The following is a 288,358-nucleotide window of genomic DNA, read 5'->3' on the forward strand; positions in this document are numbered from 1 at the left end:
TGAATGCAAAAAAAAAAATGAGCTTGAGCGTGCATAACTATTCACCCCCCCCCCCCCCAAAAGTCAATACTTTGAAGAGCCACCTTTTGCAGAAATTACAGCTGCAAATCTCTTGTGGTATGTCTCTATAAGCTTGGCACATCTAGCCACTGGGATTTTTGCCCATTCTTCCAGGCAAAACTGCTCCAGCTCCTTCAAGTTGGATGGGTTCTGCTGGTGTATAGCAATATTTAAGTCATACCACAGATTCTCAATTGAATTGAGGTCTGGGCTTTGACTAGGCCATTCCAAGACATTTAAATGATTCCCCTTAAACCACTCGAGTGTTGCTTTAGCAGTATGGTTAGGGTCATTGTCCTGCTGAAAGGTGAACCTCCGTTCGAATCTCAAATCTCTGGAAGACTGAAACAGGTTTCCCTCAAGAATTTCACTGTATTTAACATCATCCATCATTCCTTCAATTCTAACCAGTTTCCCAGTCCCTGCCGATGAAAAACATCCCCACAGCATGATGCTGCCACCACCATGCTTCCTTGAGGGGATAGGTTCTCGGGGTGATGAGAGGTGTTTGGGTTTGCGCCAGACATAGCGTTTTCCTTGAGTACCTTCTTCCATATGTTTGGGGAGTCTCCCACATGCCTTTTGGCGAACACCAAACGTGTTTGCTTATTTTTTTCTTTAAGCACAGGCTTTTTTTTCTGTCCACTCTTCTGTAAAGCCCAGCTATGAGGAGTGTACGGCTTAAAGTGGTCCTATGGACAGATACTCAAATCTCTGCTGTGGAGCTTTGCAGCTCCTTCAGGTTTATCTTTGGTCTCTTTGTTGCCTCTTTGATTAATGCCCTCCTTGCCTGGTCCGTGAGTTTTGGTGGGTGGCCCTCTCTTGGCAGGTTTGTTGTGGTGCAATAATCTTTACATTTTTAAATAATGGATTTAATGGTGTTCTGTGGGATGTTCAAAGTTTCTGATATTTTTTTATAACCCAATCATGATCTGTACTTCTCCACAACTTTGTGCCTGACCTGTTTGGAGAGCTCCTTGGTCTTCATGGTGCCGCTTGCTTGGTGGTGCCCCTTGCTTAAGTGTGTTGCAGACTCTGGGTCCTTTCAGGACAGGTGTATATATATACTGAGATCATGTGACAGATCATGTGACACTTAGATTGCAAACAGGTGGACTTTATAATTAACTAATTATGTGACTTCTGAAGGTAATTGGTTGCACCATATCTTATTTAGGGGCTTCATAGCTAACGGGATGAATAAATATGCACGCATCACTTTTCCGTTCTGAATTTTTATTTTTTATTTTTAAACAAGTTTTTCTTTTCATTTCACTTCACCAATTTGGACTATTTTGTGTATGTCCATTACATGAAATCCAAATAAAAATCTAAATTACAGGTTGTAATGCAACAAAATAGGAAAAATGACAAGGGGGATGAATACTTTTGCAAGGCACTGTATAATCTAGAGGATTTGGGGAGACGAGGAGAGAGGGATGAAGTGAAGGAGAGAGACTGTTATTGAGAAAAGAAGGTAGTTAAAGATACGGCGTTCAACAGGAATCTGTGTGTGTGGCCTCACCTGGTGTCCACACCACACTAAGTGGCTGCAGAGTACTTCATGCTGAAAAACATGAACGGACACACGAGGACAAACAATATAGCGTAGTTATAGAAATAATGAAGTGTCTTACTATTCTCCATGGTTGGCCATCTTGCCTATTCTTTGAAGGTGGAAGAAGCCACACCTGAGCCTGATTACTGCACAACACAATCCATCAATCAGATTGATACATGAATGTGTAGGTGTGGGTTATAGGGTGTCTAATTGTTCTACATTTTTTCAATATGGGTGATTTAAAATAGCCTGTTTTGTTTTTGTACAGACATCACACCCTTACCTAAACAGCACCCTCACCTGAGAAGTAGAAATCAAAGGGAGAGAAACTGGGAAATTGAATAACTGCAGTTGACATAGCTAAGTAAATAGAAGAATACTCTTATTGCTATGTGAATGGCTCTTAAAAGAGCCTTTGGTTGTACATAGTGTAGTCTATGGTGTTGCCAGAGAACAGCACCCTCTTCGAAGAAGTAGGAGGTGAAGATCTCCCGCACACGTGTTGCCTCTCTTGTTGCAATGTTGGACCCCATCCTTGAAACATCCTGTAGAGCAGCAGACCTCTCCTCTGGCACACGGCGGCAAGCTGCAGATCCCCTCCTGGTCCTCGTGTCCATCCTCATGAAGTTATGCAGGACACAGGTAGCCTTCACACACCTGAATTCCTCCAGGAGGCAGTCCCAGATGGCCCTGGTCACCCAACCTTGTGGTGCCCTACACGTTAACCGTAGGCAATCATTTTGAAGGAATCTCCAGTTACAAGGTATCTGTAGGAATATGGATGATAACCAAATTATTAGACTTTAACATCACCAGGTCATTGTGGATTACTAAAGTATAATATCCCTGATAACAAATCATGATAACATTGGATTGATAGATGCATGGGCACACATATGTGTATGTGTAGCATGTGACAATAACAGGATCATATCAAGGATAGCATCACAAATGAATACATAAGTACCACTTGAAGCTTGATGATGAGTTGATCATTTGAATCAGTTGTGCAGTGCTAAGGCAAAAACAAAATGTGCACCTCTTTGAGTCCCCAGGACCAGGACTGAGAACCACTGCTCTTAATTGGGACTTCTTGATCTGTAGACAGGCTTTCATAGCTCTCTTTATCTGAGGACAGAAAACATCACGAGAAACAGACTTCATTACAGCCAATATTCAGTGCGGTGTAATTTATGTTACTATTATCTCCATACTCACTTCTAGGGACAGGAACTACACAAAAGTACCTGCCCTATGCAGAATAGTAGTGATGGGCATTCCGGCTCTTTTCAGTGAGCCAGCTCGTTCGGCTCAGCTCACCAAAAAGTGCCGGCTCTTTTGGCTCCCAAACGGTTCTTTAAAAAATATATGTTTTGTATTTTTTCAAGTCAAACAGTTTGTGATAGTTTGGCTATGATTGGTGTTAAATACAATTCTAATTAAATTATTAATGAAATCATACACTGCCTTAACCACAATGTATTTAACAATGCATTGATTGGTTTGTTATGAAAAAAATAATGCTATTAAACATTTGCATTTAAAGTACAACTTTTTAATGTATATTAACAAAGTGCATATAAATCTAACCATTCAAAACGAATACAATCTGAATTACATAATAGAACATGTTACATAACAGAATATTGAACCATATCAAAGAAAAATAAATAACAATTTGCAAAACTGCAGCATCCCACTTAAAACATTAAACTGGTCCCTCTTTTCTCTCTCTTCTTTATTGCCATGTTATAACCAGCAGCAGACAGCAATGCTGACCATATTTTGCTTTTATGAGAGATTTGCATTCAGAAAGCTGGAGGGGCTCCTCCAAATAGGATCGGACCTCCATTATGGCATCTGCTGAGAGATTCCTTCGTGCTGCATCCCCAGTTGCTCTCTCGTCAAACAGCATCCAAACAGCAGACATTTGTGGAACTACTGTTGGTGCTTTTGCTCCATCTGATCCCTCTTCTTCCTGTTGCCCTGGTGCCTGAGCCAGCTGACTCCTGGGGCTGTCCCTCCTTGCTGCTGAGGTTATTCTTTGAAGACCCTCATCAATCGCTCTGGCATCACTTCTTAAACCTGGGATCAAGTGTAGCGGTTTCTGATAGCACGTGATTATATTCCATTCTGTGGAACTTTCTGTCCATTGATGAACATAGGGTGTCCATCAACTCTGTCACATGTCACTGTGGTTACATTTGCTTCTCTCTGGTGGCTGGCTGTGATTCGCTGCAGACCCTTAAACAGGAGTATCATTTTTGAGGCTGTCACATAGCTGAAAAGAGAGAACAGTAACTTATTAGTTCAGGTTCATGTTTTGTCTACTGATACAACATTTTCATCTACTGCTCATATACATATATATTTCTGGGTTAAATAATGATGTTGTAATAACTGCCTCTCTCCACTGATCTCCAGAGTGACCTGCTCAAAGGGTTCCAGGACTCTGCACACCTCCCATTCCTCCTGGGTCAGAGGTGCATTGACAATGGCCAGGGTAGAGATGATGGCATCCGTTGACTCAAGAAACCGCTTCAACATATAAAATGTTGAATTCCACCTTGTAGTGGAGTCTTGTCTAGGCCTCAGCTCAGGTATCCTCATCTGGTGTTGTGTAGAGTTCAGTTTTTCAGCACCTACTGTGCACCTACTTTTCAGCACCTACAGCTGCTTTCACTTTGTCCATAGTGAGCTTCATCACCTTCAGGGCATCTCTTACAATCCGGTTAATTGTGTGGGCAAGACATGGACATTTTCATGGCTTTAGTTGTGTTAGCTGCATTGTCGCTAACACAACAGACCACTTTTCCATCTACTTGCCATTCTCTGGCCACTCTCAACAGTTCCTCTGCCAAGTTCTCTGAGGTGTGTCTGTCGCTGAACTCAAAGCAGTCCAGAAGACAGCTAGACATAGAAAAATCTTCAATGAAGTGACATGTAACCAACATGTAAGAAGTGGTTACCCTTGATGCCCAGCAGTCAGTGGTAAGGCAAACTGCAGTAGCTTTTTGGACTCTTTCCCGCACTGAAGCCTGTGTGCTCTCGTACTGTTGTGGAATAAGTGATTTTGAAAGGGTTTTCCTGCTGGGAATTGTGTACATTGGATTTAGACTATTGCTCTAACTTCTAAAACCTCTGTGCTCCATGATCGAAAGTGGCTGGAAGTCAGTGGCAATCATTTTAGCCAATGCAATATCAATTTGGCCTTGTTTTGCTACTGACATAAACTTTGGTATAAATTGGTCCATAGAAGACTGCGATACTGTGGGTCGCGGAGTAGGCCTACTACATCTCCACGTATGGAGGTGCTGGCTCCACCACTATCACTAGCAGGCCCGCTAGTTTCTCGAAGCTCCGTTAGAGCTAGCTTCATAGTTGGGTGCACAGTTCCCATATGCCGGTGTAGGTTGTGTGTAGAACCAGCTTTATATGAGATTTTGTTTTGGCAAATTCTACACTGTGCTCTAACATTGTCAACATTATTAATATGCATCCAAATGCTACTGTGCTTCTGACTCCTTTTCCAGCTGTTGTTTTCACAGCTGTCCTTCCTCACTCTCCTCGGCTGCTAAGTGTTTGACTGTGAGTGAGTTGGCTCGGACCTCACTCACGCATCTTTGGTTCATTGGTTGACACTGTGTGTCTGATTGACAGGAGGAACAGGTGATGCTGTTAGTCTGAGCAGACAGTCAGAACGAATGTGTGTGCGCTTGAGCATTTAGGCCTATATTATTTTATTTATTTTTTCGTTCTTTGAATTTGTTAATTCTATTCATTTAAGTATTTTGATTATTCATATCTTAAATTTTGTATATTTTTATAAATAAAGTCGGCTCATCTGATATGCAAACCGGCTCCCAACGTTCACCTACAAGAGCTGGCTCTTAGAGCCAATTCGTTCGCGAACGACCCATCGCTACAGAGTAGCCTACTCTCTGACTGACAGTTGGGGCTCCTATCCTTTCACCCTCCTCCATGGCTGTTAGTTAGCTACTTACAAATGCATTTGGAGTTTGGTTTTTACAGTGATAAATACACTGCTCAAAAAAATAAAGGGAACACTTAAACAACACAATGTAATTCCAAGTCAATCACACTTCTGTGATATCAAACTGTTCACTTTGGAAGCAACACTGATTGACAATAAATTTCACATGCTGTTGTGCAAATGGAATAGACAACAGGTGGATATTATAGGCAATTAGCAAGACACCCCCAATAAAGGAGTGGTTCTGCAGGTGGTGACCACTTCTCAGTTCCTATGCTTTCTGGCTGATGTTTTGGTCACTTTTGAATGCTGGCGGTGCTTTCACTCTAGTGGTAGCATGAGACGGAGTCTACAACCCACACAAGTGGCTCAGGTAGTGCAGCTCATCCAGGATGGCACATCAATGCGAGCTGTGGCAAGAAGGTTTGCTGTGTCTGTCAGCGTAGTGTCCAGAGCATGGAGGAGCTACCAGGAGACAGGCCAATACATCAGGAGACGTGGAGGAGGCCGTAGGAGGGCAACAACCCAGCAGCGGGACCGCTACCTCCGCCTTTGTGCAAGGAGGAGCAGGAGGAGCACTGCCAGAGCCCTGCAAAATTACCTCCAGCAGGCCACAAATGTGCATGTGTCTGCTCAAACGGTCAGGAACAGACTCCATGAGGCTGGTATTAGGGCCCGGCGTCCACAGGTGGGGGTTGTGCTTACAGCCCAACACCGTGCAGGACATTTGGCATTTGCCAGAGAACACCAAGATTGGCAAAATCGCCACTGGCGCCCTGTGCTCTTCACAGATGAAAGCAGGTTCACACTGAGCACGTGACAGACGTGGCAGAGTCTGGAGACGCCGTGGAGAACGTTCTGCTGCCTGCAACATCCTCCAGCATGACCGGTTTGGCGGTGGGTCAGTCATGGTGTGGGGTGGCATTTCTTTGGGGGGCCGCACAGCCCTCCATGTGCTTTCCAGAGGTAGCCTGACTGCCATTAGGTACCGAGATGAGATCCTCAGACCCTTTGTGAGACCATATGCTGGTGCGGTTGGCCCTGGGTTCCTCCTAATGCAAGACAATGCTAGACCTCATGTGGCTGGAGTGTGTCAGCAGTTCCTGCAAGAGGAAGGCATTGATGCTATGGACTGGCCCGCCCGTTCCCCAGACCTGAATCCAATTGAGCACATCTGGGACATCATGTCTCGCTCCATCCACCAACGCCACGTTGCACCACAGACTGTCCAGGAGTTGGCGGATGCTTTAGTCCAGGTCTGGGAGGAGATCCCTCAGCAGACCATCCGCCACCTCATCAGGAGCATGCCCAGGCGTTGTAGGGAGGTCATACAGGTACGTGGAGGCCACACACACTACTGAGCCTCATTTTGACTTGTTTTAAGGACATTACATCAAAGTTGGATCAGCCTGTAGTGTGGTTTTCCACTTTAATTTTGAGTGTGACTCCAAATCCAGACCTCCATGGGTTGATAAATTTGATTTCCATTGATCATTGTGATTTTGTTGTCAGCAGATTCAACTATGTAAAGAAAAAATATTTAATAAGAATATTTCATCCATTCAGATCTAGGAGGTGTTATTTTAGTGTTCCCTTTATTTTTTTCAGCAGTGTACATCAAGATAGCTAACTAATATGAAGTTAGGTAGATGGTGATATTTCATTTACTTAGCTAGCTATCTATACAGTATGTGAAGTTGGCTAGATTGCTAGCTAACCAACTAGCTAGCTCATTTAGCAGCTCATTTCAGTTAGCCTGAACTGTAGCTAGTTAGCTAATAATATATGTTTTTTTTCTTTTTTTTCGAAATGTATTTACTTACTTGAATATACTCTCCCAGCCATGTGGACAACTGGAAACAGGGCAGCAAAGTTTGTTTGTCACCAGAGCATTTTAGAGGATATTACGATTGAACTATGTACCCATTTAATAACCAGATCTTCATACAAACTTGCTATGCTGAATTCTTGACGCACAACTGAACATGCAACTCAACTGCCATAAGCTGCCAGCACGCCCACAGGCGAGTCACAATGGGCGGCCTAAGGGGAACGCAGCAATTTGCCTCAATCTAGTGTACATGCTCCATAAGTAATATTGCCGAAGGCGGCCCAGACTCAGGTCACATGACGTCGGCGAGTCTGACTCTCAGCAAAAGTGCCCTGACTCTCAGCCGGAAACGGCCCAGATCCACTGTGCTAGCTGGGCAGCATTTTGGTAACAGTAACATGTATTAATTACAGTAATGTACTGTTCTCATTCTCAAAGTGGAAACGTTGTTTGCAAGAGTTCACAACCTGTTACACTTTTGAGGAATAAGTTTTGGTTGATTTTATAACCATTTTTGTAAATTATTTCATTGTCTTTGCTCCATGTGTCCTGATAATGTTGTGGGAGCATTCACGCCTGAGCACACAGTACCTGGCCTGCTGTGCACAAATGTAGGCAATTGCCCATTTGGGGATGTCGAAGTTCTGATTGTCTTAACTCACAATGTCTACCTCTGTGACTTAAATAATATTTTTCCTTAAAGATTTGTTTGGAGATCTGGTCAACTCCGTCAGTTATGTCTAAAATGCTAAATTAATCAGGAATGATCAAGGTTAGCTTTACGGTAAGTACCCCTTCTTCATGTCCTCATTAGATGCAGTGCAACAAGACCACTCATGGTCTGTAAATTTCTCTACTTTTGATAGATTTAAACAAACAATATCAGAATCACCTTGGTCACAACCTTAAACTGTCAACCTGATTTTGGTCCAAATATGTTACATTTAATTAGGTTTTAGAGTCATAAATCAAAAACTAAATTGCTACTGTGTCTAACACTTGAATAATGAAGAACAATTCTATTTTTTGTAAACAATTTTTGTTAACTCTGTCAGACTTTTGTCTAACCTCAACTCCGTCAGAACGCTATACAATCTTATAGAATGGTTATATTTTTATTGGGGATTTTCACATTCATAAGTTTCCATATTTTACAAATATTTGCATTGAACCTTTAGTTTAAGAGGCAAAAATATGTCTGTTTTGAGTATCTGTTGTCAACTCTGTCAGTGGTTTGCCAATTCCGTCACTGATAGCTAACCCCTAAGATATTTTTGGGGGTCTGAAAAGAAATGTAATCATTGTTCTGCAACATATGCTTGAACAATTGGAGTATTTGCTGTGCTATAGCTAAGGGATGATATTTGCTTTGTAACTGTTGTTTTATGTTCTAAATCTAGAAAAAAATGCCAAAATGCTAAAGAGATTAGCAATAAAACAAAAATAAAAACTTTGTAGATTTCTATTACATATTTAAATAATCTAATGTTTGAATTAAACAATCAAGGCCTGTAAACACTTGGTGGACAATAATTGTACAAATGAAATGGCTTTTATTGTGTCTAACAAGGTTTACATCAATCCAGTTAGTTGCATTTAATGAAATTGATCGGACCTTGCGGGACTTCGTGAAACTGCACTACGCCACTGGCCCGGAATAACTATTGATACCATGTTGCAAGTTCGCTAGCAATAGCTTTGGGTTAGACCCAGTTGATTGATTTGATACATTGTTGCACTTCCCTAGCGATAGCCAAGTGATGACAGATATAAAGGGAGGCATACAGGTGGAGAGAGATGAATGCATTTTCATGCAGATATTTCCTACTTGACAATGGAAGTAATAGGCCTACTGCTCTATTGGCATATAGGCTATCTCTGAGTTCCATGAGATCATTTCCACCAATGGATCACGGTGTATCAATATGCCCATATGGCAGAGGCTGGTGTTCTCACATTCATTTTATGATTAACCAGGTGAAAATGATTTTGAGAAACAAAAACTGTATTGTTGAAATGAAACTGTTCCACGTAAATGCACATTACCGGCATGCAGATCGGTAAAAATGTTAGGATAAATTGTAGGCCATGGCTAAGGATTCAGAGTTATCGCCCATGCCTTGCCCCCGTCCACCCACCCACCCCTCCAGAAACCTCTTACTTAAAGCTAAGTATCCGGGTCACATTCTGCGCATGTTTTTTTATTTTTTTACCCACATTCGTTTTTTTCTAATGTGCTGCAGCTCACAATCCCCCTACTTTCAAGTTTCACTCTTTATTCACACTATTCTGAACCATGATGTAGCCTACAGTGCATTCGGAAAGTATTCAGACCCCTTAACCTTTTCCATATTTTGTCATATGACAGCCTTACTTTAAAATTGATTAAGTCCATACCCCATAATGACAAAGCAAAAACGTGTATCACATTTACATAATTATTCAGACCCTTTACTTAGTACTTTGTTGAAGCACATTAGGCAGCTATTACAGCCTTGAGTATTCTTGGGCATGATGCTACAAGCTTGGCACACCTGTATTTGGTGAGTTTCTCCCATTCTTCTCTGCACAGCTGTTTTCAGGTCTCTCCAGAGATGTGTGGACATTCAGAGACGTGTCCCCAAGCCACTCCTGCATTGTATTGGCTGTGTGCTTAGGGTCTGTGTCCAGTTGGAAGGTAAACCTTCGCCCCAGTCTGAGGTCCTGAGCGCTCTGGAGCAGGTTGTCATCAAGGATCTCTCTGTACATTGCTCCATTCATCTTTCCCTCGATCCTGACTAGTCTCCCAGTCCCTGCCGCTGAAAAACATTCCCACAGCATGATGCTACCACCGCCATGCTTCACTGTAGAGATGGTGTCAGGTTTCCTTCAGATGTGACGCTTGGCATTCAGGCCAAAGAGTTCAGTCTTGGTATCATCAGACCAGAGAATCTTGTTTCTCATGGTCTAAGAGTCTTTATGTGCCTTTTGGCAAACTCCAATCGCTCTGTCACGTGCCTTTTACTAATGAGTTGCTTCTGTCTGGCCACTGATTGGTTGAGTGCTGCAGAGATGGTTGTCCTTCTGGTAGGTTATCCTATTTTCACAGAGGAACTCTGGAGTTCTGTCAGAGTGACCATTGGGTTCTTTGTCATCTTCCTGACGAAGGCCCTTCTCCCCCGATTGCTCAGTTTGGCCGGCCGGCCAGCTCTAGGTGGTTCCAAATTTCTTCAATTTAATAATGATTGAGACTACTGTGTTCTTGGGGACCTTCAACGCTGCAGAATTTTTTTTGTACCCTTACCCAGATCTGTGCCTCGACACAATCCGGTCTCGGAGCTCTACGGATAATTCCTTTGACCTCATGGCTTGGTTTTTGCTCTAACATGCACTGTCAATTGTGGGACCTTTCCAAATCATGTCCAAAAAATTGAATTTACCACAGGTGGACACCAAATTTAAAAAACATCTGAAGGATGATCAATGGAAAGAGGATGCACCTGAGCTCAATTTTGAGTCTCATAGCAAGAAATCTGAATACTTACATAAATAAGGTATTTCTGTTTTTGTATTTTTAGAAATGTTTAAAAAAAAATCTAAACATGTTTTCATTTTCTCATTATGGGGTACTGTGTGTAGATTGACGAGGAAAAAATATAATTTAATCAATTTTAGAATAAGGCTGTAACGTCACAACATTTTGATAAAGGGTAGGGGTGTGAATACTTTCTGAATTCACTGTATTTCCACAATTACCTCAACTACCTCATACCCCTGCACATTGACTCAGAACCCATTGTATATAGTCTTGTTATTATTTTATTGTGTTACTACATAATTTCTTTCTGTACATTTTTCTTACTTTTTAACTCTGCATTGTTGGGAAAGGGCTTCTAAGTAAGCAAGTTGAGGAAGCTCCACTCCTAGTTATAACATTGAATGGTCAATTATCATGGGCAAGTCATATTGAGAGAGTTGTTGTGAAGATGGCAAGGGGTATGTCTGTTATAGAAATATGTTTTGTGTTTTTTACACAAAAATCAACTGTTCTTATTGTTTAGGCTCTGGTCTTGTCCCATATTGATTACTGTCCAGTAATATGGCAAAGAAAGATCTATCAACAATGCAGCTGGCTCAAAACAGAGCAGCACGCCTTTCCCTAACCCTAACTGCACATACAGAACTAACATCAACAAAATGCATGCCAGTCTTTCCTGGTTGATGAGATAATAATAGTTTTTCTGAGAAGTATTGACAAAATAGATTGTCTACATAATCAAATAACATTCAGCTCAGACACCCATACATGCCCCACAAGACATGCCACCAGGGGTCTCTTCACAGTCCCCAAGTCCAAAATGAATACATGGCCATGCAATTTTATACAGAGCCATGATCGCATGGAACTCCCTTCCATCTCCAATTACTCAAGCAAACAGCAAAATAACCTTTAAAAAAAACAGATTAAAAAACAACTCATGGAACGGATCGGACTGTGAAGGTACACACACAGGCACACTCTTTTTTTTTTGTATTGTGTGTATTCTTTTTTAGTTACATAGTTTGTGTATCATTGTATTTTACATTACCTTGTTTATCAGTGTATCAGTATTTTGCTACTTGTCATGTTTTGCGTTTTTTTTGTGGGCCCCAAGAAGAGTAGATGCTGCTTCTGCAAAAGCTGATGGGGATCCAACTAAAAAAATACACCTGTTGTGGTTTTCTAAAGCTCTAGGCAGGACAAAAGATAGAGCAATACAGTAAGCCATGGATATTCAGGTTCTGGTGTGTGAGCTTAGCGTGTCTGTCTGTCTGTCTGTCTGTCTGTCTGTCTGTCTTATTTTGGTACTGTCCATATGTCGTTTTTGGTCACAGGTCCAGGAATGGCTGAAGAATTGCAACATTTACCGAGAACTAACGCTGCAGATAGCAATACTGGGTGATTTGGAAATTCATGGTCAATCAATCAATAATATCATTATTATTTTAGCAAAAATGTTTATCTTTAATTTACAATCTGTAGAAGCTATGAGAATAGAAAGGTGCAATACTTTTGTGAAGCATCACAGCACAGTTGAAAAATATTTGGCAAATAGAAATCCAAAATGGATGGTGTTAAGAGATAGATGGGCGTGGTTGAATGGAGCTGAAGGGTGAGACTAATAACAACAAGATAACCAATGTAAAACATACAGGGTCTGTGAAATGTATATTGGTTCGGAAATTTTGTGAAATGACACAAATAGAAATCAAACTGGATGGACATCAGAAATAGAGGAAGGACTAAAAACGGACAAAATATAGCTATTGTAAATTAGATTGTGTCTGTAAAATGTGTATAATACGCATGAGCTGAAGCCTGAGTGTTCTTGTTTGTTAGTTTGCTCCAATTGGGGGAAGGATGGTGGGGTTTGAGGGGAATAATATAGGTATATTCTGGGAAAAGTGTGTATATGATGGCTTGCGAAAGTATTCACCCCCTTGGCATTTTTTCTATTATTTTGCATTACAACATGTAATTTAAATGGATTTTTATTTAGCATCTTCAAAGTGGTAAATCAAATTATACAACCCCCCAAAAAATCCATTTTAATTCGAGGTTGTAAGGCAACAGAATAGGAAAAATGGCCAAGGGGGTGAATACTTTCACAAGCCACTGTATGTATGTATGTATGTATGTATGTATGTATGTATGTATGTATGTATGTATGTATGTATGTATGTCTGTATGTCTGTATGTCTGTATGTATGTATGTATGTATGTATGTATGTATGTACAGTTGAAGTCGGAAGTTTACATACATTTAGGTTATTAAAACTCGTTTTTCAAACACTCCACAAATGTTTTGTTAACAAACTATAGTTTTGGCAAGTTGGTTAGGACATCTACTTTGTGTATGACACAAGTCATTTTTCCAACAATTGTTTACAGACATATTATTTCACTTATAATTCACTGTATCACAATTCCAGTGGGTCAGAAGTTTACATACACTAAGTTGACTGTGCCTTTAAACAGCTTGGAAAATTCCAGAAAATGATGTCATGGCTTTAGGTGCTTCTATTAGGCTAATTGACATCATTTGAGTCAATTGGAGGTCTACCTGTGGATGTATTTCAAGGCCTACCTTCAAACTCAGTGCCTCTTTCAGTGACATCATGGGAAAATCAAAAGAAATCAGCCTTAATTGCAGACCTCCACAAGTCTGGTTCATCCTTGGGAGTAATTTCCAAACACCTGAAGGTACCACTTTCATCTGTGCAAACAATAGTATGCAAGTATAAACACCATGGGACCACGCAGCCGTCATACCGCTCAGGAAGGAGACGCGTTCTGTCTCCTAGAGATGAATGTACTTTGGTGCTAAAAGTGCAAATCAATCCCAGAACAGCAGCAACGGACCTTGTGAAGATTCCGGAGGAAGCAAGTACAAAAGTATCTATATCTACAGTAAAACGAGTCCTATATCAACCTAACCTGAAAGGCCGCTCAGCAAGGAAGAAGCAGCTGCTCCAAAAACACCAACAAAAAAGCCAGACTACAGTTTGCAACTGCACATGGGGACAAAGATCGTACTTTAGGGAGAAATGTCCTCTGGTCTGTTGAAACAAAAATAGAACTGTTTGGCCCTAATGACCATCATTATGTTTGGAGGAAAAAGGGGAGGCTTGCAAGCCAAAGAACACCATCCCAACCGTGAAGCACAGAGGAAGCAGCATCATGTTGTGGGTGTGCTTTGCTGCAGGAGGATCGGGTGCACTTTACAAAATAGATGGCCTCATGAGGGAGGACAATTATGTGGATATATTGAAGCAACATCTCAAGACATCAGTCAGAAAGTTAAAGCTTGATCGCAAATGGGTCTTTCAAATGGACAATGACCCCAAGCATACTTCCTAAGGTGCGACAAAATGGCTTAAGGACAACAAAGTCAAGGTATTGGAGTGGCCATCACAAAGGCCTGACCTCAATCCCATAGAACATTTGTGGGCAGAACTGAAAAAGCGTGTGCGAGCAAAGAGGCCAGAAACCTGACTCAGTTACACCAGCTCTGTCAGGAGGAATGGGCCAAAATTCACCCAACTTATTGTGGGAAGCTTGTGGAAGGCTAGCCGAAACATTTGACCCAAGTTAAACAATTTAAAGGCAATGCTACCAAATGCTAATTGAGTGTATGTAAACTACCCGTTGGGAATGTGATGAAAGACAGAAAATCTGAAATAAATCATTCTCTCTACTATTATTCTGACATTTCACGTTCTTAAAATAAAGTGGTGATCTTAAGACAAGTCATTTTTACTAGGATTAAATGTCGGGAATTGTGAAAAACTGAGTTTAAATGTATTTGGCTAAGGTGTATGTAAACTTCTGACTTCAACTGTATATATGTGTATGTATGTATATGTGTGTATGTATTAATGTTTATGTATGTATATTTCTATATATATATCTATGTGTATGTATGTATGTACAGTCCTGGCCAAAATGTTTGAGAATGACACAAATATTAATTTTCACAAAGTCTGCTGCCTCAATTTGTATGATGGCAATTTGCATATACTCCAGAATGTTATGAAGAGTGATCAGATGAATTGCAATTAATTGCAAAGTCCCTCTTTGCCCTGCAAATGAACTGAATCCCCCAAAAACATTTCCACTGCATTTCAGCCTGCCACAAAAGGACCAGCTGACATTATGTCAGTGATTCCCTCGTTAACACAGGTGTGAGTGTTGACGAGGCTGGAGATCACTCTGTCATGCTGATTGAGTTTGAATAACAGTCTGGAAGCTTCAAAAGTAGGGTGGTGCTTGGAATCATTGTTCTTCCTCTGTCTTCCTCTGGTTACCTGCAAGGAAACACGTGCTGTCCTCATTGCTTTGTACAAAAAGGACTTCACAGGCAAGGATATTGCTGCCAGTAAGACTGTACAGCACTTTGAGATATCAGCTGATGTATGAAGGGCTATATAAATACATTTGATTTGATTGTTTGAAGATTGCACCTAAATCAACCATTTATATGATCATCAAGAACTTCAAGGAGAGCGGTTCAATTGTTGTGAAGAAGGCTTCAGGGCGCCCAAGAAAGTCCAGCAAGCGCCAGGACCGTCTCCTAAAGTTGATTCAGCTGCGGGATCGGGGCACCACCAGTACAGAGCTTGCTCAAGAATGGCAGAAGGCAGGTGTGAGCATGCACAGTGAGGCGAAGACTTTTGGAGGATGGCCTGGTGTCAAGAAGGGCAGCAAAGAAGTCACTTCTCTCCAGGAAAAACATCAGGAACAGACTGATATTCTGCAAAAGGTACAGGGATTGGACTGCTGAGGACTGGGGTAAAGTCATTTTCTCTGATGAATCCTCTTTCCGATTGTTTGGGGCATCTGGAAAAAAGCTTGTCCGGAGAAGACAAGGTGAGCGCTACCATCAGTCCTGTGTCTTGCCAACAGTAAAGCATCCTGAGGCCATTCATGTGTGGGGTTGCTTCTCAGCCAAGGGAGTGAGCTCACTCACAATTTTGCCTAAGAACACAGCCATGAATAAAGATTGGTACCAACACATCCTCCGAGAGCAACTTCTCCCAACCATCCAGGAACAGTTTGGTGACGAACAATGCCTTTTCCAGCATGATGAAGCACCTTGCCATAAGGCAAAAGTGATAACTAAGTAGCTCGGGGAACAAAACATTTATATTTTGGGTCCATGGCCAGGAAACTCCTCAGACCTTAATCCCATTGAGAACTTGTGGTCAATCCTCAAGAGGCGGGTGGACAAACAAAAACCCACAAATTCTGACAAACTCCAAGCATCGATTATGCAAGAATGGGCTGCCATCAGTCAGGATGTGGCCCAGAAGTTAATTGACAGCATGCCAGGGTGGATTGCAGAGGTCTTGAAAAAGAAGGCTCAACTTCATGTAATTGTCAATAAAAGCCTTTGACACTTACAAAATGCTTGTAATTTTACTTCAGTATTCCATAGTAACATCTAACAAAAATATCTAAAGACACTGAAGCAGCAAACTTTGTGAACATTTATATTAGTGTCATTCTCAAAACTTTTGGCCACGACTGTATATGGATATATATATTTACCCCAAATATATATGGGGGATAGGAAAAGATACAGACAATTACATTGATGGAAGCAACAATCTATCCACAATATTAAAGCTGATCCACCCCTTAACATTACATTTAATAAAAGAAAATAAGAATACAATGAAACATAAACCTGAAGGTTGGATGACTCATTTGAAAACATCTTTCTTCCGTCTTCATTCATTAATTCAGAGTCTATCGTGAGATTTGTCTCCTCTGCTGTGGGGATCTGAGTTTCCTGTTTGTCAGAGGTGATAGCCATCCATCTTTAAGGGATGAGTCTCCACCCTGCTCTTCACTCTGCACACCCTAAGAAGTGATAAGTAAGATCTGTCTAGAAAGTCTTATCTGAATCCATGGACTTGGATGTCTGAGCCTGTTTCTTTGGGTTTCTGCAAAAGGTCATTGGCCTAGACGTTGCCCATCGGCTGTAGCTGGTTCATTTCCCCGGGCCTCCCCACCATGTTTCCTCTAGTGGACAGCCTCCTCCTCTCCTGCCTGGCAGTCAGCTCCTTTAGGATGAGATAGTAGCAGACCCCATCCATCAGACAGCTGACGCTGCTCACGCAGGTACTGATGTGGATAAAGTCTCTGAGGGGGTCGATGATGCCCGGCTCCTCCGTGCGGTTCTTGGCCAGGAAGTAGACCAGCGCAGCCACATGATGTGTTCATAGGCGTACATCTTGAAGGGCAGAGAGAAGATGAGCAGGCTGTCGTTGATGATCAGACTGTTGAGGTACACTGTGGACTCAGTCCATCGATGGATTCCGAAGAGGAGTAGCCACAGAGCAGCCATGTTGAGAGGTAGACCCACCACCACAAATGTGGGGACATAGATTATCCACTGGACGAAGCACACTGCACTGTCACACAGTGGCATTTTGCTGCAAACAGATTACGACATACAAGCATCTGGGAAAATGTCATATCACTTTTCACTTATACAAGGTTAATTAAACGTATACAAAATAAATCAATCAGGATGGTGATTGAGCAAGAGTAAAGAGATGGAGATTTAAGCCTCACTGAGATTTAACTGTTGGCTACATGTTATGTCAACTTGATGGGAAATCCAGTATTAAGTAGTCTCTCTTTCTAGTTAATTGGTTATTATTGTAAAATGCTAAGTTTACCATGTCATTTCTTAGTAAATACCTGGAACCGTAAAATAAGGTGCTACTCATAAATCATATTATAAGCAGAAGTAGCTGTGGCAACATGATCCGCTGATTTATCATATTGTCTTTTTTTCCCGCCAAATTTAGGATACGAAGGCCGAAGCGAGATATACCCTATGTGTTACAGCTTTAACTTACTTTTATATGAATTCAAGAGAATAAGCACCGTTGATGAAGTCATTCTGCAATCCATATAAGTTGACCGTACAACTGTAAAGCGATGTTAGAAATCATGAGTCAGAGGCCAAAGGGTAGAGAAGTTGGTCTCTGATTGTGAGATAGTGAAACATGAACACTTTATTGATGCGGCTAAAAGCACAGTAGCCTGTAAAACATTAAGGATAACTTCCTAATATTGAGTCGCCCCCTCCGCTTAAGCCCTCAGAACAGCTTCAATTCATCAGGTCATGGACTCTACAAGGTGTCAAAAGCGTTCCACGGGGATGCTGGCCCATGTTGTCTCCAATGCTTCCCACACAAAAACCCAGCAGCGTTGCAGTTCTTGACACAAACCGGTGCGCCTGGCACCTACTACCATACCACATTTAAAGGCACTTAAATATTGTGTCTTGCCCGTTCACCCTCTGAATGGCACACATTCACAATCCATGTCTCAAGGCTTAAAGATCCTTCTTTAACCTGTCTCCTCCCCTTTCATCTACACTGATTAAAGTGGATTTAACAAGTGGCATCAATAAGGGATCATAGCTTTCACCTGGATTCACCTGGTCATTCTATGTGATGGAAAGAGCAGGTGTCCTTAATGTTTTGTACACTCAGTGCATATTGTTAGTTACACCCACAGAAATGGATCTGATGCGATTTAGAGATGAGAGAAAGATGTAAAAACTCTATAGCAAGGGCATGTAGTGTCAAACGGAGTGGTGAGACTCGTCCTCCGCAGCTCAGTTGGTCGAGCACTGGGCTTCAAATGCCAGGATAGTTTGTTTGATTCCTGGGACCACCCGTATGTAACATGTATGCACGCATGAATGTAAGTCGCTTTGGATAGAATAGTCTGCTAACTGGCATATATTGAAGACTCGGGGCTGTGAATGTTACTGTGTCGTGTAAATGTCAAATACGTAAGCTGCACCTCTGTGGTTTTCTAAACCCCTAGGTGGGACAAAGAAAACATTGCGCAATACAGTAAGCCATGAGTATTTGGTTCTCTCTGTGTGCATGTGTGTCCAAGTCGTAATGAGATTTCCCCTGCAACAGGACTGTGGCTGAGCACTGTGCATAATACACAGACAACATCTTGCTACACGGACCATATCACAGCCTGTGATAAGGTCCGTGTACAGGAGCAGGGTGTTTTCTGTGTAAAAACCACAGGCTTCTCTGTGCTTCACAGCTGTGGATCCAGGACACCTGTAGAGCTCCAGTTCAGCCCTGTGGTTACATTGACCTACATACACTTAACAGAGAGAAAGAGAAAAGTACAGGGTGAGAGAGGGACATGCAAAGAGAGAAAGGCTTATGACAGGTGTCCTTTAACTAATCAAATAAAGATTGCCAGTGCCAATGGTTACCATGATGCCTGACCTAAGTAGGGCCTGTGTCATGTTAAGCCTACAGACAGAAGCTAAAACAAGAAGCTCCCGCGCGGAGGTCTGTTCAACGCTTGTCCGACCAATCTGATTCCACGCTCCAAGACTGCTTCCATCACGTGGACTGGGATATGTTTCGTATTGCGTCAAACAACAACATTGACGAATACGCTGGTTCGGTGAGCGAGTTCATTAGAACGTGCGTTGAAGATGTCATTCCCATAGCAACGATTAAAACATTCCCAAACCAGAAACCGTGGATTGAAACATTGAAACATGACCGAATACAAACAGTGTAGCTATTCCCTCCGCAAGGCAATCAAACAAGCTAAGCGTCAGTATAGAGACAAAGTAGAATCGCAATTCAACGGCTCAGATACAAGAGGTATGTGTCAGGGTCTACAGTCAATCACGGATTACAAAAAGAAAACCAGCCCAGTCATGGACCAGGATGTCTTGCTCCCAGGCAGACTAAATAACTTTTTTGCCCGCTTTGAGGACAATACAGTGCCACTGACACGACCCGCAACCAAAACATGCGGACTCTCCTTCACTGCAGCCGAGGTGAGTAAAACATTTAAACTTGTTAACCCTCGCAAGGCTGCAGGCCCAGACGGCATCCCCAGCCACGCCCTCAGAGCATGCGCAGACCAGCTGGCTGGTGTGTTTACAGACATATTCAATCAACACTTATCCCAGTCTGCTGTTCCCACATGCTTCAAGAGGGCCACCATTGTTCCTGTTCCCAAGAAAGCTAAGGTAACTGAGTTAAATGACTACCGCCCCGTAGCACTCACTTCAGTCATCATGAAGTGCTTTGAGAGACTAGTCAAGGACCGTATCACCTCCACCCTACCTGACACCCTAGACCCACTCCAATTTGCTTACCGCCCAAATAGGTCCACAGACAATACAATCTCAACCACACTGCACACTGCCCTAACCCATCTGGACAAGAGGAATACCTATGTGAGAATGCTGTTCATCGACTACAGCTCAGCATTTAACACCATAGTACCCTCCAAACTCGTCATCAAGCTCGAGACCCTGGGTCTCGACCCCGCCCTGTGCAACTGGGTACTGGACTTCCTGACAGGCCGCCCCCAGGTGGTGAGAGTAGGTAACAACATCTCCACCCCGCTGATCCTCAACACTGGGACCCCACAAGGGTGCGTTCTGAGCCCTCTCCTGTACTCCCTGTTCACCCACGACTGCGTGGCCACGCACGCCTCCAACTCAATCATCAAGTTTGCAGACGACACAACAGTGGTAGGCTTGATTACCAACAACGACGAGACGGCCTACAGGGAGGAGGTGAGGGCCCTCGGAGTGTGGTGTCAGGAAAATAACCTCACACTCAACGTCAACAAAACTAAGAAGATGATTGTGGACTTCAGGAAACAGCAGAGGGAACACCCCCCTATCCACATCGATGGGACAGTAGTGGAGAGGGTTGTAAGTTTTAAGTTCCTCGGCGTACACATCACAGACAAACTGAATTGGTCCACCCACACAGACAGCATCGTGAAGAAGGCGCAGCAGTGCCTCTTCAACCTCAGGAGGCTGAAGAAATTCGGCTTGTCACCAAAAGCACTCACAAACTTCTACAGATGCACAATCGAGAGCATCCTGTCGGGCTGTATCACCGCCTGGTACGGCAACTGCTCCGCCCACAACCGTAAGGCTCTCCAGAGGGTAGTGAGGTCTGCACAACGCATCACCGGGGGCAAACTACCTGCCCTCCAGGACACCTACACCACCCGATGTCACAGGAAGGCCATAAAGATCATCAAGGACAACAACCACCCGAGCCACTGCCTGTTCACCCCGCTATCATCCAGAAGGCGAGGTCAGTACAGGTGCATCAAAGCTGGGACCGAGAGACTGAAAAACAGCTTCTATCTCAAGGCCATCAGACTGTTAAACAGCCACCACTAACATTGAGTGGCTGCTGCCAACACACTGACTCAACTCCAGCCACTTTAATAATGGGAATTGATGGGAATTGATGTAAAATATATCCCTAGCCACTTTAAACAATGCTACTTAATATAATGTTTACATACCCTACATTATTAATCTCATATGTATACGTATATACTGTACTCTATATCATCTACTGCATCTTTATGTAATACATGTATCACTAACCACTTTAAACTATGCCACTTTGTTTACATACCCTACATTACTCATCTCATATGTGTATACTGTACTCGATACTATCTACTGCATCTTGCCTATGCCGCTCTGTACCATCACTCATTCATATATCTTTATGTACATATTCTTTATCCCTTTACACTTGTGTGTATAAGGTAGTAGTTTTGGAATTGTTAGTTAGATTACTCGTTGGTTATTACTGCATTGTCGGAACTAGAAGCACAAGCATTTCGCTACTCTCGCATTAACATCTGCTAACCATGTGTATGTGACAAATAAATTTGATTTGATTTGATTTTTTAAGGCACAATACAGGAGAAACAGTGAAATGGAGATAGTATCTGAACTTGTCCAACCTGAATTAAAATGTTTCCTTTTCCTTTTTAAAGCTTTGCTACGTTATGCCGTATTGAACACAACCCAGAGGAGACAGATTTTGTCAACTCTTCATTGCCATGTCAAATGTTTCATTTTCCTTTTTAAACATTTTGTTGCGTTATGCCCTACTGAACGCAACCCAGATGAGACAGCTTTTTGTCAACTCTTCCTTTCCACGCAAAATTCTTGTATTTCATTTGACTAAATTTAAAGGAAAGGGTACTTGATCCCACCCAGGCTCCTCTTTCTGGGAAGAATTGGGCCCTAAACATGTGCCTTCTCTTTATTCTTCCTTTCGCAGTGTATTTGCCTTTCCTCTAAACTTTCTATACCATCCCACCCACCCACACACACACACTCAATCACCGTGAGGCTATTTAAAAAGTAGTGTGTCACACAAGTGCCTATACTTAAGCTTGTGGATTTTGATTATAACTTTGTTTATGTTTATGTCTATAGGGGAGAAGGGATACTTGGATACATCAAAAAGACAGTGTGACCTTCCATGAGACGTTGGGGTAGATCGGGGGCTGTAGAAAATTTTGTTTTTAGACGTTAGATCTACTTGCCTGACACATTTATCTCTATTATTCTGATGTGTGTGTGTGTGTGCATGCAGTGTTGGTGTGCAAGTTTGTGTGTGTGCCTGTATGTGTACAGTGTGTAAGGCATGCCTGTGTGCGTGTGCGTGTGTGTGCGTGTGCGTGTGTATGTCTGTCAATGGCACAAAGGTTTGTAACATAACAGGGAGGTTCCCTAATTCCTCTCCCTTTCTTCCCTATTAATCGCAGCGGGACGAGGCACTAAGTGAAGGAAGTGTGTGGGAGCAGATATGGATAGTAAAGACTTCTCCTCCTACTTCTCCTACGCCGCCTGTAACTTATCTCTTGCACAGACAAGAGTGAGAGAGTGTTGTCTCTCTCCACACACACACACACACACACACCCACACACACACCCACACACACACACACACACACACACACACACACACACACACACACACACACACACACACACACACACACACACACACACACACACACACACACACACACACATGCAAGCATGCACACATACACACAATCACTGTCCCTCGAGTCCTAATGAGGTAAGTGCACGTGTGTTGTTGTACCTAACCCTCTTTGTCCACACTGAAATGAGCCCTGCCTATCAGGGCCCATTATTTTTTTTTATGACTCAGGACGTTAATTAGTTCTGTATGACCATTGTTTGAATGACATAATTAGAGACTATGGTCATGCTGTATATCAGAGACTAACGTTTGGAGAGACAGAATAGTGTTACAGTGCAGATGCTGTGTGTGCGGTGAGTTGCCGGGTGCATTTCCGGCAGTATGCAGGTGTGTCAATATGTCGCCCCTGTTCCCAATCAACCACACACACACACCACACACTTGCTCTGATGAAGTCACATCTACTACTACGGTGACAGTCAAGCTTTCAGTAGAACCACTGTAAGGGGAATTACACAAGAGGAGGCCTCAAAACCAAAGGCTCTTGAACGTGCACATGTAACGATGATCGGCATTGACCTACTCAAAGTGTTTTTTGTGTGTGTGTGTGTGTGTGTGTGTGTGTGTGTGTGTGTGTGTGTGTGTGTGTGTGTGTGTGTGTGAATAGTAACCCACCAAAATTTGACCAACTGGGGACATTTTGTTGGTCCCCGCAAGGTCAAATGCTACTTCTAAGGGGTTTAGGGTCAAGGTTAGAATTAGTGTTCGGGTTAGAATTAGGTTTAGGGTTAGGAGCTAAGGTTAGTTTTAAGGTTATGTTTAGGAGCTAGGGTTATGTTTAGGGTTAGGGTTAAGGTTAGGTTTTTGGGTTAGGTTTAGGGTTAGGGGTTAGGGAAAATAGGATTTTGAATGGGACCAAATTGTGTGTCCCCACAAGGTTAGCTGTATGTTTGTTTAACTATCCATGCGGGGACACAAAGTCCTCACGAGGATAGTATAAGGAGGAGAATTTGAACAAGTGGAGACATTTTGTTAATATGGTTAGATTTAGGGTTTGGAGTTAGGGTTAGGTAATTTTGTGCATGCATAATAATGATTTGTGTCTAAAATCCTTTGTAGCTGCTCAAAAGTTATTTCCTGCTGCTTTCTTGGTAATATTGTCTTAGTGTGTTTTAGAGTTAGTCTAAGAGTTACACTGTCAACCACAGACATCCAGGTGCTGTCTACTGCTCTTATCTCCAAGAGAGGAAGAGACAAGGCAAAACACAGACACCGACAACGCAAAGAAGTAATGGAAAATAGCTAAAAGGAAATAGGCATTATGCCATGGTAACTGTAAGGGTAACTGTAAGGGTAACTGTAACAGAACAACTGATGTAATAGGACAGTATATTAGTACATCTAGCTAAAATCGTAACTACTGCTAAATCTGTTGTCCAAGTAAAGACAAAGGGATGAGTATTGCATGACTGCATGCACTTAGCCAAGATTGTCCTAATCTCTAAGTGTTGCGGAAAAGGCGTCAACAGATGTATTCCTCTGACACATGATAGTATTGTTAGAGGTGTGTGTATGTGTGTTCATGTGTGTGTGCATACTGCGTGACTTAGCGAGTGTTATGTGTGCACACAATGTATGGCTTTGTGCATGAATCAGTATTTCCAGGTACAGTATGAACACATGCAGTACATGGATCATCCCCCCCCCCCCCCCGAAAAGCTTGTATCCCACCTAACCATGATGACATTATTTTATTTCCAGCCCACTCACACAGGGAAGTGTGGTCTGTCGTGTACATGCCTGTGTGCTTCGTGCGCATGCGTACCCTTGAGCGAGTGTCGTTTTTTTATCCACTACTTTTCTCCTGTTCTGCAGGTAGTTTTAAAAAGGGCTTAACACACCAGGGATAAAGATATCCGGCTTTAGTTAACCTGATGACCTAAGTCCAAATACTTCAGCTGATCGAGACATAGGTGGAGCTATTATTTCTGAGGCAGGAAATTCTTATTTGAAGCTCGAATGAAATGACTGAATCAATGAATCAATGAATTAAACTGTTTTTTATATAATTACCTCTCGTCGTATTTCCCTCTGTCTAACAATGTTTGTAAACTCCCCATCACGCCCTCTCAATCTTCCTTCCCATCTCTCTATCACTTTTTTTTGTTTTCTCTCTCTCTCTCTCTCTCTCTCTCTCTCTCTCTCTCTATCCTTCAATTCAGGCCGTATCCCAATACCCGCCAAAAAAGCCTAAACTTTAAACCCACTTCCCTATACAGCTGTTCCTTTGCCTCATGTTGCACATTCTTTCATTCTTTAGGGTTCTGGCTGTCAGGGACCCATTACTCGCCTTCCTGCTGTGTGTGTGTGTGTGTGTGTGTGTGTGTGTGTGTGTGTGTGTGTGTGTGTGTGTGTGTGTGTGTGTGTGTGTGTGTGTGTGTGTGTTTTTTCGGCTATGTAACAGTCTGAGAGGGACGTAGACTCTGACAGACAACCTACAGCTGCATGGAGTCAACCCCCAACACATACACACACACCGTGTGTTCCCCAGCTGTTTGTCTCTGGCTAATTACTTCAATGCCGCTCCTTTTGCCCCCTTATCCCTCCCCTGGATCCTATAAGCACCTTCCTGCTCCGTCTATTTTTAGATATATCCAGACAAGATGTGGGAGAGAGATGGGTAGGGAGAGAGGGAAATAAGGAGAAAAAGGAGAAAAAGAGAGGGAGAGACACTCCATTAGGGCCAATCACGACAACCACTGGTCTCAAATTCTCAGTCAATGCCTTCCTTCGGCTTTCCTTCCTCCCTTCCCTCTTCTCACTCCTTCTCCCCCACCCTTAGGCTAATGGCCAATCTTTAAAAAGGGCTTTAGTTTCTGAGATACCCATTTTAAAATGTTTTTCCTTTAGCGAACACTCTTATCCAGAGCAACTTATATGACCAATTAGGGTTAAGTGCCTTGCTCAAGGGCACATCGGCAGATTTTTCGCCTAGTCGGCTCGGGGATTCAAACCAGCAACCTTTCGATTACTGGCTCAACCCACTTAACCGCTTGGCTACACTCTTAGAAAAAAAGGGTTCCAAAAGGTTTCTTTGGCCGTCCCCATAGGATAACCCTTTTTGGATTCCTGTAGAACCCTCTGTGGAAAGGGTTCAACATGGAACCCAAAAGAGTTCTACTTGGAACCAAAAGGGAAAGGGTTCGACCTGGAACCTAAAAGGGTTCTTCAAAGGGTTCAGCCGAATAACCCTTTTAGGATCTAGAAGTATACCTGCTGCCCCGTTGTTATATCCCTACCTGAGATATGACAAAGCACAGCCATGTTTTTCCGTATCTCTAAGGTTTCCCATATATGAAATGGATGGTTATATAAAAATGTTTTACAGCCAAAGTAAATTAATAGATATTGTGACACACACCATTAACTCAAACGTGTACTCCGAGCATGTGCTGACCAACTGGCAAGTGTATTCACTGACATTTTTAACATCTCCCTGTCTGAGTCTGTAATACCAACATGTTTCAAGCAGACCACCATAGTCCCTGTGCCCAAGAACACTAAGCTAATCTGCCTAAATGACTACCGACCCATAGCATTCAGGTCTGTAGCCATGAAGTGCTTTGAAAGGCTGGTCATGGCTCACATCAACACCATTACCCCAGAAACTCTAGACCCACTCCAATTTGCATTCCCAACAGATCCACAGATGATGTAATCTCTATTGCACTCCACACGCCCTTTCACACCTGGACAAAAAGAACACCTATGTGAGAATGCTAGTCATTGACTACAGCTCAGCGTTCAACACCATAGAGCCCTCAAAGCTCATCACTATGCTAAAGACCATGGGACTGAACAACTCCCTCTGCAACTGGATCCTGGACTTCCTGACGGGCAGCCACCAAGTGGTAAGGGTAGGTAACAACACATCCGCAATGCTGATCCTCAACACGGGGGCCCCTCAGGAGTGCGTAATCAGTCTCCTCCTGTACTCCCTGTTCACTCATGACTGCATGGCCAGGCCAGGCCAGGCCAGGCACGACACCAACACCTTCATTAAGTTCGCCGATGACACAACAGTGGTAGGCCTGATCACCAACAATGATGAGACAGCTTATAGGGAGAAGGTCAGAGACCTGGCTGTGTGGTGCCAGGACAACAACCTCTCCCTCAACGTGAACATGACTAAGGAGATGATTGTGAACTACAGGAAAAGGAGGACCAAGCACGCCCCCATTCTCATCGACGGGGCTGTAGGGGAGCAGGTTAAGAGCTTCAAGTTCCTTGGTGGTCACATCACCAACAAACTAACATGGTCCAAGCACACCAAGACAGTCGTGAAGAGGGCATGACAAAACCTTTTCCCCCTCAAGAGACTGAAAAGATTTGGCATGGGTCCTCAGATCCTCAAAAGGTTCTACAGCTGCACAATCGAGAGCATGTCAAAGACTCCAGCCACCCTAGTCATAGACTGTTCTCTCTGCTACCGCACGGCAAGTGGTACCGGAGCTCCAAGTCTAAGTCCGGGAGCCATCTGAACAGCTTCTATCCCCCAAGCCATAAGACTAATGAACATCTAGTCATTTGTTTACTCAGACTACTTGCATTGCCCCCCCCCCATATTTTGCGCTGCTGCTACTCTCTGTTATTATCTATGCATAAGTCACTTTAATAACTCTACCTACATGTATATATTACCTCAATTGCCTCGACTGGCCGCACATTGGCTCTGTACCGGTACGCCCCTGTATATAGTCTTGCTATTGTTATTTTACTGCTGCTCTTTAATTATTTGTTACTTTTCTTATTTTTTAGGTATTTTTCTTAAAACTGCATTGTTGGTTAAGGGCTTTGCAAGTAAACACTTTCACTGTAAGGTCTACACCTTTGGTGCATATAACAAATACAATTGGATTTGATTTTGATACAATCGGAAGTATCCACTACGAATATTTATGATGAATGCAAATTTCACTGTTTGGTAGCTGTTCAATAGGCAACTTCCAAGTTAAATTTGCTCTCATTCACTGCTGTATGGTCCTGCCTGACAAAAATGCATACAGTTACACATGTTTAAAAAAAATGTTGTGGCTATTGTACATCAGCTCTTAAGTAAGTAGGCTTCAGAGTGGCACAACGGTCTAAGGCATTGCATCTCAGTGTTAGAGGCGTCACTACAGACCCTGGTTAAATTCCAGGCTGTATCACAACCAGCAGTGATTGGGAGTCCCATTGGGCGGCGCACAATTGGCCCAGCGTCGTCCATGTTAGGGTTTGGCCGGGGTAGGCCGTCATTGTATATAATAATGTGTTCTTAACTGACTTGCCTAGGTAAATACAAAAGTGGTCTCAGACATTAAAACTGTGATTTTCTTCCAGTCAAAGGTTCCACTGTGGATTTGATATGTTTAGCACCTACTCTTGCAATTGGGGGCCCCGCTAGATTGAAATCCAAATCCAATATTGCGTCCAAAATCAAATATGGCTGCCACATTAAGATTAAATGGTGGTGTAGTCACATGTATATGTACAGTACCAGTCAAATGTTCGGACACACCGGCTCATTCAAGGGTTTTTCTTCATTTGTACTATTTTCTACATTGTAGAAAAGTAGTTGACATCAAAACTATTAAATAACACATATGGAATCATGTAGTAACCAAAAATATGTTAAACAAATCAAAATATATTTTAGATTTTAGATCCTTCAAAGTAGCCACCCTTTGCATTAATGACTGATTTGCACACTCCTGGCATTCTCTCAACCAGCTTCATGAGGAATGCTTTTCCAACAGTTTTGAAGGAGTTCCCACATATTCTGAGCACTTGTTGGCTTCTCCTTCACTCTGCAGTCCAACTCATCCCAAACCATCTCGATTGGGTTGAGGTCGGGTAATTGCTGAGGCCAGGTCATCTGATGCAGCACTCCATCCCGCTCCTACTTGGTCAAATAGCCCTTACACAGCCTGGAGGTGTGTTGGGTCATTATCCTGTTGAAAAACAAATGAAGGAGACAAATGCTTCACGGTGGGAACCACACATACGGAGATCCTCTGTTCACCTACTCTGCATCTCACAAAGACACGGCGGTTGGAACCACAAATATGGACTCATCAGACCGAAGGACAGATTTCCACGAGCCTAATGACCATTGCTCGTGTTTCTTGGCTCTTCAGTTTTGTTGGAAAGGTAAGAGTTAACACTGAAGAGAAAATCAGGATTTTTCTTTGCTGGTCTCTGGGGAGATAAACCTAGCTAGCCAAGTCAGCCATTGGCTAGGCAATCAGAAGCTAGATAAAGGCATCTGCCATTCAACTGTATTAAGGCAACATTTGGGAGTGACAGTGGAATCTACCAATCACATTTTTACAAAAATGTATGGGAACTTCTACCTTCTCGAAGGCCAACAGGTCACTGCGCAATAACAAGCAGTAGTTTTCCCACGGTCTAGGTAGCTAGCTAGTTTTTTTTGCTGGCTAGTTTTCAGCGGCTGCAGCAGGTGTTATCAAAGAGGATATTATTGCTAATTTGTTAGCTTCTCCCTTATCAAGTATAACTTTCAACAAGATGATATTTTTCAAATGATTATCATCTGGTGAGTGGAACTGTGTTTTTTATCATTGAAAATAACTTGTGTGTGAAACATTGTTGCCTTTAAAATGTAACTTTTTTTGTTACGGCTCGAAGCCGTAACAAAAAGGGAGACAACGTGGAGGTAAGGAATAACAAAAATATATTTTCTTAACTGAAGTAACCTAAATACAATTAACAATGGTGTGTGTAGTCAGTAATCAGCAGTGTAAGTGAGTGGATGCGTGCATAGATGTGATAATGAGTGGTGTTGAAAGGTGCCAAAGCAAACAAATAAGGCGGCCACAAAACTGCCACAACCAAAATCTATCATTGTGTCTGCATGGAGAGAGTCTCCTCGATGAATGGGGAAGAGGTGTATTTATCCCGGGACACACCCGGGCCCAGGTGTGTCCCATGTCGCTGGCGACCCTCCCAGCTCTGCTCACCGACATCCTGTTAAGGAAAACAAGAGCAAAGAGAAAGAATTCAGCAGACAGAGTGGGAGGATCGTCACAATTTTAGCAACATTTTCTGACAAGCAACAATTTAGATACAGTAGAGTGGGAAAGCAGCCATGCGTTTGGACAATTAATGGTCACTGCAGTCAATAAAACAGAAAAAAACCATCTGTCTTGTTCAGGACCGGACTCTACACAGCCCGGTGCGCTATAGCCAATTAGAGCCATCATAAGCCTGTATACAAACAAGCCATTTGCCACACGGGCCTGCTATCATTCTCTTTGAATCGTACTGTGTATTTACAGGCAGTTACAACAGTGTGACTTTAGATCATTAGAACACATTCGCCAAAAGCCACAAAATACACCTGAATAGATTTCTGAAAATATGTAATTACATTTGGGAACTTTACAGTTCCATTGATCAAACAACCATGAAAATGTAGTCTCTCTCTCAGTAATGCACATCAACAACAACTAATGCTAACCAGAGCAAGATGAGCTAAAAATCTAACGAAGGAACATATGAGCTGGTTAGGTTGAGCTGGTTAGGCTGTTTACATGTTATCTAGAGCGTTCTTGACTATCTATTACTTTTTCCCCCCACATTTACAGACACCGGTCATATTCAGCGGGTGTTGAGCATTCGTAAATTCATCAGTGGTTCTGCGCTCTGGCACACTCAGGCGAGGGTGCCCTGAAATCGGAGTAGATAGCCAGAGCGAATTTGCGAACGCAAGTGATATGCTAACTGGATAACAGTCATTCAAGTTCTTGCTAGCTAATCAAATGATACCTACATCTCTAGCTGTGTTTAGCCACCGAAAAACGATATGAGGGGATGGCATGACATGACATCCTCCTAGCAGCTAGCTAGCTATCTAGCTAACATCAGGCTCTGTGTTTTTAGCTTGCTATATAAATATATATGCTAGCCTATTAGCCACGTTATGACTGACTTGTGATCATTGCCCTTGCTAATTTGATTGGATTGACATTGACATATTTGGCCTGGCGAAGCGGTTTATTCCGCTGACTGAATGGAAGCTGGTCTCGGGAAGAATTTACGAGTCCTTACTGTCCGAGACCGAGTCAAGACCGAGTACAAATGTATCCGACACCAATATAAGACGAGACACTCAATATGTGATCTCGAGTCCTAACTGGAGTACTACAACACTGGTCTATGACCTAGCTACACTCTAAGTAACCTCAGGTCACCCTCACAGGTTCTGTCACTCCACATCTCCTGCTGGACATGCCCCAGTAGTCTGTAATCAATGCCAACCACCCACAGTTAATATAGGCCAAAGTATCATCCTACCTGACTTCCAAAGGAATATAAAGAAATATGTTGGATGTGACCTTCAAGACTTTTTGCCACATTCAACATAAAAAAATCCACCCACGAGCCAATTAGGCATTAGAAAGATCGAAAGGCAAGTCTTTTTGTGACAGCCTATTCACAAACTTTCCTTCACAACCAGCTGTGCAAGCTGGTCAGACCCCATAACTACAACCACCACTGGCTACTTTGTCTCCTCACCCTTTAGGACTCATTCATGTCCTGGTCACCTCGAGACTTTGAATCAACCTTGCACACTTAGTTTTAGTGGGATAAAAGGGCTGTACTAAAGTAGCTGACTGTTGTAATACATGCTTACCAGACCACACGTGTGCGTGCATCCGCGTGCGCCATCGCGCGCATGTTGATTTTGTCAACCCTCACCAGATGTGATCAGAACACGCATGTTGAAATATCAAAACAAACTCTGAAGGTATATGCTCCTAAAAACCAATGAGGAGCTGGCATGTGGGTATATGCTCCTAAAAACCAATGAGGAGATGGGAAATGTGTGGTCAGCATGCTACGGTTGCTTTCCTGTAACTTGGTTACACTACTGTGTGTTTGTTATTATATTTTGTGGAATTGCCCATTGTTAAAATGCTGTAAGTGTGTGAATAAGATTAAAACATGAACACACATTGAACAACTAGTTTGCTTCAGCTATTCAAACACAACAGAGTAATTTCAATGTCTGACAACCCCTTAGAGCCGATTACAATTGCCACAATAGTCACAACATTAAAAAAAAAAAAAACGTTTTACTGTATCCATTTTTGTCAGGCGTGACCATACAGCACTGAATGAGAGCAAATTTGACTTGACAAATTACCAAAAAGTGAAGATTACATTCATTATATTTCCACCTATTGTATCTGTGTGATTACAGATCTATATTTCCTAAATGCTTAAAGATGTCCTAATGCTTTTTGTTTCTGTATGTAGGGCAAACATTACTTCCTTAATACTTACTTAGTACTAATACTTACTCAGTACTTGTATTCCAAATTTGAGCAGTATCGGAGAGTGCAATATTTGGTTAGATGAGTTTATGAGCCCCCAACCGAGCCAGGCATTATTCTGCACTGTTTGAGTTAAGGGAGTGTGTCACCATATCTATCAATTTAACCGCTTTTGCAGAAGAAACATTTTACACGATCATTCACTTCATATTGAAGACCTTAGAGATATGGAAAAACATGGTTGTGTTTCGTTATATCTATTGTAAGGTTATCTCAACATTTATGGGGCCTTGTCACTAGCCTACCTCCTCCAAACTCCTATTACAGACATAGTCTTCAGGTAATAGACTGGGAATTATAAACAAAGGGAAAAAAAGTGCTAACATAGAAAGCAGGCCGACAAATAACGCAATTAGCTTTTTGTTTGGTCTGGCTGGACGGCCCCTGACCTTTCAGGAAACACTCACTTCCTGTCTGTCCCGTCGTTGCTGGAAAGGTTGGCTCGCCGGGCCGGGCGGCTGATTGAAAGCTAAAAAACACTCAGAAAATTCCTGGAAGTGTGTGTGTGTGTGTGTGTGTGTGTGTGTGTGTGTGTGTGTGTGTGTGTGTGTGTGGGCGCGCATGTGTGTATGTTTATTCATGTGTTTATTCACAGTGTACATCTTTTTACTTGAGTAGTGGACCTTTTACTGAATCATGATAACACAAAGTCATGTTTTCATCGAGTTTTCATCTACCGTGAATCTAAACTAGTTCTCCAGATAAAGTCGCCATCATCTCCTCCTAATCCTCCTCCTCCCACTGATCGGTGGTGTTGTTACCACCACGCGTGCCTCATATTTCCAGATGATGCGGATCACGGAGTTGTGTTTTTTTCAGTAATAGTATAATTTCCAGTTTCATGCCATGTATCATTTACAGTTATCATCGAACATGGATATATCTCAACTGTATCCTACATATAAAGCCACCCTCTCCTCTCCTCATCCTCCTCATCTTTAGGGTCTTGTATCGGCCTACGCGTGCCTCATGTTTCCAGATGATGCAGATCCCACTGTACTCCTCAAGGACTCCTTAACCTGCTTCCTGTCAGCATTGACGTATTTTTCGCCTTCTTTTCTCTCTCTATTGGAAAATGAATAATTTAGCCATTTGTAATAACTTAACCATAGCCCTCAGGGTTTCCAGATCGCAGTGAATGCGTTACATTGTGTCGGGGGTACAACCAGTGCATTTGCAAAGAGGTTTTATCAGTTGCAGACGCCTTCTCTTGCTCATGGTAACAGACACATATGCACGCAACAAAGTGCTAACAGTTGGGACACACAATGGACATCTAAATTGTACATCTAAATATATCTGTAAAGCAACATAATAATTTTTCGATTAGGCCTTGATAGATTCCCTTTGTAACCTGAACTTTAGTGAGGCAATTTGACTTTGTTTACTTTGTCCATGATTTAGGGCAGGGGTTGGCAAAACCCTGCAAAACATTGGTCCGAGTTTTGTTCCGGGCCAGGCAGTAGCACAATTTATTCTACTCATCTACTAATCATAGTCTCCAGTCAAGCTTTTGAGAAGTTGAAGGAAGCCTGTCATAATAAGCAGGTGAAGAATAGTGTAGTTCATTTCACAATGTTAGCACACTAACAGTACACTTGGTAAATGTGGTGATGGGTATTCAGAACACAGCTGCTGTAACTCAACTGGCCACATTAACCATGTCCCCAACAATCTTCGCACACTTACAGTGCCTTCGGAAAGTATTCAGACCCTTTTGCCTTTTTCCACATGTTGGTAGGTTACAGCCTTATTCTAAAATGGATTATATAGTTTTTTTCCCCCTCATCAGTCTACACACAATACCCCATAACGACAAAGCAAAAATAGGATATTAGACATTTTGCTAATTTATTCTAAATTACATTTTAAAAATATAACATTTACATAAGTATTCAAACCCTTTACTCAGTAGTTTGTTGAAGCACCTTTGGCAGCGATTATAACCTTGAGTCATCTTGGGTATGACGCTTCAAGCTTGGTACACCTGTATTTGGGAAGTTTCTCCCATTCTTCTCTGCAGATCCTCTCAAGCGCTGTCAGGTTGAATGGGGAGCGTTGCTGCTCACCTATTTTCAGGTCTCTCCAGAGATGTTCAATTGGGTTCAAGTCCGGGCTCTGGCTGGGCCACTCAAGGACATTCAGAGACTTGTCCCGAAGCCACTCCTACATTATCTTGGCTCTGTGCTTAGGGTTGTTGTTATGTTGGAAGGTGAACCTTTGCCCCAGTCTTAGGTCCTGAGTGCTCTGGAGCAGGTTTTCATCAAGGATCTCTCTATACTTTGCTCTGTTCATCTTGCCCTCGATCTTGACTAGTCTCCCAGTCCCTGCCGCTGAAAAACATTTGCATAGCATGATGCCACAACCATGCTTCACTGTAGGGATGGTGCCAGGTTTCCTCCAGAAGTGACGCTTGGCATTCGGGCCAAAGATTTCAATCTTGGTTTCATCAGACCTGAGAATCTTGTTTCTCATGGTCTGAGAGTCTTTAGGTGCCTTTTGGCAAACTCCAAGCAGTCTGTCATGTGCCTTTTACTGAGCAGTGGCTTCCGTCTGGCCACTCTACAATAAAGGCCTGATTGGTGGAGTGCTGCAGAGATGGTTGTCATTCTGGAAGGTTCTCCAATCTCCACAGAGGAACTCTAGAGCTCTGTCAGAGTGACAATCGGTTTCTTGGTCACCTCACTGACCAAGACCATTCTCCTCCGATTGTTCTGTTTGGCTGGGCGGCCAGCTCTATGAAGAGACTTGGTGGCTCCAAACGTCTTCCATTTAAGAATAATGGAGGCCAAGGTGTTCTTGGGGACCTTCAACTGTGCAGAAATGTTTGTGCACTGGTACACTTCCCCAGATCTGTGCCTCGACACAATCCTGTCTCGGAGCTCTACGGAAAATTCCTTTGACCTCATGGCTTCGTTTTTGCTCTGACATGCACTGTCAACTGTGGGACCTTACCTAGACAGGTGTGTGCCTTTATAAACAATTTCCAATCAATTTAATTTACCACAGGTGGACTCCAATCACGTTGTAGAAACATCTCAATTATGATCAATGTAAACAGGATGTACCTGAGCTCAATTTAGAGCCTTATAGCAAAAGATCTGAATAGTTTTGTAAATAAGGTATTTCTGCTTTTTTTTTTTTTATACGTTTGCAAACATTTCTAAAAACCTGTCTTTGCTTTGTCATTATGGGGTATTCTGTGTAGATTGCTGAGAATGTTTTATTTATTGAATCAATTTCAGGATAAAGCTGTAACGTAACAAAATGTGATAAGGTAAAGGGGTCTGAATACTTTACGAAGGCACCGTAACCGATAATAGGAGCAGGATTTCCCCTTTGTAAACCTCCCACGCTTCTTCACGAGTATTCCTTTAGATTAATAACAGTATACCATAATAAACATATTTTTCATAAGGTCACTCCTTATTATGATTAGCATATGTTGTAGGCTATAGTTTTACATTACTTGTTCTGTTTGTGCAATGTATTTTTGTAGCTCACCTTCTTGACCCTGTAATTATGACAATACTGTACACAGAGCAAATGGACAAGATTCTAGTCAACATTCTGCTCATGGAACTTGTTTGTTTGGAGAGGATTTGAAACCAGGGGGGAAGCCTAACCAAGAATTATTTTGCTTCGCCAAGAAAACAAAATGTCAGAACCCACAAACACGCGTCCCCTTTGGTCAGTGTGTTTTCCCAAAGGATGGAGTTACAGTTGGAAGGCTAGCTAATCCACGGTGGCTAGCGCCGTAGCGCAGAGAGCCAGACCACAGGCCCAGGTCACGCGAGTTCTCAACCTTCGCCACTTCTCCTATTATCCCTCCAAGGGAGCAGTTGCTGTTTCAGTCGACTGACAGAGGAAGTCTAAGGTCACGTGCCACCTTCAAACAAACACATGAATCCACAATAACATTGCTAATGTTAGCATTAGCACGGTACCTGGTGTTAATTAACCTAGCATAGTCTAGTGTCACCTAGCCTTAACATGGCAGTTGTTGCTGACTTGTTTTGTCTGGTTCGTTCTGTCCTTGAGTTCTGTCTGGTGGGGCTAGAGTTGTTTTGATAGGTGAAATGAAAGCATAATGTTGATTCATTAAAGAAAAGGAAAAATAAAGGCAGTCAAGTGTTTACTTCCATGGTGTTGTAGCCTACATGTCCTTGGTGTGCACTGTTTCTGAAGTGTGTGCATGCAGAGATTTATTAATGTGCTTGTGTGGGTGCACGTGTGTGCGACCAAGTCAAGCTTTATCCTTCGTAATCCATAACCAGAGCACCACTGAGGATCATCTACAGTAGTATTCATATTCCTACATTAACTTCCTACATTTCCTCAGTTGCCTCTCTGAAAGTATTTTTACTCTCAGTTTGAAGCAAAGATTTATTTATAAACCAATAATTTCAGCAATTCCAGGTCCAACCACTACTTAAAGCTCTGAATCTCCTCCTGCCTCAATTGTTTTTTCCATATCACCCACATCCTCCCCATTTTCCTATCATTAACTTTCACTCAAGCTGAAATAGAATCAGTGAAAAATGTCGGTTTGTGTTTGTGATTACAGAGAATGGCCCATTTGTGTCTTTACACTGCCACTGTACACTGTTACCATAGTAACATTGCATTTCAGAAAGCAGGATCAATAAGCTAGCCAGCTAACTTTGATAAACACTTAAATTAAACTAAAGTTGAACGTGGGTTATACAGAGTCAGTTAGGCCATGCCATGTCCATATTAATTTAATATTTCTCTGTGAACTAGGACAGATCAGGCTTTTCAGAAATGATCTGGTTAGCTTATTGGCAAATCCAGCTGTGCATTGCCCACCAAAGCCTCCCTCCCAGACACATTCTATGTTCGCTTCGAGGCAGACAATACTGAGCCATCCAGGAAGACTCTTGCTGCTCCGGGCGACCAGGTGCTTTCGCTCTCTGAGGCTGATGTGAGGATAACTCTCAAAAGAGTGAATACTTGGACTTCCGGCGATAGCAAAGCTCTAACAAGACGCGTCTGCATATCGTCCTCGAACTTTTGACATTTTTTTAAGGCATTTTGACATGGTTGACCTGTTTGTTAATAGTGAGTTGGAAGTTAATACGTCTCTTTTATCACCAAAACAAAAGATGCTCAATCTTGCAAAGACTCAGATGAGGCATGGAAAGGTTCCCCCTCTGTCCACCCTTCATCAGCCTCAGTGGATGCTAGCTCGGGAAGAAGCACCAGCATGGTTCAGAATGGAGATGGACAAGGGTATAAAAAACATTGAAGAGACACTTTCTGAACGCCTCATCAAAATGTATGTTCTGGTCGATAAACTCCACGAAGACCAGAAAGTCACAAACGGACGAGTGACAAAGTTAGAAAAATACCATGCTGACCACCATGCTGCCATCCTGGACGTCCACGAGGATGTGGATCAAAAGTACAAGATGTTGGAAGATGCCATTTATAAACTCGAGGAGCAATAAATATAAATTTTGCTCGAATTTGAGCGCCTTTGTACAGGAATGGATTCCCAAAATCCTGGATCAACCCCTTCCGCGCACCCACTGGAAATTGAGAGGGCCAATCACACACCACGGAGGCGGCTGCCTGGCCAGGTTGCACCCAGGGCAATTGTCTTTAAATTGCTATGGTCCCAGGACACTGTCCGCATCCTATCTGGAGCCCGAGCAAAGGGAGAGTTCAAGTACGGAGATGCCAGAATCATGACCTTTCCGGGTCTTTCATCCATACTTCACAAGAGGAGGATGGCTTTCTCCCCACTCAAGAGGCTACTGCGGCAGGCTGGCTTGGTATACGGTCTGCGCTAGCCAGCGACTTTGTGGATCGAAATCAAGAATGGTGAGTGCACATTTGAGGGTGAACTCAGGACGATGCTGATTGTTTAACTTATTGTCCCTATTTCATATTTCAGGGATGATAGTTATTGTCTGGAAAAGGTTTCCATTTATTCATCACAGCTTGATGTCTTTTTTCCTGTGCTGCTTGAGTGCGTTTGTGGTCATCACTTTTGTTGCTTGCGTGGCACACGTTTCAGGGCGCATTGGGGAATGTCGATTGGCTGACACGGCGCGGCTGGTGACCGTGAACGCATCCTCTGTGTTTTTTTTTGTTTTTTGATGGAGACATGCTCATGTGGGGATAAATAGTCCAGTCATTTTTGTTTCCAATGTTTGTCGCTTTTTTGTTTCCATTTTTGTTTCCAATGTTTGTCGCTTTGATTCACATTTTATTTTGTGACTCGACTGACAACATTTTCATGTCATAGGGAACAGTCAATGCACTTTTATGCACTATACGTATCATTTAGAATGAACCTAATTTGGGTGATGCTATGCATAACAAGTACATGTAGCTTAAAGACTGGCATCTAATGGTATGTTTTTTTTAAACTCCCTCATTTGGGGAGGGGTTTGTAATAACTATACATTTATGACACTTAACATTAGGGATACTAAATTCCCAGTCAAGCGCAAGTGCATTCTGATTCATCTAAAGCAGCATAAGGTTGATATAGCTCTTTTTCAGGAGACACACCTGACTGACTCTGAGCCTGATAAACTGAAGAGAGAGTGGGTGGGTCAAGTGTACTGTTCATCTATCACCTCTCGGGCAAGAGGGGTGGCCATTCTCATTAATAAGCATTGCCCCTTTCAGATACAATCTCAGATTAAAGACAAAGGGGGGTAGGTTTGTGATCATTCAAGGTTTCATTAACACTGAGCCCACAACCATTGTGAATGTGTATGGGCCTAACCATGATCCTACATTTTACCAACACATCTTACTGAAGTTAACGTGCCCCTCATCAGAGATAATAATGGCAGAGGGTTTTAACTTGGTACTGGACTCTTCCAATGATATATCTTCCTATAATAGTATCAACCTCACACAAGTAGCTAAAATGTTAAAAGATTTTGGACTCGAAGACATATGGAGATTTCACAACCAAAAGGTTAAAGAATACTAATTTGACTCCTCAGTCCATAACAGTTACTCTAGAATTGACTTATTTCTTGTTCCTGCAGGCAAGGGAAGTTTAACTACGGGTTGTAAGTATTTACCAAAACCAATATCAGATAATTCCGCCATGCCGTCTTCATTACCAGCCAGTTAACTAACCACCAGACGTGCTTCAATGCCATACAACTCTACTCCTGTGGCCTCCAACTGCTCTTAAATGCAAGTAAAACTAAATGCATGCTATTCAATCGATCACTGCCTGCACCTGCTCGCCCGTCCAGCATCACTGCTCTGGACGGCTCTGGCGTAGAATACAAATACCTGGGTGTCTGGTTAGACTGTAAACTCTCCTTCCAGAGTCACATTAAGCATCTCCAATCCAGAATTAAATCTAGAATTGGCTTCCTATATCGCAACAAAGCATCCTTCACTCATGCTGCCAAACATACCCTCGCAAAACTGACCATCCTACCGACCCTCGACTTCGGTGATGTCATCTATAAAATAGCATCCAACACTCTACTCAACAAACTGGATGCAGTCTATCACAGTGCCATCCGTTTTGTCACCAAAGCCCCATATGCTACCCACCACCGCCACCTGTATGTTCTTGTTGCGACTTGTACGCTCTCGTTGGTTGGCCTCACTTCATACTCGTCGCCAAACCCACTGGCTATAGGTTATCTACAAGTCTCTGTTAGGTAAAGCCCCGCCTTATCTCAGGTCACTGGTCACCATAGCAGCACCCACTCGTAGCACGCGCTCCAGCAGGTATATCTCACTGGTCACCCCCAAAGCCAATTCCTCCTTTGGTCGTCTTTCATTCCAGTTCTATGCTGCCAATGACTGGCACGAACTGCAAAAATCTCTGAAGCTGGAGACTCATATCTCCCTCACTAGCTTTAAGCACCAGCTGTCAGAGCAGCTCACAGATCACTGCACCTGTATGTAGCCCATCTGTAAACAGCCCATCTATCTACCTACCTCATCCCCATACTGAATTTATTTATTTATTTATTATCATGCTCCTTTGCACCCCAGTATCTCTACTTGCACATTCATCTTCTGCACATCTAACATTTCAGTGTTCAATTGCTGTATTGTAATTACTTCGCCACCATGGCCTATTTATTGCCTTAACATACCTCATTTGCACTCACTGTATATATACTTTTGTTTTCTTTTGTTCTACTGTATTATTGAGTGTACTTTTTGTTTATTCCATGTGTAACTCTGCTATACTTTATCTTGGCCAGGTCACAGTTGCCAATGAGAACTTGTTCTCACCTAGCCTACCTGGTTAAATAAAGGTGATTTTTTTTTAAACACCCTCAAGAAGGTGGAGGTTTGGCACATACTAAATAATCTCACATTTGTAACATTTCTGAACACTCATATCAACATCTTTTTTTAGCACCAACAACAACTCTGCCCCCCCCCCCCCCTAAAGTAGGTGTAAGATGTATAAGGCTCAAGTAGATTTGTTGGAGAAAGACATTTGAGATCTGGAAAATTAACATAGTATAACATTTGACAACTCAACTCTACAAAAAATTTGACTCAAAGCAATTGGAATATAACATGCACTTAGGAGAACAAAACAAAACTACTATGAACATGGGGATACAGCAGGAAAGTTGCTTGCTTGGAAGATAAGGCGAGATGAAGCTAGTAAGGCTATTAGTTCTATTAAATCTGCCCAATAACACAGTTGTTCAGGGCCTTGAGGAAATTAATTTAGTCTTTAGGGAGTTTCATGAAACATTGTACAAGTCTGAAGGGGATGCCCCTGCCACAATGCATGAGTTTTTGAACAAACTCAATTTACAAGCTATAACTGATGGCGATAGACAGTACTTGGAGAAAGAGATTACATCTGAGGAAGTTAGAGATTCAATTTTCAAAACTGTTGGGGGGAAATCACCAGGGTTAGATGGATTCCCTATTGAATTCTATAGATCCTTTTTACCCAAACTAATTGAGGCTCTTTGCAATATGTCTATTCATGCCATAGACACAGAAAAGCTCCCAGGCACACTTGAACAAGCACTGGTCACAGTTTTGTTAAAAACCTGGGAAAGATCCTCTGCTTTGTGGGTTGAATAGACCAATATCTTTATTGAACATATAAGATTCTTGCGAAACTCGTAGCTCTTTGACTAGACAAGTTTCATCCTGATTTGGTTGGTATGGACCAAACAGGCTTTGTAAGAAACCACTCATCTCCTGATAACATCAGAAGATTATTTAATAGTATGCATTATGTAGAGAATGACCTAGAATGTGTGGTGGCGGCCTCATTTGATGCGGAAAAAGCTTTTGACCGCATAGAATGGAACTGCCTGTTTGAAGTTTTACAGATGATGAATATTGGACCTAAGTATGTAGGTCTGATTAGATTACTGTACAAATGTCCGGTAGCTCAGATCCTGACTAATGGAAACGTTTCCTCCCAGTTCTCTCTATCACGTGGCACAAGACAGGGTTGTCCCGCTAGTCCTCTCTTTTTTTCTTTGGCTATCGAGCCATTGGCGGAAGCTTTTAGAGCTCATCCATTCATCCATGGGGCTTGTATAGGTGGGCGTAGACATCTGGTCTCGCTATACGCCGATGACATTTTGCTTTACCTCACTAAACCAGAAATTTCACTCTGAGCATTAGTTGACCTCCTGAAAGAGTACGGGACCTTTTCAGGATATAAAATAAACATATGAAAGAGTATAATCATGCCTTTTAACAGGGCATTTATGCAGAACCCAATTCTAGACCAGCCGTTTCCTTGGAGACATCCGAAAATGACATATCTGGGATTGCAAATTCCTTCTGAAAATATTAAGACAAATCAACTCCACTTCTCAAAAAAATTGGGGAAGAATTGGATAGATGACAGGATTTACCCATTTCTCTTATTGGGCGGGTCAATTCTGTAAAGAGGAATATATTACCACAATTTCTGTACCTTTTTCAAACCTTGGCCTTTCCTACTCCCAAAGTTTTCTACAAACAACTTAATAGGAAGGTCTCTGAAACACACAGCTTTATGCAAACCAATTCTCGGAAGGAGGTCTTACTCTACCTGACTTCCAGTTGTATTACTGGGAATCTCAGTTAAAGGCTGTGGCTATGGCAAGATACAACATGTTCACCCTCTTGGAGACAGATAGAGGAATAGTCTTTCCCCTGTTTCATTGGCATCTATACCTTATATTAGCCCAGCTAAAGCTTTGCTAGGTCTGATAAACAACATTTTAATTGAAAACACTCCAAAACATATTGATTGAAGTCTGAAGTCTGTAAACAAAACAGAAGGGCATAGCTCTATATATGAACTAACCTCATCTTACCCAAAGCCCCGAGAGTTGGTATTACATTTTCTTGGTTCAACAAAGGAATTAAAAACATTTGGTCATCTGTGTAGAGAAGGTGAACCGCTGTCCTTTGAACAACTGGCATCTCATTTTCAGTTAGCTCAAACTCATTTCTTCAAGTAACTACAGGTTAGGCATTATGTTGCCACTCAGCAGGGAGGTAGGACTCAGCCCATGAGTACAATCTACAACTGATACACTGTGGCTGGAGAGGAAAGGGGTTAAAAAAAGGTTTCATTTCGTACATGTCCTCTAGTCTTCAAGCTCTGTTAGGGAATGATGAAGCCCTGAAGGCTTGCATGCATTGGCATGGTGATCTTGGTCTCATTTTTTGAGGACGAAAAATTGAGAAAACGATTTTTAGATGCCCAGCGCCTTTCATTTAAAACGAGGCACAAGTTGATGCAATTGAATCTTTTACATGGGGTCTACTACATCCGAGAGACTGTATAAAGATACATTTGAAATATTCAACATTTTGCCCAAGATGCAAATCGGGTGTGGGCACACTTCTGCATATGTTTTTGTTTGTCCTGCCCTGATCTAGGCAATTATTGGGATGACATTATTCAGATCTTATCACAGGTCACTAGTATGACTACCACTAGATCCTTCCCTTATTATTTTTGGAGATGACTCTGTTCTTCCAGTTAATATTGGTAAATTGGCAGTCATTGCAGCCAATAAATACACAACTGTTACCCATCCAGGACATCTACTCGAAATGGGGCCCGAGGAAGGAACGCAGCTTCATCAAGGAAACCCACACCCCCCAGGCCACGAGCTGTTCCTTCACTTACCGTCGGGTAGACGGCATCAAAGCATGAGGTCTGATACCAACCGTCTCCGAGACAGTTTCTATCTGCAAGCCATCAGACTGCGAAACATTTGAACTGGACAGACCACCCGCTCTGTATGTCCGCACCTTACCACACATTCACTCACTCATGCACACATCCAAACAGACATACAGTACACACACACACACACACACACACACATACACACACACACACAGATACACACACACACACACACACATACACACATACACACACACACACATATTTGTACACTTGCCCCCCCCCCCCCCTTCCCCAATACAGGTGTAAATATTGGACTATAAATTGTGCCTTCCTGTATTATACTAAAATATATTATTCTACTGCCATTTACTTTATGTTCGTATTCTTTTCTTTTCTTATTTATTATTGTTGTTGCATTGTCGAGAAGGAACCTGCGAGTAAGAATTTTGTTGGAAAATGTATTCCATGCGTATCCCGTATATATGACTAATAACACATTCAACTTATTGATCATGGTTTTGATCATCAATAAATAATCATTTGCAGTAAAAGCCCTCTACAAGATACATTGTTACGGCCCGAGGGATATTGCATTGTAAATGCCAGGTTAAAAACGTACAGTAACTGTCAAAACACTACCTTCCTAAAGGATATTTTGAGTACAATGTGTTTTTAAGTTGTTTTTATGGGTGTTATTTGATTTTACTGTTTGTATTTTCATACAGTGCATCCTGATACAACATTTCCTGCCATTGTCAATGTCTGCCACAGCCTCTCTCTCTCTCTTTCTCTCTTTCTCTCTCTCGCTCTCTCTCACACTCTCGCTCTCTCTCTCACACTCCTGCTCTCTCTCTCTCGCTCTTACTTTCTCTCTGGCACACACACACACATACTCTCTCTCTTTCTCTCTTTCTCTCTTTCTCTCTCTCTTTCTCTCTTTCTCTCTCTCTCTCTTTCTCTCTCTCGCTCTCTCACACTCTCTCTCTTTCTCTCTCGCTCTCTCACACTCTCTCTCTCTCACTCTTACTTTCTCTCTGACACACACACACACACACACACACACACACACACACACACACACACACACACACACACACACACACACACACACACACACACACACACACACACAGTGTTGGAAAAAGTAAAAATTTTTGTACATTGTTTACAGTTCCTATGCTGAACACATACTGTGTTTGAATTCTGTACAGAGTGGAAAGGCAAAGACATCATGGAGGACGAGGACGCTTGTTTACAGATGTACAAGAGACTGCAATTATAAATATGGTTTTGGCCAACAATGCAATTAGGATTCGAGATATAAGAGAGCATATCTTGAATAATGACATCATATTTAACAACATCAATGCTGTAAGCCTGTCGACCATACAACACCTCCTCCAACGGCACCGAGTGATGATGAAACAACTTTACAAGGTGCCATTTGAGAGCAACTCTGACAGAGTCAAGAATATGTGACATGACTTTGTAGAGGTATGTATGCAACACTACTTCCAGTACTTCAGACATACCATATTTACTCATCTGTATATCCTTTTGTCTGTTACAGAGAGTATTGGAGCTGGATGCCCATGTAATTCGCCTGCTATATTTATGCTTTTATGGGACAATGTTAGTTTTCATCGGGCAGTTCTGGTCCAAAACTGGTTTGCCACCCATCCACAATTTGTAGTTGCATGCGGGCATATGGTTGATTGCCAACCATATGCCCGCATGCCGCTTCTCCAGGCAATGGAGGTCGCAGGTGGGGACATAGAGGTTGCCTCTGTCCAAGGTTGGATACGCCATGCTAGGAGATACTTCCCTCGATGTTTGGCAAGAGAAAACGTATCTTGTGATGTGGATGAAGTATTGTGGCCAGACCCAGGCCGGAGGAGAGATGAAGCCCCCCCCTACCAATTCCTGGACTGACCCCCCGGGACCCCACACACACAATTGTGTTCTTTACTGTAATTCTAAAGAATATACTTTTGGTTTACATATGTTTATGGTTTTGTTGTATGCTACTGTATACAACAGTAATATTTGGCCTAATAAATATTTTCTGTTTCTACATTGCATTGGTGTTTACAGTGTACTTGTTACCCCTCTCAGCAGATTACTTTCACTGTAGAACATTGTATTGAAATGTAGATATAAGCCTATGAAAGACCAAAGAGCTTTAGATTTAGAACAACAGTGTTTACATGGTATATCCAAAAATGTACTATTATGAAAGCAGTGTTTGCCATTTGATGCAAATGCTTCATTCTGACATGTGTTTATTGCATTTTGAATGCAGTGTTACATTTTGAAGGAGATGTGAGACATTTTGCATTTTGTGTGTGCAGTTTTGGGAATTGTGTGTAGAGTTTTGAAAAAAGGAGACAGTTTTGAAAACGTGTGTAAGCAGTTGGAAAAAACTGTAAGCAAACCGTACAGTGCCATTTTCTTGTTATTTTAATTTATGGATAGTCAGGGGCACACTCCAACACTCAGACATCATTTACAAACAAAGCATTTGTGTTTAGTGAGTCCGCCAGATCAGAGGAAGAAGGCATGACCAGGGATGTTCTCTTGATAAATGCGTGAAATCCATTATTTTCCTGCCATGCTAAGCATTCGAAATGTATAGAGTATTTTGGGTGTCAGGGAAAATATATGGAGTAAATGTACATTATTTTCTTTTGGAATGTAGTGGAGTAAAAGTAGTCAAAAATATAGAAATAGTCAAGTAAAGTACAGATACCCCAAAAAACTACTTAAGTAGTACTTTAAAGTATTTTTACCTTTAAGTACTTTACACCACTGCTCACACACACTTTCCATTTTTTTTTTATCTTACTCTCCCCGTAGCTTCTGGTTCGGGGGTTGCACTGACAAAACCTACATCACACTGATAGAGCTGAGCAACTGTGTGAGTCTGAGAGAGAGGGAGAGAGAGAGAGAGAGAGAGAGAGAGAGAGAGAGAGAGAGAGAGTGAGAGAGAGAGCGGAAGTGAGAGTGGCTCAAAAGGCAGAGCAAGCCCCTTGTCTCAAGCACTTCTTCTCTCTCTCTCTCCTTGAACGTACACACTTGCTCTCTACCCACCCCGCTGTCCAGCAAGTATCTAACCCACCCACCCACTTCAACCCGTCCCTCTGAGATTGACCTGCTTGCTGACTGCTGTATGAGGGACAAGAAAGCACCTAACACTGGCTGTCCAAATCTAATACTGGTAAGAAAAGAAAATAGTTTTACTGTTCTGTATCAGATGGGTACTTTTGTATCACTCTGCAATCTGGTTTCTCAGGGGTTCTATGCGATTAGAGATGGGCTGACAAGAGAATGAGATGTCACTTTACACTTCACTTCAACTCCACTGTACTTGACATGCTCACATTAGAGAGTAAGGGTACACGTGTGCAGATGAGGAGATATATTGTTTATTCAAGTTGGTAAAGACGGGGTTTTGTTGATTCATGGTTGTTGTCATGTTGTTTGAGTCAAACTCCCCGGCAGATGTTCATGTGTCAGTCTCTCATTGTGCGTTTCTGGAGAACAGCTTTAGCTTTGGTTCTTCCTCGCTTTGTGATGTAGCTTCCCACACTCGCTTTGTTGTTCATGTTAAATGATACCACACTAATATCACATGCGGAAAAACACTGGGCATTCGGAGGAAAATATGATTATTGTACCTACAGTAGGTTTTTCCTTTTGTCGTTGAATTCGGAGGTGATGTTGCTTGGGACTCGGGACGGGGAGAGGGTCGAAAATTGGAAACAGACCCCACCCACCCCTGAGACTTAGTCAGTCCGCTCAGAAGAAGGGAACACAAAACAACAGTCCCACCACCAGTGTCAGAGTGTGTGTGTGCATGTGTGTGTGTTTGTGCGTGTGTGTGTGTGTGTGTGTGTGTGTGTGTGTGTGTGTGTGTGTGTGTGTGTGTGTGTGTGTGTGTGTGTGTGTGTGTGTGTGTGTGTGTGGAGAGAGGCACACATAGAAACAGAGAGAATAGACAGGGTAAGGGGAAATTTCCTAATGGTTCGTTTTGTTTTGATCACTCTGATGTGCTACTTTCTCCCCATACGGTGAATAGAGCTCGCAGAGTGAGAAGGAGGAGAGATAGCTAGGAGCGTTGAGAGTGAATTGGCCTGCTTTCATAATCTGACCAATTTATTTCCATGTGTCCCACAGCACTGATCACTGCCCTACAGGTCCCTAAGCAGGGAAAAAGAACAAATCAACTAAATGTGCTTGCAATTTGTCCATCTCATTTCCCCCCTCTCTCCCTTCCTGTCCATTGGCACACGTCTTCTTATTCCTTTGAAAAACTGCCTTTATGATAGCGATAGCGCAATTTGAAATGGCAACATATAAACATTTTCTTAGTTGTATGGCTACAAAAGCTGTCCTAGCTGTAGAGTTCGACATTTGTGTACTTTACCACTGATTGTATTTCTACAGCGTGGGACAATCTTCAGGCAACCAAAAGTTGAAAACATAAAGTCATTATCAGAGACTAGATCAAAACTAGTCATAATAAGACACAAAAAAAACAGAGTGCAGAGCATTCCCAGATCTTGATTTCTTGATCCTCCTCATCTTGAACTTACAGTGCACCACACTTAAATCTAGTTTGATAAAAAAACACGACTGAACTCATGGCTCAGCCTTTTGCTCACTCTCTTGCCCAAAACACTAAAGTTCCTCTCTATTTTTAATCTTCCCAGGGCTACTCCACATATATATAGTTGTGTATGTGTGGTTTGTTGAGCTCCTAAATCAGGAGTTTTATGCCCTTTTTGACAATAATGGTCCATAATGAGGACATTCACAAGCTATTTTGCTTTGCTCAAATTACAGTCCAAGGAGTTGTTGTTGGTTTGAGTGTTGAAAGCGCTTCATATAGAGGTTTAGGACTGATGTCATCTACACCTAAATCAATCTCTACTGTTAAGCAGAACAATTCGATGAATTCATATTGTAGATGTGCACTGTTTCATAGATGCTCACTGCTCACCATTGAAGTTATATGAGACGTAGATGAGAGTATGTGTTGTAAATAACACACAAATTAAGTATTTCCATAATAGAGATGGTATCTCACTCCAGACCAACTCTTGTTGAGAGTTACAGCGTGACATCGCAAAACAGTGATATTTCACAAAATGCCCTCGGTACCTAGTTATGAAAAGTTCAAATCGGTCATATTTGCATAGTAACCACTATGATTGCACCCTGTGTTATGCTTCTTGGACCAATGGTATGAGTTCTCTGATTATTACATGAATTTGAAATTCAATCAAATGAATTTCATTTTTAGCAGAACAGAAACTCTTTCTGTGAAATGCCAGATTGGGTAATCAGCCTCCGTTTAATTACTTATGGCCAGTATTTCTGTTGCGGTGATAAATCTTCCAGCACAGACTGTGTTTAGCCTGTGGAGGTCACTAGGTCAAGACGTCAAAAGGTCACTGTCAGCCCATTGGGACATAACACTCTCTCTGGGACAGTAGTTGACTCTCAGTCTTAGTAGAGGAGTGACCGAGACCATAGGTCAAGTGCAGAGAGGGAATTATTGTGCATAATGGGTAAAGAGGATGTGTGATGGGTGATTTTGTTCATGGTAAGACTCCCTTGGGCTTTAGCCAATGTTGAGATTCAATGAGAAGTACTGTAGCCTCAGGGTGGTCAAATGGTTCGTTAACTGCCACCCCCTGCTGGACAAGTTGAGTCATTGCATGACTCTCAGTATATTTCTGTAACAATACAACAAAAATTGATGTTTTATTATCACATACACCAGATAGGTGCAGTGAAACGTGTTGTTTTTACAGGATCAGACATAGTAGTACTGCACCCCTGGAGTAAATTAGCTTTAAGTGCCTTGCACAGAGGCACATCGGCCGATCTTTCACCTTGTCGGCTCTGGTATGCAACAGCGACCTTTCGGGTTACTGGCCCAACGCTCTAACCGCTAGGCTACCTGCTGCCCAAAATTATAACTGCAAAACTATATACAATATAATGACCAACCATCACTAGTTGTTGTTGTTACTTTGAAAGGTAGCTTTTGAAAGGGGCACAGACACTGGGTGATGGAAAGGGAGATTTGCAGGTATGTGCAAAAGGAGAAGTGGTAGCCTTTTTCGGCAGTCAGTGACCGAAAGCACCCTCTTTAGCCTCATGGATGGAATGTTATTCATATTTTTCATAATTGTATCATTAATACATTTTTAAAAATATATATACGGTTTTGTTATATTTCAGTCTTCTCTGATGTATATAGTGCAATATTGGGATGCAAACTAAAAATGAAATACATTTCAACTCTATATCTGACATGGTACAGGTGTCTTATTTTTTGAAACCCATAACCATGCGTGTGAGGTGTATACTTTTGTTTCGAAATAGATTTGTTTAAGACTACCAAGAAACACTCTGTTCGACCCTGATTTAGCCCACTGCAGTAAAAGGTGATGCTGGATGTATGATGACTAACAACTTTTCTCAATTCTCACTTGGGGGTGGAAGGAAAACCCACTAATAGCAACATAGACAGAAAGGAAAAATGCTGTACTGTCCATTTCTATCCATTATTCATGGCCTCCCTCGTCTTTTCAATTTGTTGTCATCAACGAGGTGTGTTCCGCGTGAATGAACTTTGTCGAGCATTTCAGATTTGAAACGTACATGATACTAGCTTACGAAGTTTCAACTCGTTCCCGTGGTCTCAAAGGAGTCAGGGCGCAGGGTTTAAATGAAACCTACATTTGATGTCATTAATTACAAGTTGTTGCCTGCAGAGAGCAAGACATAAGACAAGACATTTACAATCCTTTGAGGTTACAGTACATGTGCAAAAACACACACACACGCGCGCGCGCACACACACACACACACAGAGGAGTGTGTGAGGGCGTCATATCACAGCACTTTCCAGCATCTCTGTTTCCAGTGAAACGAAGTGAGTGTGTTTTATCTGTCTTCTCTGTGGCTTAGCATAACATAGCATCTCTACCAGGAATGGAAAGGCTGAAAGGCAACCCATTTTCGCTAGCATCTCAACACCTTCACAGTCACCACACCACTGCTAGCTAGAGACAGTCGAGTCTGAGGTTTGTTACAAGACGTTGACTAGAGTGGTCTGATAGAAAACACACTACCCTGATATGAAAGGGAATTGATGTAATGGCAGAGAGAGACAGTAAATAGAATATCAGTAAATGGATTATACCATAACTATATACCCCAAAAAAGATATAAGACCTTCCAAGTGTCAAAGATAAATGTCACCACATCTTTCACATGTGCCTGGGAAAGGCTGGAACACAACGATGATCCATCACATTCATTCTCTCAGTTCTTTCACGCTTCCTGCTCTGCCTTGCCACTGGAAAGGACAGTTTTGCTCAGTGACACACAGCAGTCATAGCTCAGCCGGTGTGTCTCACAATCAGAGAAAGAGACCGTCGGACAGACAGACAGACAGACAGAACAGAGCAGAGCCACAGAACAGAGAGACTGAAATAAATAGATGGAGGGTGGTGAACACACCCTGTGCCCCCCCCAGAGATTGAATAACAGATGAGTGTTTGCCCAGGGATATACCCTCAGGCCTCCACCCAGTACCAGGAAATCTGTGACTGAGATAATTTGACATATTCCAGGAATCATAACACTGCATGAAGCTACAGTAGGACTCCTCATAATAATAATAATCGCTATCAAATATTCTACATCTAATATTTAATTATGCCATATACATGTACATGTTGAACACTGTGATCGGTGCAGTATGTATCTATCTATCTTTCTTTCTGTCTTTTTTTCTTTTTGGCAATCTGCCCTGTGTGTACGGTAACTTCTGTTCCCTCCATCACTGCATTGCCTGACTGCATTCCTTTCATTCCTATTGGCTTCCTGTGCCTGGGAGCGGAGCTGGCACCCCACTGGTCATAGAGCTCAGAGCTGTACATTTCAGTATTACTGAGGCATGTGTGCATGGTATCTCTCTCTCCCTCTCTGTTTCTCTCTGTACCTCTCCACCTCACTTGTCCTCCTCCCCATCTCTCTCAGCTCTACCCGTCCTCACCCACAGACACCTCAGCATTTATCTCTCTGACAGAACACAATGTGTGGTACAGGAGGGCACGGAAATGTGAGTTTCGACGGCTTACGAAGGGGGTCCTCCAGGGTTCAGTTTTAGGGCCTATTATTTTTACGCTGTATATTTATTATATTGGAAGGAATGTAAAATCTACTGAACTCCATCTGTATGGTGACAACATTCTGTAAGACACAACAGCAGTAGCAGTCTGGCCCATTTGCCACAGTCACAGCTGAACTCTTAGTTCTCACAATCCTGGTCATTCTGGGTCAGATCAGCAGCCACTCCTCAACTCACTCTCCTAGATAATAGGATTATTCCCTTTTAAATGAGACTAAACGTTCTCCATTCGGCCAAATCCACCCTATGTCTACAATATGTCGTTGAGCACGGCCCATGGAGATAACTCTAACCTGATTTGGGATGGTCAAATAGATTCAGTCAGTTCATCTTTTGGAATTGTCTGAACCAGTCTGGCACTGTTTACACTTTGGCTCTCTTCAGTTCATTTAAGGTGAAATTACAATTCCACTCAAAACACACTGATATCAACAAGTTTATCAGAACCATAATACAACACAGCTAGTGTCTCTCCTTTGGTACTTATGGCAAGAGTAATCAGCCAACAAGTCATGGGTATGACTGTGGGGTGGACCCAATCCTCACTTGGGATACGTGCTTGTATCTTGAATTTAAACTCGGCACTCCCATGGATCAATACACAATTTATATTAATGTTTTGGCCCGGGGACCGTTTGCGGTCCATCCTTGATTAATTGTGGCCACAATTTGTACTCTCATAATTTAGATTCATGTTTGATTCTTTGAAAATATGTTAGGAACATATCATTTTACATTAAACCGTACATGATTTCAAAGCAAATGCTGTTGAGGTAAACTGCTATACAGCCACTTCCCTTCTGATGTTTGACTTCACAGAGGCACACACACAGACTGAAAAGGGAAAATCCTTTTGGCATACCTGCCGAACACTAAAAATAATTGCCATTTTTTTCCTATTACTTCACACCACAATGTTTTACAACTGTAAGCTGAATAGAAGGAGTTATCCCTCTTCTTTGCTCAACAGAGAAAACATTGTGTCCAGTTTTGAATTTGCAGTGACAAGGTCATTACCTATTTTCAATAAAGTTTTGTTGGAGTGTGTTGTATGTGTGTTTGGCACCTCATGTTTTTGTCTACTCCGGCAGGGTGAGGCTGGCACTGTACATTGTCTGCACTCATCTCGTCTCTCCCTCCCTGCCATGGTCCTTATCTTACCCTCACACTCTGAAGAGTGTCTATGGACACTACTGGATGTGAACATCAGGGCAGTGCACTAGTATTGTCTGTGTTTGTTTGTGGGTTTCTGTCTGTTTGTTTATTTGTGTTCATTTGCTAATTGCTACTCTACATTCATACACATACATACAGTACAATTAACACCATATTGTTAATTGTACAATTAACACCATATTGTTTACTATAATGCCTTTGCATGTATTTTCTACATGTCTCTTGCTATTTGTAGTTTTTCATCGGGCACTTGCATATGCCTTTCTGTTTGTGTGTGTGAACTCGAAATACTCTATAACAACACAATATACCACATCCTTTCTATACTCGTTATTATCCTTGCAGCAATCTCTATAGAGAAATGCAGCATTACAGCGCGATTGAAAGTTAAAGGCGATGTTCCTGTCAGCCGAGCGGTCAATGCTGCAAATTTCGGCTCAATCTGAAATCACATGTACAATTCTTGGGCAGAATCTGTAAGGCCCATAACGCCTCACCGTTACAGATTGAATAAAGCCCTGCATTTCGAGTGAGCTGTTTCAATGTTATTGTGCGATTGTGTGGTCTCCACTTTTAGCTCAAATGGACATGATTCAGACAGGCTGATAAAATGGGTGCGCGCCCTCTCACACGCAAAGAGTATTTTGAGTTCAGCAGGTGGAGCCCTGAGACCGAACTGGCTCATTTTACTGTTCCTCAAAGGAGATGAACGTTAGACTAACAGATCAACTCAACAGAAACGTCGCAGAAATTATAGCTTCAACAATGCGAAAATTAGACAGATTATGTCAACACCTCTCGCTTAGTTTTTTGTTGCGCGTTTGACGAAAGGAAGTAGGCTCGTCAATTTCTTTTGGAGTTGTCAAGATATTTCATTCGCTACATTTACAGTAGCCTCATATTACAGACGGCCTACATGTATCGCAAAATTGGACCACATGTTGCTCCCCTGTTGAATTTCATTCGCTAATTAATATCAGCGTTGAAGACGTCAATAAATTAGAAAACTCTTCTCAAATTAATGTGTCAAATAGTAACCACGGAGGTAGGCTACTTATTATTTGGTCTACTCTTGAATAGTCTGTACAATATCTTTTACATTTAAAATCTTCTATTCTTCGTTTGCATTATGTTGGGAGAATTGAGGCAGAGTTTAGTGCGTGTGAAAGGTCATCACGCTTTTGCATTTACCCACGTATTTGATTAGATATTTATTGAAACAATCAATTCTCTCGCGTCATCTGGTTGCCCATCAGAAAGTAATGATGCACTTAAATGGTGCACCTCAAAACTCACTCAGTGCTGAATGTATGTTGTACTCACGATTGTTTTCCTTTACTTCCTAACAGATGGACAGATAGAATCTGGACCTCAAATAGAGACAGGCGGATTGGAAAGACGCGTTTCGACAGTGACGGGTAGGATTCCATATTTCACTCATATCAAGGTTGTCTGGAATCCAGGTGTAGTGTAACCTGAGGTAGATTCAGGTGCGTCTGTAAACTAATGAAGGCTACATTTCCTGTTGAAAGGAGTGCGCTAACTGCATGGTGGTGTGGTTGTATTCTACACCATGTATTTATTGTAGGTTAAGGTTGCCTCAATTACTAGACAAGGTGATATAGATCATTGGTAATCGTGTAATTGTGCAACTAAGGCATACGCTTGGACAGAATAGCCTTATTGTCAGTGAAGGTATTACATTTACAAGAGGCTCAAATACGACCTATAAAGTTATTGAAAAGTTTGACTCATGCAATGGGCAAAACACTTGGTTCTTTGATGTACTGTAGGCTACAGTAGTTTATGAGTATGGCTGATGTTTTGTAGCAATGGGAGAGCAGCTGTGTTTGTGTGTGCATGCGTGTGTGCGTGTGCGTGTGCGTGTGTGTGTGTGTGTGTGTGTGTGAGTGTGTGTGCATGTGTGTGTGTGCATGTGTGTGTGTATGAGAAAATTAAAAAACCTGGACACATGAGACTAGCTCACACACACACACACACACGCACGCACGCACGCACGCACACACACACACACACACACACACACACACACACACACACACACACACACACACACACACACACACACACTAGTCAGGATGAGGTCATAGTCATAGTAATGTGAGGATATAGTTACGCCAGTTTCACGTGTGCCACGCCAGAGGAATCGACACCACTCTCCGTTTGTATAGCCTTTTAGATCTCTTTCTCTCCCCGTCTTGTTCTCCTCTTTCCCTCTTTCTCTCCATCCCTCTCCGATAGCCAACTTAGTACATTGTGTGAGTGTACGAGCCTACCTGCCTCTCATGTCTGTCTGCATGCCTGTGTGTGTGTGCGTGGGTGCCTGCATAGATGCGCTAAAAACATTTTTAGTATCACTTTACCTGAAAGTGTCATTACACAGGGATAGTCACAGCCTCAGGCTGACTCCAGTTGTTGTGACTGCCATTTGTTTAGTTGTTGCAAGTGTTATAACAAACACAATGTAAAGGAGACTGCGATTGCGGGTTCAAGTGAAATGTTATAACCTTACCTTGGAGGTTTCTGTTATGTGCCACTGCCATGTGTGCAGGGTTTGAACTACACTTTTACTCATGGGGTGGTATCACGAAACTACAGTTTCCATAGGAAGAAGGAAAACACGATGCAAACTAAACTCTTGGGGGTGGTTTCCTGGACACAGATTAAGCCTAGTTCTGGATTTAAGAGCATGCTCGATGGGAAATCTCCATTCAAAAATCTTTTTAGACCAGGTCTGGGTTTAATCTCAGTCTGGGACACCAGCCCATAGTCCTTTAGGAACTTGCTTTATGTAACATAGTGTGTGCTATAACTTGGGGAAAGTGTGACAGTATGACAACATAGTCCATGCGACATGCATCATGCCAAGTTGCTCATTTGGCCGAACAATGCATTATTCATGCTTATCAAATGGCTAGCTAGCCATTACCCCTTTCCCTTAACAAGAAGACCCTGCTGAAACACTGGTTGCTAGTAATTTGATATGTATCAATGAAGTGATTGTTCACTCAATAATATGCTTGTTGCTATTTTTGTGTGTGCTCAGTTGGTAGAGCATGGTGCTCGTAACATCAAGGTTGTGGGTTCGAGTCCCACGGGGGACAGTACTGGGGGGGGGGGGGGGGGGGGGGGGGGGGGTATGAAAATGTATGCACTCTGGATAAGAGCATCTGCTAAATGACAAAAATGTCAAATGTGAACAGAATGTGTTAACATGACTATATCTTAGCAGACTCTTTGAGGTAAGCGAAGAAAGTAATATAACTTGGTTGGTACTTGGGTTAAGTGGATGTTCTGGACAGGGAATTGGCTGCTCTACCTCTGTGTATTTTGTATTTTCTACTGAAAAAAAAACACTTAAAAAACCCAAGTATGAGAGAGCAGTGCTGACAATATGGATAGTGTTGTGGCTGGACAGGACTAGACGTGAAGATCATGTTGTTGCCTCTTCCTGGTTTTAAACCAGCTCAGCTAACCGCACACACACTCCCTCAAAATATAGCAGTACTGCAGTGTGTGTATGTGTGTGTGTTTGCATACATGCATGTGTGAGCTACCAAACTAACATCACATTTGTCTACACAGATCGCATTTGAACCAAAAAAACATGATATGTGCACACATACAGTTGAAGTCGGGAGTTTGCATACACCTTAGCCAAATACATTTAAACTTAGTTTTTCACAATTCCTGACATTAAATCTGAGTAAAAATCCTCTATCTTAGGTCAGTTTGGATCACCACTTTATTTTAAGAATGTGAAATGTCAGAATAGTAGTAGAGAGAATGATTTATTTCAGCTTTTATTTCTTTCATCACATCCCCAGTGGGTCAGAGGTTAACATACACTCAATTAATATTTGGTAGCATTGCCTTTAAATTGATTAACTTGGGTCAAACATTTTGGTTAGCCTTCCACAAGCTTCCCACAATAAGTTGGGTGAATTTTAGCCCATTCCTCCTGACAGAGCAACTGAGTGTAACTGAGAGTGTAACTGAGTCAGGTTTGTAGGCCTCCTTGCTCGCACACACTTTTTCAGTTCTGCCAAGAAATTTTCTATTTTGTGATGGCCACTCCAGTATTTTGACTTTGCTGTCCTTAATGTCCTTAAGCCATTTTTCCACAACTTAGGAAGTATGCTTGGAGTCATTGTCCATTTGGAAGACCAATTTGCGACCAAGCTTTACCTTTCTGACTGATGTCTTGAGATGTTGCTTCAATATATCCACATAATTTCCCTCCTCGTGATGCCATCTATTTTGTGAAGTGCACAATCCCTCCTGCAGCAAAGCACCCCCACAACAAGTGCTGCGACTCCTGCATTTCACGGTTGGGATGATGTTCTTCGGCTTGCAAGCCTCCCCCTTTTTCCTCCAAACACAACAATGGTCATTATGGCCAAACAGTTCTATTTTTGTTTAATCAGACCAGAGGCCATTTCTCCAAAAAGTACGATATTTGTCCCCATGTACAGTTACTAACCGTAGTTTGTCTTTTTTATGGTGGTTTTGGAGCAGTGGCTTCATCCTTGCTGAGTGGTGTTTCAGGTTATGTTGATATAGGACTCATTTTACTGTGGATATAGATACTTTTGTAACTGGTTCCTCCAGCATCTTCACAAGGTCCTTTGTTGTTGTTCTGGGATTGATATGCACTTTTCGCTCCAAAGTACGTTCATCTCTTGGAGAGCGGTATGACGGCTGCGTGGTCCCATGGTGTTTATACTTGAGTACTATTGTTTGTACAGATGAACGTGGTACTTTCAGGCGTTTGGAAATTGCTCCTAAGGATGAATCAGACTTGTGGAGGTCTACAATTTTCTTTCTAATGTCTTGGCTGATTGCTTTTGATTTTCCCATGATGTCAAGCAAAGAGGCACAGAGTTTGAAGGTAGGCCTTGAAGTACATCCACAGGTACACCTCCAATTGACTCAAATGATGTCAATTAGCCTATCAGAAACTTCTAAAGCCATGACATAATTTTCTGGATTTTTCAAGCTGTTTAAAGGCACAGTCAACTTAGTGTATGTTAACTTCTGACCCACTGGAATTGCTATACAGTGAATTCTAAGTGAAATGATCTGTCCGTAAACAATTTTTGGAAAAATGACTTGTGTCATGCATAAAGTAGATGTCCTAAACAACTTGCCAAAACTATAGTTTGTTAACAAGGAATTTGTGGAGTGGTTGAAAAACAACCTAGAGTAGGTAAACTTCCGACTTCAACTGTAACCTTATAGCCATTGAAAGCTGCAATATGTAACTTTTTGGGTGATGAAATTCACATAGAAATGTCAGTTATAGATCTGTCATTCTCATTGAAACCAAGTCTAAGACGCGCTAGATCTGTTCTATGTGTACTATTTATAGGCTTCCCATCCTAAAGTTTAATTTTTGTGTATGTTACGTTTGGTTTTGTACACCAGCTTCAAACAGCTGAAAATACTATATTTTTGGGTTATTGAAAACATTTTACAGCAGTTTAGGTGGTACAATAACAAGGAACCTTGTTTTTTCACGAAATCTGAAATTAGGCAAACTATTAGCATTTTAGCATCCAGGATATGGAGGAGTGATTTCTGCATATCGCACCAGTGGCGGTGCCATTTAAGATGAGGGAGGATGATTATTTTTGTATGAGCATGGCCTTATTTCTATTACAGCATATTGGATGACTGTCACATCGATAGGTTTGATGATGACACTCAATTTTTTCTCTATTCCCTATATCCATCATAAGGTTGCTACAACCTAGCCTATGAATTAAAGTTTACAACATAGTTGCACAGGTTGAGAGAAATTTGAGTAATCAAGGTGACAGATACACACAGCCTAAACACAGCCTACATTGTTGTCACCATATTCGAATCAAATCAAATATGTTACATGCTCTGAATACAACAGGTGTAGACCTTATAGAGAAATGCTTACTTACAAGCCCTTAACCAACAATGCTTTTAGAAAAAAAAGTATAGAAAATAAAAGTTACTAATAATGAATTCAACAGCAGCAGTAAAATAACAATAGCGAGGCTGTATGCAGGGTGTACCGGTACAGAGTCAATGTGCGGGGGCACCGGTTAGTCGAGGTAATTGAGGTAATCAGTACATGTAGGTAGAGTTATTAAAGTGACTAATAAACAGACAGTAGCAGCAGAGTAAAGGAGCGGTCAGGGTAGCCCTTTGATTAGCTGTTCCGGAGTCTGATAGCTTGGTGGTAAAAGCTGTTAAGAAGCCTCTTGGACCTAGACTTGCCGCTCTGGTACCGCTTGCCGTGCGGTGGCAGAGAGAACAGTCTATGACTAGGGTGGAGTCTTTGACAATTTTTAGGGCCTTCCTCTGACACCGCCTGGTATAGAGGTCCTGGATGACAGGAAGGTTGGCCCAAGTACTGGGCTGTATGCACTACCCTCTGTAGTGCCTTGTGGTCGGAGGCCGAGCAGTTGCCATACCAGGCAGTGAGGCAACCATGCTCTCGATTGTGCAGCTGTAGAACCTTTTGAGGATCTGAGGACCCATGCCAAATCTTTTCAATCTCCTGAGGGGGAATAGACTTTATCGTGCCTTCTTCACAACTGTCTTAGTGTGTTTGGACCATGATAGTTTGTTGGTGATGTGGACACCAAGGACCTTGACGCTCTCAAACCTGCTCCACTACTTTTCCTGTAGTCCACAATCATCTCCTTGACCTTGATCACGTTGAGGAAGAGGTTGTTGTCCTGGCACCACACGGCCAGGTCTCTGACCTCCTCCCTATAAGGCGGTCTCGTCGTTGTCGGTGATCAGGCCTACCACTGTTGTGTGACTCCAACACATGCAGTCATGAGTGAACAGGGACTACAGGAAGGGACTTAGCAGGCACCCCTGAGGGGACATTGAGGATCAGCATGGCAGATGTGTTATTACCTACCCTTACCACCTGGGGGCGGCCCTTCAGGAAGTCCAGGATCCAGTTGCAGAGGGAGGTGTTTAGTCCCAGGGTCCTTAGCTTAGTGATGAGCTTTGAGGGCACTATGCTGTTGAATTTTGAGCTGTAGTCAATGAATAGCATTTTCACATAGGTGTTCCTTTTATCCAGGTGGGAAAGGGCAGTGTTGAGTGCAGTAGAGATTTTATCATCTGTGGATCTGTTTGGGGCGGTATGCAAATTGAAGTGGGTCTAGGGTTTCTGGGAGAATGGTGTTGATGTGAGCCATTACCAGCCTTTCAAAGCACTTCATGGCTACAGATGTGAGTGCTACGGGTCAGTAGTCATTTAGGCAGTTTATTTGACTGTTCTTGGACACAGGGACTATGGTGGTCTGCTTGAAACATGTGGGTATTACAGACTCAATAAAGGACAGGTTGAAAATGTCAGTGAAGACACTTGCCAGTTGGTCAGCGCATGCTCAGAGTACACATCCTGGTACTCCGTCTGGCCTTGTGAATGTTGACCTGTTTAAAGGTCTTACTCACATCGGCTACGGAAAGCATGATCACACAGTCATCTGGAACAGCGATTGCTCTCATGCATGCTTCAGTGTTACTTTCCTCGAAGCGAGCATAGAAGTTATTTAGCTCATCTGGTAGGCTCGTGTCACTAGGCAGCTCACGGCTGTGCTTCCCTTTGTAGTCTGTAATAGTTTGCAAACCCAGCCACATGCGACGAGTGTCGGTGCCAGTGTAGTACGATTCAATCTTAGTCCTGTATTGACGCTCTGCCTGTTTGATGGTTCGTCGGAGGGAATAGCGGGATTTCTTATAAGCTTCCGGTTTAGATTCCCACTCATTGAAAGCTAAAAGCTCTACCTTTTAGCTCAGTGCGGATGTTGCCTGTAATCCATGGCTTCTGGTTGGGGTATGTACTTACGGTCACTTTGGGGATGACAAACTTATTGATGAAAATACCTGGTAGAATTGAGGTAAAATGGTTTGTTTCCCTGCATTAAAGTTCCCGGCCGCTAGGAGCACCGCCTCTGGATGAGCGTTTTCCTGTTTGCTTATGGCCGCATACATCTCATTGAGTGCGGTCTTAGAGCCAGCATCGGTTTGTGGTGGTATATAGACAGCTACGAAAAATACAGATGAAAATTATCTTTGTAAATAGTGTGGTCTACAGCGTATCATGAGATACTCTACCTCAGGCGAGCAAAACTTCGAGACTTCCTTAGATTTTGTGGACCAGCTGTTGTTTACAAATATACATAGACCGCCACCCCTTATCTTAACAGAGGCCTACCAAAAAGCTTAAAACCCACCAGCTGTATGTACCATGTCCCGTTGGTAGGATATACGTGATTGTAAATTGTCTATTTTATTATCGATTGATTGTACGTTGGCTAATAGGACCGATGGTAAAGTTAGATTACCCTCTCGGTATCGGATCCTTACAATGCACCTGGACCTTCGTCCCCAATACCTAAGTCTCTTTCTCCTGCGAATGACAGTGATGAGAGCCTTGTTGGGCGTCTGAAGTAAATCCTTCCCGTCTGACTCCTTGAAGAAAAAGTATTCCTCCAGTATGGGGTGAGTAATCACTGTGCTGATATCTAGAAGCTCTTTTCGGTCATAAGACACCATGACAGAAACATTATGTACAAAATAAGTTACAAATTATGCGAAAACATACACAATAGCTGAATTGGTTCTGGGATCATAAAACGTCAGCCATCTCCCTCTGTCGCCATTCATATTAACATCATAGTCAACATAGCTACTAGAACTAACATGTTAGTAAACGCCCTACAATCACGCAGTACAGTCAGCAGCGAGCAGTTTAGCAGTTATACCGGTGGGCCCCGGTGGCAATAAATTTATAAAACCAAACTAATATCTTGACTTGAAAAAGTTCCATTATGGGATAGTCATAGCCAGCTAGCAAACATAGCATCCCTCTCTGTTTGAGCCGGGTGTTTGAGTAGGCTAAACTAGCTAGCTGCATTCACTGGCTAAGTAAGTGAAGGTAAAAAATAATTCAACAAAATATCGCTATCTCTCGCTCTCTTTCTCGCTCTCTTGATTCTCCTTTATTTTTAAATAAATACATTTCTTCAAAACTGTTAAACTGTTGTCTTTCTCTCTCTTTGAGTCAACTGCTCACCACATGTTATGCACTGCAGTACTAGCTGGCTGTAGCTTATGCTTTCAGTATCCAATTCATTCTGCTTTTACACCTGCATTGCTTGCTGTTTGGGGTTTTAGGCTGGGTTTCTGTACAGCACTTTGAGATATCAGCTGATGTACGAAGGGCTATATAAATACATTTGATTTGATTTGATTCTCTTATCCTTTGATTGGATGGACCACATGTCAGTTAATGCTGCAACAGTTCTGATAGGTTGGAGGATGTCCTCCAGAAGTTGCCATAGTTAATGTGTAAGGATAAGGTATGGGGTGATAACCACGAGCCTCCTAGGTTTTGTATTGAAGTCAATGTACAGAAACTAGCTATCCTCGGTCTTACACCATGGTGCAACCCTGTTAAAGCTACTGTAGTCTTTCATTGCAAAACAGTGTGTTTTAATAAATTGTTTAATATATTTATACCATGTTATACCAGTGTTATACCGTATCTATTGTCAAGTTAGCACAGGCATCAAGTCAATCTCATGACATTGTTATGAGCCTCTACTTCTGAGAATGTTACCTCCGTTTTTTTACACTTTACACTTTTTTACACTTGTTTTTCATAGCCCAAAACCTGGCTCTCTTGACCCTTTGAACTGCGTTTAACAATTGTGAGTCTGTTTTAGCCGTGAGAAATGTTGAGCAGCATGCTTAGGAACTGGTGGGCTTGTGACTCTCTCTCTTTCTTTTTCTCACACATCTTTCTCCTTTTCTCTCTCTAATGTCTCTCTCGTCTCTCAACTATGAGTCAGCGACCCCTCACCTTAGCCCTGAGGGGATCGGCTTCGTGAAAAGACTTGACACACCCATGACTTTGACCTCTGACCTTTTGATTGATCGGCCATTGTTCCAACACAGTTATAGTGGAGTGGAGCCATTGGGAAGGATGAAGTACAAAATTAACAAAGAGAGAGAAAGAGAGAAAGTGAAAAAGAGTTGTGAAAGAGAGAGAGAGAGAGAGAGAGAGAGAGAGAGAGAGAGAGAGAGAGAGAGGGGGGCGGGGGAAAGAGAGGAAGACTGCTTGAAATGAGAGTGCAAGACAGTGAGTGAGTGAGTGAGTGAGTGAGTGAGTGAGTGAGTGAGTGAGTGAGTGAGTGAGTGAGTGAGAGAGTGAGTGAGTGAGTGAGAGAGAAAGTGCCTCTTTTGCACAAAGTGTCTTTTTGTGCCACCCAGTTAAATTGGTATAGTCAAGTAAGAGGAAGTGTTACTTTTGCGGTGGCAAAGTTAGTTGTTACTTCATCATGCTGGCTTTTTAAAATATCTGTAGTGAACTACGTTTTGAAAGTAACTTTAGTATTTGTATTAAGGGTAGCTTTAGTGTAGCTTAACTTCTTCCAGGTTGAATTCATTGGTAGCTTGGTAACTATATTTTCAGAGTATCTTCCCCAACACTGGTCATTACCTAATGTTTTCATAGGAATGTTCCAGTGACGTGCAAGGACTGTTTCCAAGAGACCATTCCCTTACTGTCAAACAGAACTTACCCAGAACGTGGTTACCATATTCTCTGAATATTCTATATTCATTTTCTAGACTCATTTCATGGGAACGTTTTAAGAACATTCCTGTGTCCAGGTTTCTAAGGGTTAAGAGAATATTCCATCAACGTCCCACCAAACATACACAGAATATGGTTGCCATGTTTTCAGTATACAAGATCTTTTTTTAATCTTTTTTTTTTTAATTGAACCTTTATTTAACTAGGCAAGTCAGTTAAGAACTCATTCTTATTTACAATGACGGCCTAACCCGGACAAGCCCTAACCTGGACGACGCTGTGCCAATTGTGCGCCGCCCTATGGGACTCCCAATCATGGCTGGTTGTGATACATCATGGAATCGAACCAGGGTCTGTAGTGACAGCTCTAGCACTGAGATGCAGTGCCTTAGACTGCTGCGCCACTCGGGAGCACTATATTAATGTCCTAGACACATTTTATGAGAACGTTTTCTGTGGACTAAGAGAATATTCCAATAATGTCCCATGAACCATTCACAGCATATGGTGGCCATGTTTCAGAATATAAGATATTAATGTTCTAGGCACGTTTCAGGAGATGATCATTCAGCTGTTCGGTTTCTGAAAACTAGTACCAGAAATCTTTAAAAGGAAAAAGTATCTAACAGGCGAAATGATGAACACGATCTGTTTTATCTGTTGCATAGTGCACAAGTTGACTGCAGGTATTTATATAAAAAGTACAAATATTCAAATGTATTAAAACAACGGTATTGACACTGTTGGAAAATCATATTGAGGGTATTTCGAAATACCCCGGGATACGGTATATACGGTATACCACCCAACCCTTATAGAATGTTCCCCTAACTAACGGAAAGCTGGACACTCAAACATCTGGGTAACGTTACGGGCAACATTACAAAAATGTTCTCTTTACTTAGATTTGTTAGCTGGGTATGTTAGTACAGCAGAATATGTCCATGCAATCTAATGCATACAAAGCAGCATAAATATGCATCCACTCTATGCTGCTTTGTATGCATTAGATTGCATGGAAGAGCAATGCCAATCGCATGGTTTGTGTAAGTAAACATTCTCTTTCACACACCCTCCATAGGACTCGTGCATGCACACGAGTGTGTGCATGCAATTCATGACACTATTAATACATTGACATGCATATATACCACACATGCACACACAAACACGCCATACACTCACAAAGAGACAAATGTGTGGCAAGCGGGGTGATGCTATAAATATATATATAAACAGTATATACACACACACACATACACTTGAACATATGCACACACGTGCTTTGCAGGAATATTCACAGTGACACAAGTGTTACCCAACTGGTGACACTATAAATAAACTAGCACGCCTAGTTACCTACGTATACTACTTCAACCCACACAAAGACGTGCTGTGTGCCGTAAAGAGACAAATGTGCACTATTAATACACTGGCACACACACGGACATTCATAAACACACTCGAATGACACACACAGGCATACAAAGGCGTACTTAGACACACACACCCACACACTTTTTCTCACACACACACACACACACACACACACACACACACACACACACACACACACACACACACACACACACACACACACACACACACACACACACAGTAAGGAAGGGGATGGATTCTCCAGCTGCTTGCAAGCAGAGGGACAGACTGTCCCCAACAGCTGTGGATTCCTCCAGTAGTGAAGGAGAAGGATGGAAGGATGTAGGGAGGAAGGGATGGAGGGAGGGAAAGATGGAGGGAGGGTTCCTAGGACAGTGGCTGCTTACCATTTTCAAACTACCATGCCAAACAGTGCTGACTCTGATATTTACAGCTTGGTTCAGCTTAGTTTGGCTCAATGTGTTCCAACTAATTCCATCAGAATGCCAAGTTAGACTGTTGTTATATCTGCAATTGATCTTATACAGATGTACAGTAGGATCTTGATCACCCTGTTGCAGGAGAACTTTCCATCCAAGAAATGTAATACTTGTATTCTATTTGAGGCTTAAAAAGTCTTCTAAAGTTTATAATTTCGACTTAAACATTTCAGACTGTAGAAGCCTTTTCAAACCTCAAATAGACTACAAGATTAACATTTCATGCGTTGCAGGAAAGTTCTCTTGCAACAGGGTGATCAAGATCCTACTGTTACTGTACAGCGGGTACAACCCCCCCCCCCCCCCCCAGTTGGTTGTACCTGCTGTAAATTCATGACTGGGGCACTGAGTAGGGGGCACTGTTGCGGAAGGCAGCTGCTGGGCTGTATTAAAGACTGAGCCTTGGCAACCACAACCGCTCAATCCAAAATGGCCGCTCGATGAACCCGAAATGGTCAGATAGGTGTTAGCAATATGGTGGTATGTTTAAGAGACCAAACAAAAGATTTTGCTGTTACATTTCTGTGGATAATATTACAAATATTTGTTGGCCTGATGTGATTAATAAGGAGCATCTAGATGCTTCACTTGATGAATTTATGAAATTGCTTCTTACAATTATTGATAAACATGAACATGTTAAAAGAACTGACTGTTAGAACTGTTAAGTCTCCATGGATTGATGAGGAATTGAAAAACTATATGGTTGAAAGAGATGGATAATAAGTCTGGTTGCATATCTGACTGGCTGACTTGAGAAATTATGTGACTAAACTCAACAAAAAGAAGAAGAAACTGTATTATGAAGCCAAAAAACTTTGGAGTACTTTAAATTACATTTTGGGAAGAAAGATCGAATCAGATGGCTTATTCATCACAAAACCATTTGATGTTGCCAATTATTTTAATGATTACTTCATTGGCAAAGTGGGAAAACCTAGGCAGGAAATGCCAACAACGAACAATGAGCCATCATACTCATGCATAAAAACCTAATAATGAAAGAAAAGCATTGCAAGTTTGAATTTTGAAAGTTAGTGTGGGAGAGGTGGAAAACGTATTGTTATCGATCAATAATGACAAACCTCTTGGCATTAACAACTTAGATGGAAAGCTACTGAGGATGGTAGCTGACTCCATAGCCACTCCTATCTGTCATATCTTTAATCTGATCCCAGAGGAAAATCTTTGTCCTCAGACCTGGAGGGAAGCCAAATTCATTCTGCTACCCAAGAGTGGTAAAGGGGCCTTTACTGGTTCTAACAGCAGACCCATCAGCTTGCTGTCAGCTCTTACCAAACTGTTGGAAAACCTGTGTTTGACAAACTGAAAAGGGATAGGCTATCTATGTTAACATGCTGTATTTGTACATCGTCTGGGATATCATTAGCCCATAGAGGGATCAATGACGAGTTCAAGAGATTGTACCAGTCTCTATATACTTCTGAAAGTAAAGCGGATACATTGAAATTGGATGATTTCTTCCACTTACTTGCTGTGCCTTCGGTCAGCCGGGATTTGGTAAAAAAAATTAGAGCAGCCGATCACTGTTGAAGAATTATCTAATGCTGTCAAATGCCTTCAATCTGGGAGAAGCTTAGGGCCTGATGGCTACTCGGCAGAGTTTTATTAAAAGTTTATTTACAAAATAGCCCCTATTCTAATTGAAATGTACAATGAAGCATTTGTAAATGGTGTTCTCCCACAGACTCTCACTCAGGCAACCATTTGTCTTATTCTTGAAAAAATCAAAGACCCTCTTGACTGTGTATCATACCGTCCAATTAGCCTGCTAAATGTTGACTATAAAATTCTAGCCAAACTTCTGGCAACGCGTCTGGAAACAGTCATCCCATCAATTATCTCTCCGTATATCAAACAGGATTTATTAAAAATAGATGTCAATATTCAATGATTATTTAATATTATATATAATCCTTTTGTCACCAATACCTCTGAAGCCATTGTATCCCTGGATGTGGAGAAAGCGTTTGACTGGGTGGAATGGAAATACATTTTTTACACTCTAAATAAATTCGTCTTTGGCTCCAAATTGAGGGGATGAGACTTCTGTATTCATCCCCTCAAGCCTCTGTCAGGACCAATAACACTCAATCAGTTTGCTTCCCTTTGCAACGATCGACATGCCAGGGTTGGCCTTTAAGTCCCTTACTGTTTGCCCTCGCCATAGATCCACTTGCAATAGCACTTCGCTCCAACCCCCTTATCAAAGGTATAGTCAGATACGGACACGAACACAAACTGTCTTTATATGCAGATGATTTATTATTATACACATCCAACCTTTCTGTCTCTGTTCCTGCTGCCCTTGCCACTTTCGCATCCTTCGGTCACTTATCAGGGTATAAACTGAATCTCAGTAAAAGCCAATTGATGCGGCTTAATATGGCCACAAAAAAATTGGGGGAACATGTCACAATCAGATTTGAAAAGCTTTTTCAAGCCAACTTTGCTCCTCTTTTAACCTGTACTATGGATGATTTGGAACGCTGGTCTTTGTTACACCTCTACTTAGTCGCAATAATTAATTATATTAAAATGAATGCCCACCATAAATTCTTATATCTCCATCAGTGCCTTCCAATTGTGCCTTCCCAATACATTTTTCACAACGATCGATGGCCTAATACTACCCTTTATACGGGACAAAAAGCCCCCCAGGATACGAAAACAGCTTTTGCAGAGGCCCAAACCAGTCGGCGGTCTAGCTCTACCGGATTTCAGATTATATTATTGGGCCGCTAACCTTAGGATCATTCAGTACCTGTTGCAGAGCAGAGAGATATTCCCACCCCCAATTTGGCTCGAGATGGAGGCCATCTCATCTACACCGGCATCATTGTCTTCCCTCGCTTTCTCCTCCGTTACAGGCCCTTACTCCTCCTTCACCATCAATATATGTGTCAAAACAACATTGAAGATCTGGAATCAATTTAGGCGCCACTTTGGGTTTCAGACAACCTCTTATTTGGTAGCCTCAAACCCAGCTTTTCCCCCATCTATGGTTGATGGTTGCTTTCTCAACTTGGTCTAGTCTCGGTATTAAAAGATTCAGGGATCTGTATATTAACAATACATTTGAGTAGGTTTGAACAATTATCAGCTAAATTTGGTCTCCCCAGACATAATTTCTTTAGGTTCTTACAAGTCCCGAGTTATGTCCACAGCATAGATCCAGGATTCCCCACCCTTCCTGGTGAAACGCAGTTCGACACATTTCGTATCCCACTTTCTACTCAGAAAGGCACAGTGTCAATAATCTATAGTCAAATTTGCTCACTACAAACCGTCTCATTAAACAATATTAAATCCTCATGGGAGGAGGAACTGGGTGAAGAAATATCTGATGAACTATGGGAAGAGGCACTCAAAAAGATGCATAGCTCTTCTATTTGCGCTCGACACGGTTTCATTCAATGCAAACTCATTCATAGGGCCCACTGGACCAAAGCAAGATTATCCAAAATTGACAAGGATGTGAAAGCTAATTGTTTACGATGTAATCAGTGTCCTGCTAATCATATACACATGTTTTGGTGTTTCCCATCTCTTGTTGGTTTCTGTAAAGACATCTTTAACACACTCTCAGAATTAAGCTGCACACAGATTGAGCCAGACCCTTTTACTGCACTATTTGGTGTTTCCTTACCCACCATACAATTGACCAAAATGAATAAGGATGTAATTACCTTTGTCACTTTGTTAGCGAGACAATTCATTTTACTTAGATGGAAATCCTCTGCACCCCCTTCTCATGCTCTTTGGATTAAATCAATTTTGAATTGCATAAATTTGGAAAATATGAAACACACACTCAATGGGCCTGTAGACAAATTCTTTGAAATGTGGGCTCCCTTTTTTTCTTATGTTAAATGACTACATTTCCCTGCAGTTCCAGAGTGATATATATTTATATATTGGTGATGTAAGAGGCCTGGTATGTGCATACATGACATCTCGGATGTTAATGACTGTATTATCTGTGCTTGTTGACGTAAAACAACAGTATCAAAAAAGAAATACATTCTTGTCCTTTAATTCTTGTATTTTTTACGTCTGTCTCGCTCTCTGTTTTGCTGTATTGTTGTCTTTTATGTGTTGTTTTATATTACTACCAAATAACTTACAATTCAATAAACAAAGTTACACTTTTTTTTTTTTGCTGTTCTTGTCTATTATGTCATGTTTCATGTTTCTTGTGGACCCCAGGAAGAGTAGCTGCTACTTTTGCAACAGCTAATGGGGATCCTAATAAAATAACAACAATTCCAGCCCTTTACAGTGGGGCAAAAAAGTATTTAGTCAGCCACCAATTGTGCAAGTTCTCCCACTTAAAAATATGAGAGAGGCCTGTAATTTTCATCATAGGTACACTTCAACTATGACAGACAAAATGAGAAAACCAATCCAGAAAATCACATTGTAGGATTTTTAATGAATATATTTGCAAATGATGGTGGAACATAAGTATTTGTCACCTACAAACAAGCAAGATTTCTGGCTCTCACAGACCTGTAACTTCTTCTTTAAGAGGCTCCTCTGTCCTCCACTCGTTACCTGTATTAATGGCACCTGTTTGAACTTGTTATCAGTATAAAAGACACCTGTCCACAACCTCAAACAGACACACTCCAAACTCCACTATGGCCAAGACCAAAGCGCTGTCAAAGGACACCGGAAACAAAATTGTAGACCTGCACCAGGCTGGGAAGACTGAATCTGCAATAGGTAAGCAGCTTGGTTTGAAGAAATCAACTGTGGGAGCAATTATTAGGAAATGGAAGACATACAAGACCACTGATAATCTCCCTCAATCTGTGGCTCCACGCAAGATCTCACCCCGTGGGGTCAAAATGATCACAAGAACGGTGAGCAAAAATCCCAGAACCACACGGGGGGACCTAGTGAATGACCTGGAGAGAGCTGGGACCAAAGTAACAAAGCCTACCATCAGCAAGGGCATTGAAGATGAAACGTGGCTGGGTCTTTCAGCATGACAATGATCCCAACCACACCGCCCGGGCAACGAAGGAGTGGCTTCGTAAGAAGCATTTCAAGGTCCTGGAGTGGCCTAGCCAGTCTCCAGATCTCAACCCCATAGAAAATCTTTGGAGGGAGTTGAAAGTCTGTGTTGCCCAGCAACAGCCCCAAAACATCACTGCTCTAGAGGAGATCTGCATGGAGGAATGGGCCAAAATACCAGCAACAGTGTGTGAAAACCTTGTGAAGACTTACAGAAAACGTTTGACCTCTGTCATTGCCAACAAAGGGTATATAAACAAAGTATTGAGATAAACTTTTGTTATTGACCAAATACTTATTTTCCACCATAATTTGCAAATAAATTCATTAAAAATCCTACAGTGTGATTTCCTGCATTTTTTTCTCTCATTTTGTGTGTCATAGTTGAAGTGTACCTATGATGAAAATTACAGGCCTCTCATCTTTTTAAGTGGGAGAATTTGCACAATTGGTGGCTGACTAAATACTTTTTTGCCCCACTGTATGTATTCTGTGATAGCAGAATGCAACTCCACTAGCAACTCCACTATGCTACTTTCCGTTCACCTTCACCTTCACCCAACAATAAACAATATCTTGATTGTGAGGTTGAGTTGTTAAAAATAACAGGAACGCATACACACATTCAACCAAAATAGCAGTGTCTGCTTGCCTAAATGAAAAAGAGGATGTCAATGGTGCAGACTAACTTTAGCAACAGGATGTCACTGTTTCAGTTTCTCTGTGTGTGTGTCTGTGAGTGTGTGTGTGTCTGTGAGTGTGTGTGTGTTTGTATGCATGTATGAGTATGTCTGTGTGTGTTTGTGTCTGTGTGTCTGTGTGTGGTGGTAGGCTGTTGCAGCAGCACCCGAGAGAGAAAAACGATGGTTGTGAAAGCTAAGATGTCAACATAGACCAGAAGTTTGCCTTGTGTCTATTTTTAGCAACAGAAAAACGGAAGTGATAACTGTTAATCGTGTTAATATTATCATCGACTTTCCCCCTATTTTTGACACATTCTGATTAAATCTTATGTGTTCCATTTACCACACCAGGGAGAAAAACCATTTGGTGTTGCACACAGGGTGTGACCAAATTTGTGCTCTGTGCTTCAAATAGGACTACGACAACATTTCACTGACTGAGCACGCTACTTTATGTGGTCGTAAGGGTAGCCTACACTTGAAGCACTTTATGAGTGATAGAGATGTCTCCTATATGTGTCTCAAAAAGCACTTCATAACAATGCGGTCATAAAGTGTCCTTAATCACTTCAAAGTAGTGCAATACAGGTATACTTTACACAGACAGCCAAGTTCTACAAAAACTCACAAGTTCTCTGATTTATAAATATGATTGGCTGTATTTCATTTCTGTGGTTGGCATTTTCATGTTGAATGCAAAATGTAGCATACATGACATAAAGTATACTGTCGATAGTTGGTGTAGTGTTTCTGAGCGACATCATGGCTGTGGTTCCATGGTAAGAACACAGCTGGTGGTTGTTTGTTGTTCACTAGAGACTTCCTGATCGTTTCCTATCAGGGCATAATTTAGAGCTGGGAGACAACACCTTGTTAAGAAAAGACAAACTAACAAGCAGTAGTTTCAGACAGTGAGATACACAAACTAATAGTGTAATTATATAACGCTTGTGGAAAGCAGCATGTCACCAACATTGTTGCATCCATTTGACCAGGCAGAATGAAAGGCAATACATTTCTCAGTGACTCCGTGGTTGAGCAACTGCTCTCTCCTTGAGTGACAGGGGGTAGGAGCAGCATGAGAAGGAGTGAGGTTACTCAAGTAGCAAACGAGTAAACTATAAAAACGGACAGAGTTGCGTATCACATTTAACAAACCAAACATTGAAATACCGTTATAGAAGGTAAAGTCAAATTCAAGCCGGACTGTGAATTAATACCGGTATATAGTATACCGCCCAGCCCTAGCATAAATCAGTGGGCTCACGCTTTGTTTATAGTCGTCTGCTCTGTGTGTGTGTATGTGTGTGTGTCCGACCATTTCATCTGAAAACACACATCTCTTTATGCTGGTAATACACAGTGTTCTCATGCCTTTGGGTAATTCCTGTAGTAGCTGGTTTTGTTCTCAAGCATGAAGAGAAATGGCAACGTCAATAAATGTATCCATACTGAAGTACCACACTGAATCTTGTAGATAAAGTGCCTACTTCTTCAAATACCCAAATCAAGATGGAAAACAAACATGTACTGTAGCTGTACACACACACATAAACACACACACTCACTCATGCACACACTGATGTGAGTTCACAGAAATACCAATGTGTCTGGATGGAATAAGATCAGGTGATGCTGGTCACACCTGGGCATCCTCGTCTGTCATCCTGGTTGAGTCTTACCTCACTGACATTTAAGGCAGGGTGCAAGTGACAGCCCAGAGAGAGGGGTATTTGTTTTTTTGGGAATTTTATTAGGATCCCCATTAGCTGTTGCAAAAGCAGCAGATACTCTTCCTGGGGTCCACACAAAACATGAAACATTACATAATACAGAACAGTAATAGACAAGAACAGAACTACGTAGCCTACATATCTATACAGTGGTTCCTCTTTCCTCCTAAAAGTTGCAGCATACTGCGGCACAGCTTGCATGTTGCCGCAGAATTCTATGGTAAGTTGGTGCCATTAATGCTAGTTGACGCTAGTTTGACCACCAGAGGCCATATTTGAGAAGTATTTGATAGCCTTCAATAATGGCTGTACTAGAGAATGCGGACACGTGGGAGACCGAAGTTCAATTCCCCGATGGGGAGGCAGGAGTAGGCTGTCCTTGTAAATAAGAATTTGACTTGCTGAGTTAAATAAAGGTTACACTAAGAGCATAACTTTTCTGCACCGTCATTTTCTAATTCTAGTCTAACCAATATCCAAATGGAGATTAAGTGAAAATAAAAATCTAATTGATTTCTCAAGACCAGTTCCCATGCTTGTCTCAGAGCAGCTCGAATCGGTGCTGAAATAGTTGTAGGCTTTTGCTTCAAATCCTATTGCTTCTAACTTCAATATGCTCTTTAAATAAATAAGACCTACACCACTTTTAACAGCACATTACTCAACACCAGTGAGACACCTCCAGGCTGTGTAAGGGCTATTTGACCAAGGAGAGTGATGGAGTGTTGCATCAGATGACCCGGCCTCCAGAATCACCTGACCTCAACCTAATTGAGATTGGAATGAGATTGGAATGAGTTGGACCGCAGAGTGAAGGAAAAGCAGGCAACGAGTGCTCAGCATATGTGGGAGCTCTTTCAAGACTGTTGAATAAGCATTCCTCATGAAGCTGGTTGAGAGAATGCCAAGAGTGTGCAAAGTGGTTATCAAGGCAAAGGGTGGCTACTTTGAAGAATCTAACATCTAAAATATATGTTAACTTTTTTGGCTACTACATGATTCCATGTCGCCTACGGTAGACCTACAGTATATCGAAAAACATGACGTGACTCTCCACCAATAATTACATATAGAGGATTGGAGGATTCTAAATTCAAATCAAAACCTACCTCATGGGTCTCCCGGTGGCGGCCGGCACGGGTATCGAACCTGTAGCAACCCATTTTGCACTGCGGGAACCCCCATCCACTCCGGAGCCCCCATCCACAAAGTATCAAAATACAGAGAGGTGTTGGTAAAGGTATACAGTATTGTCCTTCTAATAGCCCATAATGGGCTATTATAATACTGTACATGGTGTCCAGGTCAGAATAACCAAAACATTTCTTTATTAAAGACTGTACGAAAGAATATTGAATGAGTGAGTCATCGAGCCATGAATGGGTGAGTCACTCAGCTTTATGTAGGTGCCTGTCATCAACTTGATAATATATAACGATATTTTGGAGGTTATTTCGAAAGAGAGCGATTGTAATCTGAATAAAGGCCAAAATAATATTTGTAAAGGCCAAAACATGGATCTCTTTTTTTAGACGGAGAGAAACGCTGGGAGAATTGTGCGCCACCCATAAAGGCTAAAATATATAGCCCTGCTAATAGCCATAATGGTGCTGTACAACGTGACCATGTGTTTGAAAGAGTATTTTCCAATAAGCAACCATTTGTTTACCTTCATTAGACAACTTTGTTACAATATTTCTGTAATTCACTGATTTATTCCCATAGTAATTTGTTATGTATCCATAACTAAATAAACATCAGCATTTTGAAAGCGTATTTTTATCATTATTTTATTAACGAAAGCATAAAGATGTTGATGAAGAAATACTGTACTGCTGTTTTGAGTTAGAAATGCAACACTTCAGAGTACTTAAGCATCGAATACATCGCAGGTAGGGGGATGTTCACATCGACAGTAGCCGGGCTATAAAGAGTATTGTTCTGCTAATTGGGTGTTTGAAAACCTGTTTTCAAAATGCCACCAGCTGTCCATTACTACTGTAATGATGGAAACCCCTCTGGGTTTCCGTCAGGGTGGAATGGAAAATATGGTGCTGTACAACGTGATGGTTGGGAGTACAGTACTGGGCTATTTAGCTAAAGAATCCAGTGTCCTGCGAGCACGCAGGAGACCTGGGTTCAATTTCCCGACAGAGTGGGCTGTCCTTGTAAATAAGAATTTGTTCTTAACTGACATTTCTACACCCTGATCTAACAAATACCCAAACGGAGATTCAGTGAAAATAAAAATAGCATTGATTTATCAAGACCATGTAACGGTTCTCTTGTGGTGAAGGAGAGTCGGACCAAAATGCAGCATGTAGATTTCGATCCATGTTTAATAAACAAACGTAAAACACGAATCAATTATAAACACTACAAAACAAAGAACATAATGAACGTAACGAAAACCGAAACAGCCTATACTTGTGTAACCTAACACAGAGACAGGAACAAGGACACTGAGGACAATCACCCACAAAACCCAACACAAAACAGGCTACCTAAATATGGTTCCCAATCAGAGACAATGACTAACACCTGCCTCTGATTGAGAACCATATCAGGCCAAACATAGAAATAGACAAACCAGACACACAACATAGAATGCCCACCCAGTTCACTCCTGACCAACACTAAAACAAGGAAAACACATACGAATGATGGTCAGAACGTGACAGTACCCCCCCCCCCCCCCCCCCCCAAGGTGCGGACTCCGAACGCACAACCTAAACTTATAGGGGAGGGTCTGGGTGGGCATCTGTCCGCGGTGGCGGCTCTGGCGCTGGACGTGGACCCCACTCCATAATTGTCTTAGTCCACCTCCTTAGCGTCCCTTGAGTGGCGACCCTCGCCGCTAACCTTGGCCTAGGAAACCTAACAACGGACCCCACTGGACTGAGGGGCAGCTCCGGACTGAGGTAGCTCAGGACTGAGGGGTAGCTCGGGACTGAGGGGAAGCTCAGGACTGAGGGGAAGCTCAAGAGGAAGCTCAGGACTGAGAGGAAGCTCAGGACTGAGAGGAAACTCCGGCAGGTTGATGGATCTAGCAGATCCTGGCTGGCTGGTGGTTCAGGCAGATCCTGGCTGACTGGCAGATCCTGGCTGAATGGCGAATCCTGGCAGACTGGCGGATCCCGGCAGACTGGCAGTTCTGGCAGATCCTGGCTGACTGGCGGATCCTGGCAGACTGGTGGATCCTGGCGGATCTAACTGATCCTGGCAGACTGGCGGCACTTGCGGCGCTGAACAGACTGGCGGCACTGGCGGCGCTGGGCAGACTGGCGGCACTGGCGGCGCTGGGCAGACTGACGGCACTGGCGGCGCTGGGCAGACTGACGGCACTGGCTGCGCTGGGCAGACTGGCGGCACTGGCTGCGCTGGGCAGACTGGCGGCACTGGCGGCGCTGGGCAGACTGGCGGCACTGGTGGCGCTGGGCAGACTAGCGGCGCTGGGCAGACCGGCGGCACTGGGCAGACTGGCGGCACTGACGGCGCTGGGCAGACTGGCGGCACTGGCGGCGCTGGGCAGACTGGCGGCACTGGAAGAGTCTGGTTGACTGGCGGATCTGGAAGAGTCTGGCTGACTGGCGGATCTGGAAGAGTCTGGCTGACTGTCAGATCTGGAAGAGTCAGGTTGACTGGCAGATCTGGAAGAGTCTGGCTGACTGGCGGATCTGGAAGAGTCTGGCTGACTGGCGGATCCAGGCAGACTGACGGATCTGGCTGCTCCATGCTGACTGGCAGCTCTGGCTGCTCCACGCTGACTGGCGACTCTGGCTGCTCCATATAGGCTGACAGCTCTGGCGGCTTCTTACAGACTGGCAGCTCTGGCGGCTCCGTGCAGACTGGCAGCTCCTTGCAGACTGGCAGCTCCTTACAGACTGGCAGCTCCTTGCAGACTGGCAGCTCCTTGCAGACTGGCAGCTCCTTGCAGACTGGCAGCTCCTTGCAGACTGGAAGCTCCTTGCAGACTGGCAGCTCCTTGCAGACTGGCATCTCTGTCTGCTCCATGCAGACTGACATCTCTGGCTGCTTCATGCAGACTGACATCTCTGGCTGCTCCACGCAGACTGACAGCTTCATGCAGACTGACAGCTCTGGCTGCTCCATGCAGACTGGCAGCTCTGGATGCTTCATGCAGACTAACAGCTCTGGCTGCTCCATGCAGGCTGGCAGCTCTGGCTGCTCCATGCAGGCTGGCAGCTCTGGCTGTGCTGAACAGGCAGGAGACTCCAGCAGCGCTGTAGAGGAGGAAGGCTCCAGCAGCGCTGAACAAGCGGGAGACTCCGGCAGCGCTGGAGATGAGGAAGGCTCTGACAGCGCTAGATAGGCGGGAGACTCCGACAGCGCTGGAGAGGCGAGGCGCACTGTAGGCCTGATGCGTGGTGCTGGCACTGGTGGTACTGGACCGAGAACACGCACAGGAAGCCTGGTGCGGGGAGCTGCCACCGGAGGGCTGGTGTGTGAAGGTGGTACTGGATAGACCGGACCGTGCAGGCGCACTGGAGCTCTTGAGCACCGAGCCTGGCCAACCTTACCTGGCTCGATGCCCACTCTAGCCCGGCCGATACGAGGAGCTGGAATATACCGCACCGGGCTATGCACCCGCACTGGGGACACCGTGTGCACCACTGCATAACACGGTGCCTGCCCGTTCTCTCTAGCCCCCCGGTAAGCACAGGGAGTTTGCGCAGGTCTCCTACCTGGCGTAGCCATACTCCCTGTGAGCCCCCCCCCCAATACATTTTTGGGGCTGACTCTCGGGCTTCCATCCGCTCTGCCGTGCTAGCCCCTCATAATGCCGCCTCTCTGCTTTTGCTGCCTCCAGCTCGGCTTTGAGGCGACAATAATCTCCAGGCTGTTCCCAGGGTCCTCTCCCATCTAGAATCTCCTCCCAAGTCCATTTCTCCAAGTAGTGCAGCCTCTCCCACTGTAGTTGCTGCTGCTCCTGCTGCTGCTGCCTCTGTTGCCTCTCCTGCGGCTCCTGCCTGTTGACACGCTGCTTGGTCCTGTTGTGGTGGGTGATTCTGTAACGGTTCTCTTGTGGTGAAGGAGAGTCGGACCAAAATGCAGCGTGTAGATTTCGATCCATGTTTAATAAACAAACGTAAAACACGAATCAATTATAAACACTACAAAACAAAGAACGTAATGAACGTAACGAAAACCCAAACAGCCTATACTTGTGTAACCTAACACAGAGACAGGAACAAGGACACTAAGGACAATCACCCACAAAACCCAACACAAAACAGGCTACCTAAATATGGTTCCCAATCAGAGACAATGACTAACACCTGCCTCTGATTGAGAACCATATCAGGCCAAACATAGAAATAGACAAACCAGACACACAACATAGAATGCCCACCCAGCTCACGTCCTGACCAACACTAAAACAAGGAAAACACATACGAATGATGGTCAGAACGTGACAGACCAGTTACCATGCTTATCTCAGAGCAGCTCGAAACGGTGCTGAAAAAGTAGGCTATTGCTTCTAACTTCCAAAATGCTCTTTTAATAAATATGACCTACACCACTTTTAACAGCATATTACTCAACACTAGACTCATGTTATTGGTGGAGAATCACGTAATTTCAAAGAAATATGGCATGACTCTCCACCAATAATTACATACAGAGGATTGGAGGATATTTCTGTAATTCAGGGATATTTATTCCCATAGTAATTCGTAATGGATCCATAACTAAATAAACATCAGCATTTTGAAAGAGTATTTTTATCATTATTTTATTAATGAAGCATAAAGATGCCATTAGTTACATTGTTTTAGTTTGAATGTGGAGACTTGCACTAAGAACAGAACAGCAGGAATATTTCCCTAGTCGGAGCTATTATTAGTGCAAACCCCCTTAAATATTTTGGAGATAATTTTGTTTTCAAATAATGTAAAATGAGTGAGAAAAAGGCCATTCTTGAACATGGGGTGAGACATTGTTACTAATTTGTAAATAAAACCAGTTTGTTATTTAGAATGATTTCTGTTTTTGGAGGGAGAAAAACAAAAAACCTACAGTCATCTCTTGGGTCTCCCAGTCGAGGACGGCACGGATATTGAACCAGACTATGTAGCAACACAGCTTGCACTGCTATGCAGTGTCTTAGACCATTGCACCACTCAGGCGCTGTACACCGTGACCGGTTGGGAGTGGGCTACAGTACAACAGTAACAGCAAAATAATCCTAACAAAATCAAATAAGAAAAACCTTAGTGTAACTACAGTGTTAGTAAGTAATATTGAAGTCGAGCACAATTATCAGTTTCTATTTAGCTTTATGTCGCCCATTTATTGTCAGTTAGAGACACAGTAGGACCCAAAAGCATAATCAGTGCTCTAACTCACCCTTGCGCTGGTCTGGAGCAATGAAGCGGTGACACAGGGTACCATACAAAACCACAAATTACCTCTAAGTCCCAAGGTGTAAGCTCACAACTTCTAAAGGAGGAACCACTGTACATACACACAAACTATCTAGGTCAAATAGGGGAGAGGCGTTGTGCCGTGAGGTGTTGGTTTATCTGTTTTTTGAAACCAGGTTTTCTGTTCATTTGAGCAATAATGTGACGCAACGGAGTTCCAATGCAATAATAGCTCTATATAATACTTTACGTTTTCTTGAATTTGTTCTGGATTTGGGGACTGTGAAAAGTCCCTTGGTGGCATGTCTGGTGGAGTAAGTGTGATTGTCAGAGCTGTGTGTAAGTTGACAATGCAAGCAATTTGGGATTTTCAACACATTCATGTTTCTTATTAAAAACATTTGGATTAAAGGGGGTGATAGACGGAGAGAGAGAATGAGACCTACACTCGAGATTCAGTACACTCTTACCTCTTTCAATTTCAACCTGGATCCTCTCTCTCTCTTTCATTCTCTCTGTCTCTAAAAAACGCACATGCATGTAAACACACATACAGACACAGAACCAATGTTACCCACACTTAAGACACTCCACACCGTAGCTCTCATGGCTCTTACTAGTTATTATGGCGATGTAATGAGGGTTTATTATACTAAAATGTAATAGTTATTCCAGGTGTTTCAATCTTACTTGCCCCAAACCCCATTTCAAGAGTTTTCCAGATGTACTGGAATCTGTTGTTTGGTGATGGGGCTGTGTGTCATGCATATTTGACCTGCAGTAATACGTGTGTGGGTGTGTTTTCCCTCTGAAAGTACTGTTTGACTGAACCGTCTCGCAGACGTCTCTCTCTTAGTCATTTCTCCACTCGGGGTACATATTCATAAATTGTCTCAGAGTAGGAGTGCTGATCTTGGATCAGTTTTTCCTTTCCGATCATAATGAATACAATTCCATTGACGATTGCATACTGTCATTTTGGACCAATGCTATTTGGGTAACTCTTCTACCCAGTATTATAACGCACCACGAATCTTATTAATAGGTATTTATAAGTGTATTCATACATTATAAACTGGTGGCTCATAGAAAACGATATGGTAAAGAGTTAGGAACATTGTTTACTCCTACTATTCACTAATACTGTCTTAATGAACTCCTACTGTTCACTAGGTCATAAATGGTAGTGTAAGTGTTATGAAGGTGACTCATGGACTTGTGTCACGGTAAAGAGTGCTGGACATTGTGTAGCAAGCTATACAGATAGATCACTAAGGTTTTATGATGGAGGATTTCCATTTGTTTTGACAGTGAGCCCCTTAATCCTTACCTGTCCTACCTAGCTGAACGGGGTATGCCAGTGTTAGGACACGGGCCCTCTACGGGAAGTATGTGAGTAATGCTGCTGACTAATGTTTGTCATGGCATTCAGAAACCGTGGTACATTTCCATCATATTCCTCCACTCCCACCCTGAGGGGAAAGGTGGCTCCACCCTCGATTTCTGTCCTTTCTATCTGCAGTGTTTTTAATGAATCCTTCCATACAAGGACATAGAAACTGTTTGGAGGAAGAGCCAATGTCTCAATCCTTTCGACACCTAAACATGGCTTGGTGTCAGTTGAATCAATAAACGAATCTACACTGAACAAAAATATATACGCAACATGCAACAACTTCAAAAATGTTACTGAGTTACGGTTCATATAAGAAAATCTGTCAATTGAAATGATGTCCTAATCTAGGGATTTCACATGACTGGGAATACAGATGTGCATCTGTTGGTCAAAGATACCTTAACGGCTGCGAGAAGTTGCTGGATATTGTCGGGAACTGGAACACACTGTCGTACACGTCAATCCAGAGCATCCCAAACATGGTCAATGGGTGGCATGTCTGGTGAGTATGCAGGCCATGGAAGAACTGGGACATTTTCAGGATCTCGTCATGGTACCTCTGTGCATTCAAATTGCCATCGATAAAATGCAATTGGGTTTGTTGTCCGTAATTTATGCCTGCCCATACCATAACCCTCCCGCCACCTTGGGGCACTCTGTTCACAACGCTGATATCATCAAACCGTTCACTCACACGACGCCATACACAGTATCTGCCATCTGTCCGGGGCAGTTGAAACCAGCATTCATCCGCGAAGAGTGCATTTCTCAAGTGTGCCAATGGCCATCGAAGGTGAGCATTTACCCACTGAAGTTGGATACAATGCCGAACTGCATTGTATCCAAGGTCAAGACCCTGGTCAAGGTCAAGACCCTGGTGAGGACAAGGAGCATACAGATGAGCTTCCCTCAAACTGTTTCTGACAGCTTGTGCAGAAATTCTTCGGTTGTGCAAACCCACAGTTTCATCAGCTGTCCGGGTGGCTGGTCTCAGACGATCCCACAGGTGAAGAAGCCAGATGTGGAGGTCCTGTGCTGGCTTACTTTCACGTACGTGGTGTAAGGTCGGTTGGATGTACTGCCAAATTATCTAAAACAAGAAATGGTAGAGAAAGAACATTCAATTCTCTGGCAACAGCTTTGGTGGACATTCGTGCAGTCAGCATGTCAATTGCACGCTCCCTCAAAACTTAATTAAATAGTACCCGCAAAAAACCAGTCTCAACGTCAACAGTGAAGAGGCGACTCCGGGATGCTGGCCTTCTAGGCAGAGTTCCTCTGTCCAGTGTCTGTGTACTTTTCTTTTTATTGGCCAGTCTGAGATATGACTTTTTCTTTGCAACTCTGCCTATTAGGCCAGCATCCCGGAGTCGCCTCTTCACTGTTGACGTTGAGATGGGTGTTTTGCGGGTACTTTTTAATGAAGTTGCCAGTTGAGGACTTTTGAGGTGTCTGTTTCTCAAACTAGATACTCTAATGTACTTGTCCTCTTGCTCAGTTGTGCACCGGGGCCTCCCATTGCCCTTTCTATTCTGGTTAGGGACCGTTTGCGCTGTACTGTGAAGGGAATGGTACGCAGCGCTGTACGAGATCTGCAGTTTGTTGGCAATTTCTCGCATGGCATAGCCATCATGTCTCAGAACAAGAATAGACTGACAAGTTTCAGAAGAAAGTTCTTTGTTTCTGGCCATTTTGAGCCTATAATCAAACCCCCAAATGCTGATGCTTAAGATACTCACTAGTCTAAAGAAAGACCGTTTTATTTCTTCTTTAATCAGGACAACAGTTTTCAGCTGTGGTAACATAATTGCAAAATGGTTTTCTAATGATCAATTAGCATTTTAAAATTATAAACTTGGATTAGCTAACACAACGTGCCATTGGAACACAGGAGTGATGGTTGCTGATAATGGGCCTCTGTACGCCTATGTAGATATTCCATAAAAATTCTGCCGTTTCCAGCTACAATAGTCATTTACAACATAAAAAATGTCTACACTGTATTTCTGATCAATTTGATGTTATTTTAAATGGACAATTTTTTTTGCTTTTCTTTAAAAAACAAGGACATTTCTAAGTGACCCCAAACTTTTGAAGGGTAGTGTATGTATGTGAAGTGTTATGTGACAAAACTGGACATTTTAGAGTGATCTTTCATTGTCCCCAGCACAAGGTGTACCTGTGTGAAAATCATGCCTTTTAATCAGCTTCTTGATATGCCACACCTGTCAGCTCAATGGATTTTCTTGGCACAGGATAAATGCTCACTAACAAGGATGTCAACAAATTTGTGCACAACATTTTAGAGAAGTAAGCTTTTTTGTGCGTTTGGAAAATGTATGGGATCTTTTATTTCATGTTGTGTTGATATTTTTATTGAGTATAATATAATATGGCCCCTTTTTGTCCCGTGAATTTAGCTACCATCATGGGCAATATTTGTTATGATTTGTCACAGTCAGGTTCTCTTCCATCATTGCACTATATACATTATATGGTTGATTTACATGATTTATATGCCTACACTAACTACACACAAACGTGTCACTACATAACAAAAATGACACACCTGTTCTTCTGAGGGGCATATCCTTGCGTTGGTCACATAGTGGACGATGGACATCAGGGGTCACCATGTGAGGCTTTGTTGTCATGTCAGGATCTGGCGCCAATTCCTGACTAAAATAACGTTCATGATTCGACAAGTAGTTAACTTTGATGCCCACTAAATGTTCATTCAATGACCCGTGACTCAAAATAAGTCAGAAAGACTTCTGGGACGATTGTTGCGGGTCATGACACTGAGTTTGGTTTTATTGTCTCGCACTCTCTGGCTAAATTTAGCCTTGTTTCTGGTAAAAGCTTGATAGAGGTGACAAATGCATGCATATGACTCAAATGCCTTTGCCACACATAGTTCTAATCCCCTCTTCTCCCCCTCACTTCCTTAGTTCTTTCGTTATTTTGTGGCAACCTTTCTTTCTTCACTTTCTCTCTTTCCTCTCCTTTCACTGAATGCAATTTTGGGACAGTGGCCAAGTCCCTTAGAGCAGGCTGACGTGAATGAAGTACGACTGTTATTTTAAAGTCAAGTACATAATGCACACAAATATGGACAGACTCTCAACACACACACTTTACATACACTGACTCACGTTATCCGACGATGACTGGCCTGTTGTAAGGACTGGACATGCCGTGCTATGCCTAGCTAGTAGATACTCTCTTACACTTGATCATCAGCCCATTTTTTGTTTTGCTCTAAGCTAGTTGTTCATTGCCCTGGATCATCTAAATACTTGGACAAAGACCAGGTGTTGGATAGGGTTATGGTTGTTGCTATGGTGTGTGTGTGCGCGCATGTGCGTGCGTGAGCGCGTGTGTGCGTGTGTGTGTGTGTGTGTGCGTGTGTATTTGTGTGTGTGTGTGTGTGTGTGTGTGTGTGTGTGTGTGTGTGTGTGTGTGTGTGTGTGTGTGTGTGTGTGTGTGTGTGTGTGTGTGTATGTGTATGTGTGTGTGTGTGCGTGTGCATACCATCTTTGGTATGTTTTCATCACACAAGTCTAGACTATTCCATGGGGTCAGTCATCCCTTTTCAAGTGTGGCCCGGTATGGACATCAGCATGGGGGCCTTGACTGGGCGGTGACAAGAAACAACACAAAGGAATGAGAGAGAAAAAGAGAGGACAGAAAGGGAGAGCTTGAGAGTCATGGCAGGGTTTTCTATTTGGGGGATTTTGTCCCAATAGCAGGGACAGTCCGGAGACCAATTGACGTGGTTCAGTCTGGTGCTTAGAATGCAGCACCTCAGCTTCGGTTCATTCCTAGTTTACCCATTCTGCAGTCTAATTGTCCAATCTAACAAAGAAAGCCTTGGATCTTCATCACTAATAATCTCCCTCTTTCTTTTACCTCCTCTCTTCCTCCCTCCCTCTCTCCATAGTGGATGGGCTAATCCCTCGCGAGGCTTCGTCACCACTCCGGCCGGTGCGGCCCATGGACCTGCGTACCCAGGGGCTGGTGCGACCCAGGCCGGACTCAGCCATGCTGGCCCCCCACCTCCCCCCATTCCTGGGGGCCTTCTCAGCCCAGCACTGTGCCAAGTACTCCCAGCAGCTCCTGCCACAGCACATCCAGGTGAGCATCCCTTCCATAGAGATGGATAGAGAGCACACTTCCAACCTAGCCTGCTTTAAAATGTAAATAGTCCTCAACTGCGCTGTCAAAGCGGCCACAAAAGAAATCAATGGCAAAGATAGGTGTGCCCTCTTTCCATATAATCCCTCTCTTTCCATTGACTGATATCACTTCCTAAATATAGTCTTCACTGCACCCAAATGAATGGGAATGTTAATGGTTTCGTTTCAGTACGAATTTGACAGGGAGCAGAGTCGGCAGGAGAAAGAGCAGGAGAAGAGACAGGAGCTGCAGCAGCTGATGCACAAGGATAAGAGCGAGCAGAGTAAGTTACAGCGCCCCATAGCTGTGTGGAGGAAAAATGGCATGCAATAGAAATGAGTGCAACGTTATCAGTATGTCATGTATAAGGATCGCTTACAGTACCATGTAAACTATGATGACCATGAATGTCTTTTTAGAAATGCAATGTATGATGACAGCAGTGCGATCTTGTAGGTAGTTTAGGTGTTTGTGCACATGGTTTTCGGTTGTTTATTTTTGAGGCCCCACTATGATCCTCAGAATGTGGTTGTCTGTAACAGAGGGAGTTCCTTTAGATTAGTCACAGTCTATTTTCACATGAAACCTAAGTCAGAAAAAGGAAGCAAGTCACTTAATAATTGTAAATGTCATGTTGTTTGTTGTCTTTTACTTTCGGGAAGGAAGTGCCTACTAAAGAATGTGACCTAGCTATCTGTCAGTCACCAAATTCCTAAGAACCCGCCATTCAAAGTTCAGCTTCAATAAATTGTCCTTGAATAACTTGCATTATCCAAGTCATAGCAGTCAGATCTGACTAGTAATTACAAGGGAAATGCCTAGCATCTTTCCTCTTTATCTAATGTTGAAATCTTAGGGAGAGCACAATGAGTACTCAGTCTAGTAGATTATATATATTTGACTCAGAGTGAAACTGCTTGTCAGCTATTATACAATACAGATAAAATCAGTATATTGGAATATATTGTTTGTGTCCCTCCGCTAACCCAAATAGATTGAGATTCAGTCCATTTAGAATGCTGCGCCTAGCTTTGGTTCATTTCCAGGTTCTTGTCTCTGATTGGGTGACTCTGTTGACGGACAGGTGCTGTGGCCAGTCCCCTGGTGAAACAGAAACTCAGAAGCCAAATCCTGAAGAGGAAGGAGCAGGCCGCCCTGGAGAGGACCGCCTCCAACCTCTTCAGCAGCACCACGCCCAGGGGTTACAGGTGAGAGACAAGCCAGGAAAGACGTTGATTAAAGTTTCTACAGAAACGTTTTTTTTTTTTGCATTCGATTGAAAAAAAACGTGTTTTTTTTTAAGTGACCGCAAGAGAGCTGTATCCACTCGTGAAAATACACTGTTATTAGACTCCCGTGGCTTTGGTGGGAGTACCATCTTGTTCTTTTCACCTTTCCAATCTTGTCCCACAAATGATCCTCATAAGAGATGGAAGTAAGGAAGATTTACCTCTAAGACAATTTGGATAAGCCCGAGTGACTCATTAGATTAGGTGATAGGTGAAATAAGCCTGGCTGACTGACTCACTAACTTATATCAATGGTTGTGCCGCAGGTGAAGCATTATTTCACAATACAATATTTTACTGTCCATTTTCATCAAAATGATTGTTGTGAGGTCACCAGGACATACACAAAATTGATACAGCACAATACAACAAAAACTTAACAATGATTGTTCATGGTTTTGGTGGATGACTCTCAACTGGCTGTTTAGGGAATTGGCCCCAGATCCTGACATGACCCCAAAGCCTCACATGGTGACCCCTGATGTCCATCATCCACTATGTGACCAACGCAAGGACATGCCCCTCAGAAGAACAGGTGAGTCATTTTTTTTAATGTAGTTTGTACTTTCTTTGTAGAGACATTTGTACTTTGTACAGTACAGTTAGAACAAGATAATTTCCTGTTCTCACTATGGTGTCATGAGGTGACACTATGGTGTCATGCAGTTGACTCCTGACAATGGTTTGGGGGTCTGCCATCAATGGCGGGCTAAACTGGAGCACAGGAGTGCTGATCTAAGATCGGTTTTGCCTTTGAGTACGTCATGAATAAGATTACATGGACAGGGGGGTGGACCTGATCCTAGCACTCATATACTCACTTTATGAATACCGGCCCAGGTATTCCAGAGCAAATGAAGGTACTACATGCCTTTTAACACAGAGTAGGTAACGCTTGAGAAGCAAAATACAGATTCATTTTAAAAGGAGCCATATCACATTACTTCCATTTGTAGTTGTCCGGTGAGTTATGCAGCTCGATGCATGTTAACACACATATACCGAACATTGATGTAGAGAGAGACAGACACAGAAAGAGACAGAGACAAAGTGGGAGTCACCAAGCCTACAAGGAAGGAAAAATAACACTGGAGAGAGAGAGAGAGAGAGAGAGAGCGAGAGAGAGAAAGACCAAAAGCTATTACGTAACTAAAGTATGTGTAAAATGAACCACGTGTGAGAATCTCAGACATGTCTGTCTGACTGACTGGGCGTGTGAATGACGTGCGGACATAGAGGTGAATAGAGGCCAAACTTTCCACCATGCACAAATGAACTAATAGGATAGAGATAGTCCTCAATGCCATGGTCACAGAGTTGAACAATTGCAAAGGTGTGGCCTCTTTCCATTATATGCATAAGTACTACTAAGGAGTGGTCCCTACTAAACTATGTCACCTGGAGGACTATTGCAATGCCATTATTTACCTGTGTTACCCTAGCAGCATTGGCCATTTGCGGCTACACACCCCTCTGCCTCTGTATTAAAATCCGACAACAATACCATACTGTCATGGGTGTCTTTTGTCTGTGCTAAGCCGCTCGCTGATTGATCGTTTGGTTAGGCCTATTGTGGTCATTGCCAAAGTAAACATGAAACTTTTGGCACTGCTGTCAACTCTTTTGTTATTTGTTCAGCTGGGGTGTAGAAGAGCTTTTGGGTTTTGTTATGTAGAAGGGTATTGCTTTATGCTGGCATAGCACATTATGGATTTGTAGCCATTTTTAGTTTAATACTGTTGGGGTCGGTTATGGAATGGCGAAGGAGGAATTCAGATATTCGGCACAATCTACTTTTTTTGTGTGTGTGTGTGTGTGTGTGTGTGTGTGTATTTGCATGTACGTGTGTGTGCGTTAATTAATGCGTGTGTGTGTTCGCGTGCGTCTGCGCATGTTTGCTCGTGTGTGTGTGTGTGTTCAGCCTCGGAGCCCATCCTGAAGGTGAAGAGTAAACTGAAGAAGCACATCAACTCCAGACAGAACCCTCTCCAACGCAAAACCAGTGCTCCCCCTACTGTCAAGCACAGAACGCCGGACACTCAGGGTAACGTAGTCCTTCCTGCCTTGTTGTGTACACCATCTATCAAACCAACCTCTATCTCTTCCTGGTGCTGTAGCCACAGTGTCTGAGCACTTTGGCCTCGGCCTAACACTAACATTCCTGGGTCGTATTCATTAGGGCACAAAGTAGAATATATATTTTTTCTCAGTGGTAAATGTAAACAAGCATTTCCTATTGGACAATTTCAGGTAAATGTAAACAAGCATTTCCTATTGGACAATTTCAGTGAGTTTACATCCCTTTGGTGCCAAATGAATATGGCCAGGGTCTTGTTGATGAAGTGATTAGTTGAATCAGGTGTGTTAGTGCTGGGCGGACTAGTGTTTGTGTACCGCCACTAACACACACACACACAAATCTGTTATCCTATATGTCAGTATCTCTTTGGCTGATTGGCTATCCCTCCCTTCCATCATGCAGACTATTCCCCCAGCAGCAGTAGCACTCCAGTGTCGGGGTGCAGCTCGCCCAATGACAGCCTCCTCTCGGATAGCCCACTTACTACCGGACTGGCCCACGAGGTGAGCCCCACTCAACCCCCCTCCACCCTTCGCACCTCTCTCCTCCAACCCCACTGTACTCCCAAGTACAATATAAGTATATTGTAACAATGAGTAATTACAATACTGGTAACTATAAGAATAATTTCACAGTAAAAATGATCACACTAATGTTAAGTGTGACCCAGTTTATGTATATAATATGTTATTGTATTTTTTTTTAAAGAAGCTAAAACTGATTTTAATTCATGAAATCTGTTCCAAAGCATTCCCATCAATAAAAAACGAGACATAAGTGATCGTATCTCGATGTAATCAAGATATTAAATAATTGTTATTTTCAAATACAATTTATTTTTGGGCTTAGTTGTGGTCAATTTGCAGTGTACAAATGATTATAATTATGTTCCGGCCGCACGACCATCCGCTCCAACAATAATTGGCCCGCGACTGAATCTAGTTGCCTACCTCTGCAGTATAGTATGTGCCTGTTCTGCTCAACTCCCCGTCTATCCAACAAGCATCAACAGAATTAACACTTCCATACCTGATTGAGCCATTTCGTACCACGCACAATGTCACACGATGTCACATTCACTACCATATTAGAACACACACTAGATACAGTATCACAGTTGCTTCAGAATCTCAGTATAAGAACAACATGAGTGTCAGGGCCAGAATTGGTTATGGATTCCCACGAAGTTTAGTGAGGTGTGTGTGTTCAGGTTTAAAATAACTTTATTAGCTGTAAATGGCGTTCAACATGTTTCCTCACGTGGAATTGTATTCCTTTACTACAACAGATACAGTGGGGAGAAGTATTTGATACACTGCTGATTTTGCAGGTTTTCCTACTTACAAAGCATGTAGAGGTCTGTAATTTGTATCATAGGTACACATCAACTGTGAGAGACGGAATCTAAAACAAAAATCCAGAAAATCACATTGTATGATTTTTAAGTAATTCATTTGCATGTTATTGCATGACATAAGTATTTGATCACCTACCAACCAGTAAGAATTCCGTCTCTCACAGACCTGTTAGTTTTTCTTTAAGAAGCCCTCCTGTTCTCCACTCATTACCTGTATTAACTGCACCTGTTGGAACTCGTTACCTGTATAAAAGACACCTGTCCACACACTCAATCAAACAGACTCCAACCTCTCCACAATGGCCAAAACCAGAGAGCTGTGTAAGAACATCAGGGATAAAATTGTAGACCTGCACAAGGCTGGGATGGGCTACAGGACAATAGGCAAGCGGGTTGGTGAGAAGGCAACAATTGTTGGTGCAATTATTAGAAAATGGAAGAAGTTCAAGATGACGGTCAATCACCCTCGGTCCGGGGCTCCATGCAAGATCTCACCTCGTGGGGCATCAATGATCATGAGGAAGGTGAGGGATCAGCCCAGAACTACATGGCAGGACCTGGTCAATGACCTGAAGAGAGCTGGGACCACAGTCTCAAAGAAAACCATTAGTAACACACTATGCCGTCATGGATTAAAATCCTGCAGCGCACGCAAGGTCCCCCTGCTCAAGCCAGCGCATGTCCAGGCCCGTCTGAAGTTTGCCAATGACCAGCTTTTTGGTCTAAACTCCACTCGCCGTGTTTGGAGGAAGAAGAAGGATGAGTACAACCCCAAGAACACAATCCCAACTGTGAAGCATGGAGGTGGAAACATCATTCTTTGGGGACAGGACGACTGCACCGCATTGAGGGGAGGATGGATGGGGCCATGTATTGCGAGATCTTGGCCAACAACCTCCTTCCCTCAGTAAGAGCATTGAAGATGGGTCGTGGCTGGGTCTTCCAGCATGACAACGACCCGAAACACACAGCCAGGGCAACTAAGGAGTGGCTCCGTAAGAAGCATCTCAAGGTCCTGGAGTGGCCTAGCCAGTCTCCAGACCTGAAACCAACAGAAAATCTTTTTGGAGGGAGCTGAAAGTCCGTATTGCCCAGCGACAGCCCGAAACTTGAAGGTCTGTATGGAGGAGTGGGCCAAAATCCCTGCTGCAGTGTGTGCAAACCTGGTCAAGAACTACAGGAAACGTATGATCTCTGTAACTTCAAACAAAGGTTTCTGTGCCAAATATTAAGTTCTGCTTTTCTGATGTATCAAATACTTATGTCATGCAATAAAATGCAAATTAATTACTTAAAAATCATACAATGTGATTTTCTGGGTTTTTGTTTTAGATTCCGGCTCTCACAGTTGAAGTGTACCTATGATAAAAATTACAAACCTCTACATGCTTTGTAAGTAGGAAAACCTGCAAAATCGGCAGTGTATCAAATACTTGTTTTCCCCACTGTATGTAATGGGCATCAAAGATATGTCATATCCTTAAAGACTGTACATTTCAAATAATGAGCACATTTGGGAATGTTTTAATTGAATAAGGGCTGATCGAATAACATGGCAGTACAGTTGTCCGTCTGTTTGTTCCTGTTCTCAGATTCTCTCTCTCTCTCTCTCTCTCTCTGTCTCTCTCTTCAATAGGCCAGTTTAAAACATTTGGCCACCCGACTGTACTGTACCACGACACATTACACATTAACATTGGATTAATGTTCAAATGACATGCCCTTTTCAGTTTCCAAAGATCATGTTGTAAAATGACTTTTCATCACTCAGATTTCAGCAATCTGACATTTTTTCTGCTTACACTTATACTACACACAGCAAATTCTTCAGTGTTAAATCAACACTAAAAGTGTGGACCTGTATAGACACTGGAACAGTGTTAAATTAACACACTGCCTAGTGTAAAGACTTATTTGCATATTTCCCATAGTGCCTTGCTTTCGAGTGATTTGTAGAGTTACTACCAATGACTGTATTTGTCAGTGACAAAGACATGGTTGTTGCATTCATCCATTTTCAGTCCTGTGGACTTCACCAAGTGAGATCCTAAGCTAATATGTTAACATTAAAATTACATTCTTTAACACAATACAAAACGTACAGTATTTCATAAGGCCTTATTTCAAGGGCCTAGTTTTTGTCCTGATACTCATTGTATACAGGCCACAACAGGCCTGTATACCATTATGCTGGCTTGCAAAGTGATGTGTAATTCCTATTGGAATCCAACCAGAGTGGGGATATTCAACCTTTGGAATGACCTGTAACTAGGGCTGTTAGTCATGGAATTTTGGATGATGGTTATTGGCCAGCCAAATGACCCCGGTCACCATAATAAACGTTTGAATATCAAAAGAAATAAATAAATAATTGAAGACACATTTTCACCTCTCCTCCGCACCTGACTGCATGTGCTGCCATAGAAATAGAATGAATAGAACGGGTGTCCCCATTTCAAGTCTATGATGGCATAATGGGTGGACTGGTGGCTATTGCGAGTGTACCCATAGAAGCAAAGCAGGATGTCACGATCGTTCAATGAGGAGGACCAAAGCGTGGTGAGCGTACATATTCCTTTATTTCGGATGACGCTGACAAAAACAATAACCAATCAAAAACGACCGTGAAGCCTAAGGGCTATAATGCTACAAACAAAGACAACTTCCCACACCCACAGGTGGGGAAAAAGGGCACCTAAGTATGGTTCCCAATCAGAGACAACTATAGACAGCTGTCCCTGATTGAGAACCATACCCGGCCAAACACAAAGAAATAGAAAACATAGAATGCCCACCCCAACTCATGCCCTGACCAAACCAAAATCGAGACATAAAAAGGATCTCTAAGGTCGGCGTGACACAGGAAGTGTTGATTGAGCCACATTCCATTGCATGAGCCACATCAGTTAACATCATTTGAATGAACATTCTACATTACCAAGGAAATGATTGCATCACAATACCAGGCAACCATTGCAATTGTACCCATGAGTTTACCAGTGAAATTGACAGGGTTAGAGGTTCCAAGTACGTTATATTCATTCTATTTCTATGTGTGCTGCTGCAAGGAGTGTCTTTTGCAAAAACACCTTGCTTGTTTCAGCAAGGAGCAACAAAGTTTCAGCACGTTTTTAAGAGTCCATGTTACCGCGGAAACGGACTCAACCACACAAAGGCCGGTTATGACTGTTAATTTATTTGTATTACAGTTTTCACAGGTTACACAGTTATACGGTAATTGTGCCAGCCCGAACCGCAATCTACATTCAGAATAGCTACAAGGGTTGGGAAAACTATGATATGAAACTACCTAAAGCAACTTAACTGGAACAACCATTTCAGTAACAAATGCAATACGTTCAAGTAACATATTGGATAAGTTTAGAAAACGTATGTAATTTATATTTAAGTAGCATAAGATGAATTTATCAATGTACAGGCAAAAACATAGATATTGAAACAAACCATTCTAAAAATCAACCTGCAATAGAGCATGCTGGGAAATAGGATAATGATGGGCGTGGTTTTGGTTAAACTGTAGTAGTAACACTAGGGTTATTTTACACCAATGAGTGTTAATTAAACACTTACAGTGAAAAATCAACATGAATTAACACTGGCCAATTTGCTGTACAGTAATGAAAGTTTCAAACTATTCTAACAGACATTGAATCACGGAGGACTGAAGTTTGATAGTCATTGAGGACATACTACTTAACTGAATCAAGTTTCAATGACTATAGTTGTTTGAGTCAACACCAACTTATACACATGAGCCGAATACAATGGGTGTAGACTTTACCGTGAAATGCTTGCTTACGAGCCCTTCCCAACAATGCAGAGCTAAAACACGATAATACAAATAAATCTAGTAACACGAGGGATAAAACACACAAGAATGGAGCTCTATACAGGGAGTACCAGTACCAGATCAATGTGCAGGGGTGCAAGCTATTATAGATATGTACATGAAGGCAGGCGGGTTTGGCAGTTATGTTTTACAGTGTGCGTGACCTATTGTGTCCCCTCCCTCCCTGCCTCCATCAGGCTCAGAGGTTGCTGCTCCAGGATGGCACACTGGCCCACTTCTCCTTGCCCTGCTCCACCGCCCTGCCCACCAACAGCGCCAGGCTGCCCACCCAGGGTGACAGGGAGTCGGGTAGCCACCAGAGGGTGGCCAGGGTACTGCCCCAGGTCTACCTGCCCATGGAGGGCCTCAGTGCTGCCCAGCTGGCTCACCAACGCCTCCAGCCCCTGCTCATCCTGGAGCCCTCAGTGCTGCTGCACACACAGCTAGTCACTGGTGAGAAACACACACAGATATGCACGCGCACACACGCACACACAAACACACACACACACACACACAAGCACTCCCACTCATAGGGTACATATACTGTACACTGAGTGTACAAAACATTAGGTTCTCTTTCCATGACATAGACTGACCGGGTGAATGCGGTGAATCCAGGTGAAAGCTATGTCACTTAAATGCACTTCATTCACTGTAGATGAAGGGGAGGAGACAAGTTAAAGAATGATTTTTAATGCTTCAGATAATTGAGACAGGGATTGTGTATGTGTGCCATTCACAATTTGAATGGGCAAGACAAAAGATTTAAGTGCCTTTGAATGGGGGCTGGTAGTAGGTGCCAGGTGCACCGGTTTGAGTGTGTCAAGAACTGCAACGCACGCTCAACAGTTTCTCATGTGTATCAAGAATGGTCCACCACCCAAAGGACATCCAGCCAACTTGACATGACTGTGTGGAGCATTAGTGTCAACATGGGCCAGCATCCCTGTGGATCGCTTTCGACACATTGTAGAGTCCATGCCCAAGACGAATTGAGGCTGTTCTGAGGGCAACAAGGGGTGAAACTCAATATTAGTAGTGTTTAATACACTCAGTGTAGATATGTATGCATACTCACACAAACACACACGCCACACCTGCAGTCATCCTGGAGTCCTCAGGACGGCTGCACACGAAGAGAAACACACTCGGAGCGACACTGCCCTCTATTGATCGTTTGACTGAATGCCACTTATCCTACTGATCTAGGAACGTTCCCTAATCTATAATGGATCTGGTTGATCTGGGAGTGACTACACAGACCTAGCCAATCAGAACATTCCACCACACTGTCTGCTTCCTCTCTGGTCGTTTTCACAACGTTTTAGTCAAACATGATGATCCTGACCTCTCTATTTCTCTCAACCCTTTCTTTCTCCCCCCTCCCGATCGCTCTCTATGTTCACCCTCCTTGCTTCCTCTCCCTTCCCTTCGCCTCTTTCTCCCTCCCCTTCTCCCCACCTCTCTCTCCTTCAGTGCGAGGCCTGAGCCCTGGCCCTCTCCAGTACCCCTCCTCCAGACTGGAATGCCTGGCTCCCCCGTGCCCCCACAGACCCCTTGGTCGGACCCGCTCTGAGCCCCCCCTGCACTCTCACCACCACCAGCACCAGTTAATGCAGCAGTACCACAACGCACTGCTGCTGGAGAGACTCAAACAGAACACACACCTGGGCAAGGTGAGAGAACACACCATTTTTGGACACACATTTTAGGGACTGTTGAGCAACACACACACACACACACACATACATGCACACACAAACCAAGGTGATCTTAAAGAGGGCATAGACAAAGACACACACACACACGTACATACACACACACACACACAGTCTGATTCAGAGGGGTTGGGTTAGGGTTATGGTTAACCCTAACCCTACAACTGACTAGGTATCCCCCTTTCCTCTTTCCTTTCTTGTACAGGTAACCTTGTGGGGACAAGCAATTCAGTCCCATTCAAAATCCTATTTTCCCTAACCCTAACCTATACTCTTACCCTAACCTTAACCCCAACCCCAACCATAACCCAAAAACCTAACCTTAACCCTAAACCCTAAACCTAACCCTAGCTCCTAATCCTAACCCTAAATCTAACCCTAACTCTTAACGTAATTATGACCCTAACACTAATTCTAACCTTAACCCTAAACCCTAGAAGTAGCATTTGACCTATATGGGACGAACAAATGTCCCCAGTTGGTCAAATTTTTGTTTGTCTACTATTCTTGTGTGGACTTAAACACACACACACACACACACACACACACACACACACACACACACACACACACACACACACACACACACACACACACACACACAGCACACTACAAATGACATCTAGATACCCCATAATAGTGCTCACCAACACAAAAAGAAGAGGGAAGACTGATGCATGACCTTTGACTTTAAGAGTGTGTCTGTGTCTCTCCCTCATCAGCTCATGACCAAGTCCAGTGAGAAGTCTCGTGTCACACAGATCCCCTCGAAGGACATGGACCCGGCGGAGACCGGGCCTGGGGACGGCTACCAGAGGAGGAGACAGAGTGGGACCAGTAGCACTGAGTCAATGTGGGACACAGAGTCCACCTCCTCAGGCGATTACCTAGGAGATCACACCATGGAACACACACCTCTGATGAATCAGGTACACAGACACAAACATATGCACGCAGGTGCGCACACACACAAACACAGATATACACACACATATAAACACACACAAAGACACCTATAGGTCATACATAAACACAATTCTTATAGTAGTCCCACTCTCAAATATACACTATATACAGAAGGGGATTTGGCTATTTCAGCCACACCCGTTACAAACAGGTTTACAAAATCAAGCACACCGCCATGCAATCTCCAGAGACAAACATTGGCAGTAGAATTGCCTTACTTGAAGAGCTCAGTGACTTTCAACATGGGACTGGCATAGGATGCTATCTTTCCAACAAGTCATTTCGTCAAATTTCTGCTAGAGCTGCCCCAGTCAAATGTAAGTGCTGTTATTGTGAAGTGGAAACGTCTAGGAGCAACAATGGCTCAGCCACGAAGTGGTAGGCCACACAAGCTTACAGAACGGGACCGCCGAGTGGTGAAGCGTGTAGTGCGTAAAAATCATCTGTCCTCATTTGCAATACCAGCCAACCTCTTTTGACCTCGGTGGGTCTATTTATTTAAGGGAGTGTGTACACTTATTACCATGACATTAATAACAGGGTTGCAAAACTTACTACGGAGTTCCAAACTACCTCTGGAAGCAACATCAGCACAAGAACAGTTCATCGGGAGCTCCATTAAATGGTTTTCCATGGCCGTGTAGCCGCACACAAGCCTAAGATCACGCACAATGCCAAGCGTTGACTGGAGCTGTGTAAATCTCGCTGCCATTGGACTCTGGAGCAGTGGAAACGCGTTCTCTGGAGTGATAATTCACGCTTCAATGCATAGTGCCAACTGTAAGGTTTGGTGGAGGAGGAATAATGATCTGGGGCTGTTTTTCATGGTTCGGGCTAGGCCCCTTAGTTCCAGTGAAGGGACATTTTTACGCTACAGCATACAATGACATTCTATACAATTTTTTCAACTTTGTGGCAACATTTTGGGGAAGGCCCTTTCTGTTTCAGCATGACAATGCCCCTGTGCACAAAGCGAGTTCCATACCAAAGTGGTTTATCGAGATCGGTGTGGAAAAACTTGACTGGCCTGCACAGAGCCCTGACATCAACCCCATTGAGCACGTTTGGGATGGATTTTAACGCCGACTTCGAGCCAGGCCTAATCGCCCAACATCAGTGCCCAACCTCACTAATGCTCTTGTGGCTGAATGGTCGCAAATCCCCGCGATAATGTTCCAACATCTAGTGGAAAGCCTTCTCAGATCAGTGGAGGCTGTTATAGCAGCAAAGGGGTGGACCAACTGCATATTAATGCCCATCATTTTGGAATGAGATGTTTGATGATCAGGTGTCCAGATACCTTTGGTCATGCATGTGCAGACCAGCTGGCTGGAGTGTTTACTGACATATTCAGTCTCTCCCTATCCCAGTCTGCTGGCCCCACTTGCTTGAAGATATCCACCATTGTTTCTGTACCCAAGAAAGCAAAGGTAACTGAACTAAATGACTATCGCCCCATAGCACTCACTTCTGTCATCATGAAGTGCTTTGAGAGGCTAGTTAAGTATCAAATCACTTCTACCTTACCTGACACCATAGTCCCACTTCAATTTGCATACCGCCCCAATAGAACCGCAATTGATGCAATCGCCATCGCACTGCACACTGCCCTATCCCATCTGGACATGAGGAATACCTATGTAAGAATGCTGTTCATTGACTACAGCTCAGCCTTCAACACCATAGCACCTTCCAAGCTCATCATTAAGCTTGGGGCCCTGGGGCCCTCCAGGTGGTGAAGGTAGGAAATAACACCTCCATTTTTGCTTATCCTCAACACAGGGGCCCCACAAGGGTGCTTGCTCAGCTCCTTCCTGTACTCCCTCACACGTCTCCAACTCAATCATCAAGTTTGCAGACGACACAACAGCAGTAGGCCTGATTACCAACAATGACGAGACAGCCTACAGGGATGAGGTGAGGGCCCTGGGGAGTGGTGCCAGGAAAATAACCTCTCCCTCAACGTCAACAAAACAAAGGAGCTGATCGTGGACTTCAGGAAACAGCAGAGGGAGAACACCCTTATCCACATCGATAGAACAGCAGTGGAGTAGGTGAAAAGCTTCAAGTTCCTCGGTGTACACATCACTGACCATCTGAAATGGTCCACCCACACAGACAGTGTAGTGAAGAAGGCACAACAGTGCCTCTTCAACCTCAGGAGGCTGAAGAAATTCGGCTTGGCCCCGAAGATCCTCACAAACTTTTACAGATGCACAATTGAAAGTATCCTGTCGGGCTGAATCACCGCCTGGTACGTCAACCGCACCGCCCGCAACCGCAGGGCTCTCCAGATGGTGGTGCGCTCTGCCCAACCTGCCCTCCAGGACACCTACAACATCCGATGTCACAGGAAGGCCAAAAAGATCATCAAGGACATCAACCACCCGAGCCACGGCCTGTTCACCCCTCTATCATCCAGAAGGCGAGGTCATTACTTGTGCATCAAAGCTGGGACCGAGAAACTGAAAAAAGGCTTTTATTTCAAGGCCATCAGACTGTTAAATAGCCGTCACTAGCCAGCTACCACCCGGTTACTCAATTCTGCAGTGTACATAGGCATGGAATCACTGTTCATTTTAATAATGGAACAGAAGTCACTTTAATTATGTTTAAATAATGTTTACATACTGCTTTACTAATTTTATATGTATGTACTGTATTCTATTCTACTGTCTTTTTAGTCAAAGACATTCCGACATTGCTCGTCCTAATTTATATATTTCTTAAATCCATTCTTTTACTTACTTCTTGTGTGTATTGTTGTGAATTGTTAGATATTACTGCACTGTTGGAGCTAGGAACACTAACCTTTCGCTACACTCGCAATAACATCTGCTAAATATGTGTATGTGACCAATACAATTCGTTTTGATTTGTAGCTTCAGTTCAGGCCACCTTTCTGGCTCTCCAATAGAGGGTGCCATGGCATTACGGCTCACTCTGTTAGTCATCCCTTAGTCATGGCTTTTACAAGGTGCTGTAGTTGGGCTATTTTATGTTGTTGCTAAAGTAACTCCTATTAACTTTCTGGGTAAACAAGTAAACAAACATTTAGCCTTTAAATGTTTGTTTTTTAACTTTTTCCCCTCCCGCTCTCCCTCCCTTTCCATCTTTTTATCTATCCCCCCTCCCTCCAGTCATTTCGTTGGGAACAGCCCAGGCACCTCCAGGTCCTGACAGACAGGCGTAGACAAGCGACCCACCTGGACCCCCTGGGTGTGCCCGTGGTTCTGGGCCCTGCCCACCGCCCCCTCGGTCGTGCCCAGTCCTCCCCCGCCTCCACCTCTCTACCCCCTCCTCCACGGCCCACGGACACTCCACAGTCTCTGGCCGGCCCTGGTCCGGAGACCACCGCCAAGCTACGCTTCACCACTGGTGAGAGACACTTGGGGAGTGCTGTACGATACACAGTGCTTGTTGTATCTTGTTGTATCTCGTGTATAACATACTGTATATTCAGAAGATGCTGTAGGTCCCACCCATAGAATTATTAGCACTTCATTTATTAGGATCTCTGTGGTGACGTCTGCTATCTATCTGTCTGGCTGGCTTTCTACCTATTTTGTATGGTCTCTAAACTACAGTGTGTGTCGGTGTGTGTGTAGGTCTGGTGTATGACTCTCAGATGCTGAAGCACCAGTGCACCTGTGGCGACAACAGCCGACACCCCGAGCATGCTGGAAGAATCCAAAGCATCTGGTCCAGACTTCAGGAGAGAGGCCTCAGGAACCAGTGTGAGGTAGGTACAATATAAAGCACTACACAGCAGCACATACTACACTACAATATTCTAGAGTCAGAGGGCTTGGGTTAAATGCGGAAGACACATTTCAGTTAAATGCATTCAGTTGTAAAACTGGCTAGGTATCTCCCTTTCCCTTTCTACACAACACCACAGAACTAAATATGTTGGTTGAAACTCCTGTTATGAACACTGCTGCCACCTAGGGTTACACCCCAGCACTGCACCCCCCCCCCCTCCCCTTTGCTAAGGCCCAGGTTTCCAAGATCAAACTTTGTGTTTTGTTTGTCACTTTAAACATTCCCATTGAGGTCAGAAGACCTCTTTTCCAAGGGAGGCCTGTGTGTGTACCTATGCTGTAATTTGTGTGCATTCATGGGTGTATGTGTGCATTTGCGAGTGCGTTTGCGAGTGTATGCATGTGGACCAATGTGTGTATGCGCCTGCCTGTATGCGCCTGTGTCTCGTGTGTGTGTGTGTGTGTGTGCGTGGTGCGCGTTGGTTAATTCTAAATGGCATGGTGTGTGTGTGTGTGTGTGTGCGCTCCTCCAGTGTATCCGGAGCAGAAAGGCAACTCTGGAGGAGCTTCAGTCTGTCCACTCTGAGAAACACGTCCTGCTGTACGGCACCAACCCACTCAACCGCCTCAAACTGGACAACCGCAAGCTGGCTGGTGCGACACGCACTCAGTCTCTCTCTCTCTCTCTCACACATACACCGACACACAAACATGCACGCTCATCCTCACGTGCCCACACACACACACCGCTCTGACACATCTCATTGTCAAACACTCACACTCACTTGGGCATATAGGTAATAGGTAGGGCTGTGGCGGTCACAAAATTTCGTCAGCCGATGACTGTCAAGCAAATAACTGTCGGTCTTATGGTAATTGACCGTTAATTAACATAAACACATTTAGCATCTCCTGGCGTCCACACATAGCCTACAAGCCTTTTTTTTTTTTAAGTTGACTAAATCCATGTAAATATAGCCTACACCTTCACAATAAATCCATCATTTATTTTAGACAGGTCTAAAGAAGCATGATAGGAAGAAAATGTAGTATTTTTCAGAAGAACAGAATAGCATACTCTGAGTTGTCCTTATGTTAAGTCCTGATCTGGCTATGCCAAATGGCTCTGGGCTACACTAGTTCATATAGCAGACAAGATTTGCTCAGAATTCCGTGGCATTATTTTATATTATTTTATAGTACGAAGAATACAATTGAACAAAGCTGAATATTTTAGTATTTTTTTATTCTCCAAAGGATTTGAGGGAGTGCGCACACGCGGCTATTTTGTGTGTTGAGCGGTTAACAAAGAAACAGCTACTCCGATATGCTTCATTTAGAGTTTTTGATGTAACTTTAGTTGTTCTACATACTTTGGGCTCTATGTTTTGATTTTAGTACATTTTAAGGCTGCATGATGAGACTCTAATGATCATTTCCCAAAAAGAAGTGTAGCCTGAAAGGCAGGCTGTACACACTCCAGTAGTCTCTCATTCACAATTTGACAAGCACTTGATTGATGCCTCGAATTTCACGGCGTCATCCCCTTTGTGGCCGTAATGCACCCTAAAAAAAAATCCATGCCTTTTGCGGACCGGAGTGCTGCCTGTTGTGCCCTTCTCCCTGAGTGTGCTGCCATTCCGAAGCGTCTCTCACTCACACTGCTCTCCATCACGTGATCAGGTCTTTCTCACAGGCTACAAGTTAAGACAGACACATCGGGGGACGCAACTGCGGGCGTCCTCATCCAATTCTGAGGTGCATACTGAAGATATTAGAACCGACCACGTTTACTTTTCGTTAGCCGACGACATGAGTAGGCCTTACGAACAGCTAAAGCACCAGCCTATGTCAATCTGCTATCCCCCATAGTACACAAGTCGACCTATTATATGCTGTGCGAGAAATAAATATTCCAAACATAGTCTGAGATAGTTGTGGGATGAGATAGATCCCAAGTTAATACAACCAGCATCATCAAAACACCTTTTATTTTATGCAATGTGACTGACGCAACAGATCAGAACATTTAGCTTAAAATGTCGATAAACTATTTGTCTATTTCTTCACGTTATAAGTGCAGCAATGCACAAACGGCAGTAGGTTATAAGCGCGAATGTCCCATTAGCGGGAAACACAGGGAATTTGTTTATGCGTGTGATGCTTTTATTATGAAGGTGCATTTCTATGGTGAAAAGGATCTTCCCCAAATGTGAAACTCACACGCTGCTTTATATATGCCAGTTAGGCTCTACACCCCTTGTGAAGTGGATTCATGTGCTTAATTTTAAGTTTAAGCTATTTGGCCACTTTAGTTGTGATACAAACCTTATTAAAACAGGTTTGTATCACAACTAAAGTGGCCAAATAGGCTAGGCTACATGAGGTGTGTGACTATGATTTGAACAAGTCACACAAAAAAAAGCCATTTGTTTCTTATGCTGGGCATCATTCACAAGTAATAATATATAATTCACAAGTGATAGGCTAATATTGTCACCGATCCGACTAATCTTGATTTAATCTTGTGATTACATAGACTAAACAATATAGGTGTGAAATTGGTTTTGATTTAGAATGGACCATTATCAAGCACCTGTCTCGAAACAGGGGCCGGGGGGAAAAATGCATGTCATCTATGCACTTAAATAGCGAATGGAGGACGCTTTTCCCCGTGGTTTATTTTCATGCCAGCCAGGTAGGCTATACTCCTAATTAAGCAATGTGCTTAATATTAGGAAGTTGAGAAATAAATATAGTAGGGCTAGCCTGTAGAAAGCTGATGGGATCCTCCTCTTTTTATTTAGCGGCCACTATTGCATAGCCTATAGAGATGTTGCGCAACATGAGCTCGTGGGCTCTCATGAAGTGTTTGATTAGATTTTCGAATGCATTTGCATTGATGTCAGAGTGATTAGAGGGACAATAGAGTGCTGAGTACCAGTCAGTTAGCAAGTTTGGAAGGCTACTAATGACCAGCAGCAGCATCAGAGCTTGGAGTAGCCTAATTACCGTGACTAAATGGTAACGTGGAATTTAACTGCCTTCATGACTCGTGACCACCGGTGTGGTGGTAATACGGTCACCGCAACAGCCCTAGTAATAGCTACACATAAGTATTTTTGCACACTAATAATCACACACATGGAACTATACACATATGCATGGATCATCAAGTATTGAATGAATGTAAAATTAATGTATTGGATTTATCTCACTCTTTCAGGAATCTTATCTCAAAGGATGTTTGTGATGCTACCATGTGGAGGAGTTGGAGTGAGTTACTCAGAATAACACACGCACGCACGCGCACACACACACACACACACACACACACACACACACACACACACACACACACACACACACACACACACACACACACACACACACACACACACACACACAGTACAGAGGCAAACAGCTCAACAGACCCTGTAACAAACAATCAAAGAGTCATGTGAAATCTGTCCACTTATCTAATCACATTACAAAATGGCAAACATTACAAGCTTGATTATACCTCATTACACAATTAAGCTAATAGAGCGACAAATTGTGGAGGCTGTTGTTGCTGGCGGGGACACGGTCGAAACGCCAATCAGATATCAAAGGCAAAGAAGAGGTGAGAGATGAGAGGAAGAGAGAGAGGAAGAAATGGGGTGGACTCTGAATCGTGCGCTTGGAGGGGTGCCTGGGGAACAGTGGTTGAGTGGAGGGGAATTTATTCAGGAGGAAGGGATGTGGGGAAAGAGAGAATCTAGACACTAAAGAAGAGGATGGAGAGAGGATGAGTGGAGAGAGGGGGAGAAGAGATAAGGAGGAAGAATGCTGCTTATATGGTGTGGATAAGGAAAGAGAAAATGCAAACACTGAAGAAGAGAGGAGTGCAGGAGGATGATGAAGATGAAAGAGAAGGGGCAGAGGAGCGTTGAAGAGTAAAAGAGAAGGAAGTAGACTGTGTATAGTCATGATGAAAAAAAACTATGTGGACACTGAAGAAGAGGATGAAGAGGGGATGAGTGGAGGAGGAAGAAGATGAGCGCAAGAGGGTGAAGAGGAGAGTAGAGGAGGGTTTGCATGGTGTTGATAAGGCGCTTGATCTGCCTGGATTTCCGGCCTTTGGTTCCTCTGATGAGGCGAGCTGATTGAAACAAGATGGCGAAGAAAGTGATAAAAGAAATTCCTAGGATTTCATTGTTCTGTCGTGCCAAACCGCCAGAAATGTGGAGTTTTGAAACATGGAATAACAAAGGGAGGGAGAGAGAGAGAGAGAGAGAGAGAGAGAGAATCTGAGAACAGGAATACTCTACTACCCCCTTTACTGTCATCATCAGCAGTTAAAGTCAAGGTTGTGGTGATTTGTGTGGGTAAATGTTACCCTTGCCACTTCTATCCCCCTGACTCCCAATAAGTTATGCTACTCTTCATTTAGTTGGTTCACAGTAGAGACTTTGTAATCCAATACTGTAATAATCCAGTCCTTACCACAATCCGTCACCTCTGTTTCCTAATTCCACTGCATGACTTCCTCTTTACCTCATTGGGCTGTCACATAGTTGATATCAAGTGACACCTATTTCAACCAATGAACTTATAATGTTTCTAAATGATGACCTTGTTTCTCCTAGTGGTTTTAACTTTGATCCCGCCCCCTGGTAAATTCCTGGTTTTGCATGATTGACAGGTGGACAACGATACGATCTGGAATGAGACACACACGTCGACGGCTTCTCGCTTGGCGGCAGGCAGCGTGACGGAACTGGCGCTCAGGGTAGCACAGGGAGAGCTGAAGGTGAGACCGCCAACCGTTCATTGTCACCTCAGTTACACCCCCACTTAGTTATGTCAGGGCCGTAACACAACTGGTCAGAATTGTCAACACTGTAACATACATTAATACACCTGGATATTGAAGCATAATGTCATTTCTGTTCATTATTTATGAACTTCACATGAAATTGGATTTTAAAAATGGCCTTTCTATATCAGTACCATTCAGTGTATTCTGAACTGATGAACATCAAATTGTAAGATGTGCTCAGAGAGAGCCAAAGTGTAACAGTTTCTATTCACATCTCACAGAATGGCTTTGCAGTGGTGAGGCCCCCTGGACACCATGCAGCCCGCTCTACCCCCTTGTAAGTACTGCACAGACGCACACACACACACACACACACACACACACACACACACACACACACACACACACACACACACACACACACACACACAGAGCCAGGAGGTCTCTAAAATAATTTCAAAGGGTTTTCCCTACACATCAAAAGCACCGTCCAAAAGTGTGTGTTATGTGTGTGTATGGAGTCTGTGCGTTACCTGCCCAAGGCTTGTGTGCATGTGTGTGTGGGTGTATGTCTGTGCATCAGTCTGAAATAGAATGCATTAGAAGGCTAACCACATTCAGCTGTGTGTGCTTGCATACGTCAGCGTATGTGTGTGTGGGTGCTTGCATGCGTGAGTGGGTTCACGCGCGATAGTGTGTGTGTACTCAGCAGTGCCTGTCACTAGTAATTTATGTGTCGATAAAGACTTACTGGAGGAAAGGAGTTGGCCGGTAGATATGATCTACAGTTCACACTCGCCGAGCTTATAGCTCCTGCTGACAACACCGCTTTCAACATTCCTCTTCTCATTTTCATACATCAACTCTTTCTCTCACACCTTCTCTGTCTCACAATATCCTACGGATATTGAGTACGAGTCAGCTTACTGTAAGTGGTTTTATGCGGAGCACACTCTCTGAAATGCGCGAGGAGGGAGGTCACGAGAAATGATTTCAGGTCACGAGAAGTTATTTCACCAGAACTTATTTGGATATGCGGAGAGTATTTTCGTCTTTGTGTTTTGCTTTTGTTTCTGTTATGGTTTTCTTTTGTCTGAGATTGTCAGATGTTTTACTTGCCGTGTCTTTTTACCATCATACATACATTGCCCCTTCGCCATTCAAACCAAGCCTAAATATGAGTGCATGTCCAGTGAAACAAAGCATGTTTGACCCATTGGCACTAATATCCTCACATCACCTAGTGTGTGTATTGTGAGGACATTCTCTGAGATGCCTTCACATTACATTGGGTGTCTTTTGTCACGTTATGGGGACATGACCTCCTGTCCTGATTAAGTCCATATGTGTCTTTCCAAAGGGGTTTCTGCTTCTTCAACTCCGTGGCCATCGCAGCCAAGCAGCTCCAGCACAAACTCAGCATCAGCAAGATCCTCATTGTGGACTGGGTGAGAGATGACCTCCATCACTGGTCCCCACATGGGAGCTTAACACTTGCTTACTTACACAACACACATATTGACCATACGCGTGGTGTCAACATTCACACTGATCTCTGCTTTTCACATGAGTCTGGGCCCGCCACGAGTCTGGGCGTTAACACAGACAGACACACACACACACACACACACACACACACACACACACACACACACACACACGTTGGAACACATGCACACTTAAATACTACCTGGTTTGTAAAGACAAATAAGATGCAAACATCCAGAGCAAGTATGAGACTGGTCAAGCGTACTACATAATTACGAGTCTGACGACCCCTTGACCTTTATCCCCAATGTGCAGGATGTTCACCATGGCAACGGTACCCAGTCAGTGTTCTACAATGACTCCAGCGTGCTGTACATCTCCCTGCATCGCTATGACAATGGCAACTTCTTCCCCGGTAGCGGTAACCCAGCCGAGGTAAGTTAGGTTGGACGATCCACCACCATGTACATCATGCTCCCCCATCAAATACATGATTGGTCTTTTCATGTGGGGGAAAAAAAGAAAACATCTGAGCCAGCACAGAACGGATTGTGTCTGCCCAATAGTCTGAAACCCCTTTAGCGTTTGTTACTACCCACTCCATTCTCACCAAATAAGGAGGATAAAAAGGGGATGTTTTACCATATTCTTCATCATGGGAGGACGGTCCATTAGATGCTATGCTGGCTTGGATGTGGCTTAGCCTTAAATGGCCCCTCGACCGCCACTGAGCTGTGTGGTAAACCTCTGGGGTCTCTGTGTCCCTCGACCACAACCCTGTGTACCTATATAACACACTAAGGGGTAGCATTGATGTCATCAGGGGTACCACAGAGAAACATCAGGGTACCCGTAATCCGCTCCAGCGTCTCTTAAACATGAAAGGAATAACAGAAAGGGGGGAGATGAAGAAAGGGGATGAAGAAGAGTAGAACAATGGAGAAAGAGAAAGAGAGGGAGAGTGACTAGTTGGCAGTGGATGGCGGAGCTCATGTGTTTTGAGTTTGCCCTGTGAACATCCCGTCTACCGAGAGAGAGTCAAGTCAGACACTCTGCAATGCACATCATCCTCACACACACGAACACACACACAAACACACACACACACACACACACACACACACACACAAAGGAAATTACTGAAATTTGTTGCCAAGAGTGTGTCACTCAGAGTCCTCACTATCTCCTCACCATGACATTGAGCGATGGCGGAGGAGTTTCAAAAGCTAAATAGCCGTTAGCAGACATTTTTAAGGCTTACTCTCCTCTTAAGATCAGGGGATCAGTTAGTATGCCACCCCACAAACGTGAGGTCAAATCAGGGAGACATCCATCAGTGAAATATAGTCTCTCGTGACAGATGTTAACATTTGGTTCTGGGTGCGGAGATTATGTGAAATATAACTAGAAACTGAATATCACCAAGTGCCGACTCAAGAATATACGTACGTCCCTGTAGTGTGTTAAAACTGGGACTTAATCTGGGTGTAGTTTTGTTGTTGCTGCGAGGGATTTATAAGCCGATTTGACAAATTGTATCAAAAATCGAAATAGTTGAGTTGATGGAGGCGTTGAATTAATGGCCAGCCGTCTTTCATTTGGAAATCGTAATCACTCCCGTATGTCATTGAAATGTGACGCGGCTTTTCCTCAATTGTAACAAATGCGCATTTTTAAACAACCATGCTGATAAGTTTGTGAACATTTGATGCAAAATATCACATGACCTTTCAACTCTCAGCACAACTTTCCATGAAGTAAGACATAACTCTCTCTCCCGCTCTGTCCAGGTTGGAGCAGGAGCAGGTGAGGGCTTCAATGTCAATGTGGCGTGGACGGGAGGCTTGGACCCTCCCATGGGCGACGCTGAATACCTGGCGGCATTCCGGTACTGTAGAGACACACACACCTAACCTACCTCCCTTTACCTCCAGCCCAATTCACATTAAAACAAAATCACAAAGATGTATATTCTAGTCAAAGCCAGGGGTGCTCGCTAATGATTCATAGGGAGTCTTACCGAACCTCTTCACTCATCCTTGAAATAACAACAGACAGCTGTGATATAACAGACATGTATGTCATGTGTTCAGGTGTTCAGGTGTTATATTGTGGTGCAAGTTGGATGTTTGTGATGCCATCCAATCCATGGGGGAATTCATGAATGAACTGAGACCAGCGTATATTAATGAACATACTTTGCTGGTGTCAAACCATATATGAAAACGTAATACATATTTTGAAAGCTGAGAAACAGCCCTTTCAAATGATATGACATGCAATCGCACCACATCAATCAAATGGTAATCAGTCAAGAGAAAACACCTTTGAAAATGTGTATCTTTGTGTGTCTTTTCCCAAACCGCTGCCATTTACACAAATTCCTAATTTTTTTTTATTTTTTATTTTACCTTTATTTAACCAGGTAGGCAAGTTGAGAACAAGTTCTCATTTACAATTGCGACCTGGCCAAGATAAAGCAAAGCAGTTCGACAGATAAAACGACACAGAGTTACACATGGAGTAAAAACAAACATACAGTCAATAATGCAGTATAAACAAGTCTATATACAATGTGAGCAAATGAGGTGAGAAGGGAGGTAAAGGCAAAAAAAGGCCATGATGGCAAAGTAAATACAATATAGCAAGTAAAATACTGGAATGGTAGTTTTGCAATGGAAGAATGTGCAAAGTAGAAATAAAAAAATAATGGGGTGCAAAGGAGCAAAATAAATAAATAAATAAAAATTAAATACAGTTGGGAAAGAGGTAGTTGTTTGGGCTAAATTTTAGGTGGGCTATGTACAGGTGCAGTAATCTGTGAGCTGCTCTGACAGTTGGTGCTTAAAGCTAGTGAGGGAGATAAGTGTTTCCAGTTTCAGAGATTTTTGTAGTTCGTTCCAGTCATTGGCAGCAGAGAACTGGAAGGAGAGGCGGCCAAAGAAAGAATTGGTCTTGGGGGTGACTAGAGAGATATACCTGCTGGAGCGTGTGCTACAGGTGGGAGATGCTATGGTGACCAGCGAGCTGAGATAAGGGGGGACTTTACCTAGCAGGGTCTTGTAGATGACATGGAGCCAGTGGGTTTGGCGACGAGTATGAAGCGAGGGCCAGCCAACGAGAGCGTACAGGTCGCAATGGTGGGTAGTATATGGGGCTTTGGTGATAAAACGGATTGCACTGTGATAGACTGCATCCAATTTGTTGAGTAGGGTATTGGAGGCTATTTTGTAAATGACATCGCCAAAGTCGAGGATTGGTAGGATGGTCAGTTTTACAAGGGTATGTTTGGCAGCATGAGTGAAGGATGCTTTGTTGCGAAATAGGAAGCCAATTCTAGATTTAACTTTGGATTGGAGATGTTTGATATGGGTCTGGAAGGAGAGTTTACAGTCTAACCAGACACCTAAGTATTTGTAGTTGTCCACGTATTCTAAGTCAGAGCCGTCCAGAGTAGTGATGTTGGACAGGCGGGTAGGTGCAGGTAGCGATCGGTTGAAGAGCATGCATTTAGTTTTACTTGTATTTAAGAGCAATTGGAGGCCACGGAAGGAGAGTTGTATGGCATTGAAGCTTGCCTGGAGGGTTGTTAACACAGTGTCCAAAGAAGGGCCGGAAGTATACAGAATGGTGTCGTCTGCGTAGAGGTGGATCAGGGACTCACCAGCAGCAAGAGCGACCTCATTGATGTATACAGAGAAGAGAGTCGGTCCAAGAATTGAACCCTGTGGCACCCCCATAGAGACTGCCAGAGGTCCGGACAGCAGACCCTCCGACTTGACACACTGAACTCTATCAGAGAAGTAGTTGGTGAACCAGGCGAGGCAATCATTTGAGAAACCAAGGCTGTCGAGTCTGCCGATGAGGATATGGTGATTGACAGAGTCGAAAGCCTTGGCCAGATCAATGAATACGGCTGCACAGTAATGTTTCTTATCGATGGCGGTTAAGATATCGTTTAGGACCTTGAGCGTGGCTGAGGTGCACCCATGACCAGCTCTGAAACCAGATTGCATAGCAGAGAAGGTATGGTGAGATTCGAAATGGTCGGTAATCTGTTTGTTGACTTGGCTTTCGAAGACCTTAGAAAGGCACGGTAGGATAGATATAGGTCTGTAGCAGTTTGGGTCAAGAGTGTCCCCCCCTTTGAAGAGGGGGATGACCGCAGCTGCTTTCCAATCTTTGGGAATCTCAGACGACACGAAAGAGAGGTTGAACAGGCTAGTAATAGGGGTGGCAACAATTTCGGCAGATAATTTTAGAAAGAAAGGGTCCAGATTGTCTAGCCCGGCTGATTTGTAGGGGTCCAGATTTTGCAGCTCTTTCAGAACATCAGCTGAATGGATTTGGGAGAAGGAGAAATGGGGAAGGCTTGGGCGAGTTGCTGTTGGGGGTGCAGTGCTGTTGTCCGGGGTAGGAGTAGCCAGGTGGAAAGCATGGCCAGCCGTAGAAAAATGCTTATTGAAATTCTCAATTATGGTGGATTTATCAGTGGTGACAGTGTTTCCTATCTTCAGTGCAGTGGGCAGCTGGGAGGAGGTGTTCTTATTCTCCATGGACTTTACAGTGTCCCAGAACTTTTTTGAGTTAGTGTTGCAGGAAGCAAATTTCTGCTTGAAAAAGCTAGCCTTGGCTTTTCTAACTGCCTGTGTATAATGATTTCTAGCTTCCCTGAACAGCTGCATATCACGGGGGCTGTTCGATGCTAATGCAGAACGCCATAGGATGTTTTTGTGTTGGTTAAGGGCAGTCAGGTCTGGGGAGAACCAAGGGCTATATCTGTTCCTGGTTCTAAATTTCTTGAATGGGGCATGTTTATTTAAGATGGTTAGGAAGGCATTTTTAAAAAATATCCAGGCATCCTCTACTGACGGGATGAGATCAATATCCTTCCAGGATACCCCGGCCAGGTCGATTAGAAAGGCCTGCTCGCAGAAGTGTTTCAGGGAGCGTTTTACAGTGATGAGTGGAGGTCGTTTGACCGCTGACCCATTACGGATGCAGGCAATGAGGCAGTGATCGCTGAGATCACTGCCTCGCTGAGATCACTTAGAGCATACTCAGTCTTCCCTATTTGGTAAGGATTGATAATCTGAAATCAGAATTGAACTGGAATGATAAAATAAGGCATATAATAACAATAATTGCCTTTTAACTTAAATGTCTTCTTATATACATTCCACTAGGCCTATATCCTAATACACAAAGAGTCAGAATTAAAAGCATGCAAGAAAGGGGAAATTACCTGTCACAATCTGAGCTACTGGGTGAAGACTAGAGCTGTGTTCGAATACCCATACTAACATACTGTATACTACATACTTAATGAGTATATACAACATACTATTAGTTCATTTTAGTATATTGTAAACGAATGGTATCGTTTCAGTTGAGCATACTAGTGCTTCGCCTGTCTACCGGAAGTTGATGCTGTTGCTATGCAAACTCTTGCTAGCTTGTTAGCATGACAAATGACTAGCTAGACATTTTACGATTTCGTTTGTGTTCATAAATTCAATCTGGAGTGCCACATTGCGCTCTGGGCGTTCTTAAATCCAGAGAGTGGACAGATTGTCCTTTTGTAAAAAAATATATATATATATCGGAGCATTCAGAGAGCACACTGGACACTCTGGCCGAGGAGTAGGGTTGATCCGAGCGTTCAACGGCAGTCAAGCACCCAAGCTATCTGAGTAATGTTGGCTAGCTACTTCCAGACACAAATGAGAGAACACCTCACTCTGACCATTTTACTCCCCCTAGCAGAGCTGGTTAGGCTGTTTTCATGTTATACAGAGTGTTGGAGACTGTAACTGTCCTGCTGGCAACCATTTAATTACGCTTTTTTTGCCCATGTGCTCTGAAATCGGAGTAGATAGCCAGAATTAACTATGTCCATTGAAACGCACAACGACTATACCACTTAGCTAAGAATGATGTGAATAATCAAGTCAATAAATGTTGTTTAGTTAGTTAGCAGATAGTTAATATGCTTCCTGGCAAGTTCGATGTATTAGTAGCCAACTAACGTTAGGTAACTAGCTAACATGCTGGTACATACTGCAGAAATGCTATGCGGTTTGTAAGGATAACGTAGCTAACAAATTGTCAGCCAACATAACGTGTAACGTAACTTATTTGAAAAGCCATTACTTTATTACATTGCTCAACATTTTCTTAACATTTGTCATAATAAGTTAAAGCAATGAATTTGTATCCGCTTTCTAAGGACTTCGGCTGCATATTTTCCACCATTTTCTTCAATTCTGAAAATGATGTGAAGCCACGCCCATTTCCTGAAGAATTGCATTATGGGCCCTAAAAGCACGGAAATAGTGTCCACTTCTTGTATACTTCATATTTTGGAGAATTTAGTACGGCATCTGGGAACTTTTGGCATATTAGCTATATCCATACTATGACCAATAAGCATAGTACAGTTGAAGTCAGAAGTTTATATACACCTTAGACAAATGCATTTAAACTCAGTTTTTCACAATTCCTGGCATTTAATCCTAGTAAAAATTCCCTGTTTTAGGCCAGTTAGGATCACAACTTTATTTTAAGAATGTGAAATGTCAGAATAATAGTAGAGAGAATTATTCAGCTTTTAGTTCTTTCATCACATTCCTAGTGGGTCAGAAGATTACATACACTTAATTAGTATTTGGTAGCATTGCATTTAAATAGTTTAACTTGGGTCAAACTTTTCAGGGTAGCCTTCCACAAGCTTCCCACAATAAGTTGGGTGAATTTTGGCCCATTCGTCCTGACAGAGCTGGTGTAACTGAGTCAGGTTTGTAAGCCTCCTTGCTTGCACACGCTTTTTCAGTTCTGCCCACAAATTTTCTATGGGATTGAGGTCAGAGCTTTGTGATGGCCACTCCAATAACTTGACTTTCTTATCATTAAGCCATTTTGCCACAACTTTGTAAGTATACTTGGGGTCATTGTCCATTTGGAAGAGCCAGTTGCAACCAAGCTTTAACTTCTTGACTGATGTCTTGAGATGTTGCTTCAATATATCCACATCATTTTCCTACCTCATGATGCCATCTATTTTGTGAAGTGCACCAGTCCCTCCAGCAGCAAAGCACCCCCACAACATGATGCTGCCACCCCCGTGCTTCACGGTTGGGATCCACCTTTTTCCTCCAAACATAACAATGGCCATTATGGCCAAACAGTTCTAATTTTGTTTCATCAGACCAGACCAAAAAGTACGATCTTTGTCCCTATGTGCACTTGCAAACCGTAGTCTGGCTTTTTTATGACGGTTTTGTAGCAATGGCTTCTTCCTTGCTGAGCGGCCTTTCAAGTTATGTCGATATAGGACTCATTTTACTGTGGATATAGATACTTTTGTACCTGTTTTCTCCAGCATCTTCACAAGGTCCTTTGCTGTTGTTCTGGGATTAATTTGCACTTTTCGCTCCAAAGTACGTTCATCTCTAGGAGACAGAACGCGTCTCCTTCCTGAGTGGTATGACGGCTGCGTGGTCCCATGGTGTTTATACTTGCGTACTATTGTTTGTACAGATGAACGTGGTACCTTCAGGAGTTTGGAAATTTGGAGTTTGGAAATTACTCCTAAGGATGAACCAGACAAGGTAGGCCTTGAAATACATCCACAGGTACACCTCCAATCGACTCAAATGATGTCAATTATCCTATCAGGATCTTCTAAAGCCATGACATAATTTTCTGGAATTATTCTGGAATTTGCCAAGCTGTTTAAAGGCACAGTCAACTTAGTGTTGAAAAACTAGTTTTAAAAAATATATTTTTTTAAATTTTAGCCCCTTTTCTCCCCAATTTCATGGTATCCAATTGTTGTTAGTAATTACTATCTTGTCTCATCGCTACAACTCCCGTACGGGCTCGGGAGAAATGAATGTCAAAAGCCATGCGTCCTCCGAAACACAACCCAACCAAGCCGCACTGCTTCTTAACACAGTGAGCCTCCAACCTGGAAGCCAGCCGCACCAATGTGTCAGAGGAAACACTGTGCACCTGGCTACCGCCACAGGAGGACAACGCTAGGACATTTGTGCGTCGCCCCACGGACCTCCCGGTCGCGGCTGGCTGCGACAGAGCCTGTGTACTGTCTTTTATTTATTTATTTGTATTTTTTTTAAATGTAGGGTGTAGATCAGCTTTAATATTGCAGATAGATCGTAGCTTCCATTCATGTAATTGTCTGCATTATTTCCAATACCCCATATATTTTTTTGTAAATATATATATAACACACATACACACTGTACACATACATATAAATACACACACACACACATATACAGTTTAAGTCGGAAGTTTACATACACCTAGGTTGGAGTCATTAAAACACGTTTTTGCCAGAGGTTCGATATTTAGATTTTGGAGCCCTCTTCCAGTTCAACCTATAGAAAACACAAAGGCACATCATAAGTTCAGGCAATTGTGGTCACTTTTCCAAACATGAGATGTGATATGCAAGGATAAATGTATCCTTGTTAATGTTTTTAAACATGTGTTTATGTCATTCACAAAGGAGGACAATTTCATTCTGTGTTAAGAAAAGTGAGGGATGCTTTTTCCTTTCCATCCTAAACTCCTGCACTTCTATGAGAAGCATTGGAAGCTCTACTAAACATAATTGTTCAATTTAGTAATAAATACACATGAAAGGCCATTTCAACTGGGGAACACATTGCTTTTTTGGAGAAACAGCCTCATAAATGAAAGAATTTAAGGACATTATATTCATTATCCACCCTAGTGATTCAAGATGAAGGACATGCATCTCATCAGTACATTTCCATCATGTCATTCTCAACATATCCCTAATGATAGCAAAGTTACAATCTTTCCCTTTATTTACACTCTCTGTGTGATTTTTCGTTGGAGTCCTGTGTCGCCATGACTATGACAGGCTAGCTTGACTGGAGCTAACATTAGTTTATCTGGTGCTTCTCTCTTCAATTTTCAGTTGGCTCTTTCAATCAACTGGCAAGAGCCACTATAGAGCGAGAGCACAAGAAGCTATTTTTCAGGGAAAATCGCTATTTGCTGTTTGTTTTGTCGCTAGAAATCGCTAGATTACGTTTTGCCAGAGCTGCGATGACATCAGCCAATTTAACTTGCTGTGGCACAGCTGCCATTAACACCATATAAACTCTTTGTGCCAAAACTCCCCAAAGGCAGCCTGAAAAGTAGCCAGTAAAGGGATGGGGTTTGAAAACGTGTTAAATATAGCGACAAAGTCACTAAATTGGCAACACTGCGTAAACTAGGCACTAGAGCGAGCTGCTCCCTCTGTGGGCCGAAACAAGCATAACATCCCTTGACTATAAATACGTGATAACAAAATGCAGAAGATTAGGCTACTGTACTATATACAGTACCTTCAGAAAATATTTATACCTCTTAACCTACTCCACATTTTGTGTGTTACAGCCTGAATTCAAAATGGATTAAATATATTTTTTTCCTCACCCTTCGACTGTACACACAATACTCCATAATGACAAAATGAAACATGTTTTTAGAAATGTTTGCAAATGTATTGAAAATAAAATTTAAAAAAAATGTACGTAAGTATTCACATCCCTGAGTCAATACTTTGTAGAAGCACATTTGGAAGTGATTACAGCTGTGAGTCTTTATTGGTAAGTTTCAAAGAAATTTCCACACCTGGATTTTGCAAAATTTGCCCATTGTTCTTTTCAAAATTCTTCAAGCTCTGTCAAATTGGTTGTTGATCATTGCTAGAAAACCATTTTCAAGTCTTGTCATAGATTTTCAAGTAGATTTCAGTCAAAACTGTAACTTGGCCACACAGGAACATTCACTGACTTCTTGGTAAGCAACTCCAGTGCACATTTGGCCTTGTGTTTTAGGTTATTGTCCTGCTGAAAATGTCTAGTGGAAAGCAAACTGAACCAGGTTTTCTTCTAGGATTTTCCTGTACTTAGCTCCATTCAGTTTATTTTTTATCCTGAAAAACTGTCCAGTCCTTTACAATTACAAGCACACCCATGATGCAGCTACCACTATGCTTGAAAATATGGAGAGTGGTACTCAGTAATGCGTTATATTGGATTTCCCCCAAACGTAACACTTTGTATTCAGGTCAAAAAGTTAATTGCTTTGCCACATTTTTTGGAATATTACTTTTGCAAACAGGATGCATGTTTGGGAGTTTTTAAATTCTGTACGGGCTTTCTTCTTTTCACTCTGACAATTAGGTTATTAATATTGTGGAGTAACTAGAATGTTGTTGATTCATCCTCAGATTGTTCCTATCACAGCTTTTAAACTGTAACTTTGAAAGTCACCATTGTCCTTCCTCTCCGGCAACTAGGTCAGGAAAGACGCCTGTATCTTTGTAGTGACAAGGTGTATTAATAACTTCACCATGCTCAAAGGGATATTCCATGTCTGCTCAATAGGTGCCCATATTTGTGAGGCATTGGAAAACCTCCCTAGTCTTTGTGGTTGAATCTGTGTTTGATATGCACTGCTCAACTAAGCACAAGAGCAAGGGGTCCAGAGATGAGGTAGCCATTCAAAAATCATATTAAACACTATTATTGCACACCGAGTGAGTCCATACAACTAATTATGTGACTTGTTAAGCAAACGTTTACTCCTGAACTTCTTTAGGCATGCCATAAAAAAGGGGTTGAATAAGTATTGACTGAAGACATTTCAGCTTTTCATTTTGAATTAATTTGTTAAAAGAAATTTGAAAAACATAATTCCACTTTGACATTATGGGATATTGTGTGTAGGCTAGTGACAAAAAGTATATACATTTAATCCATTTTAAATTCAGGCTGTAACACAAAATGTGGGAAACTTCAAGGGGTGTGAATACTTTCTGAGTCTCACATTCTCCCATATGTCTGGTTGGCAACACAGGGGACCCAAACATGAGCAAGAAACAGTATTACCATTTTTTCACAGCAACTATTTCCCTTTTTCTCTGATGTTACAGACAAACTTGGAGCAATAATAGTAGCCTAACAATAGAGGCCTGACTTTATCAGAAACTTGCTCACAGATGTATATAAACACATCAATACCAGCCAACCTCTTTTGACCTCAGTGGGTCTATTTATGTAAGGGAGTGTGTACACGTATTACTATAAAATGGGTTTCCATGGCCGAGCAGCCGCACACAAGCCTAAGATCACCATGCGCAATACCTAGCATCGGCTGGAGTGGTGTGAAGCTCGCCGCCATTGGACTCTGGAGCAGTGGAAACGCGTTCTCTGGAGTGATGAATCACACTTCAACATTTGGAAGTCCGACGGACTAATCTGGGTTTGGCGGATGCCGGGAGAACGCTACCTGCCCAATGCATAGCGTCAACTGTAAAGTTTGGTGGAGGAGGAATAATGGTCCCTTAGTTCCAGTGAAGGGATATCTTAACACTACAGCATACAATGGCATTCTAGATGATTCTGTGCTTCCAACTTTGTGGCAACAGTTTGGGGAAGGCCCTTTTCTGTTTTAGCGTGACAATGCCCCCGTGCATAAAGCGAGGTCCATACAGACATGGTTTGTCGAGGTCAGTGTGGAAGAACTTGACTTGTCTGAACAGAGCCCTGAACACCTTTGGGATAAATTGGAACGCCGACTGTGAGCCAGGTGTAATAGCCCAACATCATTGCCTGACCTCACTGATGCTCGTGGCTGAATGGAAGCAAATGACAAGATCTAAATCAAATCAAATCAAACTTATTTGCCACATGCTCCGAATACAACAAGTGTCGACTTTACCATGAAATGCTTACTTACAAGCCCGTAACCAACAGTGCAGTTCAAGAAGAAGAAAATATTTACCAAGTAGACTAAAATAAAAAGTAACAATAAAAGTAACACAATAAGAATAACAATAACGAGGCTTTATACACGGGGCACCGTCAGTGTGCAGGGGTACAGGCTAGTTGAGGTAATCTGTACATGTAGGTTGGGGCGAAGTGACTATGCATAGGTAACACACAAACAGAGAGTAGCAGCAGTGTACAAGAGGGAGGGAGGGGGTCAATGTAAATTATCCGGTGGCGATATTTATGAATTGTTCAGCAGTCAAATTACTTGTGGGTAGAAGCTGTTGAGGAGCCTTTTGGTCCTAGGGGGAAATCCTTCCCAGAAAAGGGGAGGCTGTTTTAGCAGCAAAGGGGGGAACAACTCCATATTAATGCCCATGATTCTGGAACAAGATGTTTGATGAACAGGTGTCCATATACTTTTGGTCATGTAGTGTATTGAGTACATTTTTTAAGGATTTGCGTAACTTCAAAATAAGTCATATAAAAAGTATCTCTTCAATCCATTCAATTTGAGTTGAGACATGTTGGATCTACACATGTTTTGAGACACGGGCAATGTTATGCAATTTATTTAATTAATTTAGGAAATATTTAAATAACAGATGCTGTATAGTAAGCAGAAAAAGGCAAAGAAGCTGAACAGCAATGATGACAATGAACCACATTGTTCTTCATTGAAAAAAGCGCATTTATGCTAGGTATGCAAGAGAGCTACTAAAAACTCACTATATGAATACTATAGAGATTTTGATTAATGATAATACTATACAAGTACTATTGAGTATTATTACAGAAAACATCTGGCAGGAAATCTTATAAAAAATATTATATAAGGAGAGAGATATTATAGGACGCTATAAGCCCACTATAGGTTACTATAGAAATCCTATAATATCCTATAGGAATACTATAGTTATTTTCTGTAAAGGGGGGCACAGAATATTCTCGTCCTAGTCCATTGTGAATTGATACTACAGTTTATTAAATAGCACAGGCTACAGTAACGAGCAGTAAGCGGTGGAGTGTTGACAGTCAACATTGTTGACAGGAGCCTAGGATACTATTTTCGATTGAATGTTTCTTAGGTAAATGGATAAGAGACACTTTTTGGAAATAGGGATGGATACGAGCCGAATGGAGTATGTACTGCAGGTAGGCCTATTTTCATTATGAATAATGCCAAAGAATGTAGACCATTTAGAAACCGGTAACACTTTGTTTAAATAGTCCATCTGTAGATGCTCTACAGACTATCACTAACATTTCAGCTAACTATCTACTAACCCTAGCCCTAACCTGAACCCTTATCCTCATCCTAAATTCAACCCTAGCCCTAACATTAACCCTTATTCTAAACCGAACCCTATCCTTAGCAAGCAGTTGCTTATTAACAGATAGTTTGTTGATAGTATGACTATCCGGACTATCCAAATAAAGTGTGACCTAGAAATATTTTATAGATAGGCTCCTTGGCTAATGCATGGCCAGGTTAAGAAATACACGCAACTTGTTGCTGTTGAAGCAGCTTTCGCTGTAATAGGCCTAGGGAACGGGTAGCCTACTGACAACATGTTTTTTTTTATCACATGAAACAGAAAACAAGCAATTGTAACAGAAAAACAACTTAAATGCTTCTAAATAGGGTCAACGGTATCAGTCATCTTTCATACCATGATGGGCTTATGGACATGTAGCCTACATGTGGGGTTTTACGCATATCCAAAATAATAACAGTATCTGGCTAAAATAATTTGTCCGCTCACATTTTGTGTTGGACAATGGCGCTGGCTTAACGGCTGCCGGAAATAGAGCCCATGGTGTAAATCCATGCCACTGTATGGAAGTGCGTCCCAATGTCTTTTTTTCCCTGTGCACCGCACTTTCCACTTCATTCAAGCCACAGCCCCTGAATGAATAGCTGCTCGGTTTGCAGCATAATGAACTTTGAGCGTTCCTGTCAGCGGTGTTGGCTCGCCACCAGGCCATTAAACAGTATGTGAGGTCTGTATGGTGCATACACACACCGTGGGTGGGCCAAGCTCGTCAAACTCACGATGCTAACGGATAAAGCCGTGCTGTACCGTTACAAGCTATCGGTTTCAACAGGCAGACGCTAGGCCCAATGTTTGCCCTTAGCATACTATGCTATTTGCTAACTATCTGAGAACCACTTAGGCAGTATAGTCTGTGTTGGTTCACTGGATGTATAAAAGGAAAAATGAAACTGGAAAATGTTCCTTAGTTTAAGTGAATGTTAACTAGCAACTCTACCTTCGTTTTGTGTACAGGTAGTTCCCAGTAATCTAGCAAATCTCACGTAGTTATCAATACAGGTGTTTGTTACCTAGATGTTACCTACGACAGATGTTACCTCGTAACTTAGTAACTTTTTCTACTGTAATGTTTTCTTAGCTCTCAGTACAGGTGTATGTTACCAACAACCTTTTATTTTTTTAATTTTTTTACAGTATCTCTCAATACATGTAGATGTTACCTAGCAAGTGTTTATTGTATGCCTATAGGCTATATCCTGGTGTGGAATTGGCAAATCCTATTGTAAAATCCCAGGAGTTCCCCCCACCGTAATCCACCAACAAACACTGTAAAGCAATATATTGTCGACTCGGTGCAAGAAAGATCTCTGTGACTGAGCCACTTTTCAACTAGACTTCCTGTACAGCCAGACAAGATGCACCCAATTTGAAAAGTTTCTGCAATGGCCATAAATGTAGTAAGTGCAGTGACTGGTTCCATTCTTCCTGCCATCTTCCTAATTTGATTCATATTCATGATTGAGATTTCAATCTCCCAGTTAGAAGCATATGTATTGGTGCATAGACATGGACCGGTTCTGTTTATTTCACATCTTGCCATTCAGAGGGTGAGGGATCTTGGGTTGCCTCCAAAATGGCAACCTCTTCTGTATATAGTGTGTGTGTGTGTGTGTGAGGGGGGGGGGGGGGGGGGAATAGTGTGTGTCAAAGGGGAAGGGGTAGATTCTGGTTGAAAAGGATTTGAAGTGGTTTGGGGGGATTTCGGTATAATCTGGTGGATTCCTTTGGAGTTGGGGGGTAAAACGTACTGTGTGTATGTGGTACTAGGCAGGAGGGTCAGGTAAAGGGGCTGTATGTGGGGGCGTAGGGGGTCATTGGCAGGGGTTAGAATCTGATGAGGTAGTGTTTTTTATGGGTGGGGGTTGATATAGCCTGGTGGATTTTTGTTAAGCTTGGTGGGAGGGGGGTCGTACTTGTGAGTGTGCATTGAAGAGGAAGTGTGTGTGTTTGTTGGTGTGGTTGTGTGCGGGTGTGCACAACCATGTGTATCTGCGTGTATATGTGTGCGTGCACGTCTGTATGTATTTGTGCGTGTACATTCATGTGTGTGTATGAGGAGGTGCACCCCCACAACACAGGCTGCAGGGTCTGGTAGTGCATGGCGGGGGAAAATGGGGGGGGGGGGGGGGCGTGGGAGGGGTGCATTGTTAGGGAATCCAAAGACGGCGTAATTAAGCCCAATGGATACCAGATGGCTGGCTGTCAGTGACGTGAGAAGAGGGACGAGCCCCTAATGGGAACCAGCCGCCCGCCGAAACGCTTTGAACTGGCGGCCGGAGAGAGAGAGAGAGAGAGAGAGAGAGAGGGAAAGAGAGAGGGGAGAGAGAAGGAGGGAGGGAAAGAGAGAGAGGGGGAGGAGGGGAGGGACAGAAAGAGAGAGGAAGAGAGAAGGTGGAAGGAGAGAGGAGGAGGCAGGGACGGAGGGGGGGATGGAGAGAGAAAGAGAGAAGGAGATGGCGGGGGAGAGAAAGAGGTAGCGAGAGGAATCACAGCATGGGCCGTGTGTGCTAGCTTAAATCACTAGCGGCAGCAGCAATGAGAGGAAGAGGAAGAAGGGAAGAGGAGGAGGTGGAGAAGAACAAGGGAAGTGGTCCCAGAAGATGAAAATAGAGAGTCTGTGCTGGCATCATCGACAAATACTCCCCTCTGGACATCACTCTCTCTTGGTCCTGATGGTTTTCATCTGTTTGGTAGCACTTTACATAAACTACATGCCAAGCAGGGCAACTTTAACTACTTTGGTAAACACGGTAACCAGAATGTATCCTAGTAGGTACTCAAGTATTACATGCAACTGCATATAAGATACATAAAACAATTATTACATTTCAAGGAAGTGGCCAAATGTTCTTTTTAATGAAGTTTAGTGACTGTTATCAAACAGAGATATGTAAATGATGTGTAACTATCGTTCGGCTACATGGTATCTGTGCAACTTGATGTAATGTTTGTACATCTATTATGTGAGGCTGGAGTATATATATATATATATATATATATATATATATATATATTAACCTTTATTTAACTACGCAAATCAGTTAAGAACAAATTCTTCAAAACAATGACGGCCTACCCCGGCCGACGCTGGGCCAATTGTGCGCCGCCCTAGGGGACTCCCAATCACAGCCAGTTTGGACACAGCCTGAATTCAAACCAGGGTGTCGGTAGGGACGCCTCTAGCACTGAGATGCAGTGCTTTAGACCGCTGCACCACTCGGGACATTGTGTCACAATGGGTATGTTACCTAGGAGTTTGTTGAAACGGTTGAGACAGTTGGACTGATCAATGGTAGCCTGGTTCTGGATTTATTTGTGCTGTTTCGCAATGACCATAGGTGTTGGCAAGACCGCACAAACTGATCTGGGACCAAGTTAGATCTGTGGAACATGGGGTTTAATTTGACCATGTCACTTCAAAATGTTACCCAAATGTGACTTGGTAGTCAGTGATTTATTTGTGAATTGCCTTGTCATGTGGTCATACACATACTGTACATCTCTCCCAACCAAAAATGTTACATCCTGCTTTACTCTTCAAGAGCATGTCATATACAGTAAGCAATAAAGCACAGCGTGTTTTGTGTGTCATGAGAGGCTAGGGTGTGAAATAGGGTTGGGCGGTATCCAGATTTTCATATCGTCATACCGTCCTTCTTTCATCTCGGGATTTATGGCATTACCGGTTTAGTACACATGGGGGCACCAGAGAAACGAACAGATAGGCAGAGAACGGAGAGGAGGATCAAAGTCAAGGAAATCAAGATAGCAACTTTGCCTTCTCAAACACGTCAGAAACTAACACAATAGGATGCCACGTCACAGTATTAACTCAGCTACGTACCTAGATAGCAAGTTAAACTAGGGGTCATGTTAACACATAACACATTCTGCATTTTTCACGCCAGAAAAATATATAAAACGCATAAGAAATAGTTTGCTGTGTTTTGTAAACACAGATCTAAAATGCTTCTCATTGTAATTTCTGCTCGGCATCAGACTCATTTTGTGCTTCAGCTGCACTTCTAAACTCGGATGAGAATTCACAACTGGCTTTCTATCAGCAGACAGAGCTCAGACTGATGTGTAGCTTCTTTTCTCCTGTACTTTTCTCAGTGTAGCCAGCCTATTTTTCTCTGGTAAAAAATGCTAAATAAAATTTACGCAAAACATTAGGAAATGTAGCTTGCTACATTCTTTCTATGATAAGCTTATACATTAGACATATGAAGGCCATGCATAGTTTTTGACAAAAAAAAGACCTTGCTTTTTCATTGTAAGCTCATCTACTTGTGTGGTTGCTAGCCAAATAGCATTGCACTTCTTTTGTCAGCTGATGAAAATGAAGATATATTATGTAACATATTTTCTGTGAAGGAAAACTATAGACTATAGTTGCACGTCCCTGATCACTCTATTGAAGCAGAAAAACACTGTTGACTTTCAACATAAAACGCGACCCCATGTGACACAGCTTTACTCATCTGCTCCCGCTTTCTCCCATTGTGCTATTTACAAACAAACACGTGACAAACACGTGACTGGCTCAACTGTGCTGGTGAACTAAGTACGCTACATAACGTAAATTAATAATACTAATAATAATGTGACAGTTGAAATAAGAACGTGATCTGCTTCATCTCCTAATGAATTGCACAAGTTGACTGCAGGTATTTACTTAAAAAAATAGCTACAAATATTCAAATGTATTGAAAAGCTTCAAAGAAATAGTTACAACGGTATTGACGATATTGAAAAACTGTCCCGTGGCTATTTCCAAATACCCCGGTATAGAGTATATATGGTACAGTTGAAGTCGGACGTTTACATACACCGTAGCCAAATACGGTTAAACTCAGTTTTTCACAATTCCTGACATTTAATCCTAGTAAAAATTCTCTGTTTTTGGTCAGTTAGGATCACCACTTTTATTTTAAGAATGTGAAATATCAGAATAATAGTAGAGAGAATGATTTATTTCAGCTTTTCTTTCTTTCATCACATTCCCAGTGGGTCAGAAGTTTACATACACTCAATTAGTATTTGGTAGCATTGCCTTTAAATTGTTTAATTTGGATCAAACAACTTTGGAAGTATGCTTGGGGTCATTGTCCATTTGGAAGACCCATTTGCGATCAAGCTTTAACTTCCTGACTGATGTCTTTATGTTGCTTCAATATATCCACATACTTTTCCTACCTCATGATGCCATCTATTTGCACCAGCCCCTCCTGCAGCAAAGCACCCCCACAACATGATGCTGCCACCCCCGTGCTTCACGGTTGGGATTTTGTTCTTCTGCTTGCAAGCCTCCCCCTTTTTCCTCCAAACAGAACGATGGTCATTATGGCCAAACAGTTCTATTTTTGTTTCATCAGACCAGAAGACAGACCAGAAAGTACGATCTTTGTCCCTTTGTGCAGTTGCAAACCATAGTCTGGCTTTTTCTATGGCGGTTTTGGAGCAGTGGCTTCTTCCTTGCTGAGCGGCCTTTCAGGTTATGTCGATATAGGACTCGTTTTACTGTGGATATAGATAATTTTGTACCTGTTTACTCCAGCATCTTCACAAGGTCGTTTACTGTTGTTCTGTGATTGATTTACACTTTTCACTCCAAAGTACGTTCACCTCTAGGAGACAGAACACGTCTCCATTCTGAGCGGTATGATGGCTGCATGGTCCCATGGTGTTTATACTTGCGTACTATTGTTTGTACAGATGAACGTGGTACCTTCAGGCGTTTGGAAATTGCTCCCAAGGATGAATCAGACTTGTGGAGGTCTACAATTCTTTTTCTGATGTCTTGGCTGATTTCTTTTGATTTTCCTATCAAGCAAAGAGGCACTGAGTTGGAAGGTAGGCCTTGAAGTACATGCACAGATACACCTCCAATTGACTCAAATGATATCAATTAGCCTATCAGAAGCTTCTAAAACCATGACGTAAATGTTCTGGAATTTTCCAAGCTGTTTAAAGGCACATTCAACTTAGTGCATCTAAACTTCTGACCCACTGGAATTGTGATACAGTGAATTATAAGTTAAATAATGTCTGTAAACACTTGTTGGAAAATTACTTGTGTCCTGCACAAAGTAGATGTCCTAACCGACTTGCCAAAACTATAGTTTTGAAAATTGTGGAGTGGTTGAAAAATTTGCTTTAATGACTCCAACCTAAGTGTATGTAAACGTCCGACTTCAACTGTATACCGCCCAAGCCTGGTGTGAAATGTACAGTCAGTTAAAGGGTCAAAGTCACATATAGGATGCTATTCTCTTGTGACCCTGAAGAATCGTGTTAAGCTCTTGCTAGCAACTACATTCGTCTGTCACACAGGCTCAGAAATGACTTTCTCACGTGGATACATCCTCTCCTAATATCTAACTACTATTTTCGTGACACTTTCTATGAATACCTTGCATTATAAGCACATTTACTACGCCTAATGAGCTATGCTGTTTTAAATTATTTTGAGACGATTTAGGAAAACGTACTAGTTTGAAGTGCCTGACCCACAACAGTGTTGAAGACTTGAACAACTTTTTCTTGTCAATGGGGTTTAATGGTCTGATTTCTCTCTCTCCTGTATGTCTCCAGGACTGTGGTGATGCCGATTGCCCACGAGTTCTCTCCTGACATGGTGCTGGTCTCATCTGGTTTCGATGCCATCAAGGGACATCCGGCGCCGCTGGGGGGCTACAAAGTGTCGGCCAAGTGTAAGCTCACGAAACACCTCGTCAGTTCCTTACGGAATCACATGCAGTGACACGCATGCAAATAGACGTTTGAGCGTACGCACACACACATTCAAAAGTTCATGCGATCCCACATTATGACATTTTTCTTGTAGTTGACAAGCATAGTTGAGACTTAATGGAAGTGTTTTTGTAAATACTAATCCTCTCCTAATATCTAACTACTTTATAACAATGCTTTATTTATTTTTTTTACAGTACATACAGTATATTTATAGCTAGAGAGTTAGGGGAGTCAGAAATGTAACCGTGGTAAAATAAACTTGCCCAAATTGAGTAGCCTATGCTACAGTTTGTTTAAAGTAGTGTTCAATAATCACATGTTGGCAGCCATCTTTGATTCCTTGGTGTTTTCCCATGTCAAAGCAAATCAAAAGGATTGATGTAGCAAAGTACTCAAATTGTTCTCTATTATTGCTTTTATTCAAATGAGTGTTATCACCTGTGGGAATTTAAATACCAATCATTCAGATGGTTTATTTTCAAACCTTTCCCTTTTAGCTAGCACAATAAGAATCAAGCTAGCTGTCTTTAGTGGTTCACCATTGGTTTTTAGCTCAGCCAATCCAAAACGGCTTGATTCGAATAGGTATAAAATACAGTTAAAATGTGATCTTACAGGTTGAAATGAACCTTCTAAATTGTTCTAAACTGTTCTAAGAGCAACCTATTTCTACCTCATCCTCACTATCTTAAGAGTTCTACTTCGTCGATCAGACGGTTTTTTATTTCACAGGGTTTATTCAGTAGTTTCGTCTGTATTTGTTCCTGACAAAGAGCCAACAGTGTCAGTCTTGGCTGATTTGATGTTTATGTCTGAGCAGGAAGTCGCCCCACTGTGTATGATGATGTCATATCGCTAAGTCTACTTTGTAAAAACAAGTTTTCACTTTGTCATTATGGGGCATTGTGTGTAGATGGGTGAGGAAAAAAATGAGATTTTATCCATTTTGAATTCAGGCTGTAACACAACAAAATGTGGAGTAAGTCAAGTTTTCACTTTGTCATTATCGGGTATTGTGTGTAGACAAGTGAGAGAAAAAATGTATTTGATCCATTTTGAATTCAAGCTCTAACACAAAAGGTGGAATAAATCAAGTGGTATACAGTGTCTTCAGAAAGTATTCATACCCCTTGACTTATTCCATGTTCAAAATGAATAAAACATTTATAAAATTGTTTTTTTCTCACACAATAACCCCATAATAACAAAGTGAAAACTTGTTTTAGAAATTTGAGCAAATTTATAGAAAATGAAATACAGAAATATCTCATTTACATACTTATTCACACCTCTGAGTCAATACATGTTAGAATCACCTTTGGCAGCAATTACAGCTGTGCATCTTTATGGGTAAGTCATTGAAAAGCTTTGCACACCTGGATTGTACAATTTTTTGCCCATTCTTTTCAAAATTCTTCAAGTTATGTCAAATTGATTGTTAATCATTGCTAGACAGCCATTTTAAAGTCTTGCCATAGATTTTTAAGCAGATTTAAGTCAAAACTGTAACTATGCCACTCAGAAACATTCACGCTTCTTGGTAAATCAAATCAAATCAAATTTATTTATATAGCCCTTCGTACATCAGCTGATATCTCAAAGTGCTGTACAGAACCCCAGCCTAAAACCCCAAACAGCAAGCAATGCAGGTGTAGAAGCACGGTGGCTAGGAAAAAACTCCCTAGAAAGGCCAAAACCTAGGAAGAAACCTAGAGAGGAACCAGGCTATGTGGGGTGGCCAGTCCTCTTCTGGCTGTGCCGGGTGGAGATTATAACAGAACATGGCCAAGATGTTCAAATGTTCATAAATGACCAGCATGGTCGTATAATAATAAGGCAGAACAGTTGAAACTGGAGCAGCAGCACAGTCAGATGGACTGGGGACAGCAAGGAGTCATCATGTCAGGTAGTCCTGGGGCATGGTCCTAGGGCTCAGGTCCTCCGAGAGAGAGAAGGAGAGAATTAGAGAACGCACACTTAGATTCACATAAGACACCGAATAGGACAGGAGAAGTACTCCAGATATAACAAACTGACCCTAGCCCCCTGACACATAAACTACTGCAGCATAAATACTGGAGGCTGAGACAGGAGGGGTCAGGAGACACTGTGGACCCATCCGAGGACACCACCGGACAGGGCCAAACAGGAAGGATATAACCCCACCCACTTTGCCAAAGCACAGCCCCCACACCACTAGAGGGATATCTTCAACCACCAAATTACCATCCTGAGACAGGGCCGAGTATAGCCCACAAAGATCTCCGCCATGGCACAACCCAAGGGGGGGCGCCAACCCAGACAGGATGACCACATCAGTGAATCAACCCACTCAGGTGACGCACCCCTTCCAGGGACGGCATGAGAAGGCCCCAGTAAGCCAGTGACTCAGCCCCTGTAATAGGGTTAGAGGCAGAGAATCCCAGTGGAAAGAGGGGAACCGGCCAGGCAGAGACAGCAAGGGCGGTTCGTTTCTCCAGAGCCTTTCCGTTCACCTTTCCACTCCTGGGCCAGACTACACTCAATCATATGACCCACTGAAGAGATGAGTCTTCAGTAAAGACTTAAAGGTTGAGACCGAGTTTGCGTCTCTGACATGGGTAGGCAGACCGTTCCATAAAAATGGAGCTCTATAGGAGAAAGCCCTGCCTCCAGCTGTTTGCTTAGAAATTCTAGGGACAATTAGGAGGCCTGCATCTTGTGACCGCAGCGTACGTGTAGGTATGTACGGCAGGACCAAATCAGAGAGATAGGTAGGAGCAAGCCCATGTAATGCTTTGTAGGTTAGCAGTAAAACCTTGAAATCAGCCCTTGCTTTGACAGGAAGCCAGTGTAGAGAGGCTAGCACTGGAGTAATATGATCAAATTTTTTGGTTTTAGTCAGGATTCTAGCAGCCATATTTAGCACCAACTGAAGTTTATTTAGTGCTTTATCCGGGTAGCCGGAAAGTAGAGCATTGCAGTAGTCTAACCTAGAAGTGACAAAAGCATGGATTAATTTTTCTGCATCATTTTTTGGACAGAAAGTTTCAGATTTTTGCAATGTTACGTAGATGGAAAAAAGCTGTCCTTGAAATGGTCTTGATATGTTCTTCAAAAGAGAGATCAGGGTCCAGAGTAATGCCGAGGTCCTTCACAGTTTTATTTGAGACGACTGTACAACCATTAAGATTAATTGTCAGATTCAACAGAAGATCTCTTTGTTTCTTGGGACCTAGAACAAGCATCTCTGTTTTGTCCGAGTTTAAAAGTAGAAAGTTTGCAGCCATCCACTTCCTTATGTCTGAAACACATGTTTCTAGCAAGGGCAATTTTGGGGCTTCACCATGTTTCATCGAAATGTACAGCTGTGTGTCATCCGCATAGCAGTGAAAGTTAACATTATGTTTTCGAATAACATCCCCAAGAGGTAAAATATATAGTGAAAACAATAGTGGTCCTAAAACGGAACCTTGAGGAACACCGAAATTTACAGTTGATTTGTCAGAGGACAAACCATTCACAGAGACAAACTGATATCTTTCCGACAGATAAGATCTAAACCAGGCCAGAACTTGTCCGTGTAGACCAATTTGGGTTTCCAATCTCTCCAAAAGAATGTGGTGATCGATGGTATCAAAAGCAGCACTAAGGTCTGGGAGCACGAGGACAGATGCAGAGCCTCGGTCCGATGCCATTAAAATGTAATTTACCACCTTCACAAGTGCCGTCTCAGTGCTATGATGGGGTCTAAAACCAGACTGAAGCATTTCGTATACATTGTTTGTCTTCAGGAAGGCAGTAAGTTGCTGCGCAACAGCCTTTTCCAAAATGTTTGAGAGGAATGGAAGATTCGATATAGGCCGATAGTTTTTTATATTTTCTGGATCAAGGTTTGGCTTTTTCAAGAGAGGCTTTATTACTGCCACTTTTAGTGAGTTTGGTACACATCCGGTGGATAGAGAGCCGTTTATTATGTTCAACATAGGAGGGCCAAGCACAGGAAGCAGCTCTTTCAGTAGTTTAGTTGGAATAGGGTCCAGTATGCAGCTTGAAGGTTTAGAGGCCATGATTATTTTCATCATTGTGTCAAGAGATATTTTACTAAAACACTTGAGCGTCTCTCTTGATCCTAGGTCCTGGGAGAGTTGTGCAGACTCAGGACAACTGAGCTTTGAAGGAATACGCAGATTTAAAGAGGAGTCCGTAATTTGCTTTCTAATAATCATAATCTTTTCCTCAAAGAAGTTCATGAATTTATCACTGCTAAAGTGAAAGTCATCCTCTCTTGGGGAATGCTGCTTTTTAGTTAGCTTTGCGACAGTATCAAAAAGGAATTTCGGATTGTTCTTATTTTCCTCAATTTAGTTTGAAAAATAGGATGATCGAGCAGCAGTAAGGGCTCTTCGGTACTGCACGGTACTGTCTTTCCAAGCTAGTCGGAAGACTTCCAGTTTGGTGTGGCGCCATTTCCGTTCCAATTTTCTGGAAGCTTGCTTCAGAGCTCGGGTATTTTCTGTGTACCAGGGAGCTAGTTTCTTATGAGAAATGTTTTTAGTTTTTAGGGGTGCAACTGCATCTAGGGTATTGCGCAAGGTTAAATTGAGTTCCTCAGTTAGGTGGTTAACTGATTTTTGTCCTCTGGCGTCCTTGGGTAGACAGAGGGAATCTGGAAGGACATCAAGGAATCTTTGTGTAGTCTGTGAATTTATAGCACGACTTTTGATGTTCCTTGGTTGGGGTCTGAGCAGATTATTTGTTGCAATTGCAAACGTAATAAAATGGTTGTCCGATAGTCCAGGATTATGAGGAAAAACATTAAGATCCACAACATTTATTCCATGGGACAAAACTAGGTCCAGCGTATGACTGTGACAGTGAGTGGGTCCAGAGACATGTTGGACAAAACCCACTGAGTCGATGATGGCTCCGAAAGCCTTTTGGAGTGGGTCTGTGGACTTTTCCATGTGAATATTAAAGTCACCAAAGATTAGAATATTATCTGCTATGACTACAAGGTCCGATAGGAATTCAGGGAATTCAGTGAGGAACGCTGTATATGGCCCAGGAGGCCTGTAAACAGTAGCTATAACAAGTGATTGAGTAGGCTGCATAGATTTCATGACTAGAAGCTCAAAAGACGAAAACGTCATTTAAAAAAACATTTTTTTAAATTTGCTATCGTAAATGTTAGCAACACCTCCGCCTTTGCGGGATGCACGGGGGATATGGTCACTAGTGTAGCCAGGAGGTGAGGCCTCATTTAACACAGTAAATTCATCAGGCTTAAGCCATGTTTCAGTCAGGCCAATCACATCAAGATTATGATCAGTGATTAGTTCATTGACTATAATTGCCTTTGAAGTAAGGGATCTAACATTAAGTAGCCCTATTTTGAGATGTGAGGTATCATGATCTCTTTCAATACTGACAGGAATGGAGGTGGTCTTTATCCTAGTGAGATTGCTAAGGCGAACACCGCCATGTTTAGTTTTGCCCAACCCAGGTCGAGGCACAGACACGGTCTCAATGGTGATAGCTGAGCCAGCACCATCTTCAGATTAGCCTTAACGTCGGTAGCCCTGCCCCCCGGTAAACAGTGTATGATCGCTGGATCATTTGTTTTAAGTCTAATACTGCGGGTAATGGAGTCGCCAATGACTAGAGTTTTAAATTTGTCAGAGCTAATGGTGGGAAGCTCCAGACCCCGTAACGAGAGGAGTAGAGACCAGAGAAGACTCGGCCTCTGACTCCGACTCGCTGCTTAATGGGGAAAACCTGTTGAAAGTTTCTGTCGGCTGAATGAGCGACACCGGTTGAGCGTTCCCACAGCATTTCCTTCCAGAAACCGTGAGAAAGTTGTCCGGCTGCGGGGACTGTGCCAGGGGATTTATACTACTATCTGTACTTACTGGTGGCACAGACGCTGTTTCATCCTTTCCTACACTGAAATTACCCTTGCCTAACGATTGCGTCTGAAGCTGGGCTTGCAGCACAGCTATCCTCGCCGTAACATCATGTTAATGTTACTACTTAGCTTCGGCTGTTGGAGGTCCTGACGAATCGTGTCCAGATAAAGCGTCCGGAGTGAAAAAGTTGAGGGAAAAAAATATATATATATATATATATAAACGGTAATTAAAAGTAAAAACCGTAAAGTTGTCAGGTAGCAAAATAGGTTGGCAACAAAACGCACAGCAACTCGAAAACAAGTCTGCAAGTTGGTAAGCAACTCCAGTGTAGATTTGGCCTTGTGTTTTAGGTTATTGTCCTGCTGAAAATTGAATTATTTTCCCAGTGTATGGTGGAAAGCACACTGAACCAGGTTTTCCTTTAGGAATTTGCCTGTGCTTATCTTCATTCCGTTTCTTTTTTATCCTGAAAAACTCCCCAGTCCTTAATGATTACAAGCCTATCCATAACTTGATGCAGCCACCACAATGCTTGAAAATATGAAGAGTGGTACTTAATAATGTGTTGTATTGGATTTCCCCAAAACATAACACTTTGTATTCAGGACAAAAAGTTCATTGCTTTGCCACATTTTTTGCAATATTACTTTAGTGCCATGTCGGAAACATTGTGTTCAGGCATCCTTCGTTTCACTCTGTCAATTAGGTTAGTATTGTGGAGTAACTACAATGTTGTTGATCCATCCTCAGTTTTCTCCTATCACAGCCCTTATACTGTAACTGTTTTAAAATCACCATTGGCTTCATGGTGAACTCACTGAGCGGTTTCCTTTCTTTTCCGGCAAAGGCGTTAGGAAGGACTCCTGTTACTTTGTAGTGACTGGTTGTATTGATACACCATCGAAGTGTAATCAATAACTTCACCATGCTCAAAGGACTATTACAGTTCTCTCTTTTTTTTTTACCAATCTACCAATAGGTGCCCTTCTTAGAGAGGCATTGGAAAACTGCCCTGGTCTTTGTGGTTGAATCTGTGTTTGAAATTCACTGCTCGACCGAGGGACCGTACAGATAATTGTATGTGTGGGGTACATACTGTAGATGACCTAGTTATTCAAAAATCATGTTAAACACTATTGTTGCACAGAGTCCATGCAACTTATTATGTGACTTGTTAAGCAAAGGGGTTGAATGCTTATTGACTCAAGACATTTCAGCTGTTCATTTTTTATTAATTCATAAAAATGTGTAAAAACATAATTCCACTTATGTGGTATTGTGTGTAGGCCAGTGACATACAATCTCAATGGAATACATTTTAAATTCAGGCTGTAACACAACAAAATGTGGAAAAAGTCAAGGGGTGTGAATACAGAACTTTCTGAAGGCACTGTACCTTTAAAAAAAACAGCACATTTCAGCATTACAGCTCTTTTCCTCAGGGTTCTCACACATCCTGTGTGTGTGCTTGGCAATATGGAGAAGGGGCTTTTTGTATCAACAATTTTATCCATGCATCTGTGACCTTTGGAATGTTTTAATCCTTTTCATTTTAATGTGTGAATTCTAATAAAGTGTATAAATGTATCTCTCCCTCAGGTTTTGGCTTCTTGACACATCAGCTGATGGGGCTGGCGGGGGGCCGGGTTGTCATGGCCCTGGAGGGGGGTCACGACCTCACAGCCATCTGCGATGCGTCGGAGGCCTGCGTCCGCATCCTGCTGGGCACTCAGGTCAGTAGACACAGATCTAAGACCAGCTTAACCCTCTGTAAATTCTAACCTGAGCCATTAGGGGGAAAAACACAATGCTGACCTTCGATCAGCATCTAGGGCAGTGATGGGTAGTCTTAAGGCATTCATGTGCTTCCCAGCCGAAACAATTCAGAAGCGTTCGTGCATACATTGTGATGACATTTTGTGACGTTTCTGTTAGTTTTGGACTTCGGGTAAGGTTTTTTTGGGCTGTTCGGGGACACCACATTTTTTCTCGCGGCCAGCTAAAGTTCAAGAGTCGAAGTGTACGCCCTGTCGTCTGTGATTGGTCAACTGTAGGGATTCTTCAATAAAGTCTTTGTTTTCATTCAACGTTTTTATTCGACTCGTTTTTATGCACGTTTTCATTGAGAAATGCTGCACCAGATGTAAAATTGTGCGACTAAGATCTCGTCTGCAAAAATCGTCAAAATTAATGATAGATACCTTGAGTTATCGTTGATTAATTCTGCCTATTTTGAGAAAGTGGCTACGCCATTTTTTTCTTGTTTTTCAAGCGAATGTCTTTTAATGGCAGTATGCGAGCACACTCTTTCGGTTCGTCTAGCCAACTTTGGCTAGCTGCCAGCTGAACTGAAAGGTGCTGATGCCTTTACCCTGCGGGAGGATGTTGCCCCTTTGGCAGATCTTACCCCTCCCTAAATCCTAACCATAACCATTAGGGAAAACAGAACATTGCTGACCTATATTATTGTCTAGGGCAGTGTTGGGTAGTCTTACCCTGTTGTGGGTTCAGGCTTTTGCTCTAGCCATGCAGTGCCAGCAACACACCTGTTGGCAGGGGAGGCATAATATGTCCTTAGAGGGATATAAGGTCTTTCACTTTAGTACATCACACCCACCGCTTTTGTGTGTGTATGTGCGTGCGTGCCTGTCTCTGTGTGTGTGTGATGTTTTACTCCAATGTTTGACGCCCCCCCCCCCCCCTGTCTTCCTCTGTGTGTGTTCCATTCCAGGTGGAGCCCCTGTCTCAAGCTGTTCTGGAGAGGAGACCCTGTCGCAACGCTGTCCTCTCTCTACAGCGAGTCATACAGGCCCAGGGTAAACATCTGATGATAAACACTATCTACTTTCTCTCTCATGATCATTGTCTTACTGTCTTCATCACTCTTCCCTCTGCCAATCTGTCTTTCACTCTAGAGTATCTTCCCTCTATCTCAGTCTCTCTCTCTTTCTTACACCATCTCAGTCTCTCTCTCTTTCTTACACCATCTCAGTCTCTCGCTTGCTGTGTTTTTATTTTCACTTCTCTTTCTCTCCCTCTCTCCCCATCTTCTTTTCTCTCGGTCTTCCTTTACTTCTCTTACTCTGCACGTCCCTCTCTCTCTCGTTGTTTTTCTTCAAGCCTTCCCTGTACACCTCTCTTGTTCCGTCCACTCTTTCCCGCATCTCTTCCATCTCTACCACTCCAGCCTTGGTCATTCTATTTATTTTATCCCTCTATCTGTAGTACCTCCTCTCCCCATCTATCTTGCTGTCATTTCTCTCTCTGACCACCTCACTCTCCATCCATCCCTTTCTCCTGCCTTCATCCCTCCTTCCTTCTCATTCTTTCCCTCTCTTCTCTCTCTCTTTCTCTCACACACACACACACACACACACACACACACACACACACACACACACACACACACACACACACACACACACACACACACACACACACACACACACACACACACACACACACACACACACACACACAGAGAGAGAGAGAGCCTTCCTGGCTCCAATTAACTTCAAACACTTCTTTGGCACACGACCTTCACAACATCCCCTCTTGATTGCGCACAAATGTTATCCCAATCCAATTAGATTAATACAAAATATTTGCAAAGCCACAAGAATGTTAAGCCCCTTCATTTAGGCAGAGGGTGAAATATATGTGTGGTGAATACTGGGAACACACACATGCGTGCACACACACAAACACACTATGGCCCCCTCTCTCTCTCTCTCTTACACACACATCACACACACCAAGGCTCTTCAACACACAAATATCCAATGATTTATTTTCCTTCCGCCATGTGTCAAGAGACACACGCATGTCCTAAATGAAAAGAGCTTGAGAAGATGAGAAGTATGAACCCATATTGATTTATGCTAATGTCAGAATCACACATGCAACTCAAAATATTGTATAAATCAAGCTTGTTCTGCAGATGGGATTGATGGCATGTGAATGTGGCATAATGTGTGTTTTTGTGATATGCTGAATTAAAATGGCCGTATTGATCCTCTATTCCGACCACACACAGACAAGTATTACTGTAGCTGCAATATTGCTTAATAGAATACAGTTCACACATTTCAAAGACAGTACTCGCCACGGAGGCAACATGAAACCCAACCCCCCCCCCCAAAAAAAAATCTCTCTCACTCTCTCTTGCCCTCTCTCTCTCCATCTCTCTCACTCTTGCTTTCTATTTCTCTCCCTCTCTATCCAGGTGAGTACTGGCGGTCGTTGAAGGCAGTGGCCCACACAGTGGATCAGTCCTACCTGCAAGCCCAGGGACAGAGTCTGAGACGGAACTCAGAGGACCACAACAACACAGTGTCCGCCATGGCCTCTCTCTCCATGGCTAGCCTCACCACAGACAGGTAACAGTACTAGTGCTGAGCGATTTGTGCTTTTATTTGAGCTCGGTTCATCTTCAGTTTGATCATTTATTTGAAATAGTCACGGTTGTCGATTTCGTTAAAAAAAGTGGACATTAAATGCACTGTGCATTTGGTTTTGTTCTGATTTATCACTAGAGAAACTGCGCATCGATCTCACCAAAAGAATAATCATAATGGTGTTTTAAAAACTCTGCATTCTAAAAACATCAAACAAGACCAGGCCAACAAAAGCACTGACACCATGTAGTAACAGCACTGACACCATGTAGTAACAGCACTGACAACATGTAGTAACAGCACTGACACAATGTCATCTCATATAATTTCAAGATAATATAATATCATGTGAAGTGATAACGTGAAATGATATTAAAAGGGATGTTTCACTCAAGACGTCTAAACAGACAGGTAACATCACTGACACCCTGTAGTCACATATGATATCAATATAATATAATGAAATATTAAGTGAAGTGTGATGACATGAAATTATAGTTAAAGGGATGGTTCAATCCAAATTCAAATGTGGGCTTGTTTTTTCGACCTAAGTGCAAATGTAGGTTATTTAGTTACTTTCAGCAGCCTCAGCAGCCTCTGCCTAGCATTGTCTTTCCTGGACTGAAAGGAAACTCATCAGTGAACCACCCCTTTAAAAAAAATATGTATTCAATTAAAACATCGCCTTACTACATTTCAAATATTAGGCCCTCAGCTGTCAGCTGCATATCACCATACTGCTTTTGATGAGTGCTATTTTCCAACACTAATCCCTATGGCTTTTGAACCAGAAGATAAATCAATTAGTGTTCTAATTTCTATGGAAGAGAGTGTGAGAAAACAAAAACACATTCATATTTCTCAAGGTATAGCATTCCGTTTGCCCATTAGCTATACCAGGCCCTGACAAAAGACACAACATTGACCCCGCCACCTCGCTCCCTTTTAAAACCCGATTCAAACAGGTGTTGTCTTCAAACATATGCATCACATCTATTTGCTTAAAGGTACTTGCATCCGTATTCTCTAGAACTATTTGCCACATCTGTATCCTGTGGAAATATACAACATTAACGCTGTACTACTGCAATAGGCTATATACCAGCATGCTATATAAATCTATTCTCTCCTCTCTTCCTGCTATTCAGGATACACAGAGATGAACTCATGGAGGGGGACTGTGACTCCATGTAGACAAGTGCACTTTCTGATAAACCTATCACACAGACAAACACACTGTCATCCACTGTCGTCCACTGTCATCCACTCGGCACTGCTTCACTTGACCAGAATCCACTGCCTCCAGTTGTCACTATACGGACCACATTCTGACCTCAATAGTCAAACTGACTAGTGTACGCCTCACACACTCCTACACCTCATCGGAACACAGTACTACTGGCCTTACTAAGACCACCTGCCTGCTTTGACCGCAACTTAACCACACACTGAGAAGACATCCCATTAACAGTGTGAAGGAGGACCAAGAGGAAGGACAATGAACACTTGTGTTCTTGACATGCCACTCCGTGCCTTTCCGGGTGTGTTACTCCTCCATTACCATGTAACATTGCGAATTGTGAGGACACAGAAGGAGAGGAGCACCAGACCTGAGCAGAAACTGGAAGGGTGAAATATACACCCTTACTCCAAACCGCTTTCAAACACCACTGGGGAGGTTACGACTTGACTTGTATCATGAAGTGACTTGACAAAGACCAGCTAGACAGCTGGCTGTAAACAGAGTCTCTCTGTGGAAGAGGACAACTTTTTGTTGCCTTGGTCACAGGTTACCGCGGAGCATCGCCAGGCCGAATCACAAAAGGAAGTAGGAAGTTGTCCCACGTCCCCACAGGAAGTCACTATGAAGGAAAACAGACATTGGACACTCACCAGGGGACACCTAAAACGCATCTTCTTCCGATGATGTTATTCGTATTTATGCGTCGCCAACAAAATGAAGAAAAAGAGAGAGGAGACTGAGAATTTTGTTCAGAATTTTTTTGCACTGTGCATTTTGTTATGTGAACCAAGGAGAGAATGACAGTATAGACCCCATTGAAGCTCTCCTGGGATTGGTGATAAAAAAAACATGAATGATCATACTTGTGTTTTTAAGCTGATTGAATTATTGTAAGTTTTATCGATTGCATATTGTATTGCAAATGTCAATACATAATGGTCATATTTTTTTAATCATCACATAACGAACCCTATGATTCAGGTGCACGGATACCTGTGCAAAGCATATGCCCCTTTTCCCTTCCAGTCTCCAAAGTGGCCTTTTGGGTGGTGGTATAATTTCCCCCCCAAACAAATTTGTACAATTTTTATTTATTTTTAATTGTGGTTCAGAACCTACTGCCCGCAAGTCGTCGTGACGTCATCAAGTTCGCCACCCCACACCCCCGTCCATTGGTTGTGTCAAACCACACGCCCGTCCATTGGTTGTGTCAACCCACACGCCCGTCCATTGGTTGTGTCAACCCACACGCCCGTCCATTGGTTGTGTCAACCCACACGCCCGGTTGTACCAGTTTCCCAGTCTGCCATGTACAGAAATGTAACAATACTACTGGCCCTACTATGCTCAAAAATGTAAACGTTTTCACAACAGAGGCATTTGGTACGTTAGGAATTTCAAGATATGAATTATTAGTCTTTTTTTTTGGGGTGGGGGGTGCCATTTTTGGGGAGGGGGGCACCTGCCCCCTGAAAGGTCTGAGCATGGCCCTGATAGGTTTTTATAGTTGTTTTCCTTCTATAGGAGAAAAAACATGCAAAGTGAAGGTAAGTCTTTTTTAACACTCCCTTTCAGACAGCAGTTGTTATTAGGAATGAATCATATGATCAGTGAGACAATTCAATCAGGAAACACAGACAGTCGGCTCAAACGTTCCAAATCTGTTTCAGCCAATTACACACACCACCATACTGTACGGAGAAGTCCTACTCAATGCTTGACCACACACAAAATAAATGTTTATGGATGTCAAATCAAAATCAAATCCAAAATGTATTGGTCACGTACACAGATTTGCAGGTGTTATAACAGGTGCAGCGAAATGCTTATTCACTACAGCCACAATAATATCTTCTAAATATGTGTATGTGATCAATAACATTTGATTTGATTTGACTAGCTCCAACAGTGCAGTAGAATGTCATACAAATACAATACAAATATACAAATAATCCAAACAAGAAATAAAGAAATGACATAACGAGAACACACAATATCCCATAATGACGAAGCAAAAACAGTTATTTAGACATTTTTGCAAATGTATAAAAAAAAAAAACTAACTGAAATATCACATTTACATACGTTTTCAGACCCTTTACTCAGTACTTTGTTAAAGCACATTTGGCAGTGACTAAATCCTTGAGTCTTCTTGGGTATGACACTACAAGCTTGCCACACCTTTTGGGAGTTTCTCCCATTCTTCTCTGCAGATCCTCTCAAGCTCTGTCAGGTTGGATGGGAAGCGTCACTGCACAGCTATCTTCAGGTCTCTCCAGAGATGTTCGATTGGGTTCAAGTCCGGCCACTCAAAGACATTCAGAGACTTGTTACGAAGCCACTGCTTCCTTGTCTTGGCTGTGTGCTTAGGGTCGTTGTCCTGTTAGAAGGTGAACCTTCACCCCAGTCTGAGGTCCTGAGCACTCTGGAGCAGGTTTTCATCAAGGATCTCTCTGTACTTTGCTCTGTTCATCTTTCCCTCGATCCTGATTAGTCTCCCAGTCCCTGCCACTGAAGAACACCCCCCCCCCCCCCCCAGCATGATGCTGCCACCACCATTCTTTACTGTAGGGATGATGCCAGGTTTCCTTCAGACTTGACAATTGGCATTCAGGTCAAAGAGTTCAATCTTTGTTTAGTCAGACCAGAGAATCTTGTTTCTCATGGTCTGAGAGACCTTTAGGTGCCTTTTGGCAAACTCCAAGCAGGCTGTCATGTGCCTTTTACTGAGGAGTAGCTTTCGTCTGGCCACTCTACCATAAAGGCCTGATTGGTGGAGTGTTGCAGAGATGGTTGTCTTTCTGGAAGGTTCTCCCATCTCCACAGAGGAACTCTGGAGCTCTGTCAGAGCTCCAATTGAATTTACCACAGGTGGAATCCGAACAAGTAGAAACATCAAGGATGATCAATGGAAACAGGGCTCAATTTCGAGTCTCATAGCAAAGGGTCTGAATACTTATGTAAATAAAGTTTTTTTATGTTTTTATACATTTGCAAAAAATTATAAACAACTTTTTTTCCCGCTTTGTCATTATGGGGTATTGTGTGTAGATTGAGGAGGAAAATGTTTATTTAATCCATTTTAGGATAAGGCTGTAACGCAATAAAATGTGGAAAAAGTCAAGGGGTCTAAATAGTTTCCGAATGCACTGTACATGGGGCATTAGTCTCAAGGTGCAGGGTAGAGTACCGGGCAGGTAGCCGGCTAGTGATGGCTGTTCAACAGTCTGATGGCCTGGTGATAGAAGCTGTTTTTCAGACTCTCGGTACTGTCTCTGTCTGTTAGATGGTAGCAGAGTGAACAGACTGTGACTCAGGTGGCTGAAGTCCTTGATGATCTCTTTGGCCTTCCTTTGATACTGAGTGTTGTAAATGTCCTGGAGTGCAGACAGCGTGGCTCTGGTTATGCGTTGGGCTGACTGCATCAACCTCTGGGGAGCCATGGAGTTGAGGGCGGTGCAGGTGCCATACCAGGTGGTTATGCACCGCGACAGAATGCTCTCAATGGTGTATCTGTAGAAGTGTTGATTTTCTTCAGCCGCCTGAGATTGAAGAGGCGCGGTTGCGCCTTCTTCACTATGGTGTCGGTGTGGTGGGACCATTTCAGGTCCTCAGTGATGTGCATGCCCAAAAAACGTTTGACCCTCTCAAAGCTTTTGACCCTCTCAAATGCAGCCCCGTCGATGTGGCTGGAGGTGTGCTCCCTCTTCTGTCTCTTATAGTCCACGATCAGCTCCTTTGTTTTTTTATATTGAGGGAGAGGTTATTTTCTTGGAGGGCACTAATGGTGTTGAAAGCAGAGATAAACAACATTCTCACATAGGTATTCCTCTTGTTCACGTGGGATAGGGCGGTGTGCAGTGCAACGGTGATCGCATCATCCGTGGATCTTTTTAGGGTGGCATGCAAATTGTAATTGGTCTCGGATAAGGTGGAAGTGATATGGTCCTTGACGAGACTCTCAAAATACTTCATGATGACAGAGGTGAGTGCTATGGGGCGATAGTCATTTAGTTCAGTTATCTTAGCTTTCTTGGGTACAGGAACAATGGTGGACATCTTGAAGCAAGTGGGGACAACAGACCTGGATAGCGAGTGGTTGAATATGTCTGTAAACACTCCAGCCAGCTGGTCTGTTATGCACTGAGGACGCAGATTGGTATGCTGTCTGGGCTGGCAGCTTGCGAGGGTTAACATAAAGTTTAAAAAAAATGTTTTTATAATAATGGTGCTGGGTTTAACGCAGATTATTAAAACAGTTGAATGGACTTCAGATCAGTTACTATAAATGAGTTGTTTAACTATGGATGGCACTTAAAAGTTGTATGTAGACAACACCGGACTCACAAAAAAGAAATGCACTTACGATGTCTTAAGTATTGGAATTGTGCTTTAGTAAAATGACCTATTTTTTACGTGTAGTCCACTCTGGCGATGCCTTTTTTTAAATTGTTGTTCTGTTGTGATTTCACAAAGACCAGTGTTTTAACATGTGGATTGATTTTTTGTTTTTTTGTGTTGTTCTGTTGTGATTTCACAAAGACCAGTATTTTAACATGTGGATTGATTGACATGCCTGCTCTATTTTATATATCTATAGGCTGTATTTCTTGATACTTGCTTTTCTACAAATCTAAAAGACAGGTGAACTAGGATTTGTTCATATCTGAAACCACTCTATTTACAAAAACAGTCAATGATTTTTGTTCCTGGACCAAAGTGCTGTTGGACAGTTAGCATTTAGCCGTCGGAGTTAGCTTGTTGAGCTAGTTGACTTTCCATGTAGAACAATTGGACACAGGTTGAGAGAAATAAAAGCCTAAAAGTCTTATGGGAACATTATGCCAGTCGTGGACTGGTAGGGCCTCTGAGCATAACTTCAAAGATTCTTGTGAATTCCTGATAGTAATTGTATCTAAACAGAGATTTTGCAGCTAAATATCACCAAATTTCTTGTTGGCCCTTTCCATGAGATAATGATGTAATAGATTTCTATGTTGTCCTTTTAATTCCTTTGCAGTGCTGTGCTTATGTATTGTGTTTTATGAAAATCTGATGGTGCTACTGGTTAATTTGAACTATCATGTTATAGTTTATAATGGTGCTGTATAATATACATTATACAACCAAGACCTTACACTCTTAGAAAAATGGTTCCAAAAGGGTTATTCGGTTGTCCCCATAAGGATAACTATTTTTGATTCCAGATAGAACCCTTTTTGGTTCCAGGTAGAACCCTTTTGGGTTCAATGTAGGACCCTCTGTGGAAATGGTTCTACATGGAACCCAAAAAGGTTCTACATGAAACCAAAAAGGTTTCTTCAAAGACTTCTCCTATGGGGACAGCCTTTTAGGTTCTAGATAGGACCTTTTTTTAAAGAGTGTACTTGACAAGACCCTGCAATATATGTATGATATTAATGACATTGACAATGTGAAAACGACATCATTGAGAATGAAATAATACATTTACCTATGATCAAGTAGAACAAAATGGCCACCACAAATACATTCTTGATATCTTTTTCAGAAAGGTCCTATTTCATATTTTATTGTGGTTTATTTCCGGTTTGATTCAATTCTTCTGAGAATATTTGTGTTCTGTAAATGCAATTCTATTTTTTGAGAATCAACAATCCCTTTAATTGTCTTAATATGAATTATTGCTCTTCCTCTGAGTGGTTGGTTATTGATGTTGTCGATAGCTACTGAGACCAAAATACAGACATCCTGTGCTTTGAATTATACTGACAAACCTATAGAAAGGATGCTTTATTGAACTGAATCTTAATTTAGAAAACAAGCCAAGTAGAGATTAGATAGGGATTTTCTTCTCACTGTTTGTCTTTATTGGTTTGTACTTGTACAGTAAAAAATAATGTTGTGTTTTGGTTTTTTTCTATATTTTTTTCTATAAACTGTTTTCCTCAATAAAAGGGTAATTCAAGTTCTCAACATAGTTTTTTTCTGAAGTGTATATTTTGTATCCTTTCAATAATGTTTGAAATATTGGGCAATATTTTACTGGACACCAATTTTTTTTTACTGGACACCAAGCACTCAGCTATTTCGGTAATGTAAAAACACATGACTTGGTAATGTAACACATTTTGACAAAAATCTTGGATCCTGCCTTGCTGTGTCCAAATACAAAGGGTATTGCTATCCACTTCTTTTGTATCTTGTTTTATAAGATATAAGACATTGTCTTGTCTATCCATGTACTCTTTGTTATGCATACTACACTCTCAATATGTGCACAGTGTTAGACAAGTTTCTATGAGACAGAAAGATGCAACGTGTCTTTGAAAATGTGCTTTTTTCCAGACTATTTCAGTGGTATTTTATTAAAACAGCATTTATTATTATTTTCCACAGGAGCTCATGTAATGAAAAGCTGGAGACAAAAAAAATCTAAGAGAACCACAGCTGAGCATTAGGATGAAAAAATATTGACAAACTACATTTTCTGGCGACAGTATATCAGATAACATTGCCGTGACCTAACAATACCCAGTAGCACAAAATCTGAATTTATCAAATGTTTTTTAAAAAGTACATCACACTGATTTCCATTCTTAATACATTTACTGATAGTACTATGCACATACTGCAATACCCTATCTTAAAGAGAAATCCTGAGGAATTACTAAACTTACAATATTCAAACTATATTTTCCTCTCGTCTTGCATTTAAAACTACTAGACCGTCACTTGCACAAAGTACAACAAAATGTTATCTGTTACTCTTTATGTAATGTACTATTTCATTGTTGTTTTGCATATTACGTTTTTCATACTTAAATCCTACAGACAAGTAACAATATATCAGAAAGACATTAGTGGAATCTATCCACTATGTCTATGTCTAATCTATCCATAATCTGTGCATGCTACAAAACTGTGTGCATTACTCATGTATTACAGGTTGCCTGCATAGATTATTGCTTAATTACTCTAATATAAAGTCATTATAATGTAATATGCATATGCACATGCTAAATCCATTCGCTGTGAAGGGAAATAATGCAACACAGAGAAAAACATGTACAAGGCAACAGAAATCAAGCCGATTAGTTTATACAACTGCTGAAAATGTGCGTCAGGCTTCTTTGGCTTTTCCTACCTATACATTTGAGGTTGAAAAGCCTAAAGCTTATAAGCATCTTTGCTGTAAACATTCGTTGGGCTGGGACCACCAGCTATCGATTACTCTGGCATCCTTATGACGATCATCACTGCAATTATCACGATCACAAGTCATCTCAGTGGTCAAAGAATCTTCCTCTTTTAAAGAGTCTTTTGAAGTGGCATAAAGGGACAGGGACAGGCCGATGCGTTGGACGTTTTTAACGTACAGAAAGTTCATCATGTGACCCTTACGTATCCTCCTCACTTCAGTTCCGAAGTTTGTCACATACTGTATGTTGGCATTATCATACTGTCTGTCAGGCTGCAAAAGGAGAGTCGACTGGATATCTGTCCTTAAACCGAAGCATGTGTCCGGTCCAATGCCCATATGTCTGTGGGGCAGGGCTTCCAAAGAAGGGGAGATAAGGGTATAGCGGGGGGGAACTACTGGTTCGACAGGAACAGACCTTTTAAAGAGAGGGAGATGAGTCCATCCATTTGGCGTCCTTCCTAAAAAAAAGAGAAAGAAACATATACTGCGTCAACAACAGTTTCTATCTTGGTTTTAGCGTTTTATACCTCATATCTCAGCCTAATTCAACCACACAGCCTGATGCAAAAAACTTCTTAAAAAAAAAAAAATGTTTTACTGAAGAAACCGACATGGATGTGTACATTTTGTCGGTATAGGAAAATAATATCTGAGAGCGAAAATCCGCAGAGAAGTCGTTCATGTGTCGTGCGTGCAAGTCGTTGTCCCAAACAAACACATAAACCGGCAAACAAAGCTAATTCTTCTCACATAGTGTAAAAAAAAAAAAGCCAACATCGCTAAACTTCTGCTATTTATCTTGTTTAAACAAGCAAATATTCCATCTGGAGTGTTCCCAATTGTATGTAATTACAGTGTTTCTTTTCATGCTGAGAGAGAAAGATAAGAGAGAGGAAGAGAGAAAAGGGAAGAGGGACAAAGACAAGAGAGAGAAAGCTGTCCAGTAAGCATGTGTGTTTGTGGGTGTCCTCTTTCAGATGGCTGTGCTTACGTCCTAATGCACTAATTGCCAGGAATGACTTGTTTTCTCGGTATACCAAATAGAGGTACGCTACAGCAGCAAATAACAAGTTGTGTGATCTTAGCGTCACTTTGAACAAAAGTACAGTAGATCCCATTCTTCTGCCTGCATTTGGGCAGAGTAACAATAGCTATCCTGTCGAGCCTGCTTGGCATTTTTGTATCTCCCTTTCTCCCAAAATGAAAAGTTAAGTGTGGCTGATTTACAAAGGAGCAACTGATGCAGTTTTAGGCACAAACATGCACACACACTTTGCATAGGAGCATTTTAGTCTTCCTACGCCACATTGACCTCATCTGCAACGCCTCTAAGACAGAGGCCTACTCCTGTTAAACCTGTGTGTACAACAACTTAAAAGGGATAGTTCGGTGATATTGCATCATTTAGATATGTGTTTCCTATCTAAATATGCAATTTTGCTGAGCTATACCTTTAACACATGGATGATGTATATTGTTTTGTTGCCTATTGCCTGACATGGACTGTAACACTGTATTGATAATAGATTGAGAGCTATATCATACCTCCCTTTGCATTAGACCAATATCTTAACTTGGCCTATTGATTCTACACACTCCCACTTGGTTTGTGCTCTGCTCCTGCATACGTGTCAAACCCAAAGTGTATAACTCAGGGGCGCACTACGTACACTACATACGCACTACAGCTGTTGGAACAGCCCAGGCCATGCACACACATCTATCCATCCACACAGCACCTGCTCTAGCATCAGCTCAAAGTTCAAACCCCTAAAAATAAAGATGAGTATCAGAAGCCCACAACTCTTGGAACCACCGGCCTGTTTGCAAGGCTCCGAAGCTCTTAAAAAAAGCAGATGTGCCGCAGAGGACCTATAACAGCTGGTTTGAGATCAGATCCAACGTGAAAATGGAAACCCCAAAACACATGCACATGTTACTTTGGACTGGTCCAAGATCAGTCCAAAGGAACTGCAACCAACTCAAACACATGCAGAGCCAGAGGTTCTGGCAGAGGGAAGAACAGTGACAGCCCTTTAATTGGAGGATAAACAGAGTGGAGCACTGCGTGTTGTTGCCAGGTTAAACACAGCAGTCTATTCTAAATCACAGCTACACACACACACACACAGCAAAACACAGATCCACATTTTTACACACATATACACACATGCATATAGCCAGTAACACGCATATCCGCTTAAATACACACCACATGCTACACATACATGCAACCAACAACACGCACATCCTCATAAAACAGCCACACAAATGCACCCAAGATGCACCACTCACATAAACACACAGCTTATCCGAACACTTGTTGCACAAAAAACATATGCTTCGTGCACACACTGGGAGCATACTGTGAACGTACACAAATACGCACTCGCACGTTTCGTTTAGGAAGGAATTTCTATTTTTTTTCCACTTTATTCTTCTTTGTCCCCAATATGTTAAAAGCAGAATCAACTACAACCATTTTAGGTCTTCCTTATACTGACATTGTCCATTTCAGTTGTCCATTTCAGTTCATTTACCTGTCCACAGGTGAGTGGATAATGTTAGAATGCAGAACAGTAGGTAATGACTATGCTTCTCTTCAAGGACATTCTCATCCACGTGTCGGGTTCGGGGTTCCAACCACAGTGGTTGAACTCTCAAAGTCTGGCGTTTGAGGCCGTTGAGGATTTTATAGTAATGTAAGGGGAACACCTGGAGACTGCACATGGACCAGAAGTCCTCACAAGGATAGTAAAACAAGGACAATTCTGAAAAGTGGGGACATTTCGCTGGTCCCCACAAGGAAAACGGCTATTTTAGGGTTAGGGGTTAGGGTTACAATTAAGGTTAGGGTTATAATTAAGGTTAGGGTTATAATTCAGGTTAGGAGTTAGGGCACTATTACACAACTTATTCAAATAATGAACTCATCATCAAGCTTGGATTATTTGAATCAGCTGTGTAGTGTGAGGGCAACAACCAAAGCATACACCCCTTGGGGTCCCCAGGACCAAGTTTGGGAAACGCTGGGTTAGGGTTAGGGTTAGGGGTTACATTGAGGGTTCTTGCTCTAAAGCTTTGCCTTTCCTGTGCTGCTCTCCCTTGACAGCCTAGTCCAGGTTTACATGAGTTTGGTTTTTGACGGATTACCAACAGTTTGGCTTCTGATGGATTACCCCTGCTCTCTGCACCGCATCATCCTTTCTGTGGCTCGTCATTCTTTCCTACCTCTCCCTTTTCATCCTGTCTTCCTGGTTATCTGATAGGCTTTTCAGTTAGCCCACACTCATCTTTTATCTTTTAATTAACGCTTATCTTGTAGCTTCTTATCTCCGTTCAGAAGAGTGAGTGTCCGCCAATTCCGCAAAGTTTACTTTGTGATTTTTCAAGAGACTGAGAGGAAAGGCAGATAACAAAGTCAGATAATATCGAAGAAATGGCATGCACTCACGCACATGTATGTATACACACACACACACACACACACAGACATGCACATGTAAACACACAAGTACACACATACCAGTGTATAGGCTACACACAGTGATACACAAACACACCAAAACTCCACGTAAACAAGCACACACGCGCACCCACACACACATACATACACACACACACCATATATACATTGGCTCGCGCACACACACACCATCAAACTCTCCCTTGGCACATACACCTTCCTAATGCCTCACAACTGTTTCCAATCTAAAGGTTCCTGCTTGTCTGGGACCCGGCAGGGCCTGATTGCACGACACTGGATACAAGATCCTGGAGGAGAAAGGGCAAGGCTGCAGGGGAGAAAAGGAGAGAGAGAGAGGGACGGAGATCTGCTTTTTCTCTTTCCTTCCCTTTCCCTCTCTTTATTTCGCCTGATATACCTGTGCAGGATCCCGGTTTCTGTTTCCTCTGGTCTAGTCTGCCTGAGGTATGTTAGATAAGGCTCTGGATAAAAATACTTAAAAAGTACAACAATTTTGTTAAGACTGAGTCCATGGTAAAAATAAATAAAATAAAATTCAACGATCATTGATGTACTTAACCATTTTTCGTTGTTGAAAATGTTATATGATATTATATATATATATATATATTTATTTGCGCAATTAAAGTGTTATATTGTCACTATAACAATAATTTTATTTTCAGCTAGTGGGCTACTGGTATTTATTATGTAAAACAGAAAATTATAGTCAGGCATTCTCTTTTCTTATCTTAAGAGTACACCAAGACAGATAGCTAAATATTTATGTCAAAAGTGTAAAATGATTCAGAGTTATGCTAATCTGTTACATATTAGAGTAACATCTTTCATTAAAATGCTTTTTTCATGAAATACGACATTTTGTAGCAACAATATTTGTGTAACTTAAATATTATTGTTTTAATGTTTAGCCAATTTGATTGATAATACATTCTATGATAAAAGGAGACAATTATTATACTATAATTACTGTATATAAATAATTTGATATTTGATCATTTGATAAAATAGTTTTTTTTTTTATGTTTGTCATCTTGTCAAAATTGTCAAACTGCACACCATATGTTGAAATAAAAATTTGAAGGCAAATGTAATATTCTATATTGTAATTATGATCCAACATTACTAGGTGTTATAATTTGTCATTTAGACTAGTATACAAATACACTTATTTCATCATTTGTCATTTTGTTTGAACTGTGTTGTTAATTTGTATGATGTTAAAAAAATATATACATTTTTTAAAAGTTATACAATAGTTACCAACACACAGAGATGTGCATGCACTCACGCACAACTGCAGTGGACATGTGACATTTATCAAATACATTTCCCCACTGATCGATTAGGATTAGGCTGTACCTTTTTACCTATTCCGCACATTTTGCCATATTAAATTAAAAACAATATGCACTATTTCCTACTCATTCCCACTTACCATTTAACGTAACTAAACTTGAATCAAAACAAATAAAAACAGCCTTCCTTAGAGGAAGATGCAAATCAATACCTGAACATTACAGAAAACTCGCTTTTCTAAACATGCTGGAGTCGGAAATCCTCCTTTGTTTGGCAATGTTTACTAAGGTTAGCTTGCTAACGATCCTGCATTGTGAATCACCCCCAGGGCCACTTGGTTGGTTAAATGTAATTAGAAAAGGCATATTTACATTACTTCGATGCACAAATATGTCAGATGTGTCCCCTTTTCTTACCGGTGTATTGAATGATAACACATGCTCTCATCATTGTTGTCATTCATGTTCATAAAAATAAAAAAAAACGTCAAAGTCAAGGTATAACCTCATGGTAAATCTGAAAAAAATATATATATAATAACAGCGCACAGATTCAACGATGATCCTGCCAAGGTTTTAACAATATACTTAAGATACTTTTGGGAAACCACAGACCTGGCTGTTTGGACATATGTGACACTGTGTGTGTGTGTGTGTGTGTGTGTGTGTGTGTGTGTGTGTGTGTGTGTGTGTGTGTGTGTGTGTGTGTGTGTGTGTGTGTGTGTGTGTGTGTGTGTGTGTGTGTGTGTGTGTATGTGTTTTTTTATACATACCTGCAGGGGTGCACCGTAGACGCTTGTGGAGTTAGGGGCTACATTGTCAGGGGGCATTTGAGGCGGAAGGGGAGGGGCAAGGTCGAATGGTGAACGGGTATGGTGGGAGTGATGGGGCAGTGGATAGGTGAGTGACACATTGGGACAGAATGGGTAAAAAGGTTGGGAAGTGAACAGTGACTCTGGGTTGTGGTTAGAAGGAGGGGCAGAGATAATGGCTTAAAGGAGGACAGAGATGGTGGCTTTAGGGGTTACATCGATAGTGGGTTAGGGGTTACAAGAGGGGGCAGAGATAGTGGCTTAGGTGGAGGACAGAGATAGTGGGGTTAGGACAGAACAGGACGGGTAGAGCAGGACAGATAGGGGACACTAGTGGCTGGCTGACATGGCCCAGGCGCCCTCCATCCTCCAGACGGAAAAGGCATAGCTGAGCCGTTCGTGGGCCAAGTAGTTGCAGCTGGCCAGCTTGGCGTCCATCTCATCACTCTGCAGTACCTGGTAGAGGAAGTCGATGTAGCGCGACGCTAGCTTCAGGATCTGAATCTTGCTCAGCTTGTCCGATGGCAGCGTGGGAATGATCTTACGCAGCGAGGCGAAGGCGTCGTTCAGCGACTGCGTACGCTGGCGCTCGCGCACGTTGGCGATCACTCGCTGTGTGTGCAGGTCCTCGAAGGGCTCACCGCCCGAACCTAAGCCGAGGCCGCTGGAGCTCAGCGAGGAAGGGGCCACACACACCACCGCCATGGGGGAGTTCTGTTGCTTCTTCTGCCGCTTGGGCCCCGACGGAACCAGGCTGTTGGGGCTCCCGCTGACAATGGCCCTCTCCTCGGCCCGACCCAGATTGTCTTTCTTGTGGTACGGCACCCGCTTTCGGCCCCCTGTTTGCCCGCTCTTCTTGGAGCCCCTCTCCAGCTCCTCCTCGCTGGCCCCCAGCCCCCCCTCGGGGGAGTTGGCGCAGGACACCTCCTCGCGCATCTCCTCCTCCCTCTTAGGACCACCGTCCTTCTTCCCCTTCCGAGGCAGGGTGGTTTTTGCACTTTATTTCTCTCTTTCCCGGTCTTTTCTCTTCTTCAGTTAGCCGTGTGGGACAACCGTTATCCCAGGAAGTTCTGATAGAGAGTCAAAGGCCTAGAAGTCTTCTTCCTCCAGTGAAACCAAGAAGAATGAGGCCGATATACTTCACGCTTCTAATCTGCAATCTGTTGAAGATCCATAGGTTTTGGCTTTACTCCCAGTCAAAACTTCTGTCTCTCCCTGTGTCTCTTTGCTGAATTCCTCACCTAGAGTTTCCCATCTCCTCAACCTGCATGCAGAACAACAACAAACCATCTGCTTTGCTGGGCTAACTCCTGTCCCTTTATACTCGCCCGCATACTCTGGGCCTACGGGCAGCTGCGATTGGACAGCACCGGCTTCTTTGGGTGTGGTTTGGAAGCAGGAAGTGAGCTTGAGGTTGGTGGATGGCTTAAAAGGGGGTAAGTAGCCTTCTCAGCCAATTGCGAGAGGCCTTGTTAAAAGCTGCTGAAGTTGTCCACGTCTTTATAGGTTCCAGATTTCTGCGGCTGGAGCTCTCCTGGCTTTCTCCTGCACCCGCTTGTCTGTTTGTCTCTTGTCTCTCTTCTCATCAATTAATTACATGCTTTGAGACTCATAGGTCTGTGATGCTCTTCAACTTCTAAGACATGAAACATTTTCTTTGTTGATTAAGGGGGACGATAAAAGCCATTGTGTTAGTACTGCATGAATATGCTGACATGTGAATGCTTTGGTATGTGAAGATTAAGTCGATGTAATACCTAAAACTAAGTTTACACTGAAAAAATTTGATGCATGATATCTCAAGGACCACAGTTTTCTATATAAAGATATAGGATTAAGTGTTTATTATTTATTAAAAGTGTGTCAAAGTGATCTCCCTAATATGTGTGTGCCATAGTTAATATCTATCACATGATACTATAAAAACACATCCCTCGAGCCAAGGGTCACTCCTCAGTGCCAGTCGGGGAAAATAACATGTGGTTAATATCTTTAGACAGATTTTCACAAACAGTGATCTTGCGTTTCTGTTTACAAAAATACCTAAATAGACATTTCACCAAGACAGCTCACACAAGCTTAAAAAAAACACCACTGTGATTATTATTTGAAAAGTCCTGAACAGTCATTGTGAAAATACTGAGTGGGCGGGAGCTTGCCTCGACTGACAGCTCTTTGAAATGTCAAGCAACTTGGATGCAGTGAGCAGTCTTGCAGTAAAATCATCTCAAGCAAATGTGGTGGTACACAAAGCAACTCAAAAAACATTGAAATTGCATCAATTATACGTAGGTTTTCTTCATCTCCCATTTAGCATGTCTCTTGTGATGCGGTTCATAGCAACACTGACGGATGTGTTGACTTGACAACAGCGTCTGAGTTTTGAAAGTCCCTTCCCCCCCTTTGTTCCATGCTGTCTGAAGACCTAGCTAGCCTGTAACTATCTAACACCAGACACAGATGAAAGCTCAAACATATAAGTATCTTTGCCATCGATGAATAGGGTCAATTTGAATTATATTTGTTGACTCCCTTACAGTCAAATTTTGTCATGAGTAGAGTAGCTATTTAGCTATTTAAACCGCGCCCCTCTGCAAACACGCCTTCTCCGATGTTGGTTTCAAGGCGGTACTTATTTGAATTAGGTAAGATAATTTAATGTTAACATTGGTGTATTAAAATGAGAGTTAAGGTGATGTCACCTTGTCACCTTAATTGTGAATCCAAGTGTTTGACATGGGGGAGGAGACCAGTAACTTTATGATCAAACTTTATCAATGTAGAAGCAACAGTCATTTTTCATACTTTGATCTGGTTTCCTTCAAGTATTATCCAATTTCATTAAACATGATTTTTCCTGTTCATGACCTTTAAACCTTAATACCATACTGCCACAGAGAATTGACATTTTCTCAGTATAAAAATAGAAAATATGCCACACAACCTAGTAAATCAAAAGTACATTAAGATCAGTCAATATATGAATTTCTAAATAACTTTTCAAAATAGACAGGTAAATCTACCGTATTAATGTTCCCATCATTATCCCATAGAAATAGAATAACTAGAATGGGTGTCTCCATTTAAATAATTTCGTCGCCATGTATTATCCACTGCAAACACTATATGGGAGAGATGTAGCCATGGGGATGGCCCAGCTCTGACCCTGTATAAGCTCTGACCCTGTGACCACTAAGGTGAGAGGGCTGCTAATTATGCCATCCATGCCCTCTGGCGGAGTAGACACATGTTCTCTCTCCACACCAGTAACCCAAGGGAACACACATCTGGGCTTGCAGGGCCACACCACAAGGAACAACACACACACTCATACAAATGCACGTAGAAACGCATGCACACACACATAGAATTGTCAATATGTCAAGGATATATATCTACTGAAACTAAAACAAATAGGATGACTATTTTCTGTATACTGCTTTTTCTTTGGGGGGGGTGTGGGGGGTGGCAGGTAGCCTAGTGGTTAAGGCGTTGGGCCAGTAACCGAAAGGTTGCTGGATTGAATCCCCGAGCTGACAAGGTAAATATCTGTTGTTCTGCCTCTGAACAAAGCAGTTAACCCACTGTTCCCCAGTAGGCCGTCATTCGAAAATAAGAATGTGTTCTTAACTGACTTGCCTAGTTAATAAAGAAAGGTTAAATATATATATTTTTAAATGACATAATATGACAATAATATGCATTAAAACCAACTGTTGCATAGGTTTACCGTTTCATGCCTGACAGTGTTGTTACACATCCGTAAAGGTGCAATCCTTAAGATTTCCCATTTAAAATACTTTAACATTACTCTCGATTTCTGCAAGAGTCAAACTCATAAATGTGTAACATTAGCTTAGAACAGCTGTCTTATATCATAATACAAAAGTAATTCTTACCGTGGATGAGAAATAAAGAATACGTAACAGTGTCTATAGTTACAGCTGTTGACAGCAAAAAGTGAATGAGAAAGAACCTTCCATTTCAAATCTTGACAATGAACATAGTTTGTGGATTTCAAATGTATCAGTAGACATGAATAGTTACTTCTAGTAATTTATATGAATTGTCATTTTAGGTTATGACATATGTTATATTTGTCTTATGACAGCTTTATAGCAGGACTTGAAGAAAGATAGAGAATTTGTGGGGGGGGGTTGGAGAAGGGTTAGTGAACTCTGTGATTGCAAAGGGCACGTTTAATTTGGGCCTATTGAAGAGAGCTGGGATCAACTCCACTCAACTTCCATCAAATCAGAATAGGAATTCCAGCAGCTAAAGTAGCAAAGTGGAGGTAACACTGTGCTGTAGCATGTAGGTATACTGCATTATGCTGCAGTTAAAATGCAATGTAAGACTTGTTAAGATCATGTCAAATGCACGTATAATGTCTTATAATAATCTCATATTGATCCTGACTATATACTAGCCAATTTCAGTCTGTTGAAATGTTGACATGTAATCTGACATAGTCTTATTACAAGAGATTATAAAGGTTTATACATGCTAATACTGCATTGTTGCCAAAGTGAACATCACATTGGAATTGTAACAGGTCTTATTTACACAACGGGCCCTTTAACATGTTTAACCAAAATTCCCAGGTCAATTCCCTGAAGACAGTGGATTTGTGAAGAGGGACACGTAGCCCATTGTTGTGTTGGGCCGTCCAGGGCTAACCTTGGGGTTGCTTACCTTAGCAGAGCATGCCTCCATGCCACCATCATGGAAAGAATGAGCGAACGACAGCCTAACAGGAACAGCATGGAAACGCGCACCCCTCGCGCAGAACAGAGGGGAAAAGAAAGAGAGGGACAGAGAATGGGAGAGGAATAAAGGAAGGGAAAAGAGAGAAGAAAGAAAGAAAGGAGGGGAAGAGAAAAAAGAAAGGCCAGTCCAAACAGAACCAGATGCAGGAGTGTGGAGGGCCGTTTGATCTCCGTCCTCATAGGCTGATTGATGTTGCACATTTCATTTCCTTGTCAGAGTCTCTACATAATGTTTCACTAAACACTCCGGCCCGTTTCTCTTTTGACTTTTATTTTCGGGGGGTAATAACGAACCTCTCCTGTAGGTGCAAATAGACTGCACCATATCAAAGGGATATACAGTGGGGTCTGAAATTATTGACACCCTTGATAAAGATGAGCAATAATGACTGCATAAAACAAATCATTCAAATGCTGAGCTATAATGTATGCTCAAGAAAATTGGGAAATGATATTTTTTTATACTAATACAATTACACAGAGAAAGAGATTTTGTTTAACAAATAATACATTTTTTTATTGACACCCCTAAATATTCTTATAAATATAGACATGCTAACCTCTCACCATTATCTAATAATAACATGAGAGGTTAGCATGTCTTGGGGGTATGATCTTTGACCCTCTGTAATTTCTCACTCATCATTATTCACAATTCATTCAGGAATATCTGTAATCATGGTAGCATCCATATTAATGTAGAAGTGTTTAGAAACATTATATTCCTATTTACAATAAAAGTGACTCCAAAATACATTATTTATAATGAATTTCTGTTGGACACAAAATAATCTGAAACACAACCAAAACAAAAAGCTAATTCCTCCAACAAGTTTGTAGAGTTTGTTGACTAGTTTACTCATAAGAATATTTAAGGGTGTCAATCATTTTGACCGCCACCTTTTAAAAAAAATCTATTTATCTGAGCAATTGTGTTAGCATAAAATAATATTTATTTTTTGCATACAATATACCTCAGTATAAGAAGTATTTATTTTCAAACAATTTCGGCCCCCACTGTATATAGAGATGGCTTCGATATCAAAGAGGAGCACAGGCAATCGTAATGTCCACTTTAAGTTTGGCACATATGGTTCAGTCCGAACTGATCCATAGTACTGAAATACTGTACCGAGGAATGCGTATGTTGAATGAGGACGGACTTTTGAAGTTTTTGAACAACGAAGAAAAAACCTTTTCTTAAACCCATAATACTGTCAATTCAATTACTGCCTTCCTGTAAAGTTCTTAGAAAATGTTGAGGAGAGACAACTGATCGATGGCATGTGGACCTTCTATCATAATATGTAAGCATTGAGTAATGTAGTTCCCGTTGAAAATGAGTCAGAGAATATACTCTTCACCAAACTTCTCACCTTAAAAGTTCGCTCGCCCCATTCCCCCTACCCATCCCTCCTACCGCTACTGCTCCATCCCTCCTCTGGAGCCCATGGGACACAAGCAGACATCTGGGACCCATTTCCCCCTGTAGAGCAGGACATCCTGTGGGGTATCGACTTAGAGGGGGTGGGTGGAGAGTGAGGGTGCACGGCGGTGAAGGACGGGGGTGGTGAACAGAGGAGGAACGGTGATGTATATAGATATAGACTATAAGTAGTGATGAGGGGTTGAGGGCTTTGAAGCTGGGAGAGAGGCAGGTCTGGGGCACTTTTATTCACTTCAACAGCCAGCAAAATAGATTTTTCCTCCACTTTTCTTTTTGATGGCTAATGAAATGAAATCAATGTATTCTTATGGCAAATCTGGTCCTTTGAAAACACACACACACAGTTTGTCGCTGTGCCGCATGTGTGTGTGTGGACAGAGCAAGGCAGCACCAACAAAAAAAATCCTGCTTTAAAAGCGGGGGTTTTTCTCCACTTCTGCGTGCTAACCTGTGTTATTACAGTTTGCCTGAGACTTATCTCTCTATATTAGGCTATAATTTATAAAAATATTTAGCACTTAAGCTTCCCTTAAATGTCCCTGCTTTCATGTGTAATTTAGCCAATATCCTGCGCTGGCTCTGATTACAGTGTTTAAGTCCCAGGGTCCATCCATGGCACATTACAAACAGTCCCAGCGGAGTTCACAGCCAAGCAGAACTATATAGAGCACGTTAGGCTAGGCTAGCATAGCTCACTCCAAATCACAGCCAAGCAGAACTATGTAGTGAACGCTAGCCTTAGCTAGATTAGCATTGCTAACTCCTTTCACACTTGTCACAAGATGACCGTAGACTGAACAAGTGCCCTATCACTACTTGACGCACAGCACATTAAGCCAGCTAGCGTTGCCCATTGGTATTAATATGCAGAAAATCTAGATTTAGAACAAGGTTTACGCAGGTTTCTATCTTGACGGTGTGACAAAACCAGTGCTGGGCCCTTGTAAGAAATGTCCCGTCATCTGATAGATGGGAATGTCTCTGGATGGTCCATCCAACTGAGGCAACCTTAGATCACAGACATTACAGTGGAGGGGGTGATTGGATAGTGATCTATTGCTACCCCTCAAGGAGTCGGAATGCATTGATGAGTGAGTGGGTGGATCACACTGCACCAACTGGGCATGAGGAGAATTCATTTCAATCTGAACACATCGAACGCATTAGAGTAAACCCAGAAGATGTCTCTGACCAGGCCCTGTGTATCACCATTCGTAGAACAGAGCAATTGCATTAGAAATATCAACATGACTCTGTAGCTAGCTTCAAAGCGTAATACTTTTAAAGTCAAATCAATCCCCCTTTTCCATTAGATTAGATTACCTTACGAAAGTTATGTTCGGCTACGTGTTCTGGTACTGGTTCTCCCTATGAAGCCACTTCAAACGCCTGCCCCTGCCATGGCATATCCCTTTGTGCTCAGAACGGCAAAAAAATGTGTCTCCTAAAATGTTTCAGATGCAAGGTTCTGTGGTCCATGGGCGAAGCAGCACAGAAAACAAAAGAGTCGGAGAGGCAAACATTGATTGAACCTGAAGGTCGGCCATCCTACTGTACTGCTGCCAAGTGAAGGGGTTAATCACCTGATGTTACTTATAAAGAAAGGGGGGAGAGAGAGAGAGAGATGGTTTAGCAGTAAAAGAGAGGAAGAAGAAAGAGAGTGGGGAAAAGGGAAAATAAGCCAAAGGTCCAGAGACATATGTTTCAGTTTGTAAATAAAACAGTAAATTGCAATGGATATTGCTTAAATATCTGTGGGCTTTGTACTGCATTTTGCGGAAGTTCCTCGGAAATCATTCCGAAACTGCCTTCTCCAAAATGCCAAAGCGCCTTTTTAATGTCAAAGCAGCCATCTGGTTCTCTACTAAATCAAGATGTTCGCTTTTCATTCACGTATTTTTTTTTTGTACTTTCTTTTTTATAAATACTCATGAACCAAAGTATGTTTGGGGCTGAATGGGTATTTTCCTAATAGCCGTTTTTTCCTGTATGCAAAGTGCAACAATGGATATCGATGTCACACAGATGTAGGCTTACTTTAAATACAGATAAACTTCAAAATGTGTTCACCTTCTATAGAACGCAGTATATACTGTACTTATGGTATCATGTGGATATGGCCTTATAAATGCTATACGACCTCCTATATACATGTTACCATATGATGAAGTTGTATAAGAACAAGAAAAGGTGAACAGGTAAAGCCTACTGTGACTGTCCCATCTGAACTGTACTATAACAAAGAGTTAATCACTTAACTTTATACATAGGTCATATGCGGCCCATCAATATTTTAGGTGCAATTGCTGTTTGGCATTTACCAATATATTTTAAGTATGTCTGACAAAATGAATATATCATTTGAATATATAAAATAAAAAAATATCAAATATCAGATTATTAAAAATGATTTTAATATATTTGATTAAGATGTGTAGTGTGAAAAGATACGCAAAGGTTTTACTTTTACCATAATTTTTTTTCAACAGGAAATTTGAAATATTCCTGCATTTTTCAAGTTTCCTTTTCTTTTTTCAATTTCATTATTTCTGCCAGTTAAGTCTTAGATGACTTCCTTCCTTGATTTTGCTGGAAAGGAGTCCCCCCCCTGCCCTTCCCTTTACATACCACACAAAGACACACACATTTTACTGCCTACAGTATAAACTTAATAGGACGGTCTTTTGGTCCAACCCCTACAACTTGTTCAATGGAAAGTAATGAGGATTGTTTTTCAGTGTCTTAATGTAAAATGTTATATATAACAAGCAAGATAAAAAAAAATTTTTGTTGCTATGGCTACTTAACCACAACATTGCAATTACCTTTATACAACGTGACTCTGAGGGCTTGCAAACAAACCAATGTAATGCAATAAATATATAAGTACCAACAAGAATGCTGTTAAAACAAAAGAGTAGAATGAGGGAAGTAGGATGAGGGCAGCAAAATGGTCTCGTATAAAGGATCAAAGTTGGAAGATACTTAATGAAATAATCGGTCGAGCTCTGTGCTAGCTTCACTCACACTGCTATACTATTATGGTAATGTCATGTTTTTTAAAAACTATATTAAAAAAGCTATTGGCAATCTATCAGCATTTGCATCTGTTGCGTCAATCACCTCAACAGAGGTAACCAACATGTAATTTACATATTTTTTCATATGAACTTCAAAGTCCCATACACATGTCTAAACCAAATCATACACCAAAACTCCTTGCATCCTCCAAACTCCCCTTTGAGGGGGCAAAATAAAAATGTGGATGGATTTGAATAATTGAGTAACTTCAAAGCGCAGGTTATTGCCCGAGCGTTTACTGTTGCCTGCAGTGCTATAGGGTGTTTTCTTTTATAATGTGGGCTGAGTGAGTTGGAAAATGGCTGCCTCCTTCTCAGTGTAAATCCCACTCTAATGCTGAGGTCTGTTTCTACACGGCTGACCTGGCTAAATAAAAACAACAATGTTTCCTTCCCTCAAAATAAAAACACACGGGGCTCCCCAGACACTCTAACCCTCGTCCCCTCATAGAATCCATCTGAGAAACATTACCATGGTAACTGTACTGCAACCACAAAAATACACACAGGTGCTAAATTTGGGGTTTGTAGGTGGCAGAAGTAAATACATTTTTATTAGACCATAATATGAGTGACACTTTACTTTTACTTTAGCACTGGCTAACAGCCTGCAGGTATATACCATCTTGCAGATATAATGCTTTATAACTTGTTATAACCATGTATTAGCCTTTATAATGTCGTTTAATAAGGTTTGTCCATGAGAAGTCCTATAATGCATCTGACTTATATTATTTCAGCCACACCCGTTGCTGACAGGTGTATAAAATTGAGCACAGAGCCTTGCAATCTCCATAGACTATCATTGGCAGTAGAATGGCCTTACTGAAGAGCTCGGTGACTATAAACGTGGCACCGTCATAGGATGCCATCTTTCCAACAAGTAAGTTTGTCAGATTTCTGCCCTGATAGAGCTGCCCCGCTCAACTGTAAGCTCTGTTATTGTGAAGTGGAAACATCTAGGAGCAACAAGGGCTCAGCAGTGAAGTGAAGTGGTAGGCCACACAAGCTCACAGAACGGGACCGCCGAGTGCTGAAGCGCATAAAAATCATCTGTGCTCCGTTGCAACACTCACTACCGAGTTCCAAACTGCCATTGGAAGCAACATCAGCACAATAACTGTTCGTTGACAGCGTAATGAAATGGGTTTCCATGGCCGAGTAGCCTAACATCACCATGCGCAATGCCAAGCGTCGGCTGGAGTGGTGTAAAGCTCGCCGCCATTGGACTCTGGAGAACTGGAAACGCATTCTCTGGAGTGATGAATCACGCTTCACCATCTGGCAGTCCAACAGACAAATCTGGGTTTCGCGGATGCTAGGAGATCGCTACCTGCCCGAATGCATAGTGCCAACAGTAAAGTTTGGTGGAGGAGGTAAAATAGTCTGGGGCTGTTTTTATGGTTCGGGCTAGGCCCCTTTGTTCCAGTGAAGGGAAATCTTAATGCTACAGCATACAATGATATTCTAGATGATTCTGTGTTTCCAACTTTGTGTTTGTCGAGATCGGTGTGCAAGAACTTGACTGGCCTGCACAAAGCCCTGACCTCAACCCCGTCAAACACCTTTGGGATGAATTGGAACGCTGACTGCAAGCCAGGCCTAATCGGCCAACATCAGTTCCCGGCCACCCTATTGCTTGTGGCTGAATGGAAGCAAGCCGCTGCAGCAATGTTCCAACTTCGAGGTGGAAAGCCTTCCCAGAAGAGTGGAGGGTGTTATAGCAGCAAAATATTAATGCCCATGATTTTGGAATGAGATGTTCGACAAACAGGTGTCCATATCCTTTATGTCATGTAGTGTGTGTTGTGTCCAAACATTAAGGTGATAGAACCCAATTCCCCCCCCCCCCTTCAATTCAACCCCTTCCCTGGGTGCACCCCAGCAACAGTGCAATCACTTCCTCCACAATGTAGTTAAGCTAAGTCTTTCCATCAAAGCATTATGTCTACTAGTAAAACAAATTCAAAAGAACTATAAAAATCTAATTAGTCTATGGCCACTATGCCCAAGGCCTAGTACACACGCCGGTTGTACAAACGATGTACAACACAAAGTTACAACTGTTGTGTATGAATTTGTGTGAGATGTACTACACTCCCAGTGTAATGCACACGGCTGTCATAAAATTATACTTTATTAATATGGCTCTCACACAGACATACAAGTGGATATACACAATGTCATGTTTCTTTATAGTACAATATGATACATGTGGTAGCCCACAGAGAAGCAAACAGATGTCAAGGGAAAAAAAGGTAGAGCACAATCAAATTCATCTCCATAAGCAGCAGTATGATGATGGTGAATAACGTTTGAGAGCTAAAGCGAAGGCACAGCAATGACACAAATTCCACAAAAGGAGCTCCCCTCCTTTGAGCGTTCTCCGTTCAAATAAGACGAGGCAGTTGGGTTTCCATTGGCAACTTGTGGGGAAAAAAGGCAGTTGTTCTAACATTCTGTGACGGTAGTGCAATTCTTCTTCATATAATCTCTTCAAAAACTATAGTGTCGAACACTGACAGGTGTAACGCTATAAGACATTATACAAGTCTCATTTCCAAAGTATTATAACTGTATCATAATACATAAGTGTTGAGACATGATACTCTAAATGTAGTTGCTTCAGCACATACACTGACTCCGAAGCGACAGCAGGCTTCTGTGGACTAAAAGTTCACACATCGATAACACAGATCAAAAGTCATCCTAAAAATTAAAAAAAAAGACTACTAGGATTTCCCCAAACAGGCCTGTGACGTGTCCTTTTGTTGTGTATAATGCATGTTTTATATGTGTGCAGAAACTTTGCTCTGTTTTCTAACAACTTTCTAAATGAGTGGGATGTTTTACCAACAGCTGCAACATTTGATCGACTGACTCCCCCTTGTGGCAAGAGAATGGAAACGAATTCTCTATCATAACCACATCAATTATATATCTTGTTAAGAATATGTTCCTAGGTATATAAGCACAGGAAGATGTACAGCAGGGTTGTTAAACTCATTCCACGAATGGCCTAGTGTCTGCAGGTTTTGGGGTTTTCCTTTCAATTAAAACAGAGGCAACCAGGTGAAATGAGTTTTTTACTAATTAGTGACCTTCATCAATCAAGTACAAGGGAGGAACGAAAACCCGCAGACACTAGGCCCTCCGTGGAATGAGTTTTCACACGTGATGTACACAATTAACATGGATTACCCACAAAGTCACCAAAAAGAAGATTCAAATCTCATAAAAAGGGAGATATTGACTCTAAAAACATGTGTCGAAGACATACAAGAGGAGCACAGACAGTGTCACATACATACACATGGGAGGGGGGGGGGGTAATCTAACCGAGAAGGTGCGGGCATGGACAGAGGTCCAGGTACTAATTCTCCCATTAACACAGACAACACACAGGTTGTGTTCCGATTCACTACCCTTCTCCCCAAAGTGTGTGCTCGTTCACTCTCCCCACGTGGATTTATAAGCAAGCGATTGGTGGAAGACATCTGGTGTATGTGCAGCTACCCCACGCCTTTCAGATCAACCCTCATTCCAGCACTCATCCTCGTCATGACTACTTGGCTTCATCAACTCCTCAAATCTTCACCCCCTCCCTTCTCCCCTAGTTAGCACCCTCAGGTTAGGAGCCCTGCTAGTTAGTCTTCCATAGACCTCCATTGGGTGGGGGGGGGGGGGGGGCTGTTCAAGGGCCCTCATCAAAAGTCACTGAGGATGCTGACGTCGGCAAACTCCTTGCGGTAGCGGTGGGAATAGAGAGCCAGCAGGAAGGACCACTTTAGAGTCATGAAGCTCCACACGCCCGAAAGAAACAGGCTCCTCGGGTCAGTCATGGCTGGGAACCACAAGATACGACAGACATGAGAGACTTGCAGACTCAGAGAAAAAGCCATGGTTGGCACACTGTTACACAATTCATTGAGTCAGGTGCTTCTCAATGAAAGTTCCTGTAGGAAAAGTAACCCCATGGAGTCATGTGATGCCAGAGCAAACAATCTCTGGCAAGCAGACATTTTGTGTGGAAATAGATTTCATCATATGTACGTGCCCTCACAGATTAAGACATGCAATACTAAATGACTAAATACATCCTAATGCACAACAAGAAAAAAGTACAATGGATGAAACAGAGGACGGGAAGGGAAGCAAATGGCGGAAGAGACGTAGCCATTTGTGAATGAACAGAGCAAGTGAAGGGGAGAGGAGGAGAAGCAAATTAGGATGAAAGGAGGAGTAAATGAATGAATGAATGAGAGAAGGGGGAGGTGTGTGTGAAACTCACACTCTTTGTTGGTAATGGCAAGGGAGAGGAAGGTGATGAAAGCCACCACGGCCAGCAGGGAGAAGACGACTCCGATGAAGAGGAAGAATTTGAGGCCCTTCAGCCAGGTGCGCCAGTAGTCCTGCAGGTACATGATGTGGGTGATGAGGGCCCAGAGCGCCAGCACACCTAAGGGAGAAAGACACAAGCCGTTCACAAACCCTACACTAAGTCAATTACTGACATGAGACAAGCACGTGTAACTATCACAAGTATTTGCACAGCATAGAATTGAACTGTATTTGAAAAAGCATTGGGAGGGTGAGGGGTTCTCTCAAGTCAAGAGATGCCTTTGCCTGTCTAACTACAATCTTGAGCTTTAGGTCCTGTTGGTATAGACTATGTCAGTGTGTGGCTCAGTTGGTAGAGGCATGGCTCTTGCAACGCCAGGGTTGTGGGTTCAATTCCCACGGTGGACCAGTACGAAAGAAAAAAGATAAGTATGAAAATGTATTAACTCACTACTGTAAGTTGCTCTGGATGAGAGCGTCTGCTAAATGACATGTACATTTTAGCAGTGAACAATGTAATATTTTGTTGTGTCATTGTCTCAAATCACACTGTTCTGTCACTCACTCCTCCATGTTCCTCTTTTACTGTTTCATAACCACACACACCACATTTGGGTCTGGACCATAGCACTAGTGTATAGCACTATCCTTCATGAATCCACTTTCACCGCATCTTACACAATATTAGGCTAAAAATGGTCTTCACTAGTCGACCATGCTAGACAGGACAAAGTGGCAATGTCAAGGAGCGTATGGAAAAAGATCCTAAATCATCCCCTACTCCGACGCTCATTTTGAATATGGGCCCAAAACTAATGAGCAAGTAGCCTACATAAACTTTAGTTTTTTTCTTCAGGGTTGGTTGTTAAAACAGTGTTTGAGGTTGGAAAGTACCCGACTTGCTTCCTTTCAAGCATGGTCAGACAGTGAGTGGAGCTGAGCCACAGTTCCCCACCCTTCTACTGAAGTGTGCACTTGCACACATCCTGTCGTGGCTCTAATAATGGTTGAAATTCCCTCTAGACAATGCTTAGGACTAAATCAAGCCAATGCTTTTAAAATTCATGACGGGAGTTTTTTGGGGAAGTGTAGAGAATTGGGATGCAGCCATGCTAGTAAGTTCAATTGACCCTCATGAGTCATTTCTAGAGGGAATAGGCTTATTCGGCTGTGTCAATCTGCCATGCTGACCCCACTCATTTCCCCATCTCATGGTCTCTAGAATCATATGACCAACCAAGCACATGCCACAAAAAACCCTAGCAAAAATTGCACCCTTATTGATTCTCTCTGTATTGGCACAGGCATCACATGCTGTTATCACAACTCCACAACAAAGAATATGGATTTTGCCTTGATAAGAACATCAGTGACAGTGCACTTTATAAAAAAGTCATTCTCATTCATGTTAAAAAATAGCAAGACATGCACTGTCAGTGAAATTGACCTACAACACTAAATATGCAAATATAGCTACTGTTCTGTTTGCCAATAGGCCTACAGCAGAGAGGTGAGAGGAAAGTCACACAGATATCAGCTTGCTGACCTGAGAGGACAAAGTTCACAGCCATAAATGCACCATTTGTTACCTAGTGCAGTGGTTCCCAAAATGTGCAGGGCGAGGGTTCCTTTTTTTGTTGTTGAAGGAACTCAGTCCAGCTTTCAATTTACTCTTGAAAGTTGTAACAGTAGAAAGCACAAGGCGCAATTACAAAATTAGGTAGTGCATCATCAGTTATTGCATACCTTAGAGAGATATTTATAACTTGTCAGAAATGTCCAGATCAACTAGCCCATGTCAGCTAAAAATTATCTGCACCCCATGATAAAAATGTGTTCCCCCATTGCTGGAAGGTGGGCCTGCATGAAAAAGTTTGGGAACCCCTGACCTAGTGGGCCATTATGTAACACATAAATAATACTTTAGTCACTTCATGCAAATACTAGGCCTAAGCAATTCAGTAACTTTCTAAAGTAACGTTTTTTTTTTACATGGTTGTTAACTAGGCGTTGAGTAGATTATGTTCAATGCGCAAGACAAGTATTACTTTATGGTAGGTTCAGGTTTCCACTCTAGACCAGCAAATTATAATGGTGATGCTGAGAACTTCAAATGGGATGAGTAGCAGGACACGTGTGCTAAATGCATCTGAGGAAACGTATCAAAAGCTTTTCAGTCCCAATAAGCAGTGTACGCAGAAATAACACACCGTTTGAGTTGACACCAGACCGTTTTTTGGCCAGTGTGGTTGAAGCATCAGGAAGATCCAGAATTCCAGGTTAACCAAGCTGGTAATATAGAATGCATAAAGCTGAAAATGCGTTGGAAAGACGAAAGTAGACAGTGCTGGATATACACCTATTAATTGTTTTACTGGGTAATACAGTTATCCTAGATATTACATTGGTCTTATACCATGAATGTTACTACATTTTTTACCAAAGTTGTAACGTTAGCTACCGTTTTAGAGATCATGGAGCCAGCGTGGTGTATAGCCATGTAACGTTAGCTATTCTTTGAAGTTGAACAGTCCAACTTTTCTAGAATGCCTGGGGTAAAACGTTTAGGACTTTAGGTTAGAACGTTTAGAAATTTGAAAAGGCAAATTAAAGTGTGGGCTTCTGACAATTTGTCACTCTAAAATCGTGTAACAGTACTGTAAGAGATGGGTAGCCTACTGTGGCAATGTTCAGCTCATGCGAGTCCAATGGACAGGTAAATCCTTAAAATACTGCAGTGTATACTGTTACATATTATCCACAAAATAAACAATTGTTTACATTCTTGCTAATACTTGTCTTTACCTGATAATCCTCCCATTGCAGCTGTCCATGGTTGGTTGTACGCGATGTTCCACACGAGAAACGCTGAGAATCCCATAAGCATGCCAAAAGAGGCATACCCTATACTGATGTACGTCTTATTGAACCCCATTGGGAACAGGTGACACGCTACAAGTAGAATGGGCGGGGGGGGGGGAAACGATAACTTCAACGTTTAAAAACAAGTGCCTTATTTTGAGAAACTCACCTCTGTTCGACTCAAGCTAGCTAAACAGATGATTATAGTTATCCTAGCAGCAGGATATTATGCTGCCAACACGATCGCGGACTGTTTCAAAATAAAAGCCCCCTGCAAGACATGCTATTGGGAATATCTTATTTTTTGCACTCTAGTGCAGTCAATGGTGTGTATTCATGGATGCCAAGGGAACCCAGGTTTGACCAATAAATTAGTTTATAATTGTTATTTTTTTTAAATCTTTCGTCTCTCTGCGTTTTCATAATTTTCCATCAATTCGCAATTGGCTGAATCTCACTGGAGAAATCATCTGAGTGAGGGAAACAGCGCCCCTCTGACTCAGTATGTGTAGCCCATGTATCTGATACTGTCTGGAACAAAAGAGTATGACATGTTGCTGCTGTAGCGTATGATTGATTGATACCAGCAAGCACTTGGCCTTCCTTGATAAAACAATTATAAAATAATTATCCAATCAGCGTTGAACTGAGCTCAATTGTGGGTTGTCCTAGTGCAGCAAAATATCCCCCAATGGAGGCCAGTTTGGATTTGGCTTCACACCAATTAAATGACACCATGAGAAATATGTCAGAATTGTCAGAAAAACGTGTCCGTTTCTGGTTCACTTGTGGTGATGTCTTGCAATAGCTAGCTTGTTAAATCGGGAATTTCTTAAGCCATGGAAGGAGTTGGGGATTTGGACTTGTTGTTTTGACTTAATTCTCTGTACAGGCCAATGATTATGATGGCGATTCTGATCTAACCATAAATTAATATATTGTGCCACTGGCCTGAGACGATTAAAGTTCAATATGTAGCCTAGATGTAACCCAGTAGGCTCACGTTAACTAGCTAGCTAACGTAGCTTCTTTTTTTGTTGCCCATGCGAGGAAGTTAGGCTAGCAAGCATTTTTGATAGGTAGCCTATGAAAACAAAAACAAAAAGCGTATGGAGGCATAGACCGTTTTGCCAACATGAAAGAGAGGAGGACGGCATTGGCGTTCAACTAGTCTACAAGTAGTCCCCAAAATTATTATTTTTTTGACTTGCATGCGCGCACACGCAATAAATAAGTACCATGGACAACCACATGATATTTAGCAACATTGATTGGACTAAATTGTTTTTGGTATCTTTAAGTTTGTTTTCAATGTATTAAACTAAGCATATATTTATTTTTATTTATTTTATTTTACCTTTATTTAACCAGGTAGGCAAGTTGAGAACAAGTTCTCATTTACAATTGCGACCTGGCCAAGATAAAGCAAAGCAGTTCGACAGATACAACGACACAGAGTTACACATGGAGTAAAACAAACATACAGTCAATAATACAGTATAAACAAGTCTATATACAATGTGAGCAAATGAGGTGAGAAGGGAGGTAAAGGCAAAAAAGGCCATGATGGCAAAGTAAATACAATATAGCAAGTAAAACACTGGAATGGTAGTTTTGCAATGGAAGAATGTGCAAAGTAGAAATAAAAATAATGGGGTGCAAAGGAGAAAAATTAATTAATTAATTAAAATTAAATACAGTTGGGAAAGAGGTAGCTGTTTGGGCTAAATTATAGGTGGGCTATGTACAGGTGCAGTAATCTGTGAGCTGCTCTGACAGTTGGTGTTTAAAGCTAGTGAGGGAGATAAGTGTTTCCAGTTTCAGAGATTTTTGTAGTTCGTTCCAGTCATTGGCAGCAGAGAACTGGAAGGAGAGGCGGCCAAAGAAAGAATTGGTTTTGGGGGTGACTAGAGAGATATACCTGCTGGAGCGTGTGCTACAGGTGGGAGATGCTATGGTGATCAGCGAGCTGAGATAAGGGGGGACTTTACCTAGCAGGGTCTTGTAGATGACATGGAGCCAGTGGGTTTGGCGACGAGTATGAAGCGAGGGCCAGCCAACGAGAGCGTACAGGTCGCAATGGTGGGTAGTATATGGGGCTTTGGTGATAAAACGGATTGCACTGTGATAGACTGCATCCAATTTGTTGAGTAGGGTATTGGAGGCTATTTTGTAAATGACATCGCCAAAGTCGAGGATTGGTAGGATGGTCAGTTTTACAAGGGTATGTTTGGCAGCATGAGTGAAGGATGCTTTGTTGCGAAATAGGAAGCCAATTCTAGATTTAACTTTGGATTGGAGATGTTTGATATGGGTCTGGAAGGAGAGTTTACAGTCTAACCAGACACCTAAGTATTTGTAGTTGTCCACGTATTCTAAGTCAGAGCCGTCCAGAGTAGTGATGTTGGACAGGCGGGTAGGTGCAGGTAGCGATCGGTTGAAGAGCATGCATTTAGTTTTACTTGTATTTAAGAGCAATTGGAGGCCACGGAAGGAGAGTTGTATGGCATTGAAGCTTGCCTGGAGGGTTGTTAACACAGTGTCCAAAGAAGGGCCGGAAGTATACAGAATGGTGTCGTCTGCGTAGAGGTGGATCAGGGACTCACCAGCAGCAAGAGCGACCTCATTGATGTATACAGAGAAGAGAGTCGGTCCAAGAATTGAACCCTGTGGCACCCCCATAGAGACTGCCAGAGGTCCGGACAGCAGACCCTCCGATTTGACACACTGAACTCTATCAGAAAAGTAGTTGGTGAACCAGGCGAGGCAATCATTTGAGAAACCAAGGCTGTCGAGTCTGCCGATGAGGATGTGATGATTGACAGAGTCGAAAGCCTTGGCCAGATCAATGAATACGGCTGCACAGTAATGTTTCTTATCGATGGCGGTTAAGATATCGTTTAGGACCTTGAGCGTGGCTGAGGTTCACCCATGACCAGCTCTGAAACCAGATTGCATAGCAGAGAAGGTATGGTGAGAATCGAAATGGTCGGTAATCTGTTTGTTGACTTGGCTTTCGAAGACCTTAGAAAGGCACGGTAGGATAGATATAGGTCTGTAGCAGTTTGGGTCAAGAGTGTCCCCCCCTTTGAAGAGGGGGATGACCGCAGCTGCTTTCCAATCTTTGGGATATATAGCTTTGTTGATTTGATGATGTTTAAATGTTTAAGTTGAAATGGAGCTGGAGTAGCCGAGGCAGTGCTCCCGTTGTCTTTGTGCTGACTTGTGGTAACTCTGTGGTTCTAAATCAGTAGTTGTTTAGTAAACTGTTGAAAACATTAACTTGCTTGACCATGCTGCATATAACTGTATGTTCACTGCAATATTTGCTTTGTGGACTTCCAATATTTGCTTTGTGGGCTTCACAGGACAGATGTTCCTCTCTGGTTTTGTGATGAAACAAATGTACGTGTAGTTTTTTGTGTGACTGTTGTCTATTTGTTGTCACTGCCTTATTGTATATCACAGTGGCGAATGAATTAATGGGTTATAGAGCAAACAACGCAAATATATGCATCATCAGTTCCTCTTGTCATGTTAGCCATTGCATACCTTAGAGAGCTATTTATAACTTGTCAGAAATGTCCTGATCAACTAGCCCATGTCAACTAAAGTATAGTTTAAAAAAAATTGAATTAGCCCATAGATTTTGTTGTATTTTTTTTGTCACTCAAATATCACATGAATACACATTAGATATTGCAAACTATATGGAAATACAAAAGAAAAACCTTTAAAACTGCTAAATTGTCTTTGCACCCATGACAATTGTGTAGAATTGCAGGAAATAAGCTTTAAACCTACAAAATGCTCTCCACCAACAAGAGGGGTGTGAAGAGTTTGTGTTATGAACAGTGCTTGTGCCCATAGAAACAGATGTTGCGCGTGTGCACGGGTTGTTCCTCAATGCTGGAAGGGGGGGCCACGAGTGAAAAAGTTTGGGAACCCCTATATTTAAGAAATACACTTTTAATAAAATACAAATATATGTTATTGGAATTACTCAATAGTCTATAAAACTTAAATTGGTTTATTGAGCTGGGCAACGGGTTTAATACAGAGTGCTGGTGACTCCTTACTCCATCCACTCCATTCACTGCAATGCAATACACTGTATATGGGATACTTTTTGGGTTGTAGAGAAAAACTTGACTACCTGTCTCATATAAACTGGGGTGAGAAATACTCAGTAAGGTCTCTACTAACCAAATATGTGTGGTTTTGGAGGGGGCTGTGTCATACGTATCCAGCAGCACTTCGTTCTCCACCCCCTCCATAGCCCCAATGCAATACATTGTAATAGACTTTGCCATTTAATTGTTGTCGCCATATTTGCTTGTAGAGCAAAACATTTTCTCAGCTAAAGTGAGGTGGGAAATACTCAGTAGGGTCTCTACTAACCAGGTATGGTTCACTTTTGAGGGGGACGGTCAGGGCCCTAATCAATTCAAGGCATTTTGGCATGTGGTGTAGAGAACATTTGGAAGTTTTCTCTTTTGAACGAGTTATCTAAATGTCAATGTTCTTAAATGATGGCCTTTATTTTGAAGGTTTCATCATTACCATAAACTGTCATCATCCTTTGTGCTGCAGACAGAATACTAGCTTGTGCATGCTAGTATAAAAACGTCTGAATGACAATACATTATGTAGCTGCAAAGGCGACAACAATTAAATGGCAAAATTGAAACATATATAAAAGGCTACACGACATGAACAGTGTGTCCTATTTGTAAAACAAAAAAAACATTTGCTCAACAATGTTGTTATCTAATATTTACAGCCAATAATGTGTCAAAGAAATCCTCACGCCAGATATAAGCAGTGTTGCCAACTCCTCAGTAAGGAAAATAGCTATTGGCTCTCCTAAAAGTTGCTAAATTACGTAATCGCCTAATTTGCATAGTTGACCATGTGAATGTAATTGTGATGGACGCTGTAGGAGAGAGAAATAACATCGTGGGAGAGACAACAAGTGAGTAAAAACACCCTAAATATGTTTAGAACTACAAATGAACTTTCTTCTGTCGATTCTTGTTTTTTTAAATGTCACAATTCCAACCCTCCTCTTTTATCTGGGCTTGGGACCGGCACAAATTACCCAAAATAGACACTCTGGCGGAGTTACTTCGTTTTTTTTTTTTTTTTTCGTTTTCTTAATTTGGTTTGGTTTTTAACCTTATGGTCCACTTAAGAGCCTACAATAACACCAGAAAAAGTCGCTAGATTTGTCGCTAGTCGCATAAAAAAAAAATTTGAATACTCGCTAAATATAACGACAAAGTCGCTAAGTTGGCAACATTGGATATAGGTGTCATGCTCGAGCGACTGCGGAATCATGAGAAACAGCTCCTACTGTGGTCTTCGAAGATATTCTTGCAAAGCAGCAGGCAAAATATATAACATTTTCACATCAACAAATAGGGGAGGACCATCCTCAGTGAATTTCAGAAAAAATGTAAATAGTGAGACACTAAAAAAGTTCTCTTTTTTTTTTTAGATAAAACGACTAAATATATTCACGTCACCAAATAATTGATTTAAACACACTGTTTTGCAGTGAAGGATCTACGGTAGCCTCAACAGCACTCTCTAGGGTAGCACCATGGTGTAGCCGGACGACAGCTAGTTTCTGTCCTCCTCTTGGTACATTGACTTCAATACAAAACCTAGGAGGCTCGTTAGGGTTGAATATTTTCCCGGTATTTTACAAATGTTCCATCTTGAGAATAAATCACTTTTCTCCCAGGTAACCCGATATTTCCCGCCAAAACGGGAAGTGTCATTCAAAAGCATTATAAAGTATATAAATAGGCCTATGTCTTTATTTGATTAGAGCTTTGATTGAATATGCAAGCCTGATGCTACCTGAGCCTGATGAGCCATACATTAAATACATTTTATGAGCCCTACATTAAAAACATTTAATGAGCCCAAGCCCCAAAAAGCCCAGAGGATTGTGCCTTTAGCCAATACACATGATATAGGCTACTGCCATTATGCACGACATAAAAACATTAAAGCCATTATTTTTGAGTGTGAACTGTATTACTGTATTGTATTATACGGACTGGAATTCCAAAATTGTTCAAACCACGATTAAGCAGGGAGAGAACATGCGGTTCTGGTGCAGCACATGGCCTACAAAGTTACAAGTACAGGCTAACGAATTTGATTTTAATCTAGAAATGTAATAGGACCTATTTGTATAATTACTAGGCTGACACACCTTTCATAATTTTTCCCCTAATGTTATTAGCCTACCTCTTTCTCTCTCTACTGTTGCTTCATTCAGTGAATTAAGTTTCGTTGTCCTTATCTTCATCATTCTAATGACATCCTTGAAGAATATAATTAGATGCAGAAGGCTTTCACTTCTCTTCACGAAGATTGGTTATGGGTCTGAATAAATAACTGCTATAGCCTACCGCCATTGCGCGTTCGCTATTCTTTCAACCTACCGACTTCTATTGGCTACTGTATTTAACATTTAGCTTGCGTCCCTCTTTGAATAGTCTATTTAAGCAATAAAGCACCTCGTGGGTGTGGTATATGGCCAATATACCACGGCTAAGGGCTGTTCTTATGCACAACACAATGCGGAGTGCCTAGATACAGCCCTTAGCCGTGGTATATTGGCCATATACCACAAACCCCTGAGGTGCCTTATTGCTATAATAAACTGGTTACCAATGTTTTGTCATACCGGTGTTATACGATCTCATATACCACAGTTTTCAGCCAATCAGCAGTCAGGGCTTGAACCACCCAGTTTATAATGGTAAATTAGCTGCGCATTCTGTCTTTATATTACTGTAGCATAGACTATTCTGTAGCAAATGTAGGCCTACCTGTCACAAGATAAGTTTTACCATGATGAGATGATAGGTCTACATGCATTGTGAACTGCACTCTATACTGAGATGGGCTGTCTGTCCCCACCCTGAGCGTTGATTCATCATGCAGAGGCTGTAGAGAAGCCAGATTTAGACATTGCATATAATTTAACAGTTCCATTTCACGCCATGCTGTTCATATAAATAATTAATTAAAATTGACTGGTTTCTCGCAGTTATTTATCCCGGGAAAAGGGTGTGGTTTTGGTTGGTAAATCTCGGTAACTGGGTCCCGCCATTCTACCCTAATTCACACTCATGAGTCAATAATTTGTCGAAGCACCTTTGGCAGCAATTACAACTGAGTCTTTCTGGGTAAGTCTAAGAGCTTTCCACACCTGGATTGTGCAACATTTGCCTATTATTAATTTTAACAATTCTCAAAGCTCTGTCAAATTGGTTGTTGATCATTTTCAGGTCTTGCCACCTTTTCAAGCAGACGTAATTCAAAACTAACTCCGCTACTCAGGAACATCCCCCAGTCCTTAAAGATTACAAGCATACACTTAACATCATGCAGCCACCACTATGTTTGAAAATATGGAGAATGGTACTCAGTAATGTGTTGGATTTGCCCCAAACATAACATTTTGTATTTTTGCTGTACTACGTTATTGCCTTGTTGCAAACGGGATGCATGTTTTGGAATATTTTTTTTATTGTGTACAGGCTTCCTTCTTTTCATTCTGTCAATTAGGTTAGTATTGTGGAGTAACTATGTTGTTGATCCATCCTCAGTTTTCTCCTATCCCAGCCATTAAACTAGTTAAATAAAGGTTAATAAAAAAGCTGTAACTGTTTTAAAGTCACCATTGGCCTCATGATGAAATCCCTGAGCGGTTTCCTTCCTTTCCTGCAACTGAGTTAGGAAGAACATCTGTATCTTTGTAGTGACTGGGTGTATTTATACACCATCCAAAGTGTAATTAATAAGTTAGCCATTTTTATTTATTTATTTATTTATTTTACCTTTATTTAACCAGGTAGGCAAGTTGAGAACAAGTTCTCATTTACAATTGCGACCTGGCCAAGATAAAGCAAAGCAGTTCGACAGATAAAACGACACAGAGTTACACATGGAGTAAAAACAAACATACAGTCAATAATGCAGTATAAACAAGTCTATATACAATGTGAGCAAATGAGGTGAGAAGGGAGGTAAAGGCAAAAAAGGCCAAGATGGCAAAGTAAATACAATATAGCAAGTAAAATACTGGAATGGTAGTTTTGCAATGGAAGAATGTGCAAAGTAGAAATAAAAAAATAATGGGGTGCAAAGGAGCAAAATAAATAAATAAATTAAAATTAAATACAGTTGGGAAAGAGGTAGTTGTTTGGGCTAAATTATAGGTGGGCTATGTACAGGTGCAGTAATCTGTGAGCTGCTCTGACAGTTGGTGCTTAAAGCTAGTGAGGGAGATAAGTGTTTCCAGTTTCAGAGATTTTTGTAGTTCGTTCCAGTCATTGGCAGCAGAGAACTGGAAGGAGAGGCGGCCAAAGAAAGAATTGGTTTTGGGGGTGACTAGAGAGATATACCTGCTGGAGCGTGTGCTACAGGTGGGAGATGCTATGGTGACCAGCGAGCTGAGATAAGGGGGGACTTTACCTAGCAGTGTCTTGTAGATGACATGGAGCCAGTGGGTTTGGCGACGAGTATGAAGCGAGGGCCAGCCAACGAGAGCGTACAGGTCGCAATGGTGGGTAGTATATGGGGCTTTGGTGATAAAACGGATTGCACTGTGATAGACTGCATCCAATTTGTTGAGTAGGGTATTGGAGGCTATTTTGTAAATGACATCGCCAAAGTCGAGGATTGGTAGGATGGTCAGTTTTACAAGGGTATGTTTGGCAGCATGAGTGAAGGATGCTTTGTTGCGAAATAGGAAGCCAATTCTAGATTTAACTTTGGATTGGAGATGTTTGATATGGGTCTGGAAGGAGAGTTTACAATCTAACCAGACACCTAAGTATTTGTAGTTGTCCACGTATTCTAAGTCAGAGCCGTCCAGAGTAGTGATGTTGGACAGGCGGGTAGGTGCAGGCAGCGATCGGTTGAAGAGCATGCATTTAGTTTTACTTGCATTCAAGAGCAATTGGAGGCCACGGAAGGAGAGTTGTATGGCATTGAAGCTTGCCTGGAGGGTTGTTAACACAGTGTCCAGAGAAGGGCCGGAAGTATACAGAATGGTGTCGTCTGCGTAGAGGTGGATCAGGGACTCACCAGCAGCAAGAGCGACCTCATTGATGTATACAGAGAAGAGAGTCGGTCCAAGAATTGAACCCTGTGGCACCCCCATAGAGACTGCCAGAGGTCCGGACAGCAGACCCTCCGATTTGACACACTGAACTCTATCAGAGAAGTAGTTGGTGAACCAGGCGAGGCAATCATTTGAGAAACCAAGGCTGTCGAGTCTGCCGATGAGGATATGGTGATTGACAGAGTCGAAAGCCTTGGCCAGATCAATGAATACGGCTGCACAGTAATGTTTCTTATCGATGGCGGTTAAGATATCGTTTAGGACCTTGAGCGTGGCTGAGGTGCACCCATGACCAGCTCTGAAACCAGATTGCATAGCAGAGAAGGTATGGTGAGATTCGAAATGGTCGGTAATCTGTTTGTTGACTTGGCTTTCGAAGACCTTAGAAAGGCACGGTAGGATAGATATAGGTCTGTAGCAGTTTGGGTCAAGAGTGTCCCCCCCTTTGAAGAGGGGGATGACCGCAGCTGCTTTCCAATCTTTGGGAATCTCAGACGACACGAAAGAGAGGTTGAACAGGCTAGTAATAGGGGTGGCAACAATTTCGGCAGATAATTTTAGAAAGAAAGGGTCCAGATTGTCTAGCCCGGCTGATTTGTAGGGGTCCAGATTTTGCAGCTCTTTCAGAACATCAGCTGAATGGATTTGGGAGAAGGAGAAATGGGGAAGGCTTGGGCGAGTTGCTGTTGGGGGTGCAGTGCTGTTGTCCGGGGTAGGAGTAGCCAGGTGGAAAGCATGGCCAGCCGTAGAAAAATGCTTATTGAAATTCTCAATTATGGTGGATTTATCAGTGGTGACAGTGTTTCCTATCTTCAGTGCAGTGGGCAGCTGGGAGGAGGTGTTCTTATTCTCCATGGACTTTACAGTGTCCCAGAACTTTTTTGAGTTAGTGTTGCAGGAAGCAAATTTCTGCTTGAAAAAGCTAGCCTTGGCTTTTCTAACTGCCTGTGTATAATGATTTCTAGCTTCCCTGAACAGCTGCATATCACGGGGGCTGTTCGATGCTAATGCAGAACGCCATAGGATGTTTTTGTGTTGGTTAAGGGCAGTCAGGTCTGGGGAGAACCAAGGGCTATATCTGTTCCTGGTTCTAAATTTCTTGAATGGGGCATGTTTATTTAGGATGGTTAGGAAGGCATTTTAAAAAAATATCCAGGCATCCTCTACTGACGGGATGAGATCAATATCCTTCCAGGATACCCCGGCCAGGTCGATTAGAAAGGCCTGCTCGCAGAAGTGTTTCGGGGAGCGTTTTACAGTGATGAGTGGCGGTCGTTTGACCGCTGACCCATTACGGATGCAGGCAATGAGGCAGTGATCGCTGAGATCTTGGTTGAAGACAGCAGAGGTGTATTTAGAGGGGAAGTTGGTTAGGATGATATCTATGAGGGTGCCCGTGTTTAAGGTTTTGGGGAGGTACCTGGTAGGTTCATTGATAATTTGTGTGAGATTGAGGGCATCAAGTTTAGATTGTAGGATGGCTGGGGTGTTAAGCATGTTCCAGTTTAGGTCGCCTAGCAGCACGAACTCTGAAGATAGATGGGGGGCAATCAGTTCACATATGGTGTCCAGAGCACAGCTGGGGGCAGAGGGTGGTCTATAGCAGGCGGCAACAGTGAGAGACTTGTTTTTAGAGAGGTGGATTTTTAAAAGTAGAAGTTCAAATTGTTTGGGTACAGACCTGGATAGTAGGACAGAACTCTGCAGGCTATCTTTGCAGTAGATTGCAACACCGCCCCCTTTGGCAGTTCTATCTTGTCTGAAAATGTTGTAGTTTGGAATTAAAATGTCTGAGTTTTTGGTGGTCTTCCTAAGCCAGGATTCAGACACAGCTAGAACATCCGGGTTGGCAGAGTGTGCTAAAGCAGTGAATAGAACAAACTTAGGGAGGAGGCTTCTAATGTTAACATGCATGAAACCAAGGCTATTACGGTTACAGAAGTCGTCAAAAGAGAGCGCCTGGGGAATAGGAGTGGAGCTAGGCACTGCAGGGCCTGGATTCACCTCTACATCGCCAGAGGAACATAGGAGGAGTAGAATAAGGGTACGGCTAAAAGCTATGAGAATTGGTCGTCTAGAACGTCTGGAACATAGAGTAAAAGGAGGTTTCTGGGGGCGATAAAATAGCATCAAGGTATAATGTACAGACAAATGTATGGTAGGATGTGAATATAGTGGAGGTAAACCTAGGTATTGAGTGATGAAGAGAGAGATATTGTCTCTAGAAACATCGTTGAAACTAGGAGATGTCATTGCATGTGTGGGTGGTGGAACTAATAGGTTGGATAAGGTATAGTGAGCAGGACTAGAGGCTCTACAGTGAAATAAGCCAATAAACACTAACCAGAACAGAAATGGACAAGACATATTGACATTAAGGAGAGGCATGCTTAGTCGAGTGATCAAAAGGGTCCGGTGAGTGGAGAGGTTGGTTGGTGATTTAGACAGCTAGCCAGGGCATCGGTAGCAAGCTAGCATAGGATGGAGGTCTGTTGTTAGCTACCTCTTGCGTTCCGTCAGTAGATTAGTGGGGTTCCGTGTGGTAGAGGGGATTAATCCAAATCACACAACAACAACAAAAATAAAAACAATAGATATAGTTATAGAGGCCCAAGAAGAAAACATAATAATAATAATAAAAAATAAAAAAATATATATATAAAAAAAATTGTCCGATTGTCTATTCAGATAGCAGCCGGTAAGACAGCTAACGGTTAGCAGGCCGCAGATGGGCGTTCAGGAGCCAGCCGAATAACTCCTTCGGGTAGATAACGTCGGCAGTCCAGTTGTGAAGGCCCGGTGGGGCTCCGCGAAAGCAGTAAAACGGGTCCGGATAGGTGACTGCAGCCCAGGTGTGATTGATGGAACTCAGGAGTGATTGACGGAGCTTGCTAGCTCCGGAATAATTGATGTTTGCTCCGGAATCGACGAAGGCCGATAGTCACACGGATAGCAGCTAGCTAGCTGTGAGATCCGGGTATGAATGTCCAGAGAGCAGTCGAAATCCAGGGACATGGAGAGAAAAATTGGTCCGGTATGTTCCGTTCCGAGCCGCGCTGCGCCGTACAGAACTGGCGATAGATTTTCGAGCTAAAGGATAGCTGATGACCACAAACCGTGGTTAGCTGAATACTAACGATTTGCCAGTAAAGGAGCTAACTAGCTTCTGAACTAGCTTCTGGATTAGCTTCTGGCTAGTTTCAGGCTAGCTTCTTGGAGTTTCTGGCTAGCTTCTTGGAGGATTACAGATCTGAGGTAAATAATACTTTTTTATAAATATACATTGGTGAGGCGGGTTGCAGGAGAGTGTTTTGAAGATGAGTTGATGGAAAATAAAAATAAAATGTATGTGAAAAAGTTGTAAATATATATATATATACAGGACACGACAAGACGAGGACAAAAGACGTCTGAACTGCTATGCCACCTTGGTTTTGCCATGCTCAAAGGGATATTCAACGTCAGCTTTAAAACATTTTTTTTTTACCTGTCTACCAATAGGTGTCCTTCTTCGCCTGGCATTGAAAAACCTCCCTGGTTGAATCTGTGTTTGAAATTCACTACTCGACTGAGGGACATTACAGATAATTGTATGTGTGGGGTACACACATACCTGGTTAAATAAAGGTGAAATAAAAAAATAAACCGATCAGGTAGTCATTCAAAAATCCTGTTAAACACTATTAGTGAGTCCATGCAATTTATTATGTTGCAATGATTTCAAGTCTGTATGTAGGCAGCAGCCTCACTGTGTTAGTGATGGCTGTAACCTGTTATGGCTGCAATCCCCCTATCGGGATAAGTGTCATCAACAACCGCATAGCGCTACATACAACAAATATTACTATAAATATTTATATTCATGAAATCACAAGTGCAATATAGGAAAACACAGCTTAGCCTTTTGTTAATCCACCTGTCGTCTCAGATTTATAAATTAAGCTTTACAGCGAAAGCAATCCAAGTTTATCGATCGCACGATAAAACATTAAGTACACTTAGCATCAGGTAGCTTGGTCACGAAAATCAATTAAATTAATCGTTTTACCTTTGATCTTCAGATGTTTTCACTCACGAGACTCCCAGTTACACAACAAATGTTCAGTTTGTTCCATAAAGATGATTTTTATATCCAAAATACCTCCGTTTGTCGCGTTATGTTCAGAAATCCACAGGAAAGAGCGGTCACGACAACGCAGACGAAAATTCCAAATAGTTTCCATTATGTCCACAGAAACATGTCAAACGTTTTTTATAATCAATCCTCAGGTTGTTTTAAAAAATATATAATTGATAATATATCAATATATCAACAAGTCTTTCACAGTAGGAGAGGGGAAAACAATGGATGTCCAAATTATGTTGCGCAAGCAAAACTCATGTGACCACTTGACACGATGTTATCTTTCTGGCTCATTTTTCAAAATAAAAGCCCGAAACTATGTCTGAAGACTGACACCTTGAGGAAGCGATACGAAAAGGAATCTGGTTCATATCCCTTTAAATCCAGCAAAGGGAGGCTATGGAACATGGAGTTTTCAAAATAGAGCCACTTCCTGTTTTGATTTTCCTCAGGGTCTCTCCTGCAATATCAGCTCTGTTATACTCACAGACAATATTTTGACAGTTTTGGAAACTTTAGTGTTTTCTATCCAATACGAATAATAATATGCATATATTAGCAACTGAGACTGAGGAGCTGGTTGTTTACAATGTGTACCTTTTCATGCAGCCCGACAGGATGCTCTCAATTGTGCTTCTGTAAATGTTTGTGAGGGTTTTAGATGACATGCCAATTTTCTTCAGCCTCCTCAGGTTGTAAAGGCGCTGTTGTGTCTTCACCACACTGTCTGTGTTCATGGACCATTTCAGTTTGTTGGTGAAATGTCCACCAAGGAACTTAAAACTTTCCACCTACTCCACTGCTGTCCCGTCGATGTGGATAGGGGGGTGCTCCCTTTGCTGTTTCCTGAAGTCCACGATCATCTCTTTTGTTTTGCTGACATTGAGTGATGTTCTTTTCCTGACACCACACTCCGAGGGCCCTCACCTCCTCCCTGTAGGCTGTCTTGTCGTTGTTGGTAATCAAGCCTACCACTGTAGACTTGTCGTCTGCAAACTTGATGATTGAGTTGGAGGTGTGTATGGCCACACAGTCATGGGTGAACAGGAAGTACAGGAGGCGTCTGAGCATGCACCCTGTTGACGATCAGCGGAGTGCAGATGTTGTTTCCTACCTTCACCACCTGGGGGTGGCCCATCAGGAAGTCCAGGACCCAGTTGCGCAGGGTGTGGTCGAGACCCAGGATCTCATGTTTAATGATGAGTTTGGAGGGTACTATGGTGTTGAATGCTGAGCTGGAGTCAATGAACAGCATTCTTACATAGGTATTCCTCTTGTTCAGATGGGATAGGGCAGTGTGCAGTATGATGGCGATTGTATCGTCTGTGGACCTATTGGGGCGGTAAGCAAATCGGAGTTGGTCTAGGGTGGCAGGTAGGGTAGAGGTGATATGATCCTTGACTAGTCTCTCAAAGCACTTCATGATGCCGTCTGGGCGAGCAGCCTTTGCGAGGGTTAACACGTTTAAATGTTTTATTCACGTTGGCCCAACGAGAAGGAGAGCCCACAGTCTTTGGTAGTGGGCCACGTCGGTTGCACTGTATTGTCCTCAAAGTGCGTAAAGAAGTCGTTTAATTTATCTGGAAGCAAGACGTCGACGTCCGCGACGGGGCTGGTTTTCTTTTTGTAATCCATGATTGTCTATAGGCTCTGCAACATACATCTCGTGTTTGAGCCGTTCAATTGCAACTCCACTTTCTCTATACTGACGCTTTGCTTATTTGATTGCCTTGCTGAGGGAATAACTAGACTGTTTGTATTCGGCCATGTTTCCAGTCGCCTTGCCATGATTAAATACGGTGGTACGTGCTTTCAGTTTTGCACGAATGCTGCCATCAATCTACAGTTTCTGTTTAGGGAAGGTTTTAATAGTCACAGTGGGTACAACCTCTCCAATGCACTTCCTAATAAACTCACTCACCGAGTCATTGTATGCGTCAATGTTATTGTCTGAGGCTACCCGGAACATATCCCAGTCCATGTGATCGAAGCAATCTTGAAGCGTGGAATGCGATTGGTCAGACCAGCGTTGGATAGACCTAAGCACCAGTGCTTCCTGTTTTAGTTTCTGCCTATAGGAGGGGAGCAACAAGATGGAGTCAGGGTCAGATTTGCCAATAGGAGGGCAGGGGAGGGCCTTGTATGCATTGCGGGAAGTTAGAGTAGCAATTGTTGAGCGCGTTAATCGCTCCTCTACTGCAATCGATATGCTGTTAGAATTTAGGTAGCCTTGTTCTCAAATTAGCTTTGTTAAAATCCCCAGCTACAATAAATGCATCGTCAGGATGTATGGTTTTAAGTCCAGTGAAGTTCCTTGATGGCCATCTTGGTATCCGCTTGCGGGGGGATATACACGGCTGTGACGATAAATGAGAGTTCTCTTGGGAGATAATACCGTCGACATTTGATTGTAAGGAATTCTAGGTCAGGTGAACAAAAGGACTTGAGATCTTGTATGTTGTTACAATTACACCATGAGTCGTTCATCATCAATTACATCATGAGTCGTACTCTTCTTCGGCACAATGCACTGAAAATCCTGTTTGCTGTATGGACTCCGACAGCATGTCCCCAGCTAGCCAAGTTTCCGTGAAACAGAGTATGTTACAATCCTGGATTTCTCTTTGGAAATCAACTCTTGCTCTGATTTCGTCGATTTTGTTAACTAGGGACTGGACATTAGCGAGTAATATACTCGGAAGCGGTCAGTGGTGTGCGCGCCTCCAAAGCCTCACTATAAGACCGCTCCGGCACCCTCTCCTCCGGCAGCGTTGTTTTGGGTTGGCCTCTGGAATCATTTCAAACGTCCTGGGAGGTGCAGACAAAGGATACACTTTGGGAAAGTTGTACTCCTGGTCGTTGTGCTGGTAAGTTGACATCTCTCTGATATCCAATAGTTCTTCCCAGCTGTATGTAATAACACTTTTACAGGTTTTATGGGCTAACAATGTAAGAAATAATACATTAAACTAAATACTGCACAGTTTCCTAAGGACTAAAAGCTAAGCTGTCATCTCTATCTGTGCCATCTTGCCATCAAGAGATATATACATATATATACAGTGCCTTGCGAAAGTATTCGGCCCCCTTGAACTTTGCGACCTTTTGCCACATTTCAGGCTTCAAACATAAAGATATAAAACTGTATTTTTTTGTGAAGAATCAACAACAAGTGGTACACAATCATGAAGTGGAATGACATTTATTGGATATTTCAAACTTTAACAAATCAAAAACTGAAAAATTGGGCGTGCAAAATTATTCAGCCCCCTTAAGTTAATACTTTGTAGCGCCACCTTTTGCTGCGATTACAGCTGTAAGTCGCTTGGGGTATGTCTCTATCAGTTTGCACATCGAGAGACTGACATTTTTTCCCATTCCTCCTTGCAAAACAGCTCGAGCTCAGTGAGGTTGGATGGAGAGCATTTGTGAACAGCAGTTTTCAGTTCTTTCCACAGATTCTCGATTGGATTCAGGTCTGGACTTTGACTTGGCCATTCTAACACCTGGATATGTTTATTTTTGAACCATTCCATTGTAGATTTTGCTTTGGATCATTGTCTTGTTGGAAGACAAATCTCCGTCCCAGTCTCAGGTCTTTTGCAGACTCCATCAGGTTTTCTTCCAGAATGGTCCTGTATTTGGCTCCATCCATCTTCCCATCAATTTTAACCATCTTCCCTGTCCCTGCTGAAGAAAAGCAGGCCCAAACCATGATGCTGCCACCACCATGTTTGACAGTGGGGATGGTGTGTTCAGGGTGATGCGCTGTGTTGCTTTTACGCCAAACATAACGTTTTGCATTGTTGCCAAAAAGTTCAATTTTGGTTTCATCTGACCAGAGCACCTTCGTCCACATGTTTGGTGTGTCTCCCAGGTGGCTTGTGGCAAACTTTAAACAACACTTTTTATGGATATCTTTAAGAAATGGTTTTCTTCTTGCCACTCTTCCATAAAGGCCAGATTTGTGAGTCTCCCACCTCAGCTGTAGATCTCTGCAGTTCATCCAGAGTGATCATGGGCCTCTTGGCTGCATCTCTGATCAGTCTTCTCCTTGTATGAGCTGAAAGTTTAAAGGGACGGCCAGGTCTTGGTAGATTTGCAGTGGTCTGATACTCCTTCCATTTCAATATTATCGCTTACACAGTGCTCCTTGGGATGTTCAAAGCTTGGGAAATCTTTTTGTATCCAAATCCGGCTTTAAACTTCTTCACAACAGTATCTCGGACCTGCCTGGTGTGTTCCTTGTTCTTCATGATGCTCTCTGCGCTTTTAACGGACCTCTGAGACTATCACAGTGCAGGTGCATTTATACGGAGACTTGATTACACACAGGTGGATTGTATTTATCATCATTAGTCATTTAGGTCAACATTGGATCATTCAGAGATCCTCACTGAACTTCTGGAGAGAGTTTGCTGCACTGAAAGTAAAGGGGCTGAATCATTTTGCACGCCCAACTTTTCAGTTTTTGATTTGTTAAAAAAGTTTGAAATATCCAATAAATGTCGTTCCACTTCATGATTGTGTCCCACTTGTTGTTGATTCTTCAAAAATACAGTTTTATATCTTTATGTTTGAAGCCTGAAATGTGGCAAAAGGTCGCAAAGTTCAAGGGGGCCGAATACTTTCGCAAGGCACTGTACCTAGCTTAGTAGTTCAACTATTTAACCAGTTATTCATATCACAACACTGTATTTGTTTTATTATTGTTATTAAAAAGAAATCTGGTTATGCAACGTTTTGAATTTAATGCACTAAATATTGTATCTCTAAAAGCCAGGGGTTTCCGAAACAGCTAAAAGAAAATCACTTTTTTAATTTTGTAAACACTGATGCAGATTTCATTCTACTCCAGTAGACTCACTCATGCGATTCAGAATCTAGTTTTTGGAAATCGCAATGGGGAAATGTTTATTATAGTTACGGGTCTACTCATTCAGCTGGTACTATGATATTGCTTCATAAGTTTAGAGGTTATATTTCAGAGTCTTGTGTGTCCAAAGATGGGTTATATTGATCTCCAAACTAGACAATGCTTGTTTTATTATATGCAATGTGTATGGGTACAATTCTCAAACCTCAAATAAGACTTTCTTTTTGGATCTTGCTGATTAAGCTTACTGAGCTGCAAAACAAGTATACAAATGCATGGCTTGTAATAGCTGGAGACTTGAATGAAACACCTGATAACTCTTTAGATTTATTTCCACCTAGAATAGCTCAAAGAATAGTGACATCTTCACCTCTTTTTGTAGTAAACTGACAGTGGTTGATACATGGCATTTCTTTAATACCACTGATGGTCAGATCCAGAATTGATCTGTTTCTCATTTCTCCCCCACTTTTACAGTATGTACAAGAAGTAAGTAAGAAAAGCGTAAATAACTTGATCATAGACTCATTTAACTCAACTGATTTTAGAACCAAAGCATGGAAGTAACTGGGAAATATTTAAATTCAAAGTAAGATCTATCACCATTACACGCAGTAAGGAACTAAAGAGGCAAACATTTTTGAAAGAAGATGCGATTCATAAGCTCATCAAATTGAATGTTCTTTTAGAAAAGGATACCCTTTCAGCAGTGGAAGAAACTGAGAGACTGGAATCTCAAATATAATATAACTAGATCAAATGTACATTGATTTAGCTAAAGTGACCTTGATTAGATCTAGAGCAAAATGGGTTGAGAAAAACACAAGCAATTATTTTGCTCTTCAAGAAAGGAACTATAAGAGAATCTTTCTACCTTAAATATTGATAATACCTTGTGTAAAGATCCAATACATTTATTTAACCCTTATTTAACGAGTCAAGTCAGTTAACAAATTCTTATTTACAATGACTGCCTACCCCTAACAACGCTGGGCCAATTGTGCGCCACCCTATGGGACTCCCAATCACAGCCGGTTGTGATACAGCCTGGAATCAAACCAGGGTCTGTAGTGAAACCTCTAGCACTGAGATGCAGTGCCTTAGACCGCAGCACCACTCGGGAGACCAAAATATATATATCGCCACATGGAGTGAACTGTGTAGGTCAGCCATAGTAGTACTGCGCACCTGGAGCAAATTACAGTTTTGTGGTTTGCTCAAGGGCACATTGACAGATTTTATTCACCCTGCCAGCTCAGGTATTCAAACCGGCAACCTTTTGTTTACTGGCCAAACACTCTAACCGCTAGGCTACCTACCACCCTAAGATCATCTCTAGCTGTGTGTATTCTTTCTATGAAAATCTATATAAATCTAATTTTAATGGGATTGAATGTGAACATTTTATGTTCCAATTAGTTCTGATGAGTTGAAGTCCATATGTGGAGATGAGTTTCTATAGTAGAGATTAGAGATGCGCTTCATTCTATGAAGAAGGGCAAAGCACCTGGAACAGAGATTTTCTGTTGAATTTTATTTACACTTTTGGGAACATTTAGAGAAACCAGTATTCAACATGTTCCAAGAATGCCTAGCTAATACCCTGACTACAACGCTCGCGTCGCATGCCCAAGTGTTACAAAATAAATTTAGAAATCTATGTTATTCAATTATTGCACCCACACTGCTCGCGCATGTCAACGAGCGTCGCCAAGGGCTAAAGTAGAAGTCCTTTCTATTTCTGACGCAGATCGCGCTGCAAGTCCTGCCTCTCCCATCGCCTCATTGGTTTATAGAAGCAGGCACCCACGTGCCATCTCCTCATTGGTTATACCCATGTGGGTGATTGAAAGATGAACTGTGTTGCCTCTCGTTGTGGTAATTCTATGAAAGTTTAAATGCCAATCACCATATAAGTTCAAAGATGAAAAGGCCTGGAAGGAGGAGAGATGACCAGAAACGATTCGGTTGACCGTTTTATGTGTGGATTAATTGTCGGAGTAGAGGACCTTGTGCATTTCAGGTAAAATAACAACTCAATGTTTATATCCCAGGACAAATTATCTAGCCATAGCAAGCTAGCTAAGTAGGACAAATTAGCTAGCAAGTGCAAGCTAACTAGCTAAATTGCCATAAATGTTTAATGCTTTTCGACCTGTCCCCAAATTAATGTAATTGGTTCAGAGTTTGTTTTGATATTTTAACCTTCGTGTCGTGATCGCGTTTGGTGTAGGGGAACAAAATAGATTTACGCATGATGACGCACACTCGCAGCCGGTTTGGGTTCTGTGTAAGGGTGAGATGATTACTACCATGAAACAAGAGGTTATTTCCTTAATACCAAAACCTGATAAAGATCCCTTTTCATAGATAATTGGAGACCTATTGCATTATTAAATACAGATTGTAAATTGATAACTTTAGCATATGCTAATAGACTTAAAAGTGGCCAAAACCCCCTTATTAATGAAATAGTTTTAGACTTGATTGATTACACTGATTTAATTGACTCAGAGGCTATTGTTTTATTCCTCCACTTTTTTAAAGCATTTGATACAATTGAACACAAATTACTAATACACTTTTGTACACTTTTGGTTTCGGGACTAGCTTTGTCTCTGTAATCAATATCTTTTATGAAGATATTAATAGTTCTATTAAGATTAATCGTAACATATCTAAAATATTTGATATTCACTGTAGTGTATACCAGGGTTGCCCCATTTCAGCCTTCTTATTCCTTTTAGTTGTATAATTACTATCTATTAATATTTTAAACTACCCTGAATTAAAATGTATTTCAATATTTCGAAAGAAATACAAATATCTCAATTAGCAGACAATACAGCTCTGTTTCTAAAAGACAAGGATCGGGTTGCTTTTGCACTTAATATTATCAAATCATTCTCTTCTGCTTCATCCATACCTAACTCAAATACCAAGCTGTGGGTGCAAATGGCGAAAAACCATATCTGTCAACATCTCAATTTCTCTCAAGAGATTAAAAAAAAAATCCATCTTTAATAACTGTCTCCAGCGTGACATCTCTATTATTGGAAGGGTTTTATTGTCCAAAGAAGAGGGTCTGTCATGTTTTGTCTATCCTGCTCTATCCCTATTTGTAGCTATCAAACCAGCAAGGATATCAACAAAACTTTCTTAGACTTTATATGGAAAAATAAACAACACAAACTTAAGAAGTCTGTAATATCAACAAAGAGCTGATGGCTTGGCTTGAAGTACTAGACTTCATTGATATCAACAATACGTTTAAAGTAAACTGTATTCAAAGATGTATGCTTAGCTCTAAATATATATGGTACTTCATTCCCTGTCATATTTGTTTGAAATTGGGTGGTCTTCAATTTTTGTGGATGTGCAAGTATTCTCCAGCAAAATTACCCATCAAATTTAATTGACAAGCCCTTTTAGCCTGGAAACTGTCATGTCCACAACTTCACCCCTCACAAGGCACTTCTGTGGAACAACAAAGATATTGTTCTTCCTTAAGTGGTTTGAAAGAAATGTTATAGTTGTGCTTGATTTATTTGATAAAGGAAATATACTCTCTTAGAGAGAGTTCTTAGAAACATATAACTTCCCAATACATTATACAGAATTTATTTTTATACGCAAAGCAATACCTTCAGGACTTAATTAATTAAATCTCATTTGTGTTTTGGAGAACATGTCAAGATAGATGCACAACTTATGTTAGAAGGTTGCCCCCTACTGGATAAGAAATGTAATAATACATACAATAATACACTTATGAATGCTAACAAGATCTCTCCTAGAGGGAACTTCTTCTGGAATAATTGAATGGAAGAAAGCTTGGTTGCTCCCTCACATATATCCCTTGTATATAAGTTAAATAAATTCACTTTAAAATCTTGTACAAAATATACCCTTGTAATAACGTGTCCAAATTCATGGAAATTCATGGCCTTTTCTGTGATAAAGAAGGGGAAACTATTATACACTTTATTGGAGTGAGGTAAGTATCTACATTTTTTATTTAATTAACAAGACCCATGTATTTACAATGAAATATGTCAAATGTTATTATTCATATTAAAACAAAACCACTGAATTAGTTGTTAATTTCTTAATTCTCTCTGGTAAATGTTATACATACAAAACAAATATTTGAAATCTGTGCAATAGATTTTTACTTGAAATCCAAGATTTGATCAAATCTCGAGAATGAATCAATAACAAAAAAATGCATTCTTAAACTCTATCATAGGTTTGTACATTTGTAACCCCTGACCTTATTTTATTGATTTTATTGTAGGTCATTTCACTTTTGAAACTCAATTTATCTGTAGTGGTTTTATTTTACTTTAATGTTATTTTATATTTCTTCAGGTCATCACTACACGTATATTTTCTCTATGTTGTTTTGTTATTGTATTGTAATTTGAAAACGTATGGCAGTTTGAAATAGACATTCTTTGTGGAATCGATCTCCGTTGTCCTGCCTGCTCACAGGAGATGCTTGCTATATCAGTGAATGGAAATCACAATGAATAACACTTCCAGAAATCCTCAGGGTTTGTACTACCTTCTTATGTGTTGATATTTTGTTCAGGGTATGTGTTTTTTTGCTTTATCCAAATCCCTCAGAGGTTGGAGCAACATTGTCAGATGTCTGGTACTTGAACCAGCAACCCACCTCTCTAACCTCTAAGCCACCTTTGATGTATAATTTTGTGATGTCATCTTGCAGTCTGACTCTATTTAGTTCTGAGAAGGTCTTCTACGACAGTGTCTTCCAGGCGAAAGGCATGTCCATAAAAAGTACAAGCGTGTAATTATTCTCTTAGTTTCTATAACATAGCTTTATGTTAATCTCTGCACTTCACTGTGATTATTATGTTGTAGACACCAGGCAAAGGAATGTGTGGCACATCAGTGGACAGCGGCCAAAGAGTCGTCAGAGAAATAATCTGCTAAAGATAAGGGCCTTGAGATAGCAGAGTTGTGTTCTGTTGGCACGGTGGGCTTCTTCTGCTGCGATGTTGCATGCAAATACTGGCCATATTTGCAGAAGTCATGCAGGCATGCCCAGAGTTGGAGGAGCTTCTAAAAATGCACCCCCTCCATCATGCATGCGAAGGCGCATACCTCTTGTGAGGTATGCAGAAAGGATATTGTAAAGACTTTTAAAATAATAGAATACATAATTTTTTTTTTTGTATTTGTTCATTATGGGATTATAGCTCAAATGGGGAGGCCACAATCAGCCTGGTACCAGCAACACAACCAGAGAAGGAAGTCAAGCACGACGTCAATGATGCTGTGCTTCAGGAGTGAGTTGCTGAGGTGCAGCAGTGGCCTGAAGGTAGAACAATTCATGTTTCGCTGTCTCTCTACTTCAGAATTTCATTGATGTCAGTGGAGTCATGTTTGTAACTTGCCCTATGTTTGATGATGAAGATAGTCCTATTGCTGAGACCTCAGAAGACGACTATGCTTTCTGAAATCATACACCACCCATGCCTCTTTCGCTCTGTCTCTCTCTCCAGCAGGAGAGGTAAAAGGCCGCCACCACCTACTTCAGGAACAGCCTGGTTTCCTGACGTTGACACTTGACCCCTCACCTCTGAACCTATCCAGGGAAATATGATTTGCCTGATGACACGCTAGTCATTTCTTCCGGTCCTAGACTATGGCGACATCATCATCAATTCAGAAATTGATCTGGGGACCTCTTTACTGAGGAATGTGGTTGTTCTACATGATTGTTGTTTGTATTTTCTATGCTGCTGTTATTTATGTGTAATTGTGAGTTGCAAAAGAGTCTTTGGTCTCAATGGGACTGGTTAAATAAATGTCTTAATAAACATTCATTAAGCACTAACAGCTCTGTGTCTGTGTTTCAATCGATTACATACAGTGGTTGCTCCACTAAAAGTTTTGCAATTATGCTGCAGGACTTAAGAGGTCATTTGTGGTTTAGTACGGTACCCGGTGTCACTACTTTATTGCTCCAGGCCAAAGCAAGGGGGAGTTAGTGCACTGATTATGCTTTTGGGTCCCAATGTGCTGCAGTGTCTCTGTGGTACTGTAGCCTACTCCCGACCAGTCATGTTGTACACCGCCTTAGTGGTGCAAAAGATGGTGGTTCATTACGTGTGTCGGCCTCAACTGGGAGATCCATTAGAAGACTGTAGGTTTTTGGTTTCTCTCCGTCTAAAAATATAAATAAATAATTCTAAAAAACAAACTCGCTTTATTTACAAATGTCTCACACCATGTTCAAGAGTGGCCTTTTTCCTCGCTCATTTTACGTTATTTGAAAACTAAATCATCTCCAAAATATTATTTATTTTATTTAATATTTGTTATTTTTTAAACAATGCGATTTGTTGTTATTATTACCATTATTAATTTTGAATGATATGATGGCGTGGTCCCATGGTGTTTATACTTGCGTACTATTGTTTGTAAGATGAACGTGGTACCTTCAGGCATTTGGAAATTGCTCCCAAGGATGAACCAGACTTGTGGAGGTCTACAATTTTTTTTTATCTGAGGTCTTGGCTGATTTCTTTAGATTTTCCCATGATGTCAAGCAAAGAGACACTGAGTTTGAAGGTAGGCCTTGAAATACATCCACAGGTTCACCAATTGACTCAAATTATGTCAATTTTCCTGTCAGAAGCTTCTAAAGCCATGACATAATTTTCTGGAATATTCCAAGCTGTTTAAAGGCACAGTCAAGTTAGTGTATGTAAACCTCCGAGCCACTGGAATTGTGATCGAGTGAATGATAAATTAAATAATCTGTCTGTAAACAATTGTTGGGAAAATTACTTGTCATGCACAAAGTAAATGTCCTAACCAACTTGCCAAAACTATAGTTTGTTAACAAGAAACTTTTGGAGTGGTTGAAAATTGAGTTTTAATGACTCCAACATAAGTGTATGTAAACCTACAACTGTATTGGTCATATTGGTCATGGCTCCCGAATGGCACGCAATGGGATTGCCTTTCATTTCTCCAGCTGTATCCACTGAAATAGTGGTGGGCGTGAGGTTCAAGGCACGAGGGCAGGGGGCACAGGATGTGCCGCAGAAGGTGGAGGAAGGGGGAGGGTGGGACCAACACTTTAAGGGGCATTGCACTAATAATGGCGCTGATTAGGGAAATGTTCCCGCTGTTCTTAGTGCCAGTCTGCTCGTTCAATCTAAAACAATGTAACAAATAATGGCGTGAAAAATGCCCCTTAGATATGAATTTGAAAGGTAGATATTATTAAATATTAAAGCATTAGACCTCTCACTTAAGGCGTCACTCAAATGTTACACTTAAATCCGAACTGAATTTTACGAAAAATACATGAAAAGCACACATTTTGTAAATCCCAAACTCTAAAAGTAATTGGAAAGGTAGATACAAATGATTTGTGACATGGTGGTTACAATAAAAAATGTAAATAAGATGCTGTGTTTTTATTTACAGTAGTGATGGACAGCTGGTGGCAATTTGAAAACAGGTTTTCAGTCACTTGTAGCCATATTAGCAGGAAAATAGACTCTTTATAGCCTGGCTACTATAGATGTGAAAGTCACACCTTACCAGTACTCCTCACCCTGCCCCAAACTCCACCCTTAATACAGTTACCATTCAAAAACAAGCTTTTTATCTAAAAACAAATGACATTGCGACTAAAGCGAACAGACGACATGGACATTGTTTTCATCAAGCCAGCTTCTTTCTATGGTGCTACCTGTTCCAGGGTTAGGACCATAACCACGAGAGGACTTGAAAATGAGCCGGAGCTGAGAGGATCATCAAAACTAAAGGTATCTTAGTTTGTACATTTTCTTGAAAAAAATATGTATATAGCCTATCAATGTGTAGGCATACTGCAATATAATTGATAATTAAATAAAGGTTCAATAAAAAATAAAAATGATTGCGTACTAAAGATGTGAATGTGTGTTTGCAGACCATACAACCATGCCAACAACCATTCGTGGAGATCAGTGGACAAAGGGCTGGATAACGGGCCGCACCGAAAAAAACGCATGGTTGCCAAGAAAGCGATTCGTTTTGCTAGATTCTTAGATTCTTAAAACAGCTTTTGTGTGTTGGAGTCACTTTTAATTCTTAATTGATCTACCGTTTCTATCATAGGCCACTGTAATCGATGGGGGCTCAGGGCTGTACCATTCTGCTCATCTGATGAAGGTGCACATGGATCAGATTCAAACTTTGAAGACTGAGATTGAGTCATTGAAGGCAGACCAGCAGTAAGAGAAACATTATCTGAGGGCATAGATATGGGTGACAGCTGATTCATTGGTCCAGAGCCAGGCTGCATTGGCGAAGAGTCAGGCAGAGAATGATGCGTTGAAGAGGGCGAGGAATGAGATGGAGTCACAATCCATGCCAGACACACCTGTGAGCTCTGGAACTCCACCTCCGACAGGCATAGTCAACATACCTGACAGGTTCATCAGGCTACAGTACTAAGTACCATTACAGGCTATTAGCAGGACCATATACCTTTACAAACGCCTCTCTGTATTTTGAAACTTTGTGGATGGGGCCTCCCGAGTGGTGCAGTGCAAAATTGCATTGCTACCGATGCAGGTTCAATACCTGTGCTGGCTGCCACTGGGAGACCCATGAGGTAATTTTGGGTTTTAATTTAGAATCCTCCAATCCTCTATATGTAATTATTGGCAGAGTGTCACATAATATTTTTTGATATACTGTAGGCAACATGAGTCTCACTAGTTTTGAATAATGTGCTGTTAGAAGCAATAGCCTACAACTCTTTTAGAACCATTTAAAGCTGCTCTGAGACAAGCATGGAGACTGGTCTTGATAAATCAATTAGATTTTTATTTTAACTGAATCTCCATTTGGGTAATGTTTAGACTACAATTATACAATTAGGGTGTAGAAATGTTATGATCTTAGTGTAACCTTTATTTGACTAGGCAAATCAGTTAAGAACTCTTTTCTCCCCATCGGAGAATTGAATCCCGGTCTCCCACGTGCCCACACGACACAGAGATTCTTTAGCTGAATAGCCCAGTACTCTAGTGTACTCCCACCATCACGTTGTACAGCTCCATATTTTCCATTCCATCCTAATTTATTTAAAAAGCATATTGAAGGTAGAAGCAATATAATTTTAAGCAATAACTATTTCAGCATCGTTTTGCACTGCTATAACACAAGCATGGGGATTGGTCTTGATAAATCAATGAGATTTTTATTTTCACAATCTCTGTATGGGTATTGGTTACACTACAATTAGGGTGTGGAAATGTTATGCCCCTTAGATGTTAATTTAGAATCATACAATACTCTTATGCTCTTAGTAATGTAGCCTACTCCCGACCGTCACATTGTACAGCTCCATATTTTCCGTTCCATCCTAACGTAAACTCTGAGGGTTTCGTTTAAAAAAAAACTTGGTATAGACACACCATAATATTAATCTAATTAATTAAGCTACATTTCTTAAAATCAATCCCATATACTATGTTCTTACAAAAAAGTTGTTTTTAATTCTCTAGTGATGCCAATATTGAAAACTATCAAATGTTTCTCAAAGATGCACTCTGGTGGTCAAACTAGCAATAACTTGCATTAATGGTAAAAATGGCTGACAATTAAATAACGTGCCATAGAATTCTGCAGCCGCCTGCAAGGTGTGCAGCAGTATGACCACTGTAGTATGAAATAATTATTTTAAAGTGTTACTGCAGCATGCTGTTTTTCTGTTTGACAATAAATCAGTTAACGGTGTGTCAATGAAAATATTATATTGAGTAGAATGTACTATAGCCACCAACCCATATATTTCAGCAATGCAGCACCATCATTTCAAATGGTAGGACATAGGGACTCTTTCCATGTGTCCTATTGAAGCTTACTGGCTGATGAGGGAGATAACGTTGCATGCCTATTTACAGCAGCATATGATTTGATAAAGTTGTTTATAAGCCTCTAAGATAGGCCGCAGGAACAATGTTGATATAGGTTATGAGCAGTGAGCCTATTACTTGAGTGTGAATTGGTCTGAACCACTTTAGTAGGCCTAGAGATTTTATTTTGAGTAATGAGAAAACCATACTAAAAAGTGATGGGAATATTGCATTTTGAAAAGCAAATACTTACATTGAATATGCAGGCAAATTCTGACCTCAGTTGACCTGCGTGAAAGGTGCCATGAATAATTAGGTAGGGCGTTTGAAGGGTCTGATACAGTGTTGCACTAATTAGGCTGTGCAGGGCTCCTGTTACTTTCCCCAGATGAAATTGCATGCTTATGTTAGACAGTCAAGATACGGTAAGTAGCCTACAAGCAATGTGAAAAAAGGATGAAACCTGCCTTCACAGCAGCATAAACCACTATAGTCCCCTTTCCATTTTATTACTACTAGAACCTACAGCCTACATTAGGGCAAAATGTTTCATCGATTTGTAAAGGGGAACAACTTATGATAGATTATTATATTGCCGACTGACCTTCAAAAAGGTTACGTAATATAGGGCCACACCTCATCTTTAACTGTGATGAGATTGGGTTCGGGGACAAGTCCAGGGAGCGGGTGCTGGTGCAGAAGGGCAGAAAGCATGTTAATCAGCAACAGAACACCACCAAGGAGAACATTGTGCATGCATGCATGAGAGCAGCAGGTGAGAGTATCCCCCCGTTTATCATCTTCCCCCACTGCCTTCCCAGTACTGCCTACTCCCTGGATGGACCCAAGGACACCCCTAATGGAGTCTCCCCCAAGGGCTACATGGACTAGGAGCTCTTCATGAAGTGGCTAGCCTTCTTTGTGAAGCATGGCCCTGCTGAGAGGCTCCTCCTCCTCATAATGGATAGGAATGAAACGCATGCATACAGAGTGTTGGTCAGGTTCTGCCAGGAGAACACCAGCACACTGGACATCAGTGTCTTTGGCCCCCTGAAGTCGATCTTCACCACTAATGCGGCACACCTGGGCCCGGTGCGAGGGGATGTTGTCATATGCAAGAAACACTTCCCTGCCATGCTGCACCAGGTCTACCCCAAAGCGGTGAGCAGTGAAAACATCAAGGGTGGGTTCAGGAAGGCCCCCACCACTTCCCTCATAGCCCACGACTACCGAAGCCCTCACAGCAGCGACCCCGGCAGCTCCTACAGCAGCCTCCACCGCAGTGAATACCACGACCCCCACCGCACTCCCCATAGCAGAGACCACCACAGTTCCAGCAGCAGCAAACCCATCCCCTGTGTGCTGTCCCACCTGCAAACAGGTCACCCCAACCAAAACCCTGGTGGCTGCAGGAATGTCCAGATGCCTACCGCGAGGTGCAGACTTCCCCTGCCAGCTCGGGTCATCACCGCTGACGACTTCAATGAAATGCTCATCCAGCAGGACCAGGAGAAATAGGACAAGGAGGAGGCAAAGCAGAGGAGGCAGGAGGAACTGCGCAGGAAGAGGGAGGATCTGCAGAGGAAGAAGGAGGAGTTTCCTTTGATGAGGACAACATTGACAAGTGGGTGCAGAGTTCTGCCAGCTCTGGTTCCCCACACACACACATGGAACATTTTGAAAAAGGTTTTGTAAATAGGTTTTTGTACAACCAGTATGTTTTTATGCACCTATCAGGTATTCTAATAGATTAAATTTTTATTCCAATCACTTATTTATATAATCTTTTTTTTAAATACAATCAGTTTTTTGGGAGGCATTGGATCAGGGTTCTCATCGTGCCTCCTGTCAGTACCTGTTTATAGGGAAGCCAATGGTACAAAAACATTCCAAAAACGTTTGCGGTTTGGTGACATGCTGTAAAAGGTCACCGAATTGGCTGTGCACTTTGGGCTTTTAGGGAGTCCCTGTTCATTTTCTTCACAAAGCAGAAAGAGAGGCACGCAGGAATGTCGCATCTCATTTTGGTTTAGAGCATGTCATTCACAAACAAGTTTAATAGGTAGCACATGTGAGAATTTAGGTCATGCATTATTGCACACATGAGATTTCACACTTCAATTACTGAACAAACAGCACATGTAAATACCAGGTGATGAGTTTGCTTGTGTAAATGCAGGTCAGAGGTTGGCGCAGTGGTATTTTTTTTGCAATTCATTATTGCCCTCTCCTACACCCAGGTTCTGTCATCTCAGGTTGTAAATTCCTGGAGGAGACTCTCTCCTCCTGGCCATGCGGTATAGAGGGAGAGAGTTTCACAGTAGAACAAAGGAACTTATTCTACATCTCAGAACTTGAGAACTGAACAATATCCATGTTTTGAAGAATGTGTAAACGGTCGGTGGAGAAGCCAGCTACGACCCAGTCCGTTTTTGTTTCTTGTTTGTGACCTCATGAAAGACAATACAGCCACATTACCATAAATCTGTTTATACAGGTGCCTCCGTTATGAGTTTTGCGTCTAATTATTGTATAAAATTAATGAGTAAAGATGAAACTATTTGTGAAATGATTTACTTTAATTTTGTAGATTACTAGTAGCTAACTTATGCTACTCATCTTAAATGAGCTAGCTAGCTAGTATAAGGAATTCCATTACAAGCACAGAGAAGTGATTTGATTTGACAGAGCAACGCTGTTTGTTTCTCTACAAGGCTTTCATTTTAATAGTAATATATCATTTTTTTCCCCCTTCAACAGACAGATGCACAGCCTTTGGCAGGAAAAAAACTTGATGGTTGTTTGGGAGAGTAAAAGTCTCCCATTCAGTGGTGTTCCTTTTCAAGTTGTGTGCACGAAGACATATGAATGCAGCAGGGGAAAGACAGACAAACAAAAGCCAAAGAAATACGATGCTGAAATGAACGAGGCTGTAAGTTCAAAGACGGATCACTGTAATTTATACCATACACTTTGACAACATTTTTACAAGTTCTAACTAACAATGGAATGTTCTTAAACAAATTTTACAAAATTTGAGGATGACATTAAACAGGTGACGCAACTGTGTGGTTACTAAAGATCCCATGTGGGGTGCTTATATTTGTCCTGTTTTCACTGTATGTGTATATCAAACAGTAGTCATATCATGTAATACTGTGTCTAAAAGTACCATAATTGTAAAGTGTATGAAGAATGTACTGTATATGTAACAAAATCTGTAAAAAAAAAAAAATAATACATTTTAAAACATCTATTAAAAAAAGTGACTTTTGTCCTCCGAAGAGGGGGGAGGATGGAGCATTAAAAGAAATACAAATAAAGAGTATGTAAGTGAAGTTAGGGTGGTGTGTTTCCCCTTACAATGGAAAGAGCTTTAGGTGTCTAGGAAAGCGCCATGTAAGTCCAATCTATTATCAACATGAAATGTTTTGCCATCTTCCATAGCTTGAAGACCATGCCTTTGTACAGAGATGGAAACTGGTACAAATGACCAGTTAAGTTAAATGACTATAGTAAGTGCCTAGGTGCCAAATAAATTGATAGGGTTGAAGTTTGATCTTAAATTAGTCAATTCAAAAAATTGACACTTCTGTGAACATGTCTGAAGCTTCGTTTTACTTGTGGATTTTGAAAATAAAAATATAAATTCAAGATGTGTCAATTTGTTTGTCTACATGCCATTTTAAAAACCGATGCAGATATTAAAGTAAACACATGTTGGGTTAAGACAAGTAACTATGAGTAAGGGCAAAATGATAATAGGTTTGCAAGTTGAGTTTGAAAAACACATCCGATTGTTTTTCAAACTCAACTTGAGTTACATTTACAACGGTTGGTTTGACTATATCTAATAAATAACCAAATCACTGATGGATCAATAGATAAAAGAATGCATGTCTCTTCGTCTGCCCCTGCAAGACAGTTGGCATACGTGTCGTCATAGTCCCCTCATCCGATTGGTCGAGTAGGCGGGCCTTTTGACTTTGTGGCTGTGGTAACTAGTGACAACACTGTTTTGACCTTTGACCAGGTAAAATTTCACCAACCTGATTCAGGTTGTAATTGAGACTGATCTGAGGGCAAAATGGGTGGGGGTGGGGTAAGTGGGTTCGTAATGGTATAGTCAGTCTATAATGGTACAGTTGCTCAAATACTAGATTGTTGAACACAATACATGTATTATTGAAACCTTGCACCAAACAACCACACTGTTTTGGGGGGGTTTCAGTGGATGTACTGTAAAATTCAGCATCAAAACACCCAAAAATATTTTCGGCAGACTCTCATACAATCAAATGGTTTAGAAATGCAAATGGTTTCTAGACTAAATATTGATTGGTGATCATTTTAAATCGATAAAGCCTATTATTGTAGGCTCTTTAAATATACATTTCCATTGATTAAGATACAGGCCCATTGTGAGATTATAAATGATGTTACAATCAAAATGTTTAGGGCTATGTAAATTATATCAGAGGTAACATGATGGCCTTCATCTCTGGTATTTGGATCTCCTGCTTGTCAAGACACTGCCTTAGTCCATTCAGACAGTCAGGACTTGACAGTTGAGTAAGACTTAACATGGACTTAAGTCAATAGAACATGGACTTAAGTAAAACACCTATATTTTTTCAACACTTGTTTTTTTACAGATTAGATGTCACGCCTTGGTCTTAGTATTTTGTGTTTTCTTTAATTATTTGTTCAGGCCAGGGTGTGACATGGGTTTGTGTGTTGTGTTTCGTATTGGGGTTTGTAGTATTTGGGATCGCGGCTGATTAGGGGTGTTGTATAGGCTTGGCTGCCTGAGGCGGTTCTCAATCAGCAGTCAGGTGCTTCTCGTTGCCTCTGATTGGGAACCGTATTTAGGTAGCCTGAGTTCGCTTTGTCTTTCGTGGGTGATTGTTCCTGTCTCTGTGTAGTGTTCACCAGATAGGCTGTATTAGGTTTCACGTTCCGTTTGTTGTTTTCGTATTTATTTATTTAGTTATTTCATGTATCGCCGTTTTCTTTATTAAAGATCATGATTAACCACCACGCTGCATTTCGGTCCGACTCTCTCTCAACAAACGAAGAACGCCGTTACATTAGAACAGAGAAGGAGTGAAAGTGGGACAGGTGAAGCAGGAAATGAACCCCCGACTTCTGGGGTAGTAAGATGGCAAAATTATTTGGAAAGTTCCCCATTCAACCACACAACCATGTACCATGTGAGGAACTTGTGAATCTCATTGATATAAATCCTGGGCCCCCATATCAGAAGATGTATGTTTAGATTAAAGACAAAATGTGTACTGGGTTTGCCCAGTCTAGGGCATGGAGGTGGAGATAGCGAATATGTGGCAGGTGTGCCGTCTAGCAAACTCTATGGACAAGTATAAAAACAGGCACGTTTATGGGTGCTTCCCTCAATTCAGGTCCTTCTTGAACTCAGAGAGGTGAAGTAAAGAAGTAAACAGAAAAGCAATTCACTCAACAAGAACATTGGTTTTGTGTAGCATTTCGGACATTAATGGCCGCTACATGCTAATAGTCCAGGTCAAGCAGCAATTTTTATTAATTGATCAGTTTTGTTTATGCTACATGTAGTTAATTGACACGTTGTTGCTGCGCCTTTCTTGTATTTGTTTTTTATGCAAATTAAGACCGGCTCTGTAGTTTATACTGCTGGCTTGTTTGCCTACTAGCTTTATATATAGCTTTGGCATACCATGCCACATGTTATTGCATAGCTCTCAAACTCTAGGCTGCATTCTGCCTTCTCCATACAGTTTTCAGCAGTTTGCGTCACCCGTGACTGGCTCATGTGAACTACAATCCCGACTCTGTGTTTTAACGTTTAGAAACGGCAATAATCATCGCTTTTGATTCGGCTTTTGAAACATATGGCCCTTATCATTCATCAGTGAGAAAGAAATCCTTCAAATAAAATAAAGACAATTACACAAAAAAAAGTATGATTCTTAATGACTGTACAACTGGAAATGATCACCAATATTTTCAGAAAACCAGATATGGTACTTTGATTCAATTGAATCAAATTTATAAAGCCCTTTTTACATCAGCAGTTATCACAGAGTGCTTATACGGAAACCGGGCCTAAATCCCCAGAGAGCAAGCAACGCAGGTGTAGAAGAACGGTGGCTAGGAACAACTCCCTAGAAAGGCAGGAACCTAGGAAGAAACCTAGAAAGGAAAGGGTGGCCAGTCTTCTTCTAGCTGTGCCAGTGGAGATTATAGTACATGGTCATTAAGGGCAGATCGTTCAAGATGTTCAAACGTTCATAGAAGACCAGCAGGGTCAAATAATAATCACAGTGGTTATAGAGGGTGCAACAGCACCTCAGGATTAAATACATTTACCAACAAAGGTAGTTTGTACAGAAATATGTCATTTATGTGAGTGTTCACACCTCTCAGTCAATACTTTGTATAAGCACCTTTAGCGGCGATTACAGCTTTGAGTCGTCTTTGGTATGTGTATCAGTTTTGCACATGTGGATTTGGGGATTTTCTCCCTTGCAGACCTTCCCACGCTCTGTTAAGTTAGATGGGGAACGGCGGTGAACAATAATCTTTCCACAGATTTTCAATTGGGATTCAAGGCTACTCAAGGACTTTCACATTCTTGTTCTGAAGCGATTCCAGTGTTGATTTGGCTGTATGCTTGTGGTAATTGTCCTGCTGGAATGTAAATCTTCGCCCCAGTCTGATGCAGGATCTCATCAAGGATTTGCTTGTATTTGGCTCCATTCATTGTTCCCTCTATCCTTACCAGTCTCACAGTTCCTGCTGCTGAAAACATCCCCATAGCATAATCCTGCCTCCACCATGCTTCACGGTAGGGATGGTGTTTGACGGGTGATGACATGTGCCTGGAGTCTATCAAGTGCCTTTTTCTAGTAATGGCCTCTGTCTGGCCACTCCCATAAAGCCCAGATTGATGAAGTGCTATAGAGACTGTTGTCCTTCTGGCAGGTTCTCCCATCTCATTGTAGGAACTCTGGTCACCTCCCTGACCAAGGTCCTTCTTGCCCTGTTGCTCAGTTTGATCAGACGTCTAGGTACTTCCATATTCCATATCTTCCATATCTTGGAGATCTACGGACAGTTCCTTGGACTTCATGGTATAGTTTCTACTCTGACATGCACTGTCAACTGGGACCTTAAATAGACCAGTGTGTTTCTTTCTAAATCATGTCCAAACTATTGAATTGGCCTCAGGTGGACTCCAATCAACTTGTAGCGACGTCTCAAGGACGATCAAAGGAAATTGGATGCACCTGAGCTCAATTTGGAGTGTCATAGCAAAGGGGTGTGAATACGTATGTAAATGACATATTTCTGTATTTAATTTAATACATTTTACTTTGTCATTGTGGGGTATAGTGTGTAGATGGGTGAGAAAAAAATAGATTTAATGCATTTTGAATTCAGCCTGTAACACAACAAAATGTGAAATAAGTCTGAATACTTTCAGAAGGCACTGTACTTTTACTGTGGTTAATTGTCATCCGCTCTTGTTCCCTCTGATCGTGAGAAATGAAGCAAGGTGCCACACCATATATTCTGAGTTGGCTGGAGGGAGTTTCCAACATTGTTAAATCCTTGACGGGGAGAACGGTAGAGAATCGGAACACAGAAACCATGGAAACACAGGTACCACCCTTCACCCAGAAGTATGCACTTCTTGCCTCCCCCTCAATGCAATTAAAGGCACACTAATAAGTATGGTGAATAACACCAGTGTTCTTGCTTTCAGAAGGAAGCACATTAAATATTAGCATTAATCTTCTCAAAAGTACTTGGATAAGGTTATATGAAATGGTACATTTATTTTGAATCAACTTATGAAAAAGATATGACAACTCCCAATATGGGAGAGAATAGTTTTACAAAAAAACATATTTCCACTGCATTTTACATAGTCTTCATAAAATTATAAGTGTACAACTTTGAAACTTACACCCCCCCCCCCCAAAAAAAAACCTAACAAAACATTTCCTTAAGTATGACCAAGTTCCTTTTGTTGAATGCACAAAAAAATTGGTTATAAATAGTGGTTAGTGGATGTGAGGTTATATCTATCATTCAACTGTAATAAGTATCTAAAAACTGCTCTAGCAGTGTATTTACAAATGTGGTCAAGTTGCACAGTAACATAATGCATCAGGAAGTGCATGACAAATGTAATATATATATATATATACAGGCATATATATATATATATATATATATATATATATATATATCAGCAACAAGGCCATTTTCATTTTCTCAACAACATCAAAAAGTCTCCAGCTAACAAGCTTTTATTGGACAACTGGTGGCTATGAGACAGCACACCACTGTCGGCAAGCTGATATTGCACCCGTGTTGACAGATATGGTGGTATATCGCCAGCAGCCCAGCAACGCAATGACCAACTGACGGTCAACATGAAACTGTTAGCATTGTCAGCTGCCGCCGACTTTGTTGATGGTGGGCCACCATAAGCTTGCCATCAGGGTCAGGCATGGCCTGTTTGAGCCAAAGTAAGGCAACTCGGAGTAGCAAACTCTCTTTCAATGTGTGGTCCATCCATACGTCGGGAGGATAGAGGGAGTTTTGTGACATTAGGAAAACATTTACCTTGACTGATACCATGTGTTATTTTCTGCTCCTAGCATTTGGAGGTCTTTGGCCGTTACCGTTGTGCTGCACACTGATAACACACTTTCAATAACACACTTTCTTCAACATTCTCTCCTCATTTACCGGTAGGTAGGTAAAATGTCTACCGCTGTACATATAATTCTTAAGCAGTTGTGTAAAGTACTTAAGTAAAAAATACTTTAAATGATTGCTTAAGTATGATTTTGGGGTATCTGTACTTTTCTTTACTATTTACATTTTTGACAACTTTTACCTTTACTCCACTACATTCCGAAAGAAAATTATGTACTTTTTAGGCCATACATTTTTCCTGACACCCAATAGTACTTGTTACATTTCAAATGCTTAGCAGGACAGGAAAATGGTCCAATTCACACACTCATCAAGAGAAAATCCCTGGTCATCCATACTGCCTCTGATCTGGCCGACTCACAAAAAAAAAATGCTTTGTTTGTAAATGATTGTCTAAGTGTTGGAGTGTGCCCCTGCCTATCCTTAAATAAAATAAACTAGAAAATTGTGGCGTCTGGTTTGCTTAGGAGTGTGAAACCAAATATTTTAGACCGTTTACTCAAATAGCGTTTAATTGGGTGACTTTCACTTTTACTAGAGTCATTTTCTGTTATGGTACAGTATCTTTACTTTTACTCAATTATGACAATTGTGTATATAGTTGTGTGTATACACATAGATTCCATTTGGGATTACTGATCCATAGTATTATTTGGGTTATTAACTAGATTCATTCTGCCATTCGTGATTTCTTGTTTCAAGTTAATAAAAGAAAACGAATTGTACTTGTTTGAAATTTTTGCTGCACTGTTAGGAGCTAGTCACACAAGCATTTCGATGCACCCACTATAACATCTGCCAAACTGTGTACATGACCAATAAACTTTGATTTGATTTAGGTAAAGATGTATTTGGTGAATAAAACAATTGAATGAATGCTCCATTGCCCCATCCAGTGTTGCTACTTTGATGGAGATTTTCCCAAAGCAAAAAGCAGGATTTTAAAGACATTATTGTCCATTCAACCGTGCCAGGTTAGCTCTGTTGTAGTTTGAGCCAGACATCTCATTTTGTGTTTGCCTGCTTGAGCATTTCAGTATGTAGTACCAGGCTGAATACCAGTGAGGTCCAAGTAGTACTCATCCTACTGATATTAGTTGAAGACTGCCCTTCATGCATGAGTATTCTGTAGTTCATTTGGAGATACAAGTTCAGGCCAACGCAACGACTTTCCAGTTTTCGAACCGACGTCTGGGATGGTCCACCATTTAGGCCTCAGAAGAAGCCTGGGGTTTGAGTTGAGCTTTCTCCATGGCTGTACCATAGGGATTGGATCTTTTGAAGAAGCCCATCTGGAAGGATGGAAAGAGAAAGGAGACTAATTACAATTTCAAAGGCACTAATTACATGAATAGCCCTCATAGATGTCACAGTACCAGTTCAGTTACTTGGCATTTCATCGTTATGTGCTAACAACATAGACTTTCAAGACTACATTTTGAACACTTCTAATCTTGATCTTATTTGATAGTTTTTAGATATTTTTTAAGAATGATATGCTTCTCCCTAACTGACAAAACCGGTTGCAATGATATCATGATGACCTCTTATGGGACTTCATGGTCAGGTTGTATACTGGTGCAAAATTATTTTCTATATGTATTTTTAGCAACCAGAAACAGATTGTAATAGTATGACGTCTATCCTATGACAACATCTTTATCTGGTTATATAATGTATTCCCAACCATAAAAACAGTTTACAAACAGAACATTACATAATGATTTATTTAACTAGGCAAGTCAGTTAAGAACAAATTCTTATTTTCAATGACGGCCTAGGAACAGTGGGTTAATTGCCTGTTCAGGGGCAGAAAGACAGATTTGTACTTTGTCAGCTTGGGGGTTTGAACTTGCAACCTTCCGGTTACTAGTCCAACGCTCTCACCACTAGGCTACCCTGCCACCCCTATGGTGTAACATGCATGTAATTTTGCCCGTTGGGTTTATTGTCCTTTACGCTACACTTACCTTGTATAGTACATATATGAGCAGGGCAAGCAGCAGCAGTCCAGCCAGTATGGCCAGAATGATAATCCACAGGGGTACAATGTACTGGCTCTCCGGCTTGTTCCACATCACTGGAGTCAGGACCTGCAACGCAATGATATGTTGTTACCGTGGTGGAGTGAGAGGTCACTTGGAACGTTTAAAAAAAAAAGTTTTGTGTGCACTTCTTCAAACGATATCCCAAATCATACAGACAGGACTGACCTAAACCATCAAAAACCTAAAAATGAACAGTTTAATAAATAAATTGCACTTGCCTTTGTGGATCCACTGGGTTTGAGTTTGGGAGCGATGGCATAGGGCATGTTCTTGACTCTGTACTGGGCAGAACACTCCAGCACATACTGCTTGTATGCCCTCTGTAGCATTTGTTCAAAGAAAATAAATCATGAGACAATAGATCATCTGAACTAGTTAGCCAAATATTGCCAAAGTGTGTACAAAAAAAAACAACACCTTTCACTGTAAAAACGGACACTCTAAAAAAAATGTTATATGCTTTACAAATGTACTACAAGGAGAGGGCAACATTGTACCACTGACTAGCAGAACCTACAGCGCCTTCACTTATGTAAATGAAATAGTTCTGTTTTAATTTTGAATAGATTTTTAACAACAACAAAAATCATTATGGGGTATTGCGTGTATACCCCATAATGATTTTTTTGTTGTTAAAAATCTATTCAAAATTAAAACAGAACTATTTCATGGGTGAGATTTAAAAAAAATAATTTTAAACAATTTTATCCATTTTGAATTCAGGCTGTAACACAAGAACAATTTGGAATAAGTCAAGGAGTATTTTTTTCCATTTAACTAGGCAAGTCAGTTAAGAACAAATTCTTATTTTCAATGACAGCCTAGGAACAGTGGGTTAACTGCCTGTTCAGGGGCAGAACAACAGATTTGTACCTTGTCAGCTCGGGGATTTGAACTTGCAACATTTACAGTTACTAGTCCAATGCTCTAACCACTAGCCTACCCTGCTGCCCTGAAAGTATGAATACTTTCTGAAGAAGATTCATTCTTCATTTAAACTACCAATAATAGCAGTAGTATTATAGTACTAATACTACATTAGGATTGTTAGTACCAAGTTAAATTACATTTGATCTACAGTCGTGGCCAAAAGTTTTGAGAATGACACAAATATACATTTTCACAAAGTCTGCTGCCTCAGTTTGTATGATGGCAATTTGCATATACTCCAGAATGTTATGAAGAGTGATCAGATGAATTGCAATGTCCCTCTTTGCCATGCAAATTAACTGAATCCCCCAAAATATTTCCACTGCATTTCAGCCCTGCCACAAAAGGACCAGCTGACATCATGTCAGTGATTCTCTTGTTAACACAGGTGTGAGTGTTGACGAGGACAAGGCTGGAGATCACTCTGTCATGCTGACTGAGTTCAAATAACAGACTGGAAGCTTCAAAAGGAGGGTGGTGCTTGGAATCATTGTTCTTCCTCTATCAGCCATGGTTACCTGCAAGGAAACACGTGCCGTCATCATTGCTATGCACAAAAAGGGCTTCAAAGGCAAGGGTATTGCTGCCAGGACCGTCTCCTAAAGTTGATTCAGCTGAGGGATCGGGGCACCACCAGTACAGAGCTTGCTCAGGAATGGCAGCAGGCAGGTGTGAGTGCATCTGCACGCACAGTGAGGCGAAGACTTTTGGAGGATGGCCTGGTGTCAAGAAGGGCAGCAAAGAAGCCACTTCTCTACAGGAAAAACATCAGGGACAGACTGATATTCTGCAACAGGTACAGGGATTGGACTGCTGAGGACTGGGGTAAAGTCATTTTCTCTGATGAATCCTCTTTCCGATTGTTTGGGGCATCTGGAAAAAAGCTTGTCCGGAGAAGACAAGGTGAGCGCTACCATCAGTCCTGTGTCATGCCAACAGTAAAGCATCCTAAGACCATTCATGTGTGGGGTTGCTTCTCAGTCAAGGGAGTGGGCTCACTCACAATTTTGCCTAAGAACACAGCCATGAATTAAGAATGGTACCAACACATCCTCCGAGAGCAACTTCTCCCAGCCATCCAGGAACAGTTTGGTGAAGAACAATGCCTTTTCCAGCATGATGTAGCACCTTGCCATAAGGCAAAAGTGATAACTAAGTGGCTCGGGGAACAAAACATTGATATTTTGGGTCTATGGCCAGGAAACTCCCCAGACCATAATCCCATTGAGAATTTGTGGTCAATCCTCAAATTCTGACTTACTCCATGCATTGATTATGCAAGAATGGGCTGTCATCAGTCAGGATGTGGCCAAGAAGTTAATTGACAGCATGCCAGGGCAGATTGCAGAGGTCTTCAAAAAGAAAGGTCAACACTGCAAATATTGACCCTTTGCATCAACTTCATGTAATTGTCAATAAAAGGCTTTGACACTTATGAAATCCTTGTAATTATACTTCAGTATATAGTAACATCTGACAAAAATATCTAAAGACACTGAAGCAGCAAACATTGTGGAAATTAATATTTGTGTCATTCTCAAAACTTTTGGCCACGACTGTACATCACACAATATACATGTGCTATCCAAATGATTATTTCATATAAACAGTACTGCATGGTATATGACAGTAGTACAAACTACAGCCACGCTCTCTCACCTCGATGAAGGTCTCAGCCCAGATGCGTGAGCGGACTGTCAGAATGACACTCTTTCCTCTCTCCAGTAACCCCACATGGCAGTGCAGCCTCCAGCACTCCACCGTAGAGCATGACTATGGAGGAAGGAAAACAGTCATCAATACAGACCACCAATGCATGACATTCAATCAGTCTCACACACAGTTATGGCTAACGATCTGTGATTATGAGCAGTAAGAGGCTATTGTGAACTTTTGCCTTTGGGGCATCATTCAAGCCAACATTTTATGTCAATAATGAGCAACTAAACTTAGTGTATCTTCAAGTTCTCCATAAAGAGCGAATCCCTTTGCTTTTAATGAAAGGGAATGATACTAGGTTGTAGTTTTGTGCCCTTTGTGAAAAGTGGGGAGCCATTGTTAATTTTGTTGTAAAACATTTTGTGGTCATTCGTTTTTTTTGAGGTGAAAGAATACTGAATGACAGGGAGAGAGGGAATGAATACTGTTTGCATAACTGAATAATAATGGGTTTTAGAGCATAAAGGAAAAAAACAAAAGAGAGACGTTTTGATTTGACAGCTGTTTTGAGAAGTTTTGTTTTGAGAAGTTTATTTCACATACAACGACGCTATATAACTCATAATTACGAGCAGATCTTATTATGATAGATATCCTCATATCCCTTTTAAGAGAGAATACATTTCTTTCAGTTTGTCTTTTGTGGTATTAGCGAAGCCACTGATGGTTCTTAGTGTTTTGTCTGTGGTAATTCAGCTCATAAGGCTATCGTTAGGACATGAAGCGAAAGCCTAGACTCAAAAAGAGACTGAATTACAATGAAAAACAACAAACAAAGTAAAAAGTACAGACAATGACTTCAAGAGAGAAGAGGTTCGGCAGGCCAATAAACATGACTCCTGCACCAGCAGCGTTCGAGGCCAGTCTATTTAACAAGCTAGTGAACTACAGGCCTCACATAAGATACTCATTATTACCCCTTAAGTCTCTAATCTCTGTGCTCCCAGACTATGTGCCAAGTGACTTCATTTAACAGCTGGTATCTGCTGTTTTACTGTTTTTAGAGTCAACAGACCTCAGCGGCCGTGTGTCACTGTTGACTCCACATGGGGTTAAGCATGTCGAGTCCCTAAACAAGATGAGTGAGGGGAGGGGGAGAGAAGAAAAGGGAGAGAAAATAAGGACATATGATAGTTAAATAAATAATGAAGAAATGAGAGAAAAGAAAAGGTAAAAAGAGAGAAGATTGGGGCTGTTGAAGGAGAGAAAACATCTCCAGGAATCTTCATATGGGGATCAGATGAACAGCTCTCGAGAGGCACTACTGGCTGGCTGTAGGGACTAAGAGTGTGGTCAGTACTGTCAGTGGATGACTGTGTGAGTGCGTTCATGGTCATGTTTCCATTTGAAGAATTTGTAGCTACAATGAGTTTGGTAATTTATAGGTCTGGAATGGTGGTTTCTTTTCAGCCATACATGTATTCACTCTCACAGTACAAGCCAACAACATCCCACTAACTCCACTTAGCCTCCCTTCCCCCTCTAAAAGCTACTCCAAATATGAGGTGAAGCTTCTTCCTCTAAAAGCTACTCCAAACATGAGAGGTGACTGTAGAAACCAAGTTGACCTGCAAACCCTTTTTTACCTATTAAAAGTACCACTAACTGGTCACGACACACACACACACACACACACACACACACACACACACACACACACACACACACACGGCTGTCTCACCAAGTTGCTTTGTTTGGCCAGAGGATCCCTGTAGACCTCTCTCCTCTGGATGTGGTGTTCAGGGCTGACCGTCTGTGAGGAGGGAGGCTGTTCTGTTGTAGGAGGCTGGAGCTGGCAACACACACAGAATACTACACATGTACCGTTCCACTCATAGACACAAAACTCTCATATGATCATTGTGACTCATACATTTGGGTAATATTGGACTACTGCATATCCTTGGTGTAAATACTGCAAATCATTATGTGACGCCACACAAAATAAATGACAATGTATTCGGGTTGGGTGTGAATGTATACAGTATCTGGGATGAGTGTCTGTGGATGTATGTTATGAGCAAGCGTGTGCATCCATTATGAGCAAGTGTGTGCGTGTGTGTGTGTGTGCCTGCATGCATCTATGCATGTGTACATGTGTGCGTGCAAGTGTGTTCCTCACCTTGAGTTTCAGTGCATTGAGGGTGTGGTTGGAGCTGCAGTTGAGTGGTCCCTGAGTGATAACCTCCACAGGGTACAGAAGATCGTGACCCTGAGCTCTCAGAGGGCATCGCAGCTCCAGCACCGACTGACTGATCATACTGGGCCCATTGTTCACCAACTAACAGAGAGAGAGAGAGAGAGAGAGAGAGAGAGAGAGAGAGAGAGAGAAACCCCATGTCAGCATACTGTACCAGTAAGCTGAAATATGCATTTGTTCAACCACCTAACCCTACAACTCCACTTGGCCCCCACTTAACAAAATAAAACAAAATCGACTCTAGCGGCACACGTTGAGTACCTCGTAGACATGCTGGATCTCAGACCCAATGTCCTGCTCCTCTTGGAGGCTGTGGCTCATCCTCCAGTTTGGGGGAGGGAAGAGGAGCTTGTCCGGACGAGAAACGCTTCAATCGAGAAAAGGAGAGAGAGAGAGTAACACCGTAGGACAAAGGACAAAATAGTAGAAAGATGCAGTAGACATACCCAGCAGAACATGGTAATGAAACATTATTTCCAATGGAATTGGGGCTGTTGATGTCCAATATATTGGTTCCCAGTCACTTTGAGTGTAGCTAAACAGGGAATATGTTATTAGTATAGTGATGGAGACCACTAATTCATTTGTTTGTTCGTCCATCCATCCATCCGTCCATCCATCCATCCATGCTGACTCACCCCTGTAGGATAACATCAGCTACGACAGCCACCTCAAGATCATAGAGCTCAACATCGCTCTGGGAGCTATTCTCATTTTTACTGAGTGGAGAGAGAACAGAGAATTAATTTAGATTGTGCCAAAAAGATGGCTCATAGATGTTCATTGGACGTTCACTTAACTGTCGACAACATTTGAACTAACTATGCACTAACCCTAAGCTTAGCTCAAGTCAGGACACGGGAGTAAGTGTGGAAGCATTTCTGTGCTGAAGGTACAACTGTGACTTACCTGCGTATCTGGAGCTCAAACTGCACCGTATTGTAAGTGTCCTTCAGTCGGGGCACAGTGAAGCGGAGGCCTGCCCACAACTGTGAAGATCCACACAAAAGACACACGATCAACCACAAAGACACTAGAGATACACTGACCTCAGATCTGTCAGAAAGACAGTCCGTCATAAACACACACACACACACACACAGTCATTAACAGGGTCAGTCTGTGTCACACAACATAATTCGTAAAGACAGATAATTGTACAGACATACAGAAACTCACAATCAGAAGGACAGAAGTACCATATTGCTTCAGCAACATTGGAAGTTCCCTTCAAAACAATAAAGCTTCATTTGACTTTGAATTTAAGAAAAAGTTAGTCCATGATGGTCCACTTACACTTGTGCCAGGCTTCATAGGGTTGCCCAGGTCACAGACCAGAGAGCGGGTCTGATTCTCTGCCTGGTAGCTACAGGTTAGCTGAGTCAGACTCTGCTTATGACATCCGAGCACAAACATGGAGAGAGAGACATAGACTTGACTTCACAGTATTTGCAAATTCTTTCTAACCATTTAAGTCTTACCATCGTTTTAGGCATCAGGCCATCGTTAGTATCAACATTACTGCATTGATATTACTTGAATTATGGTCATTGTCATGTGGATATTTATTATCTTAGCATTGTCATTTTTATTAGAAAATTAGCCGTAGCATCGTTTTGAGTTAGCATTTCCCCTAAGAGGGACAAGACAGATGGTTGCTCCCTCACCGCATTGTTGCGGGCTATACCACTGTAGTCAGCCTCTGGGGGAAGCACCATGTAAAGCTCTGCCTCGTAGGCCCCGCCCTCTCCCTCGTTCCTGGCATTGAAAGTCAGGGTCAGGGAGTTATCGTCACCCAGATACACCTCCGTCCTATCGCTAAGGAAACCACAAGAAAATACAACAATGTAAAACAAAGCAACAATAAACATGTCATCCCCCACGAATGATGCAGCGCCGCCCTTGGGCCAATCAGTGTAATTCATGTAAATGACAAATCTTTATGACAAGACGCATCATTCACCGAAGTTTCGTCAAAATTGGGCAAGTGGTGTCTGTGATATTGCATGTGACTAATGATTACTATAGCGCCCCCCTTAGACCAATCAGTGTCATTTTTTAAATGCCAGATATTTATGGAAATACGCATAATTTACCTAAGTTTCACTAAAATCAGGCCAATGGTGTCTGAGATATCGTGTGGGTTAGCTAGACTTATATCCCTGAGCGTGTGTGCCAAATTTCATCACTGAGCCAAACAAATCAATAGATATAAACACATGCCTGTTATAGCACTACCGTAAGGTCGATATGAATGTTCTTTACCAAATTTTGCATAGAGAGACCTTTGTCCATAGATGCCACATATCAAGTTTCGTGCAGATCGGTCAATGTTTTTCATAAAATTCTAATTGGCGGAAAATCCATAATGGCGGACCTTATGGGGTCCCTGAGGCAAATTTGTTCCTTGTGAGGACAGGGATCTATGTAAAAAAAAGTTGAACGAAAAGCAGAGGAGGTGATAACATCGCTACTCTATCACTGCAGACTACAAGAGAGGAGGAAAGGTTTAAGGTGGTGGGGGGAGAGGGAGTTGTACTGTAAGACAAATTGTATTTGATTCAAAGCTTTTAAGATATCTTCAGATACAGACAAACATTTACATGAAATATAATCCATTTATAATTGTTTTTTATACAGGCAAAAAATATACGAGCAAAAAGTATTCAATTTAATTTGGAACTGCAAGCCAGACAAAATTAAACAGGCCTATTTAAATAATGACTATGAATTCGGAGTGCAGAAATGATGAACTATTAAAGCCTCCCTAAAGCGTTCTGCATTAGCATCGAACAGCCCCCGTGATATGCAGCTGTTCAGGGAAGCTAGAAACCATTATACACAGGCAGTTAGAAAAGCCAAGGCTAGCTTTTTCAAGCAGAAATTTGCTTCCTGCAACACTAACTCAAAAAAGTTCTGGGACACTGTAAAGTCCATGGAGAATAAGAACACCTCCTCCCAGCTGCCCACTGCACTGAAGATAGGAAACACTGTCACCACTGATAAATCCACCATAATTGAGAATTTCAATAAGCATTTTTCTACGGCTGGCCATGCTTTCCACCTGGCTACTCCTACCCCGGACAACAGCACTGCACCCCCAACAGCAACTCGCCCAAGCCTTCCCCATTTCTCCTTCTCCCAAATCCATCAGCTGATGTTCTGAAAGAGCTGCAAAATCTGGACCCCTACAAATCAGCCGGGCTAGACAATCTGGACCCTTTCTTTCTAAAATTATCTGCCGAAATTGTTGCCACCCCTATTACTAGCCTGTTCAACCTCTCTTTCGTGTCGTCTGAGATTCCCAAAGATTGGAAAGCAGCTGCGGTCATCCCCCTCTTCAAAGGGGGGGACACTCTTGACCCAAACTGCTACAGACCTATATCTATCCTACCGTGCCTTTCTAAGGTCTTCGAAAGCCAAGTCAACAAACAGATTACCGACCATTTCGAATCTCACCATACCTTCTCTGCTATGCAATCTGGTTTCAGAGCTGGTCATGGGTGCACCTCAGCCACGCTCAAGGTCCTAAACGATATCTTAACCGCCATCGATAAGAAACATTACTGTGCAGCCGTATTCATTGATCTGGCCAAGGCTTTCGACTCTGTCAATCACCACATCCTCATCGGCAGACTCGACAGCCTTGGTTTCTCAAATGATTGCCTCACCTGGTTCACCAACTACTTCTCTGATAGAGTTCAGTGTGTCAAATCGGAGGGTCTGCTGTCCGGACCTCTGGCAGTCTCTATGGGGGTGCCACAGGGTTCAATTCTTGGACCGACTCTCTTCTCTGTATACATCAATGAGGTCGCTCTTGCTGCTGGTGAGTCCCTTATCCACCTCTACGCAGACGACACCATTCTGTATACTTCCGGCCCTTCTTTGGACACTGTGTTAACAACCCTCCAGGCAAGCTTCAATGCCATACAACTCTCCTTCCGTGGCCTCCAATTGCTCTTAAATACAAGTAAAACTAAATGCATGATCTTCAACCGATCGCTACCTGCACCTACCCGCCTGTCCAACATCACTACTCTGGACGGCTCTGACTTAGAATACGTGGACAACTACAAATACTTAGGTGTCTGGTTAGACTGTAAACTCTCCTTCCAGACCCATATCAAACATCTCCAATCCAAAGTTAAATCTAGAATTGGCTTCCTATTTCGCAACAAAGCATCCTTCACTCATGCTGCCAAACATACCCTTGTAAAACTGACCATCCTACCAATCCTCGACTTTGGCGATGTCATTTACAAAATAGCCTCCAATACCCTACTCAACAAATTGGATGCAGTCTATCACAGTGCAATCCATTTTATCACCAAAGCCCCATATACTACCCACCATTGCGACCTGTACGCTCTCGTTGGCTGGCCCTCGCTTCATACTCGTCGCCAAATCCACTGGCTCCATGTCATCTACAAGACCCTGCTAGGTAAAGTCCCCCCTTATCTCAGCTCGCTGGTCACCATAGCATCTCCCACCTGTAGCACACGCTCCAGCAGGTATATCTCTCTAGTCACCCCCAAAACCAATTCTTTCTTTGGCCGCCTCTCCTTCCAGTTCTCTGCTGCCAATGACTGGAACGAACTACAAAAATCTCTGAAACTGGAAACACTTATCTCCCTCACTAGCTTTAAGCACCAACTGTCAGAGCAGCTCACAGATTACTGCACCTGTACATAGCCCACCTATAATTTAGCCCAAACAACTACCTCTTTCCCAACTGTATTTAATTTTAATTTATTTATTTATTTTGCTCCTTTGCACCCCATTATTTTTATTTCTACTTTGCACATTCTTCCATTACAAAACTACCATTCCAGTGTTTTACTTGCTATATTGTATTTACTTTGCCATCATGGCCTTTTTTGCCTTTACCTCCCTTCTCACCTCATTTGCTCACATTGTATATAGACTTGTCTATACTGTATTATTGACTGTATGTTTGTTTTACTCCATGTGTAACTCTGTGTCGTTGTATCTGTCGAACTGCTTTGCTTTATCTTGGCCAGGTCGCAATTGTAAATGAGAACTTGTTCTCAACTTGCCTACCTGGTTAAATAAAGGTAAAATAAATAAAAAATAAAAAAGGCTTCAGTCATGCAAAAGTCATACTTAAATCCGAACTGGTTCTGAAGCAGATTAGTAAGAATGTCTCACCCCATGTTCAAGAATGGCCTTTTCCCCTTTATTCAGATTACAACCTCTCACTTTTGGTTATTTGAAAATGAAATTATCTCCAAAATATTGCTATTTTCAAAACCATAGAAAGTTGGTTGCAGTTTCAGTTTAATCCACTAGATAAGACAGAACAAATATTACAACAAATATTATGGTTAAACTTAAAAATACAAATATAATTGATAAAAAAGACTTCCTAGAACACGATGGTCACTCTGACGGAGCTCCAGAGTTCATCTGTGGAGATGGGAGAACCTTTCATAAGGACAACCATTTCTGCAGCACTCCACCAATCAGGGCTTTACGGTAGAGTGGCCAGACGGAAGCCATTCCTCAGTAAAAGGCACTTGACAGCCAGCTTGGAGTGTGCCTGAAGGCACCTAAAGGACTCTCAGATCATGATAAAAAATATTCTCTGGTCTGATGAAACCAAGATTGAACTATTTGGCCTGAATGCTAAGCGTGATGTCTGGGAGAAACCTGGCACCATCCCTACGGTGAATCATGGTGGTGGCAGCATCCTGATGTGGGGATGTTTTTCAGCGGCAGGGACTGGGAGACTAGTCAGGATTGAGGGAAAGATGAATGGAGCAATGACAAGAGAGATCCTTGATGAAAACCTGCTCCGGAGCGGGGTGAAGGTTCAACTTCCAACAGGACAACAACCCTGAGCACACAGCCAAGACAACACAGGAGTGGCTTCAGGACAAGTCTCTGAATGTCCTTGAGTGGCTCAGCCAGAGCCCGGACTTGAACCCGATCTAACATCTCTGGAGAGACCTGAAAATAGCTGTCCCTATCCAAACTAACAGAGCTTGAGTAGATCTGCAGAAAAGAAAGGGAGAAACCCAAATACAGGTGTGCCAAGCTTGTAGCGTCATACCCAAGAAGACTCAAGGCTGTAATCGCTGTCAAAGGTGCTTCAACAAAGTACTGAGTAAAGGGTCTGAATACTTATGTAAATGTGGTATTTCAGTTTTGTTATATTTTATACATTTGCAAAAAAACAAAAACAGTTTTTGCTTTGTCATTATGGGGTATTGTGTTGGTCAGGGGGGAAAACAATTTAATCAATTTTAGAATAAGGCTGTAACGTAACAAAATTTGGAAAAAGTCAAGGGGTCTGAATACTTTCCAAATCTACTGTTTAATTCAACTCAGAGGATGTACTACACAAAGTACCAATAATAAAGGGCATTTATCTCTAAGATAGGCCTCAAGGTTGTGAACACAAAACAACCTCACGCACGGGAATTCTCAGGAAGTCCTAAAAAACAAGCTGTCTATTACATTCCAATGGTGATAGGTCGTCGAAGCGGCATAGAGAAAGTACTGAATCATCAGCTTTTTTGACTGACTTGGTCTCGTGGAAACAGAAAACACACATTCCCCAATTTTCCATGGGAAACTCTTAACTTGATTGTACTCTGCCGCTAATAAAAATCACATGGCAAAGTCCTGCAATACACTACTCAAGACAGTGGAAGAAAAGAGCTAGAGCTACTAGTTTGTGAATGGCCCTAGTTGTTCCATTCAGCCTATAGTGCAACATACTCTGCTGTTGTCCACACTCAAACAACAATGATTAACCATTAATAACCATGAGCAAGTAAAGAGTCGTGAGGATATGAGTTACTCTCCTTGAAATAAAAGTGCATTTCTTAAATCAAGGACAAATAAACATACATGTATATCAAACAGTCGATCACGATCACGACTGGTCGATCTCCAAGCCATTCCTAGTCGATCACCAAACATTTCTGTAAATCCCCCAACGATAAACACTTGCATTCCTATTATTATAATTTTGTATTTTTTTGCTGTTGGCGTTAGGTGCACTTGATTCAGCTACTCTAGCGCCGGGAAGGCAAAGTGTTCCCATTATGAACCATTTCATGTGTTTGAAGGGAGAACTCCGCCTACCCGGCAGTCCCAGACAGCAAATCAAGTGCACCTATAGGCCTGCTGCTGGCCAATCAGATGGCTCAGATTACCGTGTCTGCTCAGTTTCCACGCACCATAGACTGTAAAAAGAAGCCTCGAACGCACAGCAAAGTTGATAATGTGAGATTTAAAAACTTTTAAAACCGTGACTATAGAGAGAGACTCAACGAATCCGGCAAAGAATTGCTGTTTTTATGAGTTTGTTCATGTTTAAGTTATTCAGCACTGTCAATACTTTGTTCAACAGTTTTATAAGTCATAAAATGCATATTTCCACTCACGCCACAACCAGCGCTGCAGCTGCAATGAATGAGTAAATCAAAGTGTTTCGATAAGCTATTATTTGTGGCTTTTTTAATATCGAGGAATATTTCACTTTCTCTGGTCATGGGAGAAACAACATGAATTTGTTGCATGAGGCAGAAATAATGCAGGGCGACGTAAGTTTCGCCATCAGCTGGAAGACTGTGTCCCCTTTTCTCAGCGGAGGGAGGGAGAGAGGAGGGACGGTGAGACGTGTAAGAGGCAGCCTCAACGCTGCTCCCTCCCTCCCTCAGACTGACCATCAGAAGGAGGCCATCACCAGTAAAATTTTAAAAAGCAACCTTTTAACACAAAAGCCCAACTATAGACCTCTCGACAGTCTGTATCCAATTGTTTCTTTCCTACTCTTCTTTCTTGGTTGCCACTGCTTTGAGAGGACATGACAGGTGAAAGCAATAGGCTGGAGACCTACAGAGGCCTTTCACCTATCGATAGGTCAAGAGGGAGAATACCAAGGTAACCTATTCTGGAGTAATGCCTTGGTTTAAGGTAATGGAGAGGGGACTTCAGCTCACCCATAAACAGCCAGTTTGAGGTCAGGGACACAGATGTTGTCCTCACCACAGTCCAGCTGAATCTGGGCCTGCAGAACAGAAGTGTGGAGAGAGAGAGAGAGAGAGAGATGTTAATGGGAGAGGGAGGGAGATATTTTGATTTTGAGAAAAACGTTATCATTCCCAATTCAGTTAGCTCCTCATCTTAGAACGCAAAAAAAAAAACGCACTTCTACTGAAAGAGAGAGAGATATTTAGAGAGAGCAAGAGAGTTCTGTAATACCAAGAAAGACATAAATACAACTCACTAAGATTTTCAGCATATTACGTACTACCAGTATATTTTCTTAAGACTGCAAAAACAGCATGCAGTTCTATGACAATTTACATTGGTTTTGGAACAACCGCTGGTAAATGTACCACGGCAATAAAGGCTTATGAAGACTAGAGCCTTAAATGAGAGAATGGGGGGGAAAGGTCACGGAGTGAGAAGTAAGGGAATAAGGGGAGGGCGGAAAAAGAGAAAGCAAGTGAGGGGTGAAGGAATGAACGGAAACAGTGTTTCGTTATGGTGGAATGAGGAGAGCAATGATGTTCGAGAAAGGTAGACAGACCCCAATGCGAAGAAAGGAGGGATTGGGAGAAAATAAAAACAAAAACGGGATGCTTAGTGAGGCAATTTGTCACTGAAGTGTAACGACATGAATATGAATATGATTCGATTAGACCGCATTCCCCTTCACTCTCTTCCGCCTCTCTCCTTCTCCAACATTGCTCTTGCTCTGTGTACTGTGAACCAAATTGTGACGATACTACCCCATCCCGGCAGCAGTACGTGGAAAACATTAGACCCAAAAAAGAATTCTACAAGAGTCGGCATGGCGGTCACTCACTCCGTATCCATGGCGATGGCTCATTTAAAGTCCTCCGTGTTATCGTTCACTAAAGTCCATGTGGTAATCGGTCAGTCAGCACAAGATCACAAGACGGAGGAGTGCATGGGGACTAGTAATGTTCACACAGAAACACCAAGGGTTGCCCTTCTCTGCTTATCTTCCCCCCCCCCACTTACTCACTGTCATGTTCTTTCAGCCCTCCATCTCCGTGGGACAAAAAGGGCGGTACAAACGTTACTGTTGAGAAGTGCAAGAGAAAGAGGTAGAGAGTGCAAACATATTTCGGTGTAATAACGTAAGCGTGGAAAGTCTGAGCTATTCCCAAACGCTGTTCTTGCTAAGTTGTATTGGTTTCTCTGCCAATAAGTGAGAGGCTCTGAGCACACACATACTTTTACACACACACACACACACACACACACACACACACACACACACACACACACACACACACACACACACACACACACACACACACACACACACACACACACACACACACACACACACACACACACACACTCGCACACACACGCACACACACGTGCACACACTTATACTCACACACACATATATAAACGCATGCACATGCTCCAAGCCTGGCTCGTCTGGCTCGCAACATGGCAGAGACCAAAGGCTACATACATAAACAAACCACAACCAGATGGTTAGCCTCAGTGCCCCACCCAGAAAGAGCTGTCAGTTCTCCCTCTGTTTTTTCGCATAGCCGTGACTCAACCCACCACCCCTACCCCTGAAGATTCTATTCTCAATTCGGAAAAGCAACCACCATAGAATTGGAAAGAGGGCCCACCATGTTCTTTGCCATTATTGCATATGTGACAGCATGGGTAGTGTCATTGAAGGCTTTCATCTTAAGTAAAGCAAAAAAAGGCTTTGTAGCAAGTGTGCCGTGTCATCCAACTCTATGGCTGCCACATATTGTAATTCCGTGCTTTGTGTATCAGGACTAACCCCCAACCTTTAGACATATGGGGACCAGCACTACTGAAGGGTCGTCCATATTTCAACTGGCCACTTATGCCTTTCTACTTCAACAAGTCTTTATGGCGCAAAATGTAGATATTGGGGGATTTAGATATGGTGCACGTGTGTTTGTGGTGAAGTCTGATAGTTTTGGACTACATTGTCCATAGTGCACCTATGTTCATACCCTCTATACGTTGAGACGTTGTGTGGACTGGCGTTTCAGTAGTAGTGTCATGTACATACCAGCTATGAACTGTAAGATATGGGGTCTGGTAAATATGATGATATTCTGGAAGTACACGCTCTCTGCTCTATAAGGTGTGATGTCTGGCAAGGTTGGGGTAAATATTCCAGTTAAATTCAGTCAATTCAGGAAATAAACAGAAATTCCATGTCCGAAATGTTTTCTAATTGAATAGCGTAGTTAATACATACCTTCTGCTCTATAAGGTGTGTTGTCTGGTATTTTAGAATGGGTCTCAGGCCATAGAGATCCAGCGAAGCGAGAGGGTCCAGGCTAAAGTTGAGTGTGACGTAAATGGGGGAAAGTTTATCCCTAAACTCCCCTTCACTCTGCAACACACATGGGGGAAGAAGGGCAACGGCATCAGCATCACACTCAAGAGGAAGTGAATCGGTGTCACACAGTTAAACACACTTCATGATGTGTTTAACTGTTCCTTTACTTATTGTCAACTAACTGGTCGAGATAAGACACCGTGTGCCTCGTTAAATGTACAGCGTAAGGGAAAATGTTCACTTTCAGTCATATTGAAACTATAATGAAAAAAAGATTAACTGTTAAATGTCAAATTAAATGTTTCAATTTACTGGTCTTTGAAGGCTGGATTCGAAATAACTAGCCAACATTTCCCCACAAACTTTAAGTCCACCTTGAGAGGAGTTCATTGGATCATTGTCGTATTTATAAATGGGCAATTTTTCCAACGCGTCTTTGAACATTCCTGTAACACTTTACCTAAAGCCTGCAGGTTTAATGCTTTATAACTTGTTTTAAGCACGTCCAAGTTTTTAAAATGCCTTATAGCAAGTCTTTTCATATGTCTCCCAACATTTCTTTGAGTGTTTGAAGTGACTAACTCGCAGGTAGATGCGGGTGTCGTGACACGTTCGTCCTCCATTGGCCATGGTGATGGTCTTCAGTAGGCTGGGCTGTTGGCTATCCAGGAACAGAGTTCTCCTCACTGACGACTCCTTCTGGGTCTGCTTCAGATGGTCCAACTGTACCTCCACCACAAAACCTGCACCACACACACACAGGGTGGGTTACATACACGTGCACACACACACATGATAGAACACAGAACTATAGTCACAAAAACAAACCCATTGAAACACACATGCATTTAATGTAATTACATAGTCAGCTATTGTGAATACACTAACACAATACACACAATTACAAATACCCATTCCCAAGTGCAGACACACAAACACACACAATCACACTCCCACATACTCAAACATAAACACACACATACACTCACAAAACGTGCAAAGTTTCCCCTGTACTTACTCAATTGTCCTTTTATCTTAATCTTAACTGCTAAATTGACCACACTGAGTTCAGGCATATTTGTGGCCACACAAGGGAAGGTAATGGGGAACAGCTGTGTCGGGGTCTTTCAAAATGAAAACACTGGGCTCACCTAGATCAGCAGGGAGGTGCTTCCCATTGGCCGAGAGGCAGAAACTGAGGTTGACACTGGAGAGGGTGAAGACAGAGAAAAAATAGTGAGGGGGAGTATTTCAGTATACAGTATATCCAATAGATCCATATAGAGCTCTGATACATATGGTGATAATATACAATACTACTGCATTTTGAATGATGCATTCCATGTATAAAAGAAAAGCTACCTTTGAATAGATACCCTGTAATGGAAATCTATTAATCTTGTATTCAAGTTTGTACATATGATCAAGTAATAGGACTGGCCACCCCTCAGAGCCTGGTGCTTCTCTAGGTTTCTTCCTAGGTTCCTGCCTTTCTAGGGAGTTTTTCCTAGCCACCGTGCTTCTACATCTGCATTGTTTGCTGTTTGGGGTTTTAGGCTAGGTTTCTGTATAAGTACTTTGTGACATCTGCTGATGTAGAAATGGCTTTAAAAATCTATTTGATTTGATAGTAAGACATCTCTGAGAATTTTCATCTTATTGGTACATTGAATTTAAATGCATTCAATCTTCGCACAGAATTGAAGCCCAATTCAACCTCTCCCCTTTAATAGAAATGACCCAAACTTTACAAGCAGAGGCAGAGAGTGTGTGTGTTTCATTATGAGAGTGTGCATGCACATACTACATCTATATGCTCCACTGTAAATCTGTGCGTGTGTGTTTGAGTGTGTGTGGCCAACGGTCATCTGCCTGCGCACGTGTGAATGTGCGTGTGTGGGTGTGTCACCTCATGCATTCTGTATCCTAGGCTGGTGTGCCAAATAATATGTCATTCAAAGAGAATGCCAACCCTCTCCACCCTTTCCTCTGTCCACAGCACCCCACCTCTACTCCTCCCTCTGACGCTGCCTCCCCAAGTCTCCCAGCAACATAAACGGTAATCAAGACACAAACAAAAGCGACTTGTTCTGTACTAAAGGCAGATACCAAGATGCCAGCCACGAGTCATAACTTTCTCTGAAGAGTCTAAAAAATAATTCATGTTTTACTTTAATTTATGGAAGGAATTTTTGTGAGACTAAAAGTAGGAAACTGTTCCCTTGGCTTGGGCTCAGAATATAGACTTCGCCATTAAACCCTCACACTGGACCGGAGACTGGAAAAGCTTGTCAAACATGGTGTCATTTGACATTCTCAAGTGGTGAATACCGGACGTTTTGTCCATTGACATGGTTTAAGAGTGGAAAATGTACTACATAATATGTCTAGCGCTTGAATTTATATCGTTGCTGAAGATAGTTTCCCTCCTATCAAGGTTGGTCTGTATGAGGCTATAGTAATATCCTAGTCAATAATAGTGGTGGTGTCCGGGAAGTACAACTGACATGTTACTGATAGCTCTATTTCTTTTTTTGCTGTACAAGGGCACTCTCAAAATGAAGTGTTACCGGCTAAGCTTAACTTCACAAAGATCTTAACCCATGGAATATCAGCAGTGTTTCAACCAATCAGATCTATTTGAAAAGGAAAAGGTATGTACAAATGTGTTAATTTGATCAATCTGTTGTCACACAGAAACTTCCTGCGCAGCAGGAAATACAAATTGTAGTGTATTCAAGGTTTTAAAAGGCTTCTAAAAGGGTGTAATTTACACTTCAACATGTCATACTTTATTTGCCCTATTTAAAAATGTATCAAACCCTACAAAAATTTCCATTAATTATAATCCACATGATAATTTCCTGCCGTGAGAAGCAGGGTCAAATTAAGACTGCACATCTGTATCAACATACCAGGACACAGAGATTGTCTCATTCCCATTGGACACCGTACAACTCTTCTCCTCTGGATTGATCATGGTAGGTTGCAGCATAAGAGAGGCACTGGCATTGACAATAGGCCGCGCCCTGATAGAAGAATAGCAAACAATTGGAAGACGTGATATGAATACCTTAAACAAAAGCTTTGATTCCAATACAAAAATAATTGTGTAATTCAAAATGACACAAAGGTCACATATAAAACAATTATTTGAGATGAAGGTACATGCTTAATTAAAATACAAATACAAAAATGGGGTGTAATTGGTCAGCTAGCTAATTTGCATGTACAATGAGCCAATAATGTTCTGGTGAGAGGATATACCTGTACAAAACAGCCTTGTCAACCCCAAAAGCACCTACGATGAGATCTGTACAAAGATGACCCCAAGATTAACACTAATTCAAGAACAATATGATGCCTTATGAAATAGGAAAAGGCTAAATAATTTAAAACAAAATTAGGAAATTGGACTAAACCACTGTCTCTTTTACCTGGGTAGCCATTATGATCCAGATCTTTATTTCCGCGGAGGGCATAGCCAAAACTGGCGGGGAAGGTGCCAGAGGCCCATTGGCCAGCTAGAGTCTGAGTGGGCATGTCCATCAGTCCACTGGCATGTCCATTATAGATGAGGACCAATCCCTGTTGGTCGTCTCCTCCAAAGGGACAGCCGATGGCAATATCTAAGTTAATCAACAGAGTTATGACACTTCAGGATAGTGGTTTATCCCCACTCCCTCCGCCCTGATTTTAATTATGTTCTTGCATGAACGATTGAAATGTATCACATATTCTTATGTGCGGCCTTTAGGCATCAAATTGAGAAAACTAAGGAAAGGTAGTACCTGAACTTGTCCAATATCAAATCCACATTTTCGTTTTGCCATTGCAAAATGTTTTGCTACAGTGTTCATGAACGAACATGACCCAAGCTTTTCCAGAGTTCTCACCGTTGAAGCCATCCTGGTTGAGGTCTCCCAGTGGGGCCAGCGAGCTGCCAAACCTCCCGAAGGCCTGGGTCCCCCCCAGGTGGGGCAGCCTGGGTTCAAACAGCAAGGGTCGCCGCTGCAGGTACACATAGACACGGCCCACCTCCTCCCAACGCAGTCCGTCGGAACCCCTCTGCATGAACATGGGAGCTCCCACCACAAGGTCTTCCATCCTGGGGAAGAGAGAGGAGAGAGGAAGAGATAATGTGTGCTCATTCAGTCAGCTGTTCATAAAAATAGATATAGCGTCGTCCGGGTTTGGCCAGGGTAGGCCATCATTGTGAATAAGAATTTGATCTTAACTGACTTGCCTAGTTAAATAAAGGTACAATTAAAAATATACATATATATATATTTTACGGTTATGAAGGTTATTTTATTTTCGCGACGGTCTTCATCCAAAACCGTCGGTAACACGGTTATATGGTAATTGTGACAGCCCTAGAGAGGAACAGATAAATAACTCCAGATAGTTGAACTTTACTTCTCCTGATTTACAATGGACTAGTACTTTAGGTCAAATCAAGGCCTCTAAAGTTGAGCTAGCGTGCATTAGTGTAGTAAGTGTGATGTCCTGAGTTTCATGACTATGAGTCTAATACGATAGGGGAAGCGGAATTGGCCAATAGAGAACCTTGAAAGCAGGAGAAAGGAAGTGTAGGAGTAGCTACTGTATGACAAGGAATTTTCATTTTTATTTATTTTTATTTTACCTTTATTTAACCAGGTAGGCAAGTTGAGAACAAGTTCTCATTTACAATTGCGACCTGGCCAAGATAAAGCAAAGCAGTTCGACAGATAAAACGACACAGAGTTACACATGGAGTAAAAACAAACATACAGTCAATAATGCAGTATATACAAGTCTATATACAATGTGAGCAAATGAGGTGAGAAGGGAGGTAAAGGCAAAAAAGGCCAAGATGGCAAAGTAAATACAATATAGCAAGTAAAATACTGGAATGGTAGTTTTGCAATGGAAGAATGTGCAAAGTAGAAATAAAAAAATAATGGGGTGCAAAGGAGCAAAATAAATAAATAAATTAAAATTAAATACAGTTGGGAAAGAGGTAGTTGTTTGGGCTAAATTATAGGTGGGCTATGTACAGGTGCAGTAATCTGTGAGCTGCTCTGACAGTTGGTGCTTAAAGCTAGTGAGGGAGATAAGTGTTTCCAGTTTCAGAGATTTTTGTAGTTCGTTCCAGTCATTGGCAGCAGAGAACTGGAAGGAGAGGCGGCCAAAGAAAGAATTGGTTTTGGGGGTGACTAGAGAGATATACCTGCTGGAGCGTGTGCTACAGGTGGGAGATGCTATGGTGACCAGCGAGCTGAGATAAGGGGGGACTTTACCTAGCAGGGTCTTGTAGATGACATGGAGCCAGTGGGTTTGGCGACGAGTATGAAGCGAGGGCCAGCCAACGAGAGCGTACAGGTCGCAATGGTGGGTAGTATATGGGGCTTTGGTGATAAAACGGATTGCACTGTGATAGACTGCATCCAATTTGTTGAGTAGGGTATTGGAGGCTATTTTGTAAATGACATCGCCAAAGTCGAGGATTGGTAGGATGGTCAGTTTTACAAGGGTATGTTTGGCAGCATGAGTGAAGGATGCTTTGTTGCGAAATAGGAAGCCAATTCTAGATTTAACTTTGGATTGGAGATGTTTGATATGGGTCTGGAAGGAGAGTTTACAATCTAACCAGACACCTAAGTATTTGTAGTTGTCCACGTATTCTAAGTCAGAGCCGTCCAGAGTAGTGATGTTGGACAGGCGGGTAGGTGCAGGCAGCGATCGGTTGAAGAGCATGCATTTAGTTTTACTTGCATTCAAGAGCAATTGGAGGCCACGGAAGGAGAGTTGTATGGCATTGAAGCTTGCCTGGAGGGTTGTTAACACAGTGTCCAGAGAAGGGCCGGAAGTATACAGAATGGTGTCGTCTGCGTAGAGGTGGATCAGGGACTCACCAGCAGCAAGAGCGACCTCATTGATGTATACAGAGAAGAGAGTCGGTCCAAGAATTGAACCCTGTGGCACCCCCATAGAGACTGCCAGAGGTCCGGACAGCAGACCCTCCGATTTGACACACTGAACTCTATCAGAGAAGTAGTTGGTGAACCAGGCGAGGCAATCATTTGAGAAACCAAGGCTGTCGAGTCTGCCGATGAGGATATGGTGATTGACAGAGTCGAAAGCCTTGGCCAGATCAATGAATACGGCTGCACAGTAATGTTTCTTATCGATGGCGGTTAAGATATCGTTTAGGACCTTGAGCGTGGCTGAGGTGCACCCATGACCAGCTCTGAAACCAGATTGCATAGCAGAGAACGTATGGTGAGATTCGAAATGGTCGGTAATCTGTTTGTTGACTTGGCTTTCGAAGACCTTAGAAAGGCACGGTAGGATAGATATAGGTCTGTAGCAGTTTGGGTCAAGAGTGTCCCCCCCTTTGAAGAGGGGGATGACCGCAGCTGCTTTCCAATCTTTGGGAATCTCAGACGACACGAAAGAGAGGTTGAACAGGCTAGTAATAGGGGTGGCAACAATTTCGGCAGATAATTTTAGAAAGAAAGGGTCCAGATTGTCTAGCCCGGCTGATTTGTAGGGGTCCAGATTTTGCAGCTCTTTCAGAACATCAGCTGAATGGATTTGGGAGAAGGAGAAATGGGGAAGGCTTGGGCGAGTTGCTGTTGGGGGTGCAGTGCTGTTGTCCGGGGTAGGAGTAGCCAGGTGGAAAGCATGGCCAGCCGTAGAAAAATGCTTATTGAAATTCTCAATTATGGTGGATTTATCAGTGGTGACAGTGTTTCCTATCTTCAGTGCAGTGGGCAGCTGGGAGGAGGTGTTCTTATTCTCCATGGACTTTACAGTGTCCCAGAACTTTTTTGAGTTAGTGTTGCAGGAAGCAAATTTCTGCTTGAAAAAGCTAGCCTTGGCTTTTCTAACTGCCTGTGTATAATGATTTCTAGCTTCCCTGAACAGCTGCATATCACGGGGGCTGTTCGATGCTAATGCAGAACGCCATAGGATGTTTTTGTGTTGGTTAAGGGCAGTCAGGTCTGGGGAGAACCAAGGGCTATATCTGTTCCTGGTTCTAAATTTCTTGAATGGGGCATGTTTATTTAGGATGGTTAGGAAGGCATTTAAAAAAAATATCCAGGCATCCTCTACTGACGGGATGAGATCAATATCCTTCCAGGATACCCCGGCCAGGTCGATTAGAAAGGCCTGCTCGCAGAAGTGTTTCAGGGAGCGTTTTACAGTGATGAGTGGCGGTCGTTTGACCGCTGACCCATTACGGATGCAGGCAATGAGGCAGTGATCGCTGAGATCTTGGTTGAAGACAGCAGAGGTGTATTTAGAGGGGAAGTTGGTTAGGATGATATCTATGAGGGTGCCCGTGTTTAAGGTTTTGGGGAGGTACCTGGTAGGTTCATTGATAATTTGTGTGAGATTGAGGGCATCAAGTTTAGATTGTAGGATGGCTGGGGTGTTAAGCATGTTCCAGTTTAGGTCGCCTAGCAGCACGAACTCTGAAGATAGATGGGGGGCAATCAGTTCACATATGGTGTCCAGAGCACAGCTGGGGGCAGAGGGTGGTCTATAGCAGGCGGCAACGGTGAGAGACTTGTTTTTAGAGAGGTGGATTTTTAAAAGTAGAAGTTCAAATTGTTTGGGTACAGACCTGGATAGTAGGACAGAACTCTGCAGGCTATCTTTGCAGTAGATTGCAACACCGCCCCCTTTGGCAGTTCTATCTTGTCTGAAAATGTTGTAGTTTGGAATTAAAATGTCTGAGTTTTTGGTGGTCTTCCTAAGCCAGGATTCAGACACAGCTAGAACATCCGGGTTGGCAGAGTGTGCTAAAGCAGTGAATAGAACAAACTTAGGGAGGAGGCTTCTAATGTTAACATGCATGAAACCAAGGCTATTACGGTTACAGAAGTCGTCAAAAGAGAGCGCCTGGGGAATAGGAGTGGAGCTAGGCACTGCAGGGCCTGGATTCACCTCTACATCGCCAGAGGAACATAGGAGGAGTAGAATAAGGGTACGGCTAAAAGCTATGAGAATTGGTCGTCTAGAACGTCTGGAACATAGAGTAAAAGGAGGTTTCTGGGGGCGATAAAATAGCATCAAGGTATAATGTACAGACAAATGTATGGTAGGATGTGAATACAGTGGAGGTAAACCTAGGTATTGAGTGATGAAGAGAGAGATATTGTCTCTAGAAACATCGTTGAAACCAGGAGATGTCATTGCATGTGTGGGTGGTGGAACTAATAGGTTGGATAAGGTATAGTGAGCAGGACTAGAGGCTCTACAGTGAAATAAGCCAATAAACACTAACCAGAACAGAAATGGACAAGACATATTGACATTAAGGAGAGGCATGCTTAGTCGAGTGATCAAAAGGGTCCGGTGAGTGGAGAGGTTGGTTGGTGATTTAGACAGCTAGCCAGGGCATCGGTAGCAAGCTAGCATAGGATGGAGGTCTGTTGTTAGCCACCTCCTGCGCTCCGTCAGTAGATTAGTGGGGTTCCGTGTGGTAGAGGGGATTAATCCAAATCACACAACAACAACAAAAATAAAAACAATAGATATAGTTATAGAGGCCCAAGAAGAAAACATAATAATAATAATAAAAAATAAAAATATATATATATAAAAAAAAATGTCCGATTGTCTATTCAGATAGCAGCCGGTAAGACAGCTAACGGTTAGCAGGCCGCAGATGGGCGTTCAGGTAACGTCGCGACGGAGGAGCCAGCCGAATAACTCCTTCGGGTAGATAACGTCGGCAGTCCAGTTGTGAAGGCCCGGTGGGGCTCCGCGAAAGCAGTAAAACGGGTCCGGATAGGTGACTGCAGCCCAGGTGTGATTGATGGAACTCAGGAGTGATTGACGGAGCTTGCTAGCTCCGGAATAATTGATGTTTGCTCCGGAATCGACGAAGGCCGATAGTCACACGGATAGCAGCTAGCTAGCTGTGAGATCCGGGTATGAATGTCCAGAGAGCAGTCGAAATCCAGGGACATGGAGAGAAAAATTGGTCCGGTATGTTCCGTTCCGAGCCGCGCTGCGCCATACAGAACTGGCGATAGATTTTCGAGCTAAAGGATAGCTGATGACCACAAACCGTGGTTAGCTGAATACTAACGATTTGCCAGTAAAGGAGCTAACTAGCTTCTGAACTAGCTTCTGGATTAGCTTCTGGCTAGTTTCAGGCTAGCTTCTTGGAGTTTCTGGCTAGCTTCTTGGAGGATTACAGATCTGAGGTAAATAATACTTTTTTATAAATATACATTGGTGAGGCGGGTTGCAGGAGAGTGTTTTGAAGATGAGTTGATGGAAAATAACACACGACAGAGGGAAATTCATGACCACGGGATCTTCTGAAATACTGTATTTCACCTCCTTGCTCTCCATCTCTCTCTCTCTCTCCTTTCTCCCTTGTTAGCATACATTGTCTGTCCAAGTCTGTCTGTCCAAATCTTGCCTTACCTGCCTTCTTTTTGCACACTTTGTCTTTCTCTCTTTATCGCTCGGCCTATTTTTCTTTCTCTCTCTTTCCCTCTTTCCATCGCTCCCTCCTTCTCTCCACGCTAGCTCACTCACCCGTCGTTGTTGATGTCCGTGGCTGCCACTGCGTAGCCGAAATAGGACCCCATCTGGAAGACATTAAAGCAGACAGAGTTAGCGTGTAATCACACCGGGGGGCATAGTATCACTCTTTCTTTCTCCTTCTCTCTCTCTCTCTCTCTCTACTTCTCTCTCTTATATCCCCTCGCCCTAGAAGCCTTCCTCTTCAATCAGGCCCCCCAAATCCATCCCCCTCTTTCCTCTCTGTTTTCTCTAAGCTCAGTGCCAGAGCTTCTGTACGTTACATGAGAGGTAGAAGGAGGTAGGCATTCGGAGGAGGTGGGGGACTCAAGCTGCTATAGGCATCTCAGAGAGAGAGGGAGGATCGGTCACTCAGTGTCGTTATCTTTGACGATTCTATATTATGCCATAAATGATGGACTATTGTCAAGAGTTTTATATCACAGCTATTATCCCCTGGTGAATGACTTCACCAGACTAATCGACAATGTACAGTATGGTGGTCCTTCTATAAATCTGAGAGGTAGTGATGTTAGAGCTACTGTAGTGTAGCTACCGTAACCCAACACATAACGACCTCGTCCAAAGTTTTGGATCTCTTGGCGTAATCGGCTAAGGTGTTGGGTTGACAGTCCCTGGACCTGGGTTGGAGTCCCGGTCTGAGCTACCCCCCGAATTCGCAGCAGTATACTCGAACCAGCAAGATCAATTTCATGGTATGGCTACTTGTATAGAGACATGTAAATGTATGGCTCGGAGACATTGTTTATACAGCTTTGTTTACACAGCTGAGTCCGACGGTGCAGTCCAAAGCACTCATGTGGAGACTAGTCAACCTAAAGAGACCGTCAAAATCAAATCCAGCCAGGAGTTTATTTCAGATCGTTCTCACTATGCAATAAGCAGTTAGCAGTCCGTTAGCAGCTTACACAGAACATATACATACAAAGCACACATATGCATGTACAATAGTAGCTGTCTTGTTCATCAGCCATGGAGAATTTAGAAGACTATAGGAGTAACATGCAATAACACATGTCACATATTCAAAACAATCCAGCAATTTAGCCAATGAGGAATCCAAACCCTTTGGTACAATGGTGGGTTGGCATAAACAAGCTCCCCACCCCCTTATTTTGCAACACAAAATCCTGAGTCAACATGTAGATGTAACACTGTGTGTGTGTGTGTGTGTGTGTGTGTGTGTGTGTGTGTGTGTGTGTGTGTGTGTGTGTGTGTGTGTGTGTGTGTGTGTGTGTGTGTGTGTGTGTGTGTGTGTGTGTGTGTGTGTGTGTGTGTGTGTGTGTGTGTGTGTGTGTGTGTGTGTACTGTGTGTGTGTACTGTGTGTGTGTACTATACTTGTGGAGACCAGTAAACAAACCAACATTTGACCAACTGGAAACATTTTGTTGATCCCCACATGGTCAAATGTATTTCTAGGGGGTTAAGTTTAGAATTAGGTTTAGGTTTAAGATTAGAAGCTAGGGTTAGTTTTAAGGTTAGGAGCTAGGGTTAAGGTTAGGTTTTGGGGTTAAGGTTAGAGTTAGGGTTTGTGGAAAATAGGATATTGAATGGGACTGAATTTTGTGTCTCCACAAGGTTAGTACAAGATGTACATGTGTGTGTGTGTACTTTGGTGTATGTGTGTATGTGATTGCATGATTCACAAGGTATGGAACACATAGGGCTTTGTGGGCTCACCTCTGACCCAGGGATAAAGCATTATCTCCTGGGGGCAAATTCCTTCAGCCCCCCTATATATACCCACATATGAAAATAGAGGCGCCAAAAGTCCAGTACAGCCTAGCCCCCTTGCTGTTAAGCAGATTTGCACCAACCTGTTCTCCAGTGAGGTTCAGCATGGATTTCAGGTCTGTTCCATTGAGTATGGACACCTGCATTAAGAGAGTTTAGAAAAAACCTTCAGTTATCAACCATGATTGTAGGAGAAATGAGAATGACATGAAAATGAATGAAAATGACATGCAATAATACTGTTGGTTGTAACTAGGGCTGTGGCGGTCATTCAATTTTGGCAGCCGGTGATTGTAAGCAAATAACTGCCGATCTCACTGTAATTTACCTTTAATTAACATAAACACATTTAGCATCTCCTGTATTCCATGCATAGCCTACATTCCATTGATGCAGACCTTTGGAACATCTACATTTAAAAAAGTATAATAAATCAATATAATATAGCCTACACAATCACAATAAATCCATTATTTATTTGAGACAGGTCTAAAGAAACATGAGATGAAAAAAATGTAGTCTATTTCATAAGAACAGAATAGCATACTCTGCATTGTCCATATTTTAGGCGCTGATCTGACTATGCCATATGGCTGTGGGCTACACTAGTTAATTTAGTAGACAAGATTTGCTTAGAATTCCGTGGAATTATTTTATAGTATGAAGAATACAATTGAACATAGCTGAATAAAATAGAAAGGATATTTTCTAGAAATGATTTAAGGGAGTGCTCACATGCGGCTATTCTGTGTTGAGCGGTTAACAAAGAAACACGTACTCCTATATGCTAATTTAGAGTTATTTATGTAACTTTAGTTGTGATACCAATATTGGGCTCTATGTTAAGATTTTAATACATTCTAAGGCTGCATGATGGGACTCAGATGATGATTTGAAAAAAGTTGCATGAAAGGCATAGTTTTTTTTGCACAGGCTGTACACACTTGATAATGCACTTGATAATGCTTCGAATTTTCCTGGCTGCATCCCCTTTGTGTGGCCAAAATCACCCCAAAAAAATATATGCCTTTTGAGGTCAGTGGCCGTTATGCCCTTGGGCTGAATATAATAATTATAATTCCCTTCTCCCCACTGCGTGCCGAAGCACATCTCACACGGCTCTCAATCAAGTGATCGGGTCTTTCTCACAGGCTACAAGTGAAGAAAGACACATCTGGGACGCAACTGCGCGCGTCCTTCTCCAATTCCGAGGCTCATATTGAAGATATTGGAAGAACTGTCCACATTTACTATTTGTCAGCCAACAAGACGAGTAGGCCTAACGAAGAGCAAAAGCACTAGCCTATGTACATAGTACAAAAGTTTACCTATTCTATTCTGTGCGAGAAATAAATATTCCAAGCATAGTCCAGGACAGTTGTGGGATGAGATACATCCCAAATTAATACAATGACTAGCATAAAAAAAACTGTTTTAAGCAATGCGCCTGATGCAACAGGTTAAAACGTTTAGCTTAAAATGTTGATAAACTATTAGGCTATTTCTTCACATTATAAGTGCAGCAATGCGCACACGGCAGTAGGCTTGCTATAAGTGCGAATGTTCCATTAGCAGAAAAATACCATTCTCAAAAGTGACCACAAATTTGATTTTATTATAAAGGTGCATTTTGATGGTAAAAATGATCTTCCCCAAACTTGAAACTCACGTGCTGCGTATGTATGCCAGTTCGGCTCTACAACCATTGTAAAGCGGATTAATGTGCTTCATTTTAAGAAGTTATTTGGCCACTTTAGTCGCGATACAAACCTTATCAAAACATATAGGGCTATGGGCTAGGCTACATGAGGTGTGGGACTATGATTTGAAAAAGTTGGGAAAAAGCATACGCTGTTTCCTTTATGCTGGGCATCATTCACACCCTGAGTGATAATATATCATTCACAAGAGATGTGAATATGTGAGGCTAATATTGTCACCCATCACACTATTCTTGATTTAATCGCGTCTTTACATATTTTAAATAACATAAGTGTGAAATTGGTTTTGATTTAGAATGGACCATTATCATGCACCTATCTCGAAACAGGGGCAGGGGAAAAAAGACATGTCATCTATGCACTTAAATAGCGAATGGAAGACGCTTTTCTCTGTGGTTTATTTTCATGCCAGCCAGGTAGGCTATACTACTGTTTTAAAAAGAAGCAATGTGCTTAATATTAGGTAGGTTGAGAAATAAGTATAGTAGGCCTTGCCTATAGAAAGCTGATGGGATCCTCCTCTTTTTAATAGAGGCCATCACTCTGTTTTCTTACTTAATTGCATAGCCTATAGAAATGTTGCGCAATATAAGCTCATGGGCTCTCATTAAGTGTTTGATTCGATTTTCGATTACATTTGCTTTGATGTCAGAGTGATTAGAGGGACAATAGAGTATGGAGTACCAGGCAGTTAGCAAGTTTGGTAGGCTACTAATGACCATCAGCCTCATCAGAGCTCGGAGAAGCCTAAATACCGTGACTCAACGGTAACAAGGATTTTGACTGCCTTCTTGACTCGTGACGGCTAGTGTGGCGGTAATACGGTCACCGCAACAGCCCTAGTTGTAACACATGCATTTATGAATATGTATGCACATCATTCTTGTATAAGAACATCTTTCTTTCACTTCCAGAAGTATTACAATGTTATTGTTTACAGCATTGCTGCGGTTAGAGCTTGCAAGAAAGGAATTTCAATGTACTTGTGCATGTGACATTGAAACATGAAACCTTTCCCGTTTTATATACTGGCGTTCTCTCACCCCCTCTTCTTCTTCTTCACAGTAACATTCCTCTATGTCATCCTTAGGTCTTCCCTATGTCACCCCTCATTACCTTTCATCTAGAATGAATGATGAAATATGTATAAAATATGTGAGGACTCCTTACTAAACCATACAACATGAGTCCCTTGGGGACTCCCGTGACGAAATCTGCAAAGACAGAAAATGAGAAAGAGAGAAAGGAAGTTCAAGAGTTGAGGTCAAGCTAGGGCTAGGACTCCAGGCACTTCCAAATATGAACAACCAAGGGGTTAAAACATTGCTGATCATAAGCGGTGTTTAAAATATGAAAAGCTGAGGTTTGCTTGTTGCAGGTCTATGCCAATAATTTCATTCAATCTTAAAAGCTCAATGAACTGAGGTGATACGGCCAAGCACACCGTGCAAGTTTCTCATTTATTTTCAAATAAGCAGAACATCTTCATGTTGTAGCCTTGAGTGAGCTACTTAAGTACAGTAGACTCCAATGTCATGTAATTAGTAGGTTATTACATTGTGCTCTGATATTCTTCGGATATACTTGTGTGCTCTAATGACTAAAGCTCTAATGATTAGAGCACACGAGTATATTAGTGCATAGGGGACTTTAGATGGGCTTCCGATAGTTAATAACTATTAGACAGAATTATGGGGTAAGCAAACCCTAAGCCCAATCATGCGCAAGCCAGTCAGTTGGCACCGTAAATATGACCCTCACCTTCAATATTATCTCCACTGAACTCCCCGCCGGCCACAGAGTAACCTGGAGAGAGAGAGAAAGAGATACAGACAGACAGAGACAGAGAAACAGACAGCGAGAGGAGGAACAGAGAGAGAGAGAGAGAGAGGGGGAGAGAGAGAGAGAATTGGAGAAAAATGATAGGTCAATAAGAGGGAGTAGTGCAATGCGAAATCGGGTAAGGCAACTACTTGGTGCTCTGGTTAAAAGCAGTGCACTGTGAACTGAATAGGGTGTCATTTCAGACGCAGCTTCTGTCTAACACCTATGAAGAAGTGGACCATGCTCACCCAGGTAACTGTCATCATAGCTCCCCTGCACCTGATGGGTCTGGATCTGCCCGGTAACAGAGAGCAGGAAGTAGGAAGGGTAGTAGGCCTTGACTATTTCCTTTGTGGTGGCTAAGATCAGCTGACCTGTACGAAGGACAGTTGGGGATAAGGGTCAGAGGTCAGGGGTAAAGACGAGCTGTGACTTTTGAACTTTGTCTTATGGGGTTTTAGCTGCAGTAAAATGACTGTTGAAGTTTGGCTCTGAGGATGGTCAAGGGCAGTGCTTCTCAAACCTCTCCTTGGTGACCCCCAGACATTTCACAATTTTGTTGTAGCCCTGAACTAGCGCTCCTGCTTTACCTAGTCAAGGGCTTGATGATTAGTTGACAAGTGGAATCAGGTGTGCTAGCTCTGGAATGGATGAAATACATGGAACGGCTGGGGTTCCCCGAGGAGAGGTTTGAGAACCCCTGGTCTAGGGGGTAACTTCGCCGCTTGGAAACCATATGTACGCGTCTGCGCATGTTTCAATCCCGCTCTGTCGTTATGCTGACGTAAATAATATCTCTCTACACTGTATCTGTCGAATAAAAAGGAAACGTTTGAAAGATTGGGAATTCCCAGCCTTTAAAGAAAAGGGGGGAAAATGAGTTGATGTATGGTTTTCTAGGCTAAACTGTATGCTATCTCTACGTCCTGTAGTTGAACCAATTCATATAAATCCACACATGGTCCCAATAGGATCCTATCGTAAATCCAATAGTGCACTTACCTTGCCAGTAAAAGCTTCCTGGTCCTCCAAGAACAATCCTCCCATCCTGAAACAAACAGGAAAAACCATGTGTAAGTGGCTTTCAGATATAACTCCATTTGAAGTCTTATGTCGCTAAACGTACAGAATTCATACAGTGGGGTGTTCCAGAAAAGCAGGATCCTTCAGTTAGCCAGCTAATTTTGATAAGCAGTCAAATATATCTCATGATTTACTGATTCATTTAGAAAGCTAAACTTGAATATAGGTTGTTGGCTGTCGAGTCAATTTACTCCATGCTAATTTCAAGTATATATTTCTCAAAAGGATGAAGTTATATCAGAATTTCTGGGACAGTTAGCTGGCTAACTCATTGATCCTGATTTCTGGAACAGCCTCCAAGACATAAGCCCCCATATAAAAAGTTCCCAAGATAATCGATTTTGAATTGTAATTGAATTGTTCCTTTTCCTCTTGAACATACCTTGGTGAAGTCAGCACTGAACCCGCCCTGACAGTAGCCCTGTCCGGCAGGACCATGTCTCTCTGAGATAAACGGAAGAGAAGCAGAACACATTGTCGAGTCACACTGAAAGGCTACTACCCAAATGGGCTAGCCAGAGCTGTATCATAACACGTGCACACACAAATCTCCCATTGACATCAGTGGTCAATTTACAAGGAAGTTCAAGTTGGAGTCAGGACTCAGCCCTCACACAACTCAAAGTCGTGGCTGCATGCCTTGGCACTACTTCATTCAATTGACTTCAGGTACAGTATCATTTGGATCAGGGTGTCATTTGCATTACTGTACCTGTGCGACAGGGGGCGTACTCCACAAATGTCTTGAGGTTGTCCACGGAGAGGTAGCAAGTTCCTGTTACGTCAGAGAAGGGGGCGTCGTGTTCCGTTCTCCAGTAATACCTCGGGGCACAAGCCTTGGACACATTCAAGAGAAGGGTATAGGGGTCAGACAGGGTTGAAATTCAATACAACACACAAGAAACTCTAATATCATCTGTCAGATGCATTGTCTTCTGTCAGATGGCATCATTCTAAAACCACTGTTGTGCTATCTGATGGAAGACAATGCTGTCAGATGTTCATAGGCATCACTGACACACTATGAAAAGCTTTTCATGACTGGGGCTATGGTCGACTTGTGACAGTAGTCAAATAATAAACAATATCAAAATACACATCAAATCATAAAATCAATCAAGTCCGCATTGGCTTTCTGATGATCAATTCTAACTGGACAGCTAGATTATGACCTAATTCGCTCTATCCCACAGAACCTAGTATCTTACCAGGACAGTGTTGCCATGGGAACGCACTGTCGCCCCAAACCACTGATGGGACTTGAACTCCACCTGGACGTCGACGTCGTTGACATGGAAACGGCGATCTCCTGGAAGATGCCAAAGAAACGCACATTTACATTTATAATACAATACTTCTATGAATTGAATAGCCTAAAGCAGGGATGGGCGACTTTGAGTGGTTGGGGGCAACAATTTTTTTTAAATCATCATGAAGGGCCACAGTGGCTTGCGGGTCTGCATACTCATATCCATACCTACACATGCAGTCATAGCTGGCCTTTTGGGGGCCCTTAAGTGAAATTTTGTTGGGGGGGTGGCACCTTGCGAGTAAAACATTTTAGCGTCTCCCTTCTTGACAGAGGAGAGAAATGTACATTTTAGAGTTCATTTCCAAAAATTCGACACATTTTACCATAGGGCGTAGAGAAAATATTGCAGTTTAAAATATGTGCATTTCCCCACTAATGGTATGTTTCCACCAAATGGACTAGCTGCAGACAGAAATAAGTGCATGATAACTTAGTGCACACAAAATGTACCAAATACATTTTCAACTTTACAGAGAGTTTTGTCACAAAAACAGTTACGTTAAATAGCAAATGTGCCTATTCTGGTCTTGGCACCTGTGCTCTAGCCAATAGCTCGCAGACACAGTGCGGGTGGACAGTTTGTGTTGTCTAGTCTACATGTTGAGATTATTATGGATAAGAGCGAGAATAGTTTTATTTGTCAAATGGCAGTCAAGCATCGATCATCGTGTCACCAGAAAAGGACCCTCAATATTTATTGGAAAGCAGCATCAAGCTCATCACTGTGCACTTTCATCACCCTGCGAAGTTCATAACTTATTTCATCTGTATCCTAATAAACTGCATGGTTTATCGAGTCATAGTGGAAGGACCACACACCATATCATAGTGTGACTCCTTATTTGAGAGCAAAACTTCCAAACAACCATAGTGATGTCTACTGTAACTATGTCTCAACATGATCCCCCATGTCATCCCTGTTTGATGTTCCTGTCACATGTTAGATGGTTCCATGTGTGTCCTTGGGTTTTTAAGCGTTGCTGTTTTTATAACCTCCGTCTCCGAGCCTCAAATCTTAATCCATCCACCATGCTATTGGCAAACATCAAACTGTTCAGCAGGACTTGGAACGCATTTTTACTATAATCTAAACATTTGTCCTTCGTAGTCTGGTCCCGGTTTTATGAAGGCGTGGGGGGGGGGGGGGGGGGGGGTAAAGCAGTCTCCTGTGACAGACAAAAACATTGAGCAGCTGGCTTTGAGAAAGTACACCCAAAATATCTGGGTGGTAACATTAGGTCAAACTTACAGCATATATTAGTAATGTTGAGAGAGAATGAACACGAATGAGGACAAGCCGTGCTATGAACACCCTTAAATGTTCCTTAAAGGGATAGTTCACCCAAATTCATGAAAAAAAGCATGTGTCCTCAACTGCAGAGAGTCAATCTATAACGACACAGGACAAGAGCCAAATGCAGACACAGGAGGCAGATGGTTCGAGTCTCTGAGGCAGGCAGAAGTTCGTAAACCAGGTCAGAGTCAGATGGGTACAGGACGACAGGCAGGCTCGAGGTCCGGGCAGGCAGAATCGTATGGCAGGCGGGCTCAGGGCAGCCAGAAAAGGTCGGAACCGGGAAGACTAGAAAACCAGGACTAGGCAATCAGGAGTACGGAAAACTACGCTGGTAGGCTTGACAAGACAAGACAAACTGGCAACAAACAAACAGAAACCACCGGTATAAATACACAGGGGATAATGGGAACAAATGGGAGACACCTGGTGGGGGATGGAGACAAGCACAAGACACGTGAAACAGCTCAGGGTGTGAAACAATCCTGGCCAATAGACTACTTACAAGGTAAGAAAAATCTGAACAAATGTAGAAATGTGGATGAACCATTCCTTTAATGCAGTAGACTTGGGTGTGTGGTTTGATTTATTTGTCTGACTCATGGACTTGACAGGTGACATTAACCTTCCCTAACCACTGCAATGCCCTATGTCTGTCTGTCTATCTGGCTGCTGGAGTCTGTACACACTATGCCTTTTGAACCCAGAGACCTGCATGGGAAAAGCTGCACTGCACAAAATCGGGAAAGGAAGTGCCTGGGGCAGTGTGTGTGTGTGTGTGTCTACTGTACCTGTACTGTCTGTGCAAAACGGCTGTCAGCTAATTTCCTGAATTCACATATCACATCAGCTGTGCCTTCAATTTGGAGAGTGTACATATTAGGGGGTGTGTGTGGGCATGACTGCATATGTAAGCCTGTGGATGTGTACATGTTTGTGTACATAGTTTGTGTTCGTAAGCAGTGCATGTGTCTATATTTGTGTACTTATAAACAGTTTAGGTACACGAGAATGCGTGCATCCAGTTTTTGTGTATGCATGTTTGTGTGTCTGAATATGTGTATCCAGTGTCTGTATGTGTCTATGTAATGTACAGTATGTATGTGTGTGCACGTGCGTTTGTGTGTGTGTGTCAGAGTATGTGTATATGTAATGTGTAGTATGTGTGTGAGCATATGCGATAACGCACTCTCTGATCCTCAAACTGTGGACCTTATCACTTCCTGCTTATATCTGATGTGGCTGTGACTGCTTCACTGGCAGGGAGAGCTAGGGCAGGCAGCCCAGGGGTCCTTGTCCCCATAATGACTTTGGCCCAATGAGGTATAATAACAACTGGAGACCGAGTCCAAGATGTCCGCCCGTTGTTCTCAAAGATATCTACTCATGTTTGCATTCGCTGATTCATGGACCGTTTATATCCGGGTTGCATCCGGTTTATACGAATCACGTCATCCAAAAACACGGCAGACATTGGATGAATAAAACATTTTAATATCTTCGGGCTGTGAGCGATGGGAAAAAAATGAGCCTCAGCAACAATTATTTGAATAATTCAATGGATATATCCATGATAATGTCGTTGATGCGTGATTTCGACTGGCGTAGAAAAAGTTGTTTTGTCTCAGAGATCCAATATTTCAAAAGTGAAACATTGTTCCCTGAAGTCAGACTTGCAAACAGTGAGGCTTATATTAATCCCCGCTGTACAAAACGAAATGCTAGGCTGGAAGCAAGGGTAAATATTGTGCGAGTTGAAATAAATACAATCGATGATTCAGACAGCAACATGAACATGATATTCGTATGGAGGTGCAGTGATCATTTTCAGATGGAACTGTTAGCAGGCATAGATGTGTCAGAATGCTGCTCGTCCAATCAGCATCCAGGATCCAAACAACCAGTTTTCTAATGAATGGTAAAGTAATTCTCCTCATCCCCTCAAACAGGTTAAATAATCAACAAATTAATTTACTCAAAGGCTTTGATCTGAGATGGAATAGCTGAGAGAATCCCACAGTGGATAGTTGACACGTTAGCACTACGGTAGGGCTACTCATTCACTACTAATTCCACCAGGTTATTCAGCCAGATATTTTACCTTCATTGTCAAAGTGGACGACACTGCAATTCGATTGGCCCTGGCTCCAGGGACATAAGTACACAGATCCACCTTCGTTGACATTCGGTTGGCTGGTGTTAGCTTTGGGAGCACCAATCAGAATGCTGACACTATAAAGTTAAAATAGAACACAAAAACACAACATTAGTGCACAGCTGGGCAAAAATACAGCATCCAAAAATAACAAGTGGGAGAACAGGAAGCATAAACAGTTGAGTCATATAGCAGACACTATTATCCAGAGCAACTTACAGGAGCAATTAAGGTTAAGTGCCTTGCTCAAGGGCACATCAGCAGATTATTCACCAAATTGGCTTGGGGTTTCAAACCTACGAGCTTTTGGTTACTGGCCAAACACTCTTAACCGCTAGGCTAACTGCCGCCCCAAGTAATTATTTTTTAATGATTTGGCTACTCACCCTTCATGGATCCGTGCATTCAGAAGGTATTCAGACCCCTTCACTTTTTTTCACATTTTGTTACGTTACAGCCTTATTCTAAAATTGATACAATTACTTTTTTTGTCATCAATCTACAAACTATAACCCAAATGACAAAGCGAAAACAGGTTTTTTGAAGTGTTTGCAAATGTATTAAAACAAAAAACAGAAATACCTTATTTACATTAAGTATTCAGACCTTTGCTATGAGACTCGAAATTGAGCTCAGGTGCATCCTGTTTCCATTGATCATCCTTGAGTTGTTTCCACAACTTGGAGTCCACCTGTGGTAATTCATTTGATTGGATATGATTTGGGATAGGCACACACCTGTCTGTATAAGGTCCCACAGTTGACAGTGCATGTCGAACCAAAAACCAAGCCATGAGGTCAAGGAATTGTCCGTGGAGCTCCGAGACAGGATTATGTCGAAGCACAGATCTGGGAAAGGGTACCAAAGATTTCTGAAGCATTGAAGGTCGCAAGAACCCAGTGGCCTTCATCCTTCTTAAATGGAGGAAGTTTGGAACTTCCTAGAGCTGGCCACCTGGCCAAACTGATCAATCGGGGGAGAAGGGCCTTGATCAGGGATGTGACCAAGAACATGATGGTCACTCTGACAGAGCTCCAGAGTTCCTCTGTGGAGATGGGAGAACTTTCCAGAGGACAACCATCTCTGCAGCACTCCACCAATCTGGCCTTTATGGTAGAGTGGACAAACGGAAGCCACTCCTCAGTCAAAGGCACATGACAGCCTACTTGGGAATTTGCCAAAAGGCACCTAAACAACTCTCAGACCATGACAAAAAATATTCTCTGGTCCTGATGAAACCAAGATTGAACTCTTTGGCCTGAATGCCAAGCATCACGTCTGGAGAAAACCAGGCACCGCTCATTACCTGGCCAATACCATCCTTACGGTGAAGCATGGTGGTGGCAGCATCATTCTGTGGGGATGTTTTTCAATGGCAGGGACTGGGAGACTAGTCAGGATTGAGGGAAAGATAAATGGAGTAGAGTATAGAGAGATTCTTGATGAAAACCTGCTTCAGATTGCTCAGGACCTCAGACTAGGGTGAAGGTTCACATTCCAACAACGACCCTAAGCACACAGCCAAGACAACGCAAGAGTGGCTTCGAGACAAGTCTCTGAATGTCCTTGAGTGGCACAGCCAGAGCCCAGACTTGAACCTGATCGAACATCTCTGGAGAGACCTGAAAATAGCTGTGCAGTGACGCTCCCCATCCAAGCTGACGGAGCTTGAGAGAATCTGCAGAGACGAATGGGAGAAACTCCACAAATACAGGTGTGCCAAGCTTCTAGCGTCATACCCAAAAAGACTCAATGCTCTAGTCACTGCCAAAGGTGCTTCAAAAAAGTACTGAGTAAAAGGTCTGAATACTTATGTAAATTTGATATTTCCATTATTATTATTTTTTTTTATGTGCAAACATTTCTAAAAAACTGTTTTGCTCTGTCATTATGTGGTAATGTGTGTAGATTGATGAGGGGGAAAAACCTATTTAATCCATTTTAGAATAAGGTGTAAAGTATAAAATAAAGTGAAAGGGTCTGAATACCTTCAGATAGGTCAGAGATCCAATCCCACCCAAAATACAGTTGTAAGCCTTTCACAAAGCATTTTGAAGAGGTATTGCTGATCTAGGATCTGGTTCTCGCCTATATTTTGCATTATGATCTGAAAGGCAAAACTGATTTTTAGATCAGCACTTCTACTCTGAGACCATTTGTGAATACAAGGATCCTCTCGATGCAGTGTGAGCATCACCCTCATTTTAGAGGTCCCCCAACTCTCATTTTAGAGGTGCCCTATCATTATCATCATCATCACCAATCTGTCTTAACATTCCCCCTTAGATCCGTTTCAGGAAATAGACTTGCGTAACTAAGGTTATCATTTGGGAAGTTGTTGAAAGAGCAGATGATGACAGTACTGAATCTGGGGAAAAGATAAAGGACAAAGGGCAGATCATAGCAAAGGCTTGTTCTTATCTCCATCAACTCTACTGGACTGATAGAGGGAGGAAAAGGGTGAGGGGGTAGAAGAGAGAGCAAAGGTGGGAGAAACAGGAAACATTTTTTGGGGGGCAGGGGGGGGGGGATAGATCAGCTTTAATATAGCTTTAATATTGCAGATAGATTGTAGATTCCAACAATGTAATTGTCTGCATCATTTCCAATCCCCCATATATTTTTGTGTAAATATATACAGTACCAGTCAAACGTTTGGACACATGTCCTCAATCAAGGGTTTTTCTTTATTTTCTTACTATTTTCTACATTGTATAATAAAAGTAAAGACATATAAACTATGAAATAACACATATGGAATCATGTAGTAACCAAAAAACATGTTCAACAAATCAAAATATAATTGACATGTTTGATTCTTCAAAGTTGCCACACTTTGCCTTGATAACTTTGCACACTCTTAGCATTCTCTCAACCAGCTTCATGAGGAATGCTTTTCCAACAGTCTTGAAGGAGTTACCACATATGCTGAGCACTTGTTGGCTGCTTTTCCTTCGATCTGCGGTCCAACTCATCCCAAATCCGTTCAACTTGGTTGGGGTAGGGTGATTGTGGAGGACAGGTCATCTGATGCAGCACTTCATCACTCTCCTTCTTGGTCAAATAGCCCTTATACAGTCTGGAGGTAGGTTTTGTGTCATTGTCCTGTTGAAAATCAAATGATAGTCCCACCAAGCGCAAATCAGATGGGATGGTGTATCGCTGCAGAATGCTGTGGTAGCCATGCTGGTCAAGTGTACCTTGAATTGTAAATAAATCACAGACAGTGTCACCAGCAAAGCACTGTCACACCTCCACCTCCATGCTTCACGGTGGGAACCACACATGCGGAGATCATCCGTTCACCTACTCTGCGTCTCATAAAGACAAGGCAGTTGGAACCAAAAATCTCAAATTTAGACTCATCAGACCGAAGGACAGATTTACACAGGTCTAATGTCCATTGCTCCTGTTATTTTGCCCAAGCAAGTCTCGTTTTCTTATTGCTGTCCTTTAGTAGTGGTTTCTTTGCAGCAATTCGGCCATGAAGGCCTAATTCGGTCTCCTCTGAACAGTTGATGTTAAGATGTGTCTGTTACTTGAACTCTGTGAAACATTTATTTGGGCTGCAATCTGAGGTGCAGTTAATTGCTGTTTTCTGAGTCTGGAAACTCTAATGAACGTATCCTTTGCAGCAGAGGTAACTCTGGGTCTTCCTTTCCTGTGGATGTGTCCTCATGAGAGCTAGTTTCTTCATAGCGCTTGATGGTTTTTGCGACTGCACTTGAAGAAACTTTCAAAGTTCTTGAAATGATGGACTGTCATTTCTCTTTGCTTATTTGAGCTGTTCTTGCCATAATATGGACTTTGTCTTTTACCAAATAGGGATATCTTCTGTATAGCAACCCTACCTACCTGGAACGAATTGCAAAAATCTCTGAAGCTGGAGACTCACATCTCCCTCACTAGCTTTAAGCACCAGCTGTCAGAGCAGTTTCACTGCACCTGTACTTAGCCTATCTGTAAACAGCCCATCTATCCACCTACCTCATCCCCATACTGGTATTTATTTATTTATTTTGCTCCTTTGCACCCCTTTGCACCCTCTACCTGCACATTCATCTTCTGCCGATCTACCATTCCAGTGTTTAATTGCTATATTGTAATTACTTCACCACCATGGCCTATTTATTTCCTTAACTTACCTCATTTGCACTCACTGTATATAGACTTTTTGTTTTCTTTTGTTCTACTGTATTATTGACTGTATGTTTTGTTTATTCCATGTGTAACTCTGTGTTGTTATATGTGTCGAATTGCTCCGCTTTATCTTGGCCAGGTCACAGTTGCAAATGAGAACTTGTCCTCAACTAGCCAACCTGGTTAAATAAAGGTGAAATATATATTTTTTTAAATACCTTGTCACAACCCAACTGATTGGCTCAAACACATTAGAGAGAGCATGTAGCTGTGCTCTGCCCCTGATGGCGCAAAAGCCATGACAGGGAGACATAGTGGAGGGGTAACGCGCGTGCAAACAGTTGCTTCCGACGACACTTGGGTACACTGCAGCATCCACCGAGAGGCTCTTGCTGCCAAGGGAATACCTGACAGCTTGAAAGACGTGTTGGATACTACAGTGAAAATGGTTAACTTTGTTAAAGCAAGGCCCCTGAACTCTCGTGTATTTTCTGCACTTTGTAATGATATGGGCAGCGACCGTGTAATGCTTTTACAACATACAGAAGTGCGCTGGTTATCAAGGGACAAAGTATTTACATGTTTTTCTTAATTGAGAGACGAGCTTAAAGTTTTCTTTACTGACCACTTGCATGATGACGCGTTTCTCACACAACTGGCCTATCTGGGTGATGTTTTTTCTCGCCTGAATGATCTGAATCTAGGATTACAGGGACTCTCCACAACTGTACTCAATGTGGGGGACATTGAGGCTATGATTAAGAAGTTGGAGCTCTTCTCTTTTTGCATTAACAAGAACAACACACAGGTCTTTCCATCATTGTATGATTTTTTTTGTGTTCAAATGAACTCAAGCTTACGGACAATGTCAAATGTGATGTAGCGAAGCACCTGAGTGAGTTGGGTGCGCAATTACGCAGGTACTTTCCCAAAACGGATGACACAAACAACTGGATTCGTTATCTGCTTCATGCCCTGCCTCCAGTCCACTTACTGATATCTGAACAAGAGAGCCTTTGCAACAAGCGGTTCTGTGAAATTTGAATATAATCAGAAGCCACTGCCAGATTTCTGGATTTGGCTGCGCTCAGAGTAACATGTGAGTGGATTGTCGGCCCTCACTAGCATGACAACTAAATACAGGCACAGACAGTGTGTGGAAAATGATTTAAGACTTGAGACTCTCCAATACAACCCAACATTGCAGAGTTATGTACATCCTTTCAAGCACACCCTTCTCATTAACCTGTGGTGAGTTATTCACAATTTTCGATTAACAAATAAGGTTTCATATGTAATATGGCTAAATAAAGAGCAAAATTATTGTTTATTATTATATTATTATTTGTGCTCTGGTCCTATAAGAGCTCTTAGTCACTTACCACGAGCCGGGTTATGACAAAAACTCACACTCATTCTTATTTTTAATAAATGTATCGTAAAGTGTGTGTGTGGCAGGCTTACAATGATGGCAAAGAATAACATTTGAGAGTGCCCTGACCCTGGTGCTAGAGGGGGCAACTGGAGGTTGAATGTTTGAAGGGGTACGGGACTATAAAAAGTTTGGGAACCACTGTCGTAGAGGAAACTGGTATACTTTTCTATTTATTACAATTTTCTTTAACCAATGTTGGTCTTTAATGCAGGGCCGACAGACAAGTTCCTTACTATTTCCCCCTTCCACTTGTCTCTTCCATTTTTGCGGTAATGCTGCAATTAGTTGTTGTAATTTTGGGTAGAGCAGACATTTACATACCTTTTTGTTAGCTGCATGTGTGACATAACTCCACCAGTCTTATTCATGACATAATTTACAAAGATTATACATTTTCTGATGTTATTGAAAAATGTGTTTTTAATCAATTAGTACATTTGAGTTTAACCACAATATTTTTGTATCGTTTGTTCTGTCTTTTCTGGTGGATTAAACTGAAATTGCAACCAACTTTATATGGCTTGTTTCAAAAATAGCAATATTTTGGAGATCATTTAATTTTCAAATAACCTAAAGTGAGAGGTTCTAATCTGAATACAGTGAAAAGGCCATTTTTTTATATGTGGTGAGACTGAAGTAACAGGAAATCCATTCTAGTCCAGTCTACTTCCAGTGGGCTCAAACATCTTTCCACAATCAAAAAGACTACATATGAAACATTTAGTTGTTCAGATAGTACTCCACCGAAGAAGCTAAACACGGCACATATTCCATTGAGGTATTGGGCTAAAGAGTGGCTGGGGTGGAGGGTTTTGGATTTGTGGTTAAAAAGTATTTGGTTTCCTAGGGTATGAAAGGATAATATCAAGGATCTCTGGATCCATCTACCCATGCCTGAGTAATAAGCTACTGAATCAAGATTTGATTCTGCCTGACAGGACTATCAAGTGTACCTATACAGAATTCACTGGGCAAAAACTGTTTGAATCAAAGGTGTTTCCACGTCATTTCAACCCCGCAAAAATCTATGTGATGACGTTGAATCAACACGGAAAACTGGTTGTATATGCAAAAAGTAATCAACGTAAGGGTGTTTCGTCTCAACTTTTAACCTAAATCCAATGACATGGTGACATTTTTTGTTGATTTCACGTTTCAGATTAGTTGACAACCTAACCAAATGTGAATCAAAATCAGTCGTTGAACTGACGTCTGTGTCCAGTGGGAAGCATGTCTGTTTGGGAGTTAGCAGGTTTTTCTGACTTTGCAAGATGGTAATCATAGACATACAGTGAATATTAGGCATTGTGGAGCCTTGTAGTTTCCTAAGAATGAGAATGTAAAATGTTAAATGGGAAAAAGTGGGAGTGAGAATTAACTGAGCTAAAACAGTGTTTTTTAATTTTACCTTTATTTAAACAGGCAAGTCAGTTAAGAACAAATTCTTATTTTCAATGACAGCCTAGGAACAGTGGTTAACTGCCTGTTCAGGGGCAGAACAACAGATTAGTACCTTGTCAGCTCAGGGGTTTGAACATGCAACCTTCCGGTTCCTAGTCCAACTCTCTAACCACTAGGCTACCCTGCTGCCCCAGCTAAAACAGTGTGTGTGGGGGGGGGAGGAGACAGAGACAGAAAGAGAGAAAGATAGAGAGAGAGAGACAATCCGTCTACCCTTTCAAGGCAGCCACACAAACAGCCGAGCACAGGGGAATTGCAAAGCTTTAGATGTCAATGAATGATGACATTAACAGAGATCAGACAGCCTCCGAGTCAAGGGGCCCCCAAATGTCTGGCGAGCATAAGAGGAATATTTACATGGCAGGATTAACTTTCCTATAAACCATTCACTATGCAGTCTCTCACTCTTTTGAGGACTGAGTTTTTGGGAACCGTTCTCTTTCAGATACACTCTCGAGCTCCCCTGTGATTTCTCAAAGTGTTGAGTTGCTAAGTGCCCTTTAAGTCAATGATATACAACTAAAAAGAATATGAAAACATAAAGCAAAGGGAAACCATACCAGAGCTAGAGTAACAATATCAGAGTAATGACACATGAATGAGCCAACTTGAATCTACTGGCCAAACATACAGCAACACAGTAATGTTATCCACCTCGATTCAAATAATATTTGTTTTCTTTCAAGTTCTTTGAGTTACTTTGAGTACTTTGATTGAGCTTGCCTGGAGTGCTATATGTGTAGGGCTTGCACCTGAGTTTATTCCATTGGTTCCATGACGCCAGGCAAGTGCAACTAAACCATTTGAAAGAAAACAACTACTATTTGAACCCAGGTCAGGTACATTGGAATGGTTAACTCCCTTCCCTTCAACTGATGTCATCTCGGGGTGTTACTGCAGTTGTTGCCCTGCCTTAAAAAAGGGAAACACTGCATTAACATAACTTATTCACCAAAACCATTCTACAGCTACTGCTCGTTACATATTATTGCCAGACACCCTCTTTACCAAAACAATGGCCTTTTATCTTAACTAGGCTTATTGACTTACACTGTGGATGTCGCCGAGACACAAACAACAGTGGTATGCTGAAAAACAGCAAACTCTGTTTTGCCATACAGGCGATATCCAATCTAATATGTGGCATGCATGAAATTGAGCAGAACATTTTCGGGCGAGTGTGTCACTCTATTTGTCTCTCTACGACAGCAACTGCTCCACCTATCCCAACTTGAATTATATGACCCCAAACAAGACAGACACAATTGCAACAGGCTTATGATAACATTTGGGAAATCAAAACAGCAACAATTGCTAGGTATTCAATTATTTTGTTATTTCAGCATAAAGAGTAACATTGTCCAGTCCTGACCAGTGTCACATCTACTCCCGCTCATCCCCTCCTGTGTTCGACGTATATTGCCCGGTATACTAACCACCGGTCCTTGATCCATCATTACGCACACCTGGCATCAATCATTACGCGCACCTGCACGTCATCATGAGGCACACCGGGACTTCATTACCTCACTTATTACCTCCCCTATATCTACCACTCCCTTAGGTTCTTTCCCCAGTTAGTATTGTTCCTTTGTTTATGTGTTGACACTACTGTTATGTTGTCTCGGTCCATGTTTGTTGTTTTACTAATGCTTCTCGATTCTCAGCATCTCTGTTACAATGGAAGAAGCAGGAAAACAGAATATATCTGTTGACAAGCAGGGATACCTTCTACGTCAACACCATGACCAGCTGGCACAACTGGGGACGATTATGGAAGAGGTTCTTCGCAGTGTGCAACGTCTCGAACATACCGGGAGGAGATGTCGTCAACTAGCGGAGGATATTCTACAACCAGTCGAGCCAGTCAAGGAGGGCTCCAATGGTGTCAGGTACTTCCTAATCTGGGATCCACAAGAGCAGAGGGACGGTCACGTGATTTTCCACCTCCTAGGGAAGGACTGAGTATTCCATCTTTATCACTTTCTCTTTTTGGTATCCATCACACTAGTTGACTGTCCCTCATGTACTGTGTCTACAGCGTTAGTGGATTCTGGTGCCGCGGGGAACTTTATTGACCAGACCCTTGCCGCCTCTCTTAACATCATCATACCCGCTCTCCGTTCCCGGTCCAAGACCCGCGGACTGTGTCATCGACCTGCTGGCAGGGTCTGTGCCTCTGCGCAGACGCATCTACCCTCTGTCGGTGGCTGAGACTCTGGCCATGGAGCATTACATCCAAGAGGCGCTCCAACAAGGTTTCATCCGCACGTTGATAACAGAGGACTGGCCACTACGAGTACTTGGTGATGCCATTTGGCTTAGCCAATTCTCCGTCAGTGTTCGAGGCATTCGTTAACGAGGTGTTCAGGGAAATGCTGGGATGCCAGGTGGTCGTGTATATTGACATCATTCTAGTCTACTAGGCTACCCTGGAGGATCACATCACTCACGTTCGAGCAGTCCTGGAACGCCTCCTGGCTAACCACCTGTTTGTCAAGACTGAGAAGTGCCAATTTTAGGCTACCAAATCAGCCCGCAGGGACTGAGGAAGGATGACAAGGTAGATGCGGTCAGGTCATGGCCAGTCCCAACCACCATAGAGGGGTTACAACGGTTTTGGGGTTTGCCAACTTCTAATGCCGTTTCATCAGGAACTTCAGCTCCTTTGCCTCACCTCTCTCCTCAAGGGTGGCCCCTGTAGGTTGGTGTGGAGCCCAGCAGCCAACGAGGCCAGCCAGATCCCATGATATCAGTTGGGGTGGTGGTGGATGCTTCAGAGGTGGGCGTGGGTGCAGTTCTGTCTCAACGACAGAAATCGTATCCGTGTGCATATTACTCTAAGAAACTGTCCCCCACAGAGAGGAATTATGACATCGGTGATCGAGAGCTCCTGGCGGTGAAGTTGGCATTAGTGGATTGGAGAGACTGGCTGGAGGGAGCCAAGGAACCATTCGTCATCTTCACTGACCATCGGAACCTGGAGTACACACGGACAGAAAGAGGCTGAATCCGCACCAAGCAAGATGGACCCTTTTCTTCCCAAGGTTCGACTTCACTTCACTGACCTATTGCCCAGGTTAAATAAACACCAAGGCCGATGCCCTGTCCTTTCTACGATTCGGGAGAGGGCCGTGTCAAAAATGCACCTATAATGTGGACATTCGCCAGACGGTCATGGTCAGCCTCACTCTTGGGTATAGGCCTTAGTCCAACGGGCAGATGGAGCGGATGAACTAGGAGCTGGGGAGGTTCCTGATGAGTCGCTGTCAGGACCAGTAGGGAGAGTGGGCTCGATTCCATCCATGGGAGGAGTTCTCCCAGAACTCGCTACGTCACTCCTCCACTGGGTTAACCCCCTTCCAGTGTGTTCTGGGTTTTCAGACGGTCCTGGCTCCAGGGACCCCGGGCCAGACCTAAGCCCCTGCAGTTGATGAGTGGTTCAGGCGCGCAGAAGTGTGGACGCTCACTTGACGCTCACTTGAGACCCAGTGCGCCGTCTACCGTCAAAAGGGGCAGGCAGATCACCACCACAGTGCAACCCCCCCTCCGGACATCGATGGGGTTTAGCCTATTCCGTCAGATCTCTACTGGACTCCCGACATCATGGGGCTCGGCTCCAGTACCTAGTGGACTGGGAGGGGTATGAACCCAGAGGAGCGGCGTTGGGTTCCGGTGGAGGACATTCTGGATCCCAACATCATCCTTGATTTCCACCTTCCCCTCCCGGACCAGGATTCATCATTACACACACCTGGCATTAATCATTACACACACCTGCAAGTCATCATGAGACACACCTGGACTCCATTACCTCCCCTATATCTGGCACACCCTTAAGTTCTTTCCCCAGTCAGTATTGTTTATGTGTAGATGCTACTGTTGTCTCGTTCCATGTTTTATTAAACGTTTCACCTGCTTCTCAACTCTCAGTGTCTCCGTTACAACCAGATTTTTAAAATGCATCATGGGGGGAAAAAGAGCCAACTCCTACAAGGCGACTGAATCAACATTTTCATAATGGCTCCACAACACACATTCTGCCCCCCCAATGCTTAACTAAGCAAACAGAGGGAGACTTAAGCAATTTCCTTCCTGCTGGTGTCAGACAACGTGTACATTTAAATCAATAGCATAAATCTAGTTCTGCCTCAGAGGATGGTAGAAAGGGCGCTGTGGCAGCCGGAGTTGATATAGGCCTCTATTTGTTTAAACATCACTCAGCTCAGCCCCTATGCCAATATTGGCTATGCCCATATGGTGACCCTCAGATTTGAGTAAATGGGTTGTCCTTGACAATTAGTGAAATGAGCATTTGCAACAAGTGACCAAACCCCTGACTTACATGATAGGCCTAATGATAATGTCACAGCTAAATCTCTAGTGTTCCCATTGTGAACTAGGCCTACATGACTAACTTGATGCCCTTTTCTCAGGATTAGTTCAACCATAGTATGACACTGTAGTTGTTCAAAACCTAGGTCTAGGGAGCGTCACCTCTCACTATTTGACCAAGCTACCTCCATATAACCTCGTCCCCAGGCTCAATTGCTACCATGAGATGAACCTACAGTACATGTACAAGGGCTGTGCTTACTTCCTGAGTAATAGGGCAAGATGATACTTCAGTTCAGTCAAAACCGTTGGAGTTCCTCTCTGTTGATGGTCTCCTATTGGTAATTTAAAAGAAAAGGGAGTTGAAGTTCACTATAATAGATGCCTTACGGCCCATGCCCTTTTGTCTTCAGCTGCCATGATGCTGTTGATGACGATAGTCGTTCTAAATAAGCTGTGTGTGTGTCCGTCCTAAAATGTAGGATAAGCCTTTGCCACAATTGCCGAAAAGCCTATTCATTCTAATATTTTTTTTATCAGCATAGGCCTGGAAAAATGTGAGGTTTTAGGGGAATGGTGTTAAAGTTTCATGACATTTTTCCTTCTACTGTAGGCTAGATCATTTTATATCAATGAATCTGTAAATATGAGAGAATTGATTATAAACAAGTGAACTTGAAGTTTAATGCATTTTTCCTAAAAGGATCGGGATGGGGTATGGGTGGCACAGCAGCGATGCGCACTTGTCAAAGTGTTTATGACAATAGCAGGCCTACAATGCACTGGGTCATTTGTGTACATGTGATGTACTGTATGAAGTGTGAGCACATTACACAAGTTCAGTTGTTGATTTGATCCATGAAGGTTGTGGTACCACTACATTCCTATAACATTAGTTGGACAAAAATAATGCAACTCTTGAGTACCTAATTTGATGGTACTCAAGACAAAAACGCATTTCAGTTGGTAGAACAGGCCTAATTGTGTTACTTAATTTCAGCTGTGAATGCTAAGATTTTTCTTTTAGTGAAAGGTGAAAAGTGGTGTTTACCTGCTGTGGGCGTCGGCTAAGTAGGCCTAGCTACATGTTTGAATCTTATTTAATCTCACTCACCAATTAGTAAAACAGCAGGGAGCACCTCTTGTATTTGTCAAAGTCAATGACATCCCTATTCACCCAAGGATTTGAATTTCCCCTTAATATACAGTATATGATCCAACTCCCACAAAATGCTGAATATGTAAGTGTGTAATATATCACAAAATAATAGCTGAATAATGACAAATGCTCAATCTGGTACAAGCCTAGTTACTGATCAGAGGCTTTGCTGAAGAAAGTGAACATTTGGCAAATGGCCTTCTTAGCTGAGTTATACCAATTTTGGACAGAAAATGTGATATATTACCTTAAAAAAATGTATGGCAATGTTTATATGACCCTGATTCAAACAACCCCTTATTTACCGAGTGGTGCAGCGGTCTAAGGCACTGCATCTCAGTGCTAGAGGCGTCACTACAGACCCTAGTTCGATTCCATGCTGTATCACAACTGGCCTTGATTGGGAGTCCCATAGGGCGGCGCAAAATTGGCCAAGAGTCGTCCGTGTTAGGGTTTGGCCAGGGCAGGCCGTCATTGTAAATAACAATTTGTTCTTAATTGCCTAGTTAAATAAAGAAAAAATTAAATACCACTTTCTTGCAGGTATACCCTTTTATACATATCAGTTGTTTTTTTTAAACCATGGGGGCTGTTTGCATTTTAAATTAGGCAGGTGTTAAACAATGGAAGTGTTATTGAATTTACAGGAATCATGATTAGGTCTTTGGTGGATTTTAATTTGCAATGTGTTTTACCCCTTTCCCCTTTCAGATACACCAAAAAACAGGCAAAAAGAAGCAGGCATGGTAAATTTGTGGGATTTAGGTCTGTGTATGAAAGGGATATTACAAGCAAAAACAAGTTTCTTCAACATTTACTTGCCTAGGTACTAGTATCATCAGGTGGATGATAATGGTAAGGAGAAGTAAACAACATTTTAAAATGAATCGTTTTGGTTGAGAGTTTTACATTATTTTGACCTCTCTACGTCATAACATAGCCTATTAGCTAGAAAGGAAACTCCAAACACATTTTCACTAAGAACAGCTGTTACGCCTCGATCACACCTACAGCGTCATTGCAATGTGTGACATCAGGGTCAACATTTCTAAATGGTTTGATATACATTTAAATATGATTTTCTTTCTGTTTCAAATGTGTAGTTACAGGAATAAAAGTCCAGATAGGCACAATGAGACCATAACTCCAAGCAAAACAAAACATCTACCTACATGTCATTCAAATTGTCACATGAAACATGGACACTGCATCTTTCTTTGTCATGCCTAGTAGCCAAGTCTGTCTGTGCTTTAGTCAACTTGTCAATCATGTTAAACATATAAAAGATAAACAACAGGATTTCTATATTTAAAAAAAAAATTGATATAAGAATTTAATACAATAATATAATATATCTGGGTTCTGTCAACAAAATCATTGACAATAATAACCAATAATGAAATCATTATAATCGGTAAACCATTGAAACCACACATCCTTGTTTCAATCCAAACAGTTAGATGTGCAACTGCAAACTGCAGCTAGGGCATATCTCTAGTCTAGCAATAGATACTGATTTTTATGGCTGAATAGCGTAATTTAATAAGATGACCAATGGTTAGCTAGGAATGTAGGATATATCAGTTAGGCTTGGGCGGTATATATTATATACCGTACACCGGCGTATATTCCAATACCATCAATACCGTTGAAACTATATCTTTGAAGTTTACCATTACATTTAAAAATGTGTAGCTATTTTTTAAAGTAAATACCTGCTGTCAAATTATGCAATACGTTAGGAGATAAAGCAGATTGCGTTCTTATTTCACCTGTCACATTATTTTACATTATGAAACCTATGTAGTTACCCAGAACAGTTGAACCAGTCATGTGTTTGTTTGTAAATAGCACAATGGGAGAAAACGGTCCAGCTGTGTCCAGCTGATATATTGAAAGTCTGCAGTGTTTTTTTTTGCTTCAATAGTGATCAGGGACATGCAACTATAGCTTTCCTTCACAGAAAATACATTGGCTTAATTTTCATCAGTGCAACACTATTTTTGCTGGCAGCCACACAAGTAGATGAGTTTACAATGAAAAAACAAATAATTATTTTGCAAAAATGATGGATGGCCTTTGTATTTTTAATGTTTAGGCCTATCATAGAAAAAGTGTTACCACCTACATTTTCAAATGTTTTGCTTAAAGGTAATCATGCATTTTACAGGATAAATAGGATGGCTACAGAAAAGTTACAGAGAAAAGTAGCTACACATCAGTCAGAGCGTTGTCTGCTGATAGAATGCCCGTTTGTGAATTCTCATCGGAGTTTAGAAGTGCAACTGAAGCACGAAAATAGTCTGATGCCGAGCAGAAATTACAATAAGAATAATTTTAGATCTGCGTTTGCAAAATGCAGCAAGATATTTCTTAAGTGTTTTATATTTTTTTCCTGAGTGAAAAACGCTGAATTCTAGAAATACCCCTAAGTATAACTTGCTATGTAATAAGTAAGTGGCTAAATGAATAAGTTAAATAAATTAGAAATACATTTTCTCCATTCTCTGCTTGTTAGCTCCTCCCCCTCTTCTCCAATCAGAGCAGGCAGGCCCATTGCCCTAGCGACTCCAGACTCCACACAGACACAGGTCTGTGTGGAGTCATATATATATATATATACATATATGTATACACATATATACAGTATATACAGTGGGGAGAACACTGTCGATTTTGCAGGTTTTCCTACTCACAAAGCATGTAGAGGTCTGTAATTTTTTATCATAGGTACACTTCAACTGTGAGAGACAGAATCTAAAACAAAAATCCAGAAAATCACATGTATGATTTTTAAGTAATTAATTTGCATTTTATTGCATGGCATAAGTATTTGATACATCAGAAAAGCATAACTTAATATTTGGTACAGAAACCTTTGTTTGCAATTACAGAGATCATACGTTTCCTGTAGTTCTTGACCAGGTTTGCACACACTGTAGCAGGGATTTTGGCCCACTCCTCCATACAGACCTTCTCCAGATCCTTTCAGGGCTGTCGCTGGGCAATACGGACTTTCAGCTCCCTCCAAAGATTTTCTATTGGGTTCAGGTCTGGAGATTGGCTAGGCCACTCCAGGACCTTGAAATGCTTCTTACGGAGCCACTCCTTAGTTGCCCTGGCTGTGTGTTTTGGGTCGTTGTCATGCTGGAAGACCCAGCCACGACCCATCTTCAATGCTCTTACTGAGGGAAGGAGCGTGTTGGCCAAGATCTCGCGATACATGGCCCCATCCATCCTCCCCTCAATACGGTGCAGTCGTCCTGTCCCCTTTGCAGAAAGCATCTCCAAAGATGTTTCCACCTCCATGCTTCACGGTTGGGATGGTATTCTTGGGGTTGTACTCATCCTTCTTCTTCCTCCAAACATGGCGAGTGGAGTTTAGACCAAAAAGCTATATTTTTGTCTCATCAGACCACATGACCTTCTCCCATTCCTCCTCTGGATCATCCAGATGGTCATTGGCAGACTTCAGACAGGCCTGGACATTCGCTGGCTTGAGCAGGGGGACCTTGTGTGCGCTGCAGGATTTTAATCCATGACGGCGTAGTGTGTTACTAATGGTTTTCTTTGAGACTGTGGTCCCAGCTCTCTTCAGGTCATTGACCAGGTCCTGCCATGTAGTTCTGGGCTGATCCCTCACCTTCCTCATGATCATTGATGCCCCACGAGGTGAGATCTTGCATGGAGCCCCAGACCGAGGGTGATTAACCGTCATCTTGAACTTCTTCCATTTTCTAATAATTGCGCCAACAGTTGTTGCCTTCTCACCAAGCTGCTTGCCTATTGTCCTGTAGCCCATCCCAGCCTTGTGCAGGTCTACAATTTTATCCCTGATGTCCTTACACAGCTCTCTGGTCTTGGCCATTGTGGAGAGGTTGGAGTCTGTTTGATTGAGTGTGTGGACAGGTGTCTTTTATACAGGTAACGAGTTCAAACAGGTGCAGTTAATACAGGTAATGAGTGGAGAACAGGAGGGCTTCTTAAAGAAAAACTAACAGGTCTGTGAGAGACGGAATTCTTACTTGTTGGTAGGTGATCAAATACTTATGGCATGCAATAAAATGCTAATTAATTACTTAAAAATCATACAATGTGATTTTCTGGATTTTTGTTTTAGATTCCGTCTCTCACAGTTGAAGTGTACCTATGATAACAATTACAGACCTCTACATGCTTTGTAAGTGGGAAAACCAGCAAAATCGGCAGTGTATCAAATACTTGTTCTCACCACTGTATATATATATATATATATATACATATATATATACAGCTGAATTGACTGTCTGCAATTTGTTTATGTTCATTTAAGCTTGTTAGCATATTTACTTAGCAGCCTCCATGGAAACTCGCTATTACTTTTACTAATTTGTAAGCATTGTGGATTATAGATGCCCAATAGGCTTTTTTTGGCGCCACCTTGTGTACTAAACCAGTAATACTGTAAATCCCGGGGTAGAGAAGGACAGTATGATAATATGATACTGCCCAACCCTAATATCAGTCAGCTAACCATTTACAGTAACAGCAGTTCATTAATAAGTCTAATACACACTAAATATAATGCAGAAATTGAGAAATCTTACCTTATCTTGGCACTGTGGCACAGTATGAGCAACTATTAATCAATGAGTTAATAGATTATAGATTCATAGAATGAAGTTTGAAGAGTGAACTACTTTGAAAGAAGAGGAAGTGTTGGACGTGTACTTGACCAGGTGTTCCACGTTCCCGATTGCTCTGTTTAAACTTGGAAAACAATCTGTTAATCCTTGAAGTCAACATGAATTCCCACACTTTGGCTGTTGTTAAATCGTGTGCAGTATCACACAAGGTCTTCATCACTTGACTGTCATTCAGAAAATAATTTCCTGAATCAGCTGTTGTGCGAAAATGTCCCCATGTAACTAAACAGCTAAACACCAAACAACTATTATGCGTAATTATTGAATAATCCTGTTAATGACAGTATCGATTTTTGTTTCATTAATCATATTAAAGTTACTCTTTCTGCTTGAAGTACTGGATTTTGCAAACACATACATTATTTTGGATGTGTGCCCTTGAAAACGGTTTTTACACCTTAACATAGGGAGACATGAAATGTTATGAGGTTACAGTACACTTCCGTGATCGCCACACACACACAAAAAGAGTCCAACGGCAATATCCAGGAATTTCACAAGATCAAGGTCAATGTCTGATTAAATTGTTAAATACTTAGTATATGATATAACAAACAACATTATCATAAATGTAAGGAAAGAAAGGTGAGTGTTTTATGTAAAACGATTGTTGCCAAGGCATGAGAAAGGGTTTAAACATAGGTTTGATTCACCTCGTGAATTATATTGAATGTGTCCATGTTCCCCCTTTATATCTTAATGTATTCACATTATTTGTTTAAAATTAGTATTATGAATGACTTTGTAACAGCTCGAAACAGTCGTCCACTACAAGAAATGCTCACTGGAACCCTAGTTTATAAAAACAACCAAGCACATTCATTTTCAATGGAACGTTGCGTTTGCCTTGCAGCTTTCTGTGTGGATAAATCGAACATATGCATCAAATTATATAAGTAGAAGGCTTGACAGATGGTGAATGTTGAACTTTTGTTCCACCCATGTCCAGATGATGCTGCGTACCATTTTGCGCAAAACACTGTAGGTGTTTTCGAGGCATTAAACTGGTTAAAAAAAAGCTTCGCTATGTGTTGCCAAAAATGTGTTATGTGTTAGCTATATGTTGGTGTCCGAGTCAAGATAGCTTCCCTGCAGCCAGCGGCACTTGCCTGACTGGTAGGTAGCCTACATGCGGGTGCTTTTACAAAGCCTATGTCAGATACTCCAGTGAGTGTAATTTGCTCAATATATTTAGCTGATAAATAAAGTTGACATAATTTGAAAGAAGATATTCTCCTCTTTTATACTGTAGGTATGTAATTCACAATCCGTCTATACTGTTTGTTACTAGCTGTATTCATACAACATTTGATATAAAACATATATATTTCCCCCTTTTATATATATATTATAGTGGACCCCTGATTGAATACCCCTGAGCTAAAACTTTAGATAATATCACACACCATGAGGGGAAATTGGGAATAATTCCACCCAAAAGCGGTGTGTTATTGTAGGGAAGAAGGGGGCAGGAGCTGTGGCGTTGGGCTTGTCAAAAGCGTGTTCCCTTTGCTTCTATGTAGCCTACAAACCGTTATTCAAATCGTATGTGTAGGCTTGTTAGGCAGCTATATAACATGGTAATGTAGTTTAGGCCTAAACTGTGATATTAGACTGTGAATAACAACCATATCAAAATAGCCTTTATGGAATCATTAAAATCATAACTTTTTAAGTGAATGAAATTGTGTATTCTTGAGCCAAACAGTTGCCTAGAACAATATAAAGAAAGCAAAGCTAACCGAGGGGTAAAATAAATAAGCACTCACCTAGACGAATTGTTGTAGAAAATATCCACCGAATAACCGAAAAAACTGTCCTTAGGTCCAGTGTAGACGACGCGGTTTTCCGTTTCCAAGTTAAACGTTGCGCACTGCTGGATAAAAACCAATGTAAGTACAACGAACAGGGCGCAATAACCTGGATTTCGCGGGGTTGAGTTTACTGAAATTGTTGCAAATTGCCGTCCAGTGCCCATTTCTTTTGTGCGTCTTTTCTTTCATCGAATCGCTAGATACTGTTTAATATGTTGCGAGGTGTGAAACTCATCATTCGCCTGCGTAATATGTTTGGTAATGCATATTCCAGCAGAGACCATTAATTCATTGTGAATTGAATAGGACCCAGTTACACTCTGCTTCTCGCTCTCATAGGCTACTTGATTTAGACTCGGGGAGGGAGATACATTTCGGGGTGGAGCTTTGGATATTAAACATGGGATGTGGGAGCACTCATTACCTGTTTTGGTGTGTGTGTGTGTGTGTGTGTGTGTGTGTGTGTGTGTGTGTGTGTGTGTGTGTGTGTGTGTGTGTGTGTGTGTGTGTGTGTGTGTGTGTGTGTGTGTGTGTGTGTGTGTGTGTGTGTGTGTGTATTCTATGAGATGTGGGCCCATCAAAGTCGATGAAAAAAAGCTAAGCATAGATTGTTAAAATTTCGCATTTTCAACAGTGCACTTCATTTAAAGATAAGGGGTGGGGAATGGTGGGGCAGCAGAGATGAACACAGAAATATAATTAATAGAACCTGTGTCCCCATTCAAGTCAATGGTGGCATAATGAGTGGACTGGCAGCCATTTCGACTGTACCCATTCCTAGGGGTGCGTTCATAAATTCACTCTGGCTATCTAATCTGATTTCAGAACATGTCATCTGAGTGTGTCAGAGCGCAGAATAACTGATGAATTTATAAACGCTCAACACCCATTGAATACGGCCGGTGCCAGTAAATGTCAGCAAATAAACTTAGTTAAATTGTTACCAGCATCACAGTTACAGTCACCAACGCTCTGGATAACATGAAAACAGCCTTACCAGCTCTTCTTGGGCGAGTAAAATGGTGTGACCGTGACCATTGAGGTTCTCTCATTTTTGTCTGGAAGTAGCTATCTAGCGAACGTTAGCCAGTTAGCTTAGGTGCTTGACTACCATTATGAGGTCAGAACGCTCTCAGATCAACCATACAACTCAGCCAGAGCATCAAGTGTGCGCCCTAAATGCAGGAAGTGTACCCTTCATTCTATGCTGTGATTTGTTAAATCAACTCAACTGACATTACAAAAAATACATTCCATTGCATGGAGCCACACCAGTTAGCATAATTTGAATTAACATTCTATTACCATGTCAATTCAGCATCAGTTGATAGAACATTCCAAATTACCATGGAAATGATTGCATCACTATACCAGGCAGCCATTATGAGGGTACCCAGGGCCATGAGTTTACAAGTCAAATTGCCAAGGTTAGAGCTTCCAAACCCGTTCTATTCATTCTATTTCTATGGGTGCGTTCGTAAATTCACTCTCGAGTTCCAGAGAGCACTCGTTCATAAATTCAGAGCGTTGTCCGATTGTCTGTTCATTTACATTGGACGCTCACTGGACGCTCTGGCCAAGGAGAAGGGTTGATCCAAGCATCTGCAAGAGTTCGATCCTTCTATCCAATTTCAAAATGGCAGTGTGCGTAACTGCAAGATGTGATGGATGTTTCTACAGTATATTGATACATTTGAAGTTCTAATTCAACATATTTCCAAATGTAATGGATCAAGTGAAGTGGCAAAAATTAAGAACCTGAAATTAAATGAATTTAAATAAATTAAACAATGTTATTTACTCATTCTATATCAAATAAATATAGTCACATCAGAACAGGTTTAGGTTTGATATAGGCATATCAAAATAATTATTTACAAGTTCACTATTTGTAGTAAATTAAATGTATTGACTTTAATTATTAAAGAAAAACTATTTAACATTGTTTTCTGTTTTTGTTTGTTCAACTGTGAACTATGAAATGTGGGCATACAGAGAGAGATGGGGGGGGGGCAGAGAGAGAGAGCAGCGGTGGAATAATCAATGCTGGCTCCATCGCTTACACACATCTTGAGTTGGGGTGCCCATCTCTGGTCCAGGGGCTTGGGGTGGGTTTGGGTTTTAGCCTACAGCCCATGAGACAACAGGACAGGAATGTAGTTCCGCTTCTATGATGCAACAGACATCACCCTCTCTTCATCATTGACATCCTGCTCTCCTTCCTGTTCACAGTGTAGCATGCCCAGGAGCACACCATTAATGGTATCATCATTGTAGAGGCAAATGTTGTGTAGCACACACCAAATCAAATCAAATCAAATCAAATTTTATTTGTCACATACACATGGTTAGCAGATGTTAGTGCGAGTGTACCGAAATGCTTGTGCTTCTAGTTCCGACAATGCAGTAATAACCAACAAGTAATCTAGCTAACAATTCCAAAACTACTACTACGCTGCATACATGTGAGTCTGCAGCGTGGGATCAGGTCAATGCGGTTCATATCAAGGTGCTTCAGGCGCCTGAACCTTCCCTTCAGGTGGGGGGCGAAGGACCTCTCCATTGTGCACTTTGTGCTGCAGAGTGAGTTGTTGAAGCTTTTTGGAACTCATGATAGATGGCTGTTGTCTTTTAAGGGAGCCAGCAGCCATGGTTGTAGAGGGTAATCTGGATCCCCCAGGGTGTAGTTGTCATTGGGCACCATAGATTGCGGGTTGGCGGTAATCATCTGGTGCAGGTCTGAGTTCCGATAGACAATTTCATCATGCACTGAGTGGGATATGCATTAATTAAATACACTGGTGAAAAGCATTTTGTCGTGGCAGACGACAAAGAGCCTTGTAAAAAAGGCTTCTTCAAATTAGCCTTGTTAAAAATTAATTTGTGGAATTTCTTTTGAGCCAATCAGTTGTGTTGTGACAAGGTAGGGTTGGTATATAGAAGATAGCCCTATTTGGTAAAAGACCAAGTCCATATTATGGCAAGAACAGCTCAAATAAGCAAAGAGAATAAGCAAAGAGAAACAATTTATTTAGAATTCAAGGCACACTTTAACCAGCATGGCTACCACAGCATTCTGCAAAAATTCACCATCCCATCTGGTTTGCGCTTGGTGGGACTATAATTAGTTTTTCAACAAGACAATGACCCAACACACCTCCAGGCTGTGCAAGGGCTATTTGACCAAGAAGGAGGGTGATGGAGTGCTGCATCAGATGACCTGGCCTCCACAATCACCCAACCTCAACCCAATTGAGATGGTTTGGGATGAGTTGGACCGTAGAGTGAAGGAAAAGCAGCCAACAAGTGCTAAGCATATGTGGTAACTCCTTCAAGACTGTTGGAAAAGCATTCCAGGTGAAGCTGGTTGAGAGAATGCCAAGAGTGTGCAAAGCTGTCATCAAGGCAAAGGGTGGCTACTTTGAAGAATCTCAAATGTAAAATATACTGCATATTGATTTGTTTAACACTTTTTTGGTTACTACATGATTCCATGTGTTATTTCATAGTTTTGACGTCTTCACTATTATTCTACAATGTAGAAACAGTAAATATAAAGAAAAACCCTGGAATGAGTAGGTGTGTCCAAACTTTTGACTAGTACTGTATATAAAAATAATGTCTAGATAAAAAAAAAAAAATACTAATGTTACTGTCCCCACTACAACAAATAACTACTTAAAAATATGTAATTCTGTCCTTGAAACATTTAATTGAAATACTGCAGAATTCCATTCATTTCTATCGAGGACAGCTCCTACTGGGGAGTGCCAATATCGCCGAAAGGTGGCTTCAAAACCTCTTAAACCTCTTGAAGCTAGGGGGCACTATTTTTATTTTTGGAAAAATAACGTTCCCAAAATAAACTGCCTATTTCTCAGGACCAGATTCTAGAATATGCATATAATTGACAGCTTAGGATAGAAAACACTCTAAAGTTTCCAAAACTGTAAAAATATTGTCTGCGAACTGATATTGCAGGCGAAATCCTGAGAAAAATCCAATCAGGAAGTGACCCTTATTTTGAAACCCCTGTCTTTCTATGCATCCCTATTGCCCATTGAAAGGGATATCAACCAGATTCCTTTTTCTACGTCTTCCCTAAGGTGTCTACAGCCTTTAGACGTAGCTTCACGCCTTTATGTTGAAGAATGAGCGTAAACGAACACATTGCGTAAGTGGCCAGCTGATGGCTCTCAGAGTGATTCTTGCGTAAAAGAGAGAGGTAGCCATTTTTCCTCGCGGTCCTACTGAAAAGCCAACTGTCCCGGTTGATATATTACTGAATAGATATTTGAAAAACACCTTGAGGATTGATTATAAAAAATGTTTGCCATGTTTCTGTCGATATTATGGTTATAATTTGGAGAAAAAAAACCTGTCACCATCACCATCTGTCACCATCTGTCACCATCATCATATGACACTCACTTGGACTCTCACCTTCTTGATTATCTTCCCTATATCTGTCACTCCCCTTGGTTCTTTCCTCAGGTGTTATTGACTCTGCTTTCATGTGGATGTGTTGTTTGTGTTTCGTGTTCTTTGTTTCTTTTATTTATTAAAACATTCCCTCTCTGAACTTGCTTCCCGACTCTCAGCGCACTCGTTACGCTAACAAGATCTCCAAGTGGCTGGACGAAGGTCACAAAGGTCGAGTCAAGTGCTGCCTGTAAGGGTCCAGCCTCGTAGACTGGTGGAGGAAAAGCAAACCACGTACATAAGTATGTGATTATGGAAGGACTCCAGCTAAAACCTAGATCAGGGAAGGTCAATTCCCGTCCTCGGGGACCTGATTGGTGTCACACTTTTCCCCAGTGTCTAACTGTCATTAAACTAATTGCATTCTAAACTGAAGACCATGATGAGTTGATTATTGGAGTCAGCTGGGGCCCCCGAGGACTGGAGTTGACCATCCCTGACCTAGATAGACAACAAATCAAACATGCTCCATCAATCCCAATCCTAATTTGGAATATGATTTTACCATTTCACAATTATGACAGACTTTTCTTCCATGACCATCATTCTTAGATTTCCAGGATAAATACATTCAGTTTAGGATAAAGGGAGTTAGTATTTTTTTTCATCATTGGATAAACAAGGTTATTAGGCAGAATGTAGCGAGCAGATTCCGAACATACCGTTAGTTTCAAGTTTTAGTTATCGTATGTATGGGATACGCATGGTATACAGTACATGCACCAGAAATAGGGTACACTTTCTGACCTCTTAGATAAATATCAGCATAGCTTGGCTAGCTATGTACAGCAAAATAGCTAGCTAGCTCTCTGCTTGGCTAGCTAGCTCTCTGCTTGGCTGAACACAGAACGTTAGCGCACTGTTAATATGATAAGCTAAATCGATCCGTCTCATTGCAAGACTTTGGCCAAAGAGTTTAGCTATTGTAGGCCTATTTACATGTTGAATCTTCTTGGAAACTCCAGCCAATGACAGGCCAAACTAACCATTGCATCGTGTCTCATCTTATGTATCTGAACTGGGCTTTATGATCAGGGATATTCCGTGCCAGTAGGGTAGTATGTGAAGTAGCTAGCTAGCCAATATCAGCGTGGCTTTCTGACCACAAATCAAATCAAATGTATTTATGTAGCCCTTCTTACATCAGCTGATATATCAAAGTGCTGTACAGAAACCCAGCCTAAAACCCCAAACAGCAAGCAATGCAGGTGTAGAAGCACGGTGGCTAGGAAAAACTCCCTAGAAAGGCCAAAACCTAGGAAGAAACCTAGAGAGGAACCAGGCTATGAGGGGTGGCCAGTCCTCTTCTGGCTGTGCCAGGTGGAGATTATAACATAACATGGCCAAGATGTTCAATTGTTTATAAATGACCAGCATGGTCAAATAATAGTAATCACAGTGAACAGGTCAGGGTTCCATAGCCGCAGGCAGAACAGTTGAAACTGGAGCAGCAGCACGGCCAGGTGGACTGGGGACAACAAGGAGTCACCATGGCAGGTAGTCCTGAGGCATGGTCCTAGGGCTCAGGTCCTCCGAGAGAGAGAAAGAAAGAGAGAAAGAGAGAATTAGAGAGAGCATACTTAAATTCACACAGGACACCGGATAAGACAGGAGAAATACTCCAGATATAACAGACTGACCCTAGCTCCCCGACACATAAACTACTGCAGCATAAATACTGGAGGCTGATACAGGAGGGGTCAGGAGACACTGTGGCCCCGTCCGATGATGGCCCCGTCCGATGATACCCCCAGACAGTGCCAAACAGCAGGATATAACCCCACCCAATTTTCCAAAGCACAGCCCCCACACCTCTAGTGTATTTGTCACATGCGCCGAAAAAAAGTATGAGATAAGAAAAATAAATCATTAAAGAGCAGCAGTAAATAACAATAGCGGGGCTATCGGTACAGAGTTAATGTCACCGGTGTCAAGGTAATTATGTACATGCAGGTAGGGTTAGGGCTAGCACAATAGATATGGTAGGAGATAATCCAACCAACATTTTACAATGGAAAGTACAGGGACATACTGAATTCTAGCTCCCAGGATACAATTCCTATGGCTTTTTAAAAATCTTTATTTAACTAGGCAGGTCAGTTAAGAACAAATTCTTATTTTCAATGACAGCCTAGTAACTGGTCAGCTCAGGGGTTTGAACTCGCAAACTTCCAGTTACTAGTCCAACGCTCTAACCACTAGGCTACCCTGCCGCCCGGGGTATCAGCAGGCTATGTTCAAGGTTTCAGGCTTGTAACTTCCAAAATGACAGGGACACAGTCTTGGAAAATCCCATTGAACATACTTCTTTCCATATGAAATATTATAGTTTGATTACATTTTTAAAAAATGTTTAGGGGTAGATTTTCGGATTCCTTTCTCTGTATGTTGAAAGAGTGGATTACTCAAATCGATGGCGCCAACTAAACAGACATTTTGGGAAATAAAGAAGGATTTTATCTAACAAAACAATACTACATGTTATAGCTGGGACCCTTTGGATGACAAATCAGAGGAAGATTTTCAAAATGTAAGTGAATATTTAATCGCTATTTGTGAATTTCTGAAACCTGTGCCGATGGAAAAATATTTTGATGTGAGGCGCCATCCTCAAACAATCGCATGGCATGCTTTCGCTGTAATAGCTACTGTAAATCGGACAGTCCAGTTAGATAAACAAGAATTTAAGCTTTCAACCGATATAAGACACTTGTATGTACCTAAATGTTTAATATCCATAATTTTTTTGAATTGCGCGCCCTCCAGTTTCCCTGGAAGTTGTCCTAGCCCAGTGGCTATGCATAGATGATAACAGAGAGTAGCAGCAGCATAGAAGGGGGTGCAAATAGTCTGGGTAGCCATTTGATTAGCTGTTCAGGAGTCTTATGGCTTGGGGTAGAAGCTGTTTAGAAGCCTCTTGGACCTAGACTTGGCTCTCCGTTACCGCTTGCCGTGTGGTAGCAGAGAGAACAGTCTATGATTAGGGTGGCTGTAGTCTTTGACAATTCTTAGGGCCTTCCTCTGACACCACCTAGTATAGAGATCCTGGATGGCAGGAAGTTTGACCCCAGTGATGTACTGGGCTGTACGCACTACCCTCTGTAGTGCCTTGCGGTCGGAGGCTGGGCAGTTGCCATACCAGGCAGTGATGCAACCAGTCAGTGCAATGCTTTCAATGGTGCAGCTGTAAAACCCTTTGAGGATCTGAGGACCTATGACAAACCTTTTCAGTCTCCTGAGGGGGAATAGGTTGTGTCGTTCCCTCTTCACGACTGTCTTTGTGTGCTTGGACCATGTTAGTTTGTTGGTGATATGGATGCCAAGGAACTTGAAGCTTTCAACCTGCTCCACTACAGCCCCGTCGATGAGAATGGGGACGTGCTCGGTCCTCCTTTTCCTGTAGTCCACAATCATCTCCTTAGTCTTGACCACGTTGAGGTAGAGGTTGCTGTCCTTGCATCACATGGTTAGGTCTCTGACCTCCTTCCTATAGGCTGTCTCATTGTTGTCGGTGATCAGGCCTACCACTGTTGGGTCATCAGCAAACTTAATGATGGTGTTGGAGTTGTGCCTGGCCATGCAGTCATGAGTGAACAGGGAGTACAGGATGAGACTGAGCATGCACCCCTGAGGGGCCCCCGTGTTGAGGATCAGCATGGTGGATGTGTTGTTACCTACCCTTACCACCTGGGGTTGGCCCGTCCAGGATTCAGTTGCAGAGGGAGGTGTTTAGTCCCATGATCCTTAGCATAGTGATGAGCTATGAGGGCACTATGGTGTTGAATGCTGAGCTGTAGTCAATGAATAGCATTCTCACATAGGTGGTTATTTTGTCCAGGTGGGAAAGGGCAGTGTGGAGTGCAATAGAGATGGCATCATCTGTGGATCTGTTGGTGCAGTATGCAAATTGGAGTGGGTCTAGGGTTTCTGGGATAATGGTGTTGATGTGAGCCATGACCAGCCTTTCAAAGCACTTCATGGCTACAGACATGAGTGCTACGGGTCGTTAGTCATTTAGTCAGGTTACCTTAGTGTTCTTCGGTACAGGGACTATGGTGGTCTGCTTGAAACATGTTGGTATTACAGACTCAGACAGGGAGAGGTTGAAAATGTCAGTGAAGACACTTGCCAGTTGGTCAGCGCATGCTCCTGGTAATCCGTCTGGCCCAGCAGCTTTGTGAATGTTAACCTGTTTAAAGGTCTTACTCACATCGGCTGCGGGGAGCGTGATGACACAGTCATCCGGAACAGCTGATGCTCTCATGCATGTTTCAGTGTTACTTGCCTCGAAGCGAGCATAGAAGTTATTTAGCTCGTCTGGTAGGCTCGTGTCACTGGGCAGCCCTCAGCTGTGCTTCCCTTTGTAGTCTGTAATAGTTTGCAAGCCCTGCCAAATCTGACAAGCGTCCGAGCCGGTGTAGTACGATTTGATCTTAGTCCTGTATTTACGCTTTGCCTGTTTGATGGTTCATCAGAGGGCATAGCGGGATTTCTTATGATCTTCCGGATTAGAGTCCAACTCCTTGAAAGCGGCAGCTCTACCCTTTAGCTCAGTGCGAATGTTGCCTGTAATCCATGGCTTCTAGTTGGGGTATGTACATACAGTCACTGTAGGGACAACGTCCTCGATGCACTTATTGATAAAGCCAGTGACTGATGTGGTGTACTCCTCAATGCCATCGGAAGAATTCCGGAACATATTTCAGTCTGTGCTAGCAAAACAGTCCTGTAGCTTAGCATCTGCTTTATCTGACCACTTTTTTATAGACCGAGTCACTGGTGCTTCCTGCTTTAAGTTTTACTTGTAAGCAGGAATCAGGAGGATAGAGTTATGGTCAGAGTTGCCAAATGGAGGGCGAGGGAGAGCTTTGTACGCGTTTCTGTGTGTGTAGTAAAGGTGTAGTAAAGGTCTAGAATTTTTTTCCCACTGGTTGCACAATTAACATGCTGATAGAAATTTGGTAAAACTGATTTAAGTTTCCCTGCATTAAAGTCCCCGGCCTCTAGGAGCGCTGCCTCTGGATGAGCGTTTTAGTGCAGTTTTAGTGCCAACCTCGCTCTGTGGTGGAATGTAGACAGCTACAAAAAAATACAGATGAAAACTCTCTTGGTAGATAGTGTGGTCTACAGCTTATCATGAGATACTCTACCTCAGGCGAGCAAAACCTTGAGACTTCCTTAGATATCATGCACCAGCTGTTGTTTACATAAATGCATAGGCCCCCGACCCATGTCTTACCAGACACTGCTGTTCTGTCTTGACGATAGAGTTTATAACCCACCAGCTGTATGTTCTTAATGTTGTCGTTCAGCCACGACTCGGTGAACCATAAGATATTATAGTTTTTAATGTCCCGTTTGTAGGATATATGTGCTTTCAGTTCATGCCATTCATTTTCTGGTGATATATTATCTAGCTAGCAATGTCTTACCTTTACAGCAGAAAAAAATTAAACTCTGGGTCAATTTTGACACCCTTCAACTCTTTTAGTTCTCTCCACTGTGTAAACGCAAATCCAAGGTTTACTCGTGCCTTAGCAAGGGCTGTATCACTTTCCCTTTTCGCCTGTCTGCTCTCCAAATGTCTCTGTTTCTTTGGCTTAGATGGAGGAGTACAGTAGCTACTGCTAGGTCAGGTCATTTGCCCCTCACATCTGCAAGCTAGGTCTCCGCTAGCCAAGTGTGGACATGGGCTCAGCTAGCTAGATATCCGCAAGCCAAGTGTGGACATGGGCTCAACTAGCTAGATATCTTACCACTACCCATTAGAATATCCTTGAACAGTGGCATCGCCCAACTCACCGTCGAGAAAACACATCACTCTTTACGTGTTGCACAAAATCTGATGGGGAAATCGGACCCGACAGGGAAAATGAAAGCTAATGAATGCAGTGGTTCTCAGGCATGATAGAGGTGTAATATTGTTAATGTTATATCACATTGGATGACCACTAGCGACTTATTGGTGCTTTTGAACATAGAAAATGACATATTGCAGCTTTCAGATTGAGAAATGTATCGATTGGTATCATCTTGCTGGGTCTTTCTATCATCTTACTTGTTTGGTCTTCTGTGATATGTTATAGCACCACAACACCATGTTTGCTAGCAGCCCTCTTGTCTTAGCATTGAAAATCTCCCTCAAGTAGGATGTTCGTCATCTCAACAACTTCACATGGAACCCTCCACACAAATAAGTGGCTAATCTCACCAAAGACCAGAACCCATTACTAGTAGCCTCTGCTGAGTCCCCAACAATCGGATGTTTTGGTTTTCAGGAGAAATGGAAAGAGAGCCTGTGACACAACTTACACTTTTGGAAGTTAACAAGGCAATACTACATCTTAACTCCTCCACATTTACTGAATTGGTTGAACAAGGCAGAAAAACCTCCCACAAATTTTTTTTTGTCTTTTCAAGACCTCATTGTGAGGCAGCATTTCCGAAACTATGGGTCGGGAGAAAAAGAGGTCGGGAGAAACTCTGAAATAAAAAAAGCTAAACTCACACTTGGTTCATAGAACCGAGGTTACTTCAGTAACCTCCAGTAGCTCTATCATTAGAACAGTTTAAGTTACAAAATATTATGATTCCATCGCTGAAAGATAAGACTCTCAGGAACACGCATATCTTTTGTTTCCCTCTACAATGGCCACAAGCCTCCTTAGAACAGATTAGACAAGACCAAATCAGACTGGGGGAGACAGAACATCATCAATGATGATACCAATACCTTCAAACCATGCTTCCTTCAGCTTGAAATACTGACAAAAGTACTCAGATAGATTTGTTATAGTCCCAATTAAAAAAGTAAACATTGGCCGTTGATTACATAACTTTTTTTTCTAACCCCACTTACATACTACTTATTTGTATTTATTTCACTGCCCCATCTACCCTCCTCTTCGGAGGACAAAAGTAACTTCGTTTTACTTTTTTACAGATTTTGTTACATGTAGATTATTCATACATTTTACATACATGGTACTTTTATAAACATTATTACAAAAAAGAAAAGATAACTCATATTTTTGTCCTTTCTCAATGTCATGAATTCTAGTGACATTATTGATCCCGAATGTATTTAGTTATTTTACTTCAAATTTGCCATTTAGAAAATGAGGCGTTTCTCCAGAAACCAGAATACACATAATCACACTCCCTCATCTGATTAGTCAAGTAGACGGGCTTCTGACTTTGTGGCTCTGGTAACTAGTGATGACCGGAAAAACAGGAGAGAATAATGACTGACCTTTTTTAAGTTTTGGCTGTGGAAAAAGAGCACATTTCAGGACACAGTGTGCTGGGTAATTCAAACAGTCTGAGGGAAAACATTTAGAACACCTATTGCAGCTTTCCCTGCAATTACTCAGTCATTATTTTGTAACGTAAGTGCTCATTAAGTATATGGGGTTTTATTTTACTCTGGCTGACTTTGTGCAAAGCATGACTGAGAATCTCTTAAAGGATTTTATTGGCGCCTGTTTTCACAGTCAGATGTACTTGCAAACACCACCACTTACAATTCCCTTGTTTCTCTGCCATAAACATGCATAATATGCAACAAATCATTGTTTCAGACATTGCACAGAAATAGGACTTTAAAGGGTATCTACAATGAGTATGTTTACATGCACACTAATAATTCAATATTCATTTGATTATGGCAGAAGGCCAAGTATAGCTTTACTCATGTAAACACCTTAAGATGTGGATGTCAATTAAGTCAGCCCTCCGCACCTCTCTGATTCCACATTGTGGAAGCTTGGCGAATTACAACAACAGTTAGGCTATTTTCAAACAACTTTCCACCGCCCCTGCCCTGCCCCTCCTCCGCCCCCTTTCTCAACAAGCCAAAAGTCCCCCTTTGCACACTCTCTCTTTTGTTTTAAAACGTGTGGATTTGATTACATAGGCATATCTAGCTAGCCATTTTGTGAGTGAGAACAGGTGCGTGGGCAGACTTGAAAAGTTCTGTTGTTCAAAACTTCCTTCTCTAACCTATCGACTTAATAGAGTGGGGAATTGGTGCCATGTACGTTCTGCCTGGCTGGTCTGTCCTTGTGGAAGTTGTAATCTAGTGCAGCAATTATTTGGCTTCATAGACTGTTGGTGAAAAGGAAAAATGCTTGCTTGCCTACATCAGAATACGGTTCTGGTAAGACTCCATATGTGACTCGTTTCAGGAAACACGTTCCACAAGGCATTTCTGCCTGTGAAGTCACAGGAGAGGCATTTGAATTTTTGGGGGCAGAAATGCCCTTTCCTGTAATAATAAATACAAATGAGCTAAAGACGTTGTCAGCTATATGATATGGTCATTATTTGAACTGGTTAGCCAGCTAACTTAACAAGCTAGAAATGAACCAAAACATTGTTTAGAAAGTAGCTTTTAGTAGCCTGGTTTGCTAGATTGAGATATACTAAATTCATTTTTAAACATATGTGATTATTGGTGTTAAAATACACCAGTTATGCTATTTTGGACCACCAGGCTGCTGATGTCATGCATGTGAATCCTTAAAGAGATGGGTGGGGATAAGGCTTAAGAGGGTGTGAATGATGCTGAAAGGGTGTAGACAAAGAATAGCTCACCAGTAGGTGTACCAAAACATTCAAGTGCCATTTTTTCAAAAGTGGGGTTACAAGTTTATCAACTTTCAAAGCAGAATCACTTTCCCATTGTTCCTCAACTGTAGTGTATGATATACCATTTTCTAGCTCTGAGTCTCTACATTTATCTAATGTAAAAAACACCATTTCAAATGTTGCTACATAAGACTGAATCGAGCAGGTCGAATCAGCTGTTGATCTGTAAAAAAAGTTTAAATAATAATTGAACACAGACAAGTCATAATGAATGCATCATGAAATCAACAAATGTGTAATCCTCCTTTGGAAGTGTACATGTCAAACATAACCCTAATACCAGGATTCCCAACCCTCTCCTCTGTGACCAATATACCTGATGACCCTAACCCTAACCCTTTTTTTATCCATTCCTTCGTGAAGTTGTCCCCTAGGCAGTCATTTTCGAAATGTCCCAGAGTCCATGTGTGTTCATTCACCACATGGTGAATAACAACTCTCCACAGGTCCTGAAACATACAATTGCAATGCATGCATTTTTTTCAACAATAATCAGTGTTATTCCCCATTTAACGTTTTGCAAATATGATTTCACAAACTCAGGGACAAGTACTTGCTCACAGCAAAGCACAATACAGTAAGTACAATATCACTCAACCATAATACATAAATGAGAGTAATAATTAAGACAAGATAAATATGACTTACAATAAACTCCTCATATGTGTCTGCCCTTTTACAGAACAACCAAAAGTGGTTGACAACCTCCTTCAACCACATGATGAGTTCTGCGTGGCCTTTAATCTGTGCTGTTTAGATATGATAAAAATTCTAACACTGGAGAAACATCTTCACGCCATGCCACATATCGAGAGTGTGCTTTATTCAGCTGTGTTTATATTTTCCTTTTGGCTGGGGCTGAAAAAATATGAGATGTACGTATTTCTAAAATGATTCAATCTTGCAAAATAAACATTTTAGATGTGCATGGTCATAACCAAACTTACTCCTTAAAGCAGAAATCTGAGAATGTGCATCTGTGCAGATCTATTTTAGCGGGATCTCTGTAATCAGTTGATCCATGGTCCTAATCCATGGTGACTGTTTCTCTGGGTCTCCCTCTTGTCAATGTTCACTACGGAGATGATTTCTCTGGAATCATTCTCCAATATAGTGTAGGTGCAATTACTGTGCAGAGTATCCTGGCGAGTCCATGCGGCCATCAGCTGAAATTGTAAGAGACATTGAAGTAATAAATAAAAAACCATTGTATCCGTGTTAAATAATTGTGGTGTACTGTAAGCACACAAACAATGAAGTCATATCTAGGACTACAACAATGTCTTTGGTTCGCAGACGGTCAATGATCACATCCCTTTTCTCCAACAATTTTACTGAGTCCACACGGTACGAGTTCTGAATATTGAAAAAAGTGCTACTGGAAACCATCCCATTGTTCATGAATTTGAAAAGGAGGACAATTTGAGTTGCTGTCCCCAAAATCTTAAATCTTGTCAGACACCTCTTCATCATAATCTTCATTCACCTGGGATTCCTTTGAGGGACTCCAGGTCTCATCAGCACCACTCTCATCAGCACCAACTTCATCATCCCATCGATGCTATCACAAATAAGACATAATAACATAATGGTACATTGTAAATACAAACAACAAAAGTAAGCACACTAGCACATCACAAATACTAAGAAAAATCTTACACTCACACACTATTCAGTTAATTCAATGGTCTCTTCTGAGATGCTCATATTCATCAGGCTAAATAAACTCAGCAAAAAAATACTGTCAACTGCGTTTATTTTCAGCAAACTTGTATTTGTATGAACCTAACCAGATTCCAGAGACTTAAACTGAACAAGTTCCACAGACATGTGACTAACAGAAATGGAATAATGTGTCACTGAACAAAGGCTGGATCTTAATCAAAAGTAACAGTCAGTATCTGGTGTGGCCACCAGCTGCATTAAGTACTCCAGTGCATCTCCTCCTCATGGACTGCACCAGATTTGCCAGTTCTTGCTGTTAGATGTTACCTCACTTTTCCACCAAAGCACCTGCAATTTTCAGGACATTAATGGGGGGAATGGCCCTAGCCCTCACCCTCCGATCCAACAGGTCCCAGATGTGCTCAATGGGATTGAGATCCGGGCTGTTCGCTGGCCATGGCAGAACACTGACATCCCTGTCTTGCAGGAAATTGCACACAGAACGAGCAGTATGGCTGATGGCATTGTCATGCTGGATGGTCATGTCAGGATGAGCCTGCAGAAAGGGTACCAGATGAGGGAGGAGGATGTCTTCCCTGTAACGCACAGCGTTGAGATGGCCTGCAATGACAACAAGCTCAGTCCGATGATGCTGTGACACACCGCCCCAGAGCATGACGGACCCTCCACCTCCTAATCGAAAAAGGGACGTTTCTTTTTTTGCTGAAGTGATAGAAGTGATAAAACATAACAAAAATAAATAAATTTATTGAATAAGATCTGTACAACCAGTCTTAGAGTAAGAACTCTTAAGGCTTCATGCCACAATGACTACCACCCTGTAGCACTCACTTTTGTAATCATGAAGTGCTTTGAGAGGCTGGTTATGGCACACATTAACTCCACCATCCCAGTCACACTTTACCCACTCCAATTTGCATACCGATCATTAGACAACGCAATCTCAATTGCTCTCCACAATGTCCTCATCTACCTAGATAAGAGGAATGCCTATGTGAGAATGCTGCTTATTGACTACAGCGCAGCGTTCAACACCATTGTCCCCTCCATGCTCGTCACCAAGCTCAGGACTCAAGACTCCCTCTGTAACTGAATCCTGGACTTCTTGACCGGCCGACCCACGGGCACCCACAGGGGTGTTTGCTTAGCCCTCTTCTGTACTCCCTGTTCACCCACGACTCCAACGCCATCATCAAGTTCGCTGACAACAGAACGGTGTAAGGCCTGATCACCGGTGATGATGAGTCAGCGTACAGGGAGGTCAGTGATCTGCCAGTCACTGACCAAGGAGCTGAATGTGGACTACAGGAAACAGGGGGGTGAGCATTCCCCCATCCACATCAATGGGGCGACAGTGGAGCAGGTAGACAGGTTCAAGTACATCGGTGTCCAAATCACTAAAGACTTAAAATTGTCCAAACACACACGCAGTCGTGAAGAAGGCGCAACTGTGCCTCTTCCCCCTCAGGAGGTTGAAAAAGTTTGGCACGGGCCCTCAAATCCTCAAAAGGTTCTAAGTGTATACCATTGAGAGCATATTGACTGGCTGCATCACTGCTTGGTATGGCAACAGCACCACCCTCGATCACATGGCGTTACAGAGGGTTGTGTGGACAGCCCAGTTTATCACTGACTTCAACCACCCAAGCCATAAACAATTTTATCTGCTGCTACACAGAAAGAGGAACCAGTGCATCAAGCCTGACCCCAACAGGCTCTTGAACAGCTTCTATCCCCAAGCGATGCAACTGATATATAGAGACTGTTAACAAGGTGGCTTTCCACTGAGTACACAGACTTGGAGCTCGGAGCGGCAAGACCAAGGGTCTCTCGACTGATCATCGCAAAATTTGAACACTACCAACAAAAGGAGCTGATCAAAATCAGGGGAAGGGAGCTTATGGGGACCAAATTCGGGCTCAATGACCAATTTCCAAGGGAGATAAACAAACATCGTAAGAGACTGTATCCGGGTACAAAGGCAACAAAGGGAGAAGGGTAAGCGTGCCTTTCTCATTGTAGACAAAGTCTTTATAGATGGACAGCTTTTCCGAGACAGCTCCATAACACCGTGGCTGTACTAAATTCTACAGGGACTTCAGGTTACGAAAAAAAGAAAGTATGGGAACTGTAAAAATATCTGAACACTATGAAGTGGATATAAACAGACACATACTCAATTACATGCTCGCTTACACATACAGACTTATACACACACCTGATATCGCTCTCTTCTCTCACTCTCACTCTTTTCTCTTCTCTTCTCTCCCTAATGTCGAGAACCATTTTATAATTTAATATGTTTGTTTGTCTATCTTTTTTATCTATTTGTCTACAAGTTTATATATTTTTACAATAAGCAAGGGGACGATATCAGAATAGGGGCATTGGGGAATAATAACATATTGTACGGAATACATTTGTACTGTAGTGAAGCCGTCTCTAGAGTAATGCAAGGTCTCTTTCTTGGTCAATTGCTGTGGAAATGCTGGGATGTGTTTTTCAATGATGTTAGGTAGCCTGAGTTTCAGTTTTGGGTTGTGGGTGTTTGTCTTCCATGTCAGTGTTTGTCGCCACACGGGACTGTTTCGGTCATTTCACGTTTATTGTTTTGTATTTCGTAGTGTTCAGTTTATGTTTTAAAATAAACATTATGGACACTTACCACGCTGCATTTTGGTCCTCCGATCCTTCTCGCTTCTCCTCCTCAGAAGAGGAGGGCGAGGTACAATAACACAGACAACCCACCTTGGACAATGTGACAAGTGGTCCCTCAACAAACAATCCTCATGCCTCATTGTTTGTTCTTGTTTCCTAATCAACAGTCTTGATCTTCCTCTTCTGCCATGGTGGATGAGCGACCTTTTCTTGTAAATACAGGGTCATTTCTCTTTCCAACCTGAAAATGGCAGCTGCAGACACGTGTGGTCAGTGGGTTTCCAGTCCGCCCATTTTACTGGATAGCTAACTTGATTACTAAAATGCTAACATCTATATTAAAATACCATAACCCACAGACCTGACTGTAGTAATGGTAAAATAGACTGGGCTTTGGTCTATCTGCACATCTAAAATCCTGCTAGCACAGATTGGAATATGTTCCGAGATTCATCCGATGGCATTGAAGAGTACACCAGATCAGTAACTGGCTTCATCAATAAGTGCATCGATGACATCGTCCCCACAGTGACCGTACGTACATGAATGACTACCGACCCGTAGCACTCGCATCTGTAACCATGAAGTGCTTTGAAAGGCTGGTCATGGCTCACATTAACATTATCATCTCAGAAACTCTAGATCCACTCCATTTCGCAGACCGCCCCAACAGATCCACAGATGACGCAATCTCCATTGCACTCCACACTGCCTTTTCCAACCTGGACAAAAGGAACACCTACAGTGCATTCTGAAAGTATTCAGACCCTTTCACGTTTTCCACATTTTGTTACGTTACAGCCTTATTCTATAATGGATTTTTTGGCAGAAATTACAGCATTGAGTCTTCTTGGGTATGACGCAACAAGCTTGGCACACATGTATTTGGGGAGTTTCCATTCTTCTCTGCAGATCCTCTCAAGCTCTGTCAGGTTGGATGGGGAGCGTCGCTGCACAGCTATTTTCAGGTCTCTCCAGAGATGTTCGATCGGGTTTAAGTCTGGGCTTTGGCTGGGCCTCTCAAGGACATTCTAAAACTTGTCCCAAAGCCACTCCTGCGTTGTCTTTGCTTAGGGTCATTGTCCTGTTGGAAGATTAACCTTAGCCCCAGTCTGAGGTCCTGAGCGCTCTGGAGCAGGTTTTCATTAAGGATCTCTCTGTACTTTGCTCCGTTCATCTTTCCCTCGATCCTGACTAGTCTCCGAGACCCTGCCTCTGAAAAACATCCCCACAGCATGATGCTGGCACCACCATGCTTCACCGTCGGGATGATGCCAGGTTTCCTCCAGACTTCACACTTGGCATTCAGGCCAAAGAGTTCAATCTTGGTTTCATCAGACCAGAGAATCTTATTTGTAATGGTCTGAGATTCCTTTAGGTGCGTTTTGGCAAACTCCAAGTGGGCTGTCGTGCATTTTACTGAGGAGTGTCTTCCATAAAGGCCTGATTGGTGGAGTGCTGCAGAGATGGTTGTCCTTCTGGAAAGTTCTCCCATCTCAGAGGAACTCTGGAGTTTTATCAGAGCTTTGTCACCTCCCCGACCAAGGCCCTTCTCCCCCAATTGCTCAGTTTGGCCGGGTGGCCAGCTCTAGGAAGAGTCTTGATGGTTCCAAACTTCTCCCATTTAAAAATGATGGAGGCCACTGTGTTCTTGGGGAACTTCAATGCTGCAGACATTTTTTGGTACACTTCCCCAGATCTGTGCCTCAACACAAACGTTTCTCGGATCTCTATGGAGAATTCCGCATGGTTTGGTTTTTGCTCTGACATGCACTGTCAAAAATAAGATTTGCCGACTTCTGAGGCTCAGAAATTCAATGTTGAGCTTGGTAATAGTTTGCAGTTGACGTGGACAGCACACCAATGGACATTCAAATGGAGCTGATAGAACTGCAATGTAACAGCACCCTGAAGGTTTAGTAGGATTCAGTCGGGGCAGACCACTTTCCCACTTTCATCCCAGAAACGATGCCACGGCTCCGCCAACAGGCCGCCCGTATGCTGTGCATGTTTGGTAGCACACCTTTGTGAGCAGCTGTTCTCCGTGATGAAGACAAACAAAAAATATCACAGATCACATCTCACTGATTAACACCGCTCCATTCTGAGAGTTGCAGCAGCCAACCCAAAGATTGATAAACTTGCATCAAAGAAAATAATCCAGGTGTCTTGCTCAAGCAGTAGTAAATAGGTAGCTTCAATAGGCCTACAATCCTCCTGGGGGACCCTTAAATAGTTTGGTCAATTATTTGTATCTATAATTTATGATTGTTTTATGTTTGAATATTACAACCTACCTATGTGTTGTTATTTGAAGTTTTGAAACACTTTCAAGAGGCATTTTTCTTTTAATTAAATAATTTACATTTTAGGTCGTAGCAGAATACATGTTTTTTAAACAACTCCAAAATATATATATGCCATGTCTGGCCTGCAAATCAAAATGTTTTTATTCGACCCCTGCAGTGATTGAGTTTGACACCCTTGCATTACAATATCCGACCCCACACATGGAAATATACTGTAGCTCAAGGGTACAACATCTCAGCCCTCACTTCTCAAGAGTGAGAATCCATGTTTAATGTTAACCTCATGTTTTACTTTTTCAATCACACATCTTGACTGATTTTCCAGTTGAGGAAACATTAGGTAGGTTCCCTCAACAAACGTTTGCACATTTTCTGTGCAGGTCGTCATATTTTTATAATGAACAATCCTATAATCTGAGCAGACCTGCACGTAAAACGTGTATTTGGAATGCACCCTAAAGGCTAAATGAACTGTTCGCCACCACTAACATCATGTATGAATGACACCACCTTTCGGGAGACAATGTTCACAGGAAGATGCTTCCAATTTTTATAAAGACCTCAATTTTTCCAAAGGAGACAATTGTCTGTGAGGGGAGTAGTTGTATAAACAACTGTATAGACACGGCTACAGCCATGTAGGTTAGATTGAATCCAGTCCTTAGTTTAATATCCCATCTCGAATACCTTGGGCATGCATGCAACCAAAGAAGAACAATGTCAGCATCGGTTTAAACTCCAGAGGTCTCTAGGGGACTGTATAAAAACTTATCTAACCATCTATCATATGCCTTGTCGACAAAGTGACATTTCTTAATGGGACCAAACACTAATAAAACACAGTTATGCTTGCGCAACCTCCATACACCCTTTCCCAAGAGGATTGGGAAGAAAAACTCACACAAGCAAGCAAAACCAAGTATGAGTAAGTGGGGAAAGTAAGACCCCTCATTGAGAAAAGACGAGGAACGGAATGTCGATCCTTTCAGGAGAATATCACCTTTGCCTCCTAACCTCTCAGACCTTTGTGAGAGTACTATTAATAACAGACTTTCAGTCTATTCTACTGAGGGGGTTGTTATAGTGTGTGACCCCCTTTTGGCACCTGTTGTTAGAATAGAGTATGCATGTGTGTGTGTGCATTCCCAATGGTCAACTGAGAAATAGCCCTGTCGAAAGTCTGGCGCTATAAGGGCCAGGGGAGAGGACTAATATTCATGAACTTCATTCTGTGCGTCCATATGTGACCTGCATAGCTAAGAGAAAAATAAAGCTGTTCGTAATGCAGTTGGAAGAGACACACAAAGGAAGTGTTGTTGATGATGGCACTGCTTCAAATACTCCCTGCTCCCTCTAACAAATTAACACAGCATCGAAAAGAAAAGCTCTCCCCTACTACATGGCTTTACCCTCCCCTGCACTAATAACAACCCGAAGTCATACTCATGATTCCATATTTCCAGTTTAAAGGGATACAGAGACATAAACATGGTGTCCATGAGTTCATCTGATTCCAGGGAAGTAGATACAGTGTCTCATTGCCAAAATCCTGACCTATTCCTTTAACATACTGTATGAAAAAAAGAGGAAACAAGATTGTCAGCCATTGGACAACCTGCGCAACAGGGAAACAGTGAATGGAGCAGATTGTAGTTGAACTAAATATTTGTTTTACCCTTATTAAAAAGGACATGTGCATAGATTTTGTGACATTAGATTGCCTTGTTGCTTATTAACTTGAGGAACTGCACTTAAAGCTGCAAAATGTAACTTTTTGGGCGACCCGACCAAGTTCACATAAAAATGTGTGTTATAGATCTGTCACTCATTGAATGCAAGTCTAAGAAGCGGTAGATCTGTTCTATGTGCACTATTTCTATGCTTCCTGCTCCTATGTTTCATTTTTGCCGTGTACTACTTTCAGTTGTTTACAACAGCTTAAACAGATGAAAATACAATATTTTTTGTTATAGAAATTATATTTCACACCGGTTTAAATGGTACAATGATTCTCTACACTATACTTGACAGCAGCATACCACCCACTGCTGGCTTGTTTCTGATGCTAAGCAGGGTTGTCCCAGGATGGGAGACCAACTGGTGTTGGAGGGCCAGTAGGATGCACCCTTTCCTCTGGGCTAAATTCCCCAAGGCAGTGGTTCTCAAACTTTTTATAGTCCCGTATCCCTTCAAACATTCAACCTCCAGCTATGTACCCCCTCTAGTACCAGGGTCAGCTCACTCTCAAATTATGTTTTTTTGCCATCATTGTAAGCCTGCCACACACACAGTATATAATACATTTAATAAACATAAGAATGAGTGTAAGTTTCCATCACAGCCCAGCTCATGGGAAGTGACAAAGAGCTCATATTAGGACCAGGACACAAATAAAAATATAATAATAATCAATAATTTTGCTCTTTATTAAACCATCTTGCATTTAACACCTTATTTGTTAATTGAAAATTGTGAATAACTCACCACAGGTAATGAAAAGGGTGTGCTTGAAAGAATGGCATAACTCTGCAATGTTGGGTTGTATAGGAGAGAATCTCAGTCATTAATTATTTTCCACACACGGTCTGTGCCTGTTTTAGTTTTCATGCTAGTGAGGATCCACTCTCACATAGGTACATGGTTGCAAAGGGCATCAGTGTCTTAACAGCACGATTTGCCAAGGCAGTATACTCTGAGCGCAGCCCAATCCATAAATCTGCCAGTGGCTTCTGATTAAATTAAATTTTCACAGAACTTGTTGCAATTTCGATGAGGCTCTCTTGTTCAGATATCAGTAAGTGGACTGGAGGCAGGGCATGAAAGGGATAACGAATCCAGTTGTTTGTCTCATCCATTTCAGGAAAGTACCTGGGTAATTGCGCACCCAACTCACTCAGGTGCTTCACTATATCACATTTGACATTGTCCGTAAGCTTGACTTCATTTGCACACAAAAAAATCATACAATAATGTAAAGACCTGTGTGTTGTCCTTGTTAATTCAGACAGAGAAGAGCTCCAACTTCTTAATCATAGCCACAATTTTGTCCTGCACATCCTCTCCCCTGTAACTATTCCCCAGGTTGTTGCTGTACATGAGAACGTGTTCTCAGTCAACTTACTGTCACGCCCTGGTCTAAGTATTTTGTGTTTTTCTTCATGTATTGGGTCAGGCCAGGGTGTGGCATGGAGTTTTTGTATTGTGGTGTGTTTTGTCTTGGGGTTTTGGTGTGTATGTATTTGGGATTGTAGCTAGTGGGGTTATCTAGCAAAGTCTATGGCTGTCTGGAGTGGTTCTCAATCAGAGGCAGGTGCTTATCGTTGTCTCTGATTGGGAACCATATTTAGGCAGCCATATTCTTTGAGTTTGTCGTGGGTGATTATCCTTAGTGTCTTTGTTCCTGTCGCTGTATTTAGTTGACAAGTATAGGCTGTTTCGGTTTTCATTACATTTATTGTTTTGTAGTGTTTTGTGTTTATTCGTATTTACGTTTGTTTTCATTAAACATGGATCGCAATCTACATGCTGCAGTTTGGTCCGACTCTCCTTCACCACACCTAGAAAGCCGTTACACTTACTCCATAAAATAAGGGTTCATAAATAATAAATAAAACTTGCTTGTTTGGTCATAAACTGAAATTAGGCTAACTTTTAGAATTTTGGAAACCAGGAAATAGTTAAGCGATTTTTGCGTATTGCACCTTTAAATCACAGGGCAAAATTGTCAAGGAAATTGATAAGGTGTCTATCGCAGTTATCAACATGCATCCTGTCCTCCAATGGCTTCCTGGAGTTTGGAATAGCTAATTTATTGATGGTAATTGCACTTACCATTGAGGAAGAGATTGTTGCCAAATCCTGTTCTCTGCTTCTAAAGCATTCCAACAGTCAAAGCCATAGGTCAAACCACATATCACCTCTAATTTATAGACTGTCATTACCACGTCAGTCATTACATCACAAAAACACTGCTGAACATATTCCGACATCATCTTGGAACAGCTGTCACATGGGGATTTCCTTTGCTATTGATCAAGACAACCTAGTCTCCTTCCAGGAAAGCCAGGGCAAAATATAATTCCAGTTCCAAGTCAATCCTAAATATTACTCAAGGGCCCTGACTGTGTCATTGTGGTGACTTCATGTGAATATCTTTGGCCCGTAGCATGCAGAATGAGGTTTACGACACCAACAGGGATTTCAACAGAGCCATGTGTTTTTTTGTCCTCATGGAACTGAGAAGGCCCCGGGCTCTGCCTCAACTTTTGCTTTTCAAAAGCATTTTGAAAGAAGGCCTACACTCAGCAGCCGATTGTCCTTGTTTTGCCCTTTTGTTACAGAATTTCCAAGAGATGTAGTTATGTTTTAGAGGAACTATTTTGCCCGATTCTTTTATGGGAATTATCCCAACTGATTGACGGTGTATCATCATTGAGGTTGTGTCAGGTCCAAAATGATAAAGGGTTATCCATGTTTGAAGGTACAGTGGTTTCTCCTTTAAAAGTTGTGGGCTTACACTGCGGGACTTAGAGGTATCCAGCATCACGGCTTCATTGCTCCAGACCACCGCAAGGGGAAGTTAGAGCACTCATTGAGTGATTCCAATGACGAATTTGACGCAAGCCATCTGCCGTTGGTGACTTTCTTCAGCAAAGATGGCTGACAAAACATTACGGTGGAAGAAAATGTAAGTTATAATATAACAAGTCAAATGTTTTTACAATTGACACGAATATGTTAATGCAGAGACTGTGCATATTTTTTTGTCATAAAGTTCCTTTCCGAAAATCGCTATTTAGCAAGTTAGCTGACTAGCTAACATTAGCCAACGTTATTACATGAGTATGAAATTGTAATTTGTGTTTGTTTTAGGGACTCCTGAGAAAACCAGCAAACCAGGCGGTCGTCTTGTGAAACAGTGGATGTAAATAATCTAGCTAGCTAAATATAGCATTTACTGCAATGTACAATTGTGTTAGCTTGCCTTGCCTACATTTGCTATGCAGCTGAAGTAACATAGCTAGCGAACTATTTATTTGCTTATTGTATAATGGAGGATAAAAATAACTGTATGCCTATGGATATGTAGCTAGTTTCAGTATGTAGCTGATCTGTGCATGGACCCTAAAATGTTTGGTGTTACGTACGCCTCTTGGAGGAGGGAACACAACACCCTGTGGAGTGAAAGAGGTATGTGATTCTAGGTGCAGGTAAGAATGACAGAGGCAGAGAATATTACCGTTAACTGGGAATTTATTTCCTTAACACGGTAATGTAACGTGCTTCAACACCTGCATTGCTTGCTGTTTGGGGTTTTAGGCTGGGTTTCTGTACAGCACTTTGAGATATCAGCTGATGTACGAAGGGCTACATAAATACATTTGATTTGATTTTGATTAATGTGGGGAAAAGGGGCTGGATGGAACCAAAGCAAAGAAAGTAAAAGTTAGAGTCCCCTCTCCTACCTTACAAACGCCTTACCTAAACTTAACGCCACCTGAAGCACTAACCAAAATACAGGGGGTGGGCCGCCCAGGTCTTACCTAGTGTGCTTAGACAGAGTACATACTAAGGGTATATGTATGCCCACAGGCCTCTTGCCTAAGCACTCCCAAGGTGCCTTCCCCTTCCCCCCTGGAAAGAACTAAAACAGAATAATACAAACTTAAAGTGCACAATTTCAATAACCAAAAACACAATTCTATTGGCACACACATACCTCAGAAGTAGCGGTAAAGTAAAGTAATAAAGTAATGTTTTACAACAACAACAGTAATACTTTACAACAACACTGTCTCTGAGCAACAACCAACATAGGACATCTAAGAAGCTCTCTCTTCCTGACAAAGGAACACTGTCTTTTCAAGCTGCAGAAGGAGTCGGTAATTGCAGACAGCTATATCTCCTGACGAGAGGGCGGGATCAGAGCTCCAATCTGCAATGGGGCCGACCAATCAGCTACTTGGGGGAATCCAGGAAGCCATTTCCTGAAATATACATATACATTTGGTATAAATATTAGTTCAGAACCTATGAAACTCAGCTATCATAGTTGTTGTATCGACTTCAAGTCTAAATGGCATTAAACCTCTTGAAGCTAGGGGGCACTATTTTTATGTTTGGAAAAATAACGTTCCCAAAGTAAACGGTCTATTTCTCAGGACCAGATGCTAGAATATGCATATAATTGACTGATTATGATAGAAAATACTCTAAAGTTTCCAAAACTGTCAAAATATTGTCTGTGAGTATAACAGAACTGATATTGCAGGCGAAACCCTGAGAAAAATCTAACCAGGAAGTGGCTTCTATTTTGAAAACTCCATGTTCCATAGCCTCCCTTTGCTCCATTTAAAGGGATATCAACCAGATTCCTTTTCCTATCGATTCCTCAAGGTGTCAACAGTCTTCAGACATAGTTTCAGGCTTTTATTTTGAAAAATGAGCCAGAAAGATAGCATCGCAACAACACAGAGTTACACATGGAATAAACAAACATACAGTCAATAACACAATAGAAAAGTCTATATACAGTGTGTGCAAATGAGTTAAGGCAATAAATAGACTGGAGTGATAGATGTGAAGAAGATGAATGTGCAAGTAGAGATACTAGGGTTCAAAGGAGAGAAAATAAATAACAGTATGGGGATGAGGTAGTTGGTTGGGCTATTTACAGATGGGCTATGTACAGGGGTAGTGATCTGTGAGCTACTCTGACAGCTGGTGCTTAAAGTTAGAGAGGGGGATATGAGTTTCCAGCTTCAGTGATTTTTGCAATTCATTCCAGTCATTGGCAGCAGAGAACTGGATGGAAAGGCGGCCAAAGGAGGAATTGACTTTGGGGGTGACCAGTGAAATATACCTGCTGGAGCACAAGCTACGGATGGGTGCTGCTATGGTGACCAGTGAGCTGAGATAAGGCGGGGCTTTACCTCGCAAAGACTTATAGATGACCTGGAGCCAGTGGGTTTGGCGAAAAATATGAAGTGAGAGCCAGCCAACGAGAGCATACAGGTCGCAGTGGTAGGTCGTTTATGGGGCTTTGGTGACAAAACAGATGGCACTGTGATAGACTGCATCCAATTTGCTGAGTAGAGTGTTGGAGGATATTTTGTAAATGACATCGCCCAAGACAAGGATCAGCAGGATAGTCAGTTTTACAAGGGTATGTTTGGCAGCATGAGTGAAGGATGCTTTGTTGCAAAATAGGAAGCCGATTCTAGATTTAATTTTGGATTGGATATGCTTAATGTGAGTCTGGAAGGAGAGTTTACAATCTAACGAGAGACCTAGGTATTTGTAGTTGGCCAAACATTCTAAGTCAGAACCGTCCAGAGTAGTAATGCTGGTGCGGTGCGGGCAGCGATCGGTTGAAAAGCAAGCATTTAGTATCGTTTAGGACCTTGAGTGTGGCTGAGGTGCACCCATGACCAGCTCGGAAACCAGATTGCATAGTGGAGAAGGTAGGGTGGGATTCGAAATGGTCGGTGATCTGTTTGTTAACTTGGCTTTCGAAGACCTTAGAAAGGCAGGGTAGGATAGATATAGGTCTGTAACAGTTTGGGTCTAGAGTGTCTCTCCCTTTGAAGAGGGGGATGACTGTGGCAACTTTTCAATCTTTGGGGATCTCAAACGATACGAAAGAGAGGTTGAACAGGCTAGTAATAGGGATTGCAACAACTGCGGCAGATAATTTTAGAAAGAGAGGGTTCAGATTGTCTAGCCCGGCTGATTTATAGGGGTCCAGATTTTGCAGCTCTTTCAGAACATCGTCTATCGGCTGATACATGTACTGTAGTTATTACCACGCATGAGATCCCCACATTGTAGCCTGTACATTGAATATATTCACTGATCATGTACTCTTCCTTGGCAAATAAAGGTACGGTTCAGGTATGAATCTCTGTGAGACATTTTTCAGTCATATCCAATACCAGGTGTATCAAACTCCATTCTTTGACTGATGCTGTGTCTGCATGTATGTATTACATGTATGTATTACAATTATACACTTCAACAGTGTTTACCACTCCTGCTCCTGGGTGATCAATGATTACACATTGTAACTATGCAATAGACTAGAAACAAGATTTAAGTCAAGGCTGATTTGTAATTCATATATACAGAAAAAACAGTACACTACACTTCCTATTTATATCTAAC

At 42.1% G+C, this 288,358-nt stretch overlaps 4 protein-coding genes and 2 long non-coding RNA genes across 8 annotated transcripts; 2 read left to right on the forward strand and 4 right to left on the reverse strand.

The window, feature by feature from the left end:
- Positions 1 to 46,346: 46,346 nt before the first annotated feature.
- LOC109891737 (histone deacetylase 7) lies at positions 46,347 to 143,351 on the forward strand. 2 transcript variants are annotated; one of them, XM_020484228.2, is made up of 25 exons: positions 46,347 to 46,531; positions 54,052 to 54,120; positions 84,391 to 84,584; positions 84,816 to 84,909; positions 85,711 to 85,834; positions 86,344 to 86,450; positions 87,837 to 87,959; positions 88,398 to 88,498; positions 93,400 to 93,655; positions 94,682 to 94,881; positions 95,646 to 95,852; positions 99,030 to 99,267; positions 99,498 to 99,631; positions 100,187 to 100,307; positions 102,880 to 102,929; positions 104,341 to 104,448; positions 104,739 to 104,794; positions 105,818 to 105,905; positions 106,261 to 106,380; positions 107,736 to 107,833; positions 125,699 to 125,817; positions 133,351 to 133,484; positions 134,483 to 134,567; positions 135,977 to 136,130; positions 137,297 to 143,351. In XM_020484228.2, exons 3-25 carry the CDS (start codon positions 84,444 to 84,446, stop codon positions 137,340 to 137,342), a joined length of 2,904 nt encoding a protein of 967 aa, XP_020339817.1. In that variant the 5' UTR covers positions 46,347 to 46,531; positions 54,052 to 54,120; positions 84,391 to 84,443; the 3' UTR covers positions 137,343 to 143,351. The 2 variants fall into 2 exon arrangements, with proteins under 2 accessions (XP_020339817.1, XP_020339822.1); XM_020484233.2 differs by lacking the exon at positions 46,347 to 46,531 and adding an exon at positions 53,185 to 53,747.
- A 352-nt stretch (positions 143,352 to 143,703) lies between these two features.
- LOC109898429 (twist-related protein 2-like) lies at positions 143,704 to 151,463 on the reverse strand. The gene is made up of 2 exons (XM_020493431.2): positions 150,133 to 151,463; positions 143,704 to 145,032 (listed from the first exon to the last, which is right to left on the reverse strand). Exon 1 carries the CDS (start codon positions 151,105 to 151,107, stop codon positions 150,502 to 150,504), a length of 606 nt encoding a protein of 201 aa, XP_020349020.1. The 5' UTR covers positions 151,108 to 151,463; the 3' UTR covers positions 143,704 to 145,032; positions 150,133 to 150,501.
- A 10,123-nt stretch (positions 151,464 to 161,586) lies between these two features.
- On the reverse strand, positions 161,587 to 166,880 carry LOC109891719 (heme transporter hrg1-A-like). Its single transcript, XM_020484213.2, has 3 exons — positions 166,614 to 166,880; positions 163,759 to 163,926; positions 161,587 to 163,311 (listed from the first exon to the last, which is right to left on the reverse strand). The coding sequence occupies exons 1-3, from the start codon at positions 166,741 to 166,743 to the stop codon at positions 163,175 to 163,177; spliced, it is 435 nt and encodes a 144-aa protein (XP_020339802.1). The 5' UTR covers positions 166,744 to 166,880; the 3' UTR covers positions 161,587 to 163,174.
- On the reverse strand, positions 165,833 to 166,590 carry LOC109891730 (uncharacterized). Its single transcript, XR_002255543.2, has 2 exons — positions 166,270 to 166,590; positions 165,833 to 166,097 (listed from the first exon to the last, which is right to left on the reverse strand). It is a non-coding gene; the product is annotated as an uncharacterized LOC109891730 (long non-coding RNA).
- Positions 166,881 to 171,502: 4,622 nt separating the features above from the next.
- Positions 171,503 to 190,691, forward strand: LOC109891712 (uncharacterized). Its single transcript, XR_002255542.2, has 3 exons — positions 171,503 to 171,645; positions 190,049 to 190,170; positions 190,355 to 190,691. It is a non-coding gene; the product is annotated as an uncharacterized LOC109891712 (long non-coding RNA).
- Positions 190,692 to 202,532: 11,841 nt separating this feature from the next.
- Positions 202,533 to 260,714, reverse strand: LOC109898341 (integrin alpha-5-like). Of its 2 annotated transcripts, XM_020493323.2 has the most exons (30): positions 260,367 to 260,714; positions 241,329 to 241,459; positions 237,830 to 237,930; positions 237,334 to 237,457; positions 237,004 to 237,065; positions 236,541 to 236,586; positions 235,787 to 235,912; positions 235,476 to 235,520; positions 234,885 to 234,928; positions 232,077 to 232,133; positions 230,253 to 230,305; positions 224,600 to 224,811; positions 224,141 to 224,332; positions 223,971 to 224,016; positions 223,619 to 223,732; positions 221,855 to 221,910; positions 221,286 to 221,446; positions 220,620 to 220,757; positions 218,320 to 218,387; positions 212,014 to 212,164; positions 211,643 to 211,735; positions 211,256 to 211,335; positions 210,985 to 211,065; positions 210,608 to 210,713; positions 210,269 to 210,427; positions 209,828 to 209,938; positions 208,087 to 208,200; positions 205,716 to 205,817; positions 205,420 to 205,542; positions 202,533 to 204,741 (listed from the first exon to the last, which is right to left on the reverse strand). In XM_020493323.2, exons 1-30 carry the CDS (start codon positions 260,573 to 260,575, stop codon positions 204,658 to 204,660), a joined length of 3,189 nt encoding a protein of 1,062 aa, XP_020348912.1. In that variant the 5' UTR covers positions 260,576 to 260,714; the 3' UTR covers positions 202,533 to 204,657. The 2 variants fall into 2 exon arrangements, with proteins under 2 accessions (XP_020348912.1, XP_031682472.1); XM_031826612.1 differs by lacking the exons at positions 202,533 to 204,741; positions 205,420 to 205,542; positions 205,716 to 205,817; ... (1 more) ...; positions 209,828 to 209,938; positions 210,269 to 210,427 and having other exon boundaries at positions 210,614 to 210,881.
- Between the last annotated feature and the right edge of the window lie 27,644 nt (positions 260,715 to 288,358).

The sequence above is a fragment of the Oncorhynchus kisutch genome, linkage group LG1, assembly GCF_002021735.2.
Source record: "Oncorhynchus kisutch isolate 150728-3 linkage group LG1, Okis_V2, whole genome shotgun sequence".
Taxonomy (NCBI): Eukaryota; Metazoa; Chordata; class Actinopteri; order Salmoniformes; family Salmonidae; genus Oncorhynchus; species Oncorhynchus kisutch.

Coding starts and splice junctions, on each gene's coding strand:
- LOC109898429 (XM_020493431.2), bottom strand. CDS start 151,107: ATGCGCGAGGAGGTGTCCTGCGCCAACTCCCCCGAGGGGGGGCTGGGG.
- LOC109891737 (XM_020484228.2), top strand. CDS start 84,444: ATGGACCTGCGTACCCAGGGGCTGGTGCGACCCAGGCCGGACTCAGCC. Junction 100,308..102,879: donor GGACAACCGCAAGCTGGCTG/GTGCGACACGCA, acceptor TCACTCTTTCAG/GAATCTTATCTCAAAGGATG. Junction 106,381..107,735: donor GTAGCGGTAACCCAGCCGAG/GTAAGTTAGGTT, acceptor CGCTCTGTCCAG/GTTGGAGCAGGAGCAGGTGA.
- LOC109891719 (XM_020484213.2), bottom strand. CDS start 166,743: ATGGGGTTCAATAAGACGTACATCAGTATAGGGTATGCCTCTTTTGGC. Junction 163,927..166,613: donor TGCAATGGGAGGATTATCAG/GTAAAGACAAGT, acceptor TTTCTCCCTTAG/GTGTGCTGGCGCTCTGGGCC. Junction 163,312..163,758: donor TGCCATTACCAACAAAGAGT/GTGAGTTTCACA, acceptor TGTGGTTCCCAG/CCATGACTGACCCGAGGAGC.
- LOC109898341 (XM_020493323.2), bottom strand. CDS start 260,575: ATGGGCACTGGACGGCAATTTGCAACAATTTCAGTAAACTCAACCCCG. Junction 221,911..223,618: donor GAGACAATCTCTGTGTCCTG/GTATGTTGATAC, acceptor CACCCTCTCCAG/TGTCAACCTCAGTTTCTGCC. Junction 218,388..220,619: donor CACACCTTATAGAGCAGAAG/GTATGTATTAAC, acceptor TCTGTTCTGCAG/GCCCAGATTCAGCTGGACTG.